Source organism: Ambystoma mexicanum, chromosome 3q, assembly GCF_040938575.1.
Source record: "Ambystoma mexicanum isolate Mex_15411 chromosome 3q, UKY_AmexF1_1, whole genome shotgun sequence".
Classification (NCBI taxonomy): domain Eukaryota; kingdom Metazoa; phylum Chordata; class Amphibia; order Caudata; family Ambystomatidae; genus Ambystoma; species Ambystoma mexicanum.
Window position 1 is genome coordinate 1,058,801,455 of NC_090926.1, and position 288,358 is coordinate 1,059,089,812.

The window sequence follows — 288,358 nt, forward strand, 5'->3', positions numbered from 1 at the left end:
TGAAGGGGGCAATTGGTGAGGGCCTGGGTGGGCAGGAAGGCATTTTTATTTCTGCTGTTTTTACGATATTCGCTGCTATATTCGAGGCTACAAAAGTCTGCAGATAGCGGCGGGTATTTGTAGTTCGGTATGCGTGGTTATATGTTTTGGGGTGTCAGTGTTTTATATTTTTTTTAAAGTTCTTTGTTTAGGTATAGTCTCGTCGGGGGTGAACAAATCCATGACCATGGCCAAAGGCCATGGTCAGAAAATTGGTAGGTATTAAAGAGTCTTTTTTATTTTGGATGTGTGTTTTCAGACTTTTGAGAATGTGAGATTTTGGAGAGAAATAGAAGAAAGTAGTTTTGCAAAATTAATATGAAAAAGAGGAATTGTAATGTAGTTTTAGATGTACAATATAATGTATTTTTGGTGTGTATTTTCAATTATGGTTTTATTTTGTGTGGCTGTGGAATGTTAGCTTACCTAGTTTATTTTTAAATATTTTTAACATTTTTCAGTTATTTCATATAGGTACATGAGCATTAATGTTCTGTACTGATTATTCTAGTTGTATAGTAGTATAAAAGTTAACGGTAGTCCCCTTCTCAACTTACTTTTTGTAACCATGGCTATGATAAGTCAATGAACTGTAGCCGCAGGTATGTTTTTTTGTTATTATTTTTTTATATTTGTGTATTTATATATGATAAGTAGTCCTTAAAAGGACTGCTTGGGGAACACTGAGTTGAGTGTAGAACTTTAGCACATCAGGAGTACTGTTTTGATGTTATCAAGTACACTGCATTTACTTCATCGGTTAGGTGTACTTCAACATGACTATAGAAATTGGCCATGTGGAACTGTATGTTGTCGTTCGAAATCCATAATTGGTTGTGGTCTCACATGAATGCTGAAACCGCTTTTTCAACAGTTCTCTGGGATTTCTAAATTTTACCATTAAATCTGGAGGTCCATCTCTATTTTGCCCCTGAGTTAGATTGGAAAAGATGAAGATGGTGTGAGGAAATAGTTCCATTAGTTTTTCCATGTCTTGTTTCATCATTAAAGTAAGGGACACCCCTCGTACATTCCCCAAATCATTGCCTCCAAAATGAATTAGTATGATGACTGGGTGCCCTGTACTTCTCAGACTTAATTACGTGGAACCAACAGCCAACTGTCTCTAATCAGCCACACAGTTTTGAAAGCAGTCATGATATCTGCAGTATTTGTCTGTTTCCAGGAAAATGATTCCTTCTTTGCATTTCAAGTTGTTTGTATGAGTAGGGTATGTATGATGTGTGTGTGTATTGTCCTTTGTAATTGGTGGAATGTGCTATTTAGTATTCACGGCTAATGAACAGCCTCCCAGCATGCAGCATTGCTAGTCACGGGTAGACACCTCCCCCATTGCAGCCGCGGCTATTTTAGAGCAAGTGCCACATCATGTGTTTGTGGACGTGTGGTAGTCACTGCTATCTGAAATTTTGGGTGGGGAGTAATGTTATATTCATTGAGTGTTTTTTTTTAAGGAGACTAGGGGAGTGGAGGAGGGTTATGAGGAGTGGGGGGGGGGGTTGGTAGGCATGTTGGAGACAGTTTTGGAAGTTTGGTGTAGTGGAAATGCAATTTTGAATTTGAAGTTTTTGCAGATAGCCGTGGCTATCAACAGACTTGTAAGAGCGGCTGTTGTATAGCCACATATAGAAAAATGCACGTGCGTAGGCGCGTCTATACTACTCTGCGTTTCATTCATTGCGGCTGGAGCAGCAGATATATTTAAAGCTGCGTCTATAAATATATATTTTCTGTGCAATAATCATACTTTCATGTGGATGATACAGTTCAGATTTTTTATTTGTGTATGTTATTTCATGTACTTGGTTGTTAAATTATTTGATTTGAAGGCTTCAAGGACAATTTGGTTTGATTCGGGGCTTGCAGAAAAATGCACGTATACCCGCAGCTCCAAGTGAGCTTTGTAGCGCGTTCAATATCCGCGGCTACGTTTGATGCTGAGCAGGGTTTATATGTGTTTTGGTGTTGCTAATTGGGTACTGTTAAATTTGTTAATGTGTAATTAGTTATGTCATCACTGATGTGATCTGTGATGTCATCATTGTGGTCGTAGACTGTGCAACAGTGGGCGCAAAGTTAAGGTGGCTTTAGCTGAATTTCAGGGGTTTCGTTCATTACGTTCTCACCCTAACATCCCTGCAACTAAAGTTTTTTCCTTGAAAAAGATAATATATATATATATGTATATATACACACACCTATATGCAATACGGCCCTCTCCTTTTATTTGCCACTTTTTTCGATGCTTCTACATGCATCCGGTATTCAGTTTGAGCCCTTCGGTATTGACTCTTCCCCAATCAACCACTTTGCCTTCAGTCCACGGGGTGCCTGCGGGGACCGGACAGGAATTTCTTCAAAGGGGCATCTGCCAACTGTTTCAGGTCAAACGTGTTGTACTACAGCTCTCCACAAGCAATTCTGCGGTCTTCGTGCTAACGGTGGAAGACGTCAAGCATCAGAAGATCTGGATCTGAACCATCCACACCGCTTCCAAATGTGCATTAGCACTATTGAAGATTCTCATGCGCGGAATGGGATTACCATAATAAATGATCTCCGGCCCAAATAATCGGATAAACTCAAAGAATATGGCAAAATACAACTTTATTATCAGTTCAGTAAAGTAGGGAAACCAGGCGTACAACAAATTGTAGCTCACACACTCTCGATTTCATTTCAGTTACTCAAAGGCTTTATACCTCAATGTACGTCGGCTATGACATCCTACGTGGCGAATAATAAAACCTACTGGACGGAGGCATTGGTTAGGGGAATATATCTACTTATAATCTCTATAAGTGTTAGTAACATCATTGGCTGCCCCTCATCTAGCAGGCATACCTTGAACTGCCCTCTAACTACGTATAATACAGATTATAGCAGCATAACAGGAGTGGATTGGCCCCTGCAACACTGTATGCTCACCATTGCATAGGCCCTTATGATTGGTTAGCATTCTCTCCCAACCTTGGACATTCGGTTAATTAGCAGCACCTAAGCAAAACGAAAACCCAGGTGCAGAGAACAAAGTCAGACTACTGCACACTTGCCCAATTAGTCTATCATCTTTAATCAGCCAAGCCTTCAGCCAAGGTCTCTTCTTTGTACTTGACCTTGCTGGATGTTCTCTTCTCTGGAACTTTAAGGGGCATTAAGGTATATTGTTATTGTCGTCTGGCGCTTACGAATAGGCTTTGATTACTGGTTTTGTACCATGTGTGAAGAAACCATGATTTTGTCCATTTCGCCTTTCTATTTAGTGCTATTTGATTCAATTATCTTGAGTGTCATTACCCTCTTCGGCCTCTGGAGACTTGGTTACTCCGTCCCACATATGCTTTCTGCAGCTTTAATTGTCCAATACTTGGCATTCACAAATGTTTACTCATTTGCTTAATCTAAGAGAAATAAGTCCTGCCTACATTGCTTATCCTCGTTGACTCCCTTTGTACTCCACAATTGCTTCTGGCTCTGGCATCCTTGATCTCTGGCCAACAGTGTATTCTTTGTTCATCCACAAATGTGTATTTCCAGCGTCTGTCAGCTCTGCAGCCCTGGTTGCTCTCCTTCAAGCCTTTCGCTTACTATTCAGAGCTGACGTCCATCTTTTCAACATGGCTGCTTTACCCATGTTATATTTTCTACTGCAACAAGCTTCTATGTGATTCATCTAATTTGCGTTTCTGCATATACGTTTACTATTCACCTGGTTACTTATCTTTGTGTATATATGGTTTCTTCTCGCTCGTATATGTTTACTTTATTTCATCATTTACATCTTCATTCTTTATGTTTTCTTATATTGTTTCTGTGTGTCATCGTCTGTTTTTCTTATGACATCACTTTGCACCTGTCAGATTTCTTTTACAGCTCTTCGATGTTCAGTGGTGTCTGTAGAGCTCATGCTACCACTTCAGTTCGAGGTTACATTTGGTACGGTTGTCTGAGTGCATAACCTCTCTCATATACTCGATGCAGTATTTGAATTATACCTGGTATCATGCACAGTGTCTTCTTGTTCTTCATCCAGTATATCAGAGGTGAGGGGGCAGGTTCTATTAATGACGTACACATCTGCTTCTCTACATTCTTCCTTATGGTCGAGTCCTTGACCACCTCCTCCTCAATTTTCTTCATTCTTCTACCACAGAATGACTTCTTTAGGATGCATATCTTAGTCACGCCCCTCAGGTCACCTGTATTCTTTATGTGTTCATCCATACTCCAGGTCATATGGCAACACTCCCCACTTGGTTGACAGAACCCCCAATCCCTTAGATAGTTCTTATGATCCTTCAGGTAATAAAACTTTGTTCCTCGGGGTGCCAGAGGACTTTCTCTCAGTTGCTCACGTGTGGTGTTTTCGGTCTCTGTGTGCTCATCAGCCACAGCATTCACATTGATCATTATCTTCATATCCCAATTGCTTTCTTTGCTTTCTTCTTGCACTGTCCTATAATTATTCTTATAAGACAGAATCCCAGCAATACTAACACTAGTATTGCTCCAAGTAGATTGAAGGCATTTGCCAACCAGGTTGGAACCCAGTAAAACAGGGACGAAAACCAGTCTTCATCCTCAGTCTCGTCTACTTATTCCACCATCTTTGTATGCAGAGTTGACAGCATAGTTATTGCTTCCGTCAGGGTTCAATTTCCTCCATCGTGGGCAGGTGTGTATGCACAGCAAGAAGGCCCGATCTTTATGCAAAGGCCTCCTTCCATTGTTGTAATTAAATCCAGGACATACCTGTTCTGGAGGGTCCTGTGTCTGAGGGCCCTCAGTTTTCTGATCACATTAAATCCTTTTATTGTTGTGTTGATCGTTTGTAGCAGTTCCCACCTAGTGATCTGTAACCACTTATTGTAGCGTTTACTGCACTTTGAATTTCTGGCATGAATATAGCTGTAAATATCACTGCCATTCTACTGAACAACTTGTGCTCATCCAGATTGTCATGATAGGCTTCTGTTCATTTTGCCAAAAAGTAATTCTCCCTCTTTTGTTGTATGAGGCTGAGCGACCTCTTCTTCCTCTGGTGTGCATCCATTTCTGGAAAACCATCTAGGTGGTGGTCACTTTAAGGGATCACCAATGCAGGAACATGTATCATCACCAGAGAACATACTCCATCCCAGCTGTTGGGTAACTTCATGAAGGCTTTGGATCCACAGGCCCAATATCGATCCATCAATACTGCAGTTCCTCCTGTTATTCCTGGAATTCAACTGTTTTCTGACATTCTTTATTTTCTCCAACTTTGATCAGGCTTTTGTTTCTAAAACACAGCATTTCATTCTTTAGAGGTAACATAGATACAGGTCCTGCTTCATCTTCAACCCATGTTAATAATTTTGCAAACTTGGCACATTCCTTCAGACAGCCATGGTTCACTTTTTGCACCACATACACTGGTGATATCATCAATAAGTGTGTACTGCATGCCAACATTTCTGCTTCCCATCCTGCACTAGTGGCCACTTGTCCATATAATAGCTGAGGTCCCTCTCAGCATCCTTGTGGTCCTTGTCCTTCCGATCCATCTGCGCAATTCAGTCGTTTGTGGTCAATTATTGTTATCTGTCCTCCAGTGAGGCCACTAAATGAATAAAATAAGCATCCTACTCTTCCATTCTGGATCTTTTTTCATCTTCTCTATTTTGTTATATGCATATTCATATGGAAATGTTTTCTTTGACATCCATCGCAAGGTCGCCCATTTTCTTTCAAATTGTCCTCTGGTCAAGCATGGTGCTATGTGGATGAGACACATCGCATCATGAGCAGGTATTTCTCTTGCTATAAATGTTCTGGCTGTATTCATGGCATAAGGGATGAGATAACATACATAACAGCTTTCTTCTGACATTTTTCTCCCCACCTCTTTCATGTACTGATATCACATGTTATTCTTTAAATGGACTGAATTATCAATATATGAATTTATATCCTCATAATGTTCCCTAGCATCTCTTTTCGATCTAAAAATTTGTTTTGAAATATCATGAAAAATATCACTTGTGCTTTAGTTGTGGATAAAAATAGATGTCTCATTCTAGGATACTTCATTTAAATTGTAATACAATAAGTCACGAAATGTAAAAAGCATAAGAAAATGAAGACAGCACATGAAGCATAATGTAGTTACAACATGTATTGCCATAGTATTCAGATGCCTCATTATTTCATTTGGAGTAGCTGGTCCTGTTAGCAACGTGTGTCTAATATAATGGAAAATTGCCATTTTTAATTCAACTGTTCACCTTCAATCATTTTTTAGATTTTGCACTTGTCATAACAGGAACTGAATTATAATTGCAATTGTAACTGTGCAAATGATACGACTATTTTTAGGATTTCTAAATAATACAACAACGTCCATTTTTCGTTGCACTTGTTCTGGATATGTTTGGATTGTGTATACAAAAATAGCATGCAGAAATGTGTGCAACCTTTCAGGCAGTATAAAGTGTGCTGTGCAATCTTTGTGTCTTAGTTTCAATGTACAGGCTATTTTTAATTCAACTGAATTAAAGTTCTGGAACTGCAGCAAGTCCATTCATTTCCTATAAGATTTAGGAAATGTCAATTTGTACCAGAATGTTTTCAGTCCATTGGTTCCTTGTCCTTGCCCTTGGTAGATGATCTGGTCAGCATGCACAAAACTTCTTCTCTTGCTTCACTGTCAACGGGTGCCGGAGAGGTCAGGGTCTCTCATTTGTAGAGCTTTACATCATGCAAGTGCAGCCAGGCTCTTCTCCCTTGAAGTTTTACAGCAGTGGGGGTGACCTGCTCTGTACGGTCCCGCAAAGCGGGGGCTTGTTGCAAGTACATACAAAGCTCTTCAGCAGTACTTGCTCCCCTTGGTACAAACTAGGTTGCTTGAGCAAATTAATAAAATCAGTTGTTTGGCAGTTTTCCTCAATCTTCTTCGACCCGCCGATTTTTGATCTGTTGAGAAATAAAAGAAACACTAACGGTCATATTTGTTAAATGATCATAGATCACATCTCCTAATGTTTTTGCTATACAATGGGCATCAGTTTTTATTTGGGAGGGAGGAGCAAGGGGTACTCTCATGGGGCGTACAGTCACAGACTAATGAGGAGTTAGGTGGTAACCCTAACCAGGCTAGTTTTTCAGGTCAAATAAAGCAATAGGTAGGCAGTACAGCCATCCCGTTTTAAAAGTAATTTAGATTTTTGCTCTCCTTTATTTGAGAAGCCTGTTTAGGCTCTCAAAGACACCATTCTCCTGTGGGTGATAGGCAGAAGATAAGTTGTGTTTTATACCTAATAGAAGAACTATTCAAACAATTCACTTACAAAATGCAGCCCGTTGTCAGACCGCAGGACTTGGCACCCACCCCATTTGGGAAATACCTCACGCACGAAAAACTTGGCAGTGCATGTGGCATTGGGGTGCGTGCATGGACCTGCCTCCATCCATCTGGAAAAGGGACATACTACCACTAGCATGTACCTATAAACAGTTACATACTTGTAACATACCCACATGATCTATATGTATATGCTGAAATGGACCATTGGGTCTAGGGATTGCTCCTCTCACTGTTCCCGTAGTGTCTCCTGCTGTACATTTCTAGCACACAATGCAATTTACAATAAACTGTGCAACATGTTCTAACAAATTTGGTCTGAACCAATCTTCTGCGAGCATTGCCGCAAGACTCTCTCTATGGTGGGTGCAGGGTAGTGAAACTACTCCAGCGCCACCTTCAATAATGCTAGAGGCATGACTGGCTATCCTGTCTCCATATAGCCTCAGTGGGGGATAAGATAAAGAAACCCCCAGTCCCTTCCATAAATCCTGTTCTTCCTGTGAAGCTCGACCTTGCGCTCATTTAACTGTACAATGGATAACATATTAAAACCTTCCTGCATTAGCATGCATTGTTCTGATCCTGGCTTAACATCCTCTATTTAAAAGTCAGAAATATTAGGAAAATATGCTGCTCTTTTGGCCTCTACGTCTGTGTCTTCGTTAATGCGAGAAATCAGGTATGTCCCTTTAGTATAGGCTGCGTATTTTGCCATGGTGATAGCCAATGGGAGCTTTAGTACTTTAATGAGCATGCCCAAAAGGGATGGAGTCCCGTCCATGGAGGAAACCCATCCTTTTCCAACATGACAACCCTACGTGTACGGTTGTCATCACACAGGTGGAGTCATAATACACAGTCACTTCCTCATCTTCAAATCTCTGAAGTGCAGCGATGAGCGCCACTAATTCTGCAGCCTGTGCTGAACAATGTGAAGGCAATCTCCCACTCGTCACTACCATTCTTTTTTTACTTCACTACTGTTGTCCCCGTATGCCTTTCTGTCATGAGCACCAGGCATATAGTCAGGGCAAGCTGGGTGGAGGCTTGGCAGGCCTGGCATAGACACACAAATACCCATAGCTGATAGCTTCCACTAGTTAGATTGGCATGGTTCCTTCCTGGTATTTTTAGTCACTTCCTGTTCTTTTTTACCACTTCCTGTTGCCAAACAGGAAGTGTATGAGAATTCTTGTGCTCTCTAGTGTTTGGGCGTGGGTGGCTATGTAAGCCATGCCCCAGGTTCCCCCAGTGCTTCGTGTTGCTTCCTGTAAGCTGCATCAGCAACACACTCACTGTCCTCCTGGTCTGTCCGCGTGCTTCAGCTCCTGCTTACCTGCTCCAGATCTTCCTCCATGCTTTAGCCAAGCAGCAATAATCGTCCGGACACGTAGTTACAGCTGCATCGGCATCTGCAAGAGAAAGGAAGAATATTACTCGGAGCGCATGAACCAGAACGCCGCGCATACTCACCGGAACTCTGAGGGTCTTCCCGCTGTGCTGAACCCGGCTCGTAGCATGAGCGCTCATCAGTCTACTCCTGCAAAAGAAAGGTGGAACATTACTTAGTGCGCTTGAGCCAGTAACGCTGCGCATACTCACCGGACCTGCAAATAAGCAACGCCGCACATACTCACCGGCTCCTCGGAGTTCATCACGCTGTGCATACTTACCCAAGCTACCTTTGGCATCAGGAAGACAATCTAAACAGTACCAAAACCTGAACTCTCCGAAATCCCAGTGCAACATACTCTGTTTGGCAAACTCCTTACTAGTGAAGTAACTAGCACTTCGAACACTACTGCACTCGCTGTGAAGTCTGAACAGCACATGGCACCTGAACGTGGCAAACAGACATTGGCCATCATACCTACGTGTGTAGGACTACAAATCCTCCCAATAGAATCGTGCCCCTGTGAAAGGCAGGATGGAGTGCACACCCTACTAAAACTAAGGTAAGCCTGTTGGGGATATCACAGCACATTCTTAGGGAGAAGGGAGGGAGCTCCAGGGAATCAGGTTAACCCAGATCTTAGTGTGGATCTTTTATTTGACAGGCATTCCTCCTTGTTGGAACAAGGGAAGTATGCACTCGGGGATCAAAGGTGGTGTTCTATCGCTCCTGCAGAGACACAGGTGAGTTTGACACTTTCACCAGTCAATTTCTGAAGAACCATCAATAAAGAGGACTTCCCCCTCTCCAAGAATATTTTCTGTAACATGGGGAATATCATCATAGAATTGGTCCACGGGCACTCGGGGAGGGATCTGCAAACAAGAAGGCGGGGTGGGTTAGTAGGGTGAAGAGGGAGTATGATAGTGAGAGGAGTGGTGTTCTGTTGGCAGCTTCATCTCGGTATACACCGTGCGCTCAGCTTTGGTGCGCGTATCGGAGCAATGTCAGCCCTCGTGTGCTGTTGGTGCGGCTTATGTGTTGTTGTGGTGAAGTGCATGTGGCTTGCAGTGCGAGAGGTGGTTGTGTGAGTTTTTTGAGTGATTTAAGAACGCAGAAAGTTCAAGCTTTTTTGTTAATGGGTTATATGTTTTGCAGCTAATCTTCACAGTATGGCTAAATGCCTAGATTTCAGGAATCCTGCATGGTGTGACAACAGCTAGATTTGAGAGTCCTGCATAGTGAAGCGAGAGGGCCACGCCTAATAGAGCAATTGAGTATAGTACCATACGCAGCTAGATTTGAGAAACAATTGAACGATTCAGTATAATCCTAAAACACAGCTAGATTTGAGAGTCATGCATGGTGGGAGAGAGGCCTACGCCTAACAGAGTAATTGAGGTTTTAGCGTGACGCATTCCCTGTTGTATTCTAATGAACTATGTATGGTGTAGTATTCTAGTGAACTATGTATAGTGAGGTTGGAGTGTCTATTCTCCTCCATTGGGTGTCGGAGCAGGAGTTGTGGTGTCCTCTTTCCTTACTATCTATGTGAATTTGTCTGCTGGAACTTCGGGTGTGGTCCAGGCCGGGATGCTATGGGTGAATCGTCTAAGTGCTTCCGTCTTGGTCTGTATATGTGTTCAGTCTCAATTGTCCTCCTCTTGTGGCTATCTCTCATTATGTCTTATTGTATGTCGTGGAGTGCGTTCCTTGGATTCTGTTTGTGTATGGTTGTTAGCTGGGAACCGCGATTGGTATCTTTATTCATCGTTGTTTTAGCAGTGTGGGCGTTCTTGTCGGTGGTCTTCTAGTAACCCAGTGAAGAGCCAGGTTTTGAGCAGTTTTCTGACTATTAGGTGTTTATTGAGTTCCGTATATTCTTTGGTAGGTCATTCCAAGTTTTCAGTGCCTGGTGAGAGAAAGAGGATCCTCTGAGTTTTCTTCTGTTGTAGGGTTTCCTTTCCAGGTGAATGTCGTTGCTTGATCTGAGCATTCTTGTCTATTGGTGTAGGCGTAATTTATCTCTCAGGAATTCCACACCTTGCTTGTGTATTGCTCTGTGCGTGATGCACATTGATTTGAATTTTAATTGTTGCTTTATTGGTAGCCAATGTAATATTTTTAGTGCGGGTGTGATGTGTTCTCTTCGGGGTAGTTTGAGAAGCAGTCTGGCTGCTGCATTTTGTATGTGTTATAGTTTTTTTTAGAAGTCGTTCAGGCATACCCAGGTATAGGCTATTGGCATAATCTACTCTGGACATGACGAGAGCGATGATGGTAAGTGTTTTGTTGGTGAAGGACAGGAACAGAAGGATTCTTTTTGCCGCTCGCAAGAGAAAGAAGAATTTCTTAAGTAGCGCGTTTACTTGTGGCTCTAGAGTGAGATTGTTGTCCATCAGGACCCCCAGGTTTTTTACAATCGACGATGGCGCTGGGGTCGTACGGAGTTCTCTTGGCCAGGGGATGTAGTTGATGTCTCCTCCGTTTTTTTGTGATGATCATTATCTCCGTTTTGCCTGGGTTAATTTTGAGGTGCTTCAAGTTCATCCAGTTGAATGTATCACAAAGGCAGTTCTCTAGTGTTGTGTTTTCCTCTCGGGTGTCTTGTATTTTGAAGATTATTTGTGTGTCATCGGCGTAGTTGTAGCAGGTGAGGCCGTGTCTTTTGATGATTTTGATTAATATATATAGGTAGATGTTGAAAAAAAACGGGGAGAAAGAAGATCCTTGTGGTACTACGCATGTGGAGTCTCTTGGGTTGGACTTGAAAGGTTTCATCCATACGGTTTCCGTTCTGTGTGTTAGGAAGGATTTGATCCATAGTAGGGCAGTGTCTGTTATTTCTAGTGCTTCTAATCTCATTATGAGGATGTCATGGTTGACTGTGTCGAATGCTGCAGATAGGTCTAGAAGTATCAAGGCAGTACTGTTGTCCAAGTCTGCGTTTGCTTTTAGGTCATCCCATATTGAGAGGAGAGCTGATTCCGTTCCTCTCATTTGTCTGAACCCAACTTGTGATTGGTCTAGTCGGTAGTGCTCTTCTATGAATTCTTGGGTAGTTTTGTAAACGTATGTTTCTAGTAGTTTGGCTATGTACGGGATATTGGAGATGGGTATGTAGTTGGATAAGTACTCTACGTTTCCTACTGTGTCTTTGAGTAGCGGCCTGATGTACGCTGATTTGAAGGCCTGTGGTACTTTACCTGTTGAGATCAAAAGGTTGAGGCGATTCCTATGTTATTCCATTGGAGTTCCTTGTTTGAGAATAGATTTGTTTATGCCCGGGGGGCAGCGGTCTTTGGGAGAGCCTGATTTGTTGCTTTGATTTACCAGTTTGACGAAAGTCACAATTGATATTTCGGGAAAGCTTCGATCTTCCTTGTGAGGAAAGGTGGGGTCTGTAGTGTGATCGCGTGGTCTGCTTTGTATGGTTTGTTGGATGGTAATGAGTTTATTTTTGAAGTGGTCTCCTACGACGTTGCATAGTTTAATCGATGGAATTGGCGTGTTGTTGCATCCCAGTGTTTTTTTTAATTTCATTTATGATTTTGAAGAGTTCTTTTTGGATGTTTGGTGCTTTGAAGATTCTGTTATCGTAGTGTCTACTCTTCACTTTTTTATGAGCGGATCTGTTGCAGAAATTTCAGTTTGTTTGCAGCGTTGTTGTTGAGCCTCCATTTTGATTCTAGTTTTCCTTTTTTTCTTTTCATGGCGCTGAGTAGTGGGGTGATCCATTTTGCCATTGTTTTTTTTACGTGAGGGAGTGAAATGTTTTTCTTTGGCGATGTCGTCTAGGGTTGTTACGATCCAGGTGTGGAGTAGAGCTACTTTTTTGTCCAGGTCAGATTCTTGCATTCTTGCTGTTTGCTGAGTTCCAGGAGTTAATTAGGTTTGATTTTTTTTATGGTTCTCCAGTTTCTTTTCATGGTAATCAGTGTTTTGTCTTGTTGCTTGTTTATTGGAACGGCCATTGTGATTATGAATGGAATGATGAGGTGGTCGCTCTAGAGTATTTGATTTGGGGGTGCCATGGTAATGCATTCGTTATTTGTGAAGATTGCATTAAAAGTATGCCCTGCTAAGTGTGTTGGTCCTTTGACTAGTTGTTATAGATTCATTGCTGCTAGTTGGGTGGTTAAAGATTTTTTTTGTGGTTGTGGCTTCTTCATCGAACCAGATGTTAAAATCTCTGAGGATGATCAGATGATTGTGCTTGATGGCTAGGATGGTGTTTGCTTCCATGAAGGCGTCTACGAAGGTTGCATCATAGGTTGGTGGTCTGTATATCAGTATGAATTTCAGGTTGGTTTTGGGATTTACTGATAGGCGTAGTATTAAGGATTCACATTTATCGATGTTTCATGGATCTTCCAGTTTGATAGCCAGGTGTTCTTTGTGGATGATTGTCAGTCCTCCCCCCCCCTCCCATCCTACTCCTTTTCTACTGGCTCTGCTATAAACATAGCTGGATTTGAAATAATTACTTTGTTTAGGTTTCTCCAAAATGGCAAGTAGGGAGTGCTCGACAACTAATGTTATTGAGCATCCCATTGTAATACTGGTAGCTTTCTTAATTGCGAAATCAGCAGCAGTTAATGCTTGTTCGAAGGGAAAATGTCCTTTCATTACTGGGTCTAGAATACCACTATAATAGCTAATGATTTGTGTCCATGTCCTAATGTCTTATGGGTAAGTATTGCGGTCTTCACTTCTCCATTTGAATGCGAGAATAGGTAAAACTCTTCGTTATAGTCTGGTATTCCTAACACTGGGGCTGTGCAACTCACCCTTTTTAATTCTTTGAATTCTTCAATCATGTCATCTGTCCATGTTCACTTACATGTCCTTTTAAAAGTGGTCAAATATATGTACTGTAATCAAAGACCCAGGCCCTACAATAATTACATAGGCCCAAGTACTGTTGCATTTCCCTTACTGTCTCAGGTTTTGGAGATTTTATGGTTGCTTCTGCTCTTTCAGTTGTCACTTTTCTCGCCTCTTGAGAGATGAGCTGTCCTTTGTACAGGGCCTCTTCCTGCCAATATTGTCATTTTCTTTGTCTACTTTGTATCCTTTTTCTGCTAGTATTGTCATTAGTCGAACTGAGTCTTTCATGCACCTTTCCTCTGTCTCACTGCACACTAATATATCACCTACATACTGAATTATTGTGCTCTTGAGTTGTATATTACCTCAGTCTATCTGAAGGACTTTATTAAAGCTTGATGGTGACACACAGTACCCCTGAGGCAGTCTCATGTGTTTCAGATGCTGATTTCTATACGAAAACGAAGTCAAATCCTGTGAGTCTTCATGATGAAAAGAAGGCATTCTTTAAATCAATTAGCTTTAGCTGGGATGTTACAAAATATTGTAGCTGGTTTCAGAACCAAAGGAAACTCTACTTCAACAATATTGTTTAAGGGGCGGAGATCCTGAATAAATATCCATGACCCTCCCATTGATTTCTTTACTGTGTACATAGCCGTATTAAATGGGGACTCTGATGGCACCAATATTCCCTGCTTCATTAAAGCAGAAATGGTCTCAAATATGTCTTCATCTGCTTCTCTGGACATGGGATACTGTTTTGCTTGTGGGAAAATTGCTCCTGGTTTAAGCTTGACTTTAACTACTGCTCCTGCTCCACTCAATAGACCGACATCATATGGATCATTGAAGGTTTCTTTTTTACTAATGCCATTCTCTGTGGTACTTCTCTATTCTCAACTTTAATCCAATAAATGAGACTTAAATATACAAATTCATCATCCGAATATTCATCTCTGAACAAGTCTTCGCCTGTCAGTCTGTATCCTTCTTTAAGGGGTATTACTGTTCTGCATGCTCTTCTCTAATCATCTGTCCCATGAACAACAACCCTTTATTGATTTACAGCTGTTGCCTCTAGCTCTATTGGAATGACCTGTCCACCCTAATCACCCATAGATATTTCTGATCTAAACAAAGAAATCAGATATTCTTAATATTTTCCTGGTCAGTCCAGGAAGATATGACAAAAAAATATTTACTCCATACGAAAATATTTCTGGGGCTAAAGGGACCCCTTGTAATGCCTTTTGTCCTGTAAGGGCTAATATAAATGATCTCACATTCACATAATGTATCCCTGGAGTTGAACACTATCCCTTTTTCAGTAAAGGATATCGTCATGTTTAATTTTGTCATCAAGTCACGTCCTAATATGTTAACTGATAAGTAAACGAAGTTGGCAAACAAGGACGGCGAGACTCAGCGCAAGGACCTGAATTATAAACAGTGGTGTGAGGAGCGCTGCGGGTGAGTGTGGGTGTGGGGACTTGCCAATGACAGAACCAAGTTGTTTTTACAGACACACTGCGCGCACACACAATATAAATTACAGTTGGTATATGTTTATTTCCCAAGAAGGTAGCCTGACACGTGTTTCGAGCACTTGCTCTTCTACTGAGGCTGAGTAGTGGGAAGTCTTTAATAATATCACAATAGATGTGGTAAGCAACAAAAAATAGAAGAATCGTGGGCTCCACTTGATATGGAGTTGCAAGGACAATTGAAAGCGTAATCGTGTGAAACAGCGTCTCAGCTGTAACAGTGAACAGGAGCCAGCTCCTTACCGAAACAAGGGACAAGTAGATCAGAGGGAGCAAATCAGGCAAAGAAAGAGAGTAGAACCTAATCAGCAGAATTAAAGAGCAATGTTTTGAGGACCTTTTTGTAAAGCACTGGAGGGGGAAGTCTGCACTCCTGCTCTCGGTGTCCAGTCATTTGGTCGACTACAAACTGGTCGACTGCAATTTGGTCGACGTCATTTGGTCGAAAACCAAATGGTCGAATTTTTTTTTTTTAATTTATATATGTGTTTTGTGGGTTTTCGTGTACAAATAAAAAAAAAAAAGAAAAAAAGGGGGTTTGGGGACCCCCCCCCCCAAAAACCAAAAAAGGGGTAAAAATAAAAAATATTCGACCATTTGGTTTTCGACCAAATTGATTCGACCAGTTGTCCAGTCGACCAATTGTTTTCGACCAAATGACTGGCAACCCTAGCTCTCTATATGACAGAGTCGAAGCACAGCGTCCCCCAGCCAAGATTCTCTAAACGGTAGCAATGGACGAGCAATCAAGGCTTAAGCTCTCAGGAAGTGATGCGGGCTAGTTCTGAAGTACAGTGTAGTCCCAATGGAGCGTTGCGGCTCCAGTCATTGAGCAGCACAACCTCAACTTGTCCCCACTTCCGGGCAACACACTTCGACAGGCTTACAGCGGTTATAGCAAACCTGCGAACGATGATGGGCAGATGTCCGGGTGCTTCACTTTTGGATTCTGCGGCGGTCCCTTTCTCCAGTTGGCAGCCTTTCGAGGGTCTGACTTCTAGGGTGCTTTGGCAAAGAACGATGGTCCCTCATAGCTCGTAGCTCGGGAAGAGGTCTCCTTACCAGGTCCTCTCTTGGATCAGTTCTTGAAGACACAGCAGCTTTCAGATTATGTTGAAGAGAACAGCAGTTCACCTTCTTCTTGCGGCTCGGCTCCGAGAGTAAGCATCAAGTATCGACTTCAGCTTCTGAACGATTTCCATCAGTGAAAGGTCCCCAGATATACCGTTTGGTCTCTCATTCACTCTGTTGGGTCACACTCAGGCAACCAATCATTCAGAAGGGCATTCAGGCCATTCTTCTCCCTCCAGACACTCATAACACAGAATGTGGATTCGGACAATCACTCTGACATTCTGCACTCCATACTGCATTCATACCAGTTTCGGGCAGGGCTGTCTGAGTCTTTGTGTCACACACCAGATACTAGACACCCATAACATGAAATACATATTCGTCACACACTTCATTCACCCAGGTCCCACCTCACGGGCGTACCCACAACATAGTCATTGGGAAGGCTCCAGTCAGTCTGGCCTGGACTTCCCCACAACACTATATATGGAACTTCCACCCAAAGCCAGTCAGGGGGAAGGGACAGAGTCAGGGCTTTCCGGGACTTCGGGAAAACAAGGTAACAAGCAATAGGAAGCAAGAGGCCACAGGGGCCATCTTGTTTCCTATCAGGAATCAACAGATTACAAAGACTGGGCTTGGGTATCCCAAAATGGAGGATACTCGGAGCACTTGTCAAATTCAGCATGGAGCTGAGAGAGTGAGAAAAAGGTCTCACTCACTCCAGGATAAAACATTAAAAGTCCTAAAGTCCGGCAAAAGAGCTGGGGGTCTCTAAGGTTGAAGGGAATTAGCACAGAAATGAGAATTCTCCCTAACACACGGACATCACCTAAGGTTAGTGCCCAGGGGGTGTATAAACAAAAGAGTAGCCAGAGCCTTTTCCACCGCCCGATGGAGGTGACCCTGTCAAGCAAGTCCACTTCAAAGTTTAGTGGCCACTCTTCTTCGTCGACAGCAAAAGCTAACCTGTCGACGTCGTCAAAATTGTCGCCAAGTAAGTCCTCATTGACGCCCAAGTCTTCCTCCAGGGCGTCTATGCCGAAGCCATCCACACCATTCACGAGTGCCTTGCTGATGAGACCGTCGACCATGACGACAGCGACGACGAGCAGGCAGTCTACACTCATCGACGGCCACATCGACTAACCAATGTGGACGGGGAAAAAACAGTGTTGTCTCACATGATTACTACCACCGCAATTGTGACAAACATTATTATTATTATAAAATGTATAAAGCGCAAACTATGGCCCGAAGGCATCAATGCGCTGGGGGGAGAGCAGCTCACAGAAACAATGCCCAAGGTTCTCCTAAGAAGATGAATAGGAACAATACAGATGCGTCTTCAGTGCTTTCCTGAAGAGAAAATACTTGGCAAATGCTCTCAGATGTAACAGAAGAGCATTCCACAGGCTGGGGGCCAGCACTGAAAAGGAACGGCTACCTACTTTTGATGGTATTTTGGAATCTTAAGGAGCACACGAGATTCCGAACAAAGACTTCTTACTGGACAATACCTTTCCAATTTCTTCTTGAGGAAATGTGGACCAACATTGTGCACAGCTCGGTGTACAATGCACAGAATCTTAAACGCAATCCGCGCTGCCACCGGCAGCCAGTGCAACTGATGTAAAAGAGCAACAGAAGGAGTAAAACGAGGAGCCTTAAGTGCCAGATGAGCTGCAGAATTCTGAAGGACTTGCAGCCGCTGGATCTGGTACTTCGGTTGTCCCAGATAGATACCATTGCAGTAATCTAGGCAGCCCATTGGTGTGGATGTCACCAATGTAATGCGGTTTTCTGAGGGAAGCAAGGGAAGAATTTTCCTCAAAGCTTTCAGTCTACCAAACCCAGCACTGCAAATGGCAGAGATCTGGGCTTCCTGTGAACCATTTGGAAGGGGTTTACACCTAGACTCTTACCGAGGCACAGGGGGCCTATCAGCCACCGCCCCACAAGCACAGTGTCCGCGCTAGCAGCACTAACGCAAGCTTCATACCCAAAGCTTGGAGTGGCGGTACTCACAGAAGGGGCCATCGTAGTAGAATGTAGAGGAGCGAATGCTAGTCAGTGCCCCAGCAACTGTCGGACATTGGTACAGAAACAAAATACACAAATGAATAGGCACAAGGGTACTCATACACGAAGGGCTCCCACAATTGGTTTGAAAAAATGACTCTTCGAAATTGTTATCATAGAGAAAGATCTCTAGAGGACTTTTTATGTTGTAATTGCATGAGTCAAAAACACAACAACACAATTTACAGAGAGAAAATAGACATCATCAATGGGTTGTTGGACCATAACAGAACATAAACGTAAATGCTTTAAAACACCATTTACCACCAATGATCGGGGCAAAGTTGAAAATGGTGTGTGTGCAACAAACCCAACCTCTGTGGAGGTTTGTCAAAACAGACACAGTTCAATTGTGAAACAATTCAAAGCGGAATTCTAAAGACAACGTAAAACAACTAAGAGGCAACAGATAAGATTTTTCATGTGTGAACAGCAATCAATGTGCTGTGAATTCAGGGAGTAGTATGTCTACACCAGGTGTTTCGGCCGTTTAGAATTGGGCTAAATGAGCCTCCTCTTTGGGACGGCCATCATCAGGAAAAGGTTCTGTACACGGGACGTCTAAGCTGTGGGGAAGGGAGATCACAATCAGGTGGGTGTATGAGCCGCAGAACTAATTTAAATTGACTGAATCAAAAATGTGTAGTCACAAAATAGAAAACACACAGTTTACCTATGTAGCAATTGATAGGCACTGTATTAGAGATCCATACGCCACTCTGGGCTGGTCTCTAGGTACTCCTGGTGTATTAAACAGAAAAAAGGGGGGGAGTGAGTCTAAACCCCAACCGTTATGTACATAATAAATATAAATGTACACAAAGCATAAAACGTGTCTTACCTTTCACCGAATAACTACAGGTGAAAAGGTCCAATGTGTTGTAAAGCGGTCAGCCATCAAAGGTATGGCTGCAAGTAAACAGAAAGTTACATTTAAGTGTCTGAATGTAACGACTGCTCATGTGGAACTAAAAGTGCCCATGCTGGCGAATGTACCTTTGGTGGTGGGCCAGATAGGCTGTCAAAAGGCTGCGTGCAGAGAGCGGGGCATCTTCGAGTGACTGAAGGAGCACACTGCACAGCGTGGGAAAAAGCTGTTGCCAAGGCTGCATGAGTGTTTTATATGGCAGCCATGTTAGGATCAGGCTGAAATCGAGCAGCCAGAGAAAAAATGTATAGCGCTCGAACTGGTGGAGCATAGTGATAATAAATCAATTTAGAGGGCACACGGGATACACATCTGTCTTAAAAATTAATTTAGGAGCTAAAATTAGCCAACTGGTTGTCATGGTAACCGTCATGTGACTCATACAAAAAAAATCATGCATCAACAGAGTGTAAGATGACCTCGTGGGGATGTTAACAAATTCGTTGAAAAGTCGGCGCATGATTAGAAAATGGGCCCAATATGTACAGCTCTTGGAATGCATAGGCAAATAGTAAAGCAATAATAAATACATGGCACATAATGCAGGTACATAATTGCATAGTCATAGAGAGCCACCGAGTGTACTGATTAAATACCAGCCATGGGCAAAAGAACATATAAATTGTACCGCTATCCTAAATAGATGGCAAAAGAGAGCCACAACAAAATGCTCACTAAATGTGCACACAGACCTAAGAATTGGACTGGATGGAAATCGATGTATAGAAAACCGAAAAAACAATGGCATTTTTTGGTCTAGATGTAAAAATATCTAAACAAATGAATGTTCAAGAAACCAAAACACAACATTTTTGAGAACAGTGTTACAATGGACATTCAAGTGTGTCAAAGATGGTTTAAAGAAAAGACTTCCATTCCACTGAAATGTTAAAGCCAGAATTTACGGTATTAAGTCTGTGCACCCACCGTTGCTCTAACTGAGTCAATGTTATTGCCAATCTCTATATGGCCCGGTATGAAGCCAACTATGTCTTAACACCAGAAAATCCTTTCCAGGATCACATCGTACTATGGAAAAGGTACATTGACAATGTAATTATCATCTGGCAAGGGACACCTGGAGTTTAAAAGATGCTCTCGTCCATACTTTGATAGAACCACCCTCCCAACCACAGCGCACACTCTGGGATATGCCACCTGTCTCTGGACACCATAAGTGCGGCCAGTGTGTCGCCTGCCCTCTGACCCTACAAAAGAAATCATTTGAACACGATAAGGTGCAATGGACTATGAATGATTTCACCAATTGTAACACCAAGGGTGTTATATACATCATACCGTGTCCATGCAATCTTCTATACATGGGGAAAACAGTACGTGCAATTAAAATGCGCATTTCCGAGCATCGTTCCTGCATCAGGAACAAAATACCAAACAAGCCCCTCGTAGAACATTTTACTAGTAAAAATCACAAAGACACAGATTTAAGGTGGTTTGTTCTTCAGAAAGTGAACCCGACAAGGAGGGGTGGGGATTTGAATAAAACATTGACTCAGTTAGAGCAACGGTGGGTGCACAGACTTAACACCGTAAATTCTGGCTTAAACATTTCAGTGGAATGGATCTTTTCTTTAAACCATCTTTGACACACTTGAATGTCCATTGTAACACTGTTCTCAAAAATGTTGTGTTTTGGTTTCTTGAACATTCATTTGTTTAGATATTTTTACATCTAGACCAAATTATGTGCCCGGTATGCCTACTAGAATGCTTTTCCAAAAAATGCCATTGTTTTTTCGGTTTTCTATACATCGATTTCCATCCAGTCCAATTCTTATGTCTGTGTGCACATTTAGTGAGCATTTTGTTGTGGCTCTCTTTTGCCATCTATTTAGGATAGCGGTACAATTTATATGTTCTTTTGCTCACGGCTGGTATTTAATCAGTACACTCTGTGGCACTCTAGGACTATGCAATTATGTACCTGCACCACGTGCTTTGTATTTATTATTGCTTTACTATTGCATATGCATTCCAAGAGTTGTACCTATTAATGCATTTTGCGGCTTACTATGACTATGCAATTATGTACCTGCATTATGTGCCATGTATTTATTATTGCTTTACTATTTGCCTATGCATTCCAAGAGCTGTACATATTGGGCCAATTTTCTAATCATGCGCCGACTTTTCAACGAATTTGTTAACATCCCCATGAGGTCATCTTACACTCTGTTGATGCATGATTTTTTTTGTATGAGTCACATGACGGTTACCATGACAACCAGTTGGCTAATTTTAGCTCCTAAATTAATTTTTAAGACAGATGTGTATCCCGTGTGCCCTCTAAATTGATTTATTATCACTATGCTCCACCAGTTCGATCGCTATACATTTTTTCTCTGGCTGCTCGATTTCAGCCTGATCCTAACATGAATGCCATATAAAACACTCATGCAGCCTTGGCAACAGCTTTTTCCCACGCTGTGCAGTGTGCTCCTTCAGTCACTCGAAGATGCCCCGCTCTCTGCACGCAGCCTTTTGACAGCCTATCTGGCCCACCACCAAAGGTAAATTCACCAGCATGGGCACTTTTAGTTCCATATGAGCAGTCGTTACATTCAGAAACTTAAATGTGACTTTCTGTTTACTTGCAGCCATACCTTTGATGGCTGACCGCTTTACAACACATTGGACCTTTTCACCTGTAGTTATTCGGTGAAAGGTAAGACACGTTTTATGCTTTGTGTACATTTATATTTATTATGTACATAACGGTTGGGGTTTAGACTCACTCCCCCCCCTTTTTTCTGTTTAATACAACAGGAGTACCTAGAGACCAGCCCAGAGTGGCGTATGGATCTCTAATACAGTGCCTATAAATTGCTACATAGGTAAGCTGTGTGTTTTCTATTTTGTGACTACACATTTTTGATTCAGTCAATTTAAATTAGTTCTGCGGCTCATACACCCACCTGATTGTGATCTCCCTTCCCCACAGCTTAGACGTCCCGTGAACAGAACCTTGTCCTGATGTTGGCCGTCCCAAAGAGGAGGCTCATTTAGCCCAATTCTAAACAGCCGAAACACCTGGTGTAAACATACTACTCCCCGAATTCACAGCACATTGATTGCTGTTCACACATGAAAAATCTTCTCTGTTGCCTCTTAGTTGTTTTACGTTGTCTTTAGAATTCCGCTTTGAATTGTTTCACAATTGAACTGTGTCTGTTTTGACAAACCTCCACAGAGGTTGGGTTTGTTGCACACACACCATTTTCAACTTTGTCCCGAGCATTGGTGGTAAATGGTGTTTTAAAGCATTTACGTTTATGTTCTGTTATGGTCCAACAAACCATTGATGATGTCTATTCTCTCTCTGTAAATTGTGTTTTTGACTCATGCAATTACAACATAAAAAGTCCTCTAGAGATCTTTCTCTATGATAACAATTTCGAAGTCATTTTTTCAAACCAATTGTGGGAGCCCTTCGTGTATGAGTACCCTTGAACCTATTCATTGGTGTATTTTGTTTCTGATTTAACCCTCCTGGGTAGAATAGGTTCCATACCAGGAGCACAAATTTTTTGATTCAGGCATTGGTACAGACAAAGATCCAGACCACCTGGACGATGTGGCGTCAACACAGTGTCCTGTACCAGTGCAGAGAGCAGCAGATGAAATCAGTTATGTCCATTCCACTCTTGGATGATGGGAGGAGGGCCTGGTTACCTTGGCTCACCCTGCAACGGCCCCTGCCAAGAAGAACCGGTTTGACAAAAAATACAAGGCCCTGGAGAACGCAAACGCCTGTCTCCACACTCAACCTGCATCTGACTCAGTATTCACTGCTGCCGCCAGGAAGAAGTTAGTCAACCCGTCGTCCTGCTCTGTTCCTTGGGGCAAGGAGGGAAAATGCCTCGATGGCTTCGGCAAGAAAATCATTACCACTGCATCCACTACTATCAGGACTGCAAATACAATGCCCATTCTCGCACAATATGATCATGAGTTATGGTACAAGCTGTACCCCATTCTAGAGTTTCTGCCGGATGACAAGAAGCAAGAAGCTTTGGACATCTTCCATGAGAGCAAATTGGCATCAGACCATGCCATCACAGGATCAGTGGATATTGCCGACATATTGTTTCGCCAGCTTGGTGATGGAGCGTTCCTTCACAGACAAGGGTGGCTCAAGGCCACAGAGTTTCGGCCTGGTGTTCAATCCCAGCTCGTAGACATGCCTTTCGCCGGCAAAGACCTGTTCGGAAAATAGGTAGATGAGGCTTTGCAATCTATTAAGACAGACATAGAGACTGCTTGCTTCCTGGGAATGCTACTGCAAAAGCGCCAGTGCTTCCGCTCTCGAAAAGGGTGCTATGGTAGAACTTTGCGTGACAACTGCACCACGTACCAGTCACCGTCTTCCTACAATTCACCATACTCCTCAGCAGACCATTACAGGAAGACGTCCCAGTCCTAAAGTGGTTCTCACCACCTCTGTGGCTCCTCCCAGTCTAGGGACCAGTCCAGCAAGCAACCATGACCAACAGTGGGAGGACGACTGTTGGGATTCATCGGGGAAAGGAAAAACATCACATCTGACGAATGGGTGCTATCCCTTCTCTAGCAGAGTACTCGCTAGAGTTTGTACACTTTCCACTGGATATTCCACCAGCACACATGCCGGAGAAGTTACAACACCTCCTGCTGCAAAAACTGCGTGCACAGCGAGCAAAAGGGGTGGTGGAGAGGGTGCCAAAGGACGAATTGGCCACAGGAGTCTACTCCTGCTACTCGCTGGTAAGAAAAAAGGCACTGCACAACAAGTCAGAGGGTTGGGGCCATTATAAGATCTAAGGGTGCTCAACAAATTCCTAAAATGTACAAACGTTCCTTATGGTGACGCTGCAACAAGTGGTGTTCCAGCTGCAACAAGAAGATTTCTTGGCGTACCTCGAGGATGCTTATTTTCACATCCCTATTCGCCGATCACACCGGCGCTACCTATGCTTTGTGGTGGCAGGAGTACACAATCAAGTCAAGGGCCTTCCCTTTGGCCTGTGTTCAGCTCCACAAGTGTTTACCAAGTACCTCGCACCAGTAGTGGCACACCTGCGGAGGAGGGGCATACACGTATACCCGTACTTAGATGACTGGTTAGTGAGAGACCCCTCCGACCCACTTGTAGATGTCAGCACGGTGTCCACCATCCAGTGTCTGCAACAGCTAGGATTCTCCATAACCTTCCCAAAGTCGCCCCTTTTTTTCCATCTAGGCAGGCACTCTACCTCGGAGTGAGACTGGACACCCAAACCTGCACCGGCAGGCCCTTGGACGAGAGGGTGGCAGCTCTTCTAGCAAAGGTGCACTGCCTCAGCAGGGCCCAGATGACCCCAGTCCGCAATTACAAGTCTTTTCTGGGGATTATGTCATTGTGCATCCCTTTGATCACTCAATACAGGCTGCGCATGCGGCCAGTGCATGAATTCCTGGATGCCCGATGGATACAGGCATCAGGGTCCTGGGATGATCGTATCATTCTGAAACAAGCCTTCAAGCAAAGCCTGCACTGGTGGTGGGTGAGAGAACATCTGGTGAAGGGTGCCCCATTCAAGCTGCCAGACCATGAGGTCACCATCACGACAGATGCCTTGCTGGAGTGCTGGGGCACCTACTGTCCGAACCAACACAGGAGAGGCCTCTGGTCCGAAGAGGAAACATATCTGGACATCAACCTGCTGAATTTGAGGATGATTTTCTCTGCCCTGAAGCGGGAAAAGTGGTACGGGTCTACACCGACAATACAACATCAATGTTTTATGTCTGCAAGCAAGAGGGGGCCAGGTCCCTACAACTATCCAAGGAAGCACAGGCTCTCTCGCATTGGCCATTGCAACACCAAATGTTTCTCATTCCCCTACATCTGCCGGGGATTCAGAATACCCTAGCGGACTCCCTCAGCAGGGAGTTGCGCTCTTGTCATGAGTGTGGCTGCACGAGGATCAACTTCACCTGTTGTTCCAGACGTGGGGCACATCAGAGATCAACTTTTGGCCACCTACGACAACAGTTGGGGAGAGAGTTTCACCAGACAATTTCCCCATCCGGAGAACTTGGGGGCCGCCTTTGCATTTCAATGGGAGTTGAAGTTCCTGTATGTATTCGCTCCGATCCGGCTGGTACCTCGAGTCATCCACACCATCAGACTATACCGGAGCAAACTGATATTAGTGGCCCTTGCATGGCCAAGACAGTTTTGGTACTCCGACCTCCTCACCCTCACATCAGCTGCTCCTCTCAGGTTGAATCTACACCAGGCTCTTCTGTCCAGGAACTAAGAGGTAGTGCTGCACCATGATCCAGCCTCACTCAATCCGATGGCCTGGATCCTGTATTCTTAGAGTTTGGATTCTTGTTCCTTCCACATGACTGCCAAAAGGTCCTGGCCCGAGCAAGAGCTCCATCCACTTTGAAATGCTACAAGAGCAAGTGGAAACGCTTCCAGGTGTGGTGCAGGAGCCATCAGTTGCAGCGTCAGGCAGTCCGGCCACAAGACATTTTGCCTTATTTGTTATCCTTGGCTCAGTTGGGTTTGACGCATTCTTCGATCAAAGTGCACCTGGCTACGATTTCAAGGTACAACCGTTATGCAGAACCGGAGTTAAAGGTAAGTGTCTTATTCCATTCTTATTCAACAAATGTTGCTTCTTTAAACACAAGTTTGTTCTTTAAACGCAAGTTCCTGCTTTGTTTAACAAACACTGTTTCTGCAAAGCCTTCAGAGATAAGACTGCGAACATAGCTCAAGTGTGTTTCAGCAGATGTCAACGGTACACGGAGCGTGCCTACGCTGATAAGCAGGACCGAGGGGAACTCCTGCTACCGTGGTACCGGCCTTGACTCCAGATACAAAGAAAGCCAAGTGGTTCATCACAGCCGTTGAGTCGAGGGGAGAACCGATAAGAAACCGAACTGTGTTGAATGAAAGTCGCAGACTGGCATATTGAGAAAGAACTGTAAATTGTTAAGGAAAGACCAGATGTAGAGGGGACCAGCACCACATGGGTGCTGACTCAAGAGACTTGGTTGATCCCATGGTGATTGAAACTTCTGATACCAGAAGGTTGTAGGAGAGCCGCAAAGAATAGGTCAAAGTGGTCATACAGGGTTCGAGCAAAATCCTCTGTATCGTCGAAAGTCTTTGACCAACAAACCATTGAAAAGGCAAAGGGGAAGCGAATCCCCCTAAAGTGGAAAAGACAAGAACTTTGTATAGTTGGCAAGAGTGAACCCAGCGCAGGGATGCCGACAAGAAGGGGCAAAACATGATGCACTAAAGAATATTATGAAAGCGAGGGTCTGGGCCTCGGCAAAGGAGGATCCAGGGGTCAAAAGCTGACACCCAACAATTTTGAAGTGGCAAGAGTGAACCCGGCGGAGGGATGCCAGTAAAGAGAGGCAAAATCTAAAGTCTGAGGAAACAGTGTGTTGACAAATGTGAACGCGGCAGAGGGATGTCCACAAGAACTGTTTGAAAAGATATTTATAAATAAAGACTGGTTTCGAAAGTCAAAAGGTGAACTGTTTTGTACAAAGCAATAGTGAACCTGGCAGAGGGAGGCTGAGAATCGAGGCAGAGATTCGAGAGTGTCTGTGCACAGAAGAGGGGGCCCCAATGGGTAAAGAATCATTGCCCCAAGTACAAGCCGAAGAGAACTTTGTGTTTGTTATCTTAAGCATATCAGGCCCACAGGAACAATATATTGAGTCACCGAAGGTCCTGACATCACTAAAAACTGTGGAAGGGTCTGAGCCCGGCCGAGGGGGATCCAGGGGTGAGAACAAATCACCCAAGTGTAATTGCAACAGAAGGAACTTTTTGTTTATGTTTGTTTAAGACATCAGGCCTCGAAGGCAAGAGACTTTTCTACTGAAAAGAAACTTAACCAACAAAGGTCCTGATACATGAAAGCTGAACTGTCGTCTCATGCTGGGAAAGCTCGAGAGAGTGCTGTGCGCTCAGATGTCCCACCTTGTCCCGTGCTCAAAACGTGGGGACGGGGGGACCCCTAGCTATCACATCCTAACATATAATTTGTGAACACTTCTTTATTTGTTTGAAAACCCTATCCCACACTCTTTCTATATTTGGTTGTAAGGATTGGCAATATTTTCTTTTTTTAGTATAGGCCCTTTTATTTTGACGAGACACTACAAGGACTGCCTTATTTTTCATTTGACAGTCGAAGCTTGCTCCCATCTTAGAATTAGGTTTAGATTAGTGTCAATACACACTTACAATGAGGGAGGAGAGGAATCGACATTCTCCCCCGAACCACAGAAGCCGAATGAATTCGACCCTCCCACCGTGGTTGGCACAGGTGCCTGAAGTAGTACACAGGACACCACGTGGCAGCCAGTGGGGGGAAGAGGAGTTAGGGAGAGGTTGTGGATGGGGTGGGGGAAGTTAGGAAAACCGGAAAAGGGTCAGGGCAACCTAAATTGGATAGGTAGGGGGAAGCACTGGGAAAAAACCCTTCCTATCTGGTTCCTGTTTTTTAATACCTGAACATACTGTAGCATAACCCAAGACACACCTTAATACGTATGCACTTGACTTAATAGAAAACAGAGAAGCAAACATTCACATGTACTAGCAAGCGGGATGAACACAGGACAAGGGAAATTTCCCCATAAATGAAGGACAAAACACATGGCCCGTAAGGCAAGCTTGTTGCAATACACAAACCCGTAACTTCATGTCCTTGAAGTTTAAACAGGCGAGATTATGCCCGCATAAGCACTCTGTGAAGTCCTCGCATCATATTAACAAACCAACTATTAGCAACCAATTCAGACCTTCCGTGATTGCTAAGCACAAATCCAATGCGAGTGAAAGCAAGTACATACTGAGCCCCCACCCCGCAATGGCTTCAGCACTTATCTGATCTCCGAGGGCCCCTCGGGACACCTCTGAGTTTGTGTAGCACACCGTGAGTCGCAGCCGGTCCGCCTGCTCTGCACTGTGCGAGCGAACGCTGGCGGCTTCAATGGTCCATTGTGCGAAGCTTCGTTGCAGCAATCAAAGGGACAGAGCTTAGCGTCCCTGGCTCCGCAGCGCTCCGTCGACCTGCTCCTCACACCAACCACACCCAGATCATTAATAAGCCACACCTGATTTACGCGCCGTTGCCCTTTATGCTGCTCACAATCACTGCAGCTGGCAATGCGCATGTGACCTACACCTGTGGCGTGATCTGAACTACAAGCCCCCCGTGACTTGCTGGGAATTGTAGTCTTGCCTCCATACTTGCCGTAGGAGGTTAAGAAACAAAACGTATTACTCCCGTGCGCTTCCAGCCCTTATTCCTCACAATTAGGCGTTTTTCCAACCGGCAAACAGTTTGATAAACACCCTTGAACTGTGATCACTTGTGTCTGTTTTTACGGTTGCCACCATGAGTTCCTTACAATGGTTATAAATAATGGACACAATTACATGTTTCCATCTTAAGTGGAAGTTAAAGAAGCCACCAGGACACAAACCCCTGGCCTACTACATTGGTCTCCTAGACCCATTAATGCAAGGCAACTGGCCCTTGCGAACAGGCACTCACCACAGCGGCAGTTGCCATTGGGAAATCAGCAACAATTACGATGGGCTCTTCAGTCACGCTCTATGTGGAGCATTTGCTTTTTGCAAGGGTATGAGGTAGTTTTGTCCAATCCTGCAATTGAGGTAGTGAGGTGTCGGGTTGTCACCCCAGCAATATTCACAGCGCAGCCGGCAGAGGTAGGGGAGCATGTGCACGACTATGCCTCATATATGGACAGGATGGAGGGCGACTGTTAGGGAGAATTCTACAGTATGGCTAATTTCCCTTACCTACTGAGTGCCTCAGCAGCTTTGCTGGATTTCTAGGATTTATTTTTTCCACCTGGTAAGAGTGTGAGCCTTTTTTTCCCACTCTTACATGTGTTTTGCTGTGTGTGTGTTTAACATTTTTTGTGTTGATAGACTGTGGAGCCTCACCTACTCCATGGCCATCATCTTTTTACTATGTGATACACAGCACCTTCAGTGCAGTGACACAGGGTTGTCTTTTAGACTTCCCAACTCAGACTCCATTTTCTTCGACTGACTTATGTCTTCCAAAACATGTAAAGTTGCGATTGACTATATTAGTCTCTTTAAAATCCACAGACCCAGTACAAACTATCTTACATAGAGTACTGGAAAGGGTTAATACTTATCCCTTTTATCTGTTTCTCTTGGAGCATTGTTTCGCTCCCTTTTCTCATGACTTGGCTGGTGGCAGTGATAACTATCCTTTTTTTCCTACTGCGGTTATCTTAACGAACCTTGGTATTGTTTTAGGCTATCTTGGTAGCCTCAAACTTAAACCCGCTAGACCATACACGTTTTTATACGGTCCGGCTGGGTTTATTTGCCATTACTTTTTGAAAATGTCTTTCTCGTGTTTTACTCCGCACGCCAAACTAGGTTTGGTTCCTTTGTTCACTGTCTTTTCGCGGGCTTCTCCTCAGAAGCCCTCCTTGGGTGCCTGAAAGTCTGGGTCAGCAGGATGTGAGGGAGGGGTTTTAGGACCCCTGCCATGGGTTCCCTTGGTAACCCAAGTCGCACTCCTGTTTGATTGGCTAGGTGAGTGTCCCACCTGGACACCCACCCTGCTGTGTGATTGACAGCCAGGCTGTGTGAATGGGGGAAAACTGCATAAAAAGCAGGTCTCTGGGTCTGGAAAGGCAGAGTCGCCACTGGAACGAAAGAACCGCTGAGGAGCTGACAGAAGAGGAACCCTACAATGACTGAACTGCCCGGTGAAGCCCTGCTGCAGGTCCGAATCTTCAGACTCCAACAACAGAGAAGATCTACCAGGAATCTTCTTCCCCTGAGCTGGTGGGACCAACCAGTTTGCCCAAACTGCAAGCCAGGACTCCCTCCTCTGGTCGAATTTGTTGTACAGAGCTACAGTGAACCGGATAGCCAGGAAAGTCGCACCCTGCTTGGGTTTTAAGGAGCAAATTAACAAGGGGGGTCCTGGGAGTCCCTCTGCCAGACATTAGTCCTGGTTACGAGAGACTTACCCAGAGTCTTTAGCTCACTATCTTTCACAGAGAAGAAATATCCCAAACTTATCAGTCTTTGTCCTGCCCTGGGGCAGTGCAGCACCGAAATGCTAGGCAATTCTCCTCTGAACAAGAGTACCAACAGAAACCCCAGACACGTGTTTCGGTCTGGTTGGACCTCACCAGTTTAAGGAGCGCACCTTTTATTTGTTGCTTTGCTCTGCTGCTGGTTTCTTCCCTGGGCAGTGCAGAACCCTCCGGTCTTCCTACTTCATGTCAGTCCGACAGTCACTGCGTGAACCATGAGCCTGCAGGACCTGCCAGGAACGTCCGCCTCAGCTACAGCTTCTTTTCCATTTAAAGGTACTGTGCAAATCTGGTTGTTCGTTTCGTCCAGCCGCGGTGAAGGTGTGTGAAACTTTTCGCCAATCCAAGGGCTTGTCCTTCTCTACTCTTTAAACAAACATTTCTTCCGACCAACTTCGTCCGGAACTCTTGGCAAAGACTTAACCGCGAACTACCCTGAATTGTGGGATCTTGAGCAAAAGACTTTTGTCCTATTGACTTTGGCCCTAAGCCTTTTTGATTTGATTCCATCACTGTAGTTCCTCTTTCTAGATTGCCCTGCTTACTTACCTGTTGGTGCTGCTTAATTTGTATCTTACTTTTGTCTTTCCCTCTCTTTTAAATTGTTGGAGTGCCATTTTGCTCACACTTCATTTTTTTAGCTTGACTTGTCCAGAATCTATTGGGAGTGGTGTGGTGTATTAAGAGTGTGATTTTTCAACTGCTTTACTTTAGTGAGATGTTATACAACTGATGTGTAAATAAATGTATATTCTTTTACTCAGAAACCCTGAGTCAGTGTTTGTTTGAATCATAGTAATTGCTGTCCTTTGTGTAACTATTGATACTGCTCACTTGCTCTTGAGATACGTCTGGCTGCTCAGCCATCGCTACCACTTTTACTGTGTAGTACAGGCTTGTACCAAAGGTGAATTTGTACTGTCACTTGTAGTCTTAATTGTGTGTGGTGTTCCCAAAGGGTACTGCATATAATTCTGCCTAACAGCGACCCCAAAATACACAAAGAGACCATAGAAGGCGGAGACCTGCTCTTCATTGAGAGGGCATCAACGATAGATTCAAACATGGGTTGTCGACATACGGGTGCAGCAGTAGTTTATCCGAGAATTTAAGGTGTGAGCTCAGATGAGGTTGACATTGCACTAGTCAGTACAGGCAGCTGAGCTAACAGCTCTGATAATGGCCGTGGATTTGTGGGAGCGGTATGCCGTCAGTATTTTTTCAGATTCAGCATACGTCACATCCAATGGGAAAGGAGGATGTTCCGGAGGAGCAATGGCTCCCCGTGCACCATGCAGAGTCATTGTCTCGGCTAATAGACCTACTGCCCCTCCCAGCATAAATGGCGATAATAAAATAAACGGCCATACCAGCCCATACCAATTTCACAAGGCAACGATAGGGCCGACTCTGCAGCAAAAGAATGAGCATATTCGCCACTACACAAAACACTGCTGATGCCTTTTAAAAAGGATCAAACACCATTGATGGCACTGCTGCAAAGGCAGCACCCAACACTTGCTGAGCCATTTAACACATTGCCTACTGTGAGGAATCAGCAATGATTCCCCCAGAAAACCTGGCCTGGGACCCTTCTCATGTGGCCATGGAGGGGCAGACGCTTCTTAATCCCAACCCTGGAGGGAGGGGGGGGTTGTTCTGCGGGAGGATCACATGGGTGGGGGGGCAGGACAGGAAGACTGAGAAACCCCCTTGTTTAATTTTCCCCAAAATCCCACACTTCTAATGGCTTATTGCCTAGTAGAAGAAATAAGAACATTTAATTCTGCGGTTGGGGACTTTAAGTCACATCATTTCCTATAATGGGACTAGAAAGAGGGCTGAAGAGCAATGTTTCAGAAGTGGCCAGCTTGTTTTTTAAAAAACATTTTTAAAATATGTTTATTTATGAACAAGGCAGGAAAACATTACATTCACTTGCGGTCAACATTCAGTATGCATTATTACACGAGAGTACTGCTCCCCCCCCTCCCCGAGTTCATCCCGTAGTTCATTCCCCTTCTTCCTGTTCTTGTCCCTGTAGGGCAGGCCAGCTCTCCAGGACCCTCCTGGCCAGCTGAGGTTTGTATGTTAATGCTGGAAAGTCTCAATCAAATTCGAGGACCGGGTTCCAAATGTTCTGGAAGCGGTGGAGAAGGCCTGCTCTGGCCGCTGTGAACTTCTCCGCGATGAGTACATCCCACAGTTTCACCCACCACAAGGGCAGGAGGGGGCCCTCCACTGACTTCCATGTGTGGGCCACCACTATTCTACCCGGCAACAGGCATTGGGACAGTAGTTTAGCTTTAGGGCCTGTGCGTGGGTAAATCCCTGGGACCGGGGCGCCCAAGAGAATAGGTTCAGGCTCTAGTGGGAGTGTAATGTGCATGATTTCTGCAATGACCGCTAGGCATTCTTTCCAGAAGTTCTGGGCCTTGGGACAAATCCACCACATGTGGAAAAAGGATCCTACTTGGCCACATCGTCTCCAGCAGGCCGGCTCCACCGAATGATTCATGTGGTGCAGTCTTAAAGAGGGGTAGTACCAGCGTAGTAAGATTTTGTGGGCGCATTCTCTATTTGTAACACAGGTGGATGCTGATTGGGTGCGGGTTCAGATGTCTACCCAGGCTTGGTCCTCTATGGGGTGTCCCAGGTCCGCCTCCCACTGTGCCATGGCCCGGGATTTGGAGGTGAGAAAGTCTTTTTGGAGAAGCTTATATAATGTTGAGATATTACCTCGGAGTGGAAGGTGTTTGAGAGTAAGTTCTATGGGTGTGGGAATGCGGGTTGCTGCTTGGCGTATCTGTGAGTGTGAACACCAGTGCTGCAGTTGGAGGTAAGTGAACCTGTCCCTTTCTTGAAGGTGGAAGCTATCTTTACATTGTTCGTAAGAGAGTGGTTGTCCTCCCATGAAGAGTTGTCCTATGGTCTCTAATCCGCCCACAATCCAGTTTTTGAAGTTTTTGGGAGCTGTTCCCGGGGAAAGGGCAGGGTTCATGAAGACCGGGGATGTGGGGTTAAGTCCCCTTGGGATTTTCTTCTGCTTCAGCGTCTTATCCCATATGGCCACAGTGTGCCTAGTGGTCACTAATAGCTCCTGCCATGGTCTTCTGGCCGCCAGTGGGATGTGTGGAAGGAAGTGTAGGGGAAGGGCTAGGTGCGATTGTTCCATGTCCACCAATATAGGGCGATTGTTAATTGTTTGCCATGCTTGGGTGCACGCTAGTTGGGCTGCTATCTGGTATTTCTGGAGGTCAGGGACCCCCAGGCTGCCAAGTCTTGCATTCCCCATCATCGAGTCTCTTGGTATTCTGGCCTTTTCCTCCCTCCAGATGAATTGCATCATTTTCCTCTGTAGGTTCTGAAGTGCAGGGGCTGGGATCATCAATGGGAGGGCTGAACATGTATACAGAAATCTTGGAAGCAGGTTAATTTTACATGCTGTGATCCTGCCCATCAGGGAGATCTCCTGGGATGCCCAGCGCTTCAGGTCGGACTCCAGCTCTCGGAAGAGCGGAGGGAAGTTCATGCGGTAGACATCTGTCGGTTTAGCCGGAATCTGGACTCCCAAGTAGTTGATAGCCTTCGTTTTCCATTGGATCGGGCACATTGGAATTAGGTCTTCTCGCTCTCTCAGTGAAATCCCTATTCCCAACGCTGCTGATTTATTGAAGTTAATATTGAAGCCCGTGACCCCTCCATAATTGTTTAGTTCGGCCAAGGCGTGTGCTAAGGAACTGCGGGGGTCAGTGATAGTTAAAAGGACATCGTCTGCATAGAGGGCCAGTTTATGGTGCAAGGGCCCTACTTGGAGCCCTTTAATTGAGTGGTTCAGCCTAATCCTTTGGGCGAAGGGCTCCATGATCAAGGCAAATAGGAGTGGGGACAGTGGACATCCCTGTCTCGTTCCGCAGGTCAGCTCGATGGGGTAGAGAGATTGCCATTGATTCTAAGTAGGGTTCTGGGTGCTTTGTAGTTGGCTAGAATCATCGTGCGGAATTCCAGCCCAAATCCAAATTACTCTAGGGTAAGCCTCATAAATGTCCAGTCCACCTTATCAAATGCCTTGGTTGCGTCCAGTGCCAAGAGTGCCATCCCTCTTTCTCCACGTGTGGCTAGATCCAGCAAATTCAGAGCTCTGTGGATATTGTCCGCCGTAGATCGGTTCTTCAGAAAGCCGCACTGGTCGGGCTGAATTATATCCAGGAGGATGTGAGCTAGTCGAGTCACCAGAATTTTAGAGTAAATATTGGCGTCAATGTTGAGGAGGGCGATGGGTCTATATGAGGCTGGACATCTCGAGTCGCCTACAGGTTTGGGGAGCAGGATGGTGATTGACTCTTGCATGGAGGGGGTTATCACGCCGATCTCTTTAAAAGAGTTGAACAGCTGTACCAGTGGGGCTAGTAGTTGGTGCTTGAAGACCCTGTAGAACCTGGTTGTGTAGCCATCTGGGCCTGGCGCACGAGATTTAAGTGATTTTATAGCCTCATCTACCTCCTCAGTGGAGATTGGTGCGTCCAGTAGGTCTCGCGTGATGTCCGGGATTCGAAGGGAGTGCTGCTTTGCGAAGATATTCGCTTTGTTCGCTCACGTCCCGTGATGGAGCGGTCATTATCTGTTTCAGATGTTTAGCTGCCAGGCGTTGTTTGTCTTGTTCTGCGTATTGGATTCAACCATGTGTGTCTCGGAGCCCATAACCGTGTTGTTTTGTTTTGCTTTGGCTAGTTTGGCCACCAGTAGCTTATTTGCTTTATTGTTTTTGGCATAATAGAAATGCTTGGCCTTGGCCATTTGATGTGCTGTGTGTTCGGAGTAGTGGGCCCCAATCTTCTTCTGTGCCGTGCGAATGGCTTGTTGGGTTCTCGGGGCCCATCCTTTTTCTTTATGAGTTTGCTCCGCCTTCCGGAGGTCTTCTTCAAGGGCCAAGCTGGTTTGCCGTCTGGCTTTGTGGAAGGCAACTCCCCGTGCTATTAACTCCCCCCTCACGACCGCTTTCATAGCGTCCCAGGTGTTGGCGGGCGATGTATCCGTTACAGGGTTTTCCCGAAAGAAATTCTTGATTGTGGTAGCGATCGAGTCCCTAAGCGGCATTTCATTGAGAATTGGATCATAGAGTGTCCATCTACGTTGGGCTGTGTGAGGAGGGCCCTGGATTCGGATTTCCAAGGACACTGGACCATGGTCCGACAGAATCCGTGGGCCTATGGAGACCTCGTTGGTGAATGTGAGAATTTGTGGGGAGACCAGAAGGAGATCGATCCTTGAAAATGTTCTGTGGACGTCGGAGTAGAATGAAAAGTCTTTTTCGGAGGGGTGGAGAACCCTCCACGCGTCTACCACGTCCAGAGTCCTGAATAGCTGTAGTAGTGCCAAAGCTAAGGTAAAGTCCCCAGATGATGGAGGGTGGGACTTGTCTATTGTAGGGTCCGGCACTCCTTTGAAGTCGCCCCCAATGATAACTTGGCCTTCTAGGAAGGAGGGGAGAGCAGCGCACAGGGCCTCGTAGAAGGCGGCTTGATCCGAATTAGGGGCATATATCGACACAAAGGAGTATAGTTCCCCAAGTAGAAGGCATTTCACAGCAACAAACCGGCCCTCCGGGCAGAGTTTCGTTTCGAGAATCTGGGAGTCCACTCCCTTCCCGAAGAGAATGGCTGTGCCCCCTTTTTTGGAGTTTCCAGATACAATAAATTGTTTTGGGAAGAGACGAGAGCGTAAACGTCCAAAGTCGGCTGGTAATAAGTGTGTATCCTGCAGCATGGCTACTGCCGCCCCTTCATTTTGAAGTTTTTGCAATATTGACTTGCGTTTGGCTGGGGAGTTTAGACCTCGACATTCAGTGAGACGAAGTTCAGGGTGGAGTGGACTGGATCGCTAGACGAGGGAGTCGTTATGTCTGATGGGGGTGCGGGGGACGAGGTTGTGTCAGCCAGCATCTCATGGGTACTGCGGATGCGTGCTTCCCTGCCATTGAGATTTTTGCTCCAGCCTCCAACAGGGAGATGGAGATTTAACTGGGGGGGGCAGGTTTATATGTCCAGCACCCCCCCTGGCCAACATGGCCACGTTACTATTCATAACCAACATGGATAAACTTGTAGCTATCGCCTTCCAAGGATATAGATGGGTTGATCCTCAGAAGCGCGCATGGGCCGTGGGGTGGGGCCCGCCGCCCCGACCGTCATCATCTTCTTTCGTTTCTTATGGATGGTGAGGTTACTTTAGGTGTGGCTATTTCGTCTTTCTGAACCTCGGGACTCTGGACCAGGAGTTTGCCTTAGTGATGGGTGATTTTGGGAGGTCTGAATCAGAGGCCCTCTCATAGTTCATGGGTGACTGCGCTTCAGAGGGCACCGGGTTCATGATATTTTCAGCGTCCTCCAGGTGGCTGATTCTTCTTTGAGTGCCTTTGTAGGAGAACTGTAGGGCCGTGGGGAAGAGCCATCGATAACTAATGTGTTGGTCTTGTAGAAAGACAGCTAGGGGTCGAGGGGTCTTTTCTGGAGAGTGATGACGGATAAATCTTGGTAAATTTGGATGGGGGTGCTCTGAAAAGTTATTTGTTCACGAGAGCGACTGATTGCAGAAATGGCTTCTTTTGTCGTGAAGAAGTGCACTCTGGTAATGACGTCTGGTGGAGAGTCCGTTTCCACTCCCCGGCGAGGGCGCATCCTGTGAGTGCGGTCCAGGAGGAGTTGTGACTTATCGAAATCCGGTAGAAGAGCCTGGAATAGGTCCCCCACATATTCCGCCAGGTTTCTATCCGGAACTGAGGTTGGAACCCCCCGGATGCGCAGGTTGTTGCGTCGGGCCCTGTTTTCCAGGTCTTCTTGTTTAAATTCTAATATTTCACATTTATCCTGGAGGAGTTTGATTGAGTGCTGAACCTCCGCCATGGTCGATGCTTGGTCCTGTGTCCAGTCTTCTAAGTCTCCTATCCTCTGTTCGGCGTCTGTTACCCTTTGGTCAGTGTTTTCCAGTTTGGTAGACAATTCCAGCATGCATGATCTGAATTCTGATTTAATGTCTGCCATGAAAGCCTTAATATAATTTTTCGTAGCGAGGGTACCCTTATTCTCTGGGGCTGCTAGAGGGGTGGAACCAGGCGATTCTTGTGTTTTAGACTTATCCGTCGCCGTCAGCATTGTTGCAATGTCTGCGTTTTTGCCGGTCTTGGCTTGTTTGGACATCTGGTTCCCCTGGGCAAAACGGGGCTTCTGTGTACCCCGGAGTAGAGGGGTTAGATTAGGCGGTGTTAGGGGCCAAAGAGTCACAGTGGGTGGATGGGGGGTTGCAGAAGGTGGGCCGGGGTGCCCCAGGAAGACGGAGGATCTTTTCGTGTGTCAGGTAGGTAAGGGGGTAATTGTGTCTGGCTGCCCCCTCTTAGTTGCTGATGGGAACTCACCACGCCTGCTCAAGCCCTGCTGCGTAGCTCCTAACTTGTCTCCAGAGCTGTGGCTTGTCCCACCCAGAAGCTGAGCGGAGCTGTAGTAGGGGGAGATCGGGGGAATCAAATTTTTACCATGTCTGGGCGTAGGGTGGGGGCGCCAGTGGCCCAGCGGGGGCCCCCCTGCTGTTGGTGGCTTCTTCCGATGGTGGAGAGGGGGGATTGCTACAGGCCGCTAAGGACGGTGGCCGCCGCTGGCTGTGGTGGTTCAGTATGGGAAGGCACTGGAGCAGCGCCGCCGATGTCCCCCTTTCCCCGGCTCACCTCCACTTCAGGCCGGGGCTGCTGCTTCTTCTTGTTGGCGCGGCGAGCCGCGTCCGAAGCGAAATCCTCCCGCTAGGGCCCCTTCTCTCCGATCACGGGTGCACTGCCGCCGGCACCCTGCAGCTGGAGCCAGGGGGCCTGCGCGCCTCGGGCAGGCCGCACGGGCCGCGTTGGGCTGTTGTGTTGTGGGCTCAGCGTTGCCCGCAGAGACAGAGCGGGGGGGGAGGAAGGCAATCCCCAGCGAGGAGAGTTATGTATGTGGGGGTCGGTGTGCTGGACGGGGACCGCCGCAAAGATCCCTCGGGGGCAGGAGCTCCTCCCCTTCTTTACTCTGCTCCTCGGCCTCTGCAATCCTCCGAGCCCTCGTCCACCATCTTGGAGAAAGGCGCGGGCGGGGAGCTCAAAGCTTTGTATCTCCACGGCTTGTCCCCAGAGGACTCCCAGAGCGCGGCCACCCCTGCAGCAGGCTTTCACCAAGCCTTGGTTATGTTTCGGTCCATCGTCCTACCCTAATATTGGCCCCAATTCATCACGGCAGCGGGCATCCCACAAGGCCGTCAAAGGAGCGACCGTATCATCGGCGCTCCAGGCCATGCCCTCGCCAACTTGTTTTTTTAAAACATTTGTTTATTTGAGTTTCATTGTATACAAAGAAATGTAGCACAGTATACATAACTGAGTAATATTACATTTTCAACAAGAGAAATCAGGGCACAATAGACTGCGTAGCTTCCCTTCCCCGGACACTTAGGTAACCCCCACCAACCTGCCAGTACTCTCCTCCCCCTAATCCCTATCGTGGCCCTCTCCACAGGTATTCTGTTCACTCATTCCACCCTCTCAAGGGGTTTCAAATCTGCTGAGAACTGCAACTCGTCCAGCAGCTGACCCCATTCCACCTTTACCCCTTCCTCCATCTCGGGATCCCTGGTTTTGTGTAATATAGCCAGCTCTGCCATCCCCCACCTGCAGACATCCTTTCAATGCATCACTGACAGATCCTGGGGTCCCTTCCAGGCAATGGCCACCCGTCGCCTTGCTAGAACCAGCATAAACTAGGCCGTTCGATTTCTCATTTTCTGTTATTTCCCCCAGGGAGTAAATCCCACAAACGCACCTTCGGAAAGCAATTGTGACTAGAGCCAAGCAATTAATTAATCTTGCAATCACTGCCTGCCAGTAACATGCGACAACGAACATCCCCAGAGCATATGCCATATCCCTGCTGGCTCTGTCGCACACCGGGGGCAGTCACAACTCAGATCACTATTCATTGCGTGTAGTATGACGGGAGTCGCATACACCCTATGTAAAATGTCAAATTGGATAAGCTGAAACCTTGCGTTCCGCGAAACCTTACGGACCTGCTCCCAAACTTTTGTCCATTCTCCCTCCGAAATCGGACCTCCCATATCCCTCTCCAATTTACTCTGCACCATCAGATCCTTTGTGAGGAATGTACTCTGCAATGCTTGGTAGATGGGAAACCCTGGCACCCCTACCATCCTGTGTAAAGAGCACCTGCATCAGCAGGCTTGTTTTACGGTTCCTTCGGGATCTCCCTCCACATGGCAGCCAGCTGTCTGGTCACTGCACCAAATCTAAAAAAATGCCCCTTCAGCATCCCTTAGCGAGTACTCCATTCCTAAAATGGCATCAAACTCCCATCCTCAAACAGAACCCCTATTGTCCTCCACCCCGTCTCCCAAATCATCCTCAACACCAAGTGAAGTCCCGGATCCACAACCCATGGGAAGTCTGCACTATAGGCCAGACACCTGCAGTTTCCTCAAGAGCTTTCTCCAAAATACATTGGTAGCCGCCTTTCCTCCCATCGTGCCCCACAACAGTTCTATCCCCTACCGGTGAGCCGGAAGGGCTTCCACCAACCCAGCCAGCATTTCCCCCCTTGCGTCTGTCCACATCAGTATCGCTTGCAGTTGTGCCGTGTAAGGGAGAATTCTCTGTAAAGGCTAATTTCCCAACCCTAGTGAGTCCCCCAGCAGCTTTGCTGGATTTTTGGGGTTTACTTTTTTCTCCTGCTAAGAGTGAGACTCTTTTCTCCCACTCTTAGGCATGATTTGAGAATGTCCTTTGACTTTGTAATGTGTTTTATGGGCTATGGGGTCTTTTACTCCATAGGGCTTCATGTGTTTTTGTTAAGTGTGTTACTCAGCACCCTCAGTGCAGTAACACAGGGGTGTCATAGTGGCCCCCAAACATAGACTCCATACCCTGGGACAGACTACTGTCTCCCAGGGCATGTAAAGTCACCATTGACTTTACTAGTCGTAAATTATGAACAGAACCAGTACAAATCATCATATTGTGGAAGTACTGGTAGGGGTAATTCGATTGCCCCTGGGTCTGTTTTTCAAGGGGGCACTGTCCAGTCCCCCCTTGTCGCGTTTCTGGCTGGTGGCAGTGGTTACCACACGAAATATTCCACCGGAATATTTCCTATGGGATTTTCCCATTCATTTTAAACGCACCACTTTTTTGGTGCAATGTTAAAGATACCGCTGGGTTATTTATTTAATATTTATTCCCCGGTTGCGTCTTTTTGCCAGGACTCGGTTTTAAAATGGCGTTTGTGTTCGCCTCTGTAACTCCAACCCAAGTCGAGCCCTTTGTTCCACTTTTGGCGGGCTTCTGCACAGAAGCCTCCAAAAGTGGTGCCACTCTGTCTGGGTCTACAGGATGTGTGGGAGGGGGGAATAGGCACCATGGACTGAGTTGCCTCAGCAAATCAAGTCGCACCCTCAAGTCGCACCCTTGTGTTATGTTTGAGTGACAGCTAGGACTGATGAATGGGGGTTTTCTGCATAAAAGCAGGGCTTTGGGGACTGGAACTTCAGAGGTCGCCACAGGACCTAAAGAATCCGAAGAGGGAGAAGCTGAGCCGACCTGCAACGACGACACCACCGGTGGAGCCCTGCTGAACCGACTCACCACTTCCCGACGACAGAGAAGATCTTCTTCTAGGAGAGTCTTCTTCCTTTGAACTGGTGGGGTTAAGCAGTTCGCCCTTTTTCGCCTTCCTGGATCGTCTCGTGGTCGAATCGCCCGTGCCAAGCACCCCGGTGGCCGGATAGCCACGCTTCACCACTACCGCGAATAAAAGGGTAGTACCTTTTAACCGGGAAACTCCGCGGCTGGTTTCTTCCCTGGCAGTGCAACGACCTCCAGCTTTCTTCCACGTCGAGATCTTCTCTTCCCCTGGACGAAGCACCGACTTGCACCCGCTGCCAGGATTAACTGCCCCCGCTGGAGCTTTCTCACCATTTCTGGTACGGTGTCCCACCTGGTCTCCCTTGCAAAAGACCGTCCAAGGTGTCCCGTAAATCCTTGACTCTCTATCCTGGGGGGACCTCGGACCTGTTAACTAACTTTACTGAACTGATCTAACTCTTTTTTGTACTATCTGCAAAGACTTTTAAAGTGTACTTCAACTGTGTGATCTTGGGCACATTCCGCCTTGCTCTCTCCAAGAGTGGGCCTGGCCTATGAACCTTTTGCTCTACAGTAGACCCTGCCTTTCTTGACTTGCTGTGGTTCTTTAAAAGTGTTGGTATTGTGTGTTTTCCTATTTCTGCCTTTTCTCTCCCTTTTTAAATAATTATTACTAATCAAGTCTCCTGATTGCCGTCTGACCTCCGTAATAGTGCTGCAGGGCTGCTCACGACAGATCAGCCAGGACAGCAGCCGCCCAGCCTCTCCCTTCCCCGTGAATGCGCACACCCCGCCTACTCCCGTCAAAGCATGCCTGTCATGATGAGAAGCCAGTACATTCGCCAATTCCTCCCCCACCTGCCGCCCATCCGCCAGATATTGCTGACACTAACCTCTCCGTCTCCCGTAACTTATCCTGCAGTACCTGCTGCACCCCAGTCACCCCACAGATGCATATCCCCGATTGTTGCCTTAAAGGCCTCCACAATATCCCAACGGATTCCACCTACCCCTCATTGATTTCAAAGAACCGCTTTATATCCCCACGGGATGCCGCTGGGACCCCCACAACTGCGCCACCAGGGGTGAATGATTCGAAATTACTTTCCCCAGATATTCCTCCTTCTCAAAGATTTGAAACTCTTCTGCCCCCACGAACATGTAGTCTAGCCAAGAATAGGACCCATGGACCCCTGAAAAACATGCGACCCCCACCACAATTTCTCCAGATCTAAGTCGCTCACTACCTCCCTCAGGGGCGTCGCTCACTACCTCCCTCAGGGGCGTCGCTGCCTGCTGCTTAGGGTGACTGGTTTTCCCTGTGCCACCCAAATGTGGGTCGAAGAGACAATTAAACCCCCCACTCCCTCAAAATAAAAAGGCCTTCTCTGTATCCCCTTGCCAGGCTCGCCCCTGATGGGAAGTAATCTTTATTTTCCACATTTAGTGCATAAGAGTGAATCACACAGATGCACCTTCCTTCAAGGGCACCCACCAGCACAGCAGTCTGCCCCACAGCATCTGCCAAAACCTTGGTCCGCATGAATTGAGACACCTGCCGCAACCCAAATCAAAACTCCCCTGGCATACGACGAATATGAAGTCCCCAGCACTACCCCGTCTCCTAAGTGAATCCGAATTCCTCTGTACCATATTTGTTTTCTGGAGCATATGGCCAGTTGGACCAGATCTCATCTCGGGAATCCCCTCACCTGCTTGCATTTCAGCCATTTCCCTAACCCACGGACGTTCCAGGGCCCAATCTTCAGCCTGTCTCCCCCCCCATAAGAAAATTCCCTTGTGTCTCCCCCCTCCGGGCCGTACCCATACTGTTCCCGAATGTACACCGTGATCCAAACCCTCCACTCGAACATGCAACCCAAAAAATGTAATCCTGTCCCCCAACCATAATTTCTAAAGGTTCTGAAACCTGCCCCACCAACTCCCCAATCTGCCCGACCACCCTCCCTAGCCTACCCCTTAATCCCTCCCCGTCCCATTCCCAACACCCCGTACCAATTAACCCCACAACTCACTCCCCTCCTCCCACCCCCAGCCCACATTCCTTCCCCCTTCCACTCAGCCCATCGGTCATCCCGTTCACCACACCGCCCCTTCCTGTGAACCGATATCTGTGGATGCAGGTGCTCGCCGCATCAGGCCCGCGCTCCACCCGCCCCATCCATCACACCCTTGTTTTTGCCCTCACCATCGCATATCTCACATTGCAGGGTGGCAGAACGATGGAAAAAGAATGTAGGAAACAGAACAAACACCCCTGACCACTGCAAGGTATCCCTTCAACTTCCAGACCTCTCCAGCCTACATACTGTCAGTCTCCAGGTCGTGCACCCCCTACCGCCCCTCCCCCGCTACCCCGTAGGGTGATCCACACCTATGTGGCAATGTGAAAAAACTGTATTTGACATCCGCGATAATCTTCAACTTCAAACATCATGTACTTTATATTCAATTCCCGATGGTGGTGTCGCACTGCATCGAAGGTTCTGCGCTGTTGTTGCACCTCGAATCCTTGCGTTACCCACCGTGTGGTATCCGGCTCTGTGGGAGTCCTGCAAGATAGTCTCTAAAGTTAAATATCTTCACCACAATAACCCGTGGCGGGCACCCTGTAGGCAGAGCCCTGACAGTTCTGATGCGCCCATTCCACACTGAACATTTTTGAGAGGCCCTTCACTTGCAACTTTTCCAGGAGTAAGTGTTAAGACGCACAACTCCACACTGGGCCCCTCTTCCTTCTCCGGCACCCCCACCAAATGTTTGTTACATCGGTGCAAGTTGCCTTTTGCGTCCTCTGCCCTGGATTCGGGCCCACCATCCAATTCTTGAGGCGCAGTAGGTCGTCCTCGACTGTGCCGACCCTCTGCTCCACCTCCGTCACCCTTTCACACACCTTATGGAATTCTATCTGCACCAAGGACACGTCAACCCCCACCTCCTTGATGCTACCTTCCAATGATGTCCTGGTGGCTTGTATTGCCTCCATCAGTGTCTCTAAGGTGACTGCTCAGATGCCTCCTTTACCGCTCCTGCCCACTCTCTGCTTAGGGTCTGTGTATTTATCAATTTTTTGTTGGCCCTTGACCATGGTCCCCCTGGGCCGGGATCCCATCACCACAGTCCCCGCTTCCTTTCGGATCGACCAGTGCTCGCCTGCACTCGCAAGGTGTCCATCACCGGCCTTACCCCCATAGGATACAGTAACATCTGCCACCCTGTTATTGCTGTTAATGAGGAGAGCAGTTTGCCCCTATCCAGCTTCTTCCTGTCCTCCTCTCTCGCCAAACCAGCACGCCACTAAGGATTGGGAGCGAAACACCACTAGTATTTGCCTCATTCAGCCTACCTAGCATGCACCTACCAGAAGAATTGCCATCCCCCTTCCACCATCTAGGGGGGCCACAGGTGCTCTGCCTGTACATTGCTCTCACTCCAGAGGACCTACATACCTACAGACCGTCCAGCAATGATCTGAAGACCGGTAGCTATTCACATGCCCATCAGATGACCCAGATGAGGCCCTGCATATATAGATTCTTACCAGGCCCTATGTCAAGCCCCCTCCTTGCTGTACTGCATCTCCTGCCGCAGAGCGTCTTCCCTCCAGATGGCCCAGGCCTCTCTGACAAAGGCAAGTCGCCAGATACTCGCTTCCGTGCGGGCCGTGCACCGTCGCCCACTACCACAGAGCACTCCATAGCGGCCTCCTCCTCCTCTTGGCCTCAGCTGGTCTAGCTACAGCCGCCCACGTCTGCTGCCTGGCCTCACACATCTCCTCACTACTGCGGCCTGCAGGTTCAGGCTTCCGGGCCCCCCACACAGTTCTTTAAGTGGGCTCTGTGTCCGCGGTGGCCGACCTCACACTGCCGGCCACTATATCTCCCCTTCCTACCTCAGTCACTCACTCAGGGAGGGGTTCCTTTTCCCGCTGTCACTCTTTGGGGACTTGGCACAGTTCTCCGTGGTCAGCTTGTTAAGGCCAATGACCCACACCTGAGGGAGGTAGAGGCTTGAAAGGCCCTCCACACGTGCAGGCCATTAGATGGAGCAGCAGTAGTAATAGAAGTAGCAGAAGGAGAGCACGTTGTTGGCAGTTCACACAGAAAGAGAGGGCGCTGTGATCACAGTAGAGCAGATTCCAGCTGTCGGTCCCGAGAAGGTCCTTTTCCCCCTGAATCTGAATTGCAGCGGTTGTGCGATGGGAAGCCTGAATGAAGAAGGCTTTTCCCCATGTGTACTGAATTGCAGAGACTGCGCAGCAGGAATTGTGCAGTAGACCGTGGCTGGGAGCTGGTGTGCAGCCAAGAGTCTCTGGAGCAAGTCGAGCTCAGTGACTGCGTGGCGGGAACAACGGCAACTTCATCGAGGAAGTGTGTCCATTCAAAATGAGCCAAAACAGTGGAAGTCCTGCAGCATGCGAAGGGGTCAAAGACAGAAGCCGGTGAGTGTTACTGAGCATTCTAATCCCTTGTGGGAACAAAAAGAAGCAACAGTAGCAAAGAAGAATCACATGAGTGTGAGTGAAATTGCTGTTAACCCAATGTCATGCATCCACTCCGGAACTCACCTGCCTGACTTGCAAGCCGCCCAGCAACATCCAGCAATGTGCGTTCACCATGCCAGCAAGCCACCTTCATTCACCATGGCGACGCTGGCCGCAACACCCTTGGCAGTTGCCATGGCGCTTACAGACATGCCTGCAAACAATGCTTCCGAGGTCCCGCTCATGTGATACCCACGCTGCCACGGAGAGTGTGCACACGTGACCTGATGCCGGCAGAATAAAGGAACACCGCTCACGCTGCTCAGAGCTTCTCAGCTGTGCTCTACGGCATGTGGCGTGTGTTCGTGATTCAACCTTGTTTACTTCCTAGATTTTGGACCTTGTTCTGCTTTTTGGATCGTCGCTTATTAAACCCTCTGGAATTGGCGCTTTCTTTGGAATGACCAACCTGAACTGCTTCTTCCCTGGCTAACGATATCAAGGACTGCCTCTCTACCCTGTTTTGGCTTTAGTACTTCTCAGGTTTGGATGCCTGGACTACTGACCTTTTGATCTGCCCCTGGATTGTTGAACTCTGCACCACGCTGGTCCTTGCCATTGGGTAGGGACCATTTCTGGCTATATCTGGACTACGGTGGCAACCCTGCAAGTGTCATTATCTAGAGATAACACTACTGGCCATTCTCAGCAGCCTCTCCACGACACTCCAGTAAGGGTGGAACAGACAGGGGATCCCAACTTTCTCTGGTGTTCCCGACTGGTAGGTGACCCTGCATGTTTCTTATTGTTTATGCTGTTGAGGGGTTACGTCACAGTGTTTCCTTTAATACGCCCGTTTTCCTTTGCAGTCATCTGGGACCCAATGTTTTCCTGTTCCTGCCACCTGTGGCCCCAATAACTGGTCAGCGAGTTCTTACTGCTATCTCTCTGACTGGTACTTTGGGACGGAGGTATTCTAATCTACGTGGACCTCAAATCTTGACACCCAATCGTTGATTGTAGGACAATGAGTGCAACAAAAGTAGCACTCACGAATGCGTGAAACTGCCTGAAAAGTAATAATTGCAGAAAGCAGCTCAAATACTTATCGCGTGTGCCTAAAAATGTTTCTAAAGTGAAGGCTAACTGGAGGATAATTTATAAAGCAGCAGAAAACATTGCAGCTTTGAAGTTAAGTGACTGAACTTTAAATTGCAAGTTCCAGGGACCAAACAAGCAAGAGTGGTACAAGCATTGCCCAAAGCCAAGAGGGGTACAAGCATTGTCTAGAGCCAAAAGAGACAAACACCAAGGCATGCCACTAAGCTAATGGGACCAGCAGGAAGTAAAGGGGTTAATGCAATTTCTTAGAGGGGAGAAGCTTGTTAATGGTGTATTGGAGACATGGCATCACAGGTATGACACTGACCCAATAGGTACCCTTTGTAAAACCATTATTGACAAAGTCTGTGGGAATCATCTCTCTTTTCCCTGGAGGGATAGTGGCTTCTCTGATGCTACAAATATCTAAGCCTATGGATTCTTGTGTCGCGGTAGAAGGGTTTGAGTCTCTGTGACTATGTTTCTGGAATTTTAGAGTCTTCCAATTTGTCTCAATTGAGTTGTATCCCAATCTTAACACCATATGTATGGGGGGCATGCTATCACAAGCATGACACTGACAGAATAGGTACAGTTTGTAAAACCATTATTGTAGTTTCTTGGGTTGAGAAACTCCTACTTTGTCCTATAACTAAGATGGTAGAAGTCTCGACCATTCAACGATAAACAAAACAGTACTAGTGGAGTCCTTCAAATCAAAATGGCATATGCTAACAAAACCTAGTTCCTGCCCTGTCTAGTGTACATAATATGTATAAAGGACAAATGTATGTAAAGGAAAATCAGTGTTAAAAAAGAATACATTTGGATGAATCAGCTCTCCTCCCCACATTAGACCACATGGAGTAAGGCGGTCCCTGTAGGCAGGATGACACACTCTGGCTCGAGGTTTGACTACAATAACAATTCCAAAACGTGGATCGAGGCTCTTCTGGCTTTCCACGTTAAGGTCTCTCTTTCCAGACATCCAAATAATGTTTCAACAAAAAACCCCTCTGTCGGACTCAGACCGCTTTAAAACAAAGCTCCTGTGTGTCCCCCTCTGTCGGGCTAAGACCTTTCACAACTAAATTCATATAGGCCCCCTCTGTCGGGCCCAGGCCTCTTCAGACGAATGTTCAACAAGACTTGCAAGGGGGCTCCTTTCCCCAAGCTTATTACACTTCGGGTCTCCCTCAGGCGGGCTCAGACCGCTTTCGGATGTTGAATGTGCGTGACTTTCTTCACAGACCTCCGCAAGACCACTTCGACAACATTCGCTTTATCGTTACAAACAATGCACCTTTCACTGAGACTTTTGAGTGGGCTATTTCCTTTCTTCCTTTGATTTCACAGCTGTTCTTACTTCAAAGTTCATTCATAGGTCTACCTTTCTTCACGTCTCATGCACACGCATGCAGCTTTCACTTACGATATAATGTTGCCACTTCAAACTTTAACACACACCAGTCTCTCAGGTTGCTTGCAAATTCACCGGCTATTTGCATTTCTTTCTTGGTTATCAATTTCCAATTCACGAGTCAAGGTTAGTACAACACCTGGGAGGGTCGCTGGCGTCCTTGAAACACAATGCAGCCTTCTGATGTGGGATCTGGCCTTCTCCACGTGTCTTTCGCGACCTGTCAGTGGCAATGACCTCCAGTAGGGTACTCTTGGAGTTTTTGACCCGCTATCTCGTCCATTGCTCTGATCCAGTAGGTTTGCCTTCATCCCGGAAGTGCTGCTCGTACTCATGTTCCGCCTTGCTCAGAATGTGTCTCTAGGTTCTGCCTTTTATCCGCATGAGGAGATCTGATATCGGGTATATGCAGTTAAGTCAAGTACTTGACTTTGCCTGACCTGATTAACGGAACATGCCCAGTACGATGTGTGAGAGTTAGTCTTGTTACTCTCATTCACCCTCTTACTCGGCCCAGTAGTTGTGTAAAAAAGGGAGGGGAGTTGGGACCTCGGAGAATCCTAAAAAATAGGATGGGTTAGATTAACAAAAAAGGGGGGGGAATACTGCCTCGCACCACTCCCCGATGACCCCTCACCCAGGTGATCCTCCTGCACTGGTCCACCCCCAGGGTGTGGGTTCAAAGGCGATGGCCGTGCCCTGGCCACCTTAGAGAGATCCCTGGGGACTAGCGGGTGAGACACCCTCTGGTTTCTCACAATGGTGACTGTTCCCTAAATATTGAAGCTGATATAAAAACTCACATTGACAATGCCAAAAGGAGGAAAGTTAGAATTACATCTTTAAAGGTATTTTGGTTCTTGGTGTTGCAGAAAGACAAAAGTGGCAAAGAGTCTGCCCTTCTGGAAGGTGAATGTTCAGTAGAAGAGTGCATTGCTTACACAAAAGTGGTGAGGAGCACTAATGTGAATTCTGTCTTTTCTGAAACGTTGAAAGTCACACAACTGCAAACTGCTGAAGCTGTGGTAAACGTCTGGTTGTCAGTAGATTTAGAACTTCAGCAGCACAGTTGATTGTGGAATGCTATCGGACAGGCGAGTAGACCCACATGGTGAATCCTTCTAGAAATGGGCCTGGTACGTGAATAAACGAAGTGGAAGTGCTGTGAAGTTATCCCGACAAAGATACCAACTGTGATTTAAGGTGCTGAAAGGCGAGCTGAGAAGAGCTGATACAAGAAAATGTGTTGCTTTAAATCTTACAAGAAGCTGTGTTCTTTTGAACCTTAAAAGAAGCTATGATTCTTTGACATTTTTAAGCTGAAGCAAATCACCCCGACTAAGAAATTGATGCTATTTGATTAACTGAAAATCGCTATTCAAGGACGAAGAGGAATCTTTCTTTTGTTGAACATTGGATTGATAGAACTTTCCTTTGACAAGCTGAAGGTGCAAAGAACAGTGTTGGAACTGTGTTGCAAACCTGGATTTCCTTGTTTCTTTTTGTTGAACATTGGAGTTGAATCCAACTTAAAACCTTGGGCTTGAGAGTTCACCCAGGTTATAAAGAGAGGTTGTTAATATGTTATCAATACAATTACAGTTGTTGTGAATTGCCATAAATTGTCTTCTGTGTTTTGTGCATAAGTGTGAGGGCCAGTATCCTTTGTTAGAGTCTTTCCTTTAGTTTATTTTAGGCACGGGAAAGTGAGGTGTTAATTAAAACCTGTGATTTAATAAAATTGCATATTTTGAGAAATCTAAAAGTGAACCGCCTCACATTTCTGACCCCTCGCATATGGTGTTCGAGGTGGGATCTAAATCAATTGATTCAAATTGGGGAACTCTTAAGTTTGAGAAACTTAGCAAAAGAGCCTCTACTCCCACTATAGCTACTGAACAATCAATTGTTTTTATATATATATATATATATATATATATATATATATATATATATTACACGGCCCGCGGTAGCGGGTGTGTAATTATGGTTAAGTTGCTAAACCAATAGGAAGACCACTTTTTTGACGGCTTATAACTTTACTCGCTGTGGACGAATCTTCACCAAACTTTGCCAAAGAAGTATACATGGCCCGCTGATAGTTGGGTGAGGTTTCGTGCAGGGGGAGCAAAGTTATAGGGGGGGCCCCCAAAACATTTTTTTTCCCTTAGACTGAATGGGGTGTAAATCCTACCAGTACTGTTGTTGAAAAGAAATGAAAAGTATGTCTCAAAAAATGTGTGATATCTGGCTCTGCTCCGCGGACCCATTGACCCGTTCGCTCCGCGGACAAAAATCTAATTGGCTTGCATTACGCCGTGATGTTGGCGAACATTGGTTGCGGCCGGTGGTTGGCTGGAGGGAAGCGTGCTGTCCGTCAACATTTTTGGGCAAAGCCACCATGGTGTATCGGAGTATAGTGCTGCGCCGGAAGGGGTTGCAAAACATGGTTTGCAGGATCGGGTGGGTGAAAGGGGATGAAAAGTTTGGGCGAGTGAAAAGCGAAAAATATGATATATTTGTTTATGTCAAAGAAGACTGTAGTGTGCGAAGGGTGTACACGAGCAATGCAGCAATTTGCGGGTAGCTCCCCAGGCGACAACCTTCTGTTGCGACTGCATGGACGCTCCATTGGGAATGGGGACTGCATTGCAGATGATGCGAAGAAATTGACAATGTGTTGTGGTGTTGGCTAGGGCTGTCAGTGCTTATGTTGTCTTTGTGGGTTTCCATTGTGTTGTGGCGGTGGGTAGGGGTGTCGGTGTCAGTGGTAGGTTTGGCAAGTATGGTACGTGGCCAAATGTTCCCATGCATGCCTCCATTGCCTTCTAGTGGTTGTGGGTAAGGCCTAGGCTTTTGGGTGCATGGGCGGAGACTTGGGCACCGCCTTGTTTGTTTGTTTCTTTATTTATAGCACGCGCCAGACCCAAAGGTATCAGGGCGCGCGGACAAGGATACTTGAAGCTTAGAGGTTACAAGATTACATATTTACATAGATACAGGGTAATACAAATAAAACACTAGATACATATGCATTACAGGTGTGAATTCACATTAGTCAAGCAGAGCACAGTTGAGTTACACAGACAGTCAGCAAGTAATGCTAGGGTTACTGATCATTACCTTTAAGCCAGTTGATAGTATTTAATCTAAAGTGTGGGTAGGATTGTTCAGTTCTTAAAGTCGGTGGGAGGGAGTTCCACAGTGCCGCTTTGACAGGGAAACTATTCCCTCCAGTTGTAGACATTCTAAAGTGAGGTACTATGAGGCAATTGGCATAGGCTGTTCTAGTAGGTCTAGTTGAGACTCTTCTTTTGAATCTCTCTGTCAGGTATTTCGGTGCAAGGTTGTTGAGGCATTTAAAGGTTAGGGATGCTGTTTTAAGTTTGATTTTGTCCACAGTGGATAGCCAGTTGGATTGTCTTCTAGTTGTTGATATATGTTCTCTTTTGGAAATTCCTAATGCTACTCTAAGGGTGTTATTTTGCAATATTTGCATTTTCTGAGTGATGTATTTGTTAGATCCCAGGTAGAGAGCGTTGCAATAATCCAACTTCGATAGTACAAGTGCTCTTGCCAAAGTGGTGCAACTGATTGTGGAGAGGTATGGTTTGGCTGATATGAGCAACTTGCACGTGTAGGCTGTGGACGATGCCATAGCATTCACCTGTTTGGCCATGGTAAGGCAAGAGTCAAGGTAAAAACCTAATGTTTTTACCTCTTTGGCAACTTTAATAGAGTGGACATCTATGACGAAGGCTGAGTAGTCCTGGCTCAGTTTCTTAATGTTTGGTGTAGTCCCCAGTATTATGAGTTCCGTTTTGTCATAATTCAGGCAGACCGTGAAGTGCCATCCATGCCTGGATGATGAGGTATATCCTATTCATCAAGGCCAAATCCTGTTTCTAATCTCCAGAAAGTGGGATGAGAATCTGGGTGTCGTCTGCATAGTTAGTGTAGGTGACACCCAGAAGGTCCAGATCATCAAACAGGGGCTTAGTAAAAATGTTATACATCATAGGGGAAACGCATGACCCCTGGGGTACACCACACGTGATGGGGGCAGGGTCTGCAGCTGCTGAGGTAGAGAAGACTCTCATGGTTCTTTCAATAAGAAATTATTTAATCCAAGCTATTGCTTGCTGTGAAAAAAGCAGATTCTAAATGGTTACAAAGCACTTCATGATCCACCAGGTCAAATGCTGCGGAGATCCAGAAGGAGAAGCAGTGCAGTCTTCCCTAAGTCTCTGAGCTCGTCAACTTGGGTCTTAAGATCAATAAGTGCTGTTTCAGTACTGTGCTGTGGTCTGAAACCTGATTGCAGGGTACCTAAGAGTTGATGTAACGCCAAGAATGTTTGAATCTGTACGTATGCCACTCTGTCTAATATCTTTAGTAGGAATGGCAGCGTAGTGATAGGCCTGTAGTTTGTGGGTATGGCTGGGTCGAGTGATTGCTTCTTGAGGAGTGGGAGGACCCACGATTCCTTGAGTTTGCTAGGTATAGTTCCTGAGGAAAATGAAGCATTAATAAGTTTCGAGATAAATGTTGACAAGTCTCTTGCGGCATCTTTTATTATTTGTGCCGGGCAATTATCACGCTGACAGTTTGACGGTTTAAGTGATAATATAATTTTTTCCACCTCAAGTATGGATACTTTAAAGAAGTTAAATCTGAGTTAAGGTTTGCCGGTGATGTGTGAGTTGTCAGGTTGGGTGGTTATGGGGGGTATGTTTATTTTTTTCTTATCAATTTTAACTTGGATGGTGGCAATTTTGTCACAGAGTGCGTTCTGAATGTTAGTGCACCATGTTTTGTTTTTGATACTATTGTCAGGTACCGGGATGGGGTTCTCCAGTTCCTTTAGTATTGTGAAAAGCGCCTTGGTACATGACTTGGCTTGCATTATTCTGTTGTCAAAACTTTCTTTTTTCGCTCGCCGAATTTCATTTTTGTATTTTGTAGCAGTTTTAATGAGGGTAGCTTTGTTCGCCTCAGATGGTGTTAGTCTCCAGGAAGATTCACACTTAACTTTTTTCTTTGCTTAGTGATTTTAAATAAGGGGTAAACCAAGCATTTAAGTGTGCTCTAGGTTTACTGTTTCGCATTTTTAATGGGGCAATAGTGTCCAAGGCATTGGCCATGACTGTGTTAAATTCGCTCACTAAGGTGGAGGGATCTAGTGTGTCAGGCAGCAAGTTTAAGTTAGGGAGAATTAAGGGTAGTAGCCTGTCTGTTGTTATGTTTTTTTGTTTCTTGTTAACATAGGAGGAGCTAGAGGATTATTTTGTGTTAAATGGATTTTAGCATCTATATATAAGGTTATGAGAGCGTGGTCTATCCAAGCTTGATGACTAATGGAAGTGATGGTTGTGTTACAGTTATGTTCTCACCAAGAAGAGAGCCCTTATCCAAGCCCGCATCTCTGCGGCATCTAACAACTCGGCTGAACTCTTTAAAATCTGCAAGGAGCTTGCCAACCCTGCTGCAGTCTCTACCTCTCCTGTCCCCTCCCAGGCCCTCTGCACTGCACTGGCCTCCCACTTCATCTCTAAAACTCAGGACATCCTGTCCTCACTCTCCTCCTATCACCTCCCCCCCTCTCTTCCCTGCTCTTCCTCTGGCCCTTCTGCAGCCACCCCTCCTCCCTCCTTCTCTGCCTTTCCCCTTTTTTCTGCTGACGAGGTTTCCAGACTAGTCCGATCTATGAAAGTCTTGTCTAAACAGATTCACTCCTGTTCCTCCAAAACTATCAAGGACCACATCGACTCCCTGGCTCCTGCCCTGGCTGACTTTTGCAACCACTCCTTCGCCTCTGGAGTCTTCCCAACCCCCCTCAAGCACTCCCTTGTGCACCCTCTCCTTAAGAAACCCTCTGCCGACCCCTCCTGTCCGGCTAACTATCGCCCAATCTCCATCACTCCCTTCCTGGGCAAGCTCCTGGAGAAACTGGCCATCTCCCAGCTTAACCTCCATGCTGAAGCTGTTGATAGTCTCCATGACCATCAATCTGGCTTCAGAGCGGCCAGAAGCATGGAAACTGCTCTCCTGAACATCCGTGAGGACCTGCTCTTGAACCTCGACTCCAACACTCCGTGTGTTCTCATTCTGCTCGATCTCTCTTCTGCCAACCATGCCATCCTGCTCAACCGTCTACGTGATAACCTGGGTATCACTGGTCAGGCTCTGGCATGGCTGACCTCTTTCCTTTCCAATCGACCCTCCCAGGTCCAACTTGGGTCCTTCCTCTCTGACATCTTTTTCTCCACCTGTGGCGTTCCCCAGGGATCTAATCTCTCTCCCTGGCTGTTCAACCAGTATCTGGCACTCCTTGCCCACCGCATCGCCGCCCTCTGCCCCAACTTTCAGTGCTATGCGGACGATACCCAGCTCATTTTCAGGCTACCCTCGGCCTCCTCCTCTCCCTCCCTCATCTCTGACTGTCTGTCTGCTATCCAGGAATGGTGTGCTGCCAATGACCTCTGCCTTAATGCTAGTAAGACTGAGATCCTACTCATCGGCACACCTACTCCCTCCTTCCCTGCAGCTCTCTGGCCGGCCTCTCTTGGCCCTCTTCCTGCTCCTACCTGCAAGGCAAAAAACCTCGGGGTCATCTTCGACTCCACACTCTCCTTCTCTCCTCATATATCTGACGTCTCTAAGAAGTCACATTACCAGCTGCACCTCCTCAGAGGTATTCTTCGCTTCCTCTCCTTCCCCCAGAAGCTCACTGTCTCCCGAGCCCTGGTTCTCTCGAAGCTGGACTACTGTAACAGCCTCTATCTTAATCTGCCTGCCTCCACTCTCCGCCCTCTGCAACTCATCCAGAACAGAACTGCGAGACTTGTCCTTGGCCTCAAGCCCAGGGACCGTATCTCTCCAGGACTGAAATCTCTACACTGGCTCCCAGTGGCTGCGAGGATTAAGTTCAAAACCCTCTGCATTGTCCACAAGGCCTTCTGGGGCCTGGGGCCTAAATACCTTCAACTCTCTCTTCCTAAATATCTTCCTTCCCGAGCCCTACGCTCATCCGTCTCCAACTCCCTCAGGGTCAGCCGCTTCTCGAAGCAACGAGCTGGGGGTAGATCTCTCTCCGCGGCAGGGGCCTCCCTCTGGAACAGCCTTCCTGCCTCCCTGAAACTTGAGGGGAACCATCACCGGTTCCAGAAGCACCTCAAAACCTTCCTCTTCACTTCTGCTTTCTCTCTCTCCCTCTCCCCTGCTAAATTCTTCACCAACACTGCACTGATTCTGCAACTGGGCCACTCTCACCGACCTCGGTCCTGGGCCCAGTCACTCTTCACTTGCACTGCCTCCTTGGCAACCCCTGCACTGTGGGACTGTCTCTGTATCACTACAGCCCCCCCCAGCACTTGTCTGCACTTACCTTGCACTTGCCACCAGCTGGCCCTATTTATTTAGTATTTTATTTCTATTCTACTTATTTGTACTGCACTCCCCCCCCCTCCCCCTTCCCCTTGCACTTTTTCCCTTCCCCTGCACTTGCGCGGTCTGAATGACACCTGGCCTAGTAGGATCGTTGTCTGTCTTCCCCTTGTTCCCCCCTCCCTGCCTCGTCGCGCCTTGAAACACTTGTGTATAGGCGCGTTACAAATGCCATATCATATCATACCCAATCGAGTGTTTGGCCTTTCTCTTTTTGTCACTTTTTGGGTAAACCCGAGCTCTGAAAGGACATTAGCTATGTTGGTAGCTTGTACGTCTTTGTGATCGTTGAAGCCCAAATTCAAATCTCCTAGTAGAAGGGCTTGTGAATATTTTTTTTGGTTATCTGAGAGTATATTAGAAATATCTTCTTCGAATGAGCCAATGGGACCTGGTGGCCTGTAGATAAAGTGTATGTATAGTAATGGTTTGTGAGTTAGAGGTTAGGAGTTTGACAGTTAATGACTCACTAGGATTTGGTATGCAGGGGTATATCTATTCTTATTGAGAGATTCGTTTTGGTGATGAACGATAGGCCTCCTGCCCTGGAATTGGTTCTGTCTTCTCTGAAGATAGTATAGTTGGTCGGGACCGCAAGCATCAGTGCGGGGCCAGCCTTGCTTCAGGGAGGGGAGTAAGACATTGCCACATGAAAGGATTTTGTTTCCCTCACACGTTTGCCATATGGACCATTTATACTGCTACTCACATATACTTCATTGGCGGGTAGCTGCACAGGCGACTATTATTTTTCGGTGAATGCAGGCAGACTCCATTGGGGATGGGGAGTGCATTGGAGACCATATGAGGATATTTCCAGTTGGTGTACTACGTTGTGTTGTGCCTGCAAAGCCCCTATTGCCTTTTGTGTATGGCTAGGGTCCTTGGACCTAACAGTCTGGCCACTGGTTGGAAGTAGTTTTCAGAATGTTGCCTTATTTGGGTCCGTTACTATACCCATACATACCTATAGTCAGAAAAGCTACGTGGCCACATGTTCCCATGCATGGCTCTATTGCTTTGTAGTGGGTGTACCCAAGGACTAGGCTCTTGGGTGCATGTGCGGAGGCCACAGGCCTCTGCATGTACCCAAGAGTCTAGGCCTTGGGTACAACCCCCACAACGCAATGCAGCCATGTATGGGACCACTGTGCTATTGGTATGTGCATTGCACACATGTATAAAGAGTGCCTTCCCTTTGCTCATTTGGATAAGTTATTATAACCATACCTTATTACATCCCACAGACTTTTAAATATGCAAGTGTCCTAAGGTACTCACGTTTGCAGAATCATTGTGGAGGACATGTTTGACTTACTAACTTCCTACAGCAACAGTGGTGAGACATGCCACTATTTCCCTTTGGAATGGTGTAGCCGTGAACAGAGCCCTGCTTCAGGGAGTGTAGTAAAACATTGGGACATGTAAGGAATTTTTTTACCATCACACTTTTGAGATATGGACAATTTACGCAGCTACTCACATTTAAATCATTGTCAGGTCGCTGCACAGGCGACTACCTTCAGAGCCCATTGGGGATAGGGAGATTATTGCAGATGATATTGGGATATTTCCATTCGGTGTACTATGTTTTGTTGGGAGTGGCAAGCCCCTACTGCTTTGTGTGCATGGCTAGGGCCCTTGGAACTAACAGTCTGGCCACTGGTTGAAAATAGGTTTCAGAATGTTGCCTTCTTTAGGTCCGTTCCTATACTGATATGTAGCTCCAGCTTACACTCTTGGAAGTATGCATCCCTTCTGTGGGTGGTCACCATTACAGAATGGGTGTGGAGGATATTTTGCAGTTGGTACACCACCAGAGGTGGCGTGCAGTGCCTGCACTCTTGCAGATGGTGTATGTCATTGGACTTGCTGCCGTTCACGGACTGACATGCCACCATTTCTGCTTGGTATGGTGTGCCCCTGATAATACCCTGTGCTTTGAGAGTGAAGAAAGATATTGCGACATGATACGAGTTACTAAGCAGCACACATTTAAAGTATGGATAATGTACAGACGACCGACATACATTTGCACCGGACAAAACCATCTACGCTGTTAAATCCTGCTATATACAGGACGGCAGGCCATCTGACTGTTAGCTTTCTTTTGCATACTTGTTGAGATGGCCAACGAACGCGGTTGGCATTCCTATTGTGTGCAATTCTAATGTGTGCATCGCTTCCATTACCTATACGTGTGGACGCCATACACCATCACAACAGCCATTGGCATAGCTGTCTTTAGTTGTGGAGAGTCTGTCATGTGAGCACCTAGCTCTGGAAAGGAGCAACATAAACAAAAGCAAAAGCAGAACTGCGCACACAGAGCATACGGTTCCAGAACATTCCCATACTTTACGAACAACACTGTGAATTGTTGCAAGAACTTTATTTTGCTACAGAATGATCACGAGAATGTGCAAGGTGGCTGCAATCACTGCTCTATTATTTCTCAAACAAAATCCAGTGTGCAATGCCGTCTGTGCACTTCTGTACTTCTTTTGTCGTCTGTGACAGTGGAAAAAGGAATAATTTATGGTCCCTGGTGGGCCGTGTGGAAAAAAGCATTTTATTTGCAAGGTAGACAAGGTAGCAGCTGGTGCCTCTGTGATGCCTTACATCATAAATGTTTGCAGGTTGGTTCGTATTGCTGGAACCGCAAATGGACATACAGGCCCATATCAGTCGGCCCAGATAACGACGATGGAAAACACATTGCTTATGGTAATCTTGCTATGCTTGGTCCACCACCCGTCTGTTGGAAAGTGGAAGGAGTAGCACGTGCAGTAAGGTGCAAGGTATTTAAGAAGAAACAGGAATAAGAATAGATTTAAGTAGCCGTTATTAGTGGCAGCATACAGGACAAGAGTTTGCGGGAAGGTTGTTGTAATAGGTGGCTGCCTCATGCACCCTGTTCTGTGTTTTAATGAGTAGTGTCATATGTTAACCCACTGTCTTGCTCTCTGCTTTGCAGGTGATACTATCCTTTTGCGGCTCCACACAAGCGAAATGTCTTTGAAACGTTGTATCAGATGCTCCTTTCATGGGTTTCCTTTTTATAAAAAATGACAGTGCTTGCGAGTGTTGTTAGACCCACAGCGCAATTTCCCTGTGTGTGTCGAAAGGCAAAAAGTAAAAAAAAGAACCCTCATGGGGGTCCCCTTGGATTGCAGGACAATGCAGGAGCTGTTTTGCTAAAAAATGCAACATTGAAATGTGATCTGTCCATGTCTGTGTGCCGTTTGACTGCTGTGTGCACCTCTGGCCGTTATTACTTTGAATACAACGAGGGTGCGTAGAACTGGTAATTGTGTGAAAGGGCATAATAAGGGCAAAACAGGGAATGTAGCACTGCACGAGTGAGCATAAGGTGTGCTGTTTCACAGCACAAATTGCATTCACTTTTCGTCTTGTCCTTTATGTCTGGATGAGCAGGGGCTGGGGAAGAATGGCAAGAAAACGAAGTACAATCACAGTTGCAATGTACAGGGAATGGTGGAGACATGGCACTGCAACGGTGTGTGCATACTGCCGTCACAAACCTCCGTACAATGCACACAGAGAAAGTGTGTGGTAAAGTAAAATCATAATTATGCATACAGAACTGCAGCCTAATACATTTGAATCTTAATAAACATGTGATGTAAAGTTGTACTTACATAACTTCAGCAGATTCCATGCTTGTATTGGGTGGAAGACAAATTGCAGTGTACGGCGTATTGAATCGTTGCAGACTACCTCTGGGGCAGATAAGCAGAGCAACTGCACTGTAAGTTATCTTTACTTTTTGTTCTACAATTCAATACAATGTCTGCCCTTGGCGCTAATCATGCTTCCCACTCAAGGCTGTTTTACAATGAGCATTTGTCCTGTTGAATGAGAGGTATGTTATGTTTTGCTTTCCGGAGATGATGCTGGAATAAAAAAAAGATCCAGGTGGCAATGTGTTTCCATTGTACCATGCATTTCCGAATGTTGGTAGTGTCATTACGGTGAAGTTAGTACGACGTATAAGGAGAAATTATGGTACTGTACACATGCTGCACTGAATGCACAGATGGCAACATACATAAAATGTGAATTTACAGTCCCTAAGGAACATTTATATGTGCAGTGTGTTAGGAGGCAACGGTGGATGATAGCAGACTGTGTGCGCGCTGGATCAGCATATGTGGGTGGCTGGGCCATCGTACGCAGTTTGGTGTCTTGCAGCATGAACGTATTTGGGACTGTCAATCCAAGAAAAGGAATGACTTAGTACTGCCTTCAAACATTGTAACATTGTAAGGGGGGGTATGGTGTTCAAATGGTGTTTCCATTACACAATAGGAAAAGGAATCAGAAGTTTGAAAGTTTAAGGAGTAACAGTGTTTGCAATATGGCTGCCGAGCTATGTACCATGTGCTCCAGTGATATCTGTGTTGTATACCTTCTTTTGAAATGGTGTACATAACAATGAAGATGGCCTAATACCCTAAACGGTGCCAGTGGAATGCGAGGAGGCAAGGTTACTGTACTGTTGTGTATTCAGTGTGTCCACCTATTATAGGCTTAGGTGAACAGTGTACGTAGGAAACAAGTTATCTATTGTGTGGAAGAAATGCCAGGCAATGTCAACTGCAGTGGCTATGGGGTAGGTGGCTGTGTTATGTGTGGGGTTTCTGGTATGTGGATAGATGTTTGTATGCATAGTTGTACAGTGCAGCAGTAGTTGTGAGCAGGGTCTACACTATTGAGTGCATGGCTGGAGCCCGTACACTGTACTGGGTGTAGTGAAGCATGTAGGGCATAGGCACATGCTGCGTAGTGTTTTATAGGTGTACACTGCAAATTGTGGCATTGCTATGTGCATTGCAGAAATAACTACACACATTGCACTGTGGACATTGTAGAGAAATATGAAACCAATAATTTCATACTTACTGTTCGGATTAGGGAGGGCCTGTGCTGTTTTTTGTGTATGGAATGTTAAATGTTGTAGTACTTGTTGCTGCATTATCTGTGGGAAAAGAGAACAGAACATGTTAGAGCAGGTATTTCGTTACTTTGCAGTCCACAACATTGCATATATTTATTTACTTTGTGGACCCTCATAACTAATACTTCATAAGTACTATGCTTTGAACCAGAGTACTGTGCGATGTGTGCAGTTCCTGTGTTTCTTTGCATAATCATCGGGTCTGTGGGGAAATAAAAACCCATGCAGGATAAAAAAAAAAACTTCCACATTTCTTTGCAGCTATGGGCCACAATGAATTACAGTAAAGTTTGCAGTGGTTACAGCAATTTTTAAGGTGTGCTCTTGAAGTAGGAGGAAATGTAATGGTTTGTAGCACTGTTTCTTTATGAGTTTGGTTGTTTCTGGTGTTTTTATCATAATTCCAGTGCGGGTACAAGGCAGATGGGTCAGGGCCAGGAGGATCTCCCCCATGACAGTGTAGGGAGAATATGGGTTGTGGGATGCCCGGCTGGCAGTGGCGTATATGGAACAAGGCGGCAACCCATCCCAACATGGCTGCCAAAGAGGAACCCACTGTGGAAGTCAAGATGGCACCGGATAGATACATGGATCCTACATCCTTGGTGGTCTACTGCTGACAGGGCGTGGTCCGCGGCTATAAAACAATGCCCCGGACCACACCCTGCGCTTAGCGTTTCCTCTGCTTCCTAACAGAGCAGTGTTACGCTTACCACTGCTGTTTCTTTTGCACGTGCGATTGGCACCTACGCGAGTTTGCAGCATTCTCACCCGAAATTGAAGAACTACTTGCCCCAGCGGGCTACTGCTTCGTGTTCAGTCTTGATCCTTACCTTGACCTCGGTAGACTTGTGGCGTCCTATCCTGGTAACCCGGTGTCTCCGGTCCTTTGTCTCCAGTCCACAGTAATCACAGCTCCTGGTAACCCGGTGTCTCCGGTCCTTTGTCTCCAGTCCACAGTAATCACAGCTCCTGGGAACCTGAAATCAGAAAACGACAATAGTAAGAGACTTAAATACCACGTACCTTCCAGTTCCCGTACCCGGTTTAACTTAGACTCACTTGCATACAAGTTCCAGCTTCTTCGCTCCGCTCTGAGTCCAGACAGCTTGCCGGTGTTTCGCCTAGAAGTGAAGAAATCAAGAGACTATTAATATTCAATGCATCAACAAAGATATTGTACATACAAGCTACGTTTTGCATTGCGAAGCAGGCAAGATCTAGAATAACGCCTCACCAGAACTTACCTGCTCATCATCCATATCTAGTGCGTCGCATCCGGTCTGGACCACTAGTCTTCAGTGAAGTAACTGGAGTCGGATCTCTACCAGCTAAGCTTGGCCTTCAGTCCTCAGTTCATTAAGGTGACCAAAAGCCGCGACGTGCCAGCCAGCCACTTACCTCAGGGAAGGGGAGAAAAGGGAGGTGAAAGAGAAAGCAATAGAAACCAATACTAAATGCATACACTTACCTTTAGGTTATCCAGACCCCCCCCCCCCCCGAACACCATTTTCTAGAGGAACAATAGTTCATCCAGGTCTCTCCCAGCCTCACGGTCCTTTGGAGGTTAAGCCACCGAAAGGCCGCTGGGGAAGAGAGTGGCTGCGATATTCTTCAGTGCAGAATTAACCCGAGTGAGGGGGCAACGCGTCAGAACAGTCCGGACCAAGCACTCCTGTAGGGCACCAGAGGTAAGCGATACAGAACGCTAAACCCACGTCACAAGCCCTGCCCGAGTGCCATGGAATCAGGGGTAGACCAGTTAGCAGCCCTTTTGGGGGACTTGTGAGCAGAGGTGCACGCAGCCCATTGAGAAACAAACTCAGTGAGAAGGGAAGTAGTAGTTAATAGAGAAAGAACTGATGACTTGGCCAAACGCCTATTGGTAGCGCCAGCAGGCCAGGCTCCACTACCCGATTCACCTGATGGGACCATAGCCGGCCCGCCTCATATCCATGTAACCACCCCAACTACCATTCCCCTGGCCCCTCCTGAACGATTTCTAGGGGACCCACAATGGTATGCTAATTTTTATGAACCAGTGTAGATTATATTTTTTGTGTCAGCCAGTGGCTTTTCCTACGGACCAAATAAAGGTGGCTTTTGTGTTGTCATATTTGGGTGGCCATGCTGCAGATTGGTCAGTGCATTTTGTGAATCGAGATGACCCCATTCTGCACAATTTTGGTGAATTCCAACAGGAGTTAGACAAACTATCGCTTGCAGAAGCCAGGGGCAAGCATTAGATGGGGAGTTGTTGGCCTTACGGCAGGGACCACAGGAATTGCTAGTATACATCACTGCATTTAAGCGACTCATCGCTGAAACCAATTGGCCCGAAGAAAAAGAACCACCCTTTTCTATCGGGGTCTGCGTGGAGAACTTAAAGATGTGTTGGTGCAAGTGGTCAATCCACCAGAACGATGCTCAGAATACAAAGACTTAGTAGTACAGCTAAACCACCGATTACAGGAGAGAAAGAAAGAACGCGCCAGGTCGGCGAATAGGCCCTTATACATCCGCCCACGCGAAATGCAACCCTGTGCTGAAGAGAATACCCCGGAGCCCATGCAGTTGGGTAGTGTGATGGGGCCACTGTCCAAGGAGGAAAGAGAGAGACGTCGCCAGCAACAGTTGTGCTTCTATTGTGGCAAAGCAGGCCACTTTCTGAAGGACTGTACTAACAAACCAAGCAAACAGCCCTTGGGAACAGCTGAGGTGCTCCCAGTGAACCTAAAAGATCCCACTCCACTGTCCGAAAACTCCAAAATTCGACAAGAGTAGGGGTTGGCTTGTCGAGGGAGGAGAAATCAACCACGGTCTCACATCTTACAGTACCTGTCATCCTTATCAGACCAGAACAACCCCAAAAGATGTATGCCTTGGAAGCCTATATCGACTGCGGTGCAATCAGTAATTACATAGATATGAAAGTGGCGCAGAGAATCGACATACTGGAGCAACAAAGGAAGAAGTAGTCTTGGTAGATGGTTCACCATTGTCATCTGGGCCAGTAATGCAGTGTACGGAAGAGGTCAAACTTTTGTGCATAGACGGCCACCGAGAGCGTATAACCTTCGACCTGATTAATCCCCCACAATTCCAACTTGGTTGGAGGGCCACAATCTTGTTATTTACTGGAAAACGCATACAGTAATCTTTCCATCCGAGTGCCTTCACACCCGTTACCCATTTGTACGGCTGTGGCCAAGGAGCCAGCGTCTAGAACACAAAATCCGTGATACAGCCCATTGGAGAGAATAAACTACCTGCCATATACAAGGAATTTGAAGATGTGTTTCAAAAAGAACAAGCCAATACCCTTCCTCCTCACTGGCCATATGATTGCCAAATCGGTTTTATACCAGGCTCGCAGGTTCCATGTAGCTGCATGTATGCTCTTACGGAAAAAGAAAACCAGCACTTGCAAGAATAATTGGACCAGTTCTTGGCAAACGGATTTATTCGACCCTCCAAGTTCCCAACATTTTCAGCTCTCTTTTTCATACCAAGGAAGGAAGGGGACCTCAGAACTTGCATCGATTATAGGGGAGTTAATAAGATAACCATGAAGAATAGGTACCCTCTACCTTTGATTCTAGTATTGTTGGACCAAGTTAAAGAGGCGAAGATGTACACCAAATTGGATTTGCGCGGGGCTTACCATTTAGTCCGCATAAACGAGGGGGATGAGTGGAAAACTGCTTTTCGCACCAAATTTGGGTTATTCGAATATACATTCATGCACCGTCGGCCTTCCAGTTTTTATGACAGACGTTTTATGATAACTCTTGGATGTTTGTGTCACGGTCTATATCGATGATATATTGATCTACTCAGCCACCGAAGATGAACATGTGCTTCACGTTAAAGCTGTTTAGCAGGTCTCTGCGAACACCGTTTGTATGCAAAGTTGGAGAAATGTTACTTTCACGTGAACACAGTGGAGTTCCTAGGAATCTTCTTAACACCGCATGGCATCCAAATACAATCGCAAGGTGGAAGCAATCTTAAAGTAGCCCTCGCCTACGCCTGTGAAAAACGTGCAAAGTTTCTAAGGATTCGCTAACTTTTATAGGCGATTCATACCCCACTTTTCGAACATTGCACACCCCATCACGTCATTACTGAAAAGGCACAAAACCTTAATGTGGACCGATGAAGCTGAACAAGCTTTTAAACAACTCAAGGCACAGTTTACCTCAGCGCCGATTTTGAAACACCCAGATCCTGAACTTCCATTCATCGTTGAAACTGATGCGTCCAGCGTGGCGATGGGAGCTGTATTGTTACAACAGGATCCGACCACTAATCAATTACATCCTGTAGCGTGTTGGTCCAAGAAATTGTCCCCTGCCGAACTGAACTATACAATAAGTGACAAAGAGTTGCTTGCCATTAAAGCTGCTTTCAAAGAATGGCGTCATCATCTGTTAGGCGCAAAACATGCAGTTACTGTCTACACCGACCATTGCAATCTACAATACCTGCGAACAGCACAGACGCAAGCTCCCCATCAGCTTAGATAGGCGCAGTTCTTTTCGGAATAGGACTATGTCATAACCGTCCATCCAGGAGTCAAAAACGGAAAGGCGGATGCCCTATCCCGCATCGGCTGGAATCTGGAGGGAACAGATGCTTATGCAGTTACAGACCCTGTGGCTATAATCCCAGGAAGTAAATTGTTGGGATTGGCACATTCAACGCTGCCTCCTTTTGATCAGCTGTGCATTGAAATGATGCAGAATCTAACATCAGAACAGTTACAGGTTTCGGTGTCCAAAACCCTCAACGAACCATAGAAGATGGCCTATCATACTATCGAGGGCGCCTGTACTTAATGGAGCCGACCATGCAAGACAAACTTTTACACAACTACCACGATGCTTTAACCGCTGGCCATCCTGGAATCACCAAAACCCTAGTGAAAATTCAGCAACATTTTTGGTGGCCTAAGTGGCGAAAGAACGTCATCCAATATGTAAAGACTTGTGATGTGTGCACCCGCAACAAGACTTCAAAAGCTAAACTATCAGGATTACTTAGACCATTGCCTATACCACCTGCTCCATGGCATACAATATTACCGAATTCCTTCCTTCTAACGGGTACACCACCATCCTGGTAGTAGTAGACCTCCTAACCAAGATGGCGCATTTTATTGCGCTGAAAGGCTTACCAAATACAGGGACTCTTGCTCAAGTTTTCCTAACAAACATTGTACGATTACATGGGTTTCCATCTGTCATCATCTCGGACCCAGGGACTCGATTCATATCCAAATTTTGGAAGAGCGGTTGTGATAAGGCTCAAATTGAAATCAGACTATCCACCAGCCATCACCCACAAACCGATGGCCAGACGGAGAGAACTGACCAAACGCTTGAGCAATAGCTGCGTTGCATGTTTATCCAGGTGGACAGTTGGGTTAATCTGCTCTGGCCAGTGGAATATGCATACAACAACAGTATTCACAGTGCCACAGGTTTTTCACCCTCCTACTTTCTACATGGAAGGGATCCACGTACCACAGCTCTCGATCCCACTACCGCTTTGGAAATGCCAGCTGTAACGTCTTTGCATACTAGTATCAGAGAAACTTTAAGAAAAGCCACCAAAACCCTGCACGATACCAAACCTGCTCAGAAAGATTTGGCCGATAAGAAAAGAATAAATGCACCAGTTTATCTAGGGCAACCAAGTCTGGCTCTCCACCAAACATATTCGGTTAAAAGGACCCAAAAGGTTTCACCCTAAATTCGTTGGTCCCTACCACATAAACAACCATCATTAACCCTGTTGCACTTAAACTGGGGCTACCTCCGTCATTGAAGATCCACCCTGTCTGCCATGCAGCGTTACTTAAACCAGTATACTCAGGCACATGAAACTCCATGTCTAATTATCCTCCAGTAGAAATTCTAAATGGGGAGAAAGAGTATGAGGTACAGGACATCTTGGATTCCAAGATTATTAGATGAGAATTACATTTCCTAGTCGATTGGAAGGGATACATCGCTTTATATCAGACTTGGAACCAGTAGAAAACATTCATGCACCCAGTTTGTTAGCCCGTTACCACCATATTCATCCTACGAAGCCAGGACCTGGGTCAGCCCTCCTTGGGAGGGCTTTGTAGGGAGTGCTGTCACAATTCCAGTGTGGGTACAAGGCAGATGGGTCATGGCCAGGAGGGTATCCCCCATGACAGTGTAGGGAGACAATGGGTTTGTGGGATGGCTGGCTGTCAGAGGTGTATATGGAACAAGGCGGCAAACCCATCCTATGGCTGCCAAAGAGGAACCCACTGTGGAACCCAAGATGGCACCAGATAGATACATGGATGTGACATCCTTGGTGGTCTAATGCTGACAAGGCGCGGTCCGGGGCTATAAAACCACGCCCCGGACCACACCCTGCGCTTAGTATTTCGTCTGCTTCCTAACAGAGCAGTGTTACGCATACCGCTCCTGTTTATTTTGCACGTGCGATCGGCACCTACGTGAGTTTGCAGCACTCTCACCCGGATTTGAAGAACTACTTGCCCTGGCGGGCTCCTGCTTCGTGTTCAGTCTTGATCCTTACCTTGACCTTGGTAGACTTGTGGAGTCCCTTTCTGGTAACACAGTGCCTCCAGTCCACAGTAATCGCAGATCCTGGGAAACTGAAATCAGAAAATGACAATAGTAAGAGACTGAAATACCATGGACTTCCCAGTTCCCGTACCCGGTTTAACTTGGACCCACTTGCATACAAGTCCAGACAGCTTGCCGGTGTTTCGCCTAGAAGTGATGAAATAAAGAGGTTATTAATATTCAACGCATCAACAAAGACATTGTACATACAAGCTATGTTTCACATTGAGAAGCGGCCATGATCTAGAATAAGGCCTCACCAGAAGTTACCTGCTCATCATCCGTATCCAGTGCGTCGCAGCTGGTCTGGACCACTAGTCTTCAGTGAAGTAACTGGAGTCGGATACCTACCAGCTAACATTGGCCTTCAGTCCTCAGTTCATTACGGTGAGCAAAAGCTGCGACACGCCAGCCAGCCAGCTACCTCAGGGAAGGGGAGAGACGGGAGGAGGGAGAGAAAGCAATAGAAACCAATACTAAATACATACACTTACCTTTAGGTTATCCAGGCCCCTTGAACACCCTTTTCCAGAGGAACCAAGTTCATACAAGTCCCTCCCAGCCTCACGGTCCTCTAGAGGTTAAGCCACTGGTAGACCGGTGGGGAAGAGAGTGGCTGGGGTATTCTTCAGTGCACAGTTAACCCGAGTGAGGGGGCAACGTGTCAGAACAGTCCTGCAGGGCACCAGAGTTAAGCGTTACAGTTTTGCAAGTATTGTGGCATTGTACTGTGTTACTGCAGAATTGTGATGGTAGTTACGTACCTGTTGGCGTACTGTAACTGCTCATACTTTGGTAGTGTTGGAGGAGACGTTTGTAGCACAGTGGTTGTTGAAGGTTGAGTTGGGTTGTTGTAATGCTGCAAATAACATTGTAGTATTCTGGTTGCAGTTACATACCAGGTGGCGTATGCTAACTGTTTACAGGGTGCCATTCCTGTAGGGTAGGTTTACAAGCTTGTGCATTCCTGTTGCTACTTTCACATCTGTGTACATTCTGAAGTGGTAGTGTACCACTATGAGATTACGTAGTGAAATTTCCCTATGTATAGCATTTGTATGCGTATTCTTAGAGATGCGGTGACTCATTTGCGTACTTGGGGTTTTCAGGGGTTACTGAGGATAGTTTTTAACCCTCATACATAGTACTTTCCCTTTTAAGTATCATGTGGAAAATAGTGCTACTGTCATTTGTGTACACTTATTGTTTGTCTGAGTGTACTCATTGGGGATAAAATTATCCATCACACACTTTAATGCATTTCTTGAATGTGTGTTGTATGCTAACTTTCTTTAGGGCGAATGTGTGGAAGGTAATTCTTTATTTGTGCCTTTACGAGGGTACTGGTTGGTGCTGGGGAGTAAGGTCAAGTAGTACATCAATTACTACATTTTAGCTTCAAGAATATTAAGTAGGCATTTACAAGATTTGCAGGTAATTTCTGCTTTGGAATGATGGAAGTATCATTGCATTCCCACCATGAGCATTGCTTTCTAATGTATGCGGTATAGTGGCTTCTGCTGGTTGTGTCGCCTGTGTGGTAGATTATGGCTACTGTTGTGAAGGTTTTCTTGCCAAGTGATACCTGGCCATGTGTGAAGGCAGTAAGTTTGCAGTTGTTTTTGGTTACATCGGCATTGCATCTTAAGAGCATTACAATTACATATTGACTATGTGAGAGTATATGTAGCGTTGACCGATTATTAGAATTGCACAATGTGGTATAGTTTGCATTGTGGACCAGTCACTGAAATGGAATGGACTCACAGTTAGGTATTGCTACATACACAAAGCATTCGTTGGGGACTTGCTTCTGAATGAGATGGTTGCAGGGACTGCATGTATGTTTCCACATGTAGGAAATGTGAAAGATTTCATTTAGGAGTATGTTTTTCCTTTCCAGTATGTGTAGTAAGTACATTAGAAATTCCTGTGGATATTCTTGTCGGTTTAACGTGAATTTCACCATTCCAGCACAGTAGTCCAATTCTTGCCTTACTCCTGAGACACTGTAAATGTTCTCAGGATTACTTGCTGCATTTTTGTCAAGGACAAGCATTTGTAAACACAAATGGTTTGCGCCATTTAAATGAAGGTTTTCCACAATTGCTGGCATTTGGAATAGAACATTTATTGTGACATTTGCCTAGTAATTAACACCTGTTGTATTAGAAAATTTCAATGGACCCCTCTGTGTTTGAGTACTTTGATGGAAGGGTACGTGGTGTGTTTGAAGAGGCACTTTTTTTGTGTGTGGAGTTGGGTATGTCTTGTCTTTTTTTGCTCCTTTTGTCTGTGCTTTTGGTAGTTGATTTAGTATGAGCTGATTTCAATTTCTTTGGTGGAACTGTTGCCAAATCATTTAGTGCTGTGCCTTTCAGAGTTACAATGGCTTCTTACAACAAAGGAAAAGGCACATATAAATTCAGTAACAATTTACATATCAACCTTTATTTGCACACATCCATAGCCACTATTCGGAAAGGGAACGGAGACCAGAAACGGATACATTTACTGGGGATTTTGGCATTTCTGCAAGTTGCTGGTGAGGGGAGGAAGGGATTGAGGTCTCATCGAAGCGTCTCTTGTGACACGCAATTTGCAGGGATGGGAGGCTGGTAAATGGGGAAGGGGGCATGTGCAGGTGGGGAAGTTTCTCCATAATATGTTCTTGTACAGAATTATTCAAGGCAGCAAAATTGTTCATGTTCAGCAATTCCTCCATTTTGGCGTCCAGGCGGTCTACTTTCATATTTACAGCGTTTCTTTCAGTTTCTGTGGCCGTATGTTGTTGTCGAAGAGGTGCCGCTTCTGTGTACTCCTTTGTATTCCTGTATGTTCTGTTAAAGAAAAACAAATGTGTTTAGTGTACATGAAGCAATATATTGTAATTGTGTTACTTTTCACACTGCGTTCCCTACCTATGGGGTTACTATGGTCACTCATTTCATCATGCAGGAAATTCTCCTCCAGCCATTCTACGGTGCTTGCACTTGCAGTCATTCTTTCCCTTTTGACACTGCGGTGCCTACCAATGGGGTTATCGTCCTCATTCATTTTTTCATGCACAAAATTCTCTTCCAGCCATTCTAGGGTGGTTGCCATTGCTGCGCACAAAAAGAAACATTAGGCTTTCCTACTATTGTACGCTACAGACCTGTGCAATCATAACATATACTTTAGTGTACTTACTACGTTGCACTCCGTAGTTGGCGTCCCTAACTCTGCCTCTTCGTCCTTTGTTGGAACGTGAAGCAGGTGTGCGGTAAGATTGTTGAAGGCACATGTTACTTCTCTTGTTGGTGCATTCCATTACGCTACATAGCCTATGCCTTTGCGCTGTTTGTTTCGTAGGTACTGACTTTGTGCACCTACTGCATTTCCCCTTACCACTGACGCACTTGCTGCTGTTCGTTTATGTTTCTTGTCTATGCTGCATGGTACCACTTTGTACGACCACCCCTCCCTTTCTCGGCAGGTTTAACGCCACCCGATGCCCGTGAACAGACGCCCTGTTAACAACCACTGTGTGGATTAGAACGGAGCCACTGGCTTCAGTATGCTGTACAGTACGTCTATACAAAATAAGAGTATCCTGTTAAAAACATCTTGTCAGGTTGCTTGATTGTCGTGAAGAGTACGATACCTCCGTCCCCAAGTACCACAGAGAGAGAATACAAGATTACTCCCTATGCGATCATTGGGGCCACAGGTGGGTAGTTCTTGAAGCCTGGAACCACGGAAAGTCGAAACCCAAGGCAGCTGTAACGGAAAACCTTTATTAGCAATCAAATGAGTACAGTACAAGCAAACAAGCAGGATAAAAAGCAGTGCTTACCTAAGCTGATGGGTGATGGAGCCCAGAATCCTATGATGGGTGATAATTCCGTGGAGGGGCACGTGAGCTGGTTTCCCCGATGACAATAGGGAGAAGAACTGTAGACTGGGTATAGACCCAACCTGCCCTCCTGTAACTGATGAAACAAAAGGACCAAAATCCAAAGTACTTGGTAACGTAATGCAGTGAAGAGGAAAATGCCAAGTCCATTCAGGGTAATCCAAGGCAGTCCAAAAGGCGTTCCGAGTTCAATTGATCCAGCAAACAGAGCCAAAGGATGTGAGCAAAGCAAATCCGAATAACAGTCCAAGAGTCAAGAACCGTGAAACACAAAGTATCCAAACGCCGTACAGAGTCCTCCAAAGAACAGCTGTGAAGCGTGGAAGTGCAGAAGTGAAGCGCTTAAGTAGTGGGTGTTCCGCGTCACATGATCCGCGAGTGAGACGGATGAACGCGTCACGTGATCCACAAGCGCGACACGTGAGCGCTGTTTAGATCTCAATGATCTCAATGATCGCGAAAATGACTTCTGCGCGCAGCGTCCTGCAGCCGGCATCTGCGAGCTCCCTCCTGCAGATGCCATGGCAGATGCCAGTGAAGGAACGGGGAACCCCCGAGTCTGCGTGTGTGGCCCTCGGGGTAAATCCGCTCACGTGACACCCGTCCACTGTGAGTGACAGGAAATGGGAACATGGCTGGGGTAACTGAGGCATTGTGAGTGTTGCCTGTCCTAGATGCATTGTGAGTGTTACCTGTCCTAGATACAGTGTGAGTATTGCCTGTCCTAGATGCTTGTGAAATAGGGACGGAATGAGAGGATAGCGTGACACATCTATAAAATTCAGTGAAAAAACATTGTTAAAGGGACGTTATGGTTAAGTTGCGCTACTACAAACCTATCGCCTTCACTGAAAAAACTATGATAAAGGAACGTTATGGTTACTGTGCCCTATTAAAAACCTATGCAATTCACTGACAAAAAATGTTATTCAAAGGACGTTATGGTTAAGTTGCGCTACTAAAAAACTATCACCTTTACTAAAAACATTATCCTAAAGCAACATTCTGGTTACAGCGCCCTACTAAAAACCTATGAAATTTACTAACAAAAACATTGTTAAAGGGTCGTTATGGTTAAGTTGCGCTACTAAAAGCCTATCACCGTTACTGAAAAAATGATGCTAAAGGAACGTTCTGGTAACAGTGCCCTACTAAAAACCTATGCAATTCACTGACCAAAAAACATTGTTGAAGTCACGTTATGGTTAAGTTGCACTAGTAAAAACCTATGCAATTCAATGGACAAACGTTACAGGGACGTTATGGTTACGGGTAAAACCGAAAACCCCAGAAATTCGCCATTTATGGTAATCTAAGCAATCATAGCTCGCGCTACCACTGTGCAGTGCAAGGACTAACACCCATGACATCACAAATATTATTGATGACATGACTGATTACATCACATGTGTGGCTCCCTCATTTTTTGTTCAGTGGCATATGTATACCGGGTACATTTCTTCACTGAGAGTCAGGAACTAAAAATTGAAAAGGTACTATATTTGTTGACCTTACCCTTCTCATATGGTCTTACACTACTTTCCTTAGGGTTCAGGCACATGATATGATACATATACATAGGGGAAGAAGTAAGCCTGAAACACAGCAATCATTTCTGTGCATGAAGATAATCAGTTCGGGTATGAACACATTCTGGTAGTACTGCTACTGTTTTGCTAACTTTCCTTTCCTTGTTTATGCTCATATTTGTATGCGTTGTCGTCTCTTTATGTTTTGTGTATAGTACTACCATTATGTAGTAAGTGAGGCATTCTTAGCTACTTATTACATGTTGCACAGTACACAAAACTTTGAAATGAAAGCATTCAACATTTTACTATCCAACATGCAAAGATTTTGAATAGTGCACCTGTATGATGCATGCTGCAGACAGTGCCTACGTTTCTACACGAGTTGGGTCATGTACTGGAAAGAACTCTGTAATGCAATGGTGTTTATAGGAATGCATTGGTTAATGAACTGTTTATCTCATGATAGTTCCTCCAATGATCTCTGATAGTTTTCTGCCAACATTACAATGCCAATCCCTTGTGGAGGCTTGTCATAAAAACTAAATACACATGTGATGTCATCAGTCATGTCATCAATGACATTTGTGATGTCATCTTTGATGTCATAGGGGTTAGTCCTTGCACCGTGGTAGCGCGAGTTATGGCTGCTTAGCTTACCATAACTGGCGAATTTCTGGGTTTTTTCTGTTTTACCTGTAACCATAATGTCCCTGTAACAATGTGTGTCTATTGAATTGCATAGGTTTTTACTAGTGCATCTTAACCATAACATTACTTTAACAACTTTTTTTTTGTCAGTGTATATATATATATATATATATATATATATATATATAGAGAGAGAGAGAGAGAGAGAGAGAGAGAGAGAGAGAGAGAGAGAAAGCGAAAGAAAGACAGCAGTAGGGGAGAATTGATTCGACTGGGTGAAAGAGCTTTGATATCCACAGCTTTGATTCTTATTCCCTCGAAGGGTACTTATGTCCGCCTTGCCTCTACGTCGGGCCTAGCCTGGCATTATGATCTGGATGTATTGGCAGAAGTGACTCATCCGGACTATTGAGGAGATATTAAAGTGTTGATGCAAAATGATAGCAAGAAGGCATACCAGATTAAGCCAGAGAAAGGATAGCCAAAAGCATATTGGAACGTGCTATGTTTCCAAAACCAGAAGAACCAAAGAAATGTAAACAAACTGGAAGAGGACTCCGGGTTTTGGAGAGGCTGATCTTGACCCCAAAAATCCCAGTTCATATAGAAAGAGAGGAATCAATTATCCCCGATTTAGCTTTTGCACAACATAATTATATTTTGCCAGCAGAAACCTTTAAATCAGGTAACAAGTGGGGAAGAGGGAAGGAAGAAAAATGGTCCTTTTTCCCCAAAAGAATGGGTTGTAGCGTAGATGGGATGTAGACCCATGGGGTAAACCAAGAACACAGATTGTGATCCCTAGGAGTCATTAGAATATTGTACTGGAAATGTCACATGCTCATTTGACTGGGGGACATTTAGCTAATTTTTGATCATAGATTCTATTGGCCAATTATTTATGTCGATATCAAGAAATTCATAAGCATGTGTGACTTGTATCAGAAGACCAGTACTAAAATGTCACCTCCCGGTCTCTTGCAATCATTGATGTTCCTTTTTCTAGAATTGGGATGGCCAAAGTCAGACCATTACAAACATCAAAATTGGGTAATAAGTACATATTATAGTCATTCTAGATTATGCAACCCGGTACCCTGAAGCCTTTGCCTTACGGGACAATACTTCACAGCAGATTCTGAAACATTTACTTCAATTATTTTCCCGAACTGGGTTTCCAAAAGAAATTTATTTTGACAGCTCAAGGGTCTACCTTTATTAGTAAACCTATGGCTGAAGGAAATTCTTCAGATTAAAACGCTAAGAACTTCTATTTATCATCCACAGACTGATCGATTGATTGAAAGATACAAACAGCCCTCCAGATAAGGTGTGTATCATGTCTTTTTACGCACAGAAATCTTGTCAATACGGCCCTATCAATTCTTCCTTGCATACCACTTACACAGGCTATTTATGGCAGCACCCCCATAAATCATGGAGCTCACTAGTGACAGCCTGGCAAGCAGCAGCTTGTGTTGGGAAGGAGCTTGCGTCTTCCTTCATTTCCAAGCTTCCCCAGCGCTTTAGAATTAGGCAAGACTTCTTTTAACTGTTTCGAAGCACTCCAAGAGTCCAGGGGAGAGAAGGGGCACTAAAAAGAAGGCAGTTATTTAAATTTAAGGTGCAAATAACTATTAGCTGAATACATTTGTAAAAATGTTAAATTCTATTTAGTTTTTCTCAACGCACGACAGAAGTAGGCTCTCTGGCAAAAGGAATGCAACCTGTTCTAAAAATAGACTAAAGGCATTGCCTGGTGTTCGCTGACTCTGGCAGGCCAGCATGTAACTCAGCAGCTGTTTGCTGTCCATCAAAACCCCATTCAGGCTAAAAGCTCAATGCACACAATGCAGAATTATGAAAAACAAGGTTTTAAGGGGAATTACTGGACCAGATAAAAATATGAATATAATGAGCGAAGTATGGAGTGACAGGAAAATGTGTTTATATTTAAATGTTTATGGGTAGCAAAATGATGGAAAATTAAGCTACAGTGTATTTTTGCATTGGCTAGTGATAGCTACAGTGTATATTTGCATAGGCTAGTGATGTGTAAAGTAATATGACCTAAAACAGACATCACCGGCCATGCAGGAAGGAAGACTGCAGATCTCCCCTTGTAGGGATGAAGGACCATTTTGGTTTAAGCCATGCCAGTATCCAGTGACCAATTCAAGAAGTATGTAAGGCGCCTGCCTGGCACCAGTAGTCTGGAGGAGCTGGGAACGGTTAAGGACAGAATACACAGTTCAGGGAGCAGAGTTCTTTGCCCCATCCTCACTTCTGTACAGATTGAACTTGTTATCCTCGCAAGATAAGGACTCTTGACCTTAATTCCCTAGAGGGGTGAACTTTAATCTGGTGTGAGCGTGATTAGAGGTACCCGTACAATTAAGGGGTACCCCTGCAAGTTGGGCTACCTTTCACTTCCAAATTCACTCTTTACTTTAGTAATCAACACAGTTCCTTGAAAGAAGCAACTGGGAAGAGTCCTGGTCTGTTTAATTTTTTAACACTCTCCTCTGTTAATGGTTCTATCAAGATAATACTTTGAGTAATGTAAAAGGGAATTTGTGTTTTGTTCACTTTGTTCAACTGCCTGCATTTTGTAGGCTACAGTGTTGTTAAAGCATCTTGAATCATACATGCTTTTCACTGGTCTTTAGGATACAGGTAGTATTATGTAAAATGAAAATTGTCTAAAACAAGCGCTGCATTTCTGCTTAATTGGCTGTGTTTTCATGTGATCACAGAAGCACACCAATTGCATAGCTAGGCATGGGGTCTGAAATGTAACTCCCTTTCTGATCACCCACTGCAAGCAGCTATAATGGATACAGGTATATATTTTCAGGGGCACAGATTGTACCTGTACCTCTCCACAGGACTGCTATATATTCAGGCAAAGTAGCCTAATTTATCAACGGAACGGCTATACCTTATGGATGTCATGGCACAATGCCAAATATTCACAGCTGGGCTGATTGCATCATGCCCAGATTTCTTAGCAGGACTGCTATGTTTTCGGGACAGTACCAGAATTTCTTAACAGAGCTGCTGTTAAGAAAGCACGAACATGTGTTGGCATTTTCTGCAGCGAGCTAAAGTACAGAGCAAGAACAGTATCTGAGCTCTTTCCACCAACCTCCGACTAAGATGGCATTGCTGGCATATACTTCAATCCCTTCTACTCGGTCTTGCGCTTTTCAAAACTTCTGCTTCTCCCATTTCAGATTACTGAGTCCCACTGCCAAAAATCTAGCACATTTCAAGGCCTCATTATGAATCTCTGGACTAATATAGGATAGACCGAACAGGCTTAGAGCTTTTGACAAGCCATTTATGTCAGGCAAGCCTCACATGGAACTGCCAGTGCCCTAACCCTATGTGCCTTTCAGTGTCAACAGCCTGTTGGGAAAGGCAGCTCAGTGGGTCAATAACCCTGCTGCAGTGATTATTGTGTAGCCTGTTAGTTCAAATCATGTTAATAGTTGAGTTAGTGAGTCTGCATCTGAGATATGCCTTTAAGATGCAGGTTACATTCAATTGTAACACAGTTGACTTAACCTTTGACTTATCAAAATGACTACTAAATGTTCAGTGATTCAGAACACACACATTTCATCCAGGATGCTTTACTTGTAATGGCTCATAACACATAACTCATCAGGGCTGCTATACCTGTGATTGCTCAGAACACACAAATCATCTGGGCTGCTATACCTTTGATTGCTCTGAACACAACTTCTCAGGGCTGCTATACTTTTAATGGCTCAGAAGAAGCACATCCCATGAAGACTGCTATATGTGTAATGGCTCAGAATACACACCTCATCAGGGATGCTATATCTGTGATGACTCAGAACACACACCTCATCAGGGCTACTATATCTGTGATGGCTCAGAACAGACACCTCATTAGGGCTGCTATACTTGTAATGGATCAGAACACACAAACCATTAGGGCTGCTAAACCTGAGATTGCTCAGAATGCAACTCTTCAGGGCTGCTTTGCTTGTTATGGCTCAGAACACACACCTTGTCGTGCTGCTATACCTGTGATGGCTCAGAACAGACACATCACATTTGGTCTGCTATACTTGTAATGGTTTAAAAGAAGCAAATCCCATGAGGACTGCTATATGTGTAATGACTCAGAGCATGCACCTTATCAGGGCTGCTATGCCTGTGATGGCTCAGAAGTAGAACATGCACATACCATGACGAACACTGTACTTGTAATGGCTTAGAACAGACATCTCATTTGGGCTGCAATATATGTAATGGCTCAGAAGAAGCACATCCCATGAGGACTGCTATACTTGTGATGGCTCAGAACACATACCTCATCAGGGCTGCTATACCTGTGATGGTTCAGAACACACAACTCTTCAGGGCTTCTATAATTGTAATGGCTCAGAATACACACCTCATCGAGGCTGCTACACCTGTAATGGCTCAGAACACACATCTCATACGGGCTCTTGTACTTGTAATGGCATTCATGTGTTGGTAAAGCATCTGCATTCAAGCAAGTGCTGCATCTGGTGAGACAAACCTCTAACTCTATAATTCCCAGCCTAATGGCTCAAAGGTTTGCACACATCCAAAAGGAGCACCCAATGGTAAAGTTGCACTAGATTTCTAAATAGAAAAGGCATTTTCAGCTTTTTGGATATTTATTGGTGCTATGTTTAAAGACTAACAAAAAAACAGGAGCGGAAGAGCAACTCTGAACCTAAGCAATACAGAAGAACAAAGGTGTGGCGGAAGGGGGGGGGGGCGAAGGGACAGAGAACATACTAGACAATCTAAAACAGGAATTTGAGCACCAGGAAGAGAGAGCAATGAGCTACATGATAGGGCAACAAAAAGTGAAGGGAAACTGTTAAAATAGGACAAATACACAATAGGAGTTAGGACTAGAAGCGGAGCAAAAGAGACATTTGGAGACAGTAAAATAAAACACAGATCAACAGCAGGTGGGGAGAGATGGAAATAGAAAGGCAAGACTAGAGGAGGGAAGGCCAATAACATAAGATACAGTGCAAGAAAGATAATCAAAAGAAGTAGCAACCACAACCGAGAAAATGAAAAAACAGATATAGCAAGAGTAAGGATATGAGATTGGAAGAGGAGTGCTATCAACCAATACAGCGAGATATAGGAGGGTAAAAAGCAACAATAGAATGCAGCGATGGGAGAGGCAGAGTGACAGAGAAACAGACCACAACATGTGGCGTTGCAACATTTAAGGGTGAGAGGCAGAGCGTTAAAAAGTGAGAGATGGGGGAAACAAAGTTGAAAAGGGAAGAAGAGATGGAGCAAAAATATGGAGTGCTTGTCGAGCAGGTAGTGCCAGGCAGCAACAGAAGGCCTGAGAGGCAGAGAAGCGATGCTGGTAGAGTGAGGGTCTTGATTTATGAATCACCCAATGTAACTAGGTGGCATCTGTAGTAACTCTTAACAGAGTTTGTGCCCAACTATCATGAAGATGAAGCTGGGTAGTATGCATCTAAAGGGTTCTTGTGTGGGGCCAAATGTTTTCCACAGATGCAATACATTACTTAGAACCTCTATGAAATACAGCGGTTTTGTCACTTAAGTTTTCAAACAAAGTTTTAATTTTCCGCACACTTTTTACTCTCTTGCGAAGGGGGTAAATCATTATTACTCTCTTGAAATTGGATTTACTCTCTAATTCTAAAAATTGGGAGTAAAATACTCCCACTCCAAAATCTTTCCTGGAGCACTGGATAAAACCACATTTTTAAACATATCTTAAAGCAATTATTTGAGGCAGATGGAAACAATTGGGATGTTACGATACCGTGGGCCCTGTTGGCAATTCTCAGTTATCTACTGGAGTTTCTCCCTTTGAACTATTGTATGGAAGAGAACCCAGGGATGTGCTGGATATGTCGCGTGAAACCCGGGAAGAGAAAGGGCGACTATTCAATTATCCCAAACCGCCCAACGATTGAAAGAGCATATGACCGCCGTTAGAAATATAGCCCACCTTAATATGATTAGAGATCAGGAACATCAGAAAGACTGTTATGATAAGAAAGCGGTAATGAGATCTTTTTCCATATGTCAACAGGTATTTGTACTTCTTCCCTCATCTGATCACAAGATGCTTTCTAGATGGCATGGGCCATATGAAGTGGTTGAACAAAAGGGACCCCATAATTATAAGATCTCACAACCTGATCGGAAAATTAAAACCCATATTTATCATGTCAATCTACGTAAAGAGTAGAAAGAAAATCCAGAGAGAGGTTTCCACCAGGTTAACAAACCTCTTATTGGAACGATATGAGGCTAATCAGTTATCCTATACCGAGTTATCTCAAAATCAGAAGCAAGACTTGTTAGACCGCTTACAACCATTTCCTGATGTGTTTAGACCTGAGTCAGGAGGGGTGAAAGGAGTATATCACTATATACGTACTCTCACTGCACAAGTAGTTCACCAACAACTCTATAGCAGATCATCAAGGAAGAAATAGAGACTATGTTAAAGACACATATTACTTGACGATCACAAAGTCCTTGGTCTTCTCCTATTGTTTTAGTTGCCAAATCAGACAACTCTTGGAGATTCTGTATAGATTTCAGAAAAGTTAATGAAGTGTCCCAATTTGATAGCCATCCGATGCCCAGGATGGATGACTTAATTGATAGACTAGGAGATTGTTACGCTCACCTGGCTCCCACAGGGGCGTCGGTCGGACCCGGACTGCTGCGGCCTCCACCCACGTGATGCGTAGTGCAGCGATGACTGACTGGATCTGCCCTCCTAATCTTGTCTGCTTGACCCCTAGAAATATTCTCCTACAAGTGAAGAGATGGATTTAGCCACTTGTGGATTCAAGTGATAGCACCCCCACTGAGCCCTCCATCCTGCGAAGCACACAGGGGCGCGTTGATGACCAGTTACTTCACTGGCCTGAAGATATTGGAAGAGTTGTAGACGAATCCTGACTCCAAAAGGTCCTGGCGAAGAGCCGTAAGTATATAGTTCGTAAGAGTTCAAAATGTCTGGAATTCACTCCTGTCCAATTACTCTTTTATCTTGCAGCTTTGACCCAATAAGAAGATTGACAGCTGAAAGCGCTCCGGTAAATGTCTGTGTTACCCAACACTGTCTGGTAAATAATGCCAAGGGTTAAACTTGCTGCTTTCTCCTTATTTTACAGGTGCGGCAATTGAAGATGTGGCGTGCTGATGAATTATACCTCCGGCGGTTAAATCAGGTAAGCATATGGCGGCTAAAGAGATTGTCTCCGTCTGTTCTCTCTGCTCACCTTGTTGTTTCTTGTTCCCCTTAGGTGCCGGGATTCGGCGATGTAAAGATGGAGACAGCGTCGGATCGAAGAGATGCTGCGTGGAACAGTGAGTATGGCGCGGCGCTGCTGCTGGCAATGCGACACGTTTAAAACAAAGTCTTTCCTCTGGTTTGAAGATGCGATGAATCCGGAATCAGGTAAGAAATCAGGTAATACTCTTGTTCTAACCTTTGCTTCTTTCCGTCTTTCTAGGTGCTCCAGGTTTGAGGCGGGCGTGGCAGAAGGCGGGATGCTGCTGCTGGCACGGTAAACGTTATGCTGCTGGATGCAGAATAACGCAAAGCGTGTGCTGCTCTTCGGGCGTGGTTTAAATAGCCTCCAAAGTAGTCCCAGGTAGGTATTCCTCCCCGACCAAACCCGAGTAACAAAATAGTCCCTAAGGTAAAGTAGTCCCTTCCAGGCCTCACATGGGCTTGGATCTTATTGGAGCATGGTCTGCATCAGGTAAGTGTGCACCTATTGGCCTGGCGCAATATAAGCCTGGCGCCATAGGCGCCAGGACTGAACCCAGACAGCCCCTGGGGGGCAGAGGTTGCTGGGTTTTCTCAAGGCGACATGATGCCTGCTCCCGGGGCTAATGGACGTGGCCTGGATGCCCGGGGGTATGCATCATGACAGAGATGCCAAATACCTCTCCACCATCATCCTGACTAAAGGTTATTGGCAAGAACCAGTCAACCCAGGTGATAAACCCAAGACTTCCTTTTCCTCTCCCCTTGGGTTATTCCAATTTAAAGCATTACCTTTTGTATTACATGGGGCTCCTGCTACTTTCAAAATGCTGATGGATCAAGTATTAAAACCTTTGTCATCTTTTTGTGGGGCTTATACTGATGCCATCATATATAGCAAAACCTGGCCTAAACATGTGTCGCATCTGTACCAGGTTACCATGGCATTACGGTAAGCATGCCTTACGACCAATCCCCAAAAAATGTAGCTTGGCTAGATCTGCTGTAAAGTAGTTGGGATCAACTTAAGAATGTAGCACCACAAAAACTTAAATAGCAGTCAGAAGATAAAAAATGTTTGGCTAAATTGGAGCATATATTGTGTAGTGAGCCTGTTCTGAAAGTGGCAGATTTCAATAGACTGTTTATTTTGCAAACAGATGCTTCACATATCGGTCTTGGGGCAGTATTGCCTCAAATCCATGATGGTATAGAACATCCTATCCTCTATATTAGTAGAACACTGTTTGATCAGGAAAATAACTATGCTACTCTGGTGTTCGATGCCTTTGCCATCAAATGGGCTGTAAACATACTTGAAATACTATTTAACGGGTATAAAGTTCAGATTAATTACTGATCATGTTCATCATAAATGGTTAAGTTTAATAAAAGATACTAATGCTAGATTCATGCACTGGTGTTTAGATTTACAGCCCTATTGTTTCTCTGTGGAACATCGGAAAGGAAAGGAACAAGGTAATGTTGATTTGCTTTCTCGATTCCCCATAGAGGCTGAGGAAACCAGCGACATTAGGGGAAGGTTATGTGATGAATCCGCATAGATTCCCTCAGAAAACCTGGCCTGGGACCCTTCTCATGTGGCCCGGGAAGGGCAGACACTTCCTGATCCCGACCTTGGGTGTGGTGTTCTGCAGGAGGATCACATGGGGGGAAGACAGGTCAGGATGACTGGGAAACCCCGTTGTTTAATTTTCCCCAAGGTCCCACACTTCTAATGGATTATTGCAGAGTAGAAGAAATATGAAAACCTAATTTTGTTGTTGGGGACTTCAAGTCCCATAATTCCCTAAGTACTGGGAAGAGGAAGAGGGCTCAAGAGCAATGTTGCAGAAGTGGTCAGCTTGTTAATGCTAATGACCTACATTTAAGGGAGATAGAGAGGCTTAAAAGGCCCCCTCAGGTGAAGGCCATTAGATTGAACAGCAGCAGCAGCAGCAGTTATTGCAGAAGGACAGCACATTGCTGGCAGTCCATGCAGAGGTTGAAGGCAGGAGCGGGCGCCTGGACCACAAAGTAGAGCAGATTTCAGCTGCTGATCTTGAGAGGGTCGTTTCCCCCTAAATCTGAAGTGCAGAGGTTGCACAGCGGAAAGCGTGATGGCTTTTCCCCCATGTGTACCGAATTGCAGAGACTTCGCAGCAGGAAGCGTGCAGCAGACCGTGGCTGGGAGATGGGTCCCCAGAGCAAATTGAGCTCTGTGACTGCATGGCGGGAACGAAGGCAACTTCAACAAAGAAGTGCGTCCCTTTGGAAAGGAGCTAAAGCAGTGGAAGTCCTGCAGCATGCAAAGGGATCGAAGACAGAAGCCGGTGAGTGTTACCGAGTGTTGTAATCCCTTGTGACAACATAGGCAGGCAGCAGTAGCAAAGGGGAAGCACTTGAGTGTGTGCGAGTGAAATTGCTGTTAACCTGACCGGTGATTATCCGACAATGATTGCAACAAAAGTAACATTTACATATGAGTGAAACTGCCTGAAAAGTATTAATTGCATATTCAAATGAAGAAAGCAGCTGAAATACTAATCATGTGTGCATAAAAATTATTCTAAAGTGAAGGCTTACTGGAGGAACACATGTAAAGCAGCAGAAAACATTGCAGCTTTGAAATTAAGTGACTGAACTTTAAATTGTGAGTTCCAGGGATCAAACAAGCATGTCCAAAGCCAAGAGTGGTACATGCATTGCCCAAAACCAAGAGTGCTACAAGCATTGCCCAAAGTTAAGAGGGGTACAAGCATTGTCTAGAGTCAAAGGACTCTAACACCAAGGCATGCCACTAAGCTAATGATGCAGCAGGAAGAGAAGGAGCAAATGCAATGTCTTAAAAGGGTAAAGCTTGTTAATGGTGACTGTTGCCTAAAATTTGAAGCTGGTATAAAAACGTATATTGCCAAAGCCAAAAGGAGGAAAGGTAGAATTACATCCTTAAATGCATTTTGGTTATTGGGGTTGCAGAAAGACAAAAGTGGCAAAGAGGCTGCCCTTCTGGAAGGTGAATGTTGAGAAGGGTGCCTTGTTTACATGAAAGTGTTGAGGAACACTAATGTGAATTCTGTCTTGTTTTTTCTGAAAAGTTAAAAGTCACAAAATTGCAAACTGCTGAAGCTGTGGTAAACATTTGGTTGTCCGTAGATTTAGAACTTCAGAAGTATTGTTGAATGTGGAAAGCTATCGGGCAAGCGAGTTGACCCGCATGGTGCATCCTTGTAGAACTGGGCCTGGTATGAGAATAAAACGGGTGGAAGTGCTGTGAAGTTATCCTGGCAAAGATACCAACTATGATTTATGGTGTTGAAAGAAGAGCCGATACAAGAAACTAAGTTTCTTTAAATCTTACAAGAAGCTGTGTTTGTTTGAATCTTCCAAGAAGCTATGGTTCTTTGACATTTGTAAGCTGAAGCAAATCATCCTGATTAAGTATATCATTGATGATATTTGATTAACTGAAAATCACTATTCAAGGAAGAGGAGGAATCTTTCTTTTGTTGTACATTGGATTGATAGACCTTTCATTTGACAAGCTGAAGGTGCAAAGAACTGAGTTGCAAACCTTGATTTCCTTGTTTCTTTTTGAGCATCCATGGAGACTATGAGCCCCTCTACTCCGTTAGTACGTGATCAGTTGGTTGGGGTGTGCTTACACCTTATGCGCCAGTATCTATCAAATCCTGTTTGTGATATGTTCATTTCTCACAATGAAGATTTAAGTTCATATCTTTGCATAAGGTATTTATTTGTGCTTGTAGCCCTTGGTGGATGACAGGTGTTTCGGCAACCGAGCTTTGCCTTTTTCAAATCCGGGCTATTTTAGTTATCAACAAAAAAGGAAAATACAATAGAAGACTTGGTTGGTTTTTACATTCATACAAGTCAAAAACAAGACACATCATGAGTTGTCTACATAGACCAATTTGTGCGTTTCAGTGACTCTTTGTGATTCCATGAGAAAATAAATTAAAATAACAGCGCGGAAGGGTATGATAGGCATAAGGTAATTCTATATAGCGTTCCTATATACCTGCATCATGGAGCCTGGGGTGGAGACGGTGATGGAAAAGTGAAAGAAATGGTGGCCGTTTAACATGGGTTGCTTTAAATTGTAGTTAATTTTTCATCCTAATATTAGCAAAGTGAAAATTTTCAAACAAATGTATATATGTCTTAACCTTTGAGTAATGGTATCTAAGATAAGTAATTGCATCGTGCCGTTATCGTAATTGTAGGGCTCAATCCCTCCTATAAGAGAAATAAGCACAATACGGTGTGTAACTTCCTATTTATAACTTGTGAGATTAGTCGAAGCAATTTTAAGAACTGTTGCCGGGCAAGCGTATTCGAATATTAATAAATCAAAGGTTGTTACAATGTTGGTATTTAGTTACATGGTAAAAAAGCATGGTTAAAAAAAAAAACTGCATAGTCCCTGATGAACCGTGTTCTTGAGCCCAATTACGCACAATAAGCAGTGTTTAGTTAATGCTCTCTTGTGATTATACTTCTAAGTTAAGATTTAGAAGATATTGCTACTTCTGAGATCAAATTGGGTGTAGGCATGCCTCTTTGCATGTTCCTAGGAACGTGGGACAGAACAGTACAGGCCCCTGTTTCTAGGTGGGCTTCCTGCACATTTCAGGGCTTACCTCAAAAATATGATTCTTCCACTTCATGCGTCGTGTGATATCGTTTCCTCGCTGGGAGTTCCCTTGTTACTATAGAGCTTGTTTAGGTGTGTTTGTCCTACCTTCCTTTCGGTTATGGCGGACATATTTTGGGCTCATTTGCCGTGTCTGCCCCAGCTGTAGGTGTGTTCTATCCCGATTAGTGTTGATTTCGAAATATTTTGAAAAAGGCATTAGAGATGCCCGATTTCTTTCTGCATTAATATCCTTAAATAATTTGTTTACGTTATCCTTGTTATCAATTTCAAAATGAAAAAAGACATTAGGAAATAAAATTACCCATATATGTTTGAGAGACAGGTGCGCTTGATGAAAAATTGGCGTACCATTTTGAACATTTTGCATAATGCCCTGTGTGAATACCGAAGTCCTGTGATTGTTACAATTAGCTGAAGACACTGGAATGTGACTAAATGTTGTGGGTGCATTGTGGTTATTGTAGTTCTTAAACTCCTCACTTATGCGTCCTGGCCACCTGTCATGTCTGATTCACGTGTTACGTGTATTGGTACAAGTTAGAAAATGTATTGTCTTGGAAATAGATATTTTGCTTAACATTTTTGAAATGGGAAACTCGTTGGTAAACAAATAGTGACCTTAAACCCTTCTAAGGTTCAATGCATTATTATGGTTCTTGTGGTAAATATACTCACCTTCATGGTCCAAAACAGGGATTGTTTATCTCTGCTTTGCCTGTTACGTGCAATTTAGTTGCTGGGCTTTACTAAGATTAAACTGAGTTGTTCACCCTCATTACATTGTTTCATGACATTATTCCATTATTACACATTATTACATGACATTGTTACACTAGGATATTTTGTGCTAATCATTTTACAATGCACCCACAACATTTGGTCGCATTCTAGTGTCTTCAGCTAATTATAACAATCACAGGACTTCGGTATTCTCAAAGGACATAATGCAAAATGTTCAAAATGGTATGCCAATTTTTCATCAAGCGCACCTGTCTCTCATAAATATATGGGTCATTTTATTTCCTAATGTGTTTTTTTCATTTTTAAATTGATAACACGGATAACGTAAACACATTATTTAAGGCTATTAATGCCAAAAGAAATGGGGCATCTCTAATGCCTTTTTCAAAATATTTCAAAATCAACACTAATCGGGATAGAACACACCTACAGCCGAGGCAGACACGGCAAATGAGCCCAAATTATGGCTGCCACAACCGAAAGGAAGGCAGGACAAACGCACCTAAACACGCTCTATAGTAACAAGGGAACTCCCAGCGAGGACGCAATCTCACATGACACTTGAAGCGGAAGAATCATAATTTTGAGGTAAGCCCTGAAATTTGCAGGAAGCCCACCTAGAAACAGGGGCCTGTACTGTTCTGTCCCACGTTCCTAGGAACATGCAGAGACGCATGCCTACACCCGATTTGATCTCAGAAGCAGCAATATCTTCTAAATCCCAATTTAGAAGTATAATTACAAGAGAGCATTAACTAAACACTGATTATTGTGCGTAATTGGGCGCAAGAACATGGTTCATCAGGGACTACAGTTTTTTTCAACCATGCATTTTTACCATGTAACTAAATACTAAAATTGTAACAACCTTTGATATATTATTATTCAAACATGCAATTTAAAACTAAAATTGTAACAACCTTTGATTTATTAATATTCGAGTATGCTCGCCCAGCAACAGTTCTTAAAATTGCCTCGACTAATCTCACGAGTTATAAATAGGAAGTTACACACCGTATTGTGCTTATTTCTCTTATAGGAGGGATTGAGCCTTAGAATTACGATAACGGCACGACGCAATTACTTATCTTGGATACCATTACCCAAAGGGTAAGACATATATACATTTTTGTGAAAATATGAACTTTGCTAATATTAGGATAAAAAACTAACTATTTAAAGCAACCCATGTTACACAACCACCATTTCCTTCACTTTTCCATCACCCTCACCACCCCAGGCTCCATGATGCAGGTATATAGGAGCGCTATATAGAATTACCTTATGCCTATCATACCCTTCCACGCTGTTATTTTAATTTATTTTCTCATGGAATCACAAAGAGTCAATGAAACGCACAAATTGCTCTATGTAGACAACTCATGATGTGTCTTGTTTTTGACTTGTATGAATGTAAAAACCAACCATGTCTTCTATTGTATTTTCCTTTTTTGTTGATAACTAAAATAGCCCGGATTTAAAAAAAGGCAAAGCTCGGTTGCCGAAACACCGGTCATCCACCATGGGATACAAGCACAAATAAATACCTCATGCAAAGATATGAACTTAAATCTTCATTGTGAGAAATGAACATATCACAAACAGGATTTTGATAGATACTGGCGCATAAGAAGGTGTAAGCACACCCCAACCAACTGTTGGATACAGAACAGTACAGGGAAACCGGTGATGCCACAGGGGCTGCTCCAAACAACCCTAGAGCAGCTGCATTACCCAGCACATGTGTGAAAAGAGCATGTCATTGCAGAGATAAACAAACAATGGTTTGTGCCTAAGTTGCACGAACTGGTAACTGAGTTTGTAAATAACTGTGTATCATGCCAGAAATGTACAGCAGGGCACACACTTAAAACTGTTAAGGCAACACAACCACGCCTGGAGGAGCCCTTCCAGCATTTGCATATTGACAATGTCGATATGCTGGATCGATAGGTACATGAACATCGTTGCATGCCCCTTTTCACATTGGCTTGAGTTCATAACAACAAATTTGCCACCACATATTTAGCACTTGAAGTATTCCCAAGGTGGGGGTATGACATGTTTTGAGGTCCAACAACGGACAACACTTCGCCAACGATCTTTTTAAGGAGGTAACCTCCTTACTGGGCATTAAGCACAAACTGTGCTCTGCGTACCACCCCAAAGTCATTGTATTTGTTGAGTGCTTCAATGGTGTGCTTAAAGAGCACCTTGCAAAGCTAACAGCAACATTTGGCAAGAATTGCCTCTATTGGTTGTTGCTAGCTTTATTTGTACTACGCAAATCCCCTCCACACGCACAAATTTGTCTCTGGCAGGAGAATGCATGCACCTCTCACTCCTGCAAGCACAATTGTGGACGCTAACAGCACTGCCCAACTCTTTGGAGATTAATTCAAAGTATATTTGCATAAGCTCACAAAATCTCTCACCTACATTTTGCGACAGATTCGACAATGTCAGGGTAGGGCTGCCGACCCGACATCAAGCACAGGCACTCCCTCAGCAAAAGACAGAGTTTTACAGCACAACTCCTCCTCTATCCAGGCGATAAAGTGTTTGTCCGCAACTTCACAAGATCTTGGAAGGAACCACACTTCCCTGGACCCTTCACTGTGACGTACTGCACCCCAACCGCAGTTAAGGTGGCCCAAAGGCATCCATGGATTCATCTTACAGACATCTGTTGGGACAAGAGCGGCGCTCCCCTCGCAGGTGAAGAGAGGGGGGATGACTGATGGGAAGTATACACCAATTGTAAATTACATTTTTCTCTTCCTTCCGGCTGTATAGAAAACCTGTGAGCGGGCCGAAGGAGTTGCAGCAAATCGAAATAGCAGGAGGGGGAAGGACATTGTATAAGCTATGTTGTTGTAGTGTAGTGTTTTGTTGGTTTTATGTTTATTTGTTTTTTAGTTGAAAGAGGACAGCTTGCCCCTACTACGAGTAATAATGAAGGAGTTTGCATCAAATATTTAATTCTGAATTATTTGAAGATGACATTAGGGGCAGTCATGGTACTGTGTCTGACAACATATGGTATGACGACATGAGATGGGTGGGTGCAAGAGAGGGCCAATGACATGTTATGTGTGCTCGCTCATTCAAAAAGTTACTGGGATGCCAAAGCTCTTTCTCGCTCAATAAGTGTCAGTTGAAGAGGGGGGTGTTTGATGCATGTGTCAACATATAAAATAAGGTGATTGTTTCAAGCACACTCTGTTACGGTGCAATGGATAGATAAGGGCGCGGTAGTATATGCCGTCAATTATATGAAGCTCACGAAAACGGCAAACAAAGGGGCCACAAAACACATTATATTAGAATATGTGACAGAAGGGGCAAGCAACTGTTCACAACCCACAGCAAATTAAAGTGTCACAATGCCAAAGTATTTCATGGTGCCATACCAGAGCATTAATGCGCATCAAATGGGGCGATTTCTATGAAGGGGCATGGGATGGGGGAATGGTGCAATTTAGGGCGGAAGAACTGGTAGGGTTCGAAGAAAATGTAGTGAGAAAAATGAACGACAGCTGTCCCATTATTTGGAAAAAGCATGTTCATGCTCTGTATGTGGATTGATGAGAAAAAACTACATCTGCACATAAGCAAACTCACACACTTTTCTTTGTGTTTTAGATCAACTGTCTCAATATATTTGGAGACCAATAGCGGATGCACCAAGGTGATGAGTATCCCGTCACGGAGGAGTGGGACTGCAGTTTTTATCGACTAATGGTGGTGATGTGGGACACAGGCATACACCCAGATTCCTCCAGATTGGGGAGGCACTTGCTCCCTCGTCACCGTACACAGCCCTGCCTTGGCAGTGCCCCGTTCACAACTCATTTAGTTTAATGATCCTCCTGCACTATTGAATGAAGATTTACACACTAATAAAGCATTGAGCAGGCGGTGCACACACGACCAGCCCAATCCTTGAACTTGAAGAGAATTTGCTGGGACAGTAATTACTGGTCAAAGAAATCATCTGGCAAACTGGCGGCCATTCCTCCAGAATATCATTTGTTCAGCAAGGTGTCTACTTTGTTTGCATTATTACTACTTCCAGGTATCCAGGCAGTGTCCAGATCACCCACTACGAAGTATTACAGATGGCATATTCAACGGAAACGGTCTTGAATGCTGTAAAGGAGGATCTAAGAGCGGTAAGATTAGTTGCCCTCCAAAACAGGTATATTTTGGATTTGTTGACAGCAATGGAGGGTGGACTGTGCAAGAGGTTCGGAAGCAGCTGCTACACATTTGTGCCTGCAAACGATGCAGCCAACAGAACTTTAACTGAGGCTATTGTAGAGCTGCACACACTGCATGAGACTATGACAAAAGAAATGAGCCCAGCAATACCCGACAACTGGATCAATAGCATATTCGCCTGCGTCCCTATATGGTTGATTAATATTTTTAAGATAACTGTTCTGTTGTTCATCACTTTTTGTGCATGCCAGTTAGGATTAAGAATGTGCAAGGGTGGAAATGTATGCTGCCTCTGAATGTTGATGGGGTAAAAGAAGCAACACCCCGCGTAAGACACACACAAACAGATATGCCTGAATAGGGTCCCCCGGGAATGCTCACAATACCATCCCCGATATAGACAACTATGAGGCCTTTTGGGTAGACAGCTCGGCTGATGGGGAAGCTTGTATGATATGGGGTTGCTCGCCGGAGGAGTATGAGGCTCAAGGGGAGAGTTTGCATAGAGTAACAAGGATATGGGTACCGTGAGTGGTGGCACGAAGAAGGCTGGCGTATTGCAGACCGCAGTGCAGTGCCGGGAACAAAGAAGACCTGCGCCCGAAAGTGCGGAGTGGCGGACCAAGACAATGACACCGTTGCGAGTGCTGTGGGACGGTGCGGCGGACAAGAGGAGTGACCGCAGCATCCCGACATGCAAGTACAGGTGCCTGAGCCGGCGAGAAATCGTTAGTGAGCACACTGCTACTAACGGACACAAACGGACAAGCTAGAGAACAGAAGGGAAGGCAGAATTCCCCCCCCAGGAAGCAGCAGAGGCGACAACGAAGAGAGCCTAAGTAGAGCAAAGGCAGGTGAAGAGGCCTCTGCACACTGGAGAAGGCGGTAAGGAGTGGAGGGCGAGGGTCCCAGTCGCTTAAATAAGTGTACAGGAACAGGGCCCCCCAGAACCCTTGAAACACTGATGCAGCACTACAAAGTAACATTGGACGGGCATCAGATAAGATAAAGTCGCCCAAAGACAACACACCCCCTGCCCCTGGAGATAAGCCACATCAACATGTGTGCAGGCCCCCGCTTATAGTGTGTGAAGGGTGACGAAGACAGCGGGTAGATTGGAGGCCAGGAAAAGCTGTGTGTGAGACAATCAAAGCTGATGTGTCATGTAAGTTGGTGCTCAGTAAAGAAAGTTGCAAACAATGGTGTGGTGAGACGAATGGAACGATACTGAGTTCCAGAAGGGACAACACCTTTGGAGGAGGAGGATTTCTCACTCCATAACGCAGTACTGGGCCAAGAGGGTGAAAGAAACAAGCCCACAGTTACATGATTGGACCCCTGAGGCTAAGGACTACCACGAGGGAAGTGTGGAAGAAAAGTACACGCAAAGGCCCTCAGTCAGCAGAACCTCGCCCTACGCCATAACGGAAGAGAACCCTGGGAGGGGGACTGCACCTGGAACAACAGGCCTTGCAGGGAGAACAGTGAACAACACATATGTGCTAAGCATAAGGGACAATAGAACCCCTGCAAAGGATCTGAGAGGAGATGAGACTATAAGCGACAGAGAAGGTTTAAGCGGCAGAATGAACTGGCCAAGCAAGCCCCAGGCTACCCCCCTGTCCTGACATAAGGAAACTGCAAGGAAACGAGAAAAGACCAGTCACTAAAGGACGGCAACACTGACAAGTAACATGACTACGCAGGATAGCCAAGGGACGCGACGACTAACATGGTACGAAGCTGGGGAGCAAGTGTGAGGGCCGAGAGCAGGCCAAGACTCAGTACCCTGAATCCTTTACGCAATCACAGTACATCTTGAGGAGAACCTGTGGATAAGAAGGTCATACAGATGCGGCCTTAATCAATAGGGCACAGTACGCTTGGCGAAGGCGTAGGATGGGACCACCCAGGAAACCGAGTATTAAGATCCCGAAGAACAATAATAGACAGACCACTGGTGGCTATAAGAGGAGGGCATCCTCCTCGGAACGAGAGCACACAGGGAACACCGTGAGGCCTGCGAAGTACAATGTCGACCAAGAGCAACAAGATCAAGCATAAGCAAACCACGCTGGAAACATTTACGAAAGGCCCAACCAATCGCCAAGAAGGAGACAGTGAAGACAAAGAGAAGGAAATGGCGTTGCCCCCAGCAGACACGGCAGACACAGGGAACCACCAGATGCTGGAGGCAATTGAGGCACTACAAGCAACGCTTGAGGTCAAGATTGATGCAGTGGGCATCGACCTAGGACTGTTATGACAAGACGTGCAAGCTATAGCGGAACGCACAGGGAAATTGGAGGAGCAGGTCAAAGAGAATACCGAAGTAAGGGTGCAAACGACAAATGACATTGACATCCTATTGCAGAAAGTTAAACTGTTGGAAGATAGAGCAGAAGATGCACAAGGTTGTGCACACAGAAATAACATTAGAATCGTGGGACTGCCTGATGGAGTGGGGGCGGGTCTGATCCAACTACCTATATTGAAAACATGCTGCTCCAAGAAATAACTCTCCCAGGGGTTTACGATAGAAAGAGCACATCGTGCCCTCATCAGAAGGTCTTTGCCAGGTGCTCCACTAAGGCCTGTTTGAGACGCTGATGGAAGCACAGGAGTGGATGGACAGTGTACAGATACCGGAAACAGCAGAACAGAACCCACGTGCCTAGGTGAGAGGGAGAGGACCCGGCGCAGACTGCTGCAACAGAACTGACAATTAAGAGAAGCACATAACAGGGGGAAGATCAGGCGACATAGCAATCGGAATTACAAGTTATCCTGGAGTGATAAGATATGTTACAAAGATAACATGAGAAACATAGAGAGTCACAGAAACCCAGTAGAGGGAACGCTAAGTGCAGACCCACTACCCCCCCCCCCCCACCAGAAGTAGTTTAAGGGCTACTGTACAGGGCTCACCCGTAGGGCACCAGGAGACTAGTCTAGTGACAAGGTTGAACGGAGCAGAAACGGGAAAGTCCTAGTATAGCTGGACAAGTTAAGTTTGAGTTTTGTTTTGAGTGGAGTTTGGGGTGGGGAGAGGGATGGGCAGGGAAAGCCTGGCATGCATGATCAAACGCTGCATCACACTCTTGTTGAGGCTGGCAACATGCTGACGGCCTCACTAATACCCTCGACATGGTATTACAATGGCTGACACTGTCAGAATCATGACATGGAATGTCAGGGGGCTTAATAACTATGTGAAACGTAGAAGAGTGAGCATGTACATCAAGAGGAACAAAGTAGGGATAGCATTGTTGCAGGAAACGCATCTAGACGCACAGAAACAGAAAAACCTGGCAGGTGCATGGGGGGGGGGGGTTGTGATGGTGGGCTCCACGTACTCTACATATACAAGAAGAGTCCTCATTTGGGTGAACCTAGTTGTACCATTTAAAGTGTTGACCAAAAGACAGACAATGAAGGCAGTATGGCAATGTTACACAGTATCACAGTATATTGGAAAACCGGGAGATATGCATTGTGAACACTTATGCCCCAAATCATGATGCCACTGTGTTTTTCAGGTCATTGTATGCGAGGTTGGGACTCTACAGGGATGGAATATTGATCTGGGGAGGGGATTTTAATTGTACATTAGACCCTTCTGTGGACAGATCGGATGAGAAACATGTAGTAGCTACCATTAGAAAACTGCCCATAGGGAAGGCACCAGGGACGGATGGGCTCCCTAGCGAATTCTATAAAACCTATGTTGATGCGCTGGCACCGCTGATGGCCAAGGTGTACAACGAGGTGTATGAAGACAACATACTAACAGTGAGCATGAGAGAGGCCCTGATAGTTCTGTTACTCAAACCAGATAAACCAAGCACGAATTGCCGATCTTACAGACCACTATCACTGTTAAATCAAGGCAGCAAGAACCTTACAGCGAACCTGGCACACAGACTCTGCAGAGTAATACAGGTACTGATCCAACCCGGATCAGACTGGGTATGTACCAGGGAGGAACATTGCAGAGAATTTTAGGAGACTGCAAGTGATTTACAGCACGGAAGATCGTACTACGGAATGCGCAGTAGCCTCACTAGATGCGACTAAGGCATTTGACTCAGGACACTGGAACTGGTTGTATGCCACAATGACAAAGATGGAGATTTGGCCTCAGTGCATGAAATGGGTACGATTGATATATACCAAACCGATGGCCAGGTTTCGTACAGGGAGCACATACTCAGATAAATGGCAATTATATAGGGGCATGAGACAGGGCTGCCCACTGTCCCCAATGCTATACATTATAGCGGCTGAACCTATAGCGGCGTACTTGCGGCAGGAATATGGAGATGCTGGGATAGACATACGTGGGGTAAACATGTGGTGTCCATGTATGCAGATGATACGTTGTTGTATCTGTGCAATCCGGAGTGGAATTTGCCGTACATCCTGGAGGTGCTGGATAACTCAAGTAAACTGACAGGAATCAGAATAAATAAAAGTTGTGCTTGTTTCCACTGGCTGCGACAGCAACGGTGGCTGAGGTAGACTTACCTGTCCTTCCTCTGCCCTGGAACAAGAACTCCTTCAGGTACCTGGGAGTCAACAACTATCATGACCCTAAAAGGGAGCATGAATTTAACACAGTACGGGCCATAAATGGGTTGGTAAAATCTATGGAGTTCTGGAGTAAGTTACCCCCGTCTGCGGTGGGCAGGGCTGCAATGCTAAAAATGGTAGCACTGCCGAGACTCATGCATTGCTTCGGGAATGTCCTGTATAATATTCCAAGGCAGTTCTTTCAGGACTTTATGTTGTGCAATGGATAGCCGATGACCCCACGACAGAAACGGCGCTGCTGCAGCCGGTTATAAAAGGAAGGTTCCTAAGGGACCTACTTTGGATTCCCACCAGGGAACAAATAGGTCATCCTTACCTGGTAGAATTGGGCATCCAAATTTGGAAGAGGACCTTTGGTCCTATGGGGCTAATAGACCCGCTCTCACCGCAGACCCCGATGGCGGCGATTCTAGGAGGCAAACCAGGTAGTAGGGCAATGGTGCGATCCAGATGGGAAGCACATGGTAAATCTACCGTGGGGGACCTGCAGAATGAAAGGGGGCTGATGACCTTTGGTGAGCTGCAAGAGGCCACTGGCATACACGAAAGACAGTTTCTTTTACATAACATGGTAATGAGGGTACTACGAGATAGATGGCCGAATAGCAATGACGAGACCATAGGGAGTGAAGAAATCGAGACGCTGCTTAATGTGGCAGAGGGTGGACATGTCATTTCTAGGATCTATGAGGTATTGATAGACCGGAACTCGCAAACAGAATTGAAGTATTTATTTATGATTTATAAAGTGCAGACTATGGCCCGAAGGCATCAAGGCGCTAGGAGGGGGGGCAGTTTAACAAAACAAGAAGCCACAGCATAATGAGCAGTAAGGGAACCAACAAGATGGGTCTTTAAGAGCTTCCTAAAGGGAAGGTATGCAGTCTGGATTCTCAAATGGAATGGCAGGGCATTCCATAGGGTGGGAGCCAGTACTGAGAAGGATCGACAACCCAAGCGCTTGCAACTAAATTTTGGAATTTTCGGTAGGATGTGAGTTTCGGACCAGAGGTTTCTAGCGGGGTAATACCTCACCAACTTTTTCCTCAAATAACGAGGCCCCACATTATAGAGAGCACGATGCACAAGATCTTGAACTGAATCCTCGCTCCCACCGGCAACCAATGGAGCTGGAGAAGTAGAGCAGTAGAGGAGGTCAAGCGCAGAGCTTGGAGAGCGAGTAGGGCCGCTGAATTTTGAAGAACTTGAAGTCTCTGAATTTGATACTTCGGTTGCCCTAAGTAGATACGGTTACAGTAATCCATAGAACCATTATTGAGGCAGTTACAAGTGTGGTGCGATTTTCCAGAGGAAGCAAAGGGAGGATTCTACGCAGGGCTTTCAATTTTCCAAATCCTGCCCCACAAATGGCAGAAATTTGGGCTTCACGAGACCCATCACGTAGAGGTTTCACGCCCAAGCCTTTAACAGAAGCACAAGGTACCAGGCAGGTGCCAAGGGATTCTGCCCAATATTGTGCATTCCAGAGATGTTCACTGCCTTTTGGGCCCACCACCAGCACCTTGGTCTTACTGCCATTTAACTGGAGCCAGTTAGCTGCCATCCAAGAACCCACTCTCTCCAGGCAATTGCGCAGCTGACTGGGAGGTGCGCTCACATAGGATTCCAGCCGAAATATCAGCTGGGTATCATCTGCGTAGGAATAAAAGAGCACACCACAGTTAGAGATAAGGTTGGGCAGCATCCGCACATAATAGAGGGCACAAGGCCGACCCCTGTGGGACCCCAGAGAGCAGCTGAACAAGGGAAGAGAAACATCCTTGGAATGAGACAGTCTGAGAACGACCCTCGAGGAAGGACTTAAACCAAGCCAAGATAGATCCAGTAACAACCACCTGTTCTAGCCTACCCAGCAGAATATGGTTGTCTACTGTATCAAAGGCAGCAGAGATATCAAGGAGAATAAGTACTCCAGTCAATCCACGGTCCTGCATCAGCGCAAGATCGACAAGCAGCGATATCATGACTGATTCCGTCCCCATTTTGGGGCGGAAGCCTGACTGAAACGGGTGAAGGCAGTCATTAGCTTCTAAGAAGCTCGACATTTGAGGCGTGATCACTGCTTCTATCAGCTTCATGATAGCATGAAGCAGAGAGATAGGCCTAAAATTGGCTGACACCCACGGATCCAGATTGGCTTTCTTAAGCAGTGGTAAAACCACGGCATGCTTTAAAGCATCCACAACACAGCCAATTGAAAAGGAATGTATAGCAGTCGTCAACAGGCTCAAGGCTCTCAGAAGGGGTTTTCAGGATGCGAAGGGGAACCGCATCACAAGGTGAGGCCGATTTCAGACCAACAAATGCAGTCTGAATAGATGTTTCATCAATTAAGTGTAGGGAGAAATAGGAAAAGGAATTGGGGAAGACGTTTGAAGATAGAGAATGGAAGGATGTGACATTGTACCATAAGAGGGTCTCTAGGAATGCTAGACTACAATACAATTGTACATTACACAAAGAGCGTACCTCACACCTGCCGTCATTGCAACATTTAAAGGTGCAAATAGACAAGAATGTCCCCGATGTAGAGTGACAGATGCTGGACTTGTAAGATTGTGCAAGGGTTCAGGAGAGGGGTGGCACACAAGGCAGCCCGAGGAGGCATAGAACTAGATATGCAGACACCGGAAGCTTTCCATGCTGGGCCGATACAAGAGAAATGCAAAAGACAAACTATTAAATAAAATCAAAGACTTGATGTACATAATGGCTAAACACAGTATAGCTATGAGGTGGAAGGATGCTAAGGAACTGAGTATAACTAGATGGTGGAGGGAGCTGGGAAAGTGGACCACAGCAGAAACTCGAGTATGGGACAAGGCACTAGGTGAACAAAAAGCTGATTTGGGGATAGGTATCCAATGGTGGATAGCTCTAACTGTGACACTGTTTACAAGCAATAGCGGGGAGGAGACCACGCAAGACCACATTGGGAGAGGCAGATGCAGCATGATTGAGAATGTACAACTAGATAAATGGTGCAGGCTGAATTCAGGGGGGTTATGGTAGTGTTAGACAGCGTTGGGGAATAGATTTGAAGACAAATATGCCTTATAATAAGATGTGATTGTAGTTTGGAAAATGCAATAAAAACACATATGGGTACCAAAGGAAAAGAGTACAGAGCTGCTAGCCCAAAATGTGTTGATTGATAGAACGATCAAAGGAGGGAATGTTGTAAAGGTCCAGGTTCGACACTGCCAAGAGGGGCGGGGGGGGCACATGTACCAGTTGCGCAAGTAACATGGTGACGCCACTGAACACGGTGCAGGTTGCATAAGGGGACACAGAAGCAGGCGCATTGCGAGAAGTCCCATGGTGGAATGCAATGAAGAGTGGGTGATTTAGGCATAGTAATGGGTAGTTGTATAGCATGGGCAATGGGTGTGGGTGCAAGGGGCCTTAACATGGTATGGTTGCTTTTTGAGCAATATGTGAACAGTAGAGAAGCCATTTCTTGTAGGCCCATGTTAGGACAGCATTTCTCGCAGACAGCTCATAATTAAAGAACTGCAGGCCTCGTTTTTTGTCAGCAGTATGTAGTGTTAAACAATCAGCAGAAACAGTGTGCAGAAATGCTGCGCGGCTGATGTTTCTCAGGAGAATGCAGCCCCCATCTAAGTCATTCTAAAAGATACTTTCAGGGCCAATGAGCTAGACACCTGGGTGCAAGAGGAGAATTGGCAGAGAAATAGAAATCAAATATAGTTAATTAAAATCCAGCCACGGTGTGGTATAGTTTTTTCAGACTACACTTGTCAGCAAGGCGTGAGAAGGGAGCCAGATCATTGGGGTAGGGGTTATGGGGCGTGCGACAAGGAGCCAATCATGGGAGAGAGGATTCGGTGTGCTTGGGTGCAACACTGTAGTGTCCTCGCTAATGTTCGGGGCCACATCATTGGTCAGACTTGGTGCGAATGTCTCACCCCTTTGCCATCTCAAGCTGTTTTTGCATATTGGCATTGCCAACTAACGGCAAACAAGTGTTTTTGATTGATCAGCACAATCACGTAATTGTGGGGCGGTGTGGAAAGATTTGTGGTGTCACAAGGGGCGTTAATGTTATTTTTTTTACCAAAGAAATGTTCTACCCAATCAGGTTCACTAAATATATACATGCATATAGGGGAAAGACATAGTTCCACCAATCAGCACCTATGACCTGCCCTAAAAATGTAACTAAAATGTTGGGTGATAATTTCTTAATTTTGGTATAAAATGTTTACCCGATGTGGGCGGCGTTGTCAGCTCATTTCATTCAGTTGAGTTCCACAGGGCTATCTCAACTGTACTTCCCAGCAGTTTGGGTCCAATCAGTGCTTTAAGTGGAGTAAGAAATTGAGAGGGGGGGGCCTCATTTGGGGGCGTGGCGTGCCTGATGGCCGTGGGCTAAAATCTGAAGGCGTGGCCTAAAGAAGAGCATGTAAAAATGAACAGGGGTGGTCTCGTCTACACAACTAAGCGCATACTGCACCACTGCTGGTACAACCAAAACATGTGTTCCTGAGCAAATCATTTAATTGCACTGTTGAGGGTGAGGCTTTTTAAAAAGAGAGAAAGTTGACTGCTTTTAATATAGAATACAAGCAGTCCTTGCATTCGGGAGGGTCCCTACCAAAAACTTTTTTCTCAGGGGTTCGACATTAAAAAAAAGTTTGTATACCACTGCCATTGCCCAGTGCAGCCAGGGCATGGTTGCAGAGCCCAGCGCCTGAACGTGGGTGTGATGCCGACAGGGTAAGGTGACAGGTGGAAGATGTTGGCTACGAAAGCGCACTACCGTGGGCTCTCATATCCCGCTACCCCAACAAGCAAACAGAAATGTTTACAAAGGGTTCTGTCTTTAAATGCACTGGCTGCTCGCAGGGGGTGTTGTGTAAGAAATAAGAGACAGTTATGACCATGTGAGGAAGAGAGGGTGGGACCAGGGGAGGAGCGGGGCAGAGGCGGTGTGTGTGTTAGGGTTCCACTGATAGGCCAAAGTTTTTCTCTGCGTCCGTTCTCAGCTCTGTTCTGTTTATTCAAATGCTATTACGGCCCCTAAAATGTATTAATTCCTTCCTTCTTCCCTCATAAGGCCTTCCGCCTCCCCGCATTCCCTCACCTGTCCCTCCCGACTGTACTTATTCTGACATCTGTCTCTATCACTGCCCCCCCTACTCTCGCGGTGTGTCCCTCTACTGCCGAGCGCTGCCACCCCCTGGTTGTCCTGCTTCCTCTGGAGTCCAGTAACCAAAGTGCCAGCCAGCCCCAGCTTCGCACAAACTCGTTTGAGCGAAGCCGTGACTACCCTGCACTTCTGTCAGTCACAGCTGCCTGCCTTGATGACAGCAGGCTCATCTCCCGTCGCGGCTGCGGCCGTGACAGGACAATGACCCGCCGTCAAGTGATGGGACCGGAGGGCCCTGGCTCAGCCTCACTTTTTGGAGACTGCTGGGGCCCAGCACCGGCACACTTAAAGCACTGGGTCCAATAAATGTGCGTTACTTCTTGCTTTGAGTACGCTCCTTTATTGAATGGTTTTTGTTCATGTGAATACTTTTACCTTTGGTCCCCTGGTTCCAAACACAACATTATAACCACCAAACTACTCTAACCAGCACACAGTGACCATTTTTTTCCAAACTAAAGATACAAACAGCACATCAAAACTTTATTGCGTTTTTCCCGCTCAATCCCACTAACAATGTTCCCCCAGCCCTTCTTCCTTTTCAGGTCCACCAAGAGGCCAAGTAAGTGGCAGCAGTGTGCGGTATAAGACCAAATAACATAACATAGGCCGCACACTGAATACTTTAAGACAAGTCCCCACGTCAGAGCCCCCTTTCGATTTGGCATCACACTTAAAGCACTGTTCTTGGCCCACTTAGATATTCAAGATTCACTGGCTTTCACAGCTTAAAATAAAGGTACTTGGAATGTTTTTAAAGCTCCTTTTAGAACCATTTACGTTACCATAAATTAAACGATCAGTGTCCTCTATTAATCTGGAAAGACTGCACATCTTGTTAAAATCCAAGCCGCTTGACTAGAATCCATTCTTTCATAACCAGTTCAGGTTTTCATTGTTGCAAGGTCAAAAGAATATTTGGAATATCATTTTGTGAAATGTTATGTACAGCCTTATATTTTTTTATTTTAATGCAGACTACTTTTTTTAAATAAAAATATATATAGTCAAGTTGAAAACAATTACGATTTGTATCTTTGCCATTGCGACTGTATTCTTTTTCACATGTATAAAAAGAGGGGGGCGGTTCCCAGAACGTGTTTTGTTTCAGACTAAGGTGTGTCAAACGTTTTAATCCATATTTGACTGCTTGCAAAAGTAGAGGAAGCTGAGGCGACGTAACAGTGAACCTGCGGTCTTGTCGCATAATTGTTACATGCGCTAAGCAATCGGGCGTCCTCTGAGTTCTTTATAATCCGAAATAATTGAGCACGAGAGAAGGGCAGCATCAGCTCCATGGCTACAGAAAGACTTGCGCTCATCACAAACTCAGACACGCTCGCTTTCACCACGGGTTCTGACACCACGACCCTCAGTAGTATCCACACAGAACATTCATGAACCTGCCTTCCTTGAAGATTCTATGTGCAGCGCAGCACGTTCCAACTTCCAAGCCTGTCACGCAACACGACGACTCTTCTAGAGCGCAGGCGCACCGTGCCATTGCCAATGTCTTTTGCCAATAAAGTTATCCAAAGAAGCTGTGCATGCCGGGTAGGTCAGCCTGGAGGACTCCATGTGCGGCAACAATAGAGTTCCACTGGGGGATAGAGCGGCCTTAGCATCCACCGGTGTATACCTGGAACTTGCGCCCCCTCGTATCATAGGAAGCCACCCCCCTTCTGCACGGTGGAGTAGCCCACGTGAACATTAAGGGGAGCCGCTTTCTTTCCCGGGGGTTCTTTCCAAGCTACCAAGGTGGGAGTGAGTTCTGCACAAGCGTCCCAGAAATTAGGTTAGATAGTGAAAAACCTAGAATCCGAGGGAAATTGTGCAGCACAGTGGGGAGGGAGTCGCATAGTGTATAAACTGGCATACTATTTAGGACGACCCCTGCCCCCCGTGTTAAATTAAGAGATAATTAAACTAATACCCTCCCCTTTTAACAATGCTGCCCGCCTGCCACTGGGCTCGTTTGTGCCTGAAGTTGAGGATCACACCCGGTATTCTGCACAGGTAAGGTTGCTAGAAATCTAGGCAGCTTTTTCTGCTCTTTTGTTTCTGCTAGCTGCTACACACGGTGCCAAATGGATTTTTTTGTTCAGATTGAAAGCACTTTAGTGGTTTGTAAATTATACAGTCTGCAGCTAATTGGGAAATCACTGCAATAATAAACACTACAGGGAATCTGTAATGTGTTTATTTTGAAGTTTTGTACGCTTCAAAGGGGGGCAGAAGGTGTGGACCCTTTCCAGGTGATGGAAGTGCATTTTCCAAATCTTCTATTGCTCAAATACCTATGGTGAAGACGCATACCTAAACTGGGGATATAGTGAAAATAAGCACTGTTTATATAATGACACAATTAACAATGATTTATAGACCACATTATGCAGTGTGCCATCATGGGCAGGGTTGCCCGACATTAGCATGGGGTGAAGAAAGGTCCATGCTCTTTAGAGGGAGTCTGAGAGGAAGGCAGCTCGGGGAGGGGATGGCAGGGGCTGTCGTGACAGTTTCAGATGAGCCTGGGTAGATAATTTGTGTTTTTCCAGAGGTATGTATAAGAAGCCAGGGTTGAAGTTGTCCAGTGGGAGTTTGTTCCAATGTTTGGATCCAACAGTCAGCAGTGTTTGCCCCTTCTCTCAACGCTGATTTCTCTTAATATTGGGATTGGTCAGGTCTACTGGGGCAGATCTGAGGGTTCTGTTGTTGCTTGCTTATAGAAAGCTATGTTGCTTGTATGACTTCTATGGCCTGTGCAGAGTTGTCTTGAGGGTTGCCATGGGCTAGTTATAGTACAAGGTCTGAACACACACATTAATCTGGTTGCTTTTTTTAAATGTACTTACAGCTGATGGAGCAGGTCCCTGTATCCTTTGTAGGTGGTGTTGCAGTACTTTAGTCTTGTCGCTATCAGGCACTTGATCACTTCTATTTTCTGTGACACTCATAGATAAGGCATACTTGTTTTGACTGTTGGGGGGGGGGGGGGGTTGCGATCAACTTCATTGATTTGTGGGATGTAGGAAAGGTTGTTTTAATAGCGTTGCTATATTTCTCACTTTTTAGCTTCAAGTGGTAGGCCATCTTAAACGTTAGGGCATTAGTTTCAGGAATGACGAAGCAGGTGATGTGTGCATTCATGCAGAGATGATCAATTATCCAATTGTTGGAGGAATGTGGTGATGGCGTCATTTCCACATCTTTAAGGTATGCTTTCAGGAGGATCTAGTAGTCGTTGATCCACATTTGAAAAGTGGATGTGAAGGACCGAATTACACATTACATGGGTCTAGCTTTGACATTCATAAACAACTGGGATTCTGACGACAGTTCAGTGGACTAGAAGGAGATGTATAACATGGTATGAGCACTCCCGTAGGTAGTTGGTGGCTCACCTGAGTGTGACTGCTGAGTAGGCCCGTGGTGCCATGAAACCTTTTAATGAGCTGTAAGTGGTTGACTGCATCGAATGCAATTGAGAAGTGTAATGGGGTTATAGCGTCTGGGATGTTGTCATGGCATTCCAATATTTTCTCATGTAAATGAGACCTGCTTCTGCACTTCCTTGTGGTCAGAATCCCAATTGATCATCGTGGAATAGGTTGCAGCTCTTACTGCTGTTTTATGTGCTGAGAGGCCTTTATTTTCTCCAATATTTTGGCAAGAAAAGGAATGTTGCAATTTGGGCAATTGTTGTTGGCAATGGTGAGGCCAGCCTTTGTTTGTTTGAGGAGCACCGTGCCCAGGGCTGTTTTAAATGGCTTTAGTGTCAATACTGCTGGTTAGCAAGGTTTAGTGATGTAAGTTTAATATTCTACAGAATGGAATGTTTTGTCTACTCGCCGTGTCTCTGCCTCGCGTCCATGTTTAGATTTCCGCTTCCGTGGGTGCGATGCAGAGCAGTGGCGGTTGGAAGTTGTGCGGTACGGGAGCTCCGTGCGTGCCTGTTATAATAAACCTTATCTGCACTTACCTTGCCTCCTGCCTCATTCTTCGAGGATGGGATAAGGTGCTTGAGGACAGGCCCGCGCCGGAGGAAGCGCCAGTGTTTTTCTGCTTCTCTGCCGGCTAATCCGAAACATGTGCACGTCGTTGGGAACAGCAGTCAGCTGTCCTCCCAGGATCTTGACGGGCCAACGTAGACACACAAGGACACCTGGGGCGTGTCGTCGGCCTCCCCCTGCAAAAGATCGCAGGGAGGCACTATTGTGATCAGCACGCTAGTATTTGGCCCCGCCCCCCCTACTTAATTGACGCGCCATACAGAGGTGAGGAGGCGGCGTGGAGGGAGGAGGAAAGGAGTGAAGGCTGATCTTCCTTTGACTGGTAACCCTTAAGGTCCTGAAAAAGGGGGTGTGGGGGGGAAAGGGAAGCTTAGAAATTATTAAACCCTCCAAGTTTATGGTTTAACTGAGCCTTCAACAAATCCACTAGAGATAACATTTGAATATTTCCCTGAAGGCCCACAAGCCTCATTGTGATTAGCCAAGCGCTGACGAGCCAGGTTGGCCACTTAGAAACAGTTCAAAGCATATAAGCAAGGAAAAAGGTTAATCTTGAAGAGTCTTGAAACAGACTTTCCACATGCCATATGTGCATCGCTGTCCTAAAAACTATTGAACATAGTCCAGTATGCACTTTGTCAAAACCAAGGACGAGACTCAACAGGCAAAGTACTTTTCAGTTGTTACATTCTCCTTGTTGCAGTGTACCAGCTCAACACCTTCAACATGACTGCGGCAAGCATGGCGGCACCTCCTCCATTCTTACCAGAAGCTGGCACACCTATCAGTAGGTGGAAAAAACTGTTCGACACTTATCTTGTTGCAATAGGAGGGGAGGAATTTGCTCCGGCAATAAAGGAAGCCATTCTTTTGCACAACTTAGGTGCTGAAGGCCGCAGTGTGTACGATGGGCTGCCTGAACCACCGCAAGAGGGTCAAGGTGAAATGGACGCATATAACATAGCCGAAAGAAAATTGACAATTCACTTGGAGCCTAAAAAGGACACTACGTTTGAGAGACACACATTTGGCAAGAGAGTGCAAGAATCTCAAGAACCAGTCGAGAACTTCGTGGCTGCCCTGAGTCACTCCTGTGATTTTGGCCCGCTCACTGACTCGCTCATACGAGACCAGTTAGTTCTCTGCCCTAGTAGTCTCAAAATTCAAGAGAGGTTGTTGTCTAGTGACCTGCAATTGGAGGCAGCAGTGGAAATGGCACAGAGTATGGAGCAAACAAGCAAATATATGTTAAACATGAGAGCTGACCAGTCAGGAGGCGAAGTGGCAGCAGTAAGGAATTCAAGCTCAAGGAAGCCGAACGCTTTCAAAGAGGTCAAGTGCTTCAAATGTGGCAGCAACCGCCATATCGCTTCAAGTATGTTTTGCCCAGCAAGGAACATCAATTGTCTGAAATGTAAGAAAAGGGGACATTTTGCTAGAGTCTGCAAAGAGTCTGGGCAAGTTAACAATGTGGAAGTGGGGATGCCTGAACAAGAAGAGTCCCGTTGTTCAATTCCAAAGCAAACATGTACTGGAAGTTGCAGAGCTGTATCCCAGAGGGAAAGGACCGACAGATGTGTTCTTAATCGAAGGCAGGGTTGTGACCATGAAGGTAGATAGTTGCTCACCATGGACCCTCATATCAAGAAAGACATTTGAAGGATGCGTACAAGGAAGGGATGAGCAATTAGAGGAACATATGATTGAATCTCATGCCTAGGGGAACGTTAAGATCAAGGTGCTGGGAAAGTTTCAAGCTTCCATAAAGTACAAGGGTCGCAGTTGTGAGGCTGAGGTGTACGTGACACAGGAAGGGTCCTCTATTAGGGTGGGCGGAACAGAGGAAGTTGGGCATAAGAATACAGGCCAACGCAGAGTATCCCATCTCTGTTGCTGAAGTAAAGGGTAAGTGGGAGCAGGAGTATCCCAAAGTATTTTCAGAAAATTTGGGATGCTAAAAGGATTCCAGCATGAGATTGTACACAAAGTCAGGAGGAGGTGAAACGGGAAATACATAAGTTGTTACAAGGAGGCATCATTGAGAGAATAGACAGCTCCGAATGGCTCTCACCAGTGGTTGTAGCGGCAAAGTCCAACGGTGAAATCAGACTGTGTAGATCTGAATAGAAACATTGTGGTTGAAAAGCACCCTCTCCCTAACATTGTAGAGAAACTGACTCTCGAGGGGGCCAGTATATTTTCCATAATAGACTTATCCCAGGCTTACCACCAGGTGATTCTGTTGGAAGTATTAGAAAGGTTGGATGAAGCTGGGCTGACTGTGAGGAGGAGTAAATGCAAAATAAAGGTGGAGAGTGTGGAATTTATTGGGCATGTGGTTGACAAAAATGGTGTGAAATCCAGAGAAAGTTTGGTAGAGGCAATTAAGAATGCACCCCGACCGGAAAATAAGGAACAATTTCCTAGGACTTGCAGAATATTATGACAGATTTGTCAAAGACTTTGCTAGCCTGTCAACACTGCTGAGCGTTCTACTGAGTAAAAGAGTGAAGTTTGAATGGAGAACAGTGTGTGAGGGGGCATTCGATAAGGTTAATGAAGCGATTATAAGTGCACCCTCAATTGGGAAGTTTATGCCATATGAATTGTGTGTTCTGGTAGTGGATGCAAGTGGTGTGGGTCTAGGTGCGACCTTGTTACAATATGACAGAGAGAATGTAGAGAGAGTAATTGCGTTTTGCTTCGCGTCCTCTGAAAGGTGCTGAAGTTAACTACTCTATTGAAAGGGAAACACTAGCGATGTTTTGGGCCATCTAACACTAAGTATTTCTTGTGGGGAGAAAATTTGTGGTAAGGTCTGATCACAAGCCCATGGTTCAAATGTTTGAGCGTTCCAGGTGGGCAATGGGATCGCCAAGGATCAACAGGTGGGGCTTAGGATTGCAGTTGTACAACTTTGAAGTGAGTTATCTGCCTTGGAAGAAAAACTTAGTGGCAGATTATTTGTCTAGACCTCATGTAGAAAAAGAAGTGGTTGAAGATGTTCTGGATGAAGAGGTAGTAGCAGAGGTAGATTGTGCAGTAACACAGGAAATGTGGTTGCAGGAACAGCAGAAGAATGAAACCTAAAGAAGGATCTGGACAAAACCCTTCTGTTATGGTGGGAAATCAAGGAAGAGCTATATCTGATGAATAAGTTATGGAGAGGACAGTTTTGTGTACCACCAGAGGGAATTGGAACAATGCTAGTAGAGTTGGCACACCAATGTCATCCAGGTGAGGGAGCGATGAAGAGGAAACTAAGGCAAAGTTATTGGTGGCCCTGCATAGGTAAAAAGGCAGAGATGAAAGTGAAAGAGTGTATGATGTGTCAGTCTAGTGATAAGTGCAAACTAGTACGTGAAACGCTGCTGATTCCCCACACCATCCCGGGGCAACCGTGGGTAAAATTAGCGGTAGATATAATGGGCCCCATTACAGGATTAGGAGAAGGTTTCAAATATCTGCTGGTATTAGTAGATTACCATTCTAAATGGATCGAATGGAATCGGTGAGAGAAGTGACTGCGAATGACTTCAGTTTCTGGAGGGTGTTTTTATGAAAGAGGGGGTTTCATCTGAGCTTGTGTCGGACAATGGAGTGCAGTTCGTATCAACAAGAATGAAGACATTTTTGGCGAGTTATGGGATAAAAAACACAAGAACAGCATTATACCATCCCAGGGCGAACGGCCTAGTATAAAGAGTAAACGGGTACTTGAAGGGAGGAATCCAGATGGCGTTGCGTATGAGGCAACCATGGAGGGAGGTGTTGAAACATGTTACGTGGAGCTATGTAACGACTCCACATTCTATAACAGGTATTGCTCTGTTTATTTCTCTCAAGGGGAGAGAACCTGGTACCAAACTCTGCCCGGGATGGCTTGGTATGGCAAGGGCAGTTGAAGTACATAGGAAAGAGATAATGAGGTTGATTGAAAGTGGACAAGTTAAAAATAAAGAACACTTTGATTCTAGGAAAAATGTGAAGGTAAGAGAATGGAGTGTGGTGGGTGAGGAAGTCTTCATAAGGAATCCCCGATTTGTGGAGAAATGCACTGAGAGTAAGTTCTTGGGACCAAAGAAAATATCTGGTGATGGTGCTAGAGGGAGGTGAAGTGTGGTCGAAAGGGAGGCTGGCGAAAGCTATTTAAGTGCGTGGAATTGGTATGAAGGAGCTATCTAGGGATGATACCAAGAGCAGTGATACTTCTACTGATTGCTCTCAAAATGTTGTTCGGGCTGATGTGGATGAGGAGGCTAGTGTGTGCAAGCAGAGTGTAACCACAAAAGGAAGGGTAACTAGAAAACCTTTATGGCTGGGAGTCTATGTGTATTCAGTCGGCACATTATTTATTTTCATGGGCAGTGCTCCAGATAATATTTTGAGGTGGGAGTATTTTACGCATGATTTTTCAAATTAGAGAGTAAATGCAATTTCAAGAGAGTAAAAATGAGTTTTCTCCTCTGCAAGAGAATAAAACGTATCCAACACATACACCCAATGCATACGTAAAATTAGACCCATAGACCAAAAGCGCTGTAGATCAAAGTTGTCTGGTTTATGCAGAGTCCACTCCACATGCAAACGGCACATCCCTCTGGGCACATAACAGCACATCACTCCACTTGATAAAGGCATATATCCTCCCTGAACATGCTAGCTACGCATCTCCTCTTGACACATATTAACGAGTACGCCAAGTACTCTAGTCACATGGTAAAGGCACATCTACTTTCAGCATTTTCAGAGATGTGCTGTTAGCATTTGAAGAGCAAATTTGTGTCATTTGCATGTGCGCATGCTAACAGTACATCTCTATGCACATGCTAATGGCAGACATTGTTTTCACGTATTGATAGAACATGTTCTTTTTAGCAAGCTTGATATTTGTACACTTTAACAGGACATATCTTTACCCATAGTGACCTCCAATCTCTTCTCTGCGCATGCTATTGGCACATCTCTTCTCGTCTGCTAATGGTGCATCTTCTCTGCGCACATACTAATGGGACAACTCTCTGTACATGTGATAACTGTGCCCATGTGCACAGAGATGTGCATGCCTTCTACACACATGCTAATGGGACGTATCCTCTCTGCACATGCTAACTGTACATCCCATGCCTGCACGTACTAACTGCACATCCTGTGCAGCGACGGAATGTGCAGTTAGCATGTGCAAACTCCACATCCTGTCTATGCAGATGCTAACAGCACATCTCGGCTCTGCATGCTAATTGCCCTTCTGTTCCATGGCACGTGCAAATGACACATCTTTACTAAGTACGTACTATGGGGACATTTCTTCTCTGTGAGTGCTAACGTAGCATCTCCTCTGCCCATGCTATAACAGCACATCTCCTCTCTGCCAGTCACGGCAGGGCTCCCTTCTGCACAGGCTAAAACGTTGCATCCAAAGAAAGGGTGGAACGCTACTGGGCAGGAGGACGGCCTGCACTACCCAAGTTCCAATTACGTGACGCAGCCATGATTGGTGTGGCGCAGAGGGAAGACCGCAGAGGAGTCTCTTCTTTCTTACAAGAAATGCAATAATGAATAATGACCGTTCACACAAGTTACTATCAGCGCTGGAAATTGACAAAATGAACTGGGGCCAAATGTACCCGATATTTATTTTTTTCCTTATTCAGCCTGATTCGAACATGTCCATGCCAGCCCCCACCACAATGCCCAACAGTGCTCACCTGGCATTCTCCTGTGTTTTGCTCTAATAAATTAAGTACCATTCAAAATGGGATAATAACTGTTACCACAGTGCTTAAAAAGCGCTATGTAAGAACACATACTCCCTTTCGACCTGTTATTGGCATAGCGTCCTTACACATGCAGCAGCACATCTCCTCTCTGCACATGCTAACTGAGCATCTCTTTTCTGCATGCGCCAGTGGCACATGGCCTCTCTACATGTGCTATTGGCAAATATATTCAGTTCAGGCTAATGGAACCGTTCACCCCTGCATGGGGTAATGGGCTATACCACGAGGGATGGGCCATTACCCCAACAGCAAGCGCACGTCTTACTACAGACAGCATACCTTTATAAATTATACATTACAGAGCAGGTTTACACCAGGCAGCACGTAAAGGAATAATTGCAGATGTGTTGGCTCCCGCCCCTTTATTTCAGCACTTTGAGGGGAGAGGTGCGGGTGGCTGGTGGCTTGTTAGAGTAAGCCGACCTACCTGACCTCTCTCCCATGCAGGGGCACAACAAAACCTACATTTCGTGGGGCGGGGGGAGTTAAGTCGTGATGGGAGGGGCCACTTCAGAAAATAGGCAGGGCAAACTTGGAGGCTCTGCCCCCACTGTTCTACCCAACTCCTCCCATGGTCTGGTGTGGGGAAGAACTATTGAATAGTATATTTTAAAGCGCAATATGCAGGGGTGATGGAAGATTTTCTTGAAAGTAACAGCTTTAAAGTTTTACTGCGTTTGTTCAAGTACATTTTTCTGAGCACACACAGTAAAACATTAACACCGCCCGTTTGGGGGAAAGACTTCCTCACCTCCCTGCCTATCAAAATGAAGTGCGCACATCCAGGGGTGCACCTAGGCTAAAATGTAGGCTGGGGCTAACCCTTCAAATGGTGGAAAAGGCACTAGCTTCAGAGACTGTGGAGGAATGGCAAACCTACTTGTGTAGGGGCATCTAACTTCATTACTCATTGTAATAAGAATATTCTAGTGCAGCTTCAATGTTACAATCAGTTAACTGCTCTCTCCTTTGAGTTTGAAACGCCCACTTCTTGCAGAACCTGAAGGTCCTAGAAAGTGTGAAAATGGCAGATGGTGTGCAATGAAAGACTCAATATCCTAGCATAATGGGGCTTTGCAGAGTGTGGGGCAGTACTCTGGACGGCCCAAGCACCGTCAGTGGCTGGGAGCAACAGGGGAGAAAATGTATGTTGGTTCTACCACAGTCCGATATACTAGAATCTCTGGTGCACTGACTGGCTTGTGACACTGTCTGCCTGTCAAATCCAGTGTTACAAGAATGGGGGCGGGCCAGTGCAGCAATAATGCAATTATGCAGCAGTATTGGAGCCACTAGCAGAGGAGCACCAGTATACACCAATGTGTGCCTACACTTATTACAACTGTCATTTTGTAAGGGTGTAAACCTATATGCACTCCAATTTTTGCAATTGAAGTCAGGGTGAGATTACATCATTTGCCCAGCATCACACACTTGCGCTAAACAGCGAAGCTGGGATTTTAACTCACTCTTTCAATTTGGGCATAGCCACCTTCTTCGGCGCTTTACTTGGAACAAAACTTGGGTGTCAAGACCTACAATTATAATGTCCTATTGAGTTTACTTGCATAGTAAAGCATCAAAACATGTAAATCCTTATAGCAGCATTTTGTGCCAAAATAAAATCACTGTACCTTATTTTCCACATCCTGCAAGGGAAACTAGAAGATGCAAAAGGGAAAACATCCTTGATTTACCCACTTCATTTTCAGTGCTTTCAAAACGCTCCAAAAAAGTTTTGTTATAAACTCACTTAGGTTTGGAGATTCGTCACAAACTTCCAGCGTGTTATGTATGGTTATTAAAGAATATTCAACTTAGGACATTAAAGCAAACTTTACTTTTTAGCATATCAAGCTATTAGATGATATGGGTATGAACACATTTTAAAAGGGTGCATGCTTTATTGTGTTGCTCGCTTAGCTGTCAGGTTTGGTCTTTCAGTTAGAAATTCACCATGTGTAAGAAAGGCTAGGCGGCTGACAAAAGAAATGCTAGTGGTGGAAAGTATTTTTTTAATGAATAAATCGAAGCGTACGCAGTAGAAAATGAATTCATGTGTATTTGTCATAATTTCATACGTAAAAAGGCTCATTACGCACGTTATCTGCAGGACTGTTCATGGGTCATCTATATAGTTTATTTGTGTTTTTCTGTAATGGCTATTATCTGTCATTCTTTGTCTTCTTTATAAGGGGGGGATATGTAGTGATGTAAGTTTAATATTCTACGGAATGGAATGTTTTTTCTTCTCGCCGTGTCTCTGCCTCACATCCATGTTTAGATTTCAGCTTCCGTGGGCGTGCGGCAAAGCAGTGGCGGTTGGAAGCTGTGCGGTTCGGGAGCTCTGTGCGGGCCTTTTATAATAAACCTTATTTGCACTTACCTTGCCTCCTTCTTACACAAGGCGTTACAAATGTCTGCGATAGGTTACACTAGTATGTGCATTCATTCCTTCATTACGGATGATGCAGGATGTTATTATGTTGCTCCACTGAGGCTCTAGCCTTCATGGTTAAGTTGTAAATGTCAAGATTAGAGAAAGTGGCAAAGTTGAGGGATTTGCGCAATGTGGTTTTGTCAGGTGAGGGGGGAGAGGGGTAGGTGAGCTAGTTAGATGCTTAATGTTACACATTCTCTTCACCTTATCCTGGACAGATTTGTCACAACTGTGCCACTGGAGCACCAATTGGTACCCATTTTGGGCTATTTGAACTAATTCATTTCCATAATCCTCCCCAGAAAAAAACCTATTCATATTTTTGTCTTTACTTTTTGTTTGCCAGACTTTGGAACTTCCTTATTTAATTTCACAAACAACATATCCCACAATTCACCTTGTGGCAGTTCTCATTTACTGGCAATTCCTATGTAGCCGTCTTAGAACTGCGATTTCCCCCTAAGCCTTGGAGATGAGTGCTGCATTTACTTTCCCAGGACCAGAGACGGAAGAGGCTGTCATGGTGCATGCTCCCAAAACCCTGAAACTGGTGAGCCCATCCCGGACTTTGGCTTCCTTGGGGACTTCCCAGGCCCCAGCTATGCTCACCTGGACTCGGTCCTGGCACCGCTGGCGCCAGGAACATGGTAGGTGCTAAATACATGGGCCATATACTTGGCTCTGAGGGGCTGAGCCATTCAGTACAAGGTGTGGCCTGGGACTACTTTACCTGGAGGCAGGATACGGTTAATGGGTTATATATATGTGGGAGTACTTGCAAGGCTATTTAAACTGCACCCTGCAAACTGAACACGCTTCACGTTATTCTGCACTCCTGCAGCGTAACACTCACCGTGTCGGAACATCCTGAACTGCCGCATCTGTAGAAGATCAGAACTGAAGGTACCCTCTCGGGTAGCTACTCGCCTGAAATCGGCCAGCTCTACGAACTCCATTGCGCAGTTCTTCATCATTCCAGCATCGCGCCGCAACTCAACCCGTCAAGCGGCTCTTCCATCTTCTTCCTGGAACTGTGCCGCACCTGCCGAACAGAACAGACAAAGCAGGTTAGTCACAAACAGTAAGGAAAGCTAAATACAGCGAACAAATAGCGCACCCCACACAGCGCTATACTTACCAGCTGGAATTCTGCTCATCATTGTCAGGAGAGTCATCCATCATCCGAAAGCCGCTTAAGCCGCACCTGAAAGACCAGAACGAACATTAGATATCTCGAGCAGAAAGACTTAAGGCAGCTATTTCAAGGAGTTATTGGAATAGAGACTTACCTGCTTACTCCGGCCTTTCCACTTCAGCAATCTCCATCGGATCAATGAAGTAACTAGATCCTGGAAAGACTGTGAAACCATGCCCCTGCCAGAGTGTGCAGGACGGAGAGCTCGCCCATTAAAAAACCAAGGTGAGGAAGAGAAGGGAAAATCGGAAGGAGGGGAAAACCAAAACCAGCTCCATTCAATTGGCTAATATCTTGTTTCGACTTGCAGACGAACATCTCCTGAGGCAAGAACGAAGGGAGGATGCGAGCTAGCACCCTCAGTTTAGCAGAGCAACACCAGTGCAGACATCATCCTTCGAACACGAGCACGCCCCCGTGGAGACCAGGTGGGCGTGACGGAGGCAGATAGTTTCAGGTGTGCTGGTCCAGGTGTTGCTAATGAGCCGGCTTCAATACAGGGCTCTTGCATTGAGTTTGCTCTGAGCCCCTTGTGCTTTGATCCTTGGACCTCTGCTCTGTCCTGTTGCATCCAGAACCTGCTCCTGTTTCAGTACATTGTGCTCCCTGCCTTGCAACCCTGCTACTCTACCTGCACTCCCCTGCCGTCTGTCCTGCACTTCTGTGCTTCCTGCATTGCAGCCCTGCTCCCCAGTTTGCCGTCCTCTATTCCCTGTCTGCAGCCCCTTGCTCTCTACCACCAATTATTTTGTTCCTTGTTCTATGCCCATAGTCCGTGTTACCTGGCTTTAGCTTCCTAGATTCCAGTCCTGAGTTTCTTTGCAATCTGTCTACGGTCCTGCCCTTGTTGTTCCAGTCCATAGTTAAAGTTCCTTGTTACCAGTCTGCAGTTCAGTCCTTGCTATGCTAGTCCAGATTTTCGTCTTCAGTTTTCTTGTTCCTGGTCTATAGTTCAGTCCGCTGTTCCTTGCTTCCGGTCTTTAGTGTCTAGTCTGCAGTTCCAGTCTCCTGTACCATTGCACTTAGATTATTTTCTTCTTTCTTTTCCCCTTTCATTCCTGAACTTGGCTTACTTTGTCTTTCTATTTTTCCCTGGATATTTCTGTTACTGTTTTTGTCCCCACTTGTGCTTGTGTAATTTCTTTTGTTCAGAGTTTGGCTGCTGGGTTTCCCAATGCCTGCCCCTTATCTTTGTAGCGTTTCAATTTTCTACCTGATGCCATATTTTGAACAGTGTCCTGGGTCCTGCTTCAGGAAGCAGTCATTGTTCCATTCCTGCCGGCCCGTACAGGCTTCAGTTTTGTGAGTACTGTTTCCCTGTTTGTGCCTTAGATTCCGGGTCCAGACACTGACACCCACTACTGCTGCTCCTTTCAATGAACATTCAGAGTGGTGCCTTGTAACAGTAACCGGCTCAGAAGGCTGGAGTTTCACCAGAGCCTGTGGGGAAAATCTCCCCTCATTCTGTGTATACCTAAAGTGTTTCTTACTTGTAATCCCTGACCCTTTCTGTTCACTGCATTTGTTGCCTGTCTGTAGTACTTGTCTATCCTTTTCTTGTCGGCAGGATTCCCTACACTCCTGTCTCTTCTGCACTTTTCTCCCCTCGGCTTTGTGGGCACATTTCTGCCCTCAAGCCCCTAACAAGATTAGGCTAATTCATGTGCAAGGATTACAGATTGGTGTTGGGAGAGGATTGCCGAGTTCAGTATATACTTTGAAGACTGCCACAGAATGAGTTTGTGTTTTGGTTTTGATAAAAACTTTCCTTTTTCCTTTCAGTTGTGAGGTGATCTTCTTTGAGGATTATGCATCTTAGTTTTTCGTTGGGAGGTAGAGGTTTGCGCCGTTACTGTTCAAGATTTCCAATGGTTCTTATCTTTTTGAAGTAGCTGTTTTTTTCATGATACTCTTCACTAGTTTAATTGATAACAGGTTTATGGATTGGGCCCCAGCAGAGCTAATTATGTCGAGGGTTCCTGGTGGCACAGAGGTGAATGAGGTCAGGTCTCTACTGGGACTGGGCTGGGTGCCATTTTCTTTAGTTTTGGTTTGTCAGAATATTTTGTGGTCTCATTGAATTTGGCTGTTGGTCTTTTGTTCACTGAACCCTAGAATGCAGCAATCCCATTAATTCAAGCAGAGTTTATGATCGGACGAGTTGTTCAGGCAGATGTTTGTAGATTAGTTTCATTGTTTTACTGGGTGGGTTTCTTTACCAAAGGAACGAACTGCACGTTGCTTATAATCTGCAACAACGGAAGTCATTTTGATGTTAGAGTGGTCCAGCCAGATGTTAATATTCTCCAGTATAAGTATTTTGCTGGCTTTCATTTGGAGGTTAGTAATTAGGCCAGGAAAATGGTGTTGCTTTTTGGGGCATTGCAAACCATTAGACCTGTTAGTGCAGTATTCTGATTGGGACATTAGCCCAGCTGTTTTTCGAAGCACTGGGTTGGATCCACTTGCATATGATGTTAAGGCTTAACAGAAACAGCAAGGCAAAACCTTACTCTTTGTTTCTGGTGCAATTGTTGACCAGGATTTTGTTTTGTGGGGCTGGATGAGGTGTAGCCTGTAAAAAGGTTTCACTCATGCCAAGTATATATTGGCTGAATCGCCAACCTCCAATTGAGGATGTCAAATGTGATGGTGTTGGTCTTTTTTGTGCTGGCAGAGACATCAGTACTCTAAGCAGCTCCATTGAAAGCTAAGATTTGAGCAGATTAGAACAATGCCGCTGTATAAAAGAAAGGACCAGAAGGCATCCCATCCCTGTTTACGCCTCCATACTTTGGATTCTCCTCCTCCTTCTTAACATCAGACTCGCCCCCATTCAGGAAGGAACTCAAGACCTTCCTCTTCAAGGAATTGCACCTCTGCAACATCTAGAACGTAACCCCAGCTCTCCCTGTGGCCTGGGCCATTGGGGCCCTTCTATGCTCCCCTCCATTTGTAATGGCCCTTCCACTTGCCGCCACCTCCTAATGGCAGGTGCAAGCGTTCAACGACTCATGTGTAGATTTTTGCTTTCCCCACTTTTTCTGCCCACCTCTACTATCCTCTTCTATGTTAAACCCCTGGTTGCTCTTGCTTTTACTTGGCGCCAGCCCACTGTTGCCTGCGTATCTGGATTAGCATCTACCATCTTAGTCGTTGTTCCTTTGCTATATCCCTTGTTATTAACTCCCCCTTCTTGTAGTTTTCTCTAACTGTGTAAATGGCTCAGTTGATTTAAGATGAGAAGCAGGGTTCGTGCTAAAGGTATATCCAAATGATAAAAGGTGTCCTCTATGTGCTGCTGTTATTAAGATTGCTCCTAGCTGGAAAACATGGATTGGGCTATCAATGAGAGATAGGACCTACTTTATTATCCGCGACTGGCTGTTCTATATTGTTATCTTTATGCAGTACACTTGCCACAATTGGAGATGTCTGTTACTTTTTCCCTCTGTGGTGCATTTTCTGCCACACTTCTGTTTATCTGTCTTATTATTATTATTATGATTCCATTTATGTTTAATTTCTTTCTTCGTTTCTGCAGTCTCCTCTGTTGCCTAGTGAGGTAGTTGATTACACATCTAGCACTTGGTTTGAAGCTGACTCTGTGCAGGCATCCTCAACTGGTGCTACTTCCGGTAATAGTTCTCAGTCAATGTAATTTGTGCCTGTGATTCCTGCGGCGCGGCTACTGCAATTAATGCTTCCAGATCTTCATCTGCGTTGAAAGACTGGTTGGAGGAACCGTGTGAGGATTATTTCATAGCGAATTGTATGGCTGTGAGCTGTGCTTGTATTTCGATGTGGGTGGTTTGATTAACAGCTGACTCTTGGGACACATTTAATCCTCCATCAGTTGCACATAAATTGGGGAAGGCTGAGAGGCGTTGGGTCCCAGTGGATTCTGTGTGCACACTTGTATGAGGGTCTGTCGTTTTGTGATGGCTAGCATTATTGCTTACTGTCATTGTGTCTGAGGGTGCACCATTACTTAGGGGTTGTTAATTTCCCAACGTTTTCTTTAGAGTATAACGGAGCTCCAATAATCAGTTGTTATTGTCTATTGCTACAAGAGAAGAATTAGTATTGAGGTCAGTATTGCAATTCCCCAGGTGCATGTTCGTTTGTTCTTGAAGCACTTCTACATGAACGACTTCCTTTTCCACATTTATAGACTCGACTGGGGAAAAAGGATGTGATTCTCGTACTCATTTCTGCGGAACACTTTTTGCAGGGGCAGGGGGGGGAGGGAACCGGCTACAGCTTGTTTTAAAATACTGCTCTTGCCCATCTTGCTTTTCCTGTAAAGGGTATGGATAAGTAAGTTATAATTATTTTATTTTGCTCGGAATTTACCAGGCATACTTGCAGTTTTATTTTTTCTGCTTTATTTGTACTCGGGCACTACCTTTTGCCAGTATCGTAAGGAAGCAGATATAAGCGTTGCTGATATCAAACTATATTGTCAGAGCTAACAGCAGTACAAAAATAGCCAAATACGTTATAGTTGTAAGTCACAAGCTGTTAATGTTATCGGCAAACCGGGAAAAGGAGATATTACCTTCTCCTTATTAGTGGAGTTTTCATTAATGTTTCTCCCCCATTGGAGTAACACAGACAAAGAAAATTGTAATATGTTCGTGTGGGAGCAAAGACAGTTTGTAATCAAAGCAGACACGGCTTCCCAATTATCTTGTCGCTATGATGTAGCCAATTGTGGGAATGAAGAGCGAAACATTTAAAAGTGCAGTATCCACAAGGTCTGTGTGTCGTCCCACGTAGAGAACGGGCAGAGAAACAAACTGCGTCCTTCTCATACGCCACCAAAACACTTCTCCCACACTTGATGATGTCCCCAATGTGCAGAGTAACTCTTTCAGTCCGATTGTTTCCAAATGTACCAACTTCATTCTATTCTTAATTACATCCTCTATAAGGACTTAATACGTGGTTCTGATTTACAAGGGAATTAAAATGTTCTGAATCTAAGATGTTAATGTTTTGGGATTCACATTTAACATTCCCTTGTTGATCACAGGAGCTTTCAGCACAATACATGTGGGTGACTTTGTGAGGGGGGGGGCTTACTCCCAACAAATGATTGATTATGACCACCATCAAGACATTTGGCTTTGGAAAAGAAACCTACCTTTGACAACAAGCCATTACAAATTCTGGCATCACTGATGTTTCTCCCTTTGAGGAAGACCAATACTGGGTCCGTCCCCCCAACGGAGTCCTCGTGTCCTCCTGTTCCCCTGGGGCCCTTCTCCTGCCAGGTGATCCTCCTGGCTAATGTCACCCCCAGGGTCAGGATCAGGTAGCGACTGCCTTCCTCTGGCCACCTGGGAGGAGACTTGATGTAGGGTCTTTGTGAGGACTCTGCAGGATTCATCACAAGGCCCAGTGGGCAGCCTTGCCCCACTTCGCTCTTAACCCCTCAAACATATCCTATGTATTCTATTTTTTTTTTTTAAATCGGGCTCAAGCAGTTTGTCAAGAATAAACTATTTGTATTAACCCACCAATTCATTAGGAACTCCTATTTTTTTTATTTTTATTTGATCCCTAACCTAGATGTGTGTAGTGTACTGAATGAAGAAAAATGTGTACCCTCCCCTCATAGTGGCATTTTTCATAAGCTTTTGCGAACCATGCAATGATAAACTGAACTGAAGCTGCCACTGCGTAAACCTGCTTGGCTATCTGGAACAAAAGCCAACTCTTGAACATATCAGCCATATGATGCATATTTTGTCAAGGCAAGAACAAGGGTATTAGCCTAAAACGATTCCGATCAAGTATGTATGTATGTGTGGGACAATAATCCCATCCCTCGATGCACTTTTCACTTGCCTCGCAACTAGGTCCCATTGCTTCCTATTCGGGATCTAGCGTAATGAAGCCTGAGTATGAACAGTCTGACCCTGCTGCTTTCCCCAGTTTTCGAGAAATTCCAACCGCTTACCATCACTCCAAAACTGGGTTTGTACGTTTCGGGGTTTTTAAAGTTCTTTGAGCAGCATGAGGTTCATCCATAACTTTGCGTAAGTTGTCGATACATAAGGGGCAGTTTCACGATCCCTTGCATGTGTATATTTACCTCTACCATAAGTGGGTTCTATCTGTCTTTATCCAGTTTCTAGGAAAATACAGCTTTTACAAAAATAAACATTTGCTCGTAGCTGTTAATAATTTTTCTTCTGCCTATTTTCCAGGGAAAATAAATGTCCCATTTTAAAAAAATAAATAAAAAAATTTAAAAAAAGTTACACCAGAGGATAAAATGAAGTGCAGTCTGTGAATTAGTTGCAGCATAAAAGTGGCGAGATAAAAGGTTTTCTTTTCTTTTACGCTTGCAAGTGTGCTTGCCTACTAATCCTGCCAAACCTATAGCAGTAATATCAGAAGTACTAGTGCTATTACTATTGGTGATTGTGTCACTATGCACAATCCTACCAGCAGTAATATTCTACCATCGATAGTATTGCTATTTAGCAGCAATGTATTCTTGGCAGCAGGGGTAAAAATGTCAAATTGCAAGCTGACACTAGCTCGGATAAAGTCACTCGCCTCCCCGAATTATCCACATACATAAGGCAATCCATGTTGTACTTGCCATTATGAAGCCCGACTAGCAGGTTTTCGTTTTTAGTTCAGGATGTACGACCACGTTGTTGTACTGATGTATTTACTATTGGTTGTATTCCAAGCCTGGAATGAGGCCATGTGTTATAATGTGTGTCTCATGTTGAAGTTGGATGTGTTACGCTGGTTTCCTGGAGGTCCCTCCTGCTTACCGTATGATGTGTGATTTCTCGGAAATGCTTTGAACACCTGCTCTTGAAACCTTGCAAAACTCAGCAGTCACTCCCCAAATCTCCCCATGGTTGACATTGATTTCATGATACTCCTAGTAAGAAGCACCTCTTTTGTGACGGCTTAAAAACTAAACAGAAGTGCATTGTGGATTTTCGCTTTTTAATAGCGATACAGTATTCAACCGCAGTCGGGGCGCTCCCAATTTTTGGCTAATATGCAGAAGGCAGAAAAGTTATTTTCCCAGGATCACGCATTGTGAATTAAATCTGAACATGTGCTAGGGATTTAAATGGTGCCACTGCTGCCATGCAAACCAAGTTGGCTAACTTTCATGCTCCATGTATTGTTTATATTTGTATGACGCATGTGAACCTCTCTGAAGCAGCTCATATTAGTATTTTTTTTTTCTTGGTTTTGTTTTTTCTTGGGTTAATTCACTAGTCTGTTTCTAAGGGCTCTCAGTATTGGCAGGTAAGGAATTTTACATTCATGAGATAGTGATTTGCCTATGATTGCGCAATGTGGGTTAATTAGAACCTTAGTCGGTAGGTCACGCCTTTTGGAGAAAAAGGTACCAACAAGCCGCTACTGGTGAAAGGTTGGTCTGGATTTTAAGTAGAGCCAGCATGCAACTTATAACGTACAGAAGGATCCTGGTTTAGGCAGACAAAGTACTCCTTGGCCAAATCACACACCCTGGCTTTTAATTGGTTGTCCTTATTCAAACTTGGCAAGGGCTTAGGTTATACCATCGGCTCTTTTACAGTAATGACCCAACACTCTTAAGTATATCAAAAAAAGTTGAATGTGTGTGAGATTAACATCTGTGTCCCATTAAAATCCAAAAGTAAAATCTACATTATTTGTTGACTCCAGAAGAACATAATGCAGTCTCGAGTTTGTTGCAAGGATTAACTGCACATTGGTAATAGGGCAAAATCCTGCAGATCTTATTTAATCCTTAAATGTCAACATCCACTTTAGTTCTCAAGTGCTGGTAATAAAATAAATTAAGGTGCTATGTAGCAGGACTATTGAATCTCACCTTGATTGAAATGGTCTCTATTCTTGGGATGCTCATCAAATGACAGAACTTAGTTGAGGAGATAATTACAGTGGCACTCTACCCCTGTTGAACTTGCTGTTATTAAAGGAAGGAGGTGTTGGGGTGCCCAGAGGGCAAGAGAAGCTTGAGCTCGTTTTCTGTGAACATGGTATTTTGAATTGCCAGCTGTGCTGCACAAGTTTTGGGCCCCCCACCCCCCCAAGATTTTGGGCCATCTTGAACCTGTCTACTCACCTCTGCATAATGTCAATAACGCATCAAAATATTGATGAGGAATTGCATCCCTCATTATTAGTATTTCGACACTGTTGGTTCCTGTCAATAGAAAGTTAGCCTCCAGCTCCTTTGCATTCGATTATGACGTTGTCAAATTGAGTACCTTGCCCAAGTTCACTTTCATTCCCAAAAGCGTTGTGGATCTCCTCAAAGTAAATGCATTGGATCTGCCATTTCGACCAATATGTTGTCAGCTTGATGGTGATCTCATGTCCCTTTCCTTGAGACCCACTGCTTCCCATATGCAAGAGGCAGTGGCTCTGACTATTTCGGATCATTTGGGAGAGAGGGCCGTCCCTGTAGAACCGTGCAGCTGTCTCTCCCTCTTTGGTGCATCCCCTGAAGTATGCTTCACTGACGTCATCGGATATGTTTTTACTTTGACTACATTTCATTGTTTTTTCTGATTCATTTATGCCTTGCACCAAGCCCTCTTGTCCTTTCGATTTCGGTCTGTCTTCCAAGCAATCGTTATCGATTGAGGGTTTTGATAACGTTTGACACCAATGCCGGTCAGCGGTGCTCTTGTCCTTTCGATTCCTGTGTCTTTCTCCTAAACAGTCTTCACGGATTCAGAGTTTTGACGGCAATGCTGGTCAGCAGTGTGTTTCCAGCGCTTCACTTGGGTGATCTTAGCGGCTTATCACTTCTTACACTACCATGCTTTATAATGATAATTATGTATTATTTATATAGCGCTTTCGGCAAAGATCTTTACAGAGAAAATATTTCCATACAATATCACCCAACTGCAGGTGTCGACCTCTGAAGGATGAAATGTTGAGTTGGCCTTGCTGGGATTTGAACCTGCGATTCCGTGTAGATTGCAGCGTGAGCGCTCAACCCATTGAGCTATCTTAATGGCTCGTGTCTGGAAGCTTTTTTTAGAGACTTCTGATTTCTCATAACTGAGCTTCCTTCTTTCCAGATATTCCATCAATTCCCATCTTCGTTTTCCTTTTGGGTTTCATAACATTTTATGCAACATATGTATTTACCATTCCTTCCTCGATTTTCATATTGAAAATTCTTGGCAAAATCCTTTCAGCCATCCCAAGGCTTTAAAATGATTCACTATGTTAGTAAAACAAAACTTGTTTAGCGCACGTACGCCCAGAGGAATCATGGCGCTGGTAGCAAGAGGGAGGATTTCAGTAAGGACACATATTAAAATAGCAGTGTTTTCAATCGCTGCCGAAAGACAAGGTGGTCGGCTTTCCTCCGCAATACAAGGGGAAGATCGTTCCAGGCTTTGGATGCCACAACAGAAAAGGCACGCGCCCTCTTGAGTAGGCCACCTTAAACCGAGGGACGACAACCAGAAGAGCCGACTGGGAGCGGAGAGAACAGGGGGGCACGTACTACACAAATTTAGTTTGCAAATGCTCCTCTCCAACACCGTAAAAAGCCTGATGTACAGTGCACATTGACTTAAACACAATCCGAGCTGCAATGGGAAGCCAATGCAATTGCCTCAGCAACTGAGACATATGTGCTCAGAATGGGGGGCGAAGGATAGATCTGGCCGCTGCATTTTGGAGTAATTGTAACCGCTTGATCAAGTAGCAAGGCTGCACCAAATAGAGCGAATTACAAAAGTCCAGTACACTCAATACCAGAGCAGCAACCAACGGGGATTGGCATGCTGTGGGAAAAAAGGAAGAACCTCCTGCAGGACCCGGATTTTAAAATGGCCGGCCTTGCAGACCGCTGCCACCTGCTCAGCCATGGCCAGGGAGGCAGTTATATTAACTCCCAAGTTCCTCACTGGCAGGACCGGTATGGGGAGAGGGCCAAGAGAAGAGGGCCAGAAGTCAGCGGTCCACAACAAGTGAGGAGAGGTGGTACCTACGACCAAAACCTCGGTTTTGCTAGCATTAAGCTTCAGCCAATTGGATGTTATCCATACCCCTAACTCCTCAAGACCTTTAGCAGCTGTCTCGGATTGAGAGGTCCAGTCCGACCAGAATCTGGGTGTCACTTGCATATGAATAATGGAGGAACCCATGAGACTGAAGAAGGACCAGGAGAAGTCTAATATAAATATCAAACAGAATGGGAGGCAACACTGATCCTTGAGGAACTCCACATACAAGTGAGACAGGAGCAGAGCAGAAGGAAGGAAGGAAGACAGACAGACTGGCAATGGCCTGCCAAAAAGGCCGAGAACCAATCAAGAACTTGGCCAGACAGGCCAGCTGTGGACAGCCGGGAGACCAGGGTGGAATGATCGACCGTGTCGTAAGCCGCCGACAAGTCTAATAACAGAACGGCTCCGACACCTCCCCCCCCCCCTTATCCACCAGGCGCGCCAGATTGTCAAGCACTGAATTAAGAACAGATTCAGTGCCTCTCCCTGGCCGAAAGCCGGATTGTAAAGTACCGAGAGGACTCTAGAAAGTTTGACAAAAGGGGGCTGACCAAAACTTTCATCCTAAACGGCAAGAGTGAAAAGGGCTGATAGTTGCCTAGCACTTCGGGGTCCAAGGGTGCTTTTTTTTTTAAGCAAGGGAATGACCAAGGCATGCTTAAGTGAGGGTGCGATCACACCCGTAGCAAATGAAAGGTTAACATCCGAGGTAATATGATTGCTCATATCACTCGATGCTTCCTTTAGAAGGGCCAGCCGTATGGCATCCGCAGGGGAGGCAGATTTAAGGCGCTGAATAGCTAGCAGTATGTCAGTTAGAAAAAAGGGGGAACGTGGACCACAACCCCATAGCTGGGGGGGGGGACTCAACACATACCCTATCCATAGCAGACAATTCCAGCTCCTCTTTTATACTATCTCGGCTCTCGGACCACCATCTTGATTCTTACCAGATTTGGCAGATGATTTGTTATTTATATAGCGCCTTCGCTAAAGTGCTGTACATGGAAGCAGGCAGGATCAACCAGGTAGGTTGCTACAGGGCGGCCGTGCAACCCCCGGGAGTGACGGTTGGGTCTACTTCGATTGATTTAAAGGTGCTTCGCTGGCGCCACTGTATCACAACGTTGTTTACATTTGAAGGTTCCATTGTTCCCTGGGAGGGGAGGTGGGAGGGTTCTCTGGGTATACCTCTTTACTTTTTTCTTTTCCCCCCGAAACATGCCTCACCAGAGGCCTTTAATAGGGCAGTTACAGTTTTGCTCAATGGACACGGTTGCTTTTGCAGCGATGGCGGGGCGGTGGGCTATGTTTGCGTAGTTGGATAAAGATGCGGAATTCTGATACTGAGGTAGCGATTTCCCTTCTGCACATTTAGCCATGCACCCCCCCCCCCTCCTTGTTTCATGCCCACAGCCCCTCCTTTTGTTTCTGGATGCTTTCTCCTTCGTTCTCATCTTTTCTATACAACTGGACTTTTCTGATTTTCTGTGGCCTCCTTCCCTCTCACTATGAATCCTGATAGAGAGGCTGTTGAAAGCTGGTTGGGGCATTTTTATGGGAGCGGGTCAGCAACTCCTTAAGGAAAAATAGGTTGGGAATTAATGGTGTGAGGTTCTTATGTTATTCTTCCTGTCTTACCTGTAGTAAAAAGACACTGAACGAAAAAAACACCTCTGAGAGTTTATAGGCAACAGAATTATGACTTTCAATGTTTCAGTCAGCATCGAAAGAGCCAGACAGACATTTGTTATGTGCGGTACGCAAAGTGATTGCACTTACCAATGAACACCACAGCCGTTTGTAGATGATGATAATACGTTATAAGATTCTTTTAATTTACTAACTGGGTATGCACACATGGGTTTCTTTACAATGTGTCGTATATGATGAAAAAAATGCAAGTGTATTGAGCGTTTACACCGGTCTGGACATATTTATTTGCATTGATCGAACAGTGCACCTTAAGTCATTTGATAATTCTACATAATGTACGCTGGTAGTGCTAGGCTACTTAGGCTCTCATGTATTTAGCATAAAGACTAATATGCACTCACTAAAATATTTGGCGCCATGTTTTTCTACTTTGACTAGAACTTACCTCTGCACGTCGCTCTGTTGCCTTGAGGCTAGGAGATCTTATGAATGCTTCAGCATGGCATTACTATCTGTAGTTTCATGGGCGTGGAGCTCATATTTCCTGCTTCTCTGGAATTTTGTAATCCAGACTTGCCATGTGCTTCGTAAGAGTGTAGGGGATGAACAACCTATGCTAATGGCGGTGTTCAATGGCAATGTTAGTGCACGGTACAAATATCCTTTAACATTATCACCACCGGAGTGGTCCCCTGGTGCTCTGGCAGCTCTGAAAGAGGGAGAAGTGGGGCCGGGGGGGGGGGGAAGGGCGTGAGTTAGTGGGAATGAGCTGGAAAAGTGCAAGATATCAGTGATGTGCTGTTGGTAGCCTCAGCCCGGTGGGTCCGTTGGCTGGGCTTGGTGTGTTTTACGGTCGGTAGTCGTGTGCTGTTGTGCAAGTCTGTGCGGTTTGTTTTGTTGTTGCTGTATAGTGAAGTTTGTGCGCTTTGCTGCGTTTTAGGCTTGTGGTTGTGTTTGGTTAGAGTTTGAGAGGTGTATGCAGAAGGTTGAAATTGTTAGTGGATTGGTTAATTGGCATTGCTGTTCTTGCAATTATGTCCAGGTGTGATGCCTGCTATCATTCATTATTCAATCGGAGTGTGGTGCTTGCTAATTTTCAATATTCTGTCTAGATGTGAGGCAAGCTAGTGATCACGATTCCATTCAAGTGTTGCACTTGTCATTCACAGTTTCATTTAAGTGTTCTAACATTCACATTTCTATCTAGATGGGACGCAGGCCAAGGTTAAGCTCTCCACCCAGGTGTGGCGCATGCTAACATTCACATTTCTATCTAGATGTGATGCAAGCTAAGGTTAAGAATTCCATCTAAGTCTGGCACATGTCAACATTATTACACCTGTTTAAAGGTGACACAGGCTAAACTTGACCATTCTCTATAGGTGTGGCGCGAGTTAACATTGGCTAGTATGTTAGTGCGTAATGCAGTGCAACATTTACAGTCCAGCCAAGAATGGATTTAGCCTGGTGGTCCCAAATCTCTCTAAGTATGCATGTTGTAAAACTATGGCAGTCTTTGTTATGGAGAGGTAAGGTAGAGTGGTGAGGGCTTTCTGGAGTAGAGTAATTGCTCTACACCCCACCCATGCCACACTTACATTTTTTTGGTGTCTGTTGGCTTTCATCACTTCCACTGCGGACACCTGCAGGCACATCTTGGAGCCACCAATGCAGGAGTCGCCCTTTGCCTCGAGGCCCTTGGCCGAGGGGGCTGCCAGCCAGTGGACTGCCCAAGACCGGTCCGGGATAAAGGTGTAATTAGCCAATAGGGGCTGGTGGGAGGGCATGGGAGGCGGGAATAGGGAAGAGCAGCAACGGAATGCGGGCCGGGCCGCCTTGGGTGAAAACAATTACACGGAAGGCTCTAAAAAGGGCAGGGGTATCGGGTGCTTACCTGCAGGCCAAGATGGGGGAAATGGTTTGCTTCGATTATCATAGCAGGTTTGATTCTGGTTCTTGGTTAACTGCGAGGTGTCATGAGCTACTTCCCAGGACACCTTTCACCTCTTGTTCTCCGATCCATGTGGGAGATGTGAGCTTCACAGAAAGTTATTGGTTGGCTACTGACTTGTTGTCTCTGGTTCTTAGTTCGATGTGGGCAGAGGAGGGCCTGTTACTTGGAGTCGCTGTTCAAAGTGACCCCAGTGGGATCTGATCTGGGCAACTCTATTTTAGTACCTTACAGGGGCTATGTGTGGTGCCTGTAGCCCTGCTCTTCAGTTATTTGTGAGCTGTGCATTGTCGTGCTGCTTTACAAGTTGTGCCAGAAGGATATTGTCTTCACATCTGGTTCTCCTACTCCACACGAGTGATACGACCAGTAAAGGAGCAGGTATGCAGCATTTGTAATGCCAACATTCTCATGACTTGCATTTTCTGGAAGATATTCCCGACGATGCAATTCATTGTTAATGAAAAATGAATAGGTTGCCTCGGGCTCCTAGTTTCATGCTGGTAAGAAGCCCTGGCGGTTTGGAGTTTATCTGGCTCGCTGTTTGGGTTCTCTGGATCAGGGTGGGGGGGGGGATTTCATTGCAGGAAATGTGGTCGAATCCAAATCCATCTGTTTTTGGCTGCAAATCTATGTGGCCAAGTGTAGTAATGAAGCTACAGGAGAACCGGGGGTAGGGGGGGACTGCTGGGAGACCCCAACCCCCTGCATATGTTTGCCGCCAAATGGCTTAAATGAAAGCAAGTCTTTGGATTCGACCCAATTTTCTCGATGAAATCACATAGAACCCTCTGGAGCATCGGGTGAAGGTGTGGCGCAAGATCTGGCCTATCCAAGTCAAGTCCCCTGTTCTGTGTGGGTGGGTTTTACAGGTAAAGATTTCCTGACTGTGATCTCCTGTCATCTTTGGCCCTCTGTTTCTTGTGGATGGGCTGGGGTTTGTTGCTGGTGAAGGTGTACTGGGTGGGTTTTCTTCATGTCTTAGTTCCATGTGGACAATGCTTTGCAGGGCGGGTGAAAGTGGCACTAGCATCTTTTCTAATTTATGTTCTTTGTATTCCTAGGCCAGAGCAGCTAAGGCTCGTTGCTCTCAAGACACTGGCAACCACCTGTGCACGGAGCAATGATGCCTTGGCTACACCCCAGCTGGACAATGCCCCCAAGATGTATGCACCCAAGATCCAGCAGCTAGTGAATGACATTGCAGGCCTGACACTGCTGGAGATCTCTGAGCTGAATGAACTGTTAAAGGTATGTGGGTGGCAACGGGTGGACTGGCTGCACCACATTCAGACAAGTGTCACTAAATGGCGCCCTTCAAGAGGTCCCTGGTTCATCCAGCACTGTCCTGTTATTTATCACCATGCCTTGATTGTGCTTGTGAGTTGCTATTGCCTTGTTGTTGGAATGGCTCACGTTTTGTTTTTATGGGCAGCATTCTTAGTTTGTTTGGTGGCAAATACTAATGTTTGCGGTTATTCTTAATTCATATTTTTTTCCATCACTTGTTTAAGCTGTCACCTTTTTGTTTTCCACCAGAAAACCCTAAAAATCCAGGATGTTGGCATGATGCCAATGGGAGCCGCCTTCCCAGGAGTGGGCGGATCACCAGGAGCTGACCAGGTATGGATGAGCTTGGAGCGACGCATCTTTAAACTTGAAACCCTAACCAGGCTTAGCCCGGTGTTTCTGCGACTGCCCTTCATTATTGGTGTTTGTTTCTGCAGGCGGCGGAAGAGGATGACGCTCCTGTCAAGGTTGAGAAGACTCTCTTCACTGTGAAACTGACTGAGTTCAGCGCAGCCGATAAAGTGAAACTCATCAAAGAAGTCAAGAACTGCATGCCTGGCCTGAACCTTGTCCAGGTGAGTGGAGCTCTGGGATGGTTAGGAAGGACATTGTGGACACGGCCAGCGTATGAACTGTGATGTTGCCATATGGACAGATGGGAGTGGCTGATCACACCGGGAGGTGAATATCTCCTACACCTCAATGGCCTAAACATTGTGTGTACTGGTTTTTGGGATTTTTGGGATTACACTAGGCAGCATAAGAGGCGCTTGGGTTGGCCATGGAAGCCTCCCCTAGCTGCTACTCTGGCTGTGCAGACTTTGCTTTCTGATTTCTTTCAATGGGACACCCAGCATATCTGCAGACTGTGCAAACCTGGACTGTTTTGGGAAGGAGGTATTTTTCTACCTCCATCCCTTAAAGTCATTTGTTTTGGGGAGACTGGTAATGGTAAGTCCTTAAGGTTTCCAATGCAGGGAGTGGGGCTGCCACCTTTTGTGTCTCTGGCAATGTGTTACTGCCTTCCATAAGGAAAGTATTTCATGGGAATAGTTTCTCCATATTCCGTCTACCTTTCTGAAATGTCTACTCCCCTAATGCAGCCCAAGAAGATTGGTGGCAGTGGTACCATATTTCTTAACCATTGCGGGTGCACTCTGCGTTACTGCATGCTAGCATATTTGGTACTTGTTTTCTTTTTATTTATATACAAGGAGGAACAATGTTGTTTTGATCACTAAAGAACGTAATATACACATGAAACAAGATTTGACTGGAAGCAGTGAGCGAGTGAGCTTCTTACAATGTGTTGAGTTCGTGTGACATTCTGCTCAGGTTGTGGAGAAGATTATATGGAACGGTCACTTGGGACAATGCGTGGGTGGTCTTGCATACATTAAGGACAATTAACATTAGACATGTTTTGGGTGGTATGGCCAGCTGTACTCGGGATGTAACCATGATGGGTGAAGTGCTAGAGTGGAAGCCGGAAAAGTGCGGGACAGAGGCAGGTTAGAGGTGAGGGAAACATGTTGGCTAGAAAGCAGGTGAGAGAGAGGTAGGTTTAAGAGGGTAACCCTCCGGCGAGGAGATGGGCGTTTAGTTTGGTTTTGAACAATTCGGTGTGGACTGTTTCTCAGATGTCTGGGTAAGAGCATTCCATGCAAATGAAGGAAGAAGGGAGAAAGAACAGAAGTGAGAGGGAAGCGCAGGGCGGATGAGGTGGCACAACTGTAGCTGAGGAGGCAGAGGGAAGATTACCAAGAGGTTTGTAGAGTTGGATAGATACAGTGGTGCCTTATTGTAGTAAGATTTGTGAACCAAGAAAAGATATTACATTCTGGCACTGGTTTGCATAGTCGTCCAACCATCCTGGTCACGGTACGAGGAATACTACAGTGCCCAACATGTCTGGCTATGTTGTTTAAAGCCAAGTCCTTGTGCTTCACAGTCCTCTTGGCCGGCTTCCTCCTAGGCAACAGTGAGATGTGGCCATATATGGGCATTTGTTTTACGGGCTCTCGCCAGAGCCCGGAAAATATCCTCTTTCTGTGAATGTAATTGGTTTGGACGGTGTTGGAGGTGCTGGCATCCTAATATGTATTTTTTTTATTTTGTATATAACTTTATTACCATTTCCAACAATTATACAACCCCTGTTTTTCCCCAAAACGGCAACAATAACCATGGACATCTGTTTGGGTCTTTCAGATCATACTCCTTGACGACTTCAAACCAAACCCAAAACCCGTAATCTCTGTGGGCACGGGGCTTCCCAAACATCATTACCAAGGAACAATAAAACCAATTCCCAGTTGCCTTGAATTTATGACAGTCTCCCTGAATTGAATAGGTCACCCACTCCAAAGCAACACAATTCCATATCTTGCCCATCCATTCCTGTTCTGTTGGGACAGCCTTACTTTTCCATTTCTGTGCAAGGCTGCTATGCTAAGATTCATGCAAGCTTTCCTCTGTGCCTTGGACGGTTAACGCTCAAGGGCATCACCACAGGCATGACCTCGCCAAAGCCCCTTTGACCCTGAGATCCCTTCGATAGCGGCATTAACAGAATCTCATAAAGACTGTATACTCCTGCATTTCCACCAAATGTGTTCCAAGGTCCCAATCTCGCCACACTACACCACCTCCAACATTTATTAAGATACTGCCGAGTAGCAATTGTGTAACTTTACGGGGGTAAACTGACATTGCTTTGATCCACATTTCCCTGACCTGTATTGCCCTAGTAAGTTTGGGTGTACTCCCCCATAGACGGGCCTTACTGAGCTCCTTCTATTGCTTGTCCCAGGGTGCCCTCCCACTGTTTAATGTACAGCCAATGTCGAGCAGTCCAAAGATATTTTGTTGAGTCCTGCTATCATGTGTGCGTGTCTCAGGAACTACTTGTCACATATTCCTTGAAAGGGGTGAGCTCCCTAGTCACCGCTTTCGTGATCTCCAGATTCCGAAGCCAGTGTCTCAACTGCAAGTAATTAAATCTCCCCTGGTTCCCCGGTTCCCCCCCCCCCCCCTGCCCCCACTCCCCAGCTCGAATTGTTGTTTGCATTTGTAGAAAGGTCCTAATCCTCCACCATGCCTCCCAATTTGCGGCACCCCACCACCTCCCATCGTGCAAAGGCCCCCTGCTCCCTTACTGGCTCAAATTGAGGCTTTCGAAAGGAAGGTGTCCATGGAGAAGGGAAGGTTCCCACCAACTGTACCAGGGAGTCCCACACCTCACCCACCAAAGCTGCAATCCTGTTTAAATACATGTTCTTAGGTCTGTCTGTCCTGGCACACCCAAGAACTTCATTTAGGGGGTTCCCCATCACTGTTCTCTCCATCCTCTGCCATATCTGGCTCGCGGCCCTCCCGAACTTGAGCTGCCAGATAGTAGAGGCGGAAATCGGGTACCCACATTCATCCCTTATGAGACCCTCTGTTTATTCCAGATAAATACACACCCCTGTTTTTGAAGAGTCTTGAAGCTTTTATGCGGGACTGGTATTGTGAGGGCTAGAAAATAATTCAAGATCTTGGAGAGGCTCGCCATCTTCAGGGTCTTCATCCTCTCCAGCCACGATATTGACAAGGGCCCCCAGTCAGACAGTTATTGCCTCACCTTCCCTAGTGGAGGAGGGTATTTGGCCTGGTATAGGGATTCCAGGGACTTAGTAATGTGTACCCCTAGGTACCAAATGCTTCTGTCCGTCCAGATGTATTTGCACGATTCCCTCAGTACATTGGGCATTAATCTTCAGGCCCAAAATGGAGCCAAGTCACTGAGCTTCCTAGAGATTTCCAGCAGCGTTGTTTCTGGATGTGTGACCATAAGCAGCATATCATCCGCAAAGGCCACCACTTTGTCCCTCCCCTCAAAGTCTAATTCCATTGATTTCTGGTGCTGATCTTCAGCATGCTAGCAGTGGTTCGAAATCGATCACATAGAGAAGCATGGTGAGTGGGCACCCCTGTTTAGTGCCTCCAGAGACCCCTATCTGCTGGGAGATTTGACCTTTGTTTGTTTTATTATTTATATTGCGCACCAGACCCAGGGGTATTCGGGCGCGAAAGCATAAGAGGGTTGTTAGGCTTAGGTTACAAGTGTACAAGGATAGGTACAGCTGTGGTTACAATGCTGTATAGATGACAAAATAGACGGGCAAAAAGAGAGAATACAGTGTGTGGCATAGATCTGTATGACGTGCATAAATATAATAAGGCAGTGTGGTCTCATATATACAATGGGTACAGGATAGATACAAGTCAAGTGGCACAGCGAGTAGAGCGCTCGCTTGCCATCAGTGCAGAGCCTGCAAACGCTGGTTCGAATCCCGGCAGCGCCAAACTCAGCGTTTCATCCTTCCGAGGTCGATGAATGAGCACCACACACCGTGGGTAATAATAAGCAGCGCTCAGATACCTGAGGGTTCATAGCGCTGTATAAATGCCAAATTATTATTATTATTATTATTATTATTATTAATAATAATAATAATAATAATAATAATAATAATATTATTAAGTCTGGTCAGACGTCTTGTTCCTTTAGCCAGTGGATCAGGCTAGCTCGGAATTGTGGGTAGGGTAGATCTTCTCTTAAAGCAGGGGAGAGGGAGTTCCAATATTGAGCTGCTTTAACAGGGAAGCTGCCCCCACCGGACTTGGTGAGCCTAAATCTAGGTACTAGTAGGAGATTGGAGTTGACCTTTCTTACTGGGCGAGGGGCTGTTTGTCTATTGATTCTGTCTGAGAGGTATTGTGGGGATGCGTGGTTGAGGCATTTGTGTGCCAGGGATGCAGTTTTGAGGAGGATTTTGTCTTTTGTAGATAGCCAGTTGACCTCCTAAGGTCAGATATATGGGCCTTTTTAGGAAGGCTTAGGGCGGCTCTCAAGGCGTTGTTTTGAAGAGTCTGAATTTTAGAGCTGATGTGTTTATTGCTGCCAATATATAAGGCGTTGCAATAATCCAATTTGGATAAGATTAAGGCCCGCGCTAGGATGATACAGTTGTTGGGCGAGAGGAAGGGCTTGCAAGTATAGGAAGTGGCTGAGGCCAAAGTATTAACTTGTTTGCCAAAGGAGAGCGTGGAAGCCAAGTGTTTTGACTACCTTGGCCACATTGATATTATTGTCGTCGGTTGTGAATGAGGCGTAGTTGGGGCCTAGTTTTTTGATGTTGGATGGTGTACCTAGGATGAGGAGTTCTGTTTTGTCATCATTCAGGCATAGACCGTGAGGGACCATCCATGCCTGGATGATGAGGTAGACTCTGTTTACAAAGGCCAAATCCTTGTCATAATCCCCCTTCAACGGGATGAGTATCTGTGTATCATCAGCATAATTAGTTTAGGTGATATCTAGATCATCGAAAAGGGGCTTTGTGAAGATGTTGTAGAGAGTGGGGGAAACGCAGGAGCCTTGGGGTACACTGCATAAGATGGGTGTAGGATCCACCCCTGCTATGGGCGAGAAGACTCACATTATCCTGTTATCAAGGAAGGACTGGATCCATGCGACTGCTTCCTGGGAGAAGCAGGCTGCAGAGACCAGATGGTGGCAGAGTATTGAGTGGTCTACCAAGTGGAATGCGGCTGAAAGGTCAAGGAGTAGTAGAAGTGCTGTGCTGCCTTTGTCTCTAAGTGTATCTATTTGTGCCTTAAGGTCTACGAGAGCAGTCCCAGTAGCATGCTGGGGTCTGAATCCAGACTGGCGAACACCTAGGAGGTGATTTTGATCCAGGTGGTGCTGAATTTGTAGATAAGCTACTTTATCCAGAATTTTGAGGAGGAATGGCACTATGGTTATGGGACGGTAGTTGGTGAGGATATCAGGGTCAAGAGTTTGTTTTTTAAGGAGGGGGGGGACCCAGGAGTGTTTCAAATTGCTGGGTATGGTGCCTGAGATGAATGAGGCGTTTATAAGTTTGGTAATGAACGGGGAGAGCTCGCAGGCAGCATCTTTTATAAGTTGGGCTGGACATGGGTCGCGTGGCAGTTGGACGGTTTGATGGAGAGTATAACTTTCTCCACTTCTTTGGTGGATACTTTGCGAAAGTGAAAGCTAGAGGTGGGTAGTGTGGGTGGGGTAGGGATGGATTGCAGAGGGGAAGTGGGGTTAGTATCAGACTTGGTGGTATTTCGTTGTCAGTCTTAGTGGTGGTAATGGTATCTTTTTCATTATTAATTTTCACCTGGAGCATTGTTATCTTGTTGGCCAGAGCATGCTGTATATTCGTGGAGGGTGGAGAGTTTGGTCAGGTTATTTTTGTTAAGGTCTGAGGGGTCTGAATGCCAGATTTTTTCACTTAGACGTTTTTCTTGTCTTATGGCTTTCAAGTGGGGTGTGAACCAAGTGGTTAGGTGTTGTCGAGGTTTGCTCTTTCTGACCTTCAGTGGTGCAATGGTGTCTAGTGATGCAAGCATCACTTCATTATACACTTGTACCATGGTAGCTGGGTCAGTCAGGTCTGAGAGAGAGTTTAGATAGGGAGGACAAGATTTTCTGGAGTAATAATTCTTTTATTTCTGATGGGCGCGGCCAGAGCTGTCTTACCAGTATTCATGGGGAGCCTAGCTTCTTTGGTGAAGGAGATCAGGTAGTGGTCCGACCATGGCTGTGGCCTTATGGAAATAATAGATGTATGGCAGTTGTGTTCGGCAATCCAGTCTAGGGTCCTTCCTTTAGTGTGCGTAGGTTCTGTGATCTTTTGGGTGAAACCTAGTTCCTCGAGGAAATTGTTAATTAGTGCAGCATTCAAATCTAGGGGGTCGCTATGACCGAGGTTAAAGTCTCCTAGTATAATGCATTGTGAGGAGATTTTTAGGTTGTCAGATAATAGGTTCGTGAGATCTTCCTCAAAGGAACCTAGAGGGCCCGGAGGTCGGTGTATTAGATGAATGGTGATAGTTTGATTGTTGGCGATAGTGAGTTTGGCCAGGTGAAGGGTAGGTGACAGTTGGCCCTTAACACCAGTAACATTTTTTGACCCGAAGCCCATTCTGGTGTGCGGGAAAGGAAGGACCACTCTACACGGTTCCACTCCTTTTCAGAGTCTAATGCAAGTGTTGCTGCCGGGGTATTGGTTATGTTGGCTTTCTCTAAAAGGTGACCAGCTCCGTTTGCTGATGAATCCTGACTGATCAGGATCGATCAATTTAGGGAGTACCTTTTCCAAGCGAGATGCCAATATCTTAGTGTATATTTGCGTGCCCATGTTAATCGGACTCCATTGTCTGGGCAAATTGTCCAGATTTCCAGATTTCCTGAAGGAAGAGGCACTAATAATCTGGGTCAATACTTCCTTATTGTTTTATAAAAGATCCTGTGAAAACCATCTGGCCCGGGGGCCTTACTACCCGGCAAAGATAGAATTGCAGCCCTTGCTTCCTTGAGTGAATTATCCTCCTCTAGCTCCTCCCTCTCCACCGGTGTGATCTTCTGTACAGGACCCATGAGCCTTTTCAACGGGCCAATCTGATGAGTATAATGCTGAATAGAATTCCGTGAAGGACTTTATAATGTCCCTAGAGGGAGAGCTTTCCTCTCTGTGCCCAGTGTTGATTTTGAGGATCGTCCTGGACGCTCTTTTTTTTCCTCACCGGCCTTGCCAATAGACTGTCCGCCTTCATCACCTTGATGTAATACTTTTGTTGCAGGTATTACAGGGATTGCTCTGCCCTCTTGGTTTGGAACACCTCTAACTGACTCTTAATCTGCCTATATTCTCTTCTACGCGTGTTTCCCCGTGTCGGTCTCTGTCATGATATACCTGCCCTCGGTGTACCCCTCTGTGGCAGTAATGGGCAAGACAGGCAACTCCCAGATGGCTGAGAACCCCTCCCTGCTTTACCTGGCAATTGGCCTGAAATCTATATGGATATCCTCTGATTGGACATGTCTCCTGTAATCGCACCCAATACGTCTTTTCTCTTCTCAAGAATTGCTCCGCTTTCTTCCTTTTGAACACCCCTGTTAAAAGACGTATTGGGTGCGGTTACAGGAGACATATCCAAAAGAGAGATAAACCAGCCATGTTCCGTGGCCTGGCGTCAGGTTCACCCCTCTTGGGGTGCAGTCAAGCTGTATATCTGCAAATTACAAGGGCGGGGTCCTGGGAGTCTCTCTGCCAGACATTAGTCCTGGTTACGAGAGACTTACCCAGAGTCTTTAGCTCACTATGTTTCACAGAGGTCGAAATATCCAAAACATATCTGTCTTTTTCCTGCCCTGGGGCAGTCCAGCACTGAAATGCTAGGCAATTCTCCTCTGAACAAGAGTACCTGAGGTAAGGCTCTTGTAACCAGGACTAATGTCTGTCAGAGGGATTTCCCAGGACCCCTATGTTATTAGCTGTATATCTGTCCAGTTTTCCATTTCCAATAGGTGTGCAGAAATCTGCTGTGATGTCTCCCGCAAGTCCTCATCCGCCACTCCCTCAGTCTTTTTTTTCTTATATTGGATCTTCTCAAACAATGTATATTTAAAAATAAAATTCTCTCTCCCAGATCCTCACTCTGTATTTCCAAATTCTGCGTAACCCTCGCTAGCTGTTCCACCAAGACCTCTGTTTTTCTAGTGTCCTCCACTAGGTCTTGTAGGGCACTTTCTGCCGCTTCGGTCTGTTCTCTAAAGTTGCTATGTCACTTTTCACCTCCTGCAGAGACTGGGGAATGTTCTGCTCGTATAATGCATAGCTGTGAATCAAGTGTTTCCATGATTTATTGTTCGCTGTATTTATGGAAGCACTGCCTGAAGACCTCCTTGGTTACCTGCTGTTCCCCTGCCGGGGATGTCGGACCTCTGGGTCACTTTTGCTCAGAAACCTTTGCTCATTGACTGTGTCCTCCCGCGTCTGTACCTTATTGGGAGTGGGCGGCATGTCTTTGATCTTGTTACTCTACATTATGCAGCACCGTGTTGGAGGGAGCCTCAGCACCGCCTCTTCCCCGGCGCTTTCCTTGGGGCCTATGTGTACACCTCCTCTTTCAAACTGTGAAACTTAAATAGGGAACTCCCCTTCGCTCAATGTGGCCCCTTGTTAGTGCCTGTAGGCTCCTCTGCAGTTTCTTTAGTGCCTGTGGACCCACCTATTCTCCTTCACAGCCCTGCAGCTCCCCAGCCATCTGACATTTAGGAGGTACAAGCTCTCTGCTGTGCTCCCTTGCCTGACTGCTACCTTGTCCTTGGGGCCCCTGCTGCCGTATCCCAGGTCCTCCTCCATCCTTTGCGAGGTGTTTGAAGGGCTTCTGCCTTCCAGATGTTCTGCTCTTATATATGGTATCCAGTCAATATGTCCAAAAAAATTTCGACAGTGTGCAAAAAAAAAAAAAAAAAACGGGGTTGGGGCGGCCAAAGGTTTTAAAAAAAAAAATAAAATAAATGAAAGGCATTCTAAAAAATGTCAGCACTTTTGATTCGACATATTGGTATTTCGAAATAGTGACTGTCAAAAGTACCTATAAACTGTTTTATATATAGCAACACTAACTCGGCTCTGCTTAACGTCTGGTGCTGTGCGCACAGCGGGTCCAGGCCACAGCTGACCACTGGGTGATTGCAGAGGGCTCCTCTCAGCACTTCACTGCCGCAGCCCACAATGATACACCACCAGGGAGATGGGGTCCGGTTAGGGCAGCTGCTTCATCGCCGCCCTCCTTACCCGCGGAGAACACTAAAGCCACACCCAGAGCTGTTTCTGCCCCCATCTGCTTCCAGATGTCTCCGTACCATGTCATATGTACATGTCATATGTTATTACTGGGTCATAGGTGGGCCAATTGGTCTGACATGATTGTACTCCAGGTTGAGCAAGGTGTAGAGTGAGGAGTAACTGGAGATTACGTTGGACATATACAGAGGAGCATGAATTGACAAGTCTAATGGGATTGTAGTGGACTGAGGTGATAGAGGAGCAGAGGAGACTGTGCAGCGTGCAGGTTGTATAATTGAGAATTGTGTCAAGGGAGGAACAAACAAAACAAGAGGCCCTGGAGAAGACGGAACAGTAGTCAAGCTAACCCAGGTGGAGGAAAGAGTTTTAGTGAAGTAGGATGTGAAGATTTTGTAGCTTTTAAGTATGGTAATGTTTATTTATAAAGCGCATATACACAGGCAAGCGCTCGAGGGTGGGAACATGGGGGGGGGGGCGGGGTAAACAACTGTCGCTTAGACCCCTTGAAATTCTGAGACTGTAATGTTTTACACAGGCAGAGTAAGTGTATATAATGTATTTAACTTTTGAAACACAGTGAATAGCCCTGAATGGCGATTCTGCAAGTGCATTTTGGGGTGAAAACAAGGGGGAACAGACAGACTATCTTCAGGCGCAGTGTGTTCCGGTCGTGCAGGTAGGTATGTCCCAGGCCCTAGAAAGCCTGGTTGTCAATGCAGAGGGTCTTGAACATGATCTTTGCAGCCATGGGGAGCCAGTGAAGGGATTCCAGCACCAGAGAGAAGCGGTCCCTGGGCTTGAGGCTAAGGATAAGTCTTGCGGTTCTATTCTGGATGAGTTGCACAGAGCGCATGGTAGAAGCAGGGAGTTTGAGGAAGAGGCTGTTGCAGTAGTCCAGCCTAGAGAGAACCAGGGCTCTAGAGACAGTAAGGAGCTGGGGGAAAGTGTGGAAAGGTATAGTACCTCTGAGGAGGTGTAGCTGATAGACATTTTAGAGATGTTCGAGATGTGAGAAGGGAACGAGAGAGTGGAGTCGAAGATGACCCCAAGGTTTTTAGCCTCGCAACTGGGGGCGTGTGGAGGGCCAAAGGAGGCCGGGCAGAGTGAGAGTGGGAAAGCAGAAGCAGGGGTCCCAATGTGAATGATCTCCGTCTTGCTGGTGTTGAGGCAAAGGTCATTTGCAGCACACCAGGACTGAATAGCGGACAGACAGTAGGTTTAACAGGTTGTGTGTGGTCATATTAGTACCAAAAAAAGTTAAAATGCAATATCGGCTTAAATAAATTACTCCCACGAATATCATTCCTCATTTTTTGGCTTTAAAAAAATGGTTCCTAAAATATCATATTCCAGTCACTACCAGTGGTGGCTTGCCAATAGTGGACGCTAGGGTACAGCTATTATAATTTTCTAGAGCCTCTGGGTCCTGAAATTAATTTATTTTTGTCCTACATTTGCTTTACGGAACGAGGGCCCTTTACTCACTCCAGAATGCAAATGTAGTCTTTGTATTGGGAAATAATGGAACATATTTATATTCTCTGCAAAAGCAACAATATGGTTGGCATCCCCATTGCCCTTCACAGTGCTGTGCAAGTACCGTGGCGGGTGACATAAAATGCCCATGCCCTGTTAAAGACATTAGTGGGACTGACCTGAAGTCATGTCATTTATTTTCCCCAATGGGCACTGGAAAATCCGACCTGCTGAGGAATCTTATTGGCTCTTGACCCATCCCACAGCCTAAATGTCACAGGCTCGGGGCGGGGTCCCTGCCTGTAATGGCAGGCAGTGCGAGGGGGTGAAGATGGAGGTGTTAGGGCGAATTCTCATAAATGTCCCAATTCCCTTCACCTTAGAGACCCCCAGCAACTTTGCTGGATTTTGAGGACTTCTTTTTTTACCTGGAAAGATTGTGAGCCTTTTTTCGCACCCTTTCATGTATTTTCATGAGTATTTTACTGTTGTGTTATTTGATTATGGAGTTTTAGATAACTCCATAGGCATCATCTTTTCATGTGTTACACAGCACTATTAGTGCAGTGACACAGGGATGTCTTTTTAGACTTCCCAAAGGTTCAAATACCTTGTCTGGGATAAACTACTGTTTCCCAGAGAATGTATGGTTAAATTGACTTTACTAGTCTTTTTAAATACCTAGACCCAGCACACAGTATCTTCCTATCGAGTGCTGGAGGGGGTTACCTAGTATCCTCTGTCTAGAAACTCATGTAGCAGTCAAATGCTACTCTTTCCTATCGAAATGGCTGGTGGCAGTGGTTTTACAACGAACTATCATGATTTTTCCCAAGCGAACACTGGTAGCTAAAAATCGCGGGAGCCATGTTTTTCAAGATGGCACCTTAAGCCCCTTTTGTTTAATTTTTAAATTTGTTTATTTGCATTTTTCAGTGATATCAGTTACATGACATTCAAAAGTGCCATGCACATATATGATCGCAATGCATTTTAACTTAAACATTAAACATTATTATAAACAACTGTCTCCATGTTCTGTTCTTACAGTTCTGTGTCTCTTGTCTCGGGAGGGGGTGGGGTAGTCAGACGGTTTAAAGGGGGTGGGGGGGTGTCCTCGGAGGGCCAGCTTTATCTCCAGTGGCCTCACCTGGGATATGCTTAGCCTGGGGCCTTTAGTTCATGGGGGCTTATCGTCGGAGGGGTAGAACATATGTCTGGTGAGTTCTCTCCATGCCTTGAGCTCCCTGCTGGTTTCATCAGTGGATCTGGTGACGCAATCCTCCCAAGCTTTGGTCTCAGCTAACATCCACCGCTCCGTTTCACTGTGCCATATTTTGTATTGTGGTCCCGCTGTTTTTTTCCAGGACATGGCAATGGTTCTTTTGGCCAGTATGCATGCCAAGTACATGAGTTGTACCGTGTGCTTAAGCTTGGCCAATCTGGCTAATAGGCACTCCTCTGGTGTCCATTTGTATTTGGTCATGCCTGCCTTCTCGCACGTCTGTTTTACTTTGCCCCACAGCGACCTAGTTTTGGGGCATTCCCACAGCATATGTATCGTGTCGGCCCAGCCACCCCCCCCCCCCCCACCAATACACCAAGTGCAGTTCGGCTGAGCTTGCTTGTTAAATTTGGCTATTCGGTGTGGGTGGTCAGGTAAGTTTGGTGCAGTACGTTCAGCTGTATCTGTCTGAATCTGTGGATTCTTGAGACTTCTTTGGAAAATGTGAGCGCTTTGCTCTCCACTCGCCCTCTGTCATTTCTCTGCCTATGTCCCTTTCCCATTTGTTTTTCATTTCCATGCTCCGGGGGTTGGGCATGTCACTCAAATGGCCATATATTTGGGATATTGGTCTGCTGCCCTCCCCCAGGTTATATAGCATCGTTAAGAATGGGTCAGAGTCCAGTTCTTAAGGCAATGTATCCCATTTGCGTCGTGCTGTAGTGCGAACCCGTTGATACCATAGGAACTGGCTTGTGTGGATGTCGTCTATTTCTTGTAGTGAGGCAAACTCTTTGAAGGTGCCCTCTTTGTAGAGGTCTCCCCAGGTGTAGACCCCCTCTCTTTCCCATAATCTGATTTGTTTCAGATCTGTGGCCGTTTTGCAAAGGTCTGCGAGCAGTGATACTTCTAGTGCATAGGTGTTCCGTGAGTGGGTGAGCATTTTCGTTCTGTGCCATATCTTTTTCCCCCAGGGCGGCTGGTGGGGGGGGGGGGGTACATTTGCCAATAGTTGTGAGGGTGTCCAGACCAGTTCTTTCAGTTGGTACGGAAGGATCATTGCTTGCAACAGGAGCGTTTCAGATGTGGGCTCATCGGCTAGCCATTTTGTCACAAAGCTTATCTGGGCTGCGAGGTAATATTTTTCCAGATTTAGAAGTTTGTTTCCTCCCTGGCTGTGTGGTAGGGCTAACGTCGACAGCGCTAGTCTGTGTCTGTTTTTCCCCCATAAGAACCCTTTTATTAACGTTTCAAGCAGTCGGAAGAAGGGTTTGTTGATATAGTAATGCACATTCTGGAACCCGTACAAGAACCTTGGTAGTACAATCATCTTGACTATCGAGGCCCGTTCCATCATTGACAGGGGGTGTTTCACCCAGAAGTTCATTGATTTACGCAGAGCTGTAAGTGCTGCTTTTGTGTTGTGCTCATGCATCAGTGCAGGGGTGTGCATTATTTGGATTCCGAGATATCGGAACAAGGTGGTCTGCCATTTTATCCTCACTGCCGGGAGTGCCTCCATGTCCTCATGTCTCAGGGCCGCTAGGGGGAACAGGCAGGATTTTGGCTTGCTGAATTGGATTCCTGAGACCCTGGAGTAATTATCCAAAACATCTAGCATGGTGGGCACATTGTATGGTGGGTTCCTAACGTATATGAGTACATAATCTGCGTAAAGTGAGATGGCGTGATCTATTCCTCCCAGCCTTATACCGGCATTGAAAAATTGCTTTCTGAAGTAAATGGCTATGGGCGCCAGTCCCAGTATGTACAACATTGGGGACAGTGGCCAGCCCTGCCTGGTCCCTCTTTGTATGCCCCAGGCCTCTGACACGTATTTTCCAGATTTCACCCTTGCTCTCGGGTTAGCGTATAGTATTGTGATCCTTCTAATAAACCCCGGTCCAAAGCCAAATTCCTTGAGTACAGCCACTATCCACTCCCAATATATGGAATCGAACGCCTTTATGGCATCCAGGGAAAGTAGTGCACATGAGTCCTTATCATTGTCGGTGTGTGCTATAATGTGTTGCAGCCTTCAAGTTCATGGATGTATTGCGGCCCGGTACAAAGTCACACTGGCCAGTGTGTATTATGTCTCTTATAATTCTGGACAGCTGCTTAGCTAATATTGTGGTTAAGATTTTCACATCATAATTAAGCATTGCTAGTGGGCGGTAGGAGTCACACCGGTCCGCCGGTTTATTGGGCTTGACGATCGGGACCACCAGTGTTTCTCTCATGCTCTCAGGTAGTATCCCCCTCTCGTATGCTTCCTGGTATACCTCATGTAACAGGGGCGTCAGGGAGGGCTCATAAGCGTTATAAATTTCTGAGGGCAATCCCTCTGTGCCAGGTGCCTTGCGCGAGGCCAGGGACCTAATGGCCTCCGTTATGTCTTCGGGTGTGATGTCTGTTTCTAGTGTGTTGGCCTGTTCCGGGGACATCTTGGGGAGCCCTATCTCGTCCAGTGTGTCCATTATCTGTTCTTGGGAAACCTGTTCTTTGTGGGAGTATAGGTGCTCGTAGAAGCATTTAAAGGTGTTATTTATGTCCTGCTGTATGTGATGCATGTTCCCCTCTTCGTCCCGCAGTGTAGTGGTGGAGTGTCTGGGATGTTCCTTTTGGCAGAGCCAGGCCAGTAGCCTGCCCGGTCTGTCCGCCTCTACATGTTGTTTTGGCAGTGTAGTCAAACTTTTCTAGCCCGCTCCAAGCGGTTGCATTGTTCTCCCTGAGTTTCTGGAGTTCAATTTCTCCCTGCTGAGTGCCTGTGGGGGTGGCCTCCAGCCTTTCAATCTCCTTCTCCACCTGGTCTAATTCTTTCCGGAGTATTTTCCTGATTCCCCCGGCCTTTGCAATGGTTCCCCCCCTTATCACTGTTTTTAGAGCGTCCCATTCTGTACTTCGGAGTTCCACGCTGCCTGTGTTAACTTCTATGTAGTTGTCTATAGATTCTTGTAATCCCTCTCTAAAGGCTTGGTCCGTCAGGGCATCCACAGGCATTTTCCACATGGGGATCGGGGGTCTTGGGCCATTGTGGTTCCATGTCACTAAAAGTGGGGAGTGGTCAGAGATGGTTCTCCCTAGGTACTGTGCCTCTTCCACTTGGGGTAAGTGTTCCCTGCCTATAAGGATGTAGTCTAATCTTGTGTGTAGATTATGCGGGGACGAGTAGTATGATATGCGAGGACAAGTAGTATGAGTAGCCTCTCGTTGCTGGATGTGTGTCATGATCTCTGCTTCCAAAAGGTCAGGGTTTTCCCAACTCCCTTGGAAGCAGATCCATAACCCAGGTTCCGAGTGCCAACCAGTCCCAATTGGGACCTTTTGGACCCAGTCCTGGCGCCAGTGGCACCAGGCTCATAAATATGCCCAGTCCCACCGCTGGAAGCGCCGGGCTCATAATGCTTGGGTGGACTTACCTGCAGCAGACCATGCTGCTTACTTGCCTGCCAGTTGAGCCTCTGATCCTCTTCTGTTTGGAACTACTTTTCCTGTTGGGTGGGGCAGGAGCCACTCCATAGATTCAGAACACTGGAACTCTTCTGGAAAGCAGGAACTCTTTTCTTACCTAGGCGTGGCTGTGGAAGGAGACACCTAAGCACTACAGGAGGCTATTTAAACCACACCCGATGGATGAATCTTGCTTTGCGTTATTCTGCATCCTCTGCAGCAGAACGCTCATCGTGTCTTCTGCATCTGATCCTGGGCCTAAGGAAAAAGGCTTACCATCCTGAATCCAGTCTTCAGCAACACCTATAAAGACATGAAAGAACAGGTTAGCATTACGGTCTTCAGTGACAGCTCTTCACTTACCTGGTCCATCGGCTGTCACCAACGCCTCGCGCTGCATTCTGGCATCTGAAAGACAAAGGCTTACCTACTCTTCGTGCGCTCCGGAGGTCTTCACACTGCATTCCGGCATCTGAAAGACAAAAGCTTACCAACTCTTTGCACGCTCCGGAGGCCTTCGGCGCTGCATCCCGCATCTGAAAGACAAAACAAGGTGCGTTTAAAGACATTGGGGAACTTTAATACTCACGTGCCATTACTCCTTTCCACATCTAACCCAGTCGGTATTCCGGCACCCTGCAGCCGCTCCGAACTTGTACCTGCAAAATAAAAAGACAGAGCGCATCGTGAAGCAGGCAACTAGCGCTTACTTACGTGCTTCCAGGCGCTTCTATTCATCACACGGGCTCCATCTTCAACTCACTTCAGCCCGTCATCCGCCATCGCCGGAACCCTGCAAAACAAGAAACATCATTACTAAAGACTTTAAAGACATTAGAATTACTCGAAACTTACCGTTCGTGCAGTAAACGACGGACAGCAGTCCTCTGAAGTCAAGAGGCCTGCTCCCCTTATCCAGTGAAGAAACTGGTTACAGCACCCTGCCCCGAGGCAGATGGAGAGCACAGCGTTCACTTACCTAAGGTGAGAGCGTTAACCTTTGGGGTTCTACAGGAGAAGAGAAAGGGAAGAAGAGAGAGACATTCAATAACCCAGTTCCTTAATCCCATACTTTCTATCTGCAGACATCTTACCCTTCGAGTCAGCCATACAGTGCACAGAGGTCCAGCCCAAAGAGCCAGCCGTGTGTTACACATCACCTTTGAAGATACGGTATACGCCCAGTCAAGACCGGCGCCTCTACGGGAATCAGGTGAGCGTTACAATGTGTTTCTTGCCATACATCTGACAGATCCAGCCTGTCTATCATTGCAGTCAGCGCTGTTGTTGCTGCCGGTGGGCCTTTCGAATGGGGTATGGACCTGTCCAGTGTTGGCTCGTGTACACAATTGCACCCCCCCCCCCCCCCCCCCCTTGATGAACAAGCCGCTTCTGTGTTGCGTAATTCTGGGATACAGTGAGTTAAAGTAGGCCGGTATGATGATGTTGGGGGAAGTAGGAGTTCATGATGCATAATTCCGTCTGTTCAATGTGCCCCCATAACATTACAAATCTGCCTTCCGGGTCTATCTCTGATTTGACCAGGCGGAATGGGAGCTGTCGGTGTATCCAGGTGTAAACTCCTCTTGCATATTTGGAATAAGTGGTGCCAAATCACTGTTCCCCCCCCCCCCATCCCCCCCAGTGAGTTTGGCGTTTAGTCAGTCTGCGTGCAGTGGGTCTCCTGTAGCAGTGCTATCATCACCCTTTTTCTATATAGGTAAGTCTTAATTCTGTTTCTGCGAAGGTATGTTCTCAGACCCCTCACATTCCATGTCATTATTTTAATTGCTGTTGAGGTCATGGTGGTTCAAAAGGGATATTAGGTTTGTCCTGCATCCCCCCCCTCTGCCTCATTTGTGATCGCGGCTCTGTTGTTGAAGCCCCTTCCTGTACGTGTGGGTTAGAGCCCAGGCCCCCCGCGTCTTCCATTCGATTTCCGCCCCCCCCCGGTCCATCTGGAGACTTACCAAAAATAGTAACGTTCATTCTAATGAATGAGAACAACAAACTGTGCAACTTTGAACTAACCCCAGCAGTTGCTTCGAACTTGCACCACTCGGGGGCTCCCGAGCCTTTTGGGCCTTTCCAGGCCTCCCGGTGTGGGTTGTGTTGGCGGTCGGCCTCCACGTTTCCTGAAGGGGTGTGTCGAGGTCATCGGCGCTCGTGATGTTGCTTTCATAATACTGTGGTTCTTGGTGTGGTGCCGCGGTTTTTCCTGCGTTGTGCGAGCATCGGTCATTTCCTGTTGCTTTTGATTGTTCAGTGGCCTGTGATCTCCTTCGTTGCCCGTTCTTTGTCATCTGCAAGGTGGTTGTGCTCGAGCCACATATTCGCCGCCGCGGGAGTTTCTAGGAAGATGGCTTTTCCTTTGTATATTACCTTGAGGCGCGACGGGTACATTAGCATGTACTTGAGGTTGAGTTCTCGTAGTCTTGCTTTCACCGGGATGAATGAGTTCCTTGCTCTTTGCACTATGGGAGTGTAGTCCGGTACATGACTATCTTAGCATCCTGTCTCTTGATTTCCCCTCCTTCTCTCGAGAATCGCAGTATTGTCTCTCTGTCGCGGAAATTTAGGACTTTTGCGATCATTGGGCGCGGGTGCGAGCCCGGGGGAGGTCTTTTTTGCAGAGATCTGTGGGCTCGTTCTATCGAGAATCCCTGGGTCAGGTTGCCGGCCCCAATTTCCTGTTGTAGCATTATCTCCAATTCTGTTGGGTCCGGGCCCTCCATTCCCTCCGGGACCCCCAGGATTCGAATGTTGTTGCGGCGGGCTCGCCCTTCCGCATCCTCCGACCTCTCCTCCAGCCTTGCTACCTTCAGTTCCAGGTCCTGGACCTTAGATTTGAGATCCGTCGTGCTTTCTACATTGTCGTGTAGGGCAGCCTCCGCTGTGGTCACTCTCTCGGTGAGATTGCGGGCATCCTGCCTTATCCTTATATTACTTCATCTATTCTAGTTTCAATAGAGGTGCGTAACGCTGCTATGGCCTGCAGTACTTGCGCGTTTGTAGGTTCTTCTTCCTGGGTCGGTAGCTCCTCTGCAGTCCTTGCTTCCTGCTGCTGTTTGGGTCTAACCATCGTGTAGGAGTCCATTGTTGCAGTTTTCGCTCTGCCCTTGGGGGGGGGGTGACATCTCCTGTCTCTGGGCATTCAGTTCTCTACCTCGTGTCGGTGGTGCTCGCCCGTCCACTGGCTGCGATATCAACAGCTATCACTACAGGATCCGGTGGTCATTGTGTTATTGGCCGCTGAAGTGTGTGGCTTCTCCACACTATTGTGCGTGCCCAGAGCAGTGTTATTCCGGATTGGCGGCAGTCGCAATTGCTTTCTGTAGCTGGGATGTCGTGGCTTTGCTACTGTGGGCCTGGGGTGCTCTAACCTTCTGGGCCCAGAACCCTCTGAAGAGGTTTAATTTTCTCCTTGTCTTGCCCTCTACGGTGCCGCTTCCCTTCCGTTCCCAGGTGGTAGATATGGTGCCTGTGCCTTCTCACTTCCAGGCCGTCGCAGTGCTAGTGTTGCTGGGCCGTCCGTTGGATGGTGGCCATGTTCTTGGGGTTTAGGGCGCGGGCTGCCGGAGTTCATGCAACATACGGGTTAATCCTTGTGGGGGGGCCTACCTTCTGCCCGTACGCTGCTGCGTTGTTGCAGCGGCTCTCCGGATTATGCCCGGGCCCCTCCGTTCCGTCGCTCTACTGGCCACCTTGTTTCCTATCAGGATGCGGCCGTACCCAGGCTCAACGTTCTGTGTTGGGCTGCAGTCCTCTTTGATCTCCGCCCGTACCTCCTGCGGTCCCTGGAGGTTGATCCGCCTCTTCTGCAGGTCTGTCGGCCCTGTCGTCCCGGCGTGTTTCTTCTTCCAGCCCGCTCGGGCGTTTGCAGCACCGGCTCCCCCTCCACGCCTCGTCAGCAGGGGTCCCGCTGGGCGGTGTCCGTTCCTGGCGGCCGCTCACCGCTGACGCCTTCTTCCACCTCTGGAAGTCACTGCTGCAGTGTCACGCCAGGCTCTTTGAAATACCCTTGTCTCTCACTTCATTTAAAAAAAACCTAGGACATCCTGTCCACCCTCTCCACCCCACCCCTCCTCTCCCCTCTCCATCTGTGCTTGCTGACTCTCCTTTAACCACCCCCCCACCATCCTTCTCGTCCTTTTCTCCCCTGAGAAGGTCACTAGACAAGTCCGATCTATGAAAGCCTTGTCAAAACAGGTTCATCCCTGTTCCTCTAAAACCATCAAGGACCACATTGACGCCCTCGCTCTGACCCTTGCTGATTTTTGCAACCACTCCTTTGCCTCGGGATCCTCCCCCCCCCCCCCCCCCTGAAGCACTCCCTTGTGCATCCTCTTCTCAAGAAACCCACAGCTGATCCTTCTTGTCCAGCTAACTATCGCCCAATTTCCATTACTCCATTTTCTGCGCAAACCCCTGGAAAAGTTGGCCATCTCTCAGCTTAACCTTCATTCCAATTCTGTTGGCTGCCTCGATGACCACCAGTCTGGCTTCAGAGCTGCCAGAAGCACGGAAACTACTCTCCTGAACATCTGTGAAGATCTGCTCTCCAACCTTGACTCTAACATTCCCTCTAACATTCCCTCTGTCCTCATCCTCCTCAATCTCTCTTATGCCTTCGACATGGTCAACCATACCATCCTGCTCAACCGTCTCTGTGAAAACCTGGGTATCACTGATCGGGCTCTGGCCTGGCTGGCCTCTTTTCTCTCAGATCGACGCTCCCAGGTCCAACTTGGCTCCTTCCTATCATCTATCTTCCTCTCTACCTGTGGTGTTTCCCAGGGGTCTAACCTCTGGCCCTGGCTTTTCAACCAATACCTGGCAACTCTCGCCCACTGCATTGCCATTTTCTGCTCAAATTTCCAGTGCTACTCTGACGACACTCTACTAATTTTCCGGCTGCCCTCTGCCGCCACCTCTCCCTCTCTCATCTCTGATTGCCTAACTGCCATTCAGGATTGTGTGCTGCCAATGATCTTTGTCTGAATGCCAGCAAAACGGAGATCCTCCTCTTCGGCACACCTTCACCATCCTTTCCCCTCACTCTCTGGCCGGCTTGTCTTGGCCCTTCTCCTACCCGCACCTGCGAGGCTAAGAACCTTGGGGTCGTCTTTGACTCCACCTTTTCCTTCTCCGCCCACATCTCTGAGGTCTCTAAAAAGTCAAATTTCCTGCTACACCTCCTCAGAGGTAATCTGCGTTTCCTCTCCTTCCCCCCCAGAAGCTCATGGTATCCCAAGCTCTGGTTCTCTCGAGGTTGGACTATTGTAACTGCCTCTTTCTAAATCTACCTGCCTCTACTCTCCGCCCTCTGCAAATAATCCAGAACAGGACTGCAAGACTTGTCCTTGGCTTCAAGCCCTGGGATCGTATCGCTCCAGCTCTGAAATCTCTCCATTGGTTCCCAGTGGATGCAAGGATTACATTCCAAACCCTCTGCATTGTCCACAAGGCTTTCTGGGGGCTGGGTCCAAAATACCTTCAGCTAACCCTACGCAAATACCTCCCCTCTCGAGCTCTTTGCTCCTCTAACTCCCTCAGCATCAGTCGTTTTTCAAAGAAACGAGCTGGGGGTAGATCTGTCTCTGGCTGAGGCCTCCCTCTGGAACAGCCTCCCTGCCCCTCTAAAACTTGAGGAAGCACCTCAAGACTGTCCTTTTTTCTTCTGCCTTTGCTCTCCCTGCCCCGTGCTTATCTGTTCTCTCTTGGCACTGTGCACCTGGCCACCCTCTGTCCTCCGGGCCCAAGTACCTGCTCACCCTGCCACCCTCCCACACTGTCTCTGGGTCACCCCTTGCACTGGGGTCTGTATCTATACCCATACAGCACCCCCTTTTTCTTCCTGCACTTATCAGACCTGCCCTGTCTACTGCCTTAAACCTAGCTCTTGCAAATTGCTGGCTGCACTATCACTGTTTGTTGCCTTATTTATTGTTATTTATCTGTTTCTCCTCTGCTTCACATTTTTCACTTCTCCCCTTCATGCACTTTTCCCCTCCCCCTCTCCCATGCACTTGCACGTTCTCAATGTCATTGGGCCTAGTAAGATCGCTGTTTTGTTTCCCCCCTGCTCCCCTCCCCTGTCGCGCTCTGAAACACTTGTGTACGAGCGCGATAGAAATAAAATATCAATATCCTGGCAGTACCTGTTCTGAATGACGTTTGGGAGTATGGCCTGGCACTCATGAAGAACCCTTGCACGAATCGAAAAGAAGTATCTGGTGTCCAGATTCTGCCCGAGGTTGCAGCCGTCGCCGGATTTGGTGGTATCGGCGGCCGAGAGGAAACAGTCGGCCAACCGTCTGCGTTGTCTTTGTCTCCTCTATACAGCAAGGGGAATAGGATGGACGCCATGGGAAGGAAGGTGATTTACACTGTGGTGTCCAAACGCACTGGCGATCCTAGACGGTTCCGACTAGGAGCAGTGGTACAAGCTGGGGCCGATTTTTGGAGTTCCACCCCGTTAAGTTCTTTCCTTCTTTCCTTTCCTTCTCCAGGAGGTCCAAGCGAAGGTACTAGAAATGCCCTTCGACTGAGATGACCTATTTTGGAAGGTCGTCGACCGTTCCCTGGGCACCATCCAGCAGCCTTGCTATTCTTTTCTTTCCTCAAGAGGAGAGTTCAGCAGGTCTTCCAAAGGTTTCTCCTAATCATACCGTCAGCCTTCCAGATCCACGACTCAGGAATCCTACAGAGGCCGTTCCCAGGCATACTGTAGCTGGGACAGCTTTGACGTTGCCCACAAATGGGTGCTGGACACTCTTGCCCCAGGACATAAGAGTTTCAACACAGGTGTCCGCGGAGCTCTCCAATGGCCCGTCTGGAGCAGCACATCCCCCAGCTCCTTGAAGAGATATGGGCCATGTGCGAAAAGGGCGATGGAGCTAGTTTCCCAATGACGCTGGGTCGCCGAGTCTATTCCAAATACTAGCTGGTCAGAAAGAAGACTGGGGACTGGAGAACCATTCTAGACCTACGTCTGAACAAATACCTCAAGTCCCAAAAATTCAGGATGGTCATGTTGCAACATGGGCTCGGCAAACTGGAAAAAGGTGACTTCTTGACGTCTCTGGACCTGGAGGACGTCTGCTTCCATGTCCCCATTTACAAGAAACATTAAAAGTTTCTAGCTTCGTAGTGCAGGGGCAGCACTACCAGTTCAAGGCCCTACCTTTCGGCTTAGAGGCGGACCCCAGAGTGTTCAAGTGCCTGGCCCCTGTGGCGGCTCATCTACGCCTTCAGTGCATATACATATACCCATGCCTGGAGGACTAGCTGATTTGCAACCGCTGGCCCAAGTACACACAGAGCCGACCATCCGGCTACTAACAAATCTGGGATTCTCAGTCAATCCAAAGTCCTGTTTGACACCATCGCAGAATGTGCTGTTCCTACACGCCAGACGCAATACAATATCTTGCCTGGCGTCTCCATCGGAGGAGAGGATAACAGCCATTCTAGGGAAGGTGCAGCGGCTGTTCGACAAGGACAGCAACGGTGCGGGACCATTAAGTCATTGCTGGGCATGATGTCGTCCTGCATGTATCTCCTCCGGCTTTGCAGGTTGCAGATGCGGCCCCTCCAGGAATTACTGGATGCCCGCTGGAATGGTGGGGCGTTGGCTCCAACATCGCCCAAGGCAAAGGATTCCAGAACCCACCATACCAGGAGACTGTCGCCACGGACACCTCCCTAGAGGGATGGGGAGTGCACACCGGATGTCGGCATGCTCGAGGCATGTGGTTGCCAGAGTAGAAGGATCTTAATATCAACATCCTGGAGCTACGGGCAGTGTTCTGGGCCCTCAAGTCGTTCCTCCCATCTCTGAAAAGCAAGGTGGTTAGGATATTCATGGACTACACCACCAACACGTTTTACATCAGGAAGCAAGGGGGCACTCGATCCCCCGACGCTCCCAAGGAGGCGCAGGACTTGTGGCGATGGGCCATCGGACAGGGGATGTTCTTCGTCCCTCTTCACCTGGCGGGCGTCAAGAACACCATTGCAGACTCCCACAACAGGGAACTGCGCTCCTGCCACGAGTTGGAGCTTTTGACAGGTCTGTTTGCGACGGCGACAGACTCCAAGTGCAGGAAGTTTACCAGCAGGTTCCACCAGCGGAGGAACATGGGGGGGGGGGGGGTGGGGTGCGTTCTCCTTTCCAAGGGAAGGACTGTTCCTGTACGCTTTCCCTCTCCTGCTATGAGTCATCAACACACTCAGACGGTGTCCGTGCAAGATGATACTCGTTGCCCCGCGTGGCCGAGGCAGATTTGGTATCAGGACCTTAGTCTGTCTGCGTTGCCTCCGGTCAAGCTGCCAGTAGTTCTGGATCTTCCCACCAGTGAAGGAGGCACAATGCTATATCGTGACCCCGGATCGCTAAACCTGAGGTATTGGCTCCTGCAGCCCTAGAGTTTGGTGGATACGAGTTGCCTGTGAACTGCAGAGCGGTCCCCACCAAGGCCAGGGCGTTGCTGACTTTGAAGTGCTACGGTCACAAGTTGAAGCGTTTTGATACATGGTTTTCCCCACTGAGGGTCAGGGCCCTGCAAATTCTTCCATACTTGCTTTCATTGGCCAATGCCGGCCTGGCAGACGATTCGATCAAGGTGCCTCTGGCGGCTGTCTCCCGCTACACCAGGAAGTCTGTGGTCTCACTGACTCGTTAAGGAGTTCCTCAAAGAACTTGTCTATCTTTCCCACCGGTGAATGTACCTGGCCCGGCATGGGGAATGCAATTTGGTTCTGGTGGGGTTCATGGGGGAGGGGTGGGGCTCAGGGGCTCTCTTCGAGCCTATGCCTCGGGCCCCTCAAGTCTCTTTCTCTTTCTCCCCCCAAGAATTTCACACTGCATGCAATATTTAAATACTGCGTTTTGCGTATAAAAGATGCACGCTTTTTATACTTTGCCAGCACCAATAGAGGGCATGCTCCCCTGCTGTTAGTTATCGGATGGGTGTGATTATTATAAAAGACAAATACTAATTTGTCCTATGCACTTTCTTTCATTGAGAATTAAATTAAATGTTCATATTTCACTTTACATATGTTAATGAGTCGTCGCCCCACTCCCCCCTTTTTTTCTTTTTTTTTAGGATTTGTAATTTGCATGGGGATCAAGCCAACGTGATTTTTCTTATTTATGGTGGAGGGGGTGAGTTATTTGTGCAGTTTCAGACAGGACGTGTTTTCTTCTTGTGGCATGGCACTTCTATGGGAAAAGCCAACAGGAAGTATGTTCCTATATGGGGATGCTGGCATATATTGGCAGAACCAGCAGACCTGATTATTATAGTATCAGTACTGGCAACATTGGCAAACAAATGTGTATTTTCTCACATGGGAACACTGGCCTACGTTGATGAAGCCATCGTGGTAGGCATGGACTCGTCAGCGTGAGCATGTTTTTACTGACCTATACTGTGGGAAAGGCATAATGAAAGTGCTCCTGTGCACGGACTGTTGATGACTTGTGTCTGTCGGATGTGCCATGAGTCGCCATGTGTGGGGTTTACCCAATTGTTCATAGTGCGCTGTTAGGTGCATCGTTATAACCCATTATTTAAAAAATGTTCCTGCGTTATAAGGGCGAATCTCCCAGTTCCCCTGGCTTGGTTTGGGCTCCCTTACAGTTCATGGCCGCTCCCACATATTTATGGGAAACACTTACGCCCCTCCAATTACATAATTCCCCAGCCGCCACTGATCACTACACTGTACCAAAAGACAATCCTTGCCCTTTTGCCTTTTTTCGGCTTTTCAACTTCCCCGTTTCCCCACACTTAACTGTAATCAAACGGACAGTCTGGTGATTTACGGTGGCAGAGCGCCATCTCGTGATCAAAATTGGAATAACAAAGTTTAGGAATTCTCAACTGAACACTTAAGCAGTTTGTCTTTTATAGTTTTTTTAGTGCAGTGACACATTCTATGCTATTCTTTGCCAAATCCGATCCCTTTTGCACCCCAACACCTAAACCCCTTCCGCTCACCAGCCGTGTTAACATTATAGCGCAAGACAGATATTCCTTTAATAACCAGCTGACCATTTTGTGAGAACTGCCCTTACCCCCCCCCCCCCCCCACCCTGCTGCTCCACCTCCTCCCAGCCTATCATTTGGGTGGGACTCCTGCCTGTGCCCTGTCCCCCATGACGCCCAGCCCAAAACCCTCCTACCCCTCAACTCCACTATGCAGTTCGGTAATTCAGTTTAACATCGAACTCAAAACATCATTTCCCACCAACGTTATCAGGCTGCACTATTGTTGGAGCTTGTTTAATGGAATCACATTTTAGCCGCCGATATTTATCATTGTAAATCACTGGATGCCGTTTAACCTACCCTTGGTCGCAATAGATGTTATGAATTGGTTGAGTTGTAGGTCCCTTTTAAAGAGACCAAGGTTGTTGGCCTTTGGGGATGGCAAAGAATGACAGTGGCTTACGAGGAGTGGGAAATGATATGCCAGCAGCTAGAGGATTAGGTCTCGTAGGATGAACGGCCATGATATGATCTGGCATTTATAACGCGCCTATACACAAGTGTTTCGAGGCGCCATCCATTGGCATAAAGGTTGGAGGCAAATTCATGGTTTGGAGGTTGTCTGCAAAACACATTTTTTTAATCAATATGTTTGGCTCAACAGACTTTAACATGCAGTTTTTAAATTGCACGTATAATCCTAATGTACACAACCACCATTTATGAAAACAGAACAGACATTACTTTTGCATCCACATCAAATACATTGAAACCTTCCACCATTCTATAAAGGTAATTATTTCTAAAGTGCAGTGTAATATTTAATGTATCTTCAAATTTTACAAAATCCTTCGCCCTATCACTTCTAAATTTAAAAAGACACATCATTTAAACTAGCGAAAGGTTTGAGTTTCTACTTGCAATTTACTCCACCAGTCATCACTAGCTAAATCCGTATCGTTTTTTAAAACTTGATCAGAAAACAATTGTCGAAGCTGGGTTAAACCAGCACATTCCACTGTAACATGCGTAAGAGTCTCAATTTGCGTCAAACCTTTACCAAAACGACATCCTCTGAATTTACAGGGCACCCCGTTACAGGAACCCACAGACTCTCCTGTATGGATTAATTTCAATCGAAAACCTAGAAACTGAGCTCTCATGACCGCGTTTGGAAACTTGCCAAGAAAGTTTGTATTCCTAGGTTTAACGCCCAAGGTCACACATATTGAATAGCGTACACTTGGCACGTTCTTCAGTAGTTGTAATCCAGTCCTACTGCCACAGTGTTTTCGTCACGCACTTCTTCGAGCTGTGTACAATATTTTCACAGGTTACATTTGCTTCAGCTAAAATGCTCATGGACATAGTAAGCCACGATTTTAGACTTCTATTTATTTTGATTCTCATCCCCTTATTAATTTGTTCACAAAGCGTACCTAAATCGGCCATCAAAATCTTCCTAAAGAATGCCAGAATCTGCCATAGTTTTTAAAGAGACAAGCCCTAGCTCATAACGAATAACAGATACTGGTACTCCCATAGGGCGCAATAACACCCTTTTCCTTAATTGCCCTTCTAGGCGAGACCGAGGAAAGGTGCATTACATTTATAACATCTAATCATTGGGATAATAGTACATCTTCCATGTTTTCGATTGGCGGCCTTAGCTTGCACGGCCAAGTCATCTACCTTTTTGTTTTAATGCACAATCCCCTTGCAGAATTTTAAGTCTTAACCAGCTATAAAGTGCTTGTGTGGAAGTACCAATTAATTCATCCAATGCAAGGTTGAAGAATAGGGGGCCAAGGCCAGAAGTTTGAAGTTCCAACCACTATGATGTGGTTGGAATCGGGGCAGAGGGTGTAAGAATGTTCAGGCCACAGTGGATGGGTGGTCGGAAAGATAGGAAGCCATCCATGCAAGTGTGGTGTCTTGGATAGCAAAGTTAGGCAGGGTAAGGAGGATGGGTGGGTTCAGCTGAATCAAAGGCTGCACAGTTGTCTAGGACAATGAGGCTGGAGGAGAGGTTAGAGTGATGGCCTTGGTAGGAAAGTTTGAGACGTGAGACAGTGACTTGTTGACAAAATTCCTCATGAGATTAAAGCTACCAGCTGTGCCAGTGACGTGTCATGGCAATATCATTAAAGAGTGTACTCCACTTCTGGTGCAAGACTATTTCTGCAATCATCAATGAGGCTTTCTCTACTTGTCTCATGCCTGATTCATTAAAAGAGAGCGCTGCATTACTCCCATCATTAAAATTCTTGGATTCTTCAGACCCTGACAATGACCGACCTATCACTAATGTCAGCTTTCTCCTCAAAATCTTAGATGAAGTTGCCTTTCTTCAGTTGCAGCATGCATGTTGTTGTCACCAGCAACTTGTTGGGAATCTACCGGTCTGGCTTTCGCCCACTGCACAGCACAGAGACCTCTATGCTAGATATTCAGTCTGGCATGTTTGACATCTTGGATGAGGGCAACGCTGGTCTTTTCATGTTCCTGGGCGCCTCTCAGCAGCATTTGATGTACCTGATCACGACGTTCTACTGTCACGACTTGCTCAAGACCTAACCTTGACTATCTAGCCATTAGCTGAATCAAATCCTTTTTGCCAGGAAGGCCCGCCTGAGTGGTGCTGGGACAGTATCCATTCAATACCCCTCTGATTACATACAGAGTTCCTCAGGAAGCATACATTTCCTCCGCCCCTTTGTTCAATCTTTATGCAAGACCCCTCCATGATCTCTTGTGTAATAAAGCTGTCCACCTCCAAAACTATTACACCCAGCTGCTGTTTGCGCCATCTGGTGATGTGGTTGAAGATTCTAACCATATTAATAAAATCTTCAACGCGATCAGTCTGTGCCTGAATGATCAAAAAACAGAACTTTTATTGCTGGCAACACAGAATACATCAAGGAACTTGGACATTCTTACATCTGTCTTTGAACATCCAGAGTGTCCCGATATTGAGGAAGACCAAATCCCTTGGCATCGATCTCAATACCGAGATGAATAGGAGAGCCCAGGTTTCTGCCACTGTTAGTTCTTGCCATTACTGCCTTTGTTTGCTGCTATTGCCGCTAGTGCTATCATTGGAAGTAAGATGGACTATGGCAATGCGCTGCGAGGGCACCGGCAGTAGAGGCAGTGAGGCTCCAGGTAGTGCAGAATGCTGCTGCTCGGATTTTGGCTAATGTTGCCAAAAATCCATATTACTCCAACTTTGAAAAGCCTCAACTGGTTTCCAGTAGCACAAGGGATTTAGTTTAAAGCTTTGCCCATTGCACATAAATGAATATATGGTGAAGCTCCTGTGTACCTCAAGACACAACTCTCGCCCTCACTGTTTCATCTTGCAAAAACTTTCAGCTTGCAAATGGGTCAAGCATAGTTATGCTGATGGAAGATCTTTTGAGTCCTTTGCATCAACTCTATGAATTGGTTACTGCAGATTGTGTGGTTTGACTTCATCCTTGCATCATCCATGAAAAATCTGAAAAGACCATTTCTTTCCAGAATCTTTGACTTCGTTTCTTGGTAGGCTTACTTTGGCTCTAGATGTGTTCCCTTGTGTCTGTGTTCTGTTGTTATGATTGTCCTGTCATAGCACTTGGGCGCCTTCGGGCTTAAGTGCTCTGTAAACAATACAATTAAAATACAATGAATCGTTTCAGTGGATTTACGGCTATAAAACTCCGATTAAAGGGCAGCAGAGTGATCAATAGCTTCAAGGTAGGTGATTATCCAGTTATAGACCATCCATCTAAGGACTTTGGAATATTGAGTAATAACAACAGTGCACTGGCATTCTTTAATTATTCTGGGATGATCCAACTTTGGAGGAGGACAGTTTGCAGAGATGGAAGCAGGTAGTGGGTGCCAGGGCCTTTGTCTACTGGGGCACCTCCTAGATAAGCTTATAGAGTAGTGAGTTTATGTTCACCAGGAGAGGTGGGGCAATAGGAGCCAAGTGAGCAGAGAGTAGGGTGAACTACATATTGGGCGACAATTGAAGTTTGATCAGGGGATGTTAAATCTGGGGGAATACATCCAACTCCCTTCCAGGCTGATGTGCGAGGACTTCGCAAGGATAAAGGTGTGAGTGGTTCATGGTGCCCCCACCCTGACGTCAACTTTGTGTGGGCCTGCAATATCTGGTTTGGACTTTCATTTAGTGCAGAGATGTCAGGGGGAGACGTTAGAAGGGGACAAGAACCATATTAAACTGCAGAAGCAATTTGTATGGAGGAGGTTATGATGGCTGATGAGATGAAGACCACAGTTGCCCTGAAGGACGGTCATATGTACTGTGATATACGAGTAGATAGTCCATTTGATGAGTGGTGGATATTGCAGCAACATTGGAATCCACTTAATGGGCATTGGGTGCATCAGTAGAGTGGGGACAGTATACTAGCAGGTCAGGGAAGGAGTTGAGAGCCATGGGAGTCTTTAGAGAAAGGTTTTGAATGATGTGGCCACAACAATTTGAGTAGCAGGTACTGAAAGGAGTTTTCGTAGAAGTCGGGAAGAAGAAGTGGGTGGAAGGATTGGCTTAATTTATCATGAAGCCAACCCCTCCACCTTGCATCTCTGGGTGTGGCAGTTGTATTCAATTGTAGCTGTGTTAGAATGAAGGGTGACAAACATGGCTGTGCCTTGAGGTATCTACATCTCTGCGATTGCCATGACGCAAGTTCAGACTGTGAGGATGGAAGTCTTACTGCATAAAGATTGGGACCTAGAATCCTTGTAAAAGCAGTAAATTGGAGAAAGTGGCAGGCTCCTTGGAGGGCATAGATGGTTTTGTCCAAAATGACTGATTAAAAAAAATGACCGAATCGTGATTGCGCCGAATTTCGGCTGTTTGGAAATTTCTGAAGTGCTGAAAAAGATTGACCATGTGAGCAGAAGTTGCAGGGGTGTCCCCCGCAGCCATCCTGAAACAAAAGGAAAGAACCCTGCGGCGCTGGTTCCTGATCATGGAAGTGAAAGGGAATAGGCGTTGCAGGGACACTGCGAGTCAGTGGCCAAAAGGTATGTAGGGGGATAAGGGGGCGTGGTGGGACTGTGGGTGGGGGCGGGGGCTAAGTTGGAAATGTTCTGGGGCGAAAAGACGGAAGGTTATTTCGGAAGAATAATCTTCAGTCTTTTCTCCCTAGAAAATGTGAATCTCGGCTTGCAACCCCGATTCGCATAGATGCCAGAGTACAGAATTGATGAGAGGGAAGTGGATGGAGAGATGAGTTGGGATAGTGACCTTCTGTAATGAGCATGGTATCCTGGGGAGAGTGTGGAGGCACATTCTGAAAGTCTGAGGAGACTTGGTATCAATTTGAAGGAGTGGAATGAGTAAGAGTGTTGAGTGTGGGAAAAAACTAAAGTGAGGTGAAATGGGTTGAGGAGAGTTGAAGGAGAAGCAGGATTGTGTTGGATCAGGAATAAGGTGAAGTAAAAGGACTACTTGTAAGTAATTAAAGCGAGAGACTGATGGCAATTAGCAGTGATATTGGTACTAATTAGCATTAAACATAGTGACCTTTTTGCAACACCAATTGCAATAGATTGTAATGCATTAAGAGATGATAAAAACTAAGTAAGAATGATGCAAACTTGCATCAAATGCATCAGGTTAGCAGCCAGTGCCTTGTGGGGCTATCTTTGTAGTTAATAGACTGAAGTAGAATTAAGTGGCAGCAGACCTTCAGTAGTAAGTCCCTGATCATGACCTTGAATATATTTATCCCTTTCATGCAGTCCTATAAAGGTTTGGTTTACGGCGGATAGTGGTGCTGTGCCATAGCTGGTCTGGATAGGACCACACAGTATGTCTCTGGAGCTTAGCTACCTTTTGACTACATACCTCCAGCATGGATGTAGTTTGTGGGTTGTGTGGAGAACCCTGAGGATCCCTCACTAAAACCCTGCCTAAAGTCTCCTTCCAGGTGGCCAGGAGAGAGCAGACGCTTCCTGATCCCAATCCTGGTGGCGGTTTACTGTGGGAGGATCACCCTTTGGTGGAGACAAGGCCCAGGGCAGTAGGGAGATTTCACAGGGGGCCAGAGTATTTCTCCTTTGAAGAGGAATACTCTTGCCACTGGCTTAGAGGAGGAATTGGCATATTGCCATTTTGCTATATCTCAACCTCCTATTAAGGATGAGAGGGTAAACTCTAGAGACAAAAGTGTTGTGGCTGCATTGGACGAGACTGGGAGAAACTAGCAGTCTTTCCAGGTGCGCCTAATTGCTGTGAATGCAGAGCTGATGTGCATCTGAAACACCCGTGCTGCATGGGGTGTGCGCCCCAAGAGTGCCTGTTGCAGCAGCAGTAGTAGCAGATGAAATAAAGTTGGGAATTAGAAGCGGCCCACAACCGCTGTGATTGTGGAGCCGGTGAATGAAGCTCCATACTCCAAATCATCAGGAATACCTTGCTGTTACCTGTAACCAGTTGTGTAGGTAAAAGCGAGTAACGTTGTTGGAACCGTGGGAAGTATAACAAGGGATCACATGCTTATTTCATCCAAGTTGGTGCTCGCGTGAAGAGAGAGCCTTTCTTTTGGCCATTGCTATATGTGAACGTTTGCAGAGTGATAGCGTGTCTCCTATTGAGGAGAACCTTGCCGGTAAGCCTTTAAGAAGTAGTATCTGACTTTTCCGAAGTGTTACAAGACTGTCTAACATCAAAGCGTGGTTGCATGTATGAAACTGTGTATCCCGATACAAATGAAAGCAGAACGCTGCCAGAACAAATGGGAACGCAATCCTTTAAGTGGAAGTTTGTCATCAGAGATTGCGTGTACCTACATTTCTTTCTACAGACAAACATGGTTCTTGTAACATCCAGAACAATTATTTAGTAGTCTTAGAAGTGGCTGAAGTCACGAGAAGAACAAGCATTACCCAAGCCAGTAGACAAAGCCTTTCTAAAGTGAAATCGGCCCAATTAATATCTGAACAACATTATAAGTTGAAGCTGTTATAAATCCAGAGTCCTCTGATACAAGGGTTGCAAGGTTATCCAAGGCTGGAAGAGTGACATTACAGCTTTGGGCTAACTACTGGAAACAAAAAGGTGTACATAAAGTTGGGGAAGGGAGCTGGGTGCTTGTTAAAAGACCTGATCAAAAATCTGTGAAGCTGAGTCTGTTAGAGAGCGAAGCAGTCTAGAAGCCAAGACCGATTACTGTGGTAGCTGTAAGACAGAGGGGAAAGGCAAAGAGGCTGCTCATTCTCACATATAAGCAAGAAGAGTGCCTTGTCAACCTGTAGCGGTCGAAGAGTCTTGTCTAAGTTTCCTAAAATAATTCACAAGTATCACATTGCTGTAGAATTGTGGTGGTCTATAATTTTGTAAGAGCATTTTCATTTCAAAGAAGTTGAAGCAGTAGTAGACTGTGAGACGAAGGAGCCTGCCCTCACAGTATCATTGGCAGAAGGGAGTTGCTAAGGAGAGAGCAACCCCTTAGAAGAAGCATCCTGGCAAATTGTATTCGAGACACTGCAGAGGTTACAAAAAGAAGAGTTGTTCTTAAGCAGAAGCGGTACTTTTTTAATGAACTTCATTCTTTCCTGGAAGGAGGTTGCCCGGATTTCCATTGGCGCTGTTTTCTTTGTGTAACTTGGAAAGGGGAGGGGCGGGGGAGCGGGTGCGAGGGGGAGGGAGAGGAGAGGAGAGGAGAGGAGAGGAGGGGAGGGAAGGGGAGGGGAGGGGAGGGAGGGGAGTGGGAGGAGGGAGGGGGGGATGGGAGGGGAGGGGGGGGAGACCCGGTATGTTATCGGGGAAGACGACAAGGATGGAGAGATCCCCGAGACCTTTGTGGGCTATGCCACAGTTGGCCCCCTTTCTCCTATAAAGTCTCCCATATTACAATCTACCAAACAAACTCAATCTGTAAAAATCTCTTCAGAACATAAACCCTACTAGAGTTGAAGATCACCTCTCCCAGAAACCCTGCTTTCTGGCTTTCTACCCGAAAACACTCCACCATTCTTTTTCATGTACTTTTGATTTATTCTTTTTCGAACACCCAGTCAAAACACTACAGGTCCCAGAATCCCCTGTGTTCCTTTCACGATCCCAGTTATTCCCGTATGCCTCAGGAACCCAAACGAACCTGTTCCTCTGATTATCATTTTGCAAACAGTTAGCATTCTCACAAACCCTACAAAAGTGCCCTTTTGAGACTCCCACAGACCCCAGTACAAAGATTTTTCTTCCATGTGACGCCTCTTTCCCTTCTGACCCTGTAGGATACCCGTAAACTCCATCACCTTCTTTTTCCACGACATAACACCAGGACCGTTTACCTGACATGTCACAACACATGTCCCAACACAAGGGTCAGGCAATTGATCAGAATCGCACACACCTGACGGCCCTTTCCCACAGGGATAAAAGGTGGAGCTAGAGAGCATAGTACAAGAGGGGCAAGCATGGTACACAGCACAACGAGATGGCTACCACACAGCAGTTCAAGAGAAGGAGAAAGGCAACAGGAATTGAGTGTATGGCGAGGAGAGAAGTGTAAGAAATCAAAGGACTGCACAGTCTTTAGCTGATTCTGGCGCTCCTCATATAGACTCATTAAAAGTGTGGAAGCAGCAGAAAAAGGGTCTAAAACTCTCAGACTGTAGAGAGTAACAAACGGCTATACATATATATTAGACTTTAATGTATTCTGCGCTCCTACAAAGAAAAATTGTTAATCGAAAAAAAATGTGATTGTGAAAAATACACATATGACTCTTGAGATCGACACTTTGTATGTTTTTTTTTTCTTAGCCTCAGTTTATTGGCTATGTTGCATGAAAGAAACATTTCTTGCCTTATTGGTTGAATTTGAATTACGTCATCATTCAAATTGTTTACCAAAGAAAGATTTTAAAAACAAAAAAGTGAAAGAGCTTCTTAAGCAAAGTATAATTGTGGTGTCCAGCATAAGTCCCGACACGTGTTTCCCCGCCTGGTTTATGGCGGTTCCTCAGGGGTTAATAGCTGGTAACTTTCACAAAAACAGATAATTCCATTCCTTGGTTAATTAATGATTCCACATTTTTACCTAATGTGACAGAAACAAATGGGCAATAGTACGCCTGTGCTCTTTCAATAGATAAGACACATATATGTTAAAGGCAAACTGAGAAGAGATCTTCAAGACTAATTAATGGGCATTTGGTCAGGCTGTGGTGAGAATAACTGAAAAAAGGGTCGCAACTTACATGTGCGTGATAATGGTGTTTCAAAAATTTGATGTCCCAACTGGTGCTGTATAATGGTACCTCCTCAAAGGGAATGGTAGTGGCACTGGATGAGAAAGAGCACAGGCGTACGTTTAAGTTGACGCCATTGTAAGCACTCGTGTTTTGAAAAAATAAGCATGATGCAATTTAAGGAAACTACTTGGAAGTATACCTTACCTCTGGTTTTTGTGGGGTTTGTCGTGGTATGTAAAGCTCGCGTTCTTGTTACCGGTTCGATTGCCGAGCACAGAAAAGGTCTGCATTGGCTTGTTCGAGCTAGTGTTCAAAACTGTTGGTTTCGAGCGTAAATGTCATGTGATCGCGTAGCGTGTATGCGAGTGGCTGGGCACCATGTTGGATCGGGACAATTTTGTTGTGTTTGTGTGGGAATGACGATGGTAGAGTGAAAATGTTGAGTTATCAAAGTGGTGGGAAATAAGAACCTTGGAACAATTATCTTAAAGTAGGGCGCATACCAAGAGGCCTTAGAATATGCATCTTTCCACCATTTGATGAGGATGATGTCGACAGTCTGCAAGATTGGGAAGAACTTCTCACAAATACCTCAAGACAGATGATCCAAGAACTGATTGCCAATGCTATCAAACATGACAACACAATAAAAGACATAGATACAATTAAAGAAAATATCGAAACACTAAACCTTCCAGAAAAAACTTTTAAAAATTACGAGATATTGAAAAATTCTCACAAATTAAAATAAAAAAACGTCAATTTTTACGAGACGTACTAGATTATAAGTTCAAAAGGGTGTGTCCCTCATGAGAGAAACTACAGATCGCAGAAGGCCATAGGAGGGCCAATGAAATAGGTCAAAGTGGTCATACAAAGGGCGAAGCAAAATCCCCATATAACCCAACATTTTATCTGCAAGCAGTGTGAGAGAAAGGGAAGTGAATCTCACAGTAAAAGTGAAAATTGAGAAACCAAGGGAATTGAATCCCTTGAAGGTCAAGAGAGGTCGCAGCCCGACCGAGGGAGATCCCGGGGTGAAGCTACCACCCAAAAAAGGAACTGTGATATATTGTGAAATCTGATACGTAAAGGAACAGCGCCTAGGGGTGAAGTAATATCCCTACGCGAAACTTGATAAACCAGTAAGAGGGGTCGGCGCCCAGAAGAGGGAGAAACCCAGGGGTGAACCCAACAAACTTTGGAAAAGAACTTTCATTTGTTAAAGGAACTTCGTCAGGTCCTCGAAGGCAAGAGACTTTCAAGTGAAACGAGACTTGGCCATTGATGGCCCTGATAACTGGAAGCTTGAGAGTTAAAAGCAGAACTGTCGTCTCGTGCTGGAGAAGCCCAAGACTGTACTGTGCTTCTATCATACCCCATGCTTGAAACGTGGGGCAGGAAGGCCCAGGTTACCTCATTCTGACCTATTATTTAAGAACACTTCTTTCTTTTCTGGAGAACTATCCCACACCTTTTTGTACTAGTTGTGAAGTTTGGCAATAGGTTTCTTAGTATAGGCCCTTTTGTTTTGACACAACACCACTAGGACTGACTTATATTAGTTTGATGGTTGACGCTTGCTCCCATCTTAGATTTAGGTTTAGATTAGGTGTTTGTGTAACCTACATACAGCATTCATTGTTCAATAAACACCCTTGAACAGTGACCACTTGTGTCTGTTTTACTTGTTGTCACCATGAGTTCCCCACAGAGAGCTCAGTGGGTTAAATGCTTGATGTCGGCATCTATGTGTTCTATAGGTCTGAATTATGAATTCTAGCAAGGTCTATTCAACTGTTAATCCTTCTGAGGTCGACGAGTGGGTATTTTTGCTTGCCAGGTAGCAATCATCTTATGAGTATTTTATGTAAAGTGCTTTACTAAATCACGATATGGTTAATGGATAATTATAAATGCCTTGTATTGGCATTAATAAATCCAAGCACAGACTCAGAATAATGTCATACTCTCAAATTAGAGTCACACTTGGACACACCAATGTACACTTATTCCCAGTCCATCTGGTGGCCATGAAGCACATGAGATACAAAAACAATCACTCTGGGCATCCTTCCTCCTGAAAACTGGATAAGGCAGTTTGGGGTTTGGGGCGGGAGAGGGGGGTGGGGGGTTCAGGGTGGTGTGGTGAAAGACGGGAATAGGGCCAGAGATCATGCAGGAAGCATGACGCCCATTCATTCAATCAAGCTGCAGAGAAACCAGGAGGTGATCTGTGCACAAAGCACAACTGAGAAAAGGGGCACATTCAGCACTGCAGTCACCCTTTTCTTGCCAGCCTGCACCTTGCCATGTTGCTGCTGGAGGGTGAGAAGAGGTTTTAATGGCCAAGGAGTGGACACACCAGTCGGATTGTCAGCAACAAACCCCCACCCCCCAAGGATGCTTCTAAATAAACGTAGGTGTTGATGAATGCACTCTGCTGGTGTTGTATGTAATCCTGCTTTCCCATGATAAATGCATGACCAGGTCTAGTATCCCATACAACGCTGGCAAGGGGTGACGGTAGGGACCCCTCTGAGGTCTTCAGCAAAGCCTTGGGCAGTTTGTCCCTCCTGCCCCCTCATGACTGCCCAGTGTGAGAGAGGGAGTAAATGTGGGTACAAGTGCAGAACACGTAGCTTCCTGGTGCAAGTGGTTATGCGTAGTAGGAGGGTGGGTTGGCTGTGCAGCAGCAGTATATGGTTTTGTAAATGTCATTTCGATACTGGAAAACAGAGCAGTGTGCTGTACAGCAGTACTTGAGCTCCAAATAAGACCTTCCAGTGACAGAGGGCAGAGTGAGGTAAGACACCATGCAGCCCATGCTTGGGTAGTGTGCTTGTGCTATGTGCCGAGTGGCATGGGGGGGGGCACTAGCTCATTAATGCCATCAAACCCTACCTCTCTAAACCGATCTGCCTCGCAATAGCCAGAGCAACTATAGGTGCTAAACCTTTTGCAATGCTCTCCTAGCTGGCACCGCTACCAAAAACGTACACAGACTACAAACTATACAAAACAATGCCCTCAGAGCAGCTCTGAGCATCCCTAGAAGGGACCATATCTCACTAGCTAGACAGGTGGCTCCCGATTAAAGACCACATTGCACTCAAAATCCTTACCATCACGCACAAATGCCTCAATCACACAGCACCCACATACCTATCAGAAACCGTATCCAGAAGCACATCTACACGCCCCACAAGAACACAGTATACCAACCAACTTCACATCCCTCACATCTGCAGAGTTAAAGCAGGAGGAATAAGTTTCTCATACATGGTACCTAAACTATGGAATTCGCTGCCCACCACCATCAGAGCTGAAACGTCCCTCCAGGCCTTCTGCAAAAATCTCAAAGAAACCTTCCTTATCTAACTTCCCCCACCCCATAACACCTCTTCCTGCCTCCAACTGCTAATGAATACTGTATTGTAAATTTATTTTATCTTATTTTGTATTCTTTAAAATTATACTATTACGTAATAACTCTAACTAAGATTGTTCATTCTCAGTAACAAGCGCCACAATGCCTTAGGGCTGCTGTGCACTATACAAATATGAATAAATAAATAAATGCAGCATGCGCAGCCATTCTAAGAAAAGGTGAACATACACAGTCTCACAAAGTGAAGGGAGATCGGGGTTTCTGTGAACTGCTGCCCGACTACATCCAAGCCCTAAAACACCACCTCTCTGCAGAACGCCCCGCCGCCTTAATATACAGATCTACCACAAAGCCAAAACGAAATCTCGAGGTGGCAGTGTAGCATACGCCCAGTGGATTGGGGTAACATTGACCCCAGGAGCAAGATTAACATACAGGCACCTGGCCTGGACCTCCCAGCACAATGTGCTCCAACGCGGATAGTGCTAATAAATGTCCTCGAAATTCGGCCGAGAAAAGAGGAGCGCGCACACAAGAGCCAGCATTGGCTAAATACCAACTTCCCATTAGAGACAATTTAGCACAAAATACATTGATGGCGAGAAGGATCTCCTGGATTGGCAAAAATGCAAAAACCAGTCAAAATGACTGCACCATTTTGTCTTTCCAATTTCGGTGGATAACTGGTGACCTGTATGAGGCCACTCTGTGGTGCACCTTCCATATCCGCATTTGAATGGTGCATTTGGGTTACTTCTAGCGTCCCTCTCGCCAACAATATCATAGCGGAAAAGTAGAGTATTCCGCAATCTAAAGAGTTACTGCAAAAACCATGAAGGCAAATAATTATATACAATGCCGAATTGTCTGCCCAAACCACTTTCAAAATAGTGCATATGAATAAGGGCTCCGTGGACTCTTTTCAGACTCGTATCTGGGAATGTAGCAGGACGGTCGTGATTAAAGAGGTGGACATTTCTCCTCGTTTGCAGGATCATTTGATATTCTAATGTCACAAGAAATGTTGTCGGACACGCATAGCCTGGAAGGTTATATGGGCTTTTGTGCCAGAAGGTAAAGATCAAAAGGTGGCTTATTAGCTTGGTTGTCTATATCCCTGAAAATAAAGGAAATGGACACACTCATATGCTCGGATGAGATTCTGCCCATTGGGTTAACGTTTCCACAAAATAAGTACCTGATTTTAGTGAACTTTTAATAATGCAACGATGGCCATGGTGATTGGTCCACACCATCTATTGTCTATTTTGGGGAAATATGTAGAGAAACGTTCAGATGCAAATATGCGGCTAATGGTGGGTGATGATTTGAACAAAACTATGGGTGGATATGAGGAATATGACCACATTGACATGACAGCAGACTCTTAGACGAAAGGAGGGATGCAAATGGGTCCTGGTTTCTCTCCTACCTTTCAGAAACGGGTTTAAGATTGTTGAATGGCAGACCAACCTTCGAGAAACCTGCCAAGACAACCTGAAGAGGAATGACCAGGAGGAATAGTACAATAGATTATTTTTGTATCCCTGTTCGTTTTTTGGAGTAGTGCTACAGATAAAGGGGTTATGCCGTAATGGGAGATCGATCACAACCCACTCGTACACACTGTTGTTGGGGCTAGTGGGGCACAATGTGATGAATATAGGAATGTGATTCAGGTGATTACGAACAATGAGAGAGGGCTAAATGGTCCAGTGAGCACTTTAAGGGTAAATAGGAGAGAGTTAAGCCTTCTACAACCATCCCTCTACATGAAAAGGAAAGTACCTCTAAAATGGATTCCGTTTGAAGCCCTCTTCGTTGTGAGTAGAAGAGGAGGGGTGAGAGGGAGGCTCTATGCCACACTTTTTGTGACAATGGGGCGGTTGAGAGGTGGGAGGAGAATGATTTGTGTGTAATTGGAAATTAAATTGGTGATCCAATTATGGGCGGAGTCTTTGATGCCTAGGATGAGGAGCCTGTTCCTGAGTATTGTGTGGTCGATGGTATCGAAGGCTGCGGATGGATCCAGGAGCATGAGTGCAGCACACCCTTCGGAATCTGCAGTTTGTTTTAGGTCATTCCAGATAGTCCGGGGAGGATTCCGTTCCACAGATTGTCCCAATGAATTGTGGGGGCTCGTATCCCGTGGTACTATATGTTAAGAAAGGAAGAAGGCATACTATGGCAAAAGGGAAAATGCACACAGTTGCACTGTGAACAACTCTGAATCTAACAACGTGTATATAATACCCAAGTCTTGTGTATATATGTAAAACCCAGGAACGTCAATAAGGTAAAACAGTATTACCAATATAGGAAAAGGGATGTGGGGTAAACACTTGGGACCTCCTTATGACTGAAAGGAAAGTCGGCAAACTCTTTACCCACTATGCTCTTACAGATACTGACAGCGCTAAACCCACGTAGCGGGCAAGCAAGGACAGATTCTGTGAACTGACAATCTGTAGAATACTGAATAAGGAAATTATAAACCGTACTCACGAGGACCGGAAAGACCACTTGAATGTCAGTAATTTCACGAACCCTGTAGATCAAACAGGGACCCAGAAGGCTGTAAAAGCAAAGGGTTAAAGATAACAAAATACATAAACCCTAGTAAAAGGCAAGTCTGAATTGTGATAATAAATCGTGAGGAAAACTAAAAGGGGAACACTCTGGAACTTGTAACAACAAACCCACACCTAATAATCAATGGAAAATGAATGCAGAAGTGCAATGGAAAACATGGAGTGGAATCTCAATAAAGTAGGATCAGGAGCAGGGAAAATGATATCACAAAAGGAAACCTTTCCCACCCAATCCAAGGAGAAAAGGCAGTAACTAATTCTACGAAAGTAAATATTAATACATCATGCTTTTCAGTAACCAGGACAGCATAAAGGGACAGAAAACACCGGCAAACTGGGCTGTATCAAATAGTAAAGTACAGAGAAAGGCTGTCTGCAGACAGAGGAAGACAGAAAGGGAAATTCAGAAAGCATAAATCAAATGAGCGCATAAATCCGAAATCCAGGACAGAGGAACAAGATACAGGAACTAGTAACTGGGCACAAAGCTAGGAACAGGAACTAGGTACAAGGCATGGAACTAGGAACAAGGAACTGGAACTAGATACTTGGCACAATATCTATGAACAAGGAACTGGAACTAGGTACAAGGCACAGAAACTAGGAACAAGGAACTGGAACTAGATACTTGGCACAATATCTATGAACAGGGAACTGGAACTAGGTACAAGGCACAGAAACTAAGTACAGGAAACAGGGACTAGTCACAACAGGAACACTGCTACAATGACCAGCGCCGGACTGAGGCTTTTAAAGCTGCTTAACGAGCACACCCCTCAGGCGTGCCGCCTGCTGCACCTGCAGCCACAGGTGTTGCCTATCCTCCTCCCAGCGTTGTGCTGCAAGGGAGGAGATGATGCAGTGAGCCAGGCATTCTGGGAAGCAGGAGGTGAAACAGTGAGCCAAGGCATTCTGGGAAACATAGTCATTTGATTTAAATAGCATGCTGGCTGCCAAAAACCAGGAATGGATCCGGAAGGGAAGTAACTGGGAAAATAAGTTTTTAACGCTCCCAATTCATCAGAACACTGTAGCATAGGGTTCGAAGGAAATGTCCAGTAAGGAATAAACCCCAGAACATGCCCCCAAGTGGCGGGGACGGGAACGAAGGGAGCGAGAACGGGAGCGAAGAGAGCGAGCCGTGACACTATATGCCGATGATGCAATCTTGTTGGCAATAAACCTGAATACACTACAAAATCCAGTCGATGCATTCACGTCCTTTATGAATAGTAGGGTTTTGTCTATCAATAAAGCAAATTTCAAAGTTATGGTGATGGGCCCAAAGAAACTACCCCCTAGAAAGATGCTGTGAAAAGGAGAGATGTTGGAATGTGTTGAGAAGTAAAATTACCTGGGGATCTCAGGTTCCAATAGGCTTGAACATGTGTTCAAGACGGCCACGTGCATAAGACTGGCAATGCTGCATTTGCAGGGATATACAGACTTTGCAAAGCTGGTCATAGGTCGAAAACTCATTTCTACCCTACCACAGGACGGCATTGTTATTTCTCCATGAAGAACTTGGGGTCCCGTTTATATAGGATGGTATTAAAATAACCATTTCTGGTATGGCCATTAACATGGGGCAGGGGGATGGGAACACCAGGACATTTCTAGCAGTTGTTTCCTATGGGGGGGAAAGAGGGGGGGCTCACCAAAATAGTACTTGGCCATTTGGTTTTTAAATCCTGTGTCAATTAAGAGCAATTTTAAGCAGATGATCGAAGATTTATACCAGGATATATATCCGGACAGAAGAGATCTACTTAACAATGACATCAGTAAGGAGATACCATACATTGAAGATTGCCCTGGGAATAAAACCATAATTCTCATGAAAAATATTTGTCGTTCAATTTTGACTAAATTCAGAACAGATGTGAATCTGATGGGAGCAGGATGGGAAGGTGGTGAATTGGAGATGATGTGCACGTTCATTTTAAAGGTGGCGGATGATTTGCTACATTTTCTGCTATTTTTCATTTATTTTTTTTGTCCAACCTATGCTGCACTTCTTCGTTCTACTTTACCGGTACGAAGGGAATTTGGATTTGGGCAAGGACGGCCTGCAATAACTTTTCTTCATTTACTGGATGATCCTCTGGTGTGCTTTGAATTTGAAAAGTTCATAACGGGTACCTTGAGAATTTGTTTTTAAATATTGATTTTAGATATATTCTCCAGCATGGGGTCTGGCATGGATTCACATGCTCATGAATATTCCCCGTCGTCAGGCTGGGAATCCTCGGTAAAGAAAAAACCAGTATCAGTTTCGTTTCTGATCTGTCTTTCGTAGTAGTAACCAATCACTGGTCTCTGCGTCATACTGACCACAGCCAATGACTGCCCTCTACCTAAGCACCGCCTCTGGCAGCCATCTTCAGATTTTTACCGCACGTTCATGTGTTGGGATCCTCGTGCTATTGCTCTCGAGCGTTAGTGCAATTTTTTTCACGTTTTTTTGCAAAAACTTCGTTTTTTCGGTCAAAAGAGCCTCAAGCTCCACCGACTCTCCATCCGATCAACGGGGACCCGTGTCTGATTCGTCTGCGCCCCTCAAGGGTGAAGATTTCGTCGAGCTACGCTTTGGAGGACTCCAGAAGCTTCTCAGGCCCGGACATGGCCCAGGAGAAGGGAAGCTCGACGCCCGGAAAGCTGTTCAGGGTCTGCCCTGGATGCCAGCTGCAGAACGTCTTTAAGGAGGACGAACACTCCCTTTGTCTCTACTGCTTACATGAGGACAAGACGCACGTGGAGAAGGACTGTGCGTTTTGCGGCAATATGTCGGAGCGGACCATGAAGGACCGCCATCAACGTCTCGCCAACTGGCTGGAAGGGAAGAGCCCGTCTGGCGAGAAGAAGAGGAAGAAATCCGAGCGGTCTTCTAAGACCTTTGAGGACGCCCCGGCGACGGGGGTCCAACACAAGGCCAAGCAATGCGAGTCCGCTGGCACCGGGAGCGCCGAACGGTCGGGCTCTACGGGCGCCAGGCAGGGCGCACCCTCCCCGGCACCTTCAACTACGAGCCAACGCTCTGGGTCGGGTAAGAGGAAGGGCGAGCACCCGGCGAAGCTCCTGGAGAGGCCCCGGTCGAGCTCGAAGGCCCCATCGGAGGGGGAGCGAGGCAGTGTCCCCCCCCCTCAAGGATAAGGCGGTGAGCGCACCTAAGTTGGTAAGGCCTTAATCCATCCGGCCAAGCCCTCTATCGATACTGTCGCGGCGACCCTGGCTCAGCCTGTGGAGGCTACACCAGTGGTGGCGACCTCGGGGCTCAGTCTCCCTGCCACCTCGGAGGGAGTCCTCTTTTGTGCCCATCGATAGGACCCCCGTGAAATCCCCGGCGGGGAAGAAAAAGGGGGGGCAGGGCGTCGTCGTAGATTCGGCTTCAACCTCAGAGGAAGAGCTGATTGAGGTCTTAAGCCACGGCCCTGGCGTGGAAGAAGACCGGCCCGTCGGGATGGATCCCGACGCGGGTGACGACATCGTCGAGGGTGCCGACGGGGCCCCTGATCGCCCGTCGTATTCCCCTCTGCCAGCGCCGCAAGACAACTCGGCGGCCATTTTGTTGGCTATACAGTCCTTCTGCTCAGAGATAAGGACGAGACTACCGTTGCCGACGGAGGAACCTCTCCCGTCGGGGGATCCTGGACCGGGACCTTCTGGAGTTCCCCCGCCCAAGAAAAGAAGGATTCACCCTCCACCTCCTTTTCAGCCATCGCGCACCGTCCAGCCCTCCTCCCCGTCCACCCGAGGGGATGATACGGGGACTGACACGGCAGCGACGGGTACGGACGACGAGGTATACGACGAGGATCTACCGTCGTCACCTCCTACCAGGGCTTCTCCGCCTGACGAGATTGGTTCGTTCCACTCCATGATCGCCAGGGCATCCGAGCTTTTCCAACTCTGCCCTGAGGAGAAGAAAAAGGAAGGATTCCTTTATCAACGGCGCGAGGCCAAGAGGAAGACGGTCCTTGCGGTGCCTCTACTGGACGACATTTGGGATGAGGGCCTCGCCCTCCTCAAGAACCCTTCAACTACGCCAGCTAGAAGAGACCGGTACGAGAAGAAGTACCGGGTCCCGGACGCGGCCCCCCTGTGCCTCCGGGCGCAGCCTACCCCGGACTCCGTCGTCTCCGCGGCGGCCAGGAAGAAAGCGGGGGGGGGGGTGCGGCCTCCACATCGACTTCACTTCCCCACCGGACGGCGAGGGAAAGAAATTGGACACTATGGGGCGCAGGGTCATCTCGTCTGCAGCGACGACGATTAATGCGGCCAACGCCTTGGCTATCGTGGCCCGCTACGACAGGGAGCTATGGTACAAACTGGCTCCCCTCCTGGACTTCCTACGGGACGACAAGAGGGCGGATGCCCTGGAGATCATACAAGAAGGTGAGGTGGCGTCGGACCACGCCATCACTATTGCGACGGACATCGCCGACACTGGGTTTCGCCAGTTGGGCAACGGCGTGTGCCTTAGGCGGCGTGGATGGCTCAAGGCTACGGACTTCCGTCAAGACGTACAGACTAGAGTCCTGGACATGCCGTTCGATGGGAACAACCTGTTTGGGAAAACAGTGGACGATTCCCTTCAGGCCATTAAAGCGGACACTGAGACGGCCCGGGCCATTGGGGTTCTGCAGCAACGACGGACGCCCTTTCGGAGCAGCGGAGGCAAGGGCGCCTCCAAAGGTTCCGGCGGCGGTTTCTCCACCTACCGTCAAGCGGCCCGCTCGTCGTCTCAGGAGGCCTACAGAGGACGAGGCAAGTCTGGCGGACCCCGCCGTCGTCGCCAAGGAGGTCAAGGCGGCAAAGCCTCGTCGAAACAGGATTGAACCGGCCGTGGGGTCGGGCCCCCACCGATGCACCCCGGTGGGAGGCCAGCTGGCGAGCTTCGTCAGCGTGTGGGAGTCCATCTCCACCGACCGTTGGGTGCTGGACGCGTTAGCCCGGGGCCACGCGCTCGAGTTTCAAAGAAGGTGCCCGTGCGTCCCCCCGTGGCCAGAAAAGAGCTTCACGTCCCTCAGCTTCTCCTGGAGGTAAGGGCGATGCTCGGGAAGGGCGCCATCGAACTCGTCCCAAAGAGGCTTCGGGGCTCCGGAGTTTACTCGAGATACTTCCTCGTGAAGAAGAAGACGGGAGGATGGCGCCCCATCCTAGACCTGCGACGTCTGAACAAATTCATCAAGGCGCAGAAGTTCCGCATGGTCACCCTCCAGCACGTCCTGGGTCAGCTGGAGGAAGGAGACTTCCTGTCGTCGTTGGATTTGGAGGATGCCTACTTCCATATTCCCATCCTAAAGGGGCACCGAAAATTCCTCAGGTTTGTGGTCCAAGGGCGTCACTACCAGTTCAAAGCCCTCCCCTTCGGACTACGGTCGGCACCCAGGGTATTTACCAAGTGCCTTGCACCGGTGGCGGCGCAGCTGCGCCGCGAGGGGATCCACGTCTACCCCTACCTGGACGACTGGCTCATCCGGGCCAAGACGAGGGAGCTCGCCGTGGAGCACACGGCAAGGACCGTCCAACTTCTCACGGACCTAGGATTCGCCGTGAACTACGCCAAGTCCCACCTGGTACCCGCGCAAAACGCACTGTTTCTGGGAGCGAAGCTCGACACAGTGTCCCTTCTGGCCTCCCTGACGGAGGAAAGGACCAGGTCCATCCTGGGCAAGGTACAGCGGATGTTGGCTTCCGACGCGGCCAAGGTGAGGTCCTTCAAGTCCCTCCTCGGAATGATGTCTTCTTGCATCTACCTCATTCCCATGTGCAGGCTCCGGATGCGCCCGTTGCAGGAGTTCCTGGACGCGCGCTGGATCCAAACGACGGGCGGCTTCGAGGAGAGGATCACACTCGACGAGAGTTTCCGCCGCGCGGTCCGGTGGTGGGGCACCCGCGCGCATCTGACGGCGGGCATGGACTTCCAGACCCCAGACCACCAGGAGACAGTGACCACGGATGCCTCCCTGGAAGGGTGGGGAGCGCACACTGAAAATCTACACGCGAGAGGCCTTTGGCTCCCGACGGAGAAGTCAATCCATATCAACGTCTTGGAGCTCCGTGCAGTCTTCTGGGCCCTCAGGTCCTTCCTTCCGTCCCTCAAGGGCAAGGTGGTGAGGATCTTCACCGACAACACCACCACCATGTTTTACATCAGGAAACAGGGCGGAACCAGGTCCCCAGCACTGTCCAAGGAGGCGCAGGACCTGTGGCATTGGGCCGTCGCCCAAAGGATGTTTCTGGTGCCGTTTCATCTGGCGGGGATAAAAAACACCATCGCCGACTCACTCAGCAGGGAGCTACGCTCGTGCCACGAGTGGGAACTACGGCAGGATCTAGTGGATCGCCTCTTCCGACGGTGGGGCACACCCCAGATCGACCTGTTCGCGACGGCGACGAACTCCAAGTGCCGGAGGTTCGCCAGCAAGTTTCCCCAGGCGAGGAGCATGGGCGATGCTTTCTCGTTCCCCTGGGAGGGCCTGTTCCTCTACGCGTTCCCTCCTTTGCCACTGCTAATCCGGCTCGTCAAGCAGCTCACGGTGCAGGATGATCCTCGTCGCACCTGCGTGGCCGAGGCAGATATGGTTCCCGGACCTTCTGGACTTGTCAACGTCCCCGCCAATCAAGCTGCCGGTGGACGCGGATCTACTCTCCAGGGAAGGAGGCGCCATCCTCCACCACGACCCGAAATCGCTGAACTTGCAGGCCTGGCTCCTGCAGCGCTAGAGTTTGGAGGATACGACATACCGGCCGACTGCAGAGAGGTTCTTGCAAAGGCAAGGGCGTCCTCGACTCTTAAATGCTACGGACACAAATGGAAGAGGTTCTCTGTTTGGTGCCACGCACAGAAGATTAACCCTCTACGGATTACGGCTCCCCAGGTACTGCCGTACCTGCTGACGCTGGCCAAAGCTGGACTGGCACACGCGTCCATCAAGATTCATCTTGCTGCGATCTCCCGATACACCAGAACCACGGGGCGGACGTCCTTGTGGTCTCATCGTCGGGTGAAAGAGTTCATGAAGGGACTGTTCAGATCGTTCCCGCCGGCGAAGGCTCCGGCCCCGGCGTGGGAGCTCAACGTGGTGCTGACCAAGCTCATGGGACCTCCGTTCGAGCCTCTGCACTCGGCCCCGTTGAAGTTTCTGTCGTGGAAAACAGCGTTTCTTGTGGCCATCACCTCCGCACGACGGGTGGGAGAGATCCAGGCCCTTTCCTGCAAGGCCCCGTACTTGACTTTTCACGACACGAGGGTAGTGCTCAGGACGCACCCCTCCTTCATGCCCAAGGTACCGTCGGACTTCCATCTCAACGAACCCTTGGTGTTGCCTGTGTTCTTCCCGTCGCCTTCGTCGCTGGCTGAGAGGACTTTGCACTCGCTGGATGTGGCTAGAGCGCTGAAGTTCTACGTGGACCGCACAAAGTGTTTTCGGACGACGTCACAACTCTTTGTGAACTTTGGACCTGTCAATCAGGGGAAGGCTCTCTCGAAGGCTTCCATTTCCAGATGGCTCTCCGGCTGTATCATGTACTGTCATCGGTTGGCAAACCGACCGCTGCCTGGCCGTCCGAGAGCCCATTCCACCAGAGCGATCGCAGCTACCACGGCGTTCCTTTCTGGTGTGCCCCTGCTGGACAAATGTAGGGCTGCTACGTGGAGGTCGACGCACACCTTCACGAAATTCTACTGCGTCGATCGGGATTCCAGGGAGGAGTCCAGGGTCGGCCAAGCAGTGCTGCGCAACCTGTTCGCCTGAGGTGAGCCTGGTGAGGAGGTAAGATGCTTAATGTTGAGTTTGATGTAATGCTTAATGTTGAGCCTTTGCCACCTCCCGTGGTTGTGCATGTGTGTACTGCTATGTATTCTTTATTCATGAGCATGTGAATCCATGCCAGACCCCATGCTGGAGAAGGAACAAGTTACTTACCTGTAACTGTTGTTCTCCAGCATGGGTCTGGCATGGATTCACATGCGAACCCTCCCGCCTACCCCTCTGCGGCTCTTCACTTGGTCATACTGCCACTTCACGTGCTTCCAAAATCTGAAGATGGCTGCCAGAGGCGGTGCTTAGGTAGAGGGCAGTCATTGGCTGTGGTCAGTATGACACAGAGACCAGTGATTGGTTATTGCTACGAAAGACAGATCAGAAACGAAACTGATACTGGTTTTTTCTTTACCGAGGATTCCCAGCCTGACGACGGGGAATATTCATGAGCATGTGAATCCATGCCAGACCCATGCTGGAGAACCGTTACAGGTAAGTAACTTGTTCCTTACTATTGTTTCATTGAAATTTTACTTTTAATGGAAATATCCAAAATAAAGTACATTTATTGAATGAACTGACATTCGGTGGCATTACTGGACATTTGAGGATGCACTTGGAATATGAAAGAAGCAACCGGATACATAAAACTGTAACTTGCATATTTTGACTGTACCTTTAGGGAGTAAGGCTGTACGGACATTAAATGGCAGTTTCCTAAAATAGAGGCTCCGTTTGGCATACTATTATGGCAGTACCTAGGGAATGTGCAGCTTGACATGATGGGCAGATCTGACATTGCAGATATACTTGGTAAGATGGCAGTAAATTGCCCCATATAGGGCTGTAGTGGCATATGCATGGCACTGCCCCTGGCCTATGCTGGATCTGCTGTTTCTAACGCGGTCATAACATGACCTCCTCTATGGCGAAGCCCTGCTGAAGGTCCTAGTTTGCATCGACAGAGTTGGTGGGACCAATGAACTCCAAAGTAAGCTACCTGGACCCTGCAGGCAACCGTAGAGCCAGGGAGAGGGGCACCAGATTGTGTGCGTTGCTTGTAAGCTAGCCGAAAGCTGTTTGGAAGATCCTCTGGACTCCCACGAAACAGGACTGACCAAGCCTGACCCCCTTCAGTTGGGTGCGGAATCTCAGATGTGAGGAAAGTCCACCATGACAGCCAGGAACCACGCTTATTGCTATTTGCTGTACAGCAAGGAGCTGAAACAAGAAACGGCCACTGAAAGTAAAGTTTGCCGGTTGCCAGCATTGACCGTGCCAATACATTGCAGGAGTCCCCCGACGTCCTCCCTCTTATCCCAACGACTGAGGCACAGGAACAGTGAGATCTGCAGAGCTTACAGGAACAGAAGTCTTCAGCTGCATCTTTTTCTTCTTTCCTAAGGTACTGTAAAACTAGCCTAAGAGCACTTGCCTCTTACAAGCCCTTCCACAGTAACCCCTCCAACTCACAAGTCTAATCAGCTTGTGGCCCTACATTTGGTTCTTCTTTTTATCAAAGACTCCTAAGAGCTTGTGCAAAGACTTTTCTATTTACTTACCCCGAAATGTTGCATCCTATACAAAGACTTTTGCCCATTGACTTTGGCTTAACCTATTGAATTGAATGACTCTTCTCTTGTTATCTGAAAGTATTTGCCCTGCTTAAGAATATTTGTAATTTCTTGTGTTATAATAACCTTTGCCTTTTACAAACTATTCAGAGTATTCTGTATGCCAACAGTCAGGTATTAATGTCCCCAGCGCCCTTGTTACTGAAGTCGCCTGTGGGTGTAGGTTGTGTCTGTGGGCCATCCCAAAAGGGCCTTGTCTGATCCAGAAACCCGGTGTACAGTATTGAAGTACATTTGTGTTACTATTCTATTGCTCCTTCTAAAAAAGGCTTTATAACTGACTGATAAATTAATTGTTTATGCAAGAAACCTTGAGTGTAAGAGTTTATTTGAATACCTGTAACTCCACTACAGCTCACATTTCCCCTCTTGAGGTAAGCCTGGCTGCTCAACACGCTAACAAATCTGTGTAGTACAAGCTTATGCCAAAGGTTGGGGTGCCTATACCTGTAGTCCTAGTTGTATATAGTGTTCCCAGAGGGTACTGCATTCAATGTTTGCCTCATTTCTCCCCTCGACTCACCGGCTGTGCTCAACCACTTGGATGTTTGCTTCTCTGGCGTGAAGGCCAGTACCATGTGCGTGGGAGCTTCCCTCGCTCCTACCTATCGGCATAGGCTTGCCCCGCGTACCGTTGACATCTCCTGCAGGACAATTGTGCTATTGTTCTCGGTCTGGTCTTAGGCTCTCTTCCACAAAGGTTCTGCGGATCGGGGACTAAAAGGGCAAGGTCACTTCTCTCCTCGCCACCCTCTCGATTCCTGCCGCCTTTCTCCTTCACTTGAACTGCTGCATGGTAGCCGTCTCGTCGTGCTGTCTGCCGTGCTCGTACTGTGCTCTCTGGCTCCACCTTCTTTCCCTATGGGGAAGGGAAAGGGCCAGCAGGTGTGTGAGATTCTGATCAATTGCCTAACTTTACCTGACTTGTCCCAATACAGTCGTCAGGCAAATTGCTTGGGTGTTACTCCGTTGTCCTTTTGTATTGTGCGAAAAGTGTCAGAAAGGGGGAGGCAGTGGTTTGGAATGCCCTTTGTGAGAGGATGGGGAAAAGGTGTAAAAGGAAGGGGGATACCGTGTCTCGCCTGCCAGTGTCCCACTCCCCGAGGACTGCCCATCCAGGTGATCCTCCCTCACTGGTTCACCCCCAGGAACTGGATCCGGTCGCGATGGCCATGTCCTGGCCACCTGGATGACAGATCCCCCCCCCCGTGGACTAGCTAGGGAAGACACCTTCAGGTTTCTAACACATTGTACAAAAAACCGTTATCTATCTTTATACACATATGTATAGTAACCCCCGGGTACGTTATGATAAAATGTTTGGTGAAATCTTTTCCACATGATGAATTGAGAAGAGGGAAACACAGCTAACATGGGAGCAGACTTTTAACTTAAATCCCCACCTAATCTAGCGACAAATCACTTCTCCAGTGCCAGACGAAATCAGGGCTGGGAGAAGTGGTGCCATAGTGCAAGCTGGTGTTCAGCGGACTCCAGGGAGCAAAATATGGGCGTGAACAGCACTCGTAGGAGAGGCAGAGCGGAGAGGAACAGAAGCTGGCGAAGAAAAGCGCAACGTCTGGACCCAGGAATCAGCCTGGTCTCGGACATTAATTGGGGTGAAGGCAACGCAGCCGAACGAGGACAACGAAACGAAGTCGCATTTAGAAATTCCCGCAGGAAGGGACCAGCAGACCGCGAGAAAAGCCTGCATGAGAACGGAAGCTTCCCTCCCTCTGGCTGACAGCAGTGAATCACAGAAACTCAGAGGGGACTAAAGGAGAGTAGCTGACTGTGCCGGACAGGAGAAAAGGCCTGCGGCACTAGGAAATGAGGTATGAACTGGTAAGGGAAACTGGGCATTTAACATTAAGCCGACTTCACCCCCATAAACCACTACATTACTAAAAGGCACTAAGGAAGTAATAGGCTTCCGTGTACTAGTTGGCATCCATCTTTGCCATAACTCCTCCCCTTGAATTAAAATACCAAGGAAGATGATCACTTCTCTGAGAGCAGTACAGAGGCATCGCTTGGACAAATGGGCAGTGAGAGACCAAAGGAGGCGAAGTTAAAGGACAGCAGCCAATGTATTATTTTACCTTTTATTAGTTCTGTAGGATTTCAGTGTGAGGGTCAGAATAGGTTTTGGACACAGCACTGTGGCTATCATTTTGGTCATCCTGACAAAGACTGTTCCACTAGTTTGTTTTGTTGAGGCAGCATTACCTCTCATAGAGTAAGGACTAGTGAGGCATTTTCCCCCTCCCCTGATATTTGGATAAAAGCGTTCTGAAGCAAACAACCCTGTGCCCCTCTCCATAATCAGGCCCCTCAGAGAGCTTAACTGCAGTCAGTCGATTGACAATGCTGTAATCTGTACCTGTATGCAGTTTGTTCCCTCAAGTGCGCCATATAAATACATCAAAATCGAATCAATGCAGTATGCTGTTTGCTCCTGTCTGAATAAAAGAACTGGACAGGGGAAACTTGTACTGCCCGTCTCCCATGAACTGCTTTCCTCCAATCTGTTCCCTGTAATGTCAGCGATTGAGTAACTCTAGAGGTTAACTTGAACTTTATTTGGTTTAGAAGTGACCCTCCCCATTAATACCTCAACCTGGAGGTTGCGCGTCAATATACTGATTTAGGGGTTGTAGTTGATAATTGAGTTTCAATTCTTGTAATTGTGTGAGAGTTACCAGACTAACGTAGGGCCTTCTAGTGAAGGAATACATTGTAAATGCACCAATCCTTTTGATTTTGCGCATGAATCACTTCATATGCTGGACATATCCTGCAACCTAGTGGTTTCATATGGAACCGTTTCGAGGGGATTGGGTCCTCCGACGTATTCCATATCTATGACATGTAATCACCACAGCTGTGCTGCTTCGGAAACTTTTTCGGCGTCTGCGTCCTGCGTCGATGACGTCGATGCGCCGTCGTCGGGGACCTCCTCCGACGTCATCCGATGTGATAAGTAGGACGCACGACGCCCATAGCCTCAGTTCCGTTTTTTCCGCGAACGTGTTGCTTCGTGTTTCTCGGTTCTAAGCCTCGACTCTTTGGAGTTCTGTTCTTTCTGGTTCTTCGAACCTGTTCGTTTGTGAATTTCCTTCGGCGATGTCTTCCACTTCGTCTTCAACCCCGCGTCCGGGCTTTAAGAAGTGCGGGGAGTGTGGGTCCAAGATGTCGGTGACTGACTCGCACGACGCCTGCCTCTGGTGCCTCGGGGAGGCCCACGACACGGATGACTGTGTCGACTGCCAGTCGCTCACGTCCAAAGCCTTACGCGAAACGTAAGAAGAAGTTGTCGGTAGGTCGGGTGTCCAAGCCCCGGAAGTTGAAGTCGGCGGGGCTTTCGACGGATGATTCGAGGGGTGACTCTCCGCGTCATCGTCGGAAGTCTCGTCGGTCTTCTTCTAGGAGTGGGTCTCACCACTCCTCGGCCTCTTCGAGGCATTCTCGGAAGCGCCGTCACCGGTCGCCTTCCAGGTCCTCTTCCGAGGATTCTGCACGGCACGTCGGTTACCCCACCAGCCGTGCGACGCCGGAAGAATGGGCTTCCTTCGGGAAGAAAATGTTGGCGATTCTTGAGTCGCAGGGTACTCAGCCGTCCGCGCCCCCGAGTGGGTTCGGCCGTGTGAGGTCGAGAGACGCTGCTCGCAAGAGTGGTCGGCACGAGTCACGGGAGCGGTCCCGTTCGGACAAGGAGGCTCGTTCTCGCCGTTCCAGGTCCCGGTCCTCGACGCGTTCGAGACCGTGTGCTCCTGTGAAGTCTTCGAGGAAGACATCGACGTCTGAGGCGTCGACAGGCTTTCTCGAGGCTCCGGCTTCGAGGGCCTCGTCGAAGCCGTCGACGATCAGGTCGTCGAGGGACACGCTCGGGGCTCCGGCTTCGAGGGCTGTGTCGACGCCGCCGATACTGGAGGCGCTGCATCTGACGTCGACGCCGATTTCCTCGGCGCCGTTGCCGGTTTTCTCGGCGTCGGCGCCGATTCGCTCGACGCCATCGACGCCTTTCGTGTCGGAGGTGCCCCGTGTCACGGGTGTACCCCCTAGGAAGGCTCTGGTTAAGAGCAAGCACTCTCGGGTGCCTTTTCGCCACCTGGAATATATTTCGGAGGCGGATGAGGATTCTGATGGCCTGGTTCCTAGTCAGGTGCCAGATGAAATTGTCTCGGGCCATAGTCAGTTTGACGATTTGAGGCAGTCACTGCATGATGCCAGTGGACTGGACACCTCTCCGGAGGTGGAATTTTGTAGGCCTGAGCCTGGCTCCCATGCCGATTCCTCGTACCGGCGCCTTATGGCTAGGGTGTCTGAGTATCTGGGATGGTCTGCTCCCCCAGGGGAGTTTGTGCAGGATGATCTGACGGACATCCTTGATGTTGGTCCCCCAACTGACCCGGTACTGCCATTCCATATGGCTTTACAGAGAAGGGTGGCGGCGGCTTGGACTGCTCCGGAGAGTCTCCCGGCGGTGGGCAGATCCTTGTCGCGTAAATACCGTCCAGCCAGTAGCGACCCCTGCTACTTGACCAGGCACCCCACTCCGGAAAGTTTGGTGGTGCAGGCGGCCACGGCCCCGGCAAAGCAGGCGTCGTACCCTACCATCCCTCCTGATAGGGACGACAAACGTTTTGATGGCTGGGCGAAGAAAGTGTTTTCTTCTGGTGGTATGGCGCTTCAGGCGGCCAACTCCATTTGTGCCTTGTCACGTTTCACGCACACTCTGTGGAACTGTGTTGCGTTAGCGGCTGAAAATATTCCCGAAGGGGTTGAACGGGATGGTTTCCTTGCTATGGTCCAGGATGGTAAGGATGCCATGTGTGAGTCCGTTTAGTCGGGTCTGGACTTGGCTGAATGCGTCAGTAGGTCCATGGCGGCGAGCACCGTGATACGCAGGTTTGCGTGGTTGCGGAAGTCGGGGTTTGCTCCTGATGTGCAGTCCCGGCTCCTCAACATGCCCTTTGATGGTGAACACCTTTTTGGCAGCAAGGCTGACGAGAGCCTTGAGAGGTTGCAGACCTCAAAAGCTGCAGCGAAGTCGTTGGGCGCTGCAGTTCGCCAACCTCCGCCTTTTCGTCCTAGGGGACAGCAGTGGAGGGGTGGTTCCTTTCGCTATTACTCATCCTTCAGTAAAGCGAGAGGAGCTGGCAGTCAAAGAGGCCAACGCAGGGGTACCAGAGGTGGACGACAGGGTACCCGTGGTGCCAAGGCCGCTCGGGCAGTTGCCTCTTTGCCCTCAGGTAACGCCGCAGCCGCTCCCATTCAGTCGTGAGGCCATGTCCCATGGTTCGCCGGTTGGGGGAAGGCTGGCGCAGCATCTTGTAGAGTGGCAAGCCATTACTTCAGATGTGTGGGTTCTGGAGATCATAACCCACGGCTACTGTCTTCCTTTTCGGCACAGGCCTCGCGACAATCCACCGGGGAACCTCTCTTTGCAGAGTCCGGATCCGCTCCTTGCGCAGGAAATTCAAGCCCTGCTGGAGAAAGGCGCCATAGAACTGGTGCCTGTAGCGGAGAGGAACAAGGGATGGTATTCCCCTTATTTTTTGGTTTCGAAGAAAGACGGGGGATTGAGACCCATCATGGACTTGCGCGATTTGAACAAACTCCTCAGGAAGGACAAGTTCAAGATGGTTACTCTCTCTCAAGTCCTCCAGGCCCTTCAGCTTCAGGACTGGTTGGTGTCACTCGACCTCAAGGATGCTTACTTCCATGTGCCGATCCATCCCAAGCACAAGAAGTACCTGAGGTTCGCGGTTGGTGACTCGCACTTTCAGTTTCGGGTCCTGCCGTTCGGATTGACCTCCGCCCCGAGGGTTTTCACCAAGCTCATGGTGGTGGTGGCAGCGCATCTCAGGCAAGGGGGGATTCACGTCTACCCCTACCTGGACGATTGGTTGATCAGGGGGAGCTCTCCCGAGCAAGTCCTGGATCATCTATCGATAGCCTGTCGCTCCCTTCACAGGCTGGGCTTCTCCCTCAATTTAAAGAAGTCCTATTTGACGCCAACGCAGCGGCTCCAGTACATCGGAGCAGTGCTCGACACTTCCCTGGGGCAGTGTTTTCCTCCCCAGGTGAGGGCTCTTCACATTCAGCAGATGGTGCACAAGTTTCAGCATGCCCAGACGCTCCCAGCGTTCGAGTTCTTGAGGTTGCTCGGCCTCATGGCATCCTGCATTCTTCTGGTGCCAGAGGCTCGCCTGCGGATGAGATCTTTGCAGTGGGCACTCAAGACGCAATGGTCGCAGTCCTCCGGCAGGATGTCGGACTCGATTCAGGTGCCGTCCTCGGTCGCCCGGGACCTTCTGTGGTGGGCCGTCGAAGGCAACTTGATGAAGGGGGCTCCATTTTGGCTTCCCTGGCCGGAGGTGACGATCATGACGGATGCATCCCTCACGGGATGGGGAGCTCATGCCAACGGGCTGACAGTCAGCGGTCGTTGGTCTCCGTCGGAGTCCAGACTCCATATCAATCTGTTGGAGCTGAGGGCCGTCAGGCTAGCCCTGAAGGCTTTTCTGCCGTCTGTGCGAGGGAAGAATGTCCTGATCCTGACGGACAACACAGTGGCCATGCACTACCTCAACAAAAAGGGGGGGGGGGCAGGGTCACTTCCTCTGTGCAGAGAGGCGATGCAGCTCGAGTTCTGGGCCATCCAGCAGGAAGTTTCGATCTCGGCAGTTCATCTGGCCGGTGCCGAAAACGTGACGGCGGACGCTCTGAGCAGGCAGAGCGCGATCTCTCACGAGTGGGAGTTGGCTCAGGAGATTCTCCTGGAGATCTTCGCCCTTTGGGGGACCCCTCAAGTGGATCTCTTCGCCTCCAGTGTCAACCGGAAGTGCGAAAGGTTTTGCTCGCGGGAATTTCCTCCAGAAGGAGCCTTAGAAGACGCGTTTGTGGTGGAGTGGTCATTCCCGCTGCTGTACGCGTTTCCTCCAGTCCCTGTCATCCCGCAAGTGCTGCGGAGGTTACGGAAGTTCGGATCCCGGATGATCCTCATTGCCCCGGCGTGGGCTCGGAGGACGTGGTACCCGGACCTTCTCGACTTATCCATCTGCCCTCCACGTCGTCTTCCCTACCGAGACGATCTGCTCTCACGGGAGGGGGGTCAGGTTCTCCATCCAGAGGTCAGATCCCTCAACCTTCACGCTTGGTTTCTGAAAGGTTGAGGTATAAGGATTGGGACCTCCCTGAGGACGTGATGGAGGTGTTGCTTTCGGCCCGAAGGCCGGCAACAAAGTCTCTGTACCGTTGCCGTTGGCGTAAGTTCTGCGACTGGTGCAGAGTTCAGAATGTGGATCCTTTTGCATGTGACATCCCCATGGTTCTGTCCTTTTTACTTTCTTTGGCCCACAGGGGCTTGCAAGTGGGTACCGTTAAGGGTTACCTGGCGGCGCTGCCCATCTTTAAGCGCTCGTCTGAAGAGTGTTCTTACTTTAAAATCCCTTTGATTTCACAGTTCCTGAAAGGGCTCACTAATGTGTTCCCTCCGTCGCCTTTCCTGGTGCCCGGTTGGGATTTAAACCTGGTTCTTAAGTTTCTTATGGGTGCTCCGTTTGAGCCTTTACATTCTTGCCCTTTGAGGCTGTTGACTCTGAAAACTGTGTTTTTAGTTGCGGTTACTTCCGCTCGCAGAGTGAGTGAGTTACAGGCACTTTCAGTTAAGCCTCCCTTCACTGTATTTCGCAAGGACAGGGTTGTCCTTAGAGTTCGTCCTTCTTTTCTTCCCAAGGTAGTGACGGAATTACATTTGGCCCAGAAGGTTGTTCTTCCGGCATTCTATCCTCCTCCGCATCCTGGTAAGGAAGAGGAGAGGCTCCATAGGCTTGATCCTAGGAGAGCTTTAAGCTTTTATGTTTCACGCATGTCCCGGGTCAGAGTGGATGATCAACTCTTTATTGGTTACGCTGGTAAGCGTTTGGGGCAAGCTGTGACGAAACAGACTTTGTCTCGCTGGATTATTTTGGCCATCTCGGAGTGCTACCGTTTGGCGGGTAAGGACCCACCGGCTGGCTTGCGGGCCCATTCTACCAGGGGTATGGCTGCGTCTACTGCCCTGCAGAGGGGTGTTCCTATTCGCAACATCTGTGATGCAGCCACCTGGGCTTCAGTACATACATTTGTACGTCACTATTCCCTTGATTCCATCCGAGCACAGGATCTGGCCTTTGGCAAGGCGGTCCTTTGCTCTGCTATTTGATTGGCTATTCTACATTTTGATTCTAAATTCTTTCCCTCCTCCTTGCTTTGGTACTGCTTTGGGAGTCTGTCATAGATATGGAATACGTCGGAGGACCCAATCCCCTCGAAGAACAAGTTACTTTCTTACCTGGTAACGTTCTTTCGATGGGATGGTCCGACGACGTATTCCATATCGCTCCCGCCCGGCCTTCCCCGCTGCAGAATTTCTTTTGCGATTGCAGCTTACGTTCCGCAAGGCTTTGTGTCTGACTGGCAGTTGACTTATGTCACACGTTCTGGGGGAAAAAACTACAACTGAGGCTATGGGCGTCGTGCGTCCTACTTATCACATCGGATGACGTCGGAGGAGGTCCTCGACGACGGCGCATCGACGTCATCGACGCAGGACGCAGACGCCGAAAAAGTTTCCGAAGCAGCACAGCTGTGGTGATTACATGTCATAGATATGGAATACGTCGTCGGACCATCCCATCGAAAGAACGTTACCAGGTAAGAAAGTAACTTGTTCTTCTTGTTGCATGTCTGGAATGACTTTGCAAATTAATTTCAATTTAGGCACAGGTCTTGCAAGCTGTACTTTACACGTTAAACTTTTTTGTCTATGCTAGAGATCTTGTGTGTGTGTGTTTATATTTTATATAATATCTGCATGAGTAAGGCGTTCATGGTTTTTTAAAGTAAGTCCCTCCTAGACACATAGCACTGGGGTGAATACATTCTGAAGCATCTTCAGAGAACCCTTTACAGAGAACATTCTGACCGTTTAATGGGATTTCCCTACTGGAAGTTAAAGAAGGGTGTTGTGTTCCAGTTTCAGAACTCTGGAGAGAGCTCTGGAACTATGTGGTTTGAAGAGTAGCAGTTTCTTGGGGTGTCCACTGCGCTCTGCTTGTGCTAATACAATCACTTACCTGTTTGAACCTACGGCTTCAACTTTTTCACTGGCGACGAGGACTCCTTACAGGGCAGCGGACGGCATTCGCACAGGCCCCCTGTACACACGCAGAACGTAGCAACTCTCGCATCCTGTGTGAGGTTGCTATGGCTCCCAGCAACGCTGTATGAGTTCCGCTTGGCTCCATGAAGCAAACAAGCTTTCCCCAAGCCAGTGTGCTAAACACAGCGTTGGCAAACTGCAGATCTTGCTGTGTTTCGCAGCTCAAGGTATTTGGAAATAGTGTATGCTCCGCGTTTGATATATATTTCTGAGGCTTGTGGATCTGCTTAGATCACATGCTATGCATTGGCCGCTTCTAGTTGTAGTCACAGATTATTACATGATTTGTTTTCAAAACTCGGAAAGGGACGTCGACTGGGCGTGTTAGTAATACTATCCCTAGTGTGACGTCTATTGTACCCATGGTCCTTCATGCATCGAGGGCCCCCAGATTGTTTATTTTCCACCATCATGGTCAGTCGCTGTTAGGGAGATCTATCATTTTGGTGCTTCATCCCCTCTTCTAGTCAGACCCCTCCACCCCCAGTGCTTTTTGCTGGACTTCTGGACCTTTTCCTTTCAATCCTGAATAAGTGGAGACTTTTTCCACTCATTCATTCTTGTAAGCTCTGTCTTAACTGTATTCTTTGTATTCACCTGTACTATGGAGTCTGTGTTCTTGATAGCTCTTAAAGGCATCTGTTATATTCCACTGCAGAACACAGCTCCTTATGGGCAGTTTTGCTGGGGACCTTTAGGGTCCTCCTTTAAGATTCTTTTTCTATATCCTTAAGTAACTACAGTTCTTAAGGATAGAGAGTCTCTCCCAAAACTCTATAGTCTGAGAGACCGCACACACCACCTTCAGTGGAGTGCCAAAGGGATACCTAGTATCCCCCCTTCTCTCTGCCCCTACTATTTTTTTAGTCACATAGACAATCACCTAGTTATGGCGTGTGTGTCCGTCCGTGCCAGTGTCTGGGCAGGCAGGAAGTAGGGGAGGATTTATAACTCCCTCATCCCCCCTGTCGTTTGTCTGCCAGAGTGCCTGAATAGGTCCAGCTCCCACAGGGGGTCTGGCTGTCCCAATTGGACAGCCAAATGCCCCTTTATGTAACATGCTGAGAGAGATTGAACTGTATAAAAGCTGAGGCATCCGGGAGTGTAAAGCAAGTCGGCCACAGGAAACTGAAGTAACCATAGATGACTGCAGACCTTTGCAAGACCGTGAAGCGACCGCTGCTGTCCTGACCCTGTTTTCTATGCGACAGAGGAGCTCCAAAGGGGATGACTCCTTCCCTTTGGCTGGTGGGAACAACCAGTCCCAAGGAGAACTTTGAAACGAGCCATCTCCCGTGGTTCTAGGAGCTTCCAGAGCTGCGGAACCCCACTACTAGGAGACCTGCTGCCCATTTCGAGTGCATCATCGTGGAAAGGCTCAATCCATCCAAATCTTTGCTGAAACCGTAAGGACACTCCAGAGAGCTGATCGAACTCACTCAGACCCCCTCACCAGAGTGTGGGACTGCACGAAGTGAAGAAGATTGACCAGGCGATCCGTGTCCTTTGTTGGTGCTGCTGAAAAGACACCAAAACCGCAGAGTGAACCAAGAAGTTGCTGGAAGTCATGCTACAGGTCCTCCATGGACAATTAGTCTCAGCAGCATTCTCAACTGCCCTGCCTTTCATCATCGGACCAAGGAATTTGGAGGTTGTGTCCAGAGATGCTAAATTGCAGAGAAACCAACACAAACGCTTTCTTCAAACCAAAGGTACTGTGTGGAAAAAGGTATTGCTTACCTGATTCGAAGAAGACGTTCCAGAGACTTGGATGGCACGTAGAGGTGTCCAGGGCAACCTCCTCTTACCTCTGACCAAAGCCGCTGCTTGTGTTCCCTTCTCGAGTCCGTTTTTAGGTCGCCTTTGTTAGTTGCTAACTTGGTGCTTCAATAACTTTAGACACTGGAATAAATCCACAGGAACTCTTCATAATTCGCTATTTGTCAAGACTTATCACAACTGTCTCTAGCTACGATTGTGTTTTTGGAGTTCAAAGACTTGCCAGGTCAAGAAACTATCTCTAGAACCTTGAACTAAGCTCATGTTGCATTAACCACTTTATTTCCCTCCCTTTAGTGACTTTCCAATATGCGTGAGGGTAAATGCATTACCGTATGACGTGTTGAAAACCGCATGAGTGAGCAATAATCGATAACATCCTTTTCCCTTTCTAAGGTTGCTACAAATGTAACCGTGAACAAACACAGAAGTGAAAGTGCCCTTTGAAGTATATTATCTAGGATTCCTAAGTGCTCTATCGTAAACATCTGCAATATTTAAAGTGATTCTGGTGTAAATATGAAAAATATATATCTTTTAGATAAATATGTGCAAGTGCTTTTTTGCTGTGCTTGTGTAGCTAAGATTCAGTGTACTTACTTACAGCTCACATGTTCCTCTTAAGATGAGCCTGACTGCTCTGCCACACTACCAAGGTCCTCAGCTAGTACAGACTGATACTAAGAGTTGGATCTACATCCACTGGGATAGCTTACTAAAGTCTTACTACCAGTAGGACTTTAGGAAAAATCCCCTAACAGTCGCTAGTTGCAGAGTTCTTCTGGCTAACGCCTTTGATTAAACAAAATTTAACTTTAGACTCTTTCTATCCTTCCATCAACTGCCCGTTGCCCTCTGCACTACCAACTGCTTCAGCTGCCTTTGAGAACGGCCCCATCATTGACCACATTAACTGTTTCAACGAACGAAGACTGCAACCCACATGGCCTTCACCGGCCCTCTGCCTTTCTCAGTAGGGAGTGGGGGGAGGTCAATTACTTAGTACCCCTTTAGAGAATGCCTCTTCTGACCCCTTATCTTCCATTGTTTGCTTATCTTCCATTTTGTTGCCGTGCTGCCCTTTCCATTAACTATGGAAAATACTCCCTTTAAATTCTGCCCTTCCCTTGGAAAGACACGCACAAGGTGTGCAATCACCGTCTGTCGAGGGACCACCCCGACGAAAAAGACTGCAAGTTCTGCAGACTTTTCCATCCAAAGATCCTAAAGGAACGCCGGATCAAACGCGGGCCGCCCACACCATGCAGGCTGAGGCCTCCATAGGCGTGCCAGGGGAATCCAGTGAGGGCAGCATCGATGTCATTGGTGATGCCGAAGGCGACTGGGGTTCGATGGAATCCCATGTGTGCGACCCTGGCTACAATAAGCAGGTCAGCAGCCCTGTGACGGAGACATCCTCTGATGGCTCAGGCACACACACCTTCCCGCCACACTAAGCACACACCCCACGGCCGACCGATTTACAGCGTCGTCTATTGTTGAGCCACGTAGTGTCTAAGGAGAGGTCCTCTAAGTCATCCCTGTCCTCTGGGCCAATGCGCTCCCGTTCACCGCACGGCAGGCCTCCGAAACAGGCTCTGAAAGCCTTTTCAGTCACCATGCTTAAAGCCCTCCTTTCACACGCCAAAGGGCATGCGTCAAAAGGTGCTTCTGCTTCTCCCGCCTCCATGTAAAAATGAGAGAACTTATCAAAAAACACTTCCCTGTCACACTTTTAAAGTCAAAAACGTCAAACGGTAAAATCTTCCCAGCCCTCTACCTCCTGAGGACCGTGGCATTTGTCCCTCCTGGTGACACCCTTTTAGGGGGTTTGCATCCCCAGGTACAGCCACCGTTGCAACACACCCCTAACCCCCAGTATTCCCCAAATCAACCGAATGGACCCCAGAGAATTGCGATAGAGTTATGAGGAGAATGTCCTACTTTGTGGACTTCATGGACAAGCACCCTGATGAACTTCAAAATCTTCAGGGCCTTACACAAAAGGGAGTGGCCAGGGATGAACCATTTGCTAAAAGGCCACATCTGGACATTTTATAGCCCAGCACTTCCACCCAGACCCAGGCCACCTCCAAGTACCATGACCCATTTCCAGACCTCTACGTTATAGATCCCTCAGGGTCTCAGGACCCTGGATCTCAGGCAGATTAGAGACCAAGATGACCAGTACCAATATTATGACGATGAGGACACCTACGTCATTCAGTCCCCAGACCAGCCAGTAGCTGAATCAACAGTCGACAATCGGCTCCAGTATAATGAGCTATTTCTCGAGGCTGCCCAACATTTTAAAATGGACACCCAGGAGGCCCCGGTTGACAAGGATTTTGGGGAGGGCATTCTGGGTGACCCTCCCCCCCTCTTGCAATCCATCCAAAGGCTCATCCAGCCTTCTCTTCTTACACCAAACCTCACGATGGCAGTAAACCCTTGCATCGAGAAGTTATTCAGGCCAGCCCCTACTAACCCCCTGTACATCAGGGGTCAGCTTAAACTTGAGTCCTTGGTGGTTACTGCTACAAGGCAAAGGGCAGGCACCACCCTGGCCTCTTCAGAGGCTCCACCAGATAAAGCAAACCTATCTACACCTGTGGCAGAAAGGTGGATTCCTCGGCTGCCTACCAGACTAGAATAGCCAACACTACCACCCTCCTGGCTAGCTGTGGTTTCCATAAGTGGGACAGGCTATAACAGATTTAAGCAGTCGCAGAACCCATGTCACAACTTCGGAAGACTGTCAGAAGGCAAGCAATCTTAAAGAATAACCTAGATGCCACAGACCATGCAGGCCGCATCAGAGCCAAGAGTAAATTAATCCAGTGGATGCCTGGCTTCGGTGGTCAGGGTTCAAACTACAGACGCAGGCCTCGTTGCTGAACATGGCCATCAAACATAATGCCCTGTTCGGTAAGGCAGTTGCAGACACCCTAAAAGTGCTGAAGAAGACTACAACACCCTCAAATCTCTTGGACAACTAACCAACAAGCCGTTTGTCCAAAGGGGTTCTTTAAACACAAGAGGGTTCCATGGGCAGGGCCCACAACGCTCCTCTGTTACGGCCAGGGAAGCCAATCGCCTTCGTGGGGCACCTCGCAGCACAGGGACAGTCCTCCTCCATTTCCAAAGAGCCTACAAAAGGGCCAGGAGCAGAGGTAAAGCCTCCTCAGCCAGAGGCTCCACTCCACCCAAACAATGACACCACGTTCCAGGTACCCTCCCATGCCACTGCAGGAGGGGGTTGCATCTCACAATTCCCCCACGAATGGGAGTGGATCACGTCAGACAAGTGGGTGTTCTCCATCGTGGCGGGGCGAATATTGCCTAGAACTTCTACAAAAGCTACCCAACCACCCGCCAAAACACAGAAAAATGACACCGGAAGAAAGGCACATATTACTGGCGGAATTGAAAGCCCTGCTGGAAAAGGACACCATAGAGATCATTGCAGCACACCAGGTGCACTAGGGTGTTTATTCAACATACTTCCTTTTGCCAAAGAAAGACCTAACAAATGCGCCTGGTATTAAGACCTGCGCCCAGCAAACACGTATGTTAAGCCTCAATTTCGCATGACAACGCTTCAGGAGGTAATACCTCTCCTAAAACAGGCGGATTACATGGAAACATTGGACATGAAAGATGCATACTTTCATATTTCATTGTTCCCAGCGCACAGAAAGTATCTGCGCTTTCAAATAGCAGACGAACACTACCAGTTCAGGTGCTCCCTTTTGGCATAGCCTCAGCCCCAATGTTCTTCACAAAGGTACTGGCAGTGGAAGCAGCGCCCCTACATAGTCAATCCCAGTGTACCCTTAGTTGGACTGGCTAAGAACAGGGGGGTCCCCTCAAATGTGTAATATAACACCCAAAGAACAATCGACTTTCTGTTCCAAATCAAGCCTTGTACCCAGTTAAACAAAACTATTCCTGGAAGCAATCATAAAAACAGGAGGAGCTAGTCTTCGCTCAGGGTTCAGAGCATGCTGTTGCAAATACCTCACAATCTAGCCAGTTTGCCGGATAACCCTACGCAAGTCAATGAGCCTGCAGGGGATGATGGCATCATGCATTTACCTAGTGCCACCTAGTGCCACACGCACAGCTGCGCATGCGCCCAATGCAGGAGTGGTTTACAAAACAATGGTCTCAGGCAAGCAGTCAGTGGGACGATCTAGTGATTGTTTTGCTAACCTTAGTACAGGCTCTTCGCTGGTGGCCCAGGGATAACCTGCTAAAAGGAAAACCCTTTCGCAATCCACCAGTTGAAGCAATACTAACTACAGACTCATTCTCCAGACGGGAAGCCCATAACACTCACCACACAGCTCACTGCTGGTGGGGACACACCACAGTCCAAAACCATATCAACTTCCTAGAACTACTAGCAGTTCTCATGGCTCTACAGGCTTTTCCGCAGCATCTATGAGATCGAACAGTGCAAGTCCACACAGACTGCACCACTGCCATGTTGTACATGAACAAACAGGGAGGCACCCACTCTCCAAGTCTGTCCAGGCTATCCCATATAATGTGGAAGTGGGCACTCACTAGGAATATGTTCCTAGTCTTACAACACATTCCAGGGGAACCCAATGCTCTAGCAGGCACTCTAAGCAGAAACCCTCTGCCACAGGAACATGAGTGGGAAATCAACAGAAATATTCTAGACAAAATCTTCTCCCAGTGGGTTTTTACTTCCCTTATACTTGTTCGTCACAAGCCAAAACACACAATGCCCAGACTTTGCATCTGGGTTTCCCCAACCATGATCCAAGGGTAATGCCCTGTGGATGAGTTGGTCAGGGAAATTTGCTTACACTTTTCCACCAACACCACTCTCGAGCAGGATAGTGCACAAGATGCACCAGGAAAAAAATCACTCTAATCCTGATCAATTCAATGTGGGCACGACAACCTTGGTTTCCACATCTGCTCAAACTGGCTGTGCAAACCAATCAAGCTTCTGTGCACCTCCAACATGCTGTCCCAACATGAAGGGACAACACTCCATCCACATCCTCTGTCTATAAACTTGCCAGCCTGGCTCCTGAAGTCCTATCGTTTGGGTCACTTAACCTTCCTCAAAGGTAAATGTATATCCTATAGGAGGCATGGAAACCCATCACCAAACAATGTTACTTCAAGTAGAAGTAGTATCGTTCAGATCACAATCCTTAAATACAATTGAATGTTCACTATCCAACATTCTACATTACAAGCTCCATCTACTGGACTCTGGCCTATTATTTAACTCCATCAAAGTGCACCTAGCGTCCCTGTTCGCATACACCACTTTGCAGAATAAAGTATCTTGGTGGAAAGTTCCTTTTGTCAAAGCTTGAATGGAGGGAGTAAGGAAAATGATATGATTGGGTATTAAGCGCGTTATAAATAACCTGAGGTTTCTAAGCACAAATATAACCTCCCATTTCTAACCATCCACCGTTTGGGCCTTTAATGTTGTGCTCTCAAAACTCATGGGTCTACCATTTGAGCCTATGCACAAAGCCAGCCCAAAACACTTAACCTACAAGACTGCCTTTCTAGTAGCCATCACTTCCATTAGACTGGTTAGTGGGCTACAGGCACTGTCTGTACAAGACCCTTTCTTTGTAATCCACAAGGTGGTCCTTGGAACACATCCTAGGTTTTCACCTAAATTCATATCCAAGTTCCATGTCAACCATTCCATTGAACTACCTACTTTTTTTCCCCAAATCCGTCTAACTCCGCTGAAAGGAACCTCCATACACTAGATGTAAGGGGGGCCGTCTTGTACTACATAAACAAAGCAAAGGCTATAAGGAAGACAGACCAACTCATAGCAACTGGCAGAGAAAGTCATCACATTTCAAAGAACGCTATCTCCAGATGGATAGTCAAGTGCATACAACTATGCTATTCATTATCAAAAAGACCCTACCTTTCACACCAAGAGCTCACTCTACTAGAGGTACAGGAGCTACTTTAGCATTTATTGCAAACGTCCCCCTAGACGCTATTTGCAAAGCAGCTACTTGGAGTTCTGTACATACCTTAATCAGCATTACTGCATTGAGACACATTCTAAAGCAGATTCATAGGTGCGACAAGCGGTGCAAAAACATCTGCCGCTGTACCTTCTCACAACCCTCCTCCTTCTCGCTAATCTATGCATAACATGTGATCGAAGTAGATCCACAATCCTCAGAAGGGAAGCATTACTCAGTCATTGTATTTCTGATGCTTGTATTTGCTTAGATTTGCATGCGCCCACCCTTCCTCCCCTCCTGGAGTCGAAGGTGATGGATGTTCTTGCTCTATAGTTATTTTTTGCTTCATTACTTATTACTTGCGCTGCCTCATGTCAGGAACAAAACAATCTGAGGGACCTCGATGCGTGAAGGACCATGGGTACAATGGACGTCACACTAGGGATAGTATTACTGACACGCCCAGTCGACTCCCCTTTTCGAGCTTCGAAAACAAATCCTGTAATACTCCACCTACTACTATGTCGGCCTATTCATATCATTTGAATCTAAGCAGATAACGAGCATCAGAAATAAGATTACGGTGAGTAATGGATTATATATTCTGTTTGGATGGTCTCCTCTCGTTCTTTTTTCTTTCAGTGGATGCTCTCGTGGCACTAACTTTCTGCCCCAAGGATGGCTACTGCAGCGATTACACCCCCACATCTAGCTGTACCTGACACGACACCCATCGGATGGGAGAGGTTGCTAAGGATGTTCGAAACTTAGTGGCCATGGGAAGTGACACATTCCCGCCAGCAAGGAAGAAAGCAGTCCTGCTCCACAGCCTGGGGCCTGGAAGGTTGCAGTGTCTTTGATGGGCTTCCTGAGCTGATGGATGCAGGTGCAGGGGCTTTGGATGACTTTAATTGCGATCAAGAAGCTCAAGGAGCACTTTTTTACTGAAAAGAAAATGTAACATTTGAGCTCAGCACTCTTGACAAATTGCTTGATTAGGGACCAGTTGATTTGATGCAATGACATTGCCAGGTTTCAAGAAAAGTTATTGGTGAAGGACTTCATTCTGGAGCAGGCAGTTGAGATGACCAGAAGCCTTAAGCAAACTTCATTATGTGAAAAATATGAAACTGGAGAAATTGAGTTACGAAGTGTGCGCCCTCAAGCAAAAGAGGGCCAACGAAGTGGGGGACATCAAGTGAGGAAGTAGAAGGCACATGGCTTCAAGTCTTTACTGTCCAGCTAGCAACGTGAATTGAATTAAGTGCTAGCGCAAGGGACACTTTTGCCTGGGTGTGCTAGGAGAGTGCAATCAATTTGGTTGAACAGCAGTCAACATGTCCTGAGGGTTCCATGAGTTAATATCCCTGCAAAAATATTGCCATATTTCTGCAGAGATATTAAGACATGGAACCTCCCGGGGACACCAGCGCAACCCCCAGATTATTTTTAAAGGAGCGGGGGACACCCCCGCAACTCCTGCTCCCAAAAACTAACCCCCCCCCCACCCAAAAATATCACCTATGACCGTTCCAGACGATCATATATACGGCGATATGTCTGGTAGGGATAATATGTAGTGATACCGTCCTGAGCAAGAAGTACCACAAATCACTCCACCGTCCTCAGTTGAAGGGAGTGCACGACACATTTTTGAAATCTCTGCCGTTAAGGGAGGCCTTGTTGATGTTTTCACCGTAGATGGCAAAGACCCATCAATGAAAGTGGATGGTGCGTCCCCATGATATGATATGACATTTGTAACGCGCCTATACACAAGTGTTTCATGGATGATCATCTTGAGTGAGACATTCACTGGGGTTTTATCTTTATCGGAGACCGTCCAAGATTTGGAGGAGCGCCACATTCAACCCTGTGGTTATGGCGAATTTGAGATGGAACATCTGGGAAAATTTCATGCATGTATTGGATACAAGGGGAGAGTGTGTACTGCAGACGTTTTTGTGGCGAGAAATGGGTCGTCCTTATTGGGATGGGAGGAGCAGGTTAGTCTGGGGCTTTGTATTCAATCCAACTCAAGTGACCCCGTAATAGTGGCGGCAGTGGAAGACAAGTGAGCTTCGGAATTTCCTAATGTCTTCACTGAGGAACTGGGAAGAATGAAGGACTTTGATGCAATTATCAAAGTGAGGCGAAGTGCTACGCCAGTGTACATAGGGAGCGGCCAGTGGCCCACCACCTAAGGGATCAGCATCACAGTGAACTCTACCTGTACAGAAAAGAATAATCAAGACGGTGGAGGGCACAAAATGGGTGTCCCCTGTTCTAGTGACAGAGCAATGGCAAACCTAGTTTGTGTTGAGGGATTTGAAAAGAAATATCATGGTTGGGCATCACCCATTGCCAATTATCTCAGAAGCTTTGGCCATGCTGGAAGAATCAAAGGTATTTACTGTTATTGACCTTTTGGCTGAATACCATCAGGTGCCGCTGGCACAGGAGTGCCAGGATGTGACAGCCGTCATCACCACTGAAGGAACTTTCAAATTCCGTTTGGCTTAGCTTCAGCAGTGGCTGTATTCCAGCACACCATGGAAAAGGTGTTAGAAAATGTAAAGAATGTTGTCTTCCAGCATGATGTACTAATAATATATGCAGATTCTGTTGAGCAGCATGACAGGGTTTTGAGAGGTTGGGAAGGCTGAGTGAGGCCGGGTTGAGTGTGCAATGCTCTTAAGTGTAGGATTGGGGTGCGCGTTGTGGAGTACCTTGGCCATAAGATTTTAGCGCAGTGGCTGTCACCCAAACATAGCTTGGTGGTGGCGATCGGCTGTGCCTCAGAGCCAAGGGACAAGGTTCAATGGCAGAAAAGTTTGTTCAAAACTTCGCTTTCATTGCATCAACCCTGAGGTCACTGCTCAAGAAGGATGTGTTTCAGTGGTCAGAGAATTGCAAGAGTGTGCTTCAGAAAATTAAAGGGGGAATTACCCATGCTCCCTCGTTGGGAAAATTCAATAGTGGCAGTAAGACATATTTGACTGTGGTGTCCAGTTTGTTGGGACGTTGACATAATATGATGGTGGGGAGGATGTGCGCATGGTGTTGATGTTATGGGTCCCTTTTGGCTACTTGGGGATGGTTTCAAATGTGCGTTTTTCATTGTTGATTACCATTCAAAATCGATAAATTGGAAGGCGGTGAGAGATGCTATTACTGTGGAGCTAGTTACATTTTTTTTAAAGTTATTCTTCCAGGGGGGTTTTCCCACTGATCTAGTCACATGAGAACAGTGTTCAATTTTGTTAGGAGAAGGTTTCAGTTGCAGTATTCATTGTGCATGTGCGCACCGCTCTGTATCATCCCAGAGACAACGTTCTCGTGGAACGTGTGAACAGATTTCTTAAAGGAGGTGTCCAGTTGGCTATGAGGTCGGGGTTGTCTTGGAAGATGGTGTTGAGGAAGGTGATGCAGAGTTACTGTACAGCGCCTAACTCGATAACAAAGGTGTCTCTCTTTATCTCTTGGAAAGATCTGCAAACTGGCACCAAGTTGTATCCAGGCTGGATGGGTCTGCCTTGCCCGGTGGTGGTTAACTAGGTGGAAGTTATGAAGGTGTTTAAGGAGGCTCAGAAGCATTATAAGAGGGTGTTCGACAAGGGACAGAGTGAAGTCTCAGGAGTGGGCTGTTGGTGATTTTGTCTTAAGAACCCCAGATTTGGCCTCAAATGTTTGGAAAGCAAATGTGTAGGTCCGAAGAGGATTTCGGCTGTGAGGGACAGTGTGGCTGTGTTGGAAGGAGGAGAGGTGTGGTCGATTGGAAGATGATTAACTATGTTCAGGGGTGACTCTGGCATGACAGCTGGTAGTGTTGACTCTGGTGTGGCTGGTGGAAGTTCTGCCGGAGAGAGTGGGCCTGCAGAGACGCTTGCTGGGAGTTTATCTGGTCATGGTCAAGGGGCCAGGGGTAGTGAGAGGGTGTGGCGGATGCTCATCTGGTTCAAGGAATTCGTGTGATTACTGCTTTAATTGACAGGTTGCAGGTTGCTTTGCTTGTCTATCTTTTTGCATTTCCTGAAAAGTACTGTAGTGTACCATCATAGTTTTTTTTTTTTTTATTGTTATGGGGTGTATTGTTTTTGTTTGTTTGCTCCAATTCCATCCCTTGCCCTGTTCCTCCCCTTCTTCTCCCGTCTTCTCCTTCATGAGGAGGAAGATGGTTGTGGTCTAGTTCCAGAGTTCTGGAGCTGCGTGGTTTGAAGAGTAGCAATTTCTTGAGCTTGTCAAGGGGTGCCTGCTGCACTCTGCTTGCGCTAATAAAATCACTTAGCTGTTTGAATCTACGGCTACCTCCTATTTTTTTAAAAAAAACTTTATTTATGTTTGGCAGACAAATACAAACATTTAGTCGTCAAACTCTTTTGCGGCTTAAGAGCACATTTCCATCAGGCAGGAAGACCCCACACCCGGGACCCTAGGAAAGGTAATCTAAAATAATCCAGAAGTGGTAAAAAAGCATCCGCAGGAAAAAAAATCAAAGTTGACATAGACACCGGCTTGAAGCAATAATCATGAAACCGGAAACCCTTGATGGCTCCGCTGATCAATGCAAGCCCAAGTGCCTGCGTTGAGACGCGACGTGGCACAGCAACACGCTACTCTGGGAAATTTAGTGTTGTTCGATGACGCGCACACCTATCCCCTGCACAATCGCAGACCCCTCGTTGATATACGGCCTGCCGTAGACCGTATGGCGTGACTTTCCTGGTGTGTGACATTTTGGGGACTCTGACAGATACGCACATCGAGGGTGGGGTGCTCTGGAAAGGGGGTGTTGCCAAAGGGACTGCCAAGGAGACTAGAACAAAGGGACACCTGCCCTAAACAAACCATGCGACCTTGCAAACATGTACTTTGGGCCTCCCAGGTGGTTGTTTCCATACAGTCTGCATACTGTAAATAAAACCCCCTGTGGTGAACTTTCAAGCAAGCGACTGTCTGCAAATCACTTTCTGGTTCTGGATATAAGCAATGCAATCTGCAAGTATATCACCTTAGTTGTGTAAATAAATGGGCCAGTTTGCTTAATAGCTCTTAAATGCTTTTTTAGGGTTTCGGCTCCCCTGCTGTCTGCTTAGGTTAATTGTATGTGCATATTCAGGTTTCGAAATAAGTGAAATCTGCTACTGTGTATTCACCATCATTCAGTAAGTAGGCGCAACCTCTTGGGAACCAGGAACTGTATAACGTTCTGCAAAACTCCAATAAAAGATGCTAACTCTAACCATACTGATAATATATGACCAATTATGCTTTAAATGCCTTCTAAATGTGTCTGCTCATTTATTTGCATTCCCAAACACACAGATTTAATTTCACACGGATATGTTTGCATAGCACCAGGTGACTTGGGGAACTACATGTAGCGATAGGTGTCGAGCCAACAAGGCTCTAATCAGATCCTGCTAAGCAATTTCGAACCCTGCATATTCACTAGGGATGCACTAATCTTCAACTAAAGGGCATGTCATTTTAAATATGCTTGTGCTAGCTAAAGACAGATCTCAAGGTGTTATCCTATCCCTAACCACTTCAGCCATCTCTGAAATCCCTCTGGAGACCGTCTGTGAGAAAGGGACGAGGGTTGATGGTATCAATACTAGTACTTAGTGATTTTTCCTGAAATCAAAGAGCATCGGAATGCGGGACGCTGTCCCCTTGGAACTACCAGCTCACAGAATTCCAGAGACTCTAATCGGAGGTGTCGATTTGCCTGTGCATGGTAATACGTCTCATTGTTCTGATCGCTGCTATATGCACTTCTTCACTCCCTGCCCTGGGCTCACTGAGCAACCCCCTCCCCCCCCCCCAATGCCGCTGAATTCACCCCTGCCCCCTAACGTGGTTCCTCCCACCCCTTAGCATCACCTCCATCAGAAGACACCTATGCCCTAACCCTGCAGTGCCTACACCCATACCTGCTCACCGCAAATGGTAAGAATGGCTGTCCAAGCAACACCCACACACCACATATCACTGCAAGCTCCTCCCTGGTTCTCTTTGCATCATCCACATGCCCATCCAAGACACTGCCCATCCACAAACAACCATCAAAGCCCTCCAACTCGACATACCTTGAGGCAGTCTCACTGCTACCAAAACCGACTTGTTTGGGTGCTTCAGTGAAGGTAGAAACCAAGTCACGACTTGCAGTTGTCAAAATACTCCCTCCCCTACACCAATCAGATTCCATCTGCAAGCACAATAGCACCTTGACAGCTTCCACCTCAGTCACTGTTATGCCCTTCGTTCCTACAATCTGTTCCATGCATCTCCCAATTACTACTCGAGGCCTAAACCCTACTGCCAGAAAAAAATGTCCACAAACAACCATTACAAGAAACAATCGCCTAGGATAACGCTGCTCTGCCCTCTCAACCCCTCATTGCCTTAGCCTTACTACCACACCATACAAGATCGCACAAAGACATTTTTGCCTCAGATATCGCACCACTACCACCAACAACATACAAAATGACATAACGAAAACTACCCAAACTCCGGAGCAAACCCACTGACTCCCTCCCCCTGCAGTGTGCCTTAATCAACACAAGATCTATTCCAGCCCAAGCCACATATATCTACGACCTCATCACTACCAGCAACCTAGACTTCCTGGCTATTACCGAGACATGGCTCCATGCAGCCTCTGGCCCAGACCTGTCCATTGCCCTCCCGCCTGTTTATACCATATACCGTGCAGACAGAATCGATGCCAAAGGAGGGGGGAGCAGCACTGATCGCCAAGGACACACTACCCATTAGACAACTGAACTCTTCCCTCCCAAACAACATTGACATACTTTCCATGAAACTAAAATGTACCAACTCCATCACCTTGCACACATCTACTGTCCCCCAGGCCCATCCCTGACCATTGAAGAGAATCTCCTTCACTGTCTGAATGCTCGCATCACACTGTCCCCCAAAACTATCCTTATGGGAGACTTCAACCTTGGCCTTCAGGACCTGGAAGACCCTGCGGCCCTATCGCCTGCTACCTCACTCAGCGCCCTTGGCTTCAATCCCTGAACAGCCCCACCCACAATAAAGGCAGTACTCTTGACTGGATTGTAGACCTCAACACATAACTCGACGCACAGGTATCGCTCCTCTCTAATAATCCTTGCCTTTGGTCAGATCACAACATCTTGTAATTCTGCATTTTACCGGTCACCCAAACTCTGCCTACTCGCCCTCCTGCCCGCTACCTTAGCCCACCCTGTTAAGTACTTAACTACCCAATCCTCCTTTCCCCAATGACCCAACCACACTTGCAAACATCTACTCAGAAACACTAACAGTTTCCATCAACACCATTGCGCCTCTAAAGCCCTGTAAACGTATTGTTTACCCCGGAACTCCTAACAATTCACGCCAACAAGCGATTAGCTGAAGCTAGCTGGAAGAAATTTCCAACTGAGGCCAGTAAGCTCCAGTACACAACAGCATCCAACCTTTACAAAAAATCAATCAACGCTGCCAAATCCTCCACTTACACTGCCAGTATTGCAAACGCAAACACTCGTGAGATCTTCACAATTCTCAGAGAACTAGACACCAACCACCCCGCTCATCACCATAACAAAAGACGCTGCATGGTGCGCCACTATACAAAACGCCATAACAGAAATTGAAACCTTACAAAAAAGAGTCCAAACTAAATATAATCCAACCACGTCTAAGGCGCCCGCCCGCCCAGACCACACCCATCGTGGGCCATCACACCCGCCTCTGTTCCACTTCACCAATGTCTCTGAGGATGAAGTCATAGCCATCCTCATTGGCCTCAAGCTTTCCCGCTGCAAAGGGTAAATCTGTCTCCTCTCATTACTGCCTTCATCAGGTTTCTGGTTATAATGTCTCTATATATGGTCGCCGTACATAATGTTGCTGGGAAAGGTTTGTGGCGACATTATATAGATGACAATATAAATAGGGACAGGGGTGCTCCCCTTGGAAAAAAAAGGTTTTGGGGGCTGCAGAGGTGTCCTCTGCACCTTCATGTAATGTCACTGGAATAAAACGGGCATTTTTTGGCAAATTCTTTGCATGGCGACATTTCTGCGGGAACATTATCACATAAAACCCTCCATCACCTTCTTCGCTACAGAATCAGTTCCTACCAGCCTTGGGAAGCCTGGGTCCTCCCACTCATCAAAAAGCCTGCAATCCCTACGAACTACCGTCCAATCACAACTGTCCCCTTTCTACTTAAAGTCCTTGACATAGCAGCCTACTTACAAATTCAAAGACACCTCGAGGACAACCAAATCCTGGGTATGTGCCATCGGGCTTTCACCCAGGCCATGGGACTGAATCTGCCCTTATCGACCTAAAAATCGAAATAGATGAAATAAGGGACAAAGGCAAGCTTGCCCTGCTACTACTCCTAGACCTCTCAGCTACGTTGGACCTAGGCGATCACTCGCTCAATCCTAGGTCAACACTTAACATCAGCCAACTTCTCTCCAGAAGCCTCAACCTCGATATCCTCATTCTTGGGAAACCGATCCATGAGGATATTTGCAGAGGATGGTAGCGCTCCACCAACTCCAATCTACTGTGGGGTCCCGCAGGGAACCTGTGTGTCGCCCACTGTATATAACCCATTTAGAAAACCACTATTCCCTCTCCTGGACACTATTGACATAACCTATACAAACTACGTGGATGACATGCAGATCTTACTCCACCCTCTAGCGACTACCAAGAAGATTCTGCTTTTCTTACTCTGCATACTTAACCCTGCATACTGGACAATCCAATGCTAGTTGGCCATGCACCGTCTTTGCCTTAATGATGAGAAGACAGCTTCTCGTTGTAGGTCCCACCCCCTCCCCCCAATCAGTAATCAAAAATGTAAGCCCCCAATTCTCTTCATTGAACATTGACAAAGTAACCATCCCGGTCTCCCCTGTAGTGAAAACACTTGGTGCATATCTGGATGCGTCACTATCACTTACACGACAAGTGAGTGCCATCTCCTCCAGTGCTGCCTACACGACCAAACTACTGAACGCAGCCAGACCCTTCCTTTCCACAGACGGCTGCATGACTATAGCCCGTGTCACCATAGGGTCCAGACTGGACTATTTCATTGCCCTTTTTGCTGGCACCACAAACTCCAACATTCAAATAAAAGCAAGTTATCCAAAATAACGCTCTCAGAGCTGTGCTTAACATCCCTAGAGCCGACCACATCACTGCAGCAAGAAAGCTTGCCCATTGGCTCTTGAATCTTGAACAAATCATCTTCAAAACCCTCTCTATCACTCACAGATGTCGATCTAAAACTGCCCCCTTACCTATCCCTAAAAAAAATCTCCAACTCCTCAAGACCAACTAGAGCAGCCTACACCCACCGCATTACTCAACCTAAATTCAAACGGCAAAAAGCCGGAGGATCCAGCTTCCCTACATTTGCAGCCAAACAATGGAACAGTCTCCCTTCCTCCCTCCCCTCCCTCCCTGCCTTAGGGCAGAACAGTCCTATTGGACATTTAGGAAATCATTAAAAACCTTAATGTTCCCCTAACCCCCAGCTCCCACTGTCTCTCTGAGGCCGAACAACAAGCAATGAAAAGCAACCAATTTCTCACAACCATTTGAATGTATCGATCACTGATGAAACCTGCTCTGTTTAACGTCGATGTAACACCTCTGTATATATTCTTGTTTTGCTTTTATGTACTGGTTTCCTCGCAACAAGCAGCGCTTTGATACCCAAGGGCTTGGTGCGCTACACAAATGTAAATACATAGAGATAGTTTATCCTTTTGAAATCTGGTGCTGGCTCTCTAGCACAAATTTCTTTCACAGCATCCCACACACAGCATCCCTCATAGGTTGTTGATTTTAAAATCATACCGGTTGATATGTTGACTGGATAAAATCCCTGTCGGTGTCCTGATTCAAGAACAATTTTTGGAGTATGCCTGGAGTTCCTCCTGGGCTAGGCCCTCCATTAGAAGCAGCCTAGATACAGACAGTTGGGGTAAGCTAGCAGTAGTTCAAGATCTCTGGAACCTTGTTGGGGAGGAGGGTGGGGGGTTATAGGTGGGAGGGTTAACTGGACTATGTTGGAGGGAGCCCACATGGAGCTTGAGGAAAGCTTGCGTATCCCCTTAGTCCGGCCTTCAGAAAATTCTTAATCCTGCTAGTGGCAGTGCCCTTGGACCCACCTGTGACAATGTACAGCACTATGTGTCCTGCTACGGCTTGGTTCACGCTCTACAGCATCGCATCAATCGTAATCTCGTTTCTGGGGAAAAGTGTTCCAGATTTGAAGTAAAATGTTAAAGGACGAGTGTCCTTAACTGAGGTACTCCCAACGCTAAATGAGTTGCTGATCTCAGTTTTTGATGTGTGGGGATATGTCATTTATTTTTGATTTGAGGGAATGTGCCCCAGAACCGTGAATAGCATAAAACGTGAAACTGAACACCTTGAAGGCTATTCTACGTCTGATGGGGGAGCCAATGAAGGGACATGATGCTGCTTCAATATGCTCTCCACTTCGCGGTCTCAATAAAAGACATGCTGCTGCGTTTTGCACTCTGATCTAGCAAGTTAATATGCCAGGTCTCCCATGCAGAGGTGGTTTGCATAATCCACTATGGAATTGATGAACTTTAATATGGCTGTGTATTTATGTGGGAATGGGAAGGTTTTGTAAACTTTTTAAGGTGCATAAAAGGCTCTCAAGCCACAGATGTGGTCTGTGGCTTGTGAGACAGGCATGGTATCAAGAGACGCACTCAAAAGTATTAGTTTTAAATCCTTTATTAACTAAGGTTCCTGGGGTGGTGGAGTGACTGAATGGCCCTGACTCTATAAGAATTGTTCCCTTAACTGATTGTTTCTAATGGCCGTCAATTTCTTATAGTCCAAAATAAGTCTGTCTGTGTCTAAACCTATGCTTAACATCCTGCTGTACAAAAATGTGATTGGAGGTTTCTTAGAAAGGAACAATAGTTAAACACAAATGGCAAAACCAAAGTTGGTTTCAGGTGCTCTTCTCGCCATGTGCAATTGGGTCACTGTCAGAAAGAGGGGGTTCACTCATCAGAGCTGTTAGTACGACCTTCTCCACAGGGCCCTCATGATGAATTCAAACACCTCCATGTCTTTGAGTTCCTTGGGGTTACCTTCTCCAAGCTTTAACTTTTTCACTTTCAGCTTTCAATTCGAAACAGTCAGTTTCTTCAATAGGCCCCCTAGGGTTCCTTTCCCTAAGCTCTGGCCTCTGTCCGCTTTCAAAACACATAAACATGGTCTGCTTTCTTTTCCTGCATATCATCCTCTTGTGGGGTAGAATCAGAGGGTTTCGAGAGCGCTAGGCTCTTTACTTTTCCTCAGTGCGACCACTCTTACCCTTTGCCCCTTTCTTGGTTCGTTACTTTCACTTCCTTTTACACTTTTTAACTTCCAGTGCTTCCTGCATAATTATCCTATGTTCCTTCACCTGTTCCTTGCACGCTTGCATCGACATTTCTTTCTTATCTTGATTATGGTTGTTGTGTGCTTCTTTCATGCTCTTGCACAATGTTATGCTTGCTTCTTTCTTGTCTGGTTCCTCGCACCCTTTTTATAGTGTCCTTTTGTGCCTTGTGCACCTTTTTCCACGGCCTTCCAGCCCTCTTTCATTCAACTTGTTTCATAGTCCAACACATGCGCGTCCCACACTTACACTGCTACTTGTATCTTTGTCTGAGTTTTCCCGCTGGCTTTAATGAACGCCCATTCACACGTGATCTGCTTTCGTACGCGTTTGTGGCATTACCTTGTATCGCGCTCTTCACAACCCAGCTCGACACAGCTTTCCGAATCACCAGGCTGACTTCTGTGCCACCGCTTCACTCAGACTCTTCATTCCGAGGTCACGGTCTCACTACGTGCCCCTCTCACTCTCCTGGGCTGTCTCACTGGTTCTGTGGGACACCAGCACGCCTCTTGGCTCCCGTGTACGGACCCTTCTTGGCTCCCTGGAGACACGGCTCCCTTGCCACGCTTTTGTCCTTTTGCTCAGCAGTTCCTCAGCATCTTGGCATTCCAGTCTCTGGCCTCTGGTCCGGGGTAATTCTGGTGGCTTCGTTCTCCTCCCATCTTCTTTTCCTGCTGGATCTCCTATTCGCTCATACACTTGTCAGATCACACCTTTTTATAGTGAAATTACCAGCCAAGTGGAGTCGGGTGTGAATGGTTACTATTGAATGCCTGACTCTGCCGTACCTTCCCCATGTTATTCCTATGGGTAATCCTTACTGATCCTAGTCGCCTCTTCATCATCTCAGTATTTAGTGCAAATGGGAAGGGTGAGATGGGGCGAGATTAGAGATAGTAAAAGCTGAGGGAGAGTAGGTTAGGGTTGGGATTGGGGGAAATATCCTGTCTCGCCCTTTGGTACCCTCTTCCCAATCCCTCGTGACCCTCCACTCGGGTGATCCTCCTTTGCTTGTCCGTTCCCAGGGTCGGGATCCAAAGTGATGGCCCTTCTCCGGGCACCTGAATGGAAGATATTAATGGGGAGGGTGGGAGAATACCATCTGGTTTCTCACAATTGTCATTCCCTGCATCTTTTTTGGGGGTTCATGCATTACCACATGATAGTCTGACCTCGTGCGACAATGTGTCTAAATGACTACTGCTCGGCAGGAGTATAAGGATCATTGTGGCTAGACTGCCTACTCTGCTCTCACACTTTTGCAAACCAACAGTGATCACAATTATAAAGGTGAAACGGGTAACGCCCAGAGATATACCTCCTTCGCCTTTTGTAGTAACATGGGCTACGGGCAGGCTGTACTAAAGGAATGTCCATTCAAGGTTCTATAAAAGACATCTACACTTAAACACCTCAATATTAATAACTGTACTATGAAAGCCCTTGCAAAAACAAATCTCTGTGAAAAGCACACAATACGCAGTATGTAGATGATGCAAATACTCTGCTTAATATAGTTGGAGTGGAAGGCAATATATCGCAAATTATGTCATTAAAAATGTTTTTGTTGATTGCTAAACCAGCTATTTGCACCTTTTTCAGTCTCTGATGTCCAAAAAGTTGACCAAGGGAGGCTGTGGCCTCTCAACAGTATCTTTCTGAGTTCTTGGTGGTTTGACTGCATTGAATCCGACTTCTCAACGTAGTGCGAGCAGGTCGTACTAGGTTTGAATGTGGCGAGTCGTGGTAATCCAGATGCAAAGCTGGCATTGAGTCTGGTTCAAGATGAAGCTTCATGTGGTGCGATGCAGTGTTTGATGGTCAAGCTTGGGTTGATAACAAAGAAGCTGGTGGTTAAAGGCGCTGTTCTAGGCGTGGTGGTTTGAAGGCTTCTGCAGTGGCAAACTTTTTATTCAAGCCGGAGCATCCGACGTGCTCCTATGACGCAATGCAGTGGCAACCTTGTTTGAGGAATACAGCAACAGCAGTTCGAAGAAGGCAACACTGCGGTTCCTGATGGTCGACCATGGTCTCATGGTGGTTCCACGCTTTTGAATACAGGAAACGCATTGCTTTGATTCTTCTGGCACGAGTCTCATTCCAGGGGCTTCGGGATGAAATTGTTCCTTGTTCTCTCGATCACCTGCAGGAGTCCTTAAACTTCAGTGAGGGGCCCGAGTACCAGTGCAGCTGACAAAGTGAGGCAGGTCTTACTGGAACAGTAGTGTGCCCTGGAGATTGGCAAGGAGCAGAGCGTCTTGAAAAACTTCAAACACTCGAGCTGCACCTAGCTGGCAGCAAACTTTGGAAAGATCTTCTCTCCCAATAAAGGTCCAAATGAATGATTCCTTATGTCCTTGAAGGTCCATATGGGAATTTAGGTTTGAATGGGGAATTGTGTAGACTCGGTTTAGAAGCTGCAGTTAACCATTACCTTTTAAACTGCTTTGTGACCAGAATTGAGAAAACTGAACGTGTAACTGGTGAAGCTGCTGCCATAGGTCTATCCCCTGAACAAATGATAGAAATAAATTCCAAGACCACGTTTAATTTTATATACAAACATTTTATTTTTCCTCTTAAAGGTGGCTTGTGTCCATCCTATGAGGCAAAACTAAAACGGCAATCTAGAGTAAAGAAAAGGCAAAGAAATTAAGACAAATCTGTGGAATGAAAAATTGCATCCTATTTCCATTTATGGCAGGACTCCCTGATGGGCTTTCCTGGTTGGGTCCACGTGCATTTTGGTAATAGTAGGTGAGTTTTTCTCTACTTTTTATTGTTTCCCTGGATCTGTGATTCCGGTCAGGCTACCAATAGCCCAGTTTCTTACAGGACTTTGTTTTCTGAAAAAAGGAGATCGAGCCAGGACAGATGCTAATGGGTGAGGAACTGTTGTACCAATGCCCTTGCATATGTTCAGGCACTATGGGGAGCTGGGGGACTATGGTTCCTCTCAACTCCTCCACACCACTGCCGGGACCCCTCTCAACCAGTAGCACCGGCTCTGGCTGTACCCTGACAGATTGCCTACTCCATGATAAAGGGTGAGGGCCTGTGACCCCCTGACAGGGTTAGATCTATGACCCCGTCTCACTATATAACTATGTATGATCTTTTCAACTGTTCTTGAGATGTTTATACAGCAGCTCAAAACACACTGTGAAGGTCACAGTTATTACTTACTGTGGCGGAATGTCTATTGCTCTGCAGCAGTACAGGGATGAGCAGTGGCTAAACCTCCTATTCAGCCCCATGCATGCTACAACTAAGCCGGCAGTGATCCCACGCATTAAAGTGAAAGGGGCCTTTGTCTCTTTTGGTAGTGCAGGACAAGCTCACGCTACATCTTGTGTGTGTGGTGTGTGTGTTAGTGTGTATGTTGGCAGTAGCAACCCTATTAACGTAGTGAAAAATACAAATATTCTATAAAAATATAGACTTTAAACAATAAAATGTAAACAATCGGACTGTACTTGGAAAAACCCAACCCTGTAAACGAAAATGCAGAGAATGAAGACTTGGTAAAGGACACTTTCGGTACAAGAGATGGTGGGGGGGCGGGGAGGTGGCGTTGCAGGCTAGGTCAAAGTCACTGTTTGAACTATATGTCTTTAGGAAAAAGGTGGTGAGGGGGGCTTAAAGGTCACTACGGAGCAAATGTGGACCAGGGAGACTAGGCTGCTTCATAGCTCACTATGTTCTTGTCATTGAGGCTCAACAGCATTGAGCCATGCTTTTTGGCATCGAGCTGGAGGTCTGTGTGCTTTTGGTACTGTGCTGGTGTGAAAGGTACCCAATCTGGTGTGTATGTGTGGGGTTTTGAAATGCAGGGAAGCAGGGCGTCACTATCTTGGTTCTGTGATCGCTATGAGTCCAAATCCAGGGACTCCAAGACAAGGATAGTCCTTTTTGCTCTTCCACTATAGGGAGCTTGGCTTGCACCCACAGGAAAACCTCCAACTCGAGTCAACAGTAGCCTGGTTCCAGTTGTGCCAGTATAGAGGTCATGGCCCAACAGCCGTCGCCCCCGTTGTTCCCTAGGGATGGTTGGGGGACAGAGCTGTCCTCTGTATTAGACGCCTAATGTCTTTACCACCATGGTGAAGGGATTTGGAATAGACTGTATCCCAAGAGAGATCCAAATGATTTCTTCTTGTCCTTGTGGAAGTCTGAAGATGAATCAAAAAAGAGGATGGGTATCCTTGAAGGCACGCCCCTAAACGCTCACACCAGGGAGAGTACAACCTGCTAGGGAAGAAAGTCCCAAGTCGATCTTGTAAGGATAACCAGTTTTAATCTCGCACGCAGATGAGAGCAACAGCAAAGAACTCTGCTGCTAAGAATATTTTGCCGAAAAGAGGTACAAGCAGAAACCTTTAAAGATGCAGAGCGTCCTAATGACGCAACAACATATAGTAAAAACCCACGCAACTGATGGGATGGACCCTATACATGTTCCACCTTTCCTTATAAGGGGTGCCGGTCTATTGGTCCCAGCCCATACTGTCCGTCTTCCATCACATGGGTGCTGCTGTGCTCCTCTTCTCACGTGGAAGGTCGGAAAATAAAGTAGTTATACTCCTACTATACGAATATGTTATCACTCATGCTGTGCACTTGTCAGGCCTTAAGATGGACACAAAGGAGGTTCTGGGGCACTCTAACCTTCACACACACATTTCACTCCCTCTCCTCCACGCCATCCGGCTCCAAGGTCTCCACGCTCGTTTTAAACAATAATTTATCCCTTCCAGCACCTTGCCATACAAATCACACGATTGTCTCTTCAGCAATATGCCCTGTCCGTCCTCTTTGAACATTTCGGGACTTGTTACTTTTGGGGTTGGTAATGGAAGGGCGCCTGGTGCCATGGAATTCCTTGATCTTAAGGTTTAGTCAGTTATATGGGCTTGAACTCTTAGTCATCCGTGAATCGGCCGGTTCATGCTTTGGCCAGTGTGAAATAACATGCACACCACCGCCGGTCTCTGATCGAGGCCTTGTAGGGGACATTCCTGTTGGGTAAAAAAAACAAAAAAAATCTTGCAATACTGTAAGAACAATGAATAGGTGTTGTGATGGTTGGGGATGTGCGCTGTCCTCATGGGAGTTCAGGCATGGCTGGGGAGTTCGGCGGTCTCGTGAATTTGGGCCTAGTGCATGCAATGTCGAATTAGCTTCGCAGACCTTGCCTTCTACCTATGATTACTAATATCGATGCAAAATAGCAATGCTGCTTGTGCCTTAGACTGTATTATGTAGTTAAACTATATTTGGTTACATTAAAATGGGGTCCGGTTAAACGGGAAGGCGTCTCTTACTGTTCCTCCTCCCACCTGGCCCATCATAGTGCCTCCAATGCATCTCTCTCGCCTCAACCTAAAGCACCTAGGGGGTGGGGCGGGGCTGTCCCCTTCCCAGCACCCTTCTCCTTTTAATGTCAAAATGCCACAAGGGATTGGTCCAAAGCAATCCTGGTGTAAGGGGTTTAATCCTTGATGTAATTAGTGCTCTTTGCCATCCCACAGAGTACATTGCCTGTAGGATATGGGGGGGAACATGAAAAGGGAAACTAGTCCTAATGGAACCCAATAGGGTGGGGCCCCCTCTCCAGGCTCTACTTCCCTCGGGTTAACCCAACCCCCCCCTTCCCATTGCTGATAGTTTCCAAAGGATTCCAGTGGTGTGAGGCTTGCTTTATTGTTCACAGGAGACCTTCAGGGGGTAGGGGGGTTGGGTTCCTATGGGCTGGGCAAAGGTGATTTTCATCTTGTAGGAGAATCGAACGGGAGCATGCCGACTATAGTTCTACATGGCCGTGGTAGAGACAGATTCCTGTCCTAGCAGCAGTCCTGCTCAGAGCTGACACTAGTGTGGTATCAAATTGCTGTGGCTGTACAGTTATACTTTTATCAGTCATCATGCCACAACAGGGCATGGCTTCTATTTAAAGATTTACGTGCTGCCAGACTGACTAAGGCATACAATTATCAGAATTTAGATCAGAGGGACAGACTATGGAAATGCAGCGTCTACCTGCTTGGATTTTGAGCCTGCCAGGGAGGCACATTTTTCCTTTGAACCCACTCTGTGCCACTGCAGAGTGCAGGTTTGTAGGTGGCGGGTCGGTTACAGCCAAGGCACTTGTGTGCACTATCATTTTGGTATGAAACATTTATGAAAGGGGGGGGGTCCGATTAGCAGACTGTCCTTTCTTAAACCGAATAACCTGTGGTATTTTATGTTAATAAAAATTAAAACGTCTCCTATTTCAACCCCGCCGGCATTGTCGCACTTACCCACTTAGTAATTATTTCTAATGGGCCAAAAATATAGTTAAATGACTTCTGTTGATGCTGTTGCATGCAAGTCCTTTTACTGTGTGAAATGGTATTGTGCTGTGCGCTTAAATGGGAATGGAGACACCCTTAAAAGCAAATGCAATGCAAAAGGGGGAAACCTATCATTGCACCAAGCGGCAGGTAAACCAAACAAGCCCTTAGCAGTCGGCAGTGTGCATGCCAATTTGACAGCTCGAGTTGCCCTTCCAAAATTGACCCTGTGACGTTTCATCAGGTGTTCCCCGAGGGGCGCCTCTTTCCGTGAGGCTGCTACTTAATAGTCCGCCTGGGGGTGGTACAATGCGGAAGGAGCTCGTGGGGAGTGACTCCCTCTAAACCCCCTCGTAACCTCCACGTGTTGGTGGTAGCCCCAAGTCCACTAACCATCCGAAAAGGGTTGAGTACCCCAACAATGGAGAGCAACATAAAAAATGAGTTATCTTCCTCGTGGCAGTACTTGGCAGGGAAGTGGGCCAAGTCAAAGAAGAGGAGAAACCAGAATTGGGTGTTATAGGTGTAAAGCCTGGTGGAAAGAAGACCAGGGGAAGGGAGTCCTCACCCATGGTTGTAATGAACTGAGAGCAAAATACCAGGAGAAGCAAGTAAATCTTATTATTTTTTTTGTATTTTTTTTAAACATTTTTTATTAGTTTATTCAAACAATACAAACCAAACTTGCAGTGCATGTAATAACATTTCAATTATGTATCACTTCATTATGTCCACCGCTTTCCCTATCCCACCCCCCTTTTCGAGCCTACTTTCTCTCATATTCTGTTTCTGCATCCTGTGGTAGGGATTCCTCTTCCGCGAGTACCGTTGGGTCCCACATTGGCCCAAATAACTCTGCTATTAGTGATTTCCAGGCCATCAGGGTCTGTTTCTTGCTCCTCCCCCTCCCCTGCTTGTTTCTTGCCACACCATGGTTTCTGCCTCAGCCCATTTCTGTAAATCTTCCCACCATACTTCTAGTCGTGGTCTGTGGCATGTCTTCCACCCCATAGCAATTCTCCTCTTTGCAAGTACATACGCCAGGTCTTTTAGTTTGCTCACGTGTTTAAACTTGCGTGGTCTAGAAAACCCACCTATCAAGCAGGCCCACACTGTATCCACCTCGATCTTGGTACCCCTTTCTGCCAATCTGTGTGCCACTTCACCCCAGAAGCGCTCAATGATGGGGCAGGACCAAAACACATTCACCATTCCAGCATTTTCCTCATCACATTTGGGGCATGCTTGCCATCTTGCATTTTTGAATCTAGCTATCCTCTGACGTGTCATATACGCCCTGTGTGTAATATATAGTTGCATCTGCTGCAGTCTAGCATTCCTTGACACCTTTTTGTGATACCCTTTGGCCCTTTCCCACATCTCATCACTCATCGAGACTCCCGCTTCCGCCTCCCACTCTTGTCTCAGCTGCACTACCTCTTTTCCCACTTTGGTCATCATCAACTCATATATTCTAGATATGTCATGCCCCCCTTCTGCTATATCATATATTGTATCTATGGTAGCATCCGGCTCCTCCCCTAGTACCACTTCGGACCATGTCATCTTGATTCTTCTCACCCCTCTATGATACGTAATATACTGGCCCGTGTGTAACCCGGTTTCCTCCGCCAACACATCGAAGTCCATTATAGTCCTCTCTTGCCATATGTCACCCATTGTTGCTATCCCCACCGGTTCCCAGTGGTTCCTAATCATCATCCTTAGTTGCCTTTCTTCACCCGCTAGCGCCACCAGCGGTACGTGTGGGGAGAACAGGAGTGGGTTCTCCATCATCTGGCATGCTCTGCGCCACATCTTCCACCCAAGGAACATCATCTTTGGATGCCCTACCATTTCTGCCTTGGACAGTCACATAATTTCCTTTAAGTAGAATGGAGCACAGTCCTGTCGAAACAGCCTGGAATCCGAGGTGACCTCCTCTGAGAGCCACTTAGCTAGATATTGCAGCTGGCTTGCTATATAATAAACTTCGTAGTTAGGCAGTTTCATACCCCCTTTCTCATATGGGTTTTGTAGCTTCCAGAGGGCCACTCTGTTTCGTGCTCCATGCCAAAGGAAATCCCTGCACATACCATCTAATTTAATGAAGAATTTCTTCGCTATCAAGTATGGTATGTTCCCAAAGTAGTGCAAGAGCCTAGGTAGGACCACCATCTTCCACATTGCCCCACGCCCCATCGTTGCTAAAGGCAGCTTCACCCAGAACTTCATGCAATTTTCAATTTTGAATTTTCTTAATAAGTAAATCTCTTGGTAGCCAGAACCGGCTGTCCAAGAAGGTCAGCAGTAAGGTAATAAAAGGGCCTGGGGAAGAGTCATTCCCCCAGACTATCTGAAAATGTATGACAGGAAAAGGGAGACATTTTCCTCACCCACTGTTAGGGAAAATTCTCATAAATGTGCTAAATACCTTTACCTTAGAGACCCCCAGCAACTTTGCTGGATTTTGAGGACTTGGAGAACTCCATAGGCATCATCTTTTCATGCGTGTCACATAGCACCTTCATTGCAGTGACACAGGGATGTCTTTTAGACTTCCAAAAGGTTTAAAATAACTTCTCTGGGATGAACTACTGTTCCCCAGAGAATGTAGGTTTAAATTGACTTTACTAGTCTTTTTCAAATTCCTAGATCCAGTGCACATTATCTTCCTATAGAGTGCTGGAGGGGTTACCTAGTATCCCCTGTGTCTATAAACTCATGTAGCAGTCAAATGCTACCCTTTTCTATCGAAATGGCTGGTGGCAGTGGTTTTACAACAAACTACCATGATTTCTCCCGACCGCGAACACCAGTAGCTAAAAATCGCAAGAGCTATGTTTTTCAAGATGGCACCTTTGTTTAAACAAACCGGTCCAGTTCCTTCCAGGGTTTGTCTCTGAGCGCCACACCAGGTTTGGTGCGTTTGTTTCCATGCCTTTGGCGGGCTTCAGGACTGAAGACAGTCTCTGGTGTCTTGAGTGTCTGGGGTGTGCAGGAAATGAGGGAGGTGCCTGAAACTCCCTGTGCTTAGTTTCCTAGGAGATCCAAATGCACTCTGGCGTGATTGGCTGGCTGACTGTCTGGCAAGGACAGCCACCCTGCTGGGTGAGTGACAGCTAATCTGGAATGAAAGGGAGAAAACTGTTTAAAAGGTGAGTCTCTTGGACTAGAAAGCAAAGTCGACCACTGGAACGAAAAAAACGAAGACGAGCTGGAAGAGAACGGCTGCTGCAACTCCTGGACCGTTGGTTTGTCCGGTGAAGCCCTGCTGCAGGCCCAAATTGCCAAGTTCATCTCGACAGAGAAGCCCCTTCAAGGGTGACTTCTTCCTTTGAGTTGGTGGGGCTAGTGAACTCGTAAGCCACCTGGATACCATTCTCAAGGCTGGTTAGGGTTAACTAGGGAGAGGGACACTAGCTTGTGTGCTTGAATTACAGCTACTGGAACTGAAGTGACTCCATTTTGTCAGCGTTTTCCAACCATCCCGTGCAGTGCAGGAGTCCCCCAATGTCCTCCCTTTTGTCCCCATGACTGAGGCTCAGGAACAGTGAGATCTGCAGGAACTGCCAGGAATCAGCGTCTTCAGCTGCATCTTTTGCTTCATATTAAGGTACTGTGCCAATCTGATTAAGAGAACGCATCTCTTGCGGTGAAACTTTGTCGAACTTTCCCAACTTGCAGGCCTAATCAACTTGTGACCCAACATGATTCTTTTTTGTCTAAACTACTGAGAACTTTTGCAAAGACTTTACCATTTACTTCAAGAATTGCTCTTTCCTATACAAGACACTAGTCCATTGACTTTGGCCTATGCCTATTGAACTGAATCGAGTACTCTAGTGAACTAAAACTATTTGCGCTGCCTAGGAAAGTAATTGTGATCTATTCTATTTAACGTGTGCCTTTTTCCTCCCATTGAAAGTAACTGAAATGCCATTTTGCTCCTATTTCAGCGTAGCCTAATTTGTTCAGAAACGTATTGGTTTAGTATTGAAGTGTTTGTGTATAATATTAAGTTGCCTCCTTCTAATGACTGTTTTCTAAATTATTGTGCTATCAATGAATAAGTGTTTTTACGAAGAAACCTTGAGAGTAAGTGTCTGCTTGAACCACTGTGATTGAAAGACCTCTGTGTAACATCTTATACTGCTCACATTCCCTCATGAGATAATCCTGGTTGCTCAGCTCGCTACCACAAACTGTGTAGTACAGACTTATACCAAAGGTTGGTTTTTGCTTACAACTGTAGTCCTAATTGTATGTGGTGGTCCCAGAGGGTACTGAATGCAATTCTGCCTAACACCCACCAAGAGGGAGGACCAGACTGTTTGGGACTCTACTATCATGGGGAGGGGGCCCTTTCTCTCCCTGATAACACCTGAGAAGTATTGTTAGGAACATTACTATCAGGGGATGGGCGATATTCCCCCTGACAACGTGTGAGACACATGACTGTTTTGAACTGATTAGCACTGTTCTAACAAGCCAGAAACTTGAACCCAGGAGAAGGAAGTCATTCTCCTGGGATCAGCCATAACGATACTACTTTAGTTACAGTTTCTAGTGCGAGGATCAGAAGCAAAGTTTTCATGACACAGGACTGTGGACGTTTTGAGTTGATAGACATCCTGACAGTCACCTTAGAACTTTTAGCTGAGGCAGGGTCCCCTCCCAAAGATCGGGATTGCTAGGTTTTATTTTCTCTTTTTCACTGAATAAGTCTTTACCCACAAATATGCCACCTTTTGTTTCAGCCTCCTCCTTCTGCACCCTTAAACCCTGATGCAACAAGCCTTTGTGCACTTATCATTCCTGAGAAAGTGACTATCCGACACCTGAGCCTCTCTCTTTATGTATCTTTATTGGCCTACATCCAATGGAGCAAACCTTGCTCCATCCAGACCTCCAACCTTCATTTATGGCAATTAAAGCAAGTCTGACAACAAAACTAGTATTTTTCTAAATTATAATGTATGTTTTTCTTGCCTGAAATAGATCAGTCAACAAGAGCTACTTTTTACATCCAAAAAACCTTTTTCTCTCATGCACACCTCTCAAAATCTTCCCTGTGTCTTTGCATGTCTTTAACTTTGTTTTTGGTTTTCTTCCATGCTCTTGCCCCTTGTGCACAACGTTAGTTCTTTTTATACAGCACAGTGGCACTTCACCTGCCGCTCCCCTAACCAGGCTTAAGCAGAGGGTAGTCGCTCAGAGTGGGTGTCATTCCTTCTAGAACGCCCATTTCCACTGTACCTTGCAACTATGGGCAACCACAGACTGTTGTAAAAATTACTAAAACTTGCTTAAATCCCTCAAATTAATTAATTCCTGGTCATTAATGAATTCCTGGCAGCAGTGCTCTGGAATTCCTTGCCTCTGTAGTTTTTTATAACTAAAACCAGTGCTTGTGGCCTGCTAAATCGAGTCGAGGGGTGTGGCCTGGCAGGGAGGGGGTCGGATGCCACAATTAAGAGGCAACTCTTGCCATAGTTGAATGAAGCCTGTTAGGCCACGCCCCCGCAAGGTCCCCCGCTCGACTTTTTGCAAAAGGGCTGTGACCTAACAGGGGTCATTCAAATCCGGTAAGTGTCGCTGCCTCATTGCAGCATCGACCTTCTGCCAGGCACCACTTTGCATACCCTTGCACCTCGGGCACGAGGATCCCTGCAGTTCTAATGAAAGGGATACCTTGCAGGGGGTCGGCGTCGCAATGAAGAGGCAGGCAAGGCTTTTTTTCTAAAGCCTGAAGCTCTTGCCAGTGGCGTACCGAGCGTGGTGGGGGTGCAGCTGTGTGGCTCTTTTAGTGCACAACTAGGACATTTGGCAGTGGGACACCTCTCCTGTTGGGTACCCAGGACAATGAGGGTGCCAAGCACAGTGTTCCTGCTGAGTTCCCTTGTTGTACTGGCACAGAGCATTACAATGGAAGCCATACATTATTGGGAGGAAGGGAGGGACTTCCGTCCCATACGAAAAGTGAATGGGGCGATCAGATGTTAGATGGGTGCATAGGGTTGCTTTATGAAATAATGACTATATCTTTAAAAACCCGGGGGGATTTGTTAGGCTCACATTAATCTGCATTATGCGATTGTGCAGGATGGGGAGAATAAAACTAAAGCCATACTCTTATTTCTCAACATATATATATGGCAATGGCAATGTAAATAGTGTAGCTAGTTTATTATGTTGCTTCCAATGCTTTGCTATACTTAAAGTATTAATTTAATCGCATTAAATGCAAAGCAAAACCTTAATAAATATCAGCTAAACCTGGGAAGATGTGTTCAGTTGCTTAAATTGTCCACATCCTGGTTTCACCATTTAACCCAAGTATGTGATCCCGGGCAAATCAATTAATTCGTGTGTATTATCTGCAGCACTGTAAGTGATTTACTGTATAGCTTGTGTTGAAAAAATCATGCTGTTCTTTAAAAATAAAAAGGCCTAATGACTAGAGTTGCTACATATATAATAGTGCTATTTAGGTATTTTGCATAAAGTTGCTTGCCACTTGACTTACTAATGGCAACTCATTCTAATGTCACTTCCATGGTACTTCCAAGTATCAGACTGATGATGCTCCTTGCAATGCCCTTTTTTGTGAGGTCGTTTCTGTTGGTGCAATCCATATGCAAATGTGAGTTGTGCTTGTATTTTGCCCCACAGACCCTATATAGAGCTCTAATGAGTTTCCTGCATCTGTAATGGCCTGCAGTTTTTTTTCTTGTGTATGTGTTAAAATGCTATTTACCACTAATGGTGCCAAAAAAGTAGATTGGAGGGCGGGGTAAAGTAGGACTGTTTTCGTGGCTCACCCCCACACTCTTGCAATGCTGGATACTCCCCTGGCTCTCGTGTACACGCTGGAGTTAGCAGGGGACATTGCAGAGCCCTGTCACGGCCCTGTTGCACAATTGTCGGAGCTCTGCCCGAGCTAGCCCGGCCCACTTAAAGCCCTGACTAAAACTCTTGTATCATGCAGAAGAAAACAAACTCAAAACCTGTCTCTCTTTAAATACTGTCTAGGATTTTATTAGCTTTTTAAAGTGTCGTAATTTAATTATTTTATTGGATATTTGTAAGGCACCTATACAAGTGATGGTTCAAGGCACCCCGGGAGGTTGGGGTGGGGGGGTGGCAGGTGAGAAGGATAACAATAATGGCCCTATTAGGCTTTGTGACATTTGGATCATGTAAGTGCAGTGACGAGAAGTGCGGGGGTGGAAAGTTTGGGAGATCGAGGGGCTAGGGTGGGGATGGATGGTGCAGGGTAAAGAAGAGAGTGCAAGTGAAAGAAGTGCTTGGGGGAGGAGGAGCCGCCACAGGGGCTAGGCAAGCGTGGGGCATGGGGGCGGGGGGGGGGGGGAGAGGGAATGAAGAAGAGGGAGGCCCCGAGGGGCAGAAGAGACCATTCCAGAGGTAGGGTCCTGCACCTTTTTTCAAATGAGATTATTGGATCACTCTGCCCAAATCTGTACCGTCCCTATTTACATTCGTAGGTGCGTTGCGTTTAGTGCCTAGATACCTAGTTTGGGCAGTAGTGCTTTATGAATCCCAATCATTCAAATGCATAGCCCAGTCAGTCTTTTGCTGCCGCGTTGATGAAGGCAAATGTTTGAATATTGTCTGTTTAAAATATATGATGGCATCCACGTGGGTGCTATAAAATAACAGTTCAAAGAAATGGCTCAAAATAGATTTTGATCCCGCCTCTATCCTGCCCCCCCACACCCCGTCCGGCAGCAGGTAATTATTTTGCCGGCCCTCGCCCCCCCCCCCCCCCCCCCGGTTCGCGTGCGCACTGCACGGGTCCTGCGCTGGAAAGGTTCCCGTGCCTTCAGCTCCCGTCACGTGATGACCAGGAGGCCCGGCTCCCAGCTGCACTTGATGAAACACAATGTAATCTCCTGTTTACAAGCAGCGCGCGGCGCATTATCTGCATTCCCTGCAGGCTAGAGGTTATCTCGCTGATTACTCTCAATGCTTCTGTGCTTAGAGCTGTTTATTTCTGGTTGCAGCAGCGTGCCCCTGATCAGCGAGCCCGAGGGTGGGAAGATCGTGTGCATGCAGTATCCGACCATGGCATAACATAACCTCGTGTTTTCCTTTGTTTTACCCTGCAGGCGAAGAAGCTGGTAGAGTCTCTTCCTCAGGAGATCAAGGCCAGCGTTTCCAAAGAGGAGGCTGAGAAGATGAAGGTTGCGCTGGAGGCGGCCGGAGGGAAGGTCGTTTTAGAGTAGCGGGACCGAGCGCCCGTTCTGTGTTACCGGACATTTGTTCTACAGTGGACATGCTCTGCCTGCTCCCTGGCACTGGGTTCTGGCTGAGGCGTATGGAGACCGCAGCCATGGTACACCATTACCTGCAGTCCTGTCTGGGCGTCTGCTCTTTGAAGGGCGCTGAAGATGTGTGTTCCATAGAAACGCTGCCACGCCGAGGGTGGAGTTGTGGGTAATGACCCGCCTCGGAATCCGCATTAACTGGTGGTGGTCTTAGCCACTTGCAAAGTTTCAAACTCCTAAAATACATACACTCTTTACTAAACTTTACTAAACTAGTGTCGTTATTTGGGGGGGGGGGGAGGTGTGTCGGTGTGTGTGTTTTGTCTCCGTGTGTCGACTAGCCCACATACATCATTCCCCCCCCCCGCATTCCTGCCAGTTCTCCACATGCGCACAGCCTCCCAGTTCTACCTCTGCAAGAGTGAATCGTCACTTGTCAGTCGATAGTAACTAGTGCACATTACCAGCCATGTTTGTTTTTATTAGTATAAATGTTCTAGGGGATCTTGTCTGGAGGAAGTGGGTGAGCATTCTCCCAACAGATCCGCCCTGCCCTCTGATACGAAATATGATGTTGGTGGTGGGGCTTATTCATTTTCAACCCAGGCTCTGGTTTATTTGCTTACCACTTTTCAGCGCTTTGAGGTCGCTGTCAGACTGTGTGTGGTGTTACAACGAATGTCTCAATGAATACATCAATAGCAGGGATGCCATGCTGTTCTATTTTAGGAGGACTATATTCCTTTGTAAGGTTGCAGGTCTCTTGCCATTGGGGCTAGAAAAGAACATTATAGGGCTGAAGGGAGTTAGAAGCCGAGGCATAGCCAGGATTGTCTAGCAAATGGGCCCTGGAGCTAATGTAGTTGCGCCCACTGCACTGGCAAATATCTGTAAATGCCCACACAGCGCTACTGAGTGGGCATTTACAGATTTTAGATGGGCATTGCCCCTCAGGCCCTACCCTGTCTGCGTCTCTGGTTAGAAGTGGTGGTTTAGGAGAGGAGCCCATCTCTGCCTAAAGTAAAACAACCATTGACCAAGCCATGGGTTATTTGACAGGTATGGTCATTGGAAGCTCAGGTCCTGGCATGGTTATCAGTTTTCTGCTTTCATAAGTGCGAATTCTTAAACCATGTGTAGGGATTACCATCAAATGACCAGGTACTTGCATCAATGGCTAAAGTATTGTGAAGCCATGGTGCGAAGTAGCGACGTGCCGTCATTGAGGCAGTAGACTGCCATCTCATATGCAGCAAGTGCATGTCCTGCACTCACCAGGACGGCATGCACGCCATGCCATGCCGTACTTTTGCAAGACACTACATTGCATACACAAAGATGCACGAAGAATGTAGAATGCAGTACTTGGCTGAATCGAGCTCCTCGGCCTACTGCCATGTACATAATAATAGGTGGAAATTGGTGATTGTTCTCTAATTAACCAATGAAAAGACCAATGAACTCTAATAAATGACCGTTTTTTTTGACTTGTGTGTGTAAAACCATCTCTACTCAACTTTTGTTCAAAATTTTTTTTTTCCTGAACATATGCAACTATAAAAAAGATATAATATTTGATGGTCTACCAGACAAATAGCAGAGTAGTCCAGTCCATGCAAAGCCTATGGTGGTCTCCTCTCCCTTGACCTTTTTGGTGAGAACTGCCTCAGTGTGTCCCACTGGCATCTACAGCGAGAGTGGACTGCCAGGAGATATAACAGTGGCTAAGGATGGGGGTCTTGCTGAATATATTCCTTCTCATCATAAAAGGCCTATTGTGCCCCCACCCCCTTGCAAGGTCACACCTTTCTTGATCAGATGATGCATGGGCTCCACCCTGTCAGAAGACCTCTTAACTTGGCATAGTATTCACACATCCCCTGGAAGGACCTTATTGCCTCTTTGTTGGCCTATCTAATGGCATCGACCAGATTATTTTAGACTTTATCGCCTCTTTGACCAAAGTGTGCTCCATGTACTCCGGTTTGTTCACACAAAGCTTGCATTTCTCCGTTTTTACTGCGAGCCTGAGATTATAGGATGTTCTGTGCATACTAGTAGGTCCTGAAAGAATAGTGTGTTCCTCATGACCTTAAACTTCTTGCCCAAGACGTGTTGGATGACTGGTGCAGCAGGTGCCAACGCAATGGGTAGCTGTGGAATTTATGCAGACCAAATGGAGTTATAAAAGGCAGTGTAGTTCTTGCATCGTTCTGCTAGCTCCACTTGATTCTAGGCACTTAGGGGGTCCAAGGTGGAGAAAATTGCAGTATCCCCAAACTGATGCAGGAACTTCCTGATATCTGGAAGTGGATGTCAACTCACAATGATGTTGGCATTCTGGCCCCCTTTTTCAATACCTTCCCCCTCTGAGGTCAGCTCAGAGTCTTAAAGTATTGCCCAATTTGGCAGCTTGAATGACCGGAGCCATCCACTCCGAGACCACACTTGCCTCTGATGCCTTAGGTTACCATCGCATTGAGTAGCTTCTTCAGGCCCTTTAGTAACTGGAGGGGACCCTTCATTCCTGCATGCTTCACTGGGGCTGCTCTTTGTTTAAGCTTTATTGCATGCGTGTGCCCTTTAAATTCTCTCAAAGAACACCTGGGGTTACAAGAAATTATGTTCTCAGAAGGGCCAGCTACACTGATGAGCATAACTTGTGCCAAGAATCCACTGTGCAAAGTCACCCCTGTGAAGGCATCATTAAGTATGACACAGACAAGAGATATCAAGTTGAACAAAAGATCTATTAACGTAAATGTCAGGATGGTTGAAGACCCAACTTGCCCTATCCTAAGGTGAGATTTCCCTACCTAACTAAAACTAAGGCAAGTCTGAGTCAGCGTTCATCTTAATTCGGCCCGTGTCCAAAATCTATCCTTGCCCTCAACTACAATAAACCAATGTGTATGGATGTAATAATCCAAAGAAACAGTGTTCAACAAAACTTCTGAACTTCTTCCAACTCGCAGCTTTTCTTTCAGCTCCCTTCCCCAAGTATAAAAACAGTTCTACAAAAAGCCTCAGAGTTGTCCTTTGTTTCAGGCTCAAGAGTATATAGTCTGGAAACAATCCCCCAGGTTCCCATCCCAAGTTCAAAACACAAAAGAAAGTTTGAAGTTTCAGAAATTCCCTTTTCCAGGACTGTCTTTACCAAAGTTCACAAATCAAAAGAACGGGGTAAAGAAGTATCGGGGTTCCCTTCCCCAAGACTTGTATTCCATCGCAGTTCAAAACACACAAAAGAGAAGGGCCTCGGCTTTCTTATTTATCCACTCTTTGGCCAATGCAGGTATACTTCCTTTCTTCAGATAATAAAGTTATTCTCAGGATTCCATACAATTAATGGGATTCATTTCTCCACATTATGTGATCTATTTAACCTTGAAAGTTCAGTTGGTGCCAAAATGCAGTATGTAGTGAGTCTTAATGATTGCACAGTTCCTTTCACCGCTAAAGACAACATGCAGTGTTGTCTGCTTAATTATTCAGTACATATTCAATTTGGTGTTCTCTGGGTATTAGGCATACACTCTTGTTTTCATTCAGCCTGTAATGAAATATGTATGCCTTTCACTTGAAGAACTTCCCAATGCTCTGAGGCTTTTTAAACCGTTCCACTTTAAGATATGTGACCTCTCCAATGCAAAGTATTTCCAGTTCTTAAAGTTCAACAATGGAAAAAGGCTAGGAGCGGAGACCTTCGAAAACGTGCCTTAGTAACGCACGCGACCACTCCACTACTAGCTACAAAGTATTTCAGTTAAATCTAATGTTAAATCACTTGCGCACTGAGTTTCTTATTGTACAGAAACTCACTGGTTCTCATGAAACTGTCCTCGCAGTGCGCAGCACACAATCTGCAGCCTCTGCTACTTGGGGTGCAACCTCTGCCCCTCGGATACCGCTGGGACGGCTTTTCGGTAACAGGGAGCAAGCACTTTGGTTGAAAGGGAAAAGGGAAGCCTTTACACCCGGCTCCCTTTTCTATTGCAGTCCGCTCCACGGCACTCTTGCTCCCACGTTGGGCTGTCTCAGGTCACCTCTCCCTGCAGTTGTCCGTGTCTCAGCGTGCTGTGCACCTCAGACCTTCTGATAGCAGTTCCCTTCAATAGCTCGCCCTTCTTCAAACAAGGTTGTGTGTCTGTCACACTGATCTCCCTGCTGCTACCGTGTGGCCTTTTCCTCCTCGTTTTCTACACCTGGAACTCTCTAACACGTTGCAGGTGTGTTTTCTCAATGAGCCTTGCCTGACTCCGATTAGTACGACACCACTTTTCGTGCATCTTCTTTTTCCCAGTACAAAAGTGGTGTGAATGTAGTATGGTGTTCATTACTCTGTTGTCTCTTCCGTGTCTCAGTACTGCCAAGTGTCGCACATGTTTAATTGAAGGGAGCTGACTTGCAATAACCCATAAAGGTCAGAGGCAGGTTGGGTAGGTCATCCTTAGGAAAAGGGGATACCATGTCTCGCCTGCGGTCATCCCACTCCTAGTCCCCCAGGTGATCTTCACTTGCTTCTTCCCCAGGGTTAGGTTCCAAAAGTGATGGCTTTTCCCTGGCCACCTGTGCAGAGGATCCAAGGGGTTTAGGAGTGAGAACCCCCTCAGGTTTCTGGTACACCCTACGGTTGCAATGGGATGGACAGAATAAGCCCCTGTGGCCAAACTGGTCTCATGTTGGTGTTTCACCACCTCAATAACCCATCATGACGCATCTCAAAGGGAACTCTAGTATGCAATGAGCACTAGTCTGCTATAAGACCCAACTCTATAGCCCTGACCCTAATCTGGCACGCTGGGCATTTGAGTTTCTGAAAAGCTTTGACTTCAATATCCTGTCAACGAGTAGCACTTCTTTGATGGCAGCGCATGAGTCCTCCTGGCACTGTTGCTTCCACCTGTGAGTCTTCACCATTCCATTGCAACCGTTTCAGTTCTCTTGTGTTTTTTGCCCAGCGTGTTGTGAAGGTTTCAGGGATTTTGCAGAATTTGGAAAGAATTGCCTGTGCTGCCACACTTTGCATTTCCGCAGCAGAGCTGGGCAGTGTCTTCTCATGGTGCTGTGATTCGGGTCATCAAACCTGGCTTTGTGCGCTGTTTTCTTGCACTTGACTGTGATGTCACACATTGGATCAGGGTTGTTTTCTGCAACCATCTCCTTCTCGTTAGCCTTGTGTTAGTTCTTTGAATACTCAATGGTCTTGGCCAGTTTAACCGCTCTTATGCGGGTTGGCTCAGACGCTTCCCACAGTCGCTCCCTGATCAGGGGATTGCTTGTGTTTATTGTGAGCTGGTCTCTGTTAACTTTGATTTGCAAAAGACCAAAATTGCAGGTGAGCACTAATGTTCTTGGTGTGCTCACGTAGTCATTGACGGCCCAGCTCTACGGCAGGTATGCAGTGTGGCTTCACAAAACCAATCCTTGCTTGTTGACTGCTCTGTCTCTGGACATCAGTACTGGCCTTATTATTTGCAAGTTTACTCTTTATTTCTATCTGTCTTCATCAGTGTTTTCTATGTCCTGGTTTCCTTCTGCAGATGAAAGGTGGAAGATGTGTTGCATCTCTTCACTTGCTTTGGAACCAGAGCAATTTAAGCGAGTTTTCTTTTGTGCTAATTATTTGGCCTTCTAAGCTGTCACCAGGGCTAGTTGGTTTTGGCACTTTCCCTTTTTTCCTCCCCCCCCCCCTTTTCTTTTTGCAGTATATTACAGTGGCTTTGCAGTCCAGCGTATATGACAATCTTTACTCGCATCTGCCAAACGGGACCACCAACCTGTGAAGTGTCTGTGGCCCGATGCTGAGCTACAAGAAATGGCGGGGGAAACGCTGGGCCATGCACCCGGCATGTAACGCAATGGTGCTATGCATACAGTGAATGAGGAGGTGGCATGCGCTGACATACATGGAGACCAGAAGGACGCTACTGCTTTAACACGTTGTTCCATATTTGTATTTATTTGAAGAACAGGTATGTCAGTTTTGATAAATACTTACAGTAACATATTTGAAGATGGCAGAGGCATTCCACCAAAGGATGCCTGTATGATAGTACAAATGAGGGTTTAAACAAAAAGGGGGACATAGACCAGGGAGAAAACAAACTGAAAAATATATCCATAAGAGAGAGGTGCCTTACAAATGTAACATCAATTTTCACAACAAATACAAAATTACATTATTAGATTTCACTGGAAGGAGCGGTGTGATGGGGGAGGGGGGATACACACTCTTTTTAAGAAGTGTACGTTTAAGCTGAGCTTTGCAGCAGTCTGCATTTGGGCTGGCTTTGATCTTAATGGGAAACGGGTTGCAGTGCAGTGGGGCGATTAGGGAGAAGGAGCAAAACAAGAGAAGGCACGGGGGTCGAGGGAGTGTGGCACAGTGAGGTTGAGTGCAGAGGATGAGCAGATGGAATGAGATGGTGAGTAAACAGCAATGGAATCCGACCGGTAGTGAGGAGCAAGGCAAGACCAGCAATATCTTTATAGAGAAGAAGAAACATGAAAAGGGAGTGGTTGTGCATAGAAAGCCAACCAGCATGTTGTCGGTAGGGAGAATTTGGGCACCTTGTAGAAAGTGCAAGTACCAAATTGAGGACTTTGTCTAGAGGGGAGGAGTAGAGAGGAAGGGCAAGGAGTAGGCTTGAGCAGTAGTTGTTTCCTGAGCACGAGGGTGGAGAATAGTGTTCATAGAACTTAGTAAGAAACTGACACATTTTCCAAATACTGAGAAGGTTCATACAAGAGGCAGTTGTAGGGACCAATTGTTGCAGTCAGAGGTTGCTCGCCTTGGGCGAGCGAGCAAGAAGGTCAGGCGGGAAGGCGATGGGGGTGTGATGGCATTGGAAGCTGGGAGAAAGATGACCTCAGTTCTTTAACGGCTCAGCATGAGTCAGCGCAAAGCCATCTAGTGATGAATTTCTGTGCAACCGTTTTTAATTCGTTCTGAGATGGCTGGGGTCAAGGAGGGGGAAAAGAGATTTGAGTGTCATCTGAAAAAAGGTGCCTGAAAGCCAACGGACGAGGGAAGTCTTCCTATAGGGAGAGGTATAGGAGGTGAAGAGGAGGCATCAAGGACTGGCAATTGGGGATGGGGTGCTGACTGGTAGAGGAATGGGGGTCAGGTTTTCGAGTTCCTGGAGATTTTAAAGGAGTGACCTTCAAGCTAGGAGAGTATCCATGCAACAGATTGGCAAAACCCATGGTCCTAGAGAGTTAGGAGGAGAGAGGAGTGGTTGCTACTTTGGTCCAAAAGAAGGAATATAGAAGAGACGTCAGAGTGGTAAAGATGAGAGAGTAGGAGACCTGCATGAGTGCAGCCTTGATGGAGTGATTACTACGGAACCCAGATTAAAGTGGATCTCCAAAGCCATTATTTGTAAGGTACTTAGTAACCCAGTTGAAGACCACACACTCAATGGGCCTCATTACGTGGTAGGAGGTAGCCATGTTGGTAGTAGCACCATGGCTACCCCCTTACCACATTCCGGGTCCGGGTTCCCGAAATGGCGATTTACCAGGTCATTCCAACCTTGGAGGACCTGGTAAGTCCCCATTCCAGGAACCATTCCCCATTCGAGCCCCCATAGGGCTCAATGGGAATGAGGATGGAGCTAATATCGGTACCGCAATTTGCGGTACCGTTATTAGCTCTGAAGTCCCTTAACAGGTCCCATCCATAATGCCTGGTAAAACCAGGTGTTGAGGAAGGGACCCGCTAAGGGACCTCGGAATAAAGTGGTAAGGGATTACCGGCACCGGTGACCTTACCGGTGCCGGTAATCCCTTACCACCTACTGCGTAATGAGGCCCAATGACTCTTGCGTAATGAGGAAGGAGGGAAACTGGGAAGTGTGGGTCAGCTGAGGGTTTCTTCTATAGGGATAAGACAGTTGCACAATTGAAGGAAGCAGGGAGTCCAGCAGGGTGGGAGGGGGAGAGTTAAAGAGTTTGGAGATGAGGGCAGATGATAGACGAAGTATTTGACTATTTGGGGAGCAACCCTGATCTCTGCGCCGACCCATCTTGTGCTCCTAAGGATTAGTGCAAATTCAATAGGAGAGGTAGGGGTTAAGTAAAAGAGGTAAGGAAGAGATGATGACAAAAGGAATGCTTGAGAGGGGCTCATAGGAATGAATTTGAGATTTTGGTGAAAGGTAGGGAGCAAGGTTAATGGCAGAAAGGAGGGAGCATGTGGTGGATATTGGCTTGCAAGGTGTGGGTAAAGCTTGGAAGGTAGCTGCAAGTTTGCAGGTGTGATTGTGAATGGAGGAGATTAGGTTTGTGAAGTAGGAGTATTTGGCCAATGTAGGGGTATGGGCGGCAGGGGAATTTTTGTAGGGTAAGGGTTTGATTTGTAGGTCATGGTGCAGGGTCTGTTTTTTTTAAAAAAAAGTGTTTTTTTGGGGGGGGGGGGTGATTCATGGCTGAGTACGGGAAGGTGGAAATGTGTGATCAGGATCATGTATGTCAAAGGAAATCCTGAGTACATGGTGAATGTCCGAAACACAAAGCCCATGGAAAAGACATGAATATGGGAGAGAGACCAGAGAGGGGCCCTCGGATCATCAAGGTAAGGGGCATTCATTTCTTAAGTCATTGAAAGGGGAGATGAGGAATACAAGGTACAGGGACTGAAATGCTAAGGGAACAACAAAGGGATGAGAGGGTATGGGGTCACTGGTGAGGTTGGAGGAGAGTGAGAAAGACCAGGTCAAGAGTCTACATCAAAGTCGGTAGGCTTGTTGTAGATAGACTGTACAGATGGGAGGGAATTTAGTTCAAGGAGGTTGACTGCTGAGGGCACAGTAAGGTTAAAGTTTCCCAGCTTGACAAGAAGGGGTATTTTGGGAAGTGACTCAAGAGGAAGTTGGGATGAAGAGTTGTGAGAACCAGTCAGTTGATGGAGAGTCAAAACAGTGAGGGGAGGAGTGGAATAGTGACATTCAAAAGTGAAAGAGGTAATGTCAGACAGTTAGGGGGCAGTGTGGAAGGCCGTATTGACCAGGAACCCCACACCATCCCTCTTCCCATCCGGTCTGGGAGAGTGGGAGGAAGGCAGCTGCTAGTGTAGCAGAGTCATGGGGGTAGGTCAAAGTTTCTGTAATAGCAAGCAGTGACGGTTGCGGGTGATGAGTCAAAGTGGTCAGTGATGTAGGAAGACTTGTTGCAGAGTCACGAGTGAAAGAGGTATTGGAGATAGAGGAGCAAGCAGATGATGTGGGGTAGGCGAAGAGGGATAGATGAGGATTGGGAACTTGAGCATCGTGCTCGAGGTATGCAGGTACATTGGTGGGGGGGGGAAGGGTGAGGGGGAGGAGGAAGAGTGACTCCGAAGTTAAGAGTTGAGGCTGAAGGCTACGAGGGAAGGAGAAAAGTGAATATAAGGAGGAATTGAATTCCAGATGCAAGATGGAGAGTAAAAGAAATGGGCAAGTGAAGAAAGGGGGGGGCGCAGTCCAAGTGAGCGTGTGTAAAGGGAAGGGGGAAAAGGTTGGCTGAGAAGCAGGTGTACATTTTGAGTTGTGCTATAGGTAACCAAAAAAACAGTTAACTGGCCCCAAACAATGTTCCTTGGTCCTATGAGGTAATGGCAACGCCCCTGTGAATGAATAGTGAATGGGTTAAAGGATCCTACATGTGGAAGTAAGAGTTGGGCAAAGGGAGAGCACAGAAAAGACCTCCCTTGAGCAGAGATTCCTGCCTTAGACCCTCTTAGGCCCAAACAGGTAGTTCAAGTATGCTGCTTTTCGGACTCTGGCAGCAGACTGCTAGGTTCAGTGCCCAAGGAGACTTTATTAACGAGGCAGTGCATCAGATGACCCCCTGGGAGCCAATCAGTGCTAGAGATGCCTTCCAGAATTCCTTCCAGTATTCAGACATGGTGTAGGCCCAGGGAGCTTTGCTCTGCAGGCAGAGCCCTCGGATGGTGCACAGGATCCTTTGGGGAAAAAAGAATGTGGACAAAAAAGTGAGACCCTGGTTAGAACAGCAAACCGGAGGCAGGCCTCCAGATGAGCGGTGTACTATACCTTTTTATGCATTAAAATCAAGCAAGTATGACACTTTGCTATCATAGTGCCTAAATGATACGCACAGAAAGATGGAGGGCAGGCGACATGACAGAAACCGGAACATCTTGCCTTTTATCTGCCTGGAGGAAATCGGAGGCTGTAGAAGAGCAGCCTGAAAACAAAACTTCTGCTTTCTTAGCTGAGTGCAATAAACTTTACAGAAAAACGCAGAACACAGTGAGTTAACAAATGCTGTGTTTTGTGTCTAAATGCTCATGGAGAGATATATGCATGCACATTTATTTTCCTAGCATGTGAGGGTCCTGTGAGTAATGAGATGGAAAACCTAGTAACAATTCAGAAGTTTCCTTTGTAACAAAGACATTCTTTAGTGAATGCATGCTTGCCTTGCACAAAAGTATTTTCTGAGTTCCTGTGTTGTGTACGTTTATCAAGCTGCATTGATGTGGCGAGTTCATGCACATTAGTGGGTAGACGTATTTCTCAGTTTAGTCCTGTTTTGGTTGCCTGTAGTATACATTTTGCATTCTTGTGGAGGCGATCAATTTTACTCTTAACATTTTAAATTTACACTCCTAATTCTAAAAACTGTGTAAAATGTCTTCTCAAAACCTGATCTGATGCACGGTTGATTATGAAATGTCTACCTTAACTTGGAGCGAATGTGGTAAATGTGCTATAAATGGTCAGTGGCAGCAGGGCCCTTGCCCAACTTTAAACTAACCACAGGATTCACAGCCTTTTTCCGATCTTCAAGAAGACTACAATTCAGACGTTCAAACCCAGACTACAACCTTTTTTTTTATTTTTTATTTTTTATTTTTTTTTAAAATTTGGTTAGTTGATGAATCAACTTTTCAAATTATTCTTACAATTACAAATAGACATTTCAATACAATCTTTCTAACTCATTTACAAATAACATTGCATTTATATACAATTTAAACACATATATAAACATCAAATGATTGTAGAATAACAAAACATATTTTTTATCACTACCGAATCCGATTATCAATCAGAGTTTTTGCAAATTGTCTTACACGCTGTGGATGGCAAAACTGTATTCAGAAATTGAACAATTGCTATTTGTATTGTAATTCTGGCATTTGAGAATAGCATTTGCCATTTTTCCAATTGTGTGAGGTGATTCTGAAATGATATATTGTTCTTAAAGCATCTGCTTCTCGCGCTATTTAGGGCCTCACAATTAACTAATAGAGGTTTCGGTTTGAGTGACATTTAAACAGTAACGGCAGTAATTTTGCTCACACATGACTTTCCTCCTCAGTAGTACATCACGAGTCTCCCACAAATTCAATCTAAATCTCATATATTTCCTACAAAACACTAAACACGGATATTTAATTAGATATTCAGCCGTTATCCCATGTTTCTTGGTTCCAAACATGTAGACATCAAAATCTTTATGCGACAAGCATTTTGTGTAATTTTCCGCCCAATCATGTTGGAATATTTTAATTTTAGCTCGATCAGGATTTTCCATCAGTAGTTGAATTGTAATGCCTGCATTGTTCAGTATGTCTACAATGTACTCACGCCATTTTTGAGGATAATCACTTTTTGATGTGAGCAAACTATAGGCTGTTGCTCTCAATATAGAAGGTTTATCTAAATGTTCTAGGGATTTGCGGAAATAAGCACACCTCTTCCAGTATATATGAGTTTAGGGAAGTGAGACCTGATTCATATCGGAAAATCGCAAGAGGCGTACTGTTTGGTAATTGTAATACTTGTTTCCAATACGATGCCTCTAAGGAGTCCCAAAACTGGCGTTCCTTCGGTAAAGTTGCTTCAATGCCATACAACAGTATAGGTGTAACTTTCATTTTGTAATACAGAATATGTTTCATTGAGAACTTGCCAAATTTTTTTATTAGTATCTTGGATTGGGACACCAGCGATTGTAACTTAGTTTTCAGCTCACACATATATTGTCTCAATGTTTTGTTGTGTTGGATGGACACTCCAAGATATCTATATAGACATGTATCTGTTAGTTTATGCTGATGCAAATGCCATTCGCATCTACGTGCTTTGGAACCTCGATTTGGGGTACCGCTAAGAATTTGGGTCTTCGGATTATTAATACTGAGATTATTTACTCGGCCATACGCATCTAACCTGTCCAGCATATTTTGTAGCCCTATCAGTGTCTGAGACAAAAGGACCAGGTCGTCGGTGTAGAGTAAATATGGAACTTGCTGTGTGGCGATTTTTGGGGGATCTCCCACACAATCTGTGAGATGGTCACCAATGTCCAAGATATAAAAGTTGAACAAAAATGAAGCTAGGGCGCAGCCTTGCTTCAGGCCTCAGAGTGGCAATTAGAGGTGTAAACTCGCCGTCTAACGAAACTCGAACACGCATTGATATGTTATTATGGAAGAGGGCAACTAATGCGAACAGAGAGGGGGGCAATTTTGTTTTCTTAATTTCATCAAGAGCGCAGTTCAATCGAATGCTGCTCTAAAGTCCACAAATCATATAAAAAGAGGTTGTTTTTGGGATGATTGGCGAGCTTGAATCATTGAAAGTGCGAATATATTGGGCATAGTACCCAGGCCCTTCACAAAACCCGCTTGGAATGGAACTAGAAGCGTGTTGTCCTCAGCCCATATTTTCAGTTACTTGAGTATTATTCTACAGAATATCTTGCCTCGGGCATCGAACAACGAAATTGGACGATAGCTGTCCGGTAAATGACGGTCACCCTTCTTACAAATGGGAACAGTTATCGCCTCAGTCCATGTGCATGGTAGTCTTTGGCTGTTATTAACCGCACAGGAAATTTTGAATAGTATAGAGGCCTACAGCTCCGGATGCTTTTGCATAACAAAGTTAGACAAGCCATCTGGTCCATCAGCTTTAGATTTACTGGCTGTTTTAATTAAATTAAGAATCTCTAACTCGTCAAGGGGTAAATTGAAAGTAGTGGGTATCTTTGCTAGTTCAAGGCTAGGTTGTTCTTTAGGGGCAGCATAGAGTTGACTAAAGTGCGTTACTGTTGCAAACTGACTGCACTGGTCTGCGTGACAATTTGATGTTGACCTACAGTTTGGTTTATTGTAGCCCACATTTTGGAAATATTTTTACTAGCAAGAGTTTGCTACATTCTAGCTCCATCTCTTTGGTATAAAGCAGATCTGTGACTCTTAACCCAGTTCCTTTAATCATTGCACAGTTTTTTGAAGTGCACCGTTCTGAGATCCGGAGGATGCCTATTAATTTGCCTTAATTCAGCTCGGTATACCGTCTTTGTTCGAATCAGATTGTCAAAAACATGTAAATGTTTTTGTTTCGTTTTGTGTGACACTTTGGATTGCTGAAATGTTTGAATGGTATTACTGTATATAGTGCCAACATTTTCTATTGTATTATCTTCAAATCTTGACGTTTCTAGTAGTTCATTAAAGTGAACCAAAGCCTCCTCCGTCCATCAGACGGTTTCCTCTCATGTTAGTCACTAAACAGCCCTTCGCTGATGCCTTTGTAACACGTTTGTGTAGAATTTGAGTCCCATTTCATTGTCAACATGTTGTGATCACTGCCATTGGTATTTACAATCTTAAATTCACAGACCTCAGGCCACAGATCTAGATTGACATAAATATAATCTATGATTGAGGTTAGTAAGCCTTTATGCCAAGTCGGTGCCGGCGGTGTATCAGAAGCAAATGAACCATTAAGCATATGCAAGCCTCTATCTGATATTAAACTGTTCCATCGAAGCAGTCCCTGATTGACTTGCTTGTTCTTTGTGTTCACACACTTCAAATTCAAATTGCCCGCTAATATAAGATACCTTGTGTGGCCATCTTCTACTACCATATCAAGTAAGTCATATAGATCTTTAAAAAAACACTTGTCACTTATAGCAACAGAATTCCAATTAACCTTCAAGACAGCGTATTTCACCAAGCCCACATCAATTCTCACCAGCATCAGTCATTCGGCATCGCCCACAGCTTAGATGCAAGACCCTTTGATTTTGATAGCAGTCAGTAGGCCTGACATTGGTCTTCCCAATGTTGACCTAATAGCTGGATTCAGGAATGCCTCATACCCAACCCATATAGGGGCGATGCATAACCAAGTTTCCTGCAATAGGACAACATCATAATTATTCAATTGGTGCTGGTTAGTGTTTGTTAAATGCTTAAATCCTTGTGAGTTCCAACTAGCGAGGGAAAGAAACTGAGTACTTGTGGCTTGGCTTAGTTAAGTCTGTTGCATATTACATTGACAAACACATTGACTGTTTAGTATGGCATTGCATCCTGTGTTAATTGTCTTATTAGATTGGAACTGTTTTATATGGTTCGTGGGCACTTGTGCTGGAATTTGATCACTACTCAAATTGAAACCTAGTTTGGATAGAGATTCTTTGGCGCTCCAAATTAGACTCTGTATAACTCTCAAGTTCGTCCAGAGTCTGATTACATTCAAGTCTTTTTTATCAGGAACTGCACCAAAACTAGGTCACTCGATCTAATTTCTTTTAATATTTGAATTTCTGAAAATATAGCCATTGCTGCTCTGCGATTCAAGTCATACTGCGTTGAAGGCAGAGGCTTGCAAGACAAGACTAGAAAAAATGCCGCTGGATTTTTTTTCTGACATTTTCTTTTTTCAAATGATTACTCTTGGATGTTTCACTTTTTGGTGCATTTAATTGTCGAATTCAAGGGCTTGAATTTTTCTAGGGCATTCTCAATCAAGCGAGTAACCACTCCTGAGAGTCCATCCATCATCATTTTTTCATTTAACAGAGACCCCATTGTATTACTTTGTTTGCTCCCGTTTTGCTTAGCTCTTTCTAGTTCCATATCATTTTGACTCTCATGCGGTGGATTGCTTGATTGGTTCAATTCGACCACGGGGGGGGGGGGGGTAGCGAAGGTTCAAGTGCTTTATTATGTATCTCAATGCGGGGTTGCACATATCCCGACATATAGGCATCAATCGCCTTTCTCATTTCACCTTTTTCGTGACTATTGATTAACGCTACTTTCCTATTGCCATGTTGTTGGGGTGCCTCTAGTACGGGGCTGTGCGGTTTTTCACCGTTGTCTGCAATTGATGCAGCATTAGAGTTTGGATGTTTCAGTATTTTGAGCAGTTCTTCTAATGGAGGGTAATCTAAGGGGTGGGAAGGTTGAAATGCTCCCATACACAATTTCTTTTTATTGGCTGTCTGTAAGAAATATTTCTTTTTAATGGCTTGTGTCACAACCAAGTTATTATGTCTTTTGGGTAACAAAATCATTTTGATGAATCGTTTCGTTGACCCATTCCCCTGTTTTGGGGCGCTCCTATTTTTTGGCAGTTTTGACTCAAAGTTTTGACTATTTTTTGTTTTTTTTTTACTTTTTTCTTTCTCTTTGTTACAGCATATGTTAGCTTACTGATTTTCACTACTTGTTTCCAGTTGCTGATTTTTTTTTTTTTGCGTTCTTCGAAATTGCCACCTTAAAAATGGGGTACATTTTCCCCTGAATGACTGATGTGGGTTCTTCGGGTACATTCAGAGTAGAATCTTGCAATTGTGATTCGATGCTCCATAAGGGGTCATATATAATGGCACTGAAGCATGGTAGATTGCTTGTAAGTTCAGAGCCATTTCTGTTTTTTGGGGTTGTGGGGATTTTTGGCTTTTCTTCATGCGGATTGATCATTTGGCATGCAATAGATCTTATGTGTGCATTATGTGGTAGTGCTAAGTGATTGGAAGCCACCTGAGGTTGCATTCTTAGATGCATCAGATCTTGTGTGGATAGCAATTTGTGCATGAGCGCTTCTTGAGCTGACAGTCGATTATCGACCGAATTGAATATTTTGCCAAGTGTTTGAATGGCTAAGTTCATTGCTTGCAATGTAAGCTCTATTGTCATCTCAGATTTGTGTGACCCTATGGATGTGTTAGTTCCATGTGTGTTTGTTTGAATCCTGATAACTTCAATACTTGAGGTTGTGGTTAGTTTCTGATGTTGAATGCGAGACTTCAGTAAACATTAGGGGAGATTTCGATAGATTTTCCGAAAACATTTTGTCAGAGAATACTGAGTCATTAAGATCTAAATCGATGACTGCAACATCCTTTACGGACGGCGTTAAATAAACAGACTCAATTGATTGAGCAGTTGAGGGTATGTTCTCTAACATGGTTGTGTCAGATATCGATTGATGGGCGCTTGCATTTTTCAAGATGCACTCCAGCTCAATTTCGTTTGCTTTTTTAAAATTGGACAATGGCCCATCAGGTACTTCATTAGATTGTTCCCTTTGAAGAGCCAGAGGCAGGTTTGTTTCTAATCTACCTCTACCTCTGGCTCTATGAGCGGATAAGGAGCCACTGCAAAACATTCTAATGTCTAAATTCAGCGAGCCTCCTCTTACTGCTTTATTTCTGACTGGCAAAAGCAGGGTCATAAGAGGAGGTAGCGAAGGATTCATAGTGTTTGGTAAACTCTGGAGGTTCAATGGCATACCTGTTTTCAGGGAAAGGACTCTCATGCTGCCGTGACTCTGCATGAAGGTCTTGTTCAAAATAAACAAAATAAACAAAGACAAGAAAACACCGTTTAAGATTGCACCCACGCTCAAGTTTACGCAGAAGCTACCAGAGGGTACCTCCCGCCCCTCTGCCGCGATGAGGCGAAGAGGCACTCTACAGGTACTCCGCTTGGAGCGCGCGGGCTCCTGCTTTTACGTCCTTTCCTGGACAGGGGGCGTGGCCACACACACTACGAGGAAAATGTAGCTAAAATAAAGAAATAAAGCTGTAAACTCGTATTTTAAATAAGTCAAATTAGTTCTTGCAGGATGCAAATCAAAAGAGCCGAGTGTACCGTGCTTTTTCAGTCCATTGAGTACACTCGCCGAGGAGAAGCACACAGAGCAGCAGAACACACCGGAGCAGTCAGGGAGGCAAAGAGGTACTCTACAGGTACTCCGCTTGCAGACTACAACCTGTTCAAGCGCTGTGACAAAACAAACAAATGATGGTTACGTTTGTAACTGAAATGGAAGCTAAGCAAGGCATGTCCCTTTAGAGGTAACCCAGAAAGATATTTAACTTTATGTAGTTCATGCAATCTTCCTTTGGCTTCTAAGCACTGTGATTATTATTGCCTCAGTCAATATTTTCGACCTCTGAAGGATGCAAGGTGAAGTGTCCAGCCAGCATTTGACGATGAGATTCTTTGCATGCAAGGGAAGTACAGAGAATTAGTGCTCATCAGTTCCATTGGTGAGAGGGTATTTGTGCTACTTCACTCTGCTTTGAGTGAAACCTGCTTTTCTGCCAGTGTGGACTGCTGTCACGTGAGAACAATCTCCATACAGTAAAGTTTTGCACGCGTCGTTTGGAATGATATACATTTTACCCTTTTGCGAAGGAGAAAACTCTGTTTTTCTCTACTCCCTTGAAATTGCATTTACTCGCAAACTATAAAAATCGGGAGTAAAATACTCACTTCCAAATCTTATCTGGAGCACTGGCCAGAGGTATGTGTGTGCTGTAAAATGGTGTCTCGCACTGCAACCTGCAGTGCTGCTTTAACTATGGTATGTTGTGTCTGCACTCTTAAGATGTTTAAAAATGGCAATTCTGGGGCTGCAGGTTCCCGTGGACCTAGGATACGGAATACATTTTATCTGTGTCGGTTTGACGGTTAGACCCAGTCTGTGTTCCAGTGTGACGGATTGCCATTTAGCAAGGGTGTAGTAGCCTTGACTTTTTTTAATGAAATTAATACAATGATGCAGGTAATTCCATCCCTGAAAAGGAAATCTGTTGATCAGATTCCACTTTTATAAGCTCCATGCCAAAAGCAGAAGTGTGTACCTGTGTTCTGCTGCATCAGTATCCTGCTTTGCAGCGCCTGTCCTACCAGTGGTCTTTCCCCTTCTATAATGGCTTTGCAGGAGGGTTGCACAAAGCCGTGCCCGTGGTTATGATTTATTCAAAACCTTCTAGCCATCAACGTTTGGTTCTACTGTCGGTGGCACAGAGCAGGATCAGATTTCAGTGGGGCCCATTTGACAGGTGCTGTGACAGCCAGGTCTCTGCAGCGCAGGTGCCACATTTAAGAAATGCACCCCTGTTCCAAAACTCTATAATTATGAGGCCACCTCATAGTGGCAGAATGATCTTTAAATGTAAGCCATACCCGAGTTACGGTATGGCATACTCAAAATTATTGCAGCCACATCCAATATCACACATGTGCCAGATCCTGTGTCTCAGCTCAGCTGTGGAAGGTGTGTATCCTGCCCAGACGGACTGAGCTTACCAAATGACAGGACCAGACCCTGAATGGCCATGACTCTTCTTTGATCTTTGTGAGTGCACTGTCCGCCAGAGACACCAGCACACCAGGCAGCTCTCCTAGCCCCAGGCATCAAGGGAGCACACCCATTCAAATGGAGTAGCCTCACATCAGGCCTTTGTTCCCAGTGAGAAGTGAAGGGGCTGGGTTATAGTAGACTGGAGTGTTCCGTACAGTGCAGGAAGACTTCCACCATCTTTCTCTGTGCCTCTCTTGCCTTCATGTCCCCTCTGTTTCCTCTATAGCAAAACAATTTGGGTGCGATGTGTGAGACAGGCATGGTATTGAGAGACACAGACTCAAAGGTGTTAATTTGAAAATCTTTATTTACTAAGTTTCCTCGGTTGATGTAATGCCCAACTGGCCCTAACTCTAAAGGGATGGTTCCCTTAACTGATGTTTCTAAAGGCTGTCGATGTCCAATAGTCCAAAATAAGTCTGTCTGTTTCTAAATATGTTTGCCCTCACTCTTTACAGACATTTGATAGGAAGTCTTTAAAAAGAAAAAAACAATGGTTCAACAGAAAATAGGAAACCCAAGGTTGGTTTCAGGTGGTCTTTTCGCCAGGTGTAGTTTGGGCAATGTCCCAAAAATGATTTCAATCAAAAAGGGCTGTTCGTGAGACCTTCTCAATAGAGCCATTGCAATATTGTGAAACACCTTCAGTGTCTTTGGTTCCTTAGGGTTCCCTTCCCTAAGCTTCAACTTGTGCAAGTGCCAAACACCACAAAAGAAATATAACAGTTCCTATTGAAACTTCTTAGGGTTCCCTTCTCCAAGCTTCAATCCATTCAACACTGCAAAACAACAAGTCTCCAACTTGGTTAGGCCTCTCAGGGTTCGCTTCCCCAAGCTCAGGCCCCTTCCAGTTTCCAACACAATCAGTTTTGTCAGAATGTACTTTATTTTTTAATTTTACATTTATATTTTTCCTATTTGGTTTAGTTGAAATTCAACTTTCCAAAAATAGTTTACAATATGAAATGCATGCAGTAGTTAACAATTATGATTATAATACAGAAGTTGTATACAAAAGGAGACAAATAGTCACGACAATAATATCCATATCCAATACTCACTTTTCATTAAACATACATACATTTAAAAGAGAAAAACACAAAAAACAAGTTATTTTACATTACAAAACTACTTGCAAACAATACTCACATTTTTATCTGTTATTCATACATCTTAGATTATTTCATGTTTGAAATTGGTAACTGGTGATATCCTTACATATAATTCCTATTTTGTCAGTCAATCACTCCTCTTATATAGATTACACTCATAACCTTATATCCGTACATTTAGTCCAATAGTTTATCTTTCCTTTGCTCGCTACCTTTTTATATGGTCTTTTCAATTTTTCATTTCCTCAAAGTATCTGATTAATCTTAAATTATTCTAAATATCTTATAATTGCAAGATTAAGCAAGATGCTTTGTGCACTTTGCAATCTTAGCCACATTGTCTCCTTTTCCACTTGTCCATGTTCTTTGAAGTATTTCTGAAAGTGGTCCTTTCGTAAGTTATCCAATGCTTTGCAGTCAATTATTAGATGTCGAATTGTTTCAGGACTCGTATCACAGTATCTAAAGTTGTTACATGATACTTTGGGTTTATTCTGTGATCTAGTCATAAGTCGAATCTGAATATCATTTTTTTATTACGGTATTGTATATCTGGATTTTTCTTTTTACAGTACCTTGGTATTTCATTCCTTTTTTATCATAGAAGGGCCTAATTTTGGATATTTGATATTTTTCACACTGCATCAAGGTGTTAATCCAATCACAGTCCCACATGTTCTGCTTGACTCTATTAGGATTACATTCTGGCAACTCAATGTTGATGTCATTCTTATACATTATATTTTTACAATCTTTTTCCCACTGTGCTAACATGTCCTCTCTGTTATCTTTAAATGCTTCGGCTATGATATTTATAACTGTATTCTTGTATTTTCCTTTATTTTGACATTTACAATACAAAATAATTGTATTCCATTCCACTATAGATTCCAAGGACTTTAAACCTAGTTCTCTTCTTATAATAACCATTGGAAAACTGTTTGGGAGCTTGAGATTTTTTCTCCAGAATTGACCTAACATCGTCCACTTAGGTTGTTCTTTAGTTGTTTTACTAGCTGCACCAAATGTGAGCGTGTGTATTCTTTTCTGATTATAGTACGTAATAACTGTTCTGTACATTTTCCACATTTTGCTGTAATCATTTTTGCTTGGGCTGTCATCTTCATTTTATAATTTAATTCATTATATGGTGTATCAGGTTTAGAAGTATCCAGAATTATACCAAGATATTTAAAACTTCTCCACCACTTACATTTTTTCCCTTCAATTTCTTACCTTTCTTTCATTTTACCTGCAGCTATTTTAGAACTTCCTATTCTCATTATGTTTGTTTTTTCCAGGTTTATCTTTAAATTGTTCTCATTTGCATGGTTCATCAGTGCACTCAGTGCTCTGTATGCCTATGGGAGCCTGATTTAAAATAATTAGATCTGCATATAGTAGATGTCCAATTTCAATTTGATTCAATTTTGGTGGAAATGTTCTCACTTGATTCAAACTCCTCATTACATCACTTATATAGAAGTTAAACAACATAGATGCAAAGAAGCATCCCTGTTTGAGACCATAGTTTGTCAGTATTGATTTTGACAGATGACCCTCCCTATGTAACTTTACTCTGAGTTGTCTGTATAAAATTGTTCGATTAGACCTAATATATACTCTGGACAACCAGTTTGAATCGACAGACTGCATCAAACGCTTGTTTGTAATCGATGAATGTAGCATAGATGGCTTTCTTTGATTTTGTTGCCTTGGCTTTCAGGGCATTCATAATCAGAATGTTCGGTGTGGTAACAACTCCTGATATGAAACCAGCTTGTTGTAGATCATTCAAGTTGTACTCTTGTAGCCATTTCTTCCAAGCATCCATGACAAATGTGGCATATATCTTCTCCAGCATGGGGTCTGGAATGGATTCACATGCTCATGAATATTCCCCTTCGTCAGGCTGGGAAACCACGGTAAAGAAAAAATCAGTATGTTTAATTTCTGAACTGTCTTTCTCCTAATAACCAATCGCTGAGCTCTGGGTCATACAGCCCCCAGCCAATGACTGCCCTCTACCTAAGCACCTCCTCTGGCAGCCACCTTTAGATTTTTACCGTACATTCAAGTGTTGGGAGTCCTCGTGATTAGCTCTCGAGCTTTTACTGCGTTTTTTGCTTTTTAGAAGAGTATTTCTCTATTTTTCGGTCAATCGGGCCTTGTGCTCCATTGATAAACCTGCCTGCTTAACGGGGGCCCATTTTCGGATTCTTCAGCACCCCTCAAGAGGCGAATTTCATTGAGGTTCTTCGTGGAGGCTTCCAGAAGATTCTTTCGGGCCTATGCAACGTGGACCATGTCGGAGGAGAAGGATTCGACTCCCCTGTTCAAGATCTGCTACAGCTGTGGCTTGTGGAATGTCTTTTGGACAACAAGCATTCCAAATGCCTTTACTGCCTGTACTTGACGCACAAGGAGTAAGATTGTGCGTTGCCAGGAGATGGTCCCTCGCACGATGAAGGATCGGCACAGGTGGCTGAACGAGTGGCTACAGGCCAAGGCCCCTGCTCTGGGTGGGACCCAGCAGCATGCCTCTCCCAGTTCCAAAAAGGCTGAGCGGGCTTCTAAGACCTTTGAGGGCGCCCCTCCCGCTGGGGTCCAACAGAATGCTAAGCACTGCGAGTCCACTGGCACCGGGAGCGCTGCTGCGATGTGCTCCTCGGCGGGCAGGGTGTGTTCGATGTCTCCAGCCTCTGCCACCAGTCAACGCTCAGGATCTTCAGCCAAGAGGAAGTCAGACCATCCGGGCAAACTCAAGGAGAGGTCCAAGTCCATCCTACCAGAGAAGTCCAATGGGGACCGTGACTCTGACCCTCCCCCTAAGGAGTAGGCCAAGCAGGACAAGACTCCGACCCTGGCTGTGAAGGCCCTGGTGCACCCAGTGAAGGACCACCCTTCCATCGAGGGGGTGGTGGCATCTTTGACGAAGGTCACCGAGCCGGTGCCGCAGGACGCAACCCCTAAGGCCAGGGTGTCTCTTCCTCCCAGGAGGGAGGCTGTGTTCCGGCCCATAGAGAAGACCCCGGAGAAGAGGATGCCAGTCATCTCCCCGAGACCTTCACCGCTGGAAACAAAGAAGCAGCAGGGTGTGGTGGCCCTCCAGGGCACGGATATCTCCTCTGAGGAGGAGCTCACCAGTCTGCAAACCATCCAGGAGGAGGGAAACTTAGGAAGCGGGCCCTACAACGAGTTCGCTGACGAAGGTGACAACGGCGAGGACAGTCGAACAGCAGCAAGGCAAATATGTGGCCTATTACGCCTGCACCTCAGCTGCCACCCCCACCTCAGGTACCTCCTAGAGACCTCTTGGACATGCTTTTGGCAATGCATACGCTGGTATCGGAGATCCAGGCAAGCATGCCGATTGCGCTGGTGGCCCCGCCCGTGGCGCAAGCGATGGTCGACTCCCCCCACCCCCCCCAATGGGAACCCTCAGCCAAGAAGAGGGTACACCCTCCACCTCCTTGCCACCCTTCGCCTCCCTCTCCCCCCCCCCCCGGAGGGATGAGACTGATCCAGACACAGCGACACAGGGCACGGACGACGACGGTGGGGGGACCTCCTGTCACCGCTGCTCGGATCTTCACCGCCAGAAGAGATTGGCTTATTCCACTTGAGGAGAAGGGGGGCTTCTTATATCAACGCAGAGAGGCGAAGAGGAAGACCATCCTCTCGGTCCTATTCCTGGATGACATTTGGGACAAGGGTTTTTCTCTCATGAAAAACCCTTCCATGGCCCTGGCGAAGAGGGATCGCCTCGAGAAGAAGTACAGGGTGCCGGACTCTGCGCCCAAATGCTTACGGGTGCAGAATCCAGCCTTCCCCGAATTCTGTAGTGTCCATGGCACCCAGGAAGAAGTCCTTGGGTGGTTCTGCCTCGGCGGCTGCCTCCCCACCGGACGGACGGGGGAAGAAGTTAGATGCCATGGGATGACTGGTCATCTATTCTGCAGCGACTACCATCAAGGCTGCCAGCGCCCTTGCCATTGTAGCTCGTTGCGACCGGGAGTTGTGGTTCAAGATCTCTCCCACCCTGGGCTTCCTTCCCGATGACAAGAGGTCAGAAGCGTTGGAGATTCTACAGGAAGGCGATGTGGCGTGTGGCCACGGACATTGCCGATGCACGGTTCTGCCAGATGGGCAACAACATTTGCCTTTGTCATCGTGGCTGGCTCAAGGCCACCAACTTTTGGCAAGACTTCCAGTCGAAGGTGCTGGACATGCCCTTCGATGGGGACAATTTGTTTGGGAAGGCTGTGGATGAGTCTCTCCAAGCCATGAAGACTGACACGGAGACGGTGTGTGCGTTGGGCACTCTTCAGCAACGGAAGACGTCCTTTCGGACCGCAGGCAGCAAGTACCAAGGATCCTCCAATGGGTTTGGGGGGGTGCCTCTTCTTACCGCCAACCCGCCTGCTCTTTGGCCCAGAAAGCCTACAGGGGGCCCTTGACTGCCTTCGGAGGAGGACTTCCTCGCCAGTATCCCCAAGGTGGCCCTTCTTTGTCCAAGCAAGATTGAACCGGCCATGGCATTGGGCCCCCACCCTTGCACCCCAGTGGTGGGCTGGCCGGCGAACTTTGTTGGCGTTTGGAAGACCATTTCCACCGACCATTGGGTTCTGGACGCTCTCGCCCACGGACACACCCTAGAATTCCAACGGAAACTCTCCAAATACCACCAGTGGGCTGGCAGAAAACTACGTCCCTCAGCTTTTGCTGGAGTTGCGTGCTATGCTAAGGAAAAGCGCGATGGAGCTAGCCCCGAAGAGGCTGCAGCACTCAGAGTGTGCTCAAGGTACATTCTCGTCAGAAAGAAGAGCGGGGGCTGGAAGCCCATTCTCGACCTTCGTCGACAGAACAAATGCATCAAGTCCCAAAAATTCCAGATGGTTACTCTAGCACGTGCTTGGACAGCTGCAAGAGGGGGACTTCCTGTCGTCATTGGACTTGGAGGATGCATACTTCCACATCCCCATTCACAAAGGGCTCTGCAAGTTCCTTCGTTTCGTGGTGCAAGGGAAGCAGTACCAATTTAAGGCCCTTCCCTTCGGATTGAAGTCAGCACCAACGGTCTTCACCAAGTGCCTGGCGCCAGTGGCAGCGCAGCTGTGACTACGGGGGATTCATCTGGACCCTTATCTGGACAACTGGCTCATCCAGGCCAGCTTGAAGGAGATTGCTGTTGACCACATGGCTAAGACCGTGCGCCTGCTGACGGTGCTGGGGTTCTCGGTGAACTATGTAAAGTCCTACTTGATTCCATCGCAGGACGCACTATTTCTGGGATCTCGACTCAACACATTGTCGTGCCTGGCATCTCCGTCGGAGGAGAGGATAGCAGCCATCTTGGGCAAGGTGCAACGACTGTTGGCCCTGAAGATCGCAAGGGTGAGGTCCATCAAGTCTCTACTCGGCATGATGTCGTTATGCATATACCTCATTCGGCTGTGCAGGCTACGGATGCGTCCACAGGAGTTCCTCGACGCCCGTTGAATGCAAGTGTCGGGAAGCTTTGAGGACAAGATCACACTCGACGAGAGTTTCCGTCGAGTGATACGCTGGTGGGGAGTGCGCGCACATCTGTGCAGATTTCCAGACTTCACCTCACCAGGAGATGGTCACAATAGACACCTCCCTGGAAGGATGGGGAGCTCACACCGGAATTCTTCATGCAAGAGGCCTGTTGCTACCGGAGGTGAAAACCTTGCACATCAACGTGTTTGAGCTGCAGGCTGTGTTTTTGGGCCTTGACGTCTTTCCTTCCGTCCCTCAAGGGCAAGGTGGTGCTGGTCTTCACAGACAATACCACCACCATGTTTTACATCAGGAAGCAGCGTGGGGCACCAGACCCCCGGCGCTCTCCAAAGAAGCGCAGAGCCTGTGGCCCTGGGCCGTTGCCCAGGGGATGTTCCTCATCCCATTTCATCAAACTGGAGTGAAGAACGCCGACTCGCTCAGCAGGGAGCTGCGCTCTTGCCACGAGTGGTAGCTTCGGCAGCATCAAGTCCTGTTCCGCAGATGGGGCAATCCCCAGATCGATCTATTTATGGCAGCAACAGACACTATGTCAGAGGTTCGCCAGCAGATTTCCCTAGTCGGTAAGCATGGGGGTCGCATTCTCATCCCCCTGGGACGGCCTGTTTCTGTATGCGTTCCCTCCGTTGTGATTGCTTCTTCGACTAGTCCATCAACTGAGACCGTCTCGGTGCAGGGTGTTCCTCATCGCACCGGTGTGGTTGAGGCAGATCTGGTGCCCGGACCTTCTCGACATGTCAGCGGTCCCCTCCAGTCAAGCTTCCGGTGGTCGCAGATCTTCTGGCAAGAGAAAGAGGTGCAATTCTGCACCACGATCCAGGATCGCTGAACCTGTAGGCCTGACTCCTGCAGCATTAGAGTTCAGGGGTTACAACCTCCCAGCAGATTGCAGGGAGGTGCTTGCCAAGGCCAGGGCATCATCTACTCTTAAATGCTACAGACATAAATGGAAGAGGTTCGCCGTTTGGTGCTGTGCACAGAAGATCGACCATCTGTGCGTCACAGCTCCTCAGGTGCTGCCGTATTGGCTGTCACTGACCAAAGCAGGACTGGCCCATGCTTCCATCAAAGTTCATCTGGTGGCTATCTCCCACTACAACAGATCTCTGGAACGGTCGTCATTCTGGTCACACCGTCTGGTTAAGGAGTTTATTAAAGAACTGTTCTGTTTGTTCCCGCCTGTGAAGGCTCCAGCGTGGAAACTCAATGTGGTGCTGACTAGGCTCATGGGCCCTCCATTCGAACCTCTGTAGACCGTTCCACTGAAGTTTTTGTCGTGGAAGACGGCGTTCCTCGTGCCCATCACATCTGCACGACGAGTGGGTGAGATTCGAGGCCAGTCCTGTAAGCCACCTTATTTGACATTTCACAACACGAGGTTGGTGCTGCAGATGCACCTCTCCTTTGTGCCCAAGGTGCCGTCGGAATTTTCATCTAAACAAGCCCTTGGTGTTGCCTGTGTTCTTTCCACGCCTTTGTCGGTGGCCGAGAGGACTTTGCGCTCGCTGGATGTGGCTAGAGCGCTGAAGTTCTATATGGACTGCAAGAAGAGTTTCCGGAATATGTCACTACTTTCCGTGAACTTTGGCCATGTGAACCAAGGGAAAGCCCTCTCCAAGGCTTCCATTTCCAGGTGGCTCTCCGGCTGCATCACCCATTGTCACCGGTTGGCAAACAAACCGTTGCCTGGTAGTCAGAGAGCCCATTCGACTAGTCATTGGCTTGGGGCAGTATGACCCAGAGCTCATTAATTGGTTATTAGGAGAAAGACAGTTCAGAAATTAAACTGATTTTCCTTTACTGAGGCTTCCCAGCCTGACAACAGCGAATATTCATAAGCGTGTGAATCCATGCCAGACCCATGCTGGAGAACAACAGTTACAGGTAAGTAACTTGTTCCTTTCCTGCTAAGTCTGCAGTAAATTGGATTTAATCTGTCCCCTTTTTAGAAGATGGGCAGGACAATAGATTGTTTCCAGGATACTGGGGTTACTCCTGTCTCATTTATTTGTTTATATATATATGGACTAGGATCTTGGCCCATTCCTCCTGAATATTTCCTTAAATTGGCATTGGATACCCCATCTGGGCCCGGTGCCCTTGAAGTACTTAACTTTTGAATGGCTAACCTTATGTCATCAATGTTCAAACAAATCTTGTGCTTTTCTTTCCTTATTTGTTTAGTTTTGACTTCATCTTTACTATGAAGTAATTTAGTAAAGTGTTCGACCCATTTGTCTTCTCCAATACTATTCAATGTGTTGCTCGTTCCATCTGTTTTGTGCCTTCTTTCATTAATTGCCAGATTAGGGCATTAGATTTAGTTACTAATACTTTTAGCATTTTTTCATTTTCATTTTGCACTTGTTTCTTTTTATGTGCTCTAATAAAGTTTTTGTACCTCCATATTTATTTTGGCCTTTTCTTTTTTTATGATGATAATGTTAAAGGATATTTGTACCACGCTCCATCACCACCGGAGTGGTCCCCTGGCGCTGTGGCGGCTCTGAAAAAAAGGCGGGGTGAGTTAGTGGGAATAAGCTGGAAAAGTGCAAGAGAGCAGTGATGTGCTGTTGGCGGCCTGCTAACTCCTTTGGCTGGGCTTGGGGTGTTTTCTGGTCAATAGACGTTGTGCTGTGGTGCGAGTCTGTGTGGTTTGTTTTGTTGTTGTAGTGAAGTTTGTGTGGATTGTGTTGTAGGCTTGTGGTTGTTTGGTTAGAGTTTGAGAGGTGTAGGCAGAGGGGTGAAATTGTTATTGGATTGGTTAATTGAGCAAATGCTAACAATCACAGTTCTATTTAAGTGTGGCATATGCTGACCTGCACAATCCCATCTAGTTTCGACGCTGGCTAATGTTCGCAATTACGTCTAGGTGTGACACATGCACAATTCCATCTAAGTGCTAATAATCACGATTCTTCTCAGTGTGGTATATGCTACTATTCACATTTCCACCTAGGTGTGGTACATGCTGACGTTCACGATCCTATCTAGATGCGATGCCGGCTAATGTTTAGGATTACATCTAGGTGTGACACATGCTAACATTCACAATTCCATCTGAGTGTGGCACCTGCTAATAATCACAATTCCTTCTCAGTGTGGTGCATGCTAGTATTCACAATTCCATCTAAGTGTGGCATGTGCTAATAATCACGATTCCTGATGCACTCTAGATTTGGCACAGTCTAACAATCGCTATTCTATCTAATTGTGGTACTGGTTGACATTCACAATCATAGTTGTGGTGCAGGTTATTGTTCACAATCTTATGTGAGTGTGGCAGGTGCTAACATTCGCAATTATGTCTAGGTGGGATGCTTTCTATCATTCACTATTCCATGTAAGTGTGGCGCTTGCTAACATTCACAGTTTTATCCAGGTGTGGCGTATGCTAACATTTGCATTTCTATCTAGGTCTGACGCAGGCTAATGTTCACGATTATGTCTAGGTGAGGCACATGTTAACATTCACCATTCCATCTAGGTGTGGCATATGCTGACACTCGGGATCCTATCTAGATGCTACGCAGGCTAAAGTTCACGATTCTCTCTAGGTGTGGCACTTGTTAACATTGACAAGTATGTATGCAATGCAAGGCAACATTTACAATCCTGTCATGAATGGAATGAGGCTGGTGTTCACAAATCTTTTTAAGTATGGTGTAAGGCTATGGCCGTATATGTAACGGAAAGGTAAGGTCGAGTGGCGGGGGCTTTCTGGAGTAGAGTAATTGCTCTTCACCCCACTCATGCCACTCTTAAAGTTTTTGTTGGTGTCTGTTAACTGCGGTCTTCACTGGCTTCCCCTGCTGACACCTGCAGACACTCACTGGAGCTGCCAATGTAGGAGCTGCCCTTTGCGTCGGGGCCCTTAGCCGAAGGGGCTGCCGGGCAGGGGGCTGCCGGGAAGAGGGCTGCACTGGGGAGGCGTTTTAAGAGTTCAGAAAGAGCCAATCGCTGGATGGGGGTAGGCAGGGAGGGGGGAGGACGGAGGGAAAGGTGAATCAGAGGTGCAAGACGATTGGGAGCAACAGCCGGGGCCTGAGGTCAAAACACAAAATGGAGGCATGTGCCGAGGGTCCCAGGAAGAGTACCGTGCTCACCTGCAACACCAAAGGTGGAATACGGCGTGCAGTGTGCACAGGGGGACACCAGCCAAAGCCTGATTTGTCCTAATCAGAAGGTTCCTCATGTCTTTTTTTTTTTTCTTTCTTTTTTCTCTCCTTTTTCGGTTTAATGACGGGATCAAAGGTGGTTATTACCGTTTCTCTGTCTACTTTCATTTTCTTTTCTTTTTTTTTTTTAAGTAGTATCTCATTGACATAGTTCCCCTGTCTATTGATAAACTTGCCAAGAGTTCATTTAAATTCTTCTGATTCCACCTTATTCTATTTAGACCTTGATGTATTCCCAATGTGTACTTATACATACTCTTTTCCTGTTTCTTGGGCATCTCACTAGTAACGTATAGTAAATTATGGTAGCTTGATTTTGTTTCAACAATTTCAAATGTACTAATCCTATCTAATTTGTGTTTAGAAACAAAAGCATAGTCTATTGACTCAGATTTCAGATGTTTCCAGATCGGTTTTGCAGGCACATCTCTTTGTATTTCCATTCATCATCACCATAAATTTTAGCCATTTTTCAGTTTTATCAGATTTTACCTTGGTATTATTCCCAATGCACTTTATATTCAGTTCACACACTATTAGTAACATATCTATTGTATTATCCATATCCAATTTTTCCATCGCTTTGGTCATCAATTTCAAGTATTCATTATCCCTTATGCAGGCCGGATTCCAATATATGTTTATTATACCTATATCAGTCCTAGTTTGTGGGGTGTTCTTATCTGACTCATGTTTTACTATTTGGATTGATGGATGCAAAAAGTCTAGTTGGACCAATGATCCAGGATAAACATTTTTAGAGCAGCCAATAGGCCCATACTAGGTCTATCTTTGTTTCCTTTCACGGCTGAGGTCCAACATATTTTATGATTGGGCCATACTGGCCTCTGCATCATCCATATTTCCGGCAACAGGATTTTGTCAAATTTATCCAAAATCTTTGAACTCTCAATTTGTCTCAGGTGGGCATGCCCTCTATTCTTCCAGACTGCTATTCTCATCTTGACTGGCTCTCCATCTAGTGCAATCTATTCGTTATTGTTATATTTAGATTCTTTTCTTTCTGTGTGTAGCCATGTCCATTTACTTGTTTGCCTCACAGGAGTGATATCACATTTATTTTGTTGGTACACACTTCTCTTCAGCTTTCCTGTCTCATCCTGACATTTTATTAATTTTGATTCTGATTTGACTTTGAAGGATTTATAAATGCGTACCAGGCGGAGTAAACCGCAATCGGGCGCAGATGATAACTAAGGCTAGAGCCATGAAACAAAGAGGAAGAACAAGGGTAGAGTTCTAATTCTAACACTTTCATCCTTATTTAAATAGGAACGTTTTCAATCTCTTCCTGAAGATGTCCAACGTTTCACACGTTCTGATTTCCAGTGGAAGTTCATTCCAAACTTTAGGGCCAAAGGCTGTGAAGGTTCTGTGTCATCTTGATACTCATTTAGTTCGAGGAGTATAGATCAGGAGTTTATCCTTTGAACGTAGGTTCCGTTTGGGATGATATGATGTAATCTTATCGGCCAAATACGGGGTTGCAAGCCCTTTCAAACATTTAAAGACTAAGCATGCCATCTTAAACTTAATTCTATCCTCCACCATCAACCAGTGGATGGATCTCCGCATTGCTGACACATGATCTCATTTTCTAAGGTTCCCAATTACTCTAACTGCTGCGTTCTGCCCTCTTTGAAGTCTATCCATTTGTTTTTGAGGGATTCCCGCTAGCAAACTGTTGCAGTGGAGGTTAGTCATTGCCCCCACCACAGCTGCCCTATCTTCCATTGGAATATAAGGTAGTATACTCCATAAGGATCGTAGTGCAAAATGGACTGTTTTTACCTTTGCTCCCACCTGGCTCTCAGGTGGGAGCAAAGTGGTTTAAACGTTGATATTCTGTTTTGATCTGTTTTTTTTCTTCTCTTTTATACTCACTTTGTTTTATTTGTAGCTGTATATTAAGACCTTTCTCTTTTATGCTTTGTTTTTCCTTTCATAATAAATTCCTGATAGTTTTTCTGGATTCTTCTATACGTATCACTTTCACATCGCTAGATTGAATTTCTTTTAAGGATCTTGTACTATGGCGAACGGCTAATATGGTCAATCTATTCGGGAAAGGATCATCATCATCTCTCCTAACCATCATACCTATATTGTGTTCCTGTGTAAATCTGATTCTGTTACTTCCCTTTCCCTGTTATCTTCTCAGTCCTTTAGTTTCTTACCTCCTCAAATTTGGTCATTTAAATTCAACTTTCTATTATCCTCTCCTTCCCTTTTCATTTTATCACACATTCCTCTTTTCTTTCATCGTTCTAAAATGCTTCAGCGATTCATAGCTGTTTGAATTAACCAATTCCAACAACGAGTCTCCACCCCCATTGTCATCTTCGACTTTGTCCGGCGTGATGGGATAGGTGCTTGGCTCTGAGATCATCTTCATCCCTCTCTTCCCTTACACTTGAGGGACTACCTATGTCCTCATCATTAATTTGATCAACCTCATTACACACCACCTTCTCCTCAGGAATCTTAATTTTGTCTTTTCTTTTTTATTATTTTGCTTCTCTTTAGGTAAAGATATAGCATTTAGAAATGTCATTTTATTTACAGTTTGCTTGCTTGTTCTAGATCTACTTTGATGTTTAGATTTCTTTGTTTTTACAACATTTTCTTTTATTTTTTGTTTGCATTGTGGTTCAAATAGCTCATAAGTCCCTTCTTCTGTTTCAGGTAGATTATTGTTAACTGCATTTTGTCCTTCGTTGCTGTCATTTTGTTCCAGTTGTTCAGTGGGTCTATTTTCCACTATTTCAACACAATCGCTCTCCTCTAGGTTATTTATGTTCATCTCATTGGTCATTTCTTCACTGTGACCTACTTGTTCGTTCTGGACGAAAGTCTCGGGGTGAAAATATCCTTCCTCACTCGTAGGCACAACCTTGACTCCAAAGTAGTCCAAATTGTCTCATTTGTTTAGGCATCTCCTGTAGTCTTATATTAACTTGATTTAACTCGCTAAATACCTGTTCAAAATTGTTATTTATCGCCTTTATTATAAGTTCCCATTTTCGCATCAAAGTGCTCATATAGTTTAGTTATGCTAAATAAACCAATATTTAGAGCCGCTAGTGTAATATCGACTGACGGGATATTTGGGTTCTTGAAGCCAAAGGATGGCCTTGGAGTCCATCTCACATCCGATTCCTCTGAGGACTCAGAGGAATGCATCCTTGGATTATCCACATCGGGGCATGATATCAGGGAAGCTGATAAATTAATTTCATGTGCGCTTGCTCTTTCATTTTGTACTTCACTTGCATGATTCATCTGTGTTTCTGGTACATATTAAACCTTTTCGTTTCTCGCCAAATCCTCAACAAAGTTATCTTCTATTTCGATGTGTTTAGTTTAATTTATATCATTTGCTTCATTTCGCAAGTCCATTACTTTCATTTTTTCCATCAAATTCATAACCTTTTCTTTTACGTTATTACGGCATGGGCCCTCCTTGTCAATGGCGAGCCCTTCAGATACCACTTGAGTATAGCTGTATAATCGCCATGCTTTTGTTATTATGTACCAGTGCCTTGATTGTCACTGGAACTTCAGCCTCTTATCATTTACTAACCCTTTATTTGGGGTTCCCGCTGTATCGGGTATGCATATGTTTACTTCATTTAGGTGGCTCTTAAGTTCTAGAGGTTCCGCATATGTGGAAGCAGCTGGTTGAAACCAAGTCGGCATGTTCATTGCCTCGTTGGGCCACATGTGGTTTCAGGTAGTGTTCTCCTTGCATGGTGCCACAAGTCTCTAATGTCTGAGCCAGCAGATTTGGAGTGGGTGCCATTTTTTTTGTTTTTCCGGGACCGCTCGTAGTAACTGCCCTTTTTAGGTGGTGGAAACCCTCCTTTGTTGTATCGGGTATTCCCTCAGTCGACCGTAGTCCCCACTGGCATATCAGGTCTCGGTGTGTACATACCTGTTCTACCGGCACTGTTTTCTATTGCACACACTCACGGAGGCAAAGAGAGAGAGGGCCGGCCCGCTTCTCAGCTGATAAATTGATCAGCGGATCAGCACTCGTACTCGCACTCCCACGATGTGCGCATGCTCGTGCCTAAGTAGTGCTAGCGTGTGGGCGGTCTCAGCAAAAGGTGGGCGTAGCCACAGTTCAATAGTAATTTCAGGCAACAGTGGATACTGAGTCTGAGCTCCATGAGTTCACCAGTCTCCCTCAGCGGATCAGCACTCATACTCGCACTCCTACTTTGCTTTTCTTTCAGTATCATAAAATAATAGGTATTCCACTTTGTTAGGCCTCTCGGGGTTCCCATCCCCAAGCTTTGGCCCCAAGTTGGTTTCAGACATAAGTTCAGCTTGTCAGGATGTAATGTACCTTTCCTTTCAGATACAGTTCTTTCACACACACTTCACTTGTGGGGTACAATCAAAGACGTTGAAACTGCCTGGTTCTTTGCTCCTCTGAGGCGTGACCACTCTGATCTGTAACCCCTCTTTATTCCTTGCTCCTTCTCTTAAACCTTTCCCCTTCAGGCACTTCCTGTACCCCTTCTTGTTCTCCTTTTGCTTCTTACTCATGCACATTTGCTCCTTCCCTTTGCTGTTCCTTTTTCCAACGTGCACTCTTGCACCTTCCTTTGCTTTATCGTGCCTCTTGTGCTCCTTATGTACTTTCTTTTCCTTTGACGTGCATCCTTGCACTTGTCTGTTTCTTTCTTGTGCTTCTTGCACACTTGACACATTGTCCTCTCTTTACTGTGCACACTCTGCACTGTCTTTATTCCACTTTTCGTCCTTTGCACTGCTCAAATGTCTTTCTTTCACTTTACTTTTCTTATGCGCTGCTAGTGCTGCTCCTTTCTATTTCTCTTATTCTGATGATCTTACACATTTCAGTCCTTCGTAGACTTTAGCTCACTTAACGCTCTGTGTTGCTTTAAAACTTTTGTCTTTCTCCTGCTCCATTCAAACACAGGCTCCTGAGTGTCTGTCTCTCTCTCTCTCTGTCTCTCTCTCTCTCTGTCTCTCTCTCTCTCTCTCTCTCTCTCTCTCTCTCTCTCTCTCACACACCCACACACCCACACACCCACACACCCACACACCCACACACCCACACACCCACACACACACACCCCCCACCCCCACCCCCCCCCCCCCCCGACAACCTTGGGACCGGCATACGTACCAAGGTGAACAAGCATTTTACTGAACGCCACCAGCAAGATACAGGCTGCCTTCTCCAGCATGGGATCTGGCCCGGATTCACATGCTCATAAATATTCTCCGTCGTCAGGCTGGGAATCCTCGGTAAAAGGAAAAAAGTGTCTCACTTTCACTTAAAAACCGCATTTATCCTCTAAACCAATCACTCTTCTCTGGGTCATACTGCCCCCATCCAATGACAGTCCTTTCCCTAAGCCACTCCTCTGGCAGCCATCTTCAGATTTTTATTGCACGCTTCAGTGTTGGGAGTCCTTGAGTTTGCTATTTGAGCTAGTTGAATGTTTTTTGTGTGTTAATGACGGAAAAAGTTCTATTTTTGTTTCAATGAAGCCTGTGTGCTCTTAGCTTCATCTGCCAACAGCGGGGACTCGTTGGTGAAGTTCTGTGCCCCTCAAGGGCAAAGATCGTTGATACTTGAAGGCCTCCGACCATGACAGAGGAGGAGGAGGGGGGAAGGTCCCTCTTGAGGCCTTGTACAAAATGCGGGCTACAGAATGTTTGTGGAAGACGAGCACCTGCAATGTTTTTACTGCCTGCACCCAGACCACAAGGAGGTGGAGTGCGCAATATACCTAATTTTCTCCAAGAAGGCTGTGAAGGACAGGCATAGTAGACTGGTGGCATGGATTAACGCTAAGGCCTCTGACCCATGCTCCAAGCAGGACCATGCCTCACCCAGGACCGGTTGATCTGAGGAGTGGTCTTCTAAGTCCTTTGAGGGCGCCTCATCTCTAGTGGGCCCAAGATAAGGCCAAGAAACGCAAGTGTGAGCCCACCGGGTTCGCTGCAGAAGCGGGTCCTAAGGTGGATAAGACACGATCGATATCACCTCCCACCTGCATTTCCCGCTTGCAATCGAGCTCCTCTTTGAAGAGGAAGTCATCTACCCTGGCTAAACTATGTGAGAAATCAAAGAAGCCATGGGTGGAGAAGGATGAACAACCCAAGCAGGCTCAACCGGCACAGGCTAAGACCTCGACGACTGCTACTGCCACGACAGATAAGGGCGCCGATCCTGCGAGGGAAGCCCCCACGGCTCAGGTGTCCCTAGCCCCAAGGTGTGACACCACTGCAGTGACTTTGGCAAAGTCTGCAGACACGCCAGAAGAGGGGAAACAAGCTCAGGCCCCAGTTCAAGACCCTCATGGAGAGGGGGGCAAAGGATGAGCGAGGAGGCCCTGAAACAGCCCTCCCAGGCCGTCGCCCAAACAATGGAGGACTCGTCCGTAGACGAAGACCAGGAGTCCTTACACACGCCCACAAGGACGTTGAAGAGGACGATGACGGCAACAACGGCACAGGGCCTAGTTTTCTTGTTCTACCTTCTCATCCGAGGGACATTTCCTTGGATATTCTGTCGACCCTGCACACCTTGGTGTCAGATATCCAGATGAGAATGCCTCTGGCTCTGGTACTTATGGTCCCCAATCAGCCTCCAGCAAAGAAGAGGAAGCATCGTCTGATGCCCCGTTTCAACCTCTGCCACCACGTCTGGTCCCTTCTCCCCAAGCAGAAACGGATACGGGGACGGATATGCCCACAAAGACAGATGACGATGAGGATATTGTCGCAGCTGACAGTGAATCTCCATATTTTGATGCTCTACATAGGGTATCCCCACCCGATGAGGTGGGATCGTTCCACTCCATGATCTTGAGAGCCTCTGAGCTATTCCAGCTAGTGCCCGAGGAAACCAAGAAGGAGGGCTTCTTGTACCAGAGGCGTGAGGCCAAGAGAGAGACTATCGTGGTGGTGCCCCTTCTAGACGTTTGGAAAGAGGCCCTGGCCCTCATGAAGAACCCTTGCATGGCTGCAGCCAAACAGGATAGGTTGCACCCAAGTGCCTGAGGTCGCAGCTATTGCCGGATTTAGTGGTATCGGTGGCTGCGAGGAACCGGTTGGCCAACCCGACCTCGTTGACTTTGGTTCTTCTGGACAGCAAGGGGAAGAGGATGGACGCCATGGGAAAAAAGGTGATTCACACCGCGGCCTCCACTATCAAGGTGGCCAAAGTACTGGTGATCCTAGCCTGGTACGCTAGGGAGTTGTGGTACAAGCTGGGGCCTATTCTGGAGTTCCTCCCCAACAATGCGGGGGAACCTGATCACGCCATTACAGTGGCATTGGGCTTCGCCGACATGGGGTTCTGGCAAATGGGTAACGGTGTCTGCCTGTGCCAAGACTGGATTAAGAACACAAATTTCCGTCAGAAGTTCCAAACGAAGATGCTGGACATACCCTTCGATGGAGAGAATCTATTTGGGAAAGTGGTTGACGAGTCCCTCCACGCCATCGAAACGGATATGGAGACGGCCTGTTCCCTGGGCACTCTCCAGCAGCACCGCTCCTCTTTTTGCTCCTCCAGGGGAAAGTCGAGCAGGTCTTCAAAAGGTTTCTCCACATCGTCCTGTCAGCCTCCCAGATTGACAGCTCAGGAGGCCTACAGAGGCCGTTCCCAGGCCTATGGTAGCGGAGAACAGCGTCGCCTGCAGGGCAGGACTCTGGTGCCGAAGCAAGCCTGAACCGACCGGGACGTCGGGCCCCCACTCGTGCACCCTGGTGAGAGGCTGGCTGACTAAGTTAGACAGCGAGTGGAAAAAGATCACCACCGACAGATGGGTGCTGGACACTGTCACCCAAGGAGCCACCGTGGAGTTTCAACGCAAGTGTCTGCTGATCCCTCCGGTTACCCGTCAGAGGCAGCATATCCCTCAGCTCCTGTCAGAGATACAGGCCATGAAAAGGGGCGGTAGAGCTAGTTCCCCAACTTCTCCAGGGCTCCTGAGTCTATTCCAGATACTTTCTGGTCAGAAAGAAGACAGTGGGCTGGAGGCCCATCCTAGACCTATGAAGTTTGAACAAATACCTAAGGCCCAAATGTTCAGGATGGTACCATTGCAACACATGCTCGGACAACTGGAAAAAGGAGACTTCTTGACGTCGTTGGACCTGGAGGACGCCTACTTCCACGTCCCCATTCACAAGAAGCATCAGAAGTTTTGTGGTGCAGGCACAGCATTACCAGTTCAAGGCCCTACCTTTCGGCTCTAAGTCGGCCCTCAGAGTGTTCCCGAAATGCCTGGGACCAGTGGCAGTCCATCTGCATCTACAGGGCATACACCTATACCCGTACCTGGACGACTGGCTGATTCATGCCCGTTCACAGGAGCTGGCAGACGGACACGGACGATTGTCCAGCTACTGACAGATCAGGCATTCTCCATCAACTATCCAAAGTCCTGCTTAACGCCATCACAGAACGTGCTGTTCCTAGACGCTAGACTCCATACAGTGTTTTGCCTGGTGGCATCCTCGGAGGAGAGGGTAGCAGCCATTCAAGGAAAGGTGCAATGACTGTTGTTGACAGACTGCCACGGTGTGGGCCATCAAGTCGTTACTGTGTTTGATGTCGTCCTGCATCTACCTCATCCGGCTCAGCAGGTTGTATATGCGACCCCTTCAGGAATTCCTAGACACCCGCTGGATACAGGTGTCTGGAAGCTTCACCGACGAGATCTCTCAACGAGGCGTTCCGTCGGGCGATAGAATGGTGGGGTGTATGCTCCAACATCGGCCAAGGCACGAGATTTCAAACCCCCCACCACCCCCTACCAGGAGACGGTCCCCAAGGACGCCTCTATGGAAGGATGGGGAGGGCACAACGGATGTCTGCACACCAGAGGCCTGTGGCTGCTGGAGAAGGAGCTTCATATCCATAGCCTGGAGCTACGGGCAGTGTTCTGGGCCCTCAATTCATCCTACTGTCTCTGAAAGGCAAGGTGGTGAGGATCTTCACGGACAACACCAACGTGTTCTACATCAGGAAGCAGGGGGGCACTCAATTCCCCGATGCTCTCCAGAGAAGCGTGGGACTTGTGGTGCTGGCCCGTCAGACACAGGATGTTCCTCGTCCCTGTCCACCTGGTGGGAGTACAGAACAACATTGCAGACTCCCTCAGCAGGGAACTGTGCTCCTGCCCCGGATGAAAGCTTTGTCAGGATCAGGTTGGGGTGCATATTCGTCAAATAGGGCAGGCCCCAGATATAACTGTCTGCGACGGCGGCAAACTCCAAGTGTCAGAATTTTGCCAGCAGTGGCAATTGGAGTTTGCCAGCAGATTCCACCAGCTGAGGAGCCTGTTCTTCCCGTGGAAAGGGCTGTTTCTGTACGCGTTTCCACGGTTCCTTCCTGCTATGAGTCATCAACACACTCGCACTGTTCGTGCAAGATAACACTCATTGCCCTGGCATGGCCGAGGCAGATTTGGTATCCGGACCTTCTCGGCCTGTCAGCGTCGCCTCTGGTCAAGCTGCCAGGGGTTCTGGATAGTCTCACCAGAGAAGGAGGCGCAATCCTTCATCACAGTCCAGGATTGCTGAACCTGAGCATTTGCTCCTGCAGCCCTAGAGTTTGGAGGATAGGATTTGCCTGCGGACTGCAGGGAGGCCCTCACCAATGTCAGGACATCGTTGACTTTGAAGTGCTACTGTCACAAGTGGAAGCACTTCTCTACGTGGTTCCGGTCTCAGAGGATTACCTATCTCAGGGTCACGGCTCTGCAGATTCTTCCATACTTGCTATCCTTGCCCAAGGCCGGACTGGTGCACGCCTCTATCAAGGTACATCTGGCGGCTATCTCCCGCTACACCAGGAAGATCATCGCTTTGGTCCCACCGACTTGTCAAGGAATTTCTCTAAGGACTTTTTCGGTCTTTCCCGCCGGTGAAGGCTCCTGCCCTGGCGTTGGAACTCCACGTGGTTCTGACAAGGCTAGTGGGCGAGGGGGGGGCCTTCGAGACTACGCATCAGGCCCCACTGAAGTTCCTCTTGTGGGACACTGCTTTCCTTGTGGCCATCACCTTTGCCAGAAGGGTAGGTGAGACCCAGGCCCTATCCTGCAAGCAACCATACCTGACTTTCCATGAATCGAGGGTGGTGCTGTGTACGCACAGCTTCTTTCATGCCGAAGGTTGCTTTGGAATTTCATCTCAAAGAGCCTTTGGTGTTACCTGTTTTTTTTCTTTCCCGAAACCTTCGTTGCCAGCGGAAAGAGCCTTGCCTTCGCTGGACCTTGCTCGTGCTCTGAAGTTCTACATGACTCGCACAAAGAGTTTTTGGAAGACCTCACAATTGTTTGAACTTTGGTCCTGTGAACCATGGGAAGCCCTTGTCCAAGGCTTCCATTTCAAGATGGCTCTCCGGCTGCATCATGCATTGCCATCGGTTGGCGAGCCGACCGCTGCCTGGGTGTCCGAGGGCCCACTCCAGCAGAGTGATCGCTGCGACAACAGCGTTCCTGTCTGGTGTGCCCCTGCTACATGGAGGTCCATGCACACTTTCACGAAGTTCTACTGTGTCAATCTGGGATTCCAGGGAGAAGTCCAGAGTCAGCCAAGCAGTGCTATGCGACCTGTTCGCCTGACGTTAGTCTGTTCCAGAGGTAAGGGTTTATTGCTTCAGATGAGCCTTTCCACCTCTCGTCGTTGTGTAATGTTAATCTGCTGTGTTTTCGTTATTCATGAGCATGTGAATCCATGACAGAACCTATGTTGGAGAATGGTTTAAGTTACTTACCTGTAACTATTGTTCTCCAGCATGGGTTTGGCATGGATTCACATGCAAACCATCCCTCCGGCACCTCTGCGGCTATTCTTGGTCATGCTGCCACTTTACGTGCTTACCAAATCTCAAGATAGCTACCAGAAGCGGGGCTTAGGGAGTGTACTGTCATTTGATGGGGGCAGTATGACCTAGAGGACAATGATTGGTTTAGAGCAGCGTTATTCAAACTGTGGGTCGCGGCCCTCTGGTGGGTCGCGGCCCTCTGGTGGGTCGCAGCCTCATGCCCAGGGGTCCGCGCATCCACAGCTTGAAAGTAAACCTTAGCATCCATTACCAAAGGATCAGGCTGTTGCTTCATCAAAGAGCAACAGCCCGATCCACGGCCCCTGCCACACATGCTTAGTGCGACAGGGGCCGGGCTTTGTCAGGTCTCAGGCTCGCATTAGAAGCCTATTTAGGAAGAAAAAAAAAAACACACACACTTTGTTTGCCGTGATGACAAGTCATCGCGGCAAAAGAAGGTGTGCGCTTTTTCTTTTGTCTTCATGAATAGGCTCCTAATGGAGCCTGAGGCCCCACAAAGGCCCGACCCCTGTCACACTGAGGTCAGGGGCCTGGCTTTTGTGAGGCCCTGCAGGCTCCATTAGGAGCCTATTCATGAAACAAGGTAAAGCGCACACCTTGTTTTGCAGGGATGACCAGCCCCTCCCATATGAATGCAGAGCAGGAAACCACTAATGATGGCACATTAGTGACAAACTGCCCTACTTTCAGATGGGAGGGGTGGTAGGGAGAGTGAGCCAATCCATGACAGCCAGCTTCTCTAAACTTGCATTTGGCAAGGGCCTCAAGCTGTGCTGCTAGCTCAATCTGGCTGACTGACAGCCAATGAGGATGGAAGGCGCCACGTCTTCCAACAATAAATAGTACTCACCTGCAGCTTCAGTGATCCTGCTTCAGATTGCGTCCATCAACTCCGGAGTTACATGCTGTCACGAGGTTCCTGCTTTTGTATTCTTTTTACTTTCAAAAAGGTAAGTGGCATTTACATACATGACCAATAAATAAAGTGACCAGAAACACAAGGAAAATCGAGGCGTGGGGGCCTCTGTTCTAGCTGATAGAACAGAGGTCCCCACGGTCCTTATTTCTCCTGCAGCAGCAGTGTCCAGGGACAGCGCCAGGGCATTCTATCCCTTTCGAATTGGAGGCGCCAGGGCATTTCAAACTTTTCACATGAGAGGGGCCTTCACTGAGTCTTGGGGGCAGGAGGAGCAACTGCCCCCATGTTTCCAGTCAGAATTCATTTAGCTCAGTGATATATTCAGTGCTCTGTTTTTTTTGTGTGCTGGTGCTTAAAATGTGCGCTTTGCATTACAAGCTGTATACCGCTGACTGGTTCCACTCTAAGCAGGGGAGAAAAGAGGTCTGTGGGGACTCCGTACAAGTGAATAGAAAAAAGACCCCATGGTCCTCATGTCTCTTGCAGCACCAGTGGCCAGGGAAGGCGCCAGGGCATTTCATCCGTTTCAAATTACAGGCGCCAGGGCATTTCATCCGTTTCAAATTACAGTCGCCAGGGCATTTCAAACTTTTCACATGAGAGGGGCCTTCACTAAGTCTTCGGGGAGGGGGAAGCAACTGCCCCCATGTTGCCAGTCAGAATTCATTTAGCTCAGTGATGTATTCAGTCCTGTTTTTTTGTGATGCTGCTTAATATGTGCGCTTTGCATTACAAGCTGTATGCCGCAGACTGGTTCCACTCTAAGCGGGTGAGAAATGAGGTCTCTGTACAAGTGAATAGTGAAGGGGTGGGTGAAGCGGCTATGGTTGTCTCAAGGCTTATTGGAGGCAAAGGTACAATTTCTTTCTTGGAGGACCACCACATAATGCCCCAATGGATTGTGGCCAGCACAAGCAGTTAGCAATGTCCCTTGCCTTTCTTTGGATTCTACAAACTAACCAGATCTTCAAGTCGGGACCCATAGTACATGTAGAACACCACAAAACATGTGGTGCACTATTGGAGGACCATGTTTTTTCCAGCCCCTCATTTTTGCTCAAAAGCCTTCTAGTGCATGTGTGATTTTGTCACAGCTACATGTTTTGCATTTTTGTTTTTGAATTATCGTTTTCAAATCCTACTGTACCTCATTCGGTACGTAAATGAGGTTATCAACAAAGCATATGAAAAGGCATTAATATGGGAGTTTACATTTTTTCATAGGTGAGGAACCCATTTTGAAATGGAGCACTTCTTTTTGCCCAAAAACGGTAGTGTGAAAAGGAAGGCAGACGCAGACATTGACACAGGAAAAAAACCTGCAAAAGCCAGAAAGTTTGATGGCACAGAAAGTTTGATGGCACATATTTAGACCTTGGATTTACTTCCGTTGTGATCAGAGGTGAAACGAGGCCTCAGTGTGTGGTGTGTGGAGCAATTTTAGCCAATGAGAGCATGAAACCAGCCAAATTAAGACGCCACTTGGAAACAAAACATGGGGAGCTCATTGGCAAGAGCAGAGACTTCTTTGCTCGCAAGTTACAAGTCATCAGTCAGCAGAAAAGTACAGTGCAAAATATTGCTTCTACTCCAGCCAGTGCACTGAAGGCATCTTATGATGTTGCCTACCTCCTTGCCAAAAATAAAAAACCGTTCACCGATGCCGAGAAAGTCGTTCTACCAGCAGCCATCGCAATGTGCAGGAGAATGGGTGCTGAAAGTGTAGCGGACAAGCTAAAAATGATTCCTCTGTCAGACACCACCATCAGCCGACGTGTGTCTGAGATGGCAGACAATATCACTGCTCAGTTAATCACACAGCTGCAAACGAGCCTCTTTGCATTACAGTTGGATGAGGCAACAGATATATCCAGAGAGGCTCATTTAATAGCCTATGTAAGGTACTGTGGGGCAACTACAATATTGGAAGACTTTTTGTTTTGTAAGGCTATTAAAACCAGGGCAACAGCATCAGAACTGTTTGACATTTTAAATGATTTTATGAGCAGCCACTGTTTGAGATGGGAAGCCTGCGTAGGAATCTGCACAGATGGTGCCCCTTCAATGTGTGGAGATAGATCGGGATTGAAGGCCAAAGTGTTGGCAGTCGCTCCACATGTTGTTTGGACACACTGCATAATTCACCGTGAAGCGCTTGCTGCTCGGAATATGGACAATGAACTTTCTGATGTACTCAGTTCAGCTGTAAAAATAGTTAATGCCATCAAAGCACAGCCAACAAGAGCACGTCTCTTTGCAATTCTGTGTGCAGAAATGGGGTCAGAACATGATGGTTTGCTCTTTCACACAGAAGTCAGATGGCTGTCCAGGGGAAGAGTGCTGCAACGTGTGTTTGAACTCCGAAATGAAGTGCGGCAATTCCTTTTGGATGTGGACACTGGCAAAGCAAACCATCTGTGTGATCCCCGCTGGCTTGTGCTCTTGGCATACCTTGCTGATATTTTCGATAAGCTAAATACCCTCAATATGTCTTTGCAAGGAGCCAATGCCAACTCATTTACAATGAATAAAAAAGTATTTGCCTTCAAGAGGAAGCTAGACCTCTGGAAACGAACAATTGGAGCTGGGGTAGCAGTTCAGTTCCCATTGCTTGCAGAAGCAATTGAGGAAACAGAGTACAACCTGCTGCATGTCCTAGAACCAATCACAAGTCACCTAACAACATTAAGGTCCAGCTTTGATAAATACTTCCCTGAAGAAAATGCTGGCATTAATGACTGGGTGATGCAGCCTTTTCTGGCAGAGGAGGTGGTGCATCTTCCATTTGATGCCCTGGAGGAGCTGATTGAGGTTCAGTCGGACACTATTCTGCAATCTGAATTTAGGAACATTGCAGTGGGTGACTTTTGGCTGAAGGTAATCCTGGAGTATCCTACATTGGCAAGGTCTGCTATACAGTCTCTCTTACCCTTTGGGTCTTCCTACTTGTGCGAAATAGGCTTTTCAGCATTGGCTGTACTGAAAACTAAATACCGCACAAGGCTGGAAGTGGAGGACAACCTCAGAGTGGCGGTCTCAAAAATAAAGCCACACATTGACTCACTTTCTGCAGAGAGACAGGCCCACCCTTCCCATTAGTGCTTGCTCTGTAAAATCAAATTGCCTTCTGCTGCATATACTAATAGGAATGTATTTTGAGAAAATAAAAGCCCTACTGGAGAATTTTGTGTTTACTTGCACGGTTTCTATGTTTGGATTGGATGTGATTGTCCTAGTGTGTTGGAATGTCTCCCCAACAGCATATCCCTTCATAATTATGGCACCATGCATTCTGCAGCCCTCTCTATAAAAAAAAAAAATAACACCAACACAGAGGGGCGGGGCAGGGGGGTCCCGAACAATTTATTTTCTGCTCAGGGGGGCCATGGCATAAAAAGTTTGAAGACCACTGGTTTAGAGGAACAATGCAGTTTTAAACTGAAAGTGAAACTGTTTTTTTTTTCTTTTACTGAAGATTCACAGCCTGACGGAATATTCAGGAGCATGTGAATCCATGCCAGACCCATGCTTGAGAACAATAGTTACAAGTAAGTAACTTAAACCTTACTCCGGCACCTTGAAGGCACGGCTCCCTAGCCATGCTGCAGCCCCTCACAAATGGGCTAGCATTTAGTCGGACAAATTGAGTTCTGTGTATAGTAGGTTTCCCTTATTTTCCCCATGTTCTTTCTATGGGTATTCTTGACTTCTCTTAGTTGCCTCATCCTCGTCTCAGTATTTGTTGGACGATCCCGAGAGTGTATATGATGATTTATTTATATCGCGCTCGTACACCAGTGTTTCAGAGCGCGACGAGGAAAGGGAGGGGAACAGGGGAGAACAAAAACAACGAGTAGGTGGGAGAATACCATCCGGCTTCTCACAGAACGGCAAATACCACCATTTTCAAGAACAGTGATTGGACCATTAAAGGAGGCTAGCTTTAGTCCAATCACCTGTGGGCTTTTGCCTTTAAAAGAAGGGGTGATCCACCATTTCACTGAATCATCTTGGAATCCTCTTTTTGGCTCTAATCTCTCAAGAAGATTGTTGATGTTTTCAAAGTCCCCTGCCAGTGATGTAAAGACTGAGTGGCCTAAACAGAGGGAAGCGCTGATCCATAACCACTCCCAGGCACCAGTGGAGCTGTACTGCTGCTCGAACAAGCACCTGAGAGCAAGACAGCTGGGATCCTAATGTTTTCATCATTGAACTGGTTGGAGCTGCGTTTTGAACCAATCAACACATTTGACCCACCAGGACCCTGTGGCGCTTCCTTTTTCATTCTCCTGATCTTCAAATCACTCTTGCAGAGCCAGGAAGTCTGGCTCAGCGCTACCGAACGCTGCGCAGCGCTACTGCCCCCTCTGTCCACTTCTGGGCCTAGAGACTGGTTAGGTCACCATTTCCCTTTTTGCATCTAAAAAACCTATCCTTTTTTTTTTTTTTTTTTTAAGAACACTGTCGTTTTTACTTGCCTTACACCGTAGATTCATTACTCTGTTTTTCAGAGGTGTTTTTAAATTAATTTGGTTATTTAGCCATTTTTTTTATAACCTTGTTTGGACATTTCCTTTATTTTGGACTGTTACACTTTGCTGTTTGAGGCGCTACTTGATCACAGTCGCATCCCCCATGAGAGCAAGGCCTTCTCTTGGCCCCTGTTACAGGCCACAGAGTTATGCATCTTGACTGTGCCCGTGTACTTCTATAATACTGGTGGGTCTCGGTTTGTAGCAGTGTGAGGGTTGAGTGGGCATGTTAGCCCCTGCTCATCGTTGCACCCCTGCAGAATCCAATTCGTCACAGCAAGCACTAATCTGGTGACTCGTCTTCCTGGAGGTGGACAAAGGTGTGTGTGGGACCCATGGAGCAGCCTCCTGGGCCCTGAGGGCAGCCACACCTTAGAATGCTGCAGGTCTGTTGTAACTGCAACAGTGTGGAGGGTGACGGCTGGAGACCTCATTGCCAATGAATCCATGGGGTCAAACGAGAGAGGGGCATTGTTGCTGCACCCAGCCTTGCCGCTGCTTCTCCACCCCCCAACTGCTAATTCCAGACGTCCACGGTGTATGGATCACTGTGTCATTTTTTGTAAAAACACAGAGCCGTGGACTTGTTTTAATGGTCCTCCTGGGTGGAACTATCTTAGTAAATAGTGGGGGGGGGGGGGGATTGACGGGGCAGGGGAATGGGAGCGCTTCAGTTCATCAAATGGATTTTGACTGTCAAAACGGCGTGAGTTGGCCCGGCGCCGGCTGGAGGTGTAAGGTTGCACTTTTGTGCTCTGCAGCTAAGCGTCCGGTGCTTGGGCCTTCGTCCCAGAGACCCTTGGAGCTTGTCCTTCTCTCCTAGGGTGAAAGGCCCTGCGATCTGTTGTTTTCCAGTTCTTGCTGCTTCCTGACCTGTGCGGGTAATCGCTGTGAAGGCCACAGCATGATTGGAGGAGGAGGGGGGCGTGGAGGCGCTATGCTTTGCTCATCATAAAGGCAGCAAGTACCTGTCCAAAGTGCACTGTCGGATTGCGGGCACTCCAACACCCCCTCCGGTACGCCCATCTGCCCCACATTTCCCCTCCCTCCCTCCGTTGAGTAAAGTGGATTCGACCTTCGCTTCTATTTGACTTTACAATAGTGATTGCCGCGTGATGCTCGTTAATCTGTGATGCGTTAACCTGCAGGCTGTGAAGGTTGGGGATGGGGGAGGGCAGCACATTTGGGGAGGGCTCCTGACATGAACTGGCGACTCTGGCCTGGACTGGGGAGTGGGTGCACATTCAGCCCTTCCTGTAGCCTCCCATCAGAGGCTCAATGAAGTGCCCTCAGCCTTCCCTTCGAGACGGACATCCTTTGGTGACCAGTAGCGGCATCGTGAGCTTTAATGCGCATACCTGTTGCTGCCATTTCTATCGGGCCTGCTGCTTCTGTAAGAGTGTGTGTAGCTGGTCTAATTGCCACCCCGTGCAAGGCGCGTACTTATGTGAAGAAACTATGCGGGAAGCTCTCCTCTGGGGCTAGACCTGACCCCATAACCATCGCGAAGCCTGGCGGAGAATCACCTGGGGCCCAGGCCCAAGGTAGCCATTGCTGTTTCGAGTTGGGCCTGCCCTCGGCACGTCCCTTTCACCCCCTCGCCCCAAGTGCCCCTGCATATGGCACCCAGAGGCTGCTTGACTAGAGGGCGAGGGGGACTGTCCAACATCCCACACTAGGCCCCGGGCATAGCGACATGCCCGATTTCCACTTAGTCTCGTTGCGTATATTCCAGTCACATGTCCCCCATTGCCATGCCTTCCACCCCCCCCCCCAAAATAACACACAGACTCAGATTGTGGGTGGACAGGCCACAGTTGCTTTATTAAGCAGGAGGAAGCTACAGGTGTTGCTATTTTTATGGCAATGCAACATCAGCTCTGAGCTGAAAGCCCTTACGCTTCCCCATTGGCGGTCAGCCTCTGTCACACACAGAGCTGCCGCCCTTACACTTCTAACTATCAAACCAAACACTCCCCATTGCGGTCATTGGCTTTAGAATTCAACCGCTTCCACTTTACTACTTTTCCCAGGTGTAGGATCGTTAAACAGCATTTTCCCTGTTGCCTGCCCCCCCATGCTCCATGTTGGCCAGGTGTCCTGCATTCTGCACCTTTTCATTCACCCCAACCCCTTGGTACCCGGACCCCCAGTTTCCATGTCCCTAACTGGTTCCTTGCCTGGATTTCTGGAACACTCTAGGCCTCCTAACCCACTCCCTGCCCCTTTTACCTGGTCTCTTGGCCTTCTACGCCGTTCCACATGTCCCCTTCACATGTTGACTGACCACTAGTTTCTCCTAACTCCCTGAGTTTCTGCGCCGCTTCTACGTACCTTTGGCCCCCTACTACCCTTTCCCCTACGTTTCCTTGTTGCCTGCCAGCCCCTTCCGCTGATTGCCTTGTCCCACGACATCCTTGAACCTTGCACCTTTCCACCTCCTCTTCCATCCCCCCCCACACATTCACCCCGCCCCCCCTTTCCCCATGGCCTGCTGAGTTATATACTCTGCCGCTGATAATCTCGGACACTTCCAGTCCCTTGTGGATTCCGGCAGCCCTACCAGCCTGGATGCACCATGTACCTCCACTGTGACGGTTCTGCTGTTAAATTACAAATCATGACAAATTAAACAATTCACATTATGCATTACAATTTCTGGGTGGGCGGGTGGATCATTTTTTGTACCCCATCAGTTCCGAAAGAGGGTGGTATGGTGCATTTAAGCATTTTCTGGGTGTGGCTAACCTTACTTCTCCCATCCTGCACTTTTCGCACCTTGAGTTCACTCCCCCACACCCACTTACTAACTCCTGGCAATGGTCAGTCTGGGAGAGGTACCCCAGCTGGTCCCTGCTGTAGGGGGGTGCTGAGACATGTGCCCAAACGAGGCCTGCTGGGCAATGTGGCTATGGCAGTGTCCTCACAGGCCTCCCTCTGCTGGGCGCGTCCCCGGGCTTTCTCTTTCGGGCGGGTCATTCCGTATTCTTCCTCACAGAGAGCGACAGTGAGGAGGGTGTGCTGCCACTGTAGACCTATCCACGCCTTCAAACTTCTCTTCAGACATGACTCCCTCCACCAACTTCACTTCCACTTATTTGAGCGTACCCTATCCTGTCATTGCTTTTAGATCAGCTATTATTGACACACAGCTGCTTATGGCCTTTCCTTTCCTAGAGTGTTGCCTTTCAGAGAGTCCCTCATTTCCATTCACGCAGGTGCCGTAAGGTATGGCATCCTACGTGTGGGTGTTCTCTCCCCGTCCTGGAAAAACACCAGGACCCCATGGCCCTGTGCACCCGACCTTCCTGTCCGCATAGGCCCCCATCTACCAGCTTTAATAATCCAACCTTATGTGGTACTCTCGGGAAGTCAATCTTTTGGTGCTCTCTGCCCCTCGATTGCCCACCATCCCTCCCTATGGCTGGCCTAAGTGCAAAAGGGTAACTGCACTAGATTCCGGAAGATCCACGACTTCTGGTTCCCTGTCGTATAAATCATTGTGGAAAGCACACCTAAGCTTGGCTGGCTTATGGTGCTGCCTACGGAACCCCCAATAGACTTGACGAACAAACATAGGGACATCCCTGAGGGGACATCCCTGAGTGGGAAGGCAACATTTTGAAGTCTCTGCGCAGGAGTGATGACCCTCGTGAGAAAGGATCACAAATTATCGGGGATACATGAATTCCACATAACCTAGATAAGACATGCCACCAAGTAATCTAGATAAGACGCGCCACCAAGTGGCTCCTTGAATCATGAAGGCTTTGCCGTTTTAGACTGAGCGTTAGAAACAGAAGGCTTGAGAGACTCCTCTCTGGTGGCCAGCACACCACCACCACCAGAAGCAGCCACAGCATCGCCAGGTTGGGGGTGAGGTGGGGTGGGGGGATTGGATTGGGTTGGGGGATGTACCTTTTCCTATTATGAGCCCAGCCTGTACCAATGCACATGAGCTTGGCCACCTGCATCCGACACTTCAGGAGATGTGATAACCCTACTCTTCAAAGGACATCTGGCCGATTGCTCTACTCAAACCTGCTACCCCTGCTTTTCATATCCTTTACTGGCAACCCCCTCGGTGCCTCCCCTTTGTACAGTGCTCTGTTGCTTTCCACACATGTTTTGTGAGTTATAAATCCCATACATACATGCTTTGAGGAGATTGGGGCTGTCCCTTATTTCACTGTGGGGGAGGGGAAGAGGAGGGGTCAGACATTTTTATGAGAGGGCAAAAGGGGCACGTGCCCATGGCCCCCACAAGGCTGCTTGATCTAAAGTAAGATTCCATTGTTCACCAGACTTTAACACCCGCCAGGAGAATTTATGGCAACGTAACAATACAAGAAATACATTCCAAAGCCCCATTGTCCCGGCCCACCCCCCAATCATAACGAACTGACATTTCAAATCCCTAAAGCATATGTAACTTTGTTCCAACCCCCCCCCCTCATCCCCCACCACTAAAGCACACCCCCCTTATAACCCATGCTTTCATGCAAATATGACTACCGCCACAGAACCCCATACATTATCAAATACACCACAATCAATCTGGTGGCATTGTTTAGGTCATTACTTGATATTTCTTCTTATGTAGGCCATTTGAGTGGAAGGGGTGGTAGACAGGAGAGCGTGGACCAGATGCTGTAGTTCCTTGGGCAAGCATATTTTACGGTCTGCTCGTTTGACACAAAAACATTTTGCTTTTTGTATAAATGTCAAAGGTTTTTCTGCATGTTTATGAATGACAATTTCACAAGCCATTGTTTTGGAAGTATTTAAAGCTTAAAAGTACAAAAGACATACCTAGATTAAATCTGTTAAATCACATCGATTGGTATGCTGGTACTTATATACTTCTCTTGATGATGGAGAGAATGAACCTAGAATCATTCCCATTTTGCATAAGTCCCTTCTGTAATATTTTGGTTTTAAAAATGGTCAGGTTTGGAAATGTGATTTGTGTACTTTGCAAGTCAGTTTTATAAAATTAGATTGTTTTAGTATGTGGTAAGAGCTGGAAAAGAAAGTGTTCAAATTCAGAAATTGCATAGTTGGCACAAATCCCAGCTTCACCCCTTAAGCAATGTGTGATCCTGGGCATCCCATTTAATCTTTTATTGCCTAACCTCTCAGAATTGCCAGTCCCTAAACCTTTCAAAATTGTCAGCCATTCAGAGTGATTTCCTGCTCAGGGTATGATCTTCATAAATGCCTCACTCATGGTTTCACTGGCTATAGTGTTGCTTTCACTATATAGTGAGCATTGATATACTGCACACCACAGGCACTTGTTCCCTTGATCTGTAATGGCAACACTATTTGAAAACCATGTCCCACTTCTAATCTCAGTCTGTCTGGATAGAGACACCTTCCTGGTAGCTTCTAATCTGCATTCACTATCCATGTTATGCCATGTGTAACTATCTCCTTCCTTACAATTGGACTACTCTATCCAGGCTTGAGCACTTTGGCATTCTCTGAGACAGCTAATGTGAGTTATTTGCCTATTCTGGGTTACATGCACCTTTACATACAGGCCTGCATTAGTGCTACTGGCTGCATACCTTCCCGGATGCTAATGATAAAATGTATCCTGTTTCTATACTAGGGGAGAAGTAACCTCTTCGTAGATTGCTAATGTTGGCCTTCAAATGCTTCTTGTTTATCATTCTGATTAGAGCAAGAATGAAGAGGGTAAGGGGACTTAAATGGTGTAAACATGCTTGGTTTGAATGCTGCGCGGCAGCATATCAACCTATAGGTTATGATCATCACGGTTGGCGGGGGTTTGCGGGGTGTCACCAGATATTCTTGATCACTTACTTATTTTGGTTTGGTGGAGGGGGGGCAGAGATGTCCATGCCCAGGGCCCTGGGAGGGGACACAGCTGGAGCCTTTGGTTGTTGGTCTCACTATTGGTTTTCAGGATGCCGGTGGCCAGGAGGGATTTTTCCACATTACTGGAAAGCCAGCCGGGTGGGTGTTTTAATGCTGTGATGACACATAGAGAAAATTCTCCAACACATACAAAAAAAACAAATCTTTACACTCGCCCAGCATTCTCCAAGCAGGTGTCTGCTCAAAGCTTATGATCCTGTTCTAGTGGGAGAATCAGTGCTGCCTGCGTGATATGCTACAAGTCATTTATAACGTGAATGTACACAAGTGTTTCTAGGCTCGACTTTTGTGTGTAGCTCTTAGAGTCCTGCTGAGCTGTTTTGCTCCTGCCACACCCAAAAGAATTAACTTTCAGACTTCCAGCCCCTGTTGGAAGCCACACGCATGCCTTCGTCTTCCTCTGAATAATTAAATAATACGGCTGGAAGCTTTTGGGTATGAGCTATTTGCAGTGCTTTAAGTGGAACAAGAAATTGAGGGGGCTCCAATGCATCGTGATAAAATATTTGTGGGAGGATCCCAACAAGAGTCTTGCACAGCCCCAAATCCTAAGTAGCGAATAAAGCTTTGCAAGAGGAGTGGCCTAACAGATCCAATCTAGTTTACATATTTGCAATGAAAGGGCAGACATTCTAGTTTAAAAGATGTATTTAAATATGGTTGTGTGTTAAAAAAAAAAAAAAAGACCAAATAAATATATTATAATGTAATGTAACCCACTAACCAATATAAGCTCAAACTCTGCATACTTATCTCACTCAAAAAACTCACACAACCATCTCTCGCACAAAAAGCCGCACGCACTTCACAACACTGCAACAACACATAAGCCAGAGCAACAGCACACGCGGTCTGACACTGATCCAATACCCGCACCAAAGCTCAGCACCCGGTGTGCACTGAGTTGAAGCTGCCAACAGAACACCACTCCTCTTACTATTCTACTCCCTCTTCACCTTACTAACCCATCCCACCTTTTCGTTTACAGATCCGCCAAAGCGCCTGGGGACCAATTCTGTTGGTGACGGTGCGCGGTACAAATACCTTTAACATAATATGAAAGAACATCAAATCAAAAGGGGTCTACTGAAAAACATCCATTATTCGTACATACTAATTAAAGGCATTCTACAAAGGCAGTCTAATGATGGTACTTTCAATAAAATGTGTGGCAAAAAAAAAATGTATTCTCTTATAATTTCCCTTTCCAGTTTGAGAAGTACCTTATTTCACATTTCTATAACTGATGTTTGTTTCTAAACATTACTCAAGGTGACTTCTATTGGCAAAGAGCAGTATTGACACTCTAATTTCTAAAGACATTAGGCGAGGGTGGTCCGTTCGCAGAGCCCTGGCTCAAGGGCAATATTTGGAGGCTGCCAGGGCTGGGCCCTGGCCCACTTGATATGATATGGAATTTATAACGCGCCTATAAACAAGTGTTTCAAGTGCGTCGAGGCAAGGGAGGGGAACAAAGGGAGGACAGACAACGATCATACTAGGCCAGGTGTCATTCAGATCATGCAAGTGTGTGGGAAGGGGGCAGGGACAGTGCAGTACATTGGAACAGATAATAACATTAAGTAAGTGACAGTCAGCAAGTTGCAATTGCATGGGTGAGTGCAGACACCAGGTGTCAAGGGCTGATAGGGGGACTGTAGGGATATACAAATCGCCCCCAAGTGCAGGGGTTGCCAGGCGGGCTGTGCAGGTGTGTGACGCTGGCGGGGGACCTGGGCCCGAGATCAGAGGGTGTCCAGGTAGTCAGTGTAGTTCTGGTTACAGCCAGGAGGTCAGCAGAGGAGAGGAGAAAAAGCCGAAGCAAAGAGAAACGTTTTGAGGTGCTTCCGGAACCAGAGATGTTTCTCCTCAAGATTAAGGGAGGCTGTTCCAGAGGGAGGCACCAGCCGAAGAAAGAGATCTACTGCCAACTCGTTGCTTGGATAAGCGACTGAACCTGAGGGAGTTGGAGGCAGATGAGCGAAGAGCTTGAAAAGGAAGATATTTAGGAAGAGAGTTGAAGGTATTGAGGCCCCAGAAGGCCTTGTGGACGATGCAGAGGGTTTTGAACTTAAACCTTGTAGCCACTGGAAGCCAATGCAGAGATTTTAGTCCTGGAGAGATACGATCACTGGGCTTGAGGCCAAGGACAAGTCTTGCAGTCGTGTTCTTGATAAGTTGCAGAGTGTTAGGGAGAATTCTCTCTTTAGGCTGAATTTCCTAACCTAGTGAGTCCCCCAGCAGCTTTGCTGGATTTCTGGAGTTTGTTTTTTTTCCTCCTGCCAAGAGTGAGACTCTTTTCCTCCCACTCTTGGACATGATTAATGGTATTCCTTTGACTGGTAATGTGTTTTATGGGCTATGGGGTCCTTTACTCCATAGGGTCTCATATGTTTTTCCTATGTGTGTTACACAGCACCCTCCGTGCAGTAACACAGGGGTGTCATAGTGACCCCCCACCATAGACTCCATACCCTGGGACTGACTACTGTCTCCCAGGGCATGTAAAGTCACCATTGGCTTTACTAGTCCCAAATTATTAACAGAAACTAGTACAAACCATCATATTGTGGACGTACTGGTCGGGGCAATTCGATTGCCCCAGGGTCTGTTAGTCGAGGGGGCACGTCTCTGTCCCCCCTGATCAAGTTTTGGCTGGTGGCAGTGGAAACTACTTTTTATATTCGACCGCAAATATTTTCCTATGGGATTTTCCCATTGTTCGAGGCTACCAACTTTAATTATTTAATTCTCATAGCCTCGAACATACCGCCGGTTTATTTAATTAATATGAAATCTCTGGTTGGTATTTTTTGCCAAGACTCGATTCTAAAATGGCGTTTGTGTTCTCTTCTGTGACTCCAACACAAGTCGAGCCCTTTGTTCCACTTTTTGTCTGGCTTCTCCACAGAAGCCTCCAAAAGTGGTGCCACTCTGTCTGGGTACTACAGGGAGTGTGGGAGGGGGTTTAGGCACCCTGGACTGAGTTACCTTGGTAACTCAAGTCGCACTCTTGTGTGATTGGCCCAAGTGGGGAGCCGGCCGGCTCACCACTTAGCATGTTTGAGTGACAGCTAGGCTGAGTGAAGGGGGGTTTTCTGCATAAAAGCAGGGCTTTGGGGACTGGAACTTAGAATCCGACGAGGGAGAAGCTGAGCCAACCTACCACGATGACACCACCGGTGGAGCCCTGCAGAACCGACTCACCACTTCCCGACGACAGAGATCATCTCCCGGCTGGAGAGGCTTCTTCCCCTGACTGGTGGGCACAACCAGTTTTCCTTTCCTTCTTGGCGACCGAGCCCGGTTTGTGGTCGAACTGCCCGTGCCAAGCACCCCGGCAGCCGGATAGCCACTCACAACTGAACCGCGAATCACCGGACCGCTCCTTGTACCTGAGAAACTCTGCGGCTGGTCTCTTCCCTGGCAGTGCAACGGACTCCTGTCTTCCTCCACGACGAGATCCTCTCTTCCCCCGGACGAAGCACCGACTTGCATCCGCTGCCAGGAACAACTGCCCCCGCTGGAGCGTTCTCACCACTTTAAGGTACCGTGTCCGCCAGGCCTCTCTTTCTAAAGATTGCTACAAGGTAATACTCCTTAACCTTCTGGACTGGGCTGGCCGCCTTGACCCTCTAACTGGTCCCTTTCTGTGGTCCAACTCCTTTTTGAATCTTTACAAGACCTTTGTGCACTGCAACCGTGTGACCTTGGACACATTTCGTTTGGATCCTCTGACAGTGGATCCGGGCTCTTGAACTCTAACTTCACGGTTTTACTTTGCCTTCCTCCCTTGTTGTGTTCTTGAAAAAGTGTTGGGATCTGTTCCAATTTGTTCTCTGCTTTTCTCTCCCTTTTTAAAACTATTAGAGTGCCATCTACGTTAAGCGCTCACCGCTGTCTGGAAATAAGTGGGGCTTTACTTAAGACTTGTCTAATATTCTTTTAAGGGAGTGTATATCTTTTAGTGACCGTGTTTCTGAATTGCTTATTATTAGTGCCTGTGTTTTTCTAGATGTGGTTTTAAATAAATAATTATATCTCTTTTGCACCAAGCCCTGGTCAGTGTTTACTTGTTCTATTGTGTGCTCTTGACCTATTGTGAATACTCTGTATACTGCCTAACTCTTCTTGAGGGAAGTCTGACTGCTCGGCCACAGCTACCAAATGAATCTGTGTGGTACAGACTGCTACCAAGTGGGTTTACTGCTAAACATCTGTAGTCCTAAATCTTTTGCAGTGGTCCCAGAGGGAACTGCACAGGTTTCTGCCTAACACAGAGGACAGAGAGTAGAATCGATTTAGAAAGAGGCTGTTGCAATAGTCCAGCCTAGAGAGAACCAGAGCTCTGGAGACGGTGAGCTTCTGGGGTAAGGAGAGGAAAGGAAGAATGCCTCTGAGGAGGTTCAGCTGGTAGTGTGACTTCTTAGAGACGTCAGAGATGTGAGGAGTGAAGGGGAGTGTGGAATTGAAGATGACCCAGAGGTTTTTAGCCTTGCAGGTGGGAGCAGGAAGAGGGCCAAGCAAGGCCGGCAAGAGAGCTACAGGAAAGGAGGGAGCTGGTGTGCTGATGAGGAGAATCTCAGTTTTACTGGCATTAAGACAGAGGTAATTGGCGGCACGCCACTCTTGGATAGCAGACACATTCAGAGATGAGGGAAGGAGAGGAGGAGGCCGAGGGTAGCCTGAAAATGAGCTTGGTGTCATCCGCATAGCTCTGAAAGTTGGGGTAGAGAGCAGCAATGCTGTGGCCAAGAAGTGCCAGGTATTGGTTGAACAGCCAGGGAGAGAGGCTAGACCCCTGGGGGACACCACAGGTAGAGAAGAAGATAGCGGAGAGGAAGGGCCCAAATTGGACTTGGGAGGGTCGGTCAGAGGGGAAAGAAGTCTGCCACGCCAGAGCCTGACTAGTGATACCCAGGTTATCACGGAGACGGTTGAGCAGGATGGCATAGTTGACAGTGTCAAAGGCAGAAGAGAGATCAAGCAGGATGAGGACGCACAGGGTGTTAGAGTCAAGGTTGGAGAGCAGGTCTTCACAGATGTTCAGGAGAGCAGTTTCCGTGATTCTGGCAGCTCTGAAGCCAGACTGATGGTCATGAAGACCACCAACAGATTCAGTGTGGAGATTATGCTGGGAGATTACCGGTTTCTCCAGGAGCTTGCCCAGGAAGGGAGTGATGGAGATTGGGCGATAGTCAGGCAGGAGGGGTCGGCAGAAGGTTTCTTAAGAGGGTGCACAAGGGAGTGCTTCAGGGGGATGGGAAGACGCCAGTGGCGAAGGAGTGATTGCATCAGCCAGGGCAGGAGCCAGGGAGTCGATGTGGTCCTTGATAGTTTTGGAGGAACAGGGGTGAACCTGTTTCAACAAGACTTTCATAGATCAGACTTGTCTAGAAACCTAGTCTGCGGAGAACAGGGGAAAGGCAGAGAAGGAGGGAGGAGAGGTGGCTGCAGAAGCGCCAGAGGAAAAGCAAGGAGTAGAAAGGAGGAAAGTGAGAAGCCAGTGCCGTGCAGAGTGCCTGGGAAAGGGACAGGAGAGGTAGAGACTGCGGCAGGATTGGCAAGTTTATTTATTTACATTTATAAAGCGCTCACACAGCCCGCAGGCATCGAGGCGCTGTTACAGGAATTGTTTGTTTTTCTTAGTTGCGTTTGTTTGTCTTAGTTACGTATTTATAACGCGCTTAAACACCCGGAGGTTTCTAAGCGCGGACCCGGGGATCGAACCTGTTGCTGCTTCGTGTCGTCTTGCTTCCAAGACGCGCACGCTGCCACTGAGCTATCCTCCCGGGTCCTCCCAAGTCTTAAGTTCCTTGCAGAATTTAAAGAGTTCAGTCGAGTTGTTATATGCTGCAGAGAATTTAAGCCCTGGCTGTTTGTCTTGGGTAACTGTGGCCTCTGAACTGCAGGCATTGCTCTAAAAAGATATATTTGAATCTTATGGCTGTCGTGAGAAAGGTTTTGCGGCGTATGCTGTAAGCGATTAAAGCACTTTGACCTTAGTTTTCTCTTTTGGACAGTTATGGCCTTGAAGCATGAGATTGTTTCGGGATTCAGTCGACCATGGCTTGTACGTTAATTGCCACTCTGTATATCTATATTGCAGAAAAAGGACCATTACTTTGGCAGATCTAACTAGTCAAGTAATGCAGCCTGCAAGAGGTGTTTGGTGGGGTGTACTGTGGTATGACTATTAGTGATAGCTGGCCTGGTCACTGAATTTGGGTTGTGGGACACGGTGCTAAAAGGTAGAGCGAGCAAAAGGGGCTGAGATCTGATTCTCCTAAAGCTGTAGGTTGCAGTTTAGTTCTGAGTTCTGAGCTGTCATTGGAATGGCTTCACTGTGCAACAGGTTGCAGTTTAGTTCTGAGTTCTGAGCTGTCATTGGAATGGCTTCACGGTGCAACAGGTTGCAGTTTAGTTCTGAGCTGTCATTGGGATGGTTTCACGGTGCAACAGGTTGCAGTTTAGTTCTGTGTTCTGAGCTGTCATTGGAATGGCTTCATGGTGCAACAGGTTGCAGTTTAGTTCTGTGTTCTGAGCTGTCATTGGAATGGCTTCATGGTGCAACAGGTTGCAGTTTAGTTCTGAGCTGTCATTGGAATGGTTTCACGGTGCAACAGGTTGCAGTTTAGTTCTGTGTTCTGAGCTGTCATTGGAATGGCTTCACGGTGAAACAGGTTGCAGTTTGGTTCTGAGCTGTCATTGGAATGGTTTCACGGTGCAACAATTGCAGTTTAGTTCTGTGTTCTGAGCTGTCATTGGAATGGCTTTGCGGTGCTGTACCCTTATGTGAGTGCAGCCGCATCACAGCTCAGAGTTCCGGTACACGGGGCTACATCGGTAACGTGACTGTCTCTGCATATGCTTGTTCTTTGTAGCATAGTATATTATGCCGGCGCGCAACACTGAGAATGAGGCACGAGGATGGAGTCTGCAAATTCCCAGTGACCAAAAAGCCTGCTCTGGAGTGCACTGTACCCTGAAGAGCTACAAACTGCCAGTCCTGTAGCAGGGATTGCCCTGAAGGCCTGTGCAAGGGGAGGTGGGGCTCAGTATTCGGGTTCCCTGCTGAGAATGCAGCCCAAAGAGTAAAAGGGTCCTGCCAGCAAACTTCCTGGGTTTCTCGGACTTTCTAGAGACGTGGCCCCGCTTTGGAGATGGCCGAGCTCCTCTGAAAACAACCTGCGTCGATACCGCCTGTTTTCTACCATTTCCCTGTGCTGCAGTTGCCTAGTTGGGGCAAATGGTAGCAGCAGGCTGAACTCTGACCCATTTGGTGGAAACTGGTCTCTGTCCTGGGGCAGTATTCAGGCCCTTAGTGTAGAAAACGCGATTTAAAGACAAATACATTTGCTCCAAAACAGATTCCCAGTTTAGGACTTTGCCAGCAGCAGCACATGCAATTGGAAAGCCTTCAGAAACGCAGGTAAAACTGCATTCTAATCTGTGAAAATGCAAATGAGTCCGTTTGAAGAATGACTCCCGAATGTGGCATCTTGCACGTCTGGAGGAGAGTTGTTATGGGACGTGGTGTTTCATACGCAGCGACAGCCTGGGGCGACATTGCAGCGATACCCTTCGCCCGACATTATCTTGATACATATTGGGGGCAATGATCTGGTGACAAAAGGGAGGAAGGACTTGACAGAGCTATTAAGAACTTTATTAACCAGAATAGGGATGGCATTCAGGGAGTGCGAGGTGATGTGGTCTGATATAATTCCAAGGCAGGAATGGAGGGGCGCGCTACGCCACGGGGCCATTGAGGAGGAGGAATACTAAGTCTTATGGGGGGTTTCCTAAAAAGTAGGGGGATGGTATGGATTCAACACCCCCTGATTACCTTAAAGGTACCGGGTTAAAACACACCTGTCCGAGGTGGGCACAGCAATAATGTCCTTAGAATGGAGGATGGCACTAGAAAACGCGGGATGCACGTGATGGGGTACGGATCGAGAGGGCGTGGGTGGGGGGTAGGGGATAAGGGGAGGCAATTCCTCTTCTTACCCCTCCCCCCTCTGCCCCCAACCCTGCGGCCCCCTTCCCCCCCCCCCAACCTCTCGTCCCCCGAACCTCCACATGAGTGAGCAGAAGTGGAGGCAAAGCAAAACAATACTAAGAGGGGAGTGCCCTGTGCAGGCTGGGGGGAACTCTCCGCCGCCGGCAGCCAGAGTCTTGGAGGTGTCACAGGCCAATCCCTTAAAGAAGCACTGGCAGACCCATAGGGGAACGATCAGCCAACAGATTAGATGTACGGCGCCCCAAGAGTAATAGGCTCAGGGGAGGCCCTGGGGGAAAAAGGGGAGGGATGTAGGGGACTTGGGAGACAATTCCGAGCCCAAAATTGCGGGGGGGTTGGGGAACGAATAACAAACTCACAAACAAGGCCATCAAGGGAAGTCGGGCGGGGGGGAACAAGAGGAGACTACGGGAGGTCAGGTAACGGTGAAAAAATAACAGCAAGGGGAAGTCTTCACGGAAGGAGGGGTGCATGAGAGGGAGGAAGGGAGGGAGGGAGGTGGGGTATCCAAGACAGGGCGGCAAGGCGAATAGAGGGAACAGGGGGGAGGAAGCCAGTCCCAAGGAAAGGGGGGGGGAAAGGACCAAAAGCTGGGGGGGGGACAGGAGACTGGGTACGGAAGAACAGGGCTGGGAAGTCTGCCTCTGGGGGAAATGGAGCTAGGATACGGAGGGGCAGAAACGACAGGGAGGGGGGGGGGTTTAGAGGGACCCAAAAAACTGGGGACCTGGTGAGTGGAGGAGCAAGCTTGGGAAAGGAAGGAAGGAGAAGGGATAGGGTACCCGGAAGAGATATTACGCAGGCAGAGGGCCACTGGGTCAGACTTCACAGGGAGGCCTTGGGGGAGAGGGAACAGGGAAGATCTTAGGGGCTCGGAAGGGAGACCTGGGGGGCAGCATAGGTAGGATTGGGCTTCCAGTACAAGCGGCAATTGGGGGATGAAGGGGAGGACAGAGTAGAATGGACTCAAATTAGATAGGTATCGCAAAGCGATGCCCATATAGGCAGGCAGAAAGGTGTGGCCCGGCACCGGAGGGCGGTGTCGGCCTTAACAACAGATGTGGGATATGTGTAGCATTGGGGCACTTGTGGTGGTGCCGGTTAGGAACCTGAACACTAGCGAGGCACCGCGTGGCTGCCGGTTTTATCTAGACCCAGACCCAGGACACGGGGTAAGTGTCAGGGAGGAGGGGGGGGGGCAGGGCCTTCCAACAAAGACCTAGAGCAAAAGGGGGGGGGCTTAGGTGCAAACTCGGTCATGGGGTAATCTACAAACGGCAGGGGGTAGAGAGAGGTTATTAGCAAGGGCTGGGTGACTGGGTAGGAAAATTTGACAGCCTGACCTGTCATTTTTTCCTACCCGTCAGAAAATCCTACCGAGGGCAGGCATTGGGCAACCCACCCAGGGGTAGGAAAAAGTGACGGGGTAGGAAAATCTGACACCCGGTCATGTAATTTTTTGCTACCCGTGTACAAGGAAAGTGCGGGTACATTTCAACGGCTAGGTACTAGGCACTGCATAATACATTGGTGGTTTATTCACACTTAGGGCCTCATCACGAGTTGGGCTGTAGCCCTTAAATGCAGTGGTAACGGTATTACTGCCGCATTTAAGGGCTGGTCCTATCAAGAGTTTGGCGCTAAATCAGCTGTTTTATCTCCAGCTTGTTTCTGGAGGGGAAAATCCCTGTTTTCGCCGGTGTTACAGCCAGCTGTATCAGCCCGCAGTATAAGCACTGAAAATTCCCCATTGGATCCAATGGACCCAATCAGGAATGAGGATTTACCGTTAAGGCCCAACCCGTGATCCGATGGTAATACCACCGGACCAGTCAGTGCTAGGGCTATTACAGTCGGCAGTATTACAGCTGGGATACAGCCCAACTTGTGATGAGGCAAAGTCTAAAATGGCACATGAATATGTTTCATTGGGTACAAGCCGAATGGCTCAGTCCAGAGGCCTGCTTCGTAGTGGGCGAGGTCCTCTTACATCACGACTGATGAGGTACTAGCCATGAGCAGTCCCTTGGAACCCATCACTGGGAAAGGGAAAAATGTGGGGCGCATACCTGGTCAAGATACACAAGGTTATATTCTATGGTATGGTGGTATTTCTCTTACAGGTAAAACCCTGCCCCCTAAGATCCAAGGTGGGTAGCCTGTGATTACCTGCCCCATCTGGACCTTAGACACTTGGCCTGGAATACCTCTGTGCCCGGATGCTGCTCCACCCAGCAAAGATGCCATAGTCATTGCTGCCGCAGTGGCTGAGGCTGTTAGTGCCATTTGGTTACAGAACATAGAACTTACACTAGATTACCAACTTTTTTCAGGCAAGCAACCTGTACCTAAAGGAGAGGAGGGCTATGAACTATGGGCAGCTCTCACACAGTTTATGCTACACGACTGGAAAGTGTCTGACCAAGAGAAGAGACGACGAGTAATGGAGGCCTTGAGAGGGCCTGCACTGCAGATGGTACAGTCCCTTTGAGCGTTGAGTCCTGATCCAACTTCCCTGCAAGTGATGGGCGCCCAGGAGGGAGCTTTTGCCACTACTGAGCCAGGAAAGGACTTAATGATGAGGTTTTATGCCACCTCTCTGAAACTGGGAGAGAAGTTGTCTGATCATCTGTTGAGGATTGAGCACGTTTTATGCCTAGGCCACCATAGAGGAGTAGAGACTTCCCGATTGAACCGATGTCGATTGAAGCAACTACTTGGAGGGGGCAAGGAAGCCGCTATACCCATACTGCAACTGAGGCTGTGGGAGAAACTGGATACACCTCCATCATATGGAGAACTACTAAAGTCCATTAGGGCCCTGGAAGAAAAAACTGGTGATATCAATGTACAGAGCCAGCCAGTACAAGGCGGGATCCCAACGCCCAACAATACCATTTCTGAGCAGAAGCAGATTGGAGAGCTGCAACAGCTAGTCAGGAAATTACAGACTCAGTTCACGACCCGGGAAAGCCTGATTGCAAACCAAAATCGAGGCAGAGATGGTTTCCCATCATCCCGAGAACGGGTGTATCGATGAGCACAAGAGCCTTGAATATTTTCCCCAATCCTCTGCACCGTTACCCCCATGGAGATTTTGCCATTCATGTGGGGATGAGCGCCACTCAACTCGACCGTGTGACTGAGACCCAGATTATGCCAGAGTAGCTGCTCGCTTTAATGCTCTTAAATCCACTCCGGCCCGGGCATTGTCGGGAAACGCAAAGGAGGTTGTAGCGGAGGAGCAGCTAGTGAGTGAGCTCTGCAGAAACTAACTCCAGCAAATCAACAAGGACATCACATCCAAGGCTACAGACTATCCCGTTTCCCAGTAAGGCTCAGGAGGGTCCCACAGCTGACCATCTCAGTCTAGTTAATGAGGTCACTAACACCACAGATGTGCTGCCAGCAAGCTGCAACAGACTACGGACTCAAGCTCTGCTCCATCGAGGCAATCCAGCAGGTCTCATTGGGCCCACCATGACCATCCCAGTTGATCTTGAGGGGTGGAGGACCACAGCATAACTGGACAGTGGCTGCCAGGTCACCATCATGTATGAGCCCTACTATCACTAACATATGTCGCATCTGCCATTAGAACCATTGGAGGGGCTAACTCTGATGGGCGTGGGAGATGCCGCCTGTCAATACCTGGGATATACATGTGTGAAAATCCATTTAAATCGAGAAGTGGTTGGGGTGAAAACCATCTTGGCATTAGTGTGCACCACAAGGAACCCAAATCCGGAGGTACCCCTAGTCATGGGCACATCCTCAGCTCTGTTTGGCACGCTAGTCAAGATGTGTATGGAAATGCCCGGTCGACAGTTTGCAAAATCCTTGAAGATGCACCCAGCTTGTTAACAGGCCTACCTCAAGAAAGGCCTGTAGAAGCAGGATCAACATGACGGCCAACGTGAGAAAGATTATCTACAAGAACAGCTGTCCATGTGGGCAGATGTTTTTACAACCAGTGACTGGGACTTGGGTGAAGCCAAGGGGATGAAGCATCATATCCGTTTAAGTGATGTCACCCCGTTCCAAGAGAGGTCACGGAGACTAGCACCGGCTGATGTGTATCATCCAGGAATCCAGAAGCCCTTATGCTTCCCCCATAGTGGTGGCATGAAAGAAACAATTATGTGTGACTGTGAATTGATTACCGGAACCTAAACAGTAGAACAGTTCCCGATCAATACACCACACATCAAGTGGACAAGGCTCTTCACTGTCTGGTTGGGAGCAAATGGTTCTCAGTCCTAGATCTACGGAGTAGGTATTATTAAATTCCTATGCTGCCCGAAGACAAAGAAAAGACTGCATTCATCTGCCCCTTGGGGTTCTATAGTTTACTCGAATGACACAGGGGATATCGGGAGTGCCTGCCACGTTTCAACGCCTGATAGAAAGAACTGTGAGTGACATGAATCTACTCAAGGTTCTGGTCTACCTGATGATGTTTTTGGACGGACTTTAGAAGAACATCACCAAAGTCTACTGAAGGTTTTGGATCGAATCCAGCAGCACTTGCTGAAGGTGTCCTTGGATAAGTGCCAGTTTCGTCAAACTAGTGTAATGTATATTTGCAATGTGGTGTCAGCTGAAGGATCCAGCCAAGTTGGAAGCTCTCGAAACCTGGCCCGCCCACATAATCTACAGGAGATGAGAAGATGGGGTTCTGCAATTATTATCGAAGGCTTGTGCAACGGTTCGCCAACATAGCAGTGCTTTATCATGCACTTCCCCCAAGCTGTGGTGGGTCCCTGACCATGATTGGCAGCCCTATTATCATCCCACCAGGTACTGCGACAAAGAAGAACAGCCTGGATGCACTCCCAGGCTGTGGTCGGTCCCTGACCCTGACTGGCAGATCTGGTTTCCTCCACTACTATATGCCACCACACAAAGAAAGACTTGGTTCACTCGCATGCCAAGTACTATGCTTATAGGTTTTGCTCTCCCAGTTCTCTTTATAGTCTCATGCTTTGAGGGGCTAACTTAGTTTGGTTTCTGACCAAGTACTTGCACAAGTAAGATCAGGTACTCTTCCTTCTTGTAACCACAAAAGTGATGGGTGGAAGGTTTTGAATGAATCTGTACCACTGGCATTGCTCTGGACAAACTTCCACACCATTGTTTTTTTGCCCGTAGCGCCATTGCAAAAAGGGTCCCCTCTGCACAGAAACACAAGCAATGCCAGACATGTTTTGGCCTTGTTGGGCCTCCTCAATGAGGTGCAGACTGGTTCCCTATGGCGCAGCGAGTAAGGGACCCACGTCTGGCCATACCATCTCTCACATAGTGAGACAAACTGTAACCACAAAACTGATGGGTAGAAGGTTTTGAATGAATCTGTACCACTGACATTGCTCTGGGCAACCTTCCTCTCCACCGTTTTTTAGCCCGTCTGCACCATTGCAAAATGGGTCCAGCCATATGCAAATCAGTCAGGTACTGCCACCAATGGTAGCACCCCAGTCACAACTGCAAGGCCAGGTCCCCTCTGCACAGAAACTTTTTCTTCTTGATCTAAGTCTGAACTGTAGGGGTCCCAGACTCTGTTCTGTGTGTAATTGGCCTTCGTTATGTTCACAGGGCTCCCAGCACCTCCCGCTCTTCCACGTACCTGGGTTGCTGGTGCGTGATGCTCTTGATGCTTCCTGCATGCCTGCCATCAGTGGTGGGGCTTCCTCACTCCTCTCTGGCATTTGTTGGCTCCATCGAACCAGGTTTGCTCTCGTCGGTGCGGGACTGTCCATCCCCAGTTGCTGGCCTTCAGGGTTGCCAGGAGCGCTTCCCATGCTGCACACCACGCGGCCTCTGCACACCAGCAGGCTCCACGGCTCCCTGGTCTGCCTTCCTTCTTCCCTGAGTGTTCTGCGACTCATGCTTCCTCCAGGGCGGCCTTCACACTTTGTCAAGTCCCTCTTCAACTTTTATTGACTTGACTGGTTGTCAAGAACCTCTAGAGTGCATGTTCTGGTATCAATAGGCACTCTATATTGCTCCGTGCCTCCTCCTCGTCCCAGTACTGAGTGGGCCATGATGTTGTGACTCACTAGGGATCTGCTTTACCTCAGTACTCTCTACTATGGTTGGTCTACCAAAACACATAGTATAAGAAGATAAAGGTGTAGAGAGAGAAGTTAAAGAAGCGGTTGGGTCATGGTAGGCAAGAGTTCTAGGGTCAGGTGACTGGCGGGGATACTGCATTCTCCGAGGGCCATCCCTGGTCTCAACGTTGGTCTCCCTCCCCATGCAATCCTCTCGCTCAGTACCAACCCCTCGGGGACTATCGGGTAGTGGACTCACCCACCTGGGCACATGAGAAGGTGCTCCCCCTGTGGAAGCAGTGACAACACCCTGAGATTTGTCACAATACATAGAAGAAAGGTTTGCTAGTGTGTGATGGCTCTGTGGACCACCTGTGAAAGGAACATAGCAGACTCACTGACATATGATTGTTCTTTGCATTAACTGTGATAGGCATATAGCCGGCAGACTATCATATAATGGTTTTGTGTACCACCTTTGATAAACACATTGCAGACACACTCACTGATGTGTGGTGACTCTATGTATCACTTGTGATAGGTACATAGCAAAGAGACTTGCTAACTTGTGATATTTGTGTGCATGTACTGCGATAGAAAAGACAGACTTGCTGACCTGTCAGGGCCCCCGTGTTTAACCAGTGATAGATAAAGTGCTGATGGATTCACTAATGTGGCAGTGTATCATCAATAATTGGTAGAGAGTAGGCAGGCCTGCTGACAAGACACCTCTTTGCGTTCTCTTTGACAGGCACATAGCAGACAGAGTCGCTGACATTAGAAACCTCTCTGCATAACATGTAATAGTTATAAAAAAAGAGATCCTCACTGACTTGCGATGGCTCCATGGTCAATCTGTGATAAAGTTCAGACAGATCCACTAATGTGGGAAGGATCTGTACCTGTGATGGGCACAGAGCACATAGACTCGCCTAACACATGATATCCTTGTGCATAACATG

The 288,358-nt window shown here is 46.7% G+C and overlaps 1 protein-coding gene across 1 annotated transcript; it reads left to right on the forward strand.

The window, feature by feature from the left end:
• Positions 1–101,527: 101,527 nt before the first annotated feature.
• Positions 101,528–222,107, forward strand: MRPL12 (mitochondrial ribosomal protein L12). The gene is made up of 6 exons (XM_069655276.1): positions 101,528–101,861; positions 101,908–101,987; positions 128,102–128,288; positions 128,577–128,660; positions 128,765–128,902; positions 221,687–222,107. Exons 2-6 carry the CDS (start codon positions 101,920–101,922, stop codon positions 221,801–221,803), a joined length of 594 nt encoding a protein of 197 aa, XP_069511377.1. The 5' UTR covers positions 101,528–101,861; positions 101,908–101,919; the 3' UTR covers positions 221,804–222,107.
• The last annotated feature ends 66,251 nt before the right edge of the window (positions 222,108–288,358 follow it).

What these genes read in the sequence shown, in the direction of transcription:
- MRPL12 (XM_069655276.1), top strand. Translation starts at nt 101,920, where the DNA reads ATGCTGCCCGCCTGCCACTGGGCTCGTTTGTGCCTGAAGTTGAGGATC. An exon ending in ACACCCGGTATTCTGCACAG is followed by an intron (nt 101,988 to 128,101) that starts GTAAGGTTGCTA and finishes TTGTATTCCTAG; the next exon opens with GCCAGAGCAGCTAAGGCTCG. An exon ending in CTGGCCTGAACCTTGTCCAG is followed by an intron (nt 128,903 to 221,686) that starts GTGAGTGGAGCT and finishes TTTACCCTGCAG; the next exon opens with GCGAAGAAGCTGGTAGAGTC.